This window comes from Pyrgilauda ruficollis, unplaced genomic scaffold, assembly GCF_017590135.1.
Source record: "Pyrgilauda ruficollis isolate IOZ18807 unplaced genomic scaffold, ASM1759013v1 scaffold3, whole genome shotgun sequence".
NCBI classification, from domain to species: Eukaryota; Metazoa; Chordata; class Aves; order Passeriformes; family Passeridae; genus Pyrgilauda; species Pyrgilauda ruficollis.
In genome coordinates, this window is record NW_024524377.1 from 20,397,583 (window position 1) to 20,611,994 (window position 214,412).

Here is a 214,412-nt window from a genome sequence, read left to right on the forward strand (position 1 = left end):
CTAGACTCAGTCCTGAGGCTGTGGTAGTAATGAGGATGCAGACCCAGCCGCTGACCTTCCTCCCTCACAGCCCGTGGCAGCAGCACTGTTTCCTGTCTCGCTCTGTTCCTGCCGCCGCAGAGCAGGAAATCCTGACTGCCCAGAGGCGAGGCTTAAAAACCCTTCTGAAACATGAAGTGACACACATGCTCACCTAGCAAATACATAGCAGCTGGGTAAATACATCTAGAGATGAGGCCATAAAAGCTGGTTATTAAGGAAAGTAAATCTGGCTAATGTTAGAAAGCAAGATGTGGGTGAGCTGAATGCAATACTTTGGTAAGTTGGTAAGCCGCAAGACAAATTCACCTTCTTAGTACTGTTGCTTCTAGAAGTACAGGGCAACACTGTTCTTTCACTCAAGCTTTTTTTCTTTTTTTTTTTTTTTTTAAGATTTTCCTAAAAAATGAAGATTTTGTCTTTCTCTGTTCAGGCTTGTAACTGTGTTATGCCTAAATTCTCCACTGTGCTCAGTTTTACAGGTTAGCACATTCTAGTGCAGGAAGATGAAGAACAGAAGCCAGTGGCTTCCTTGAAATTGTGCTCATCGGAGCTCAGTTTATTCATGCAGAAGTGTCTCAAAGTTAGGGATTGTGATTGGTAACCTTCTCCTAAAGAGGTGAGATACCTCTAAAGCACAGCATCAAAACCAGTCTTCAGAGAACAAAAAGAAGCTGTGAAAAGGGACTGGGGCGAGCACAAGGCCAAAGAGAAAAGATGTTGGAGCATGTCGGTGGAGATTTACAAGCGTGGAGTACGTCCTTGTGGTTACCCAGCTTGTGGCTGAGGGTGCCAGGTTTACTGTTTCAGATGGAGGAGATGAGTGACAGCTGCCTGAGGGTCAGTGGAGAAAGGCTCTCAAGAAGGCCCTTACTCCTGTGCCGTGCAGAGGTTTATCATCACACCCTGGAACACACAGGCTGTCCCTCTGCAAAGCTTCAGCAAGGCAGCACAGCCCACCAGCACACTTAATAAAAACTCCTTTGTACAACGTCACCTGGCTGTTGCATGACTTACTGCTAATGAAATCATGACCTGGAAGCAAAGAGAATTGCTAATGAGGAAAACAGAGCAAGGGCAGTGCAAGCCAGTGTCTTGTGTGTATGGCTAAATTACAGTGAAATGAACATCTGGCAGCAACCGCCAGGCAGAAGGGACCTGGTTGCTATAGAGAAATGATAAATTTCAGATGGTAACAAATCTGCTGCCTTGGTTACAATTTAGTACTTTTTTAAGGCTGATGAGAGGGAATCACTATGTCTTTGTTTGTAGACCTGTGTGCTGCTCTGCACACACGAATAAAACATAATTTTATTTCCTGTTCTTTTCAGTAGTTCATGGAAGACTCCCATGCATATCAGGGCTCGAGTAGGTGTTTACAGCTGAGCCTTTGTGGGCTGCCTGCTCAGCCATGCTTCAGCGCTCTGGGTCCTTCCTCCTCACTTCTGTCACTGCATGATTTACATTACTAAAACCAAAATTATCCTTGTTGCTGTTGCAGAAAACATAGGCTGATTTTCCCTTCCAAAAACAAATGAAGAAAGAAGAGCAATTGGGTCACTTCAGTTTTCTTTGTTTAAAACCACATGCTGATATGCTACAGCTGTAGACCAGTCAGATCAAAGTTAAGAGCAGCTGTGAGTAGTTGGGTAGGGAACCTTGTGAATGCCACATTAGTGACGAGTTAGCAACTGCAGGGATGCTGCAGCAATAAGCAAGACTGTCAGCAGCCAGAGCACAAGCACCCACCACTGGAGTTAAATGCAGATTCCCTGAGAGGGAGCTGGGCAGGTTTATGAACACAGGGATTCATGTCCAGAAGCAGTTGTGTTTGCATCTCTTCCCCCCTGCGTGCAGAGAGCACGTTCCTGTTGAATCTTGGCATCTCACATCATAAGCACGATGTTGTGCCTCTGCTCTGAGTCTGAAGAATGGGATTTGCTCGTGGCTTGCACACAAACTCTTCAGAAATGGGATGTCTGTGTGTGCTGACTTCCCAGGAAGGTGGGGAGTCGTGTGCCGAGACAGCAGAGGTTTGTTGATCTCTTGCCAGGCTGGGCCGAGCATGTGTCTGACACACGGAAAATTTAGTTGCCTCACAAGGGCTGTTTTCATCTTTTGCATCTGCAAACTCCTGCCATTTTATTCCAAATACACTTCTCTTGCTCTGCCTGTGCGTACTCTAGTCCTGAGAGAGGCGGCTTTGTCCTTCACATGATTTCCAGCCCTGCCCGAGCCAATCTCACCTGCCTGGGCCAGGTGCCACACGCACCGCTGCCCTCCTGGCAGCCACCGGGGGACAGCTCCTTCCTCCGGCGAGGGCTGGTTAGGCAGAGGAGGAGCAGGTCACAAATCGCTGCGGTTTGAAAGGCTTTTTGGCCCTTTCCCACCGGTGCATCGCCATCCCTAATGACAGCAATAGGCCCCAGCTGTGTCCTGGTGCCAGGCCCGGGGCCGGTTCCTGCCCCGCTCCGGCCGTGCGAGGGGCGGCTGCGGCCCGGAGCCGCGGCCCGCCTCAGAGCAGCGCTGCCGACCTCAGCGGGCAGGGCCCGGCCGGCACTCCTCGCCAGGTAAGAGCACACGCTTCGGAGGCTGCTGGTGATTGTTTTGCCTCCATGGCCGCGTATTGGCAGGAACACGTGGGCTTGGAGCCGATGGCTAGTGCGGGTCGGGGATGCAGGTCGGTGGTGCGGCCGCTATGGCTGGCCAGGGAGCCTTGAGGATGCCCCGTGGTCCAGCAGGCTCGGAGGTGATGGCAGAGCAGCGAGGGCTCCCCTCCCTGGGCCAAGATGAAGCTGCACGAGGCAGCCCCTCGGAGAGGGACTGCGGGGACTCCTTGTTCAAGGCTGGGAGAACGGGGAGCCCTGAGCGCGGCTGTGTGCAGCCCGGTCTCCCCCAAGGTGCAGCCGTGCGTCCCTGGGCATCTCTCGGCGTTTGCTTGTGTTTCAGCTGCGTTGAGGCAGCACTTGAATAACAGAGTGACCTGTGAGTCTCCAATGGCTTAAAGAGGAAATTTCACTTCCGTCCAGTTGTATCAGTTACTTCTGATATCATTCAGCAAGTCATGTTGTGCCCTTGTTTACAAGCAGCCAGCCCATTAGTATCCAGCCCGGCTTTGTTAATGTGCGCTGCTGAATGAGCTTGAGGTCAGCAACTGCTCAGCTGTGGAGCAAGGTGGGTAATTGATATTTGCCTTTGTGCTCTGAAATCACTTGGCAATTTTCAGTTAAAAGAAGGATAATTCAAATTTTGCTTGGTGTGCTGAGGCTTCTGAAGGCAGGAGGCTTCTCTGGTGCTGCTGTGGGTCACTTGTGTATTATGTGCTCTGGGTCTGGCCTCTTGTCTGCCACTGCTGTTGACTTTGAAATGTGACTGTGAAATGTTAATGCATTTAAGAGTTTCAGGTGTGAAAAATTGCTCCATTTCCATTTGCTACTACTTCAAAACAATACATATGAAAAAATGAAAGACAAAAACATTCCTCTACAGTGGAAGCTACAACTGAATTTTCTTTTAACCATTGTATCACAGTGATTTGAGTATAACCTGTCTGTAAAACTCCCCAGCTGCTCTAGCTCTTTTCCAGACAGAAGGCTGGCCATAGAATAAATTAAGAGTACACAACTAAAACCAAGATGTGAAATTAAAGTTTTATTAAAGTAAATCAGGTCCTGGATTTATTTTAAAGAGTGAGACCATAAAAGTGAACATATAAAAATTGCAATTTAAAATAATGTACATTCTTTTTATGTCATTTCTCTGTTTTCAATTTTATTGGTACAACGGAGTTATATTTACTGAAGTTGCATACCAGTGTTTTTCCAACTGTGATGGTGGCTTGTGAGTTTGATGACTTTCACTTCTGGGATGCCATGGAGAAAGGGGGGGAAATATAGTGGAAAAGGGAAACCACAGAGAGCTCGTTACAGCTCCTTGGTCTGCCACCTCCTGGCACTGACGCAATGTAGGGTAGCCCAGCAGTCTCCTTATTTTACCCCGGGGAAGCCAAGTGGGCCGGCCTCCCACCTCCCGGCCTCCCCAGCCCTCAAGAGGAGGAGCTGCCTCAGCTGTGGAATCTCCCCCTCTGTCCTGCAGATCGGTGGTGGCCCGGCCCCCTCCAGGTGTTCTGCACGTGGCACAGGGGCAAGAGGAAAAAAAGGGAGAACTGCATGGGCAAGGATGCTGTCTGCTGGCCCTGGGGCTGTTTAACTATTGGTTAATCAAATCTCCTTAGTTAAATAATGATAGTGTCCACAGCACAGTTTCTCTGTACTTCAGTTGTAGCAGGAGTGATTTGGATTCTATTGGCTTGCTTTACCTGTTGACATCATCAATGCATATTGCTTAACTTCTCTGAAGGGGAAGTCTTCCCTTTTGCTTCAGGACCTGCTGGGGTAAGGAGGGAGAACCCTCATTTCCTTTTTGGATTCTTCTGAACTTATTATCTTTGCATTGAAGAAAGTGTAATTCCTGTAAAAGAGCATTTCCCAGTGTGTTCTGTGAGGAAAGCTGGAGGACAGGGAGGAGCAGGTGTGTAAGTGGGCAGGATGCATCTCATACCCAAAAAGGATGTTGTGTTTGCCATGGATGCAAAAGGAGGAATCATCTGGGTGGAACAGAAAAATTACTTCAGAAAAAGTGCTTAGTTGTGTTTGCTTCATTTGCTTACTCTCTGTCTCCACCCCATTTATTTGTAGGACTGTGGGCTCAGTCCTGCAATTACCAAGCCCCTACAATTACCATTGGCTAGAAGTCACAGTAATTGTAATGGATCCAGCCCACACATTGCAATCAGTCCAAAAGGCTACTCTGCATCTGTAGTGGTGCCATCCACAGGTGGCTAGCAAGGTTAGTCACCTCCTTCACAGGTACAAGAGTTGCTTTCAGGCACAAAAATAAATTTTTCATGTCTTTGCCACTGAATATTGCCCTATTTGTATAAAGACTTTGCAAGCAAAGACTGCAGGAACGGTGCATTTTGAGGTCTCAGAGCAGGTTTGCTCAATGTGGATAGAACACTGCACTCTTCTGAGTTTGCTGTGCAGGTTATTTCATTCTTTGAATGACAGGGACATTGGCTGGGTGTACAAAGGTGAGATCATGCAGATGTTTCCATGGAGGACAACATCTTCCTTTGTTATTGGTTCTTTTGACATTTAATAAATTCAAAGAAAGCAATTTATCTGTTTTTACCAGTTTATAAAGCTGGAGAGAAATAGTTTAGGTTATTTCAACTGGACAAAAGATGAGGTATATAATGAAGTGTCCTGAGTAAGAAGTGTCTACTCTGGAGCATTCAGGATTCATCAGCTGGAAAACAAACCTATGTAGGCTCTTTTCCCCTTAAATCTGGGATAAACTGTGTACTTTGTGGTGTTAATTCACATCCAGGTAGTTTACACAGAAATATTAACTCTGTATAAGTAAATTAGAGAATTAATTACAACACAATTGATGCATTACTGAAGATAATCTGTATTAATTCTCTGTGTGGATAAAATGCTAAATTATCTATTCTGGAGCTATTGTGTCTCAAAAAATTGTAAAGTCCAGCACCAGCCTATAAAGTTCATGTTCCACTCTGACATTTAAGAATGGGCAAAGTTATTGTTTTGGTGACTGGATCCCATTCTTACTTGTCCCATTGCCACTGTCCTCTGGCCCTTGTGCTTTGGAATGGGAGAGATAAAAAGGATTTGTGGGCTGCAGTGCTGGGGCAGAAGAAAGGGGGCTAAAGCTCTTGTGGTTTCCCTGCTGTTACCAGTGTATTGCCATCTGGAAATCACCGAGGGAGCCTGTTAATTCAATTTTATTACTGTATATTTTAAAGACTGTCAGAAAAGCTCAGGGCTTTGGCACAGGTCTTCATTTTAGTTTAGTCTAAATCAAAATAAATAATAAAATCCTCATGAAGATGTACAGGCACCATGAGATAGTTATGCAACCTGACATGATGAAAAAATAAACTAATAATGTTTTATAGGCTCATGAAAAAAATATTTACTTACCTCATATGACTATGCCAATAAAGTTTTAAACAGATTAAAAGCTAAGACAGATGCCAATGATCATACCATATGAAAAAGAAAAAGAAGGAAAGGCAATTATGTCAAATTTAAGTTCACTAAATCTGATTTAAATATCTTGATCTCTATGTGTGACATATACTTGATTCTCTTATAAGACCAAGAAATTTGGGTATGTTTGGCAAATCCCTTGAGACAGCTGAAGAAAAATGGTACAAATGTACACTGGGTAAGATTTTGAACTGGAATTTGCAGTTTGGGAATCTAACTAAGCTTGAAATGAGGCTGTCTTGGAGTGTGCAGCTCTCCCTGTCAAAGGTGCATGTGAGATGGCAGTGGCTGTGAGGTGAGGTCTGCAGGGAGACGGGGCACTCACACGGCCAGCACGTGAACCCAGCTGCAGGGCCCGAGTGCCGAGGTGAGCACAGCGACACCCAAGTGTTCAACTATTCCAAGTGTGTGCCCTGCAAGTATAAATGTCTAGGAAAACTGGGGGACATCAGCAAACTCTCTGCCTGGCACAGTATTACAGAATTACAGAATCGATGAGGTTGGAAAAGACCTCTGAGATTGAGTCCAGCCTATGACCAAACACCACTCTGTCAGCTACACCATGGCACTGAGTGCCACATCCAGTCTTAAACACCTCCAGTGATGGTCCAGACTCAACCACCTTCCCAGGCAGCCCATTCCACTATCTAACCACCTTTTCTGTGAAGAATTTCCTCCTAATGTCCAGCCTAAACCTCCCACAGCTAAGCCTGTGTCCTGTCGCTGTTTGCCTGGAAGAAGAGCCTGACCCCACCTGGCTACACCTCCTCCCCGGGAGTTGTAGAGGGTGGTAAGGTCATCCCTGAGCAGCCTCTTCCAGGCTAAGGAACCCCAACTCCCTCAGCTGCTCCACAGGACTTGTGCTGCACATCCTTCACCAGCTTTGATGCCTTTCTTTCTCTGGACAACGTCACAAAGTCCATGCTGCCAGAAACAACCAATGGGTTGTGTATGTGTTAGGTGGGAAGTTCTTTTGGCACAGAGCTGCACTTCTGCTGTGATTTGTATCCCCTGCTAAAAAACAGACTGGTAGCTCTGAGACTAGGAAACTTTGGGATCAAAATGTACCTCATGGATAGCTCCATAATGGAAACACATTTCTGAGGTGGAAAATTTTCCCCTCCTTTTTTTTCCATTTTAATTCAGACCAGCAAAGCAGCTTGTAAAACAATGTGTAAAAAAATTGCCTAACATATTTCTACACATTGGAGATCTGTAGATGGATTTTATTATTTTTTAAATCAGATTTGAAAATATCTAATCAGCCATGAGTGTGATCGAGATTAACTGCTATGCAAAATGACTGCTTTCAGAGAAGAGTGCTGACCAAAGCTCAGCAAGAATAAAAGGTGTGAGCTCCGTTACATGATATATATCTATTGTGAAACACTGCTGTTTATTTTTTAACCTCTTTTATTTCCTTAAAAACAAAGAAACAAATTATATACACCAGAATCACAACATACACCAACATACTTCAAACCAATGCATTGAGCAGTGTAGGAGTAAAGTATTGCTTGGTGGGCTCTGGGCCACTCCTATGGGTCTGTACAGTGGGGATTGAGGGTGACATGTGGGCTTCTCAGTCTCCCCCCTCCTTCACATGCATATATCTATTTTCTAATGCGCCACCCTGGACTAAAGTGGGTATTTCTGGTCCCTTTCTCAGGCATGCCCTTTCCTGCAAGTGCTACACGACTTAATAGTTTGGCCTGTTTGCTTCCTGAGCTGCTTTTAGACAATCTCTGACTTTTTTATCAATTGGAGCTGCAGGAAAAGCTGTCTCAAAGCTCACTGGCAGAGCAAGCAAGCCCCTTCCCTAGCACTGGAAGTCAGCACTCCCTGACTGATAAAGCTGCAGCAGTCTCCTACCAGCCACGCTGGAATAACATGCTGGATGAGCAAGTCTCTCTCCTGTCTTCTCCAGTGCTGGCCAAAAGCAGTCTGAAAATACAGTAAATCTTTATTTAACTCTAGGTCAAAGATCATCTTATGATTTCAGAGAAAGTTTACTCCCTCTTAAAGCCCGGTGGTGCAGGTTTGATTGCTGAGAGGAAAGATGTTGAACAACAACTGCATAACGGAGTATTTGCTCAGAGTCGATGGACTTCTCTGATCTTAAAAAGCATTTTCTACTGCCACCATGCAGCAAAGATTAGTCCAAATATTTCAGTTTTCTGAAATGGGTTTAAGGTGCTTCATATTAAGACAAAAGTTTTAAAGACAACTAGCAAGCTGCTTTGTTTGATTTTGTTTGGTTTTTTTTAATAAAAAAACCTTTCAAAGTCCTTCTCTTTTTTTCCCATTACTTGCCTACTATATAGCAATCATAACGTGTCATGGGAAAAACTGAGCAACCTGATCACTCCTTATGCCGGTGTACCCTAGAAAAGTGCCAGCTATGGCTGGCAAGCTTCAGTCAGTTCTGTTACAGAGCCTGTTGTGATCGGGGGAACTCTCGTCAGACAGGAAGATTCCCAGCTCATTTAACCTTTGGGCTTTCTGGAGGTGTAACAACAGTATTTGTTTTTAATGGCCTTACTAAAGGCCAGCAGCTCCTCAGATGTTTGGTGGGCCCCTAGCCCAGTTGTGAGTAATGAACTGACAGACTCTGATGTGAACTGAGCCCACACAGGGCAGTTTGCTATAAACAGAAATTCACTGGCTCCCCTTTTGACAGGTATCTTTATCTCTCTCACAGACTTAGCCAAAGGATCTGCTCCAAAGATCTCAAACTCCAAGACATTCAAATCCAAGACATTCAAATGTTTGTCTTCGTACAAACATTGCAGTTCAGGACCATCTTTTAATCACTGGCCAAGGGGAGCATTAGAGGTGCAACCACAAAATGCAAGGCTGCCACATTGAAGGGATGATGATGGAAAAAAACTGGGGAAAGGCTTCATTCGGAAAGAAGAACTAGCCTGTGGTGTCCCTAGTGACAGAGGATGTCAGACCTCTGCAGAGAAGTCCTTCAGTTTCACTATAGTTGCTTCTAGGCTTGTTCTCCTGGTCTCTCCCACACTGTGGTCTCACTGCCAACAAGGCACACAGTCTCCAAGAGATTTCCTGTTGCGGGATATTTCCATTTCCATACAAAAGCACAGGTCCAAGTTGTGCAGCTAAACTAATTATAAGTGGCTCTGAATCAAGGACTACCCATGAGATTTTCCAGACTGACCACTCCAAAAATTTGGAATACTCTCCTTTGTTCATATTATATTATTATATCCCCTTTTTTGAAATAATTGAGTTCTATTAGCTACTCTAATTTACTTTGTGGTGCTTTGCTGAGCTTAGATAGGTTTTCATGTTACTTTATAGAAAACCATAATTCTTTCTGTGGGTGCTGCGTTACAATTACATGGCATTAATGAGTCCTGGCAGAGCAATCCTGTGCCCTGGAGCACCTTAGGGTTTGCTTTGGGGCTGTGCTTCATTCTCGCTGCAATACAGCTTGAATACACGCAAGGAAGTGCCTGAAATTGTGGTCTGGCTGCAGATACTGTTTTAAAGCCTCATCCCTCTATTAATCTGCATTACAGACAAAAGGCCAGATCAGTGCTATTCTCCTGAGCTTAGATTCAGTGACCCAAAATATATTCCAGCTGAGAATCTGGCCCGATGTCTTATTTATAACTGAGATATAATTTTCAGAGAGAGATAATACCTTTTATTAGATCCCCTTGATTTATTTGGGCAAGGAGTGCAGGGGAGGTGGGAAACGGAATTTTTTGGGCATGCAAGACTCTTTTCAGGGGGATATATCTTTAGTATACTCATCTTCTGAAGATGCTACAAAAATTATTATGTGTTATTACAAAATTCACAGCAAGGAGGTTCATGAAAAAGTGTGAATAATGATGAAGCACTGAGCTTTCTCTCTCAGGTCCTGCACTCTTCCCTGCACTGAGCCCTCCCCTTTTGTGACAGCTGTCTGACCTGGGGAAAAAAAGACTTGTGGTCATCTCTCCCCAGGTCTGACACTGCCCCATGCAGCTGACCCTACTTCTTCCTCGAGCTGGTGTGTTTGTTAAGGTTGGTGTGGTAACTGACTGTGCCTCCCTGGGAGTGCTGCTTCTCCCTTCCCTTGAAAGAAGGGAGCACACAAAACCATCTCACTGGGTTTACCTGCATGGGCTGGGGCCTGTGACTTCACCCTCTCCACCAGGTCCTAGGACAAGTCTCGGTTTGTTCTGCTATCACATGTCCAGCACTAACTAATCAGATGCAGTTAGAAAATATGAATTTGGATGTAATTCTTGGAACTATTAACCCAAGACCTCTACAAAGGAGGATGAAAACAAGATAGACAAGACTGTTTGAATGAGTGGGCAGTGCCAGGCCCCACCCTGAGGTGTGGGTTCAGCAGTGGTGGCACCACAGAGAGCTTTCCCTGAGGACACAGTGAGGTGAGGGCTGCTGTCTGTTTTCTCTGGACAGCCAGAGCTGCCAGGTCAGTGTGTGTGAACACCAGGTGTCGGTGTGTGATTTTGGCTGCCAGTACAACTGGCATGACAGAGCCCCATGAAGCAGAAATGGCAACAATGCCTTTCAGTGGTTGTGTGCACCAAATGTTCAGAGTCCCATATATAAAGCAGGAATTTCATAAACAAGGAAGGAAACCACTTCCTTAGTTTCCCTAGGAGAGAGTGAAATAATGCCTTTCTGGGAATCCTCATCAGCCACTGCCAGCAGGTGTCCCAGCTGTGCTTCTCTAGTGAAGATTTACCACTTAGTCTGTCAGCATGAACACATCCCACCTTCTTCATGTTTTCTGACACCTGGTGGGGTTTGCTGTAGAGGCCATGCCTACATTTCTTTGCTGAACTAGACGAGAATGTAATAAGTGAAATGATGGAGGGAGCTCAGACTTAAATGCAGGGGGTACAGGGTATAGCAGGAGAATAAATCTTTGTCCCCCACTTCCTGGCCAGATCCACTGTAAGCCTGACAGACTTATGATTTTATATGGAGAGCAACATATGCTACAGCTTTTATTTCTCTAACCATTAATCAAAAGGTATTTTGTATAAACAACGTAATTGCCAGCTCTGGCCAGCGTGGGTGGGCTGACAGAAAGGCTTTGCAGTTACAGATAATCCTGGCCAGACACTGGCCCTGGTAGCCAGCAGCAGCTGTGTGGAGCATACGCCAGCGTGGGTGGGTGTGCGCGGCTGCACACCGGGCTCCAGGCAGAGCTGCCTTTCCAGTTAGCCGAGAGAAACGCTGCTCAAGACTGAGAACAGTGGTGTTTCAGCAGAGACAAACCCTCTTGCATATGTCTGTGCTCTTTGTCTTCATGGACTTTATATCTGGGTTATATCTGTTATATCTGTTATATCTGTTCGTTTCCCTATGATACCAAACCTGTGGTTTATGTTTTCTTAGTTGTGCCAAAGAATATCAAACTGCAGACAAGACAGCTCAGCATACATGAGCAGGCAGCTTCTTGCCCACAACCCAAAATAGCATAGGGAACTACAAAGGTTAAAAGGACTTTCCCTTAGTGCAGGGGATGGGGATTACATGAGCCAAGTGCTCGGTGTGGAGGCGAGTGTGATGTTGTGGCAGTGAAGTGCCTACTGGCAGTGAGCTGGAAGGGAAATGCTGGACTGGAAGCCTTTCCATGGATCTTCTGAAAACCAAGCCACAGGTACTTTCTACCTCATGTAAGTCTGTGAGAGAGGAAGAGCCACATGGGGCCATGCTCCTGCAGTAATGCTTGAGCACCTTTCTTTGGAGGGCAGTTGTGTTTTCAGGCTCTGCAAGGGTGCTTGCCATGAGCAGACTGTGCATGGACAGCTTCTGGGGAGTTGGCAGGAGAGGACAGCAAAGCCTCACAGCATCAGAGTTATTTATTGAAAGGAAAACATTTTATTGTCCAGTTTTATGCCACTATTTGGTGCCATAGTAATTTATCTCAAAGGACTGTTTCCAGCCTATTGATGCCAGGTGATGTGAAGCTACAGCTAGGCCAGAACTCTGGTGCCAAGGTGGTTTTGAACAGCAGCCAGTGGGAGCAAGAAGTGCCAGGATGATAATAAAATACTGCTTCTGAAGGCACTTCCAGGAATTAACAGTCTATTTTAAATTTAAGAAATCTGATGGTTTTGTAAAGGTAATTTCTAGACTTCTGGGGTAGATTTACCAAAGAGCACATGCTCTGGTTCTCTTCTAGAAATACTCATTGATGAATTTAAAATACCAGACTTACAATAGGATTAATAACATCTGTATTACAGCAACAAAATAATGCATCTTTGTTACTGATATCTTCATCTGCTGGAAAGAATCCCATCAGCTACAGATTATCTCTTGACTCCTTAGTTACCCAAAGCTTATCAGTGGCAAACAAGGCTAATGTGAAGTGTGAACGAATACACCATTGGGTCAGCAATCCTCCCCCTGCCTACTTCCAGCTGTTGTACAATGTTAGGCTGGTATGGGAGTGACAGTTCTACATTTAATTTCCCTAGGAATCATCAGAAAAACAGGAGATAAAGGGAAGTTAAATCAGCCATAGAGATTGTCACAAAAAGTTAAAAGTATACTGAGAGAGATTGGCACCAAGTAGCAAATTTCAGAGCTAAATCGTGCTGCCTGAAAACTCATGGAGATTCTTAAACCTGGAGATTTGATTTAGCCAGTTCTAGAAGTACTTTAAAACTTGCATAGAAGGTAGCCTTGCATTCCTCACCATCTCAACATTTAGGGCTGCTTGCTTTGTAGTGAAAGCAGATTTATATTTTGCTGGTCTTGGAGTGACTGATTTGCTGAACATCAGAAGATGGAATTTGCTATAACAAATCGTTGGATCGATGATCTAACACACGAGTGTGCTGTTACTGACAACATGTGATGATTCAAACGCAAACACATCTTGCTGTGCCATCTCTTAGGAAATAATTTCTTCCTGACACTTCTAGTGATCATCTTACACCATGAAGCATGAGATTTGATTACTGATACTTTAGCATGCATAACTACAAAGGTTGTTAGTTTCAATGGAGTGGACAGCGTGTCTCATGAGAGGTATAAACACATCGTGTGTGTTTGAAATACGATTGTAATGATTTGGCTTATTCTAATACAGAAGACTTTGCTCAATTTGATTAGCTGATGAAAACACAGCACTGCTCAACAAATCAGCAGGATTCATAGTTAACATTTTTCAAGAAGTCTTACTGTAAGGTAGGTAGTTTTCCTCTCAGTAGTATGTCTGTATTGAGTAGCAGCAATTTCTGCTGAGAATGTCAGGCTTAGGAACAGCACTGTGGAGGTGGAGGTAGCAGAAATGGCATTTTTCTACAACTTCAAGGGAGAATCGGAATGACAGAGCTCTGTGATTTGGAGTGATCCATTGTTAAGTATTGAATTCTCCATCACCCCTTTGGCCCTTCCTTCCATGATGGTATTTTTGGCCAAGTAGCTTGCATATCAGAATGACTGGTCTTCCTCAGTAATTTTCATGTGCTATTTATAACTTCTTCCTCAAAAGTCTGTGCCAGTTGAATTCAGTCTTCGTTGCTTAGGTGTTTCGGAAGTAGCAGCATGCTAGGATTTCACATGCTGCCTCAGGAATTGTCTAGTTTGCATTTGGGTATTGTGCAACTGCTCTGTCTCAGTTGAAACAACAGTGACCGGAGATTGACTATCGAGCAGCTTCCTTCAGCTTGCTGCATCCTGGCATCAAGTTTTAAACTGTGGTTGACTTCAGTTACCAGCTGTAAGGGCAGGCAGGCAGGCAGGAATTAAGTGATGTTGTTGACATCTCCTTAATGCAACTCTTTAATGTAAATAGGGTTGCAACAGTTGATCTTCAAGCCAGTTTTGTTATGACAGTGCCCTTTGGCAGATGTCTCCCTCTCTGAGATAAAACCCACCTGGAGGCGACTTATTCTGAGCTTGAAGGCTGCAAAGGTGTAACCTACCTCTGGTTAGTTCTTTCTATTTAATTTTTATATGAAATAAAAGAGCTAGAATAACTCCAGAATGGACTAGAAGTGCAAGAGAACCTCTTTTCTGGTACTGCTCATGAAATATTTCCTAGTGCAGACTTTGTGGGATTTGCTGTTGAGCTGTACTCTCTACACAGAGTGACAGTAAAGGTGAGGACTCCTGTCACTTTTGGTCCCATACCTGGCTCTGTAGTTTGATTTCCCGGAGTGATCAATGAGGCAATTTACAGCCTGAGTGCTGGATTTACACCCTATCTGGTGTGGCCTACACATAAAGCATCCTACTGCTAAAGATAATATTCTCATTGATCTCCAGCATAAGGGAAAATCCTTTAACATTTGGGTTAATTCCAAGTCCAGAGGGATTTATTTCTCTTTTGGCTCTTCTCAGACAAATGATCCAAATGGGAAAATCCTACAGACCCCTCTCCCATCTACTCTGATTTCAAGCTGGCTATGGTACTTGCAATTCATGGGACCCTTTTCAAGCCCCCTCTTCTGCCTGGCATATCTTCAAAATCCTGGAGAACTTGAATAGATGAAATTATTTAAAAACAAAACAAACCCTCTGCTCGGTTTTGCTTGCTTTTATTACTGGGTCAGGTAGCAAGGCAGGAAGCTGATGGCCCACAGCTGAAGCTTCCTTTTCAGAGCTGAATGTGTGTGGGTCCAGTTGTGCTCTGCACCACCAAGATTTTTGGACCTTCAATTTCAGTGAAACTGAATAGAAATTGCAAGCTTCCTACACTTAAATATTTACGTCATTTTAAGGGATAGTTTTTTTCCTCTCTCTTCCCACCCCCTCACTTTTTAATGGCTTTCTTGTTTAGTACTTTTTGAATCCAGTCCCCACATTTCTAGATCCCAGGGGAATGTTTTACGCACGTCTGCCTACCCACACCAGCCTTTGATTTTTACAGAGACCCGTAGCAGTGCCTGCATTTACAGTATAGCAAACAGAATTAAAAACCAAATTGAATCACGCCTTGTGGTCACCTCAGTCCAAATGCTGCAAGTATGAGGACCTTAAGTTATAATGCAGAAACCTTTATTTTCTTCAGATATGCAGACCAAATGTTCTGTGTCTGTTTCACCTTTTCTTCATTTCAGCTAATTTGAAATCAGAGTGACAATGGATACAGAGCACGCCTGGCTGCCTATGTCTGGCAGGATTTCAGTCATCTGTGAATTCATATTGCTTTTTCAATACTGCTGATAAGTGATTACTTTTATTTCTAGACCATCTAGGAGATACAGAAGATGCATTAAACAGTATGATGAATGCCCTGGCCAAGCTTACATCAACATGAATTTACCAATAAACTACAGTTACCAGATCTATACAGAGAATTAGGAAAAGCAAAAATGTAAGATGTCTTGTAACCAGGTTTCTTTTCCAGACTGGGTGTTGAGATCACATTATCTAAAGTAGGTGAGGAGTGAGTGGTGTTATGATTCACTACTTACAATGCCATTCTGGAGACATTTTTAATTGATTTTTAGTGTTCAGTTGATTTTTAGTGTTCAGTGGATTGCCCATTGATGGGCCCTGTTCTCTACTCTTGAAAGGAGACTTTTGTGCTTCTGGACCACCAAAGCAATACTGAGTGGCAATTATTCTCTCCTGGATGGAAGTGCTGTTGAGAAAGTGTTAATATGAATCATCTTGCCCTAGTATGAATCATCATCACTCAAACCTTTCCAGTTCACACCAGTAAATATGCTCATATTTGCTATGGCAGCACGAACAACCACAGGGGAAGGACCCCAGCCTTTTGTGCCAGAGCAGTTTTATAAACCCCTGCCTCCCTGCCTGCACCCATGTGGTTTAGTGCTTCAGTTTTTTAACCACTCTTTTGACAGGTTCTCAGCCTTAGCCATGGGTAAGGCTGCAGCTGCAGTAGGTTTTTCAGAAATTCTCCCCAGTGCAAAGAAATTGTGTAGCAAATCTGCTGCCTCCTTATACAAAATGCTGCTTCTAATCTCTGGTAAACCAGCTGATTTGCTAAAAGAATTTCTAGTTATTTAATTTTATGTCTTTCATTATTGGTTGTTCATAATCACTCTCAGCCTTCCAAACTTTCATGCTCGAACACTTTATTTGTTACAGCTCATGTTCCCTTTCTGTTGGCTTCAGTTGAGTCTTTGGGTTTTCTTTTTTTTTTTCTTTTTTGAAAGGCACCTGTTTGGCTTGAACAATATCTTACCATTTAACCATTTTATTACTTTCTCCCATTCTTTCCTGCCTTCTCTCCCTAAAGAACAGCTCTTTTTTTGTACTCTCCATGATCACAAACAAGTTTCTTAAATAGCTTCCATGCTGAGTCTAAAGATTTTAATTTCCTTGCTTTAAGGTTTTTTTAGTATCTACTGCACTTAAGCATAAAGTTTCTCTTCTGTGGCACTTGTTGATGCGACTCCTCCCTGTGATGCTGAGTTACAGTGTGACCCTGGACACAAAGGGCAGGTCCTCTCTGACCTCCTCCTGATCACCTCTTCCTCAGCTCCAGCCTGGCCCAGCGCTTGGATTAATGAATCTGATAGGAAACTACCTGTGGCAGTGAAGGAGACAAAAAAAAAAAAACCCAAAACAAAATAAAAAATAGTTACCCTTATCCCCAGCTCCTGGTGTGGGACCCAAAGTAGTTCAGTGTTTCTTACCAGACTCCTCAGACATAGCTGGATTTGGCTTCAGGTCCTGCCTGCTCTTGGATGCTGCTACAAGATGGATGAAAAGGTGCAGATTCTCCTGATGTATTTGTACTTGGGAGCAGAACAAAACCTGATTAGCCAAAATTTTTATTCCTTTGTAAGAGCTGCACTCAGAGAACTGGAAGGAGAAGAGAACTGGAAGGTCTTGGAACAGGAAATTCTATGAGAAACCCTGAGCTGGCAGGAGCAACTTCAAATCTGTCTGCAGGGATCCTGACACTAATCACCTGCAGCCCACCCAAACCATAGTGTGCTTTTACGGGAGCACAGCAAGTCAGGTGTGAGGATGGCTCTGATTAATAAAATCATAAGAGGTTGCCATAATTTTGTAGGCAAACTAATTGGGATCAGAAGATCTGGAAACAACAGAAATATGATGTGCACTGACATGTTGTTTTTATTTTCCATTGGTGCTTTTTAATTTTTCTTACTGCTAGGCTGTAAGTGATAATGCTCTAGGGAAAAGCTAAGTGTGTATTTTAAATCTCCTTTTGCATTACTCTTACACCTCAATTTATTTTTTTCTCTGGATTGGGATTTTACTAAAATAAACCTCTAAATCAAAATAACTGGGCACCTGAAAATTTGCACCAGTGATTTTCTGAAATGATTTTACAGAGCTTGATATTACCAGGCAAAGATGCTTCCCAATCATTCTGTGAGTCTGTATACCCATGGACAGCTGTCTCTCTGGCTCGTGGCTGCCATGAAGGCTGCTGGGATCAAGAGAGACATTTTCTCAGCAGGTACCTTGTGCACTGTCCCTTCTCCCTTTAGGTGCATCCCTTGGTGAGCTCAGTGCAGCAGAGGCTGTTTCCAGTCACATAACTAGCAGCATGAAGACTCAGTGGTATTTGGGACACACAGGGAAACCTCCCATACTGATCTGGAATGGGCATTTCTGTTTTGTCACCAGGCCACAAGTTAGGAATTAATGCAAGTGGTGGCAGCTGAGGAGTGGATAACTAGTGTCAGGAGAAACTATTTTGGAGGGAAAAGCTGTGGGTGGATTTTGTAGCTGTCCAAGATTGGCTCAGTCGTGAAGGTGTGTAAGAATTCAGGTGGGATTGCCCACCTGAGTCGCTGGTGGTGGTGGTGTGCTGCTGGCTTTGGCTGAGCTTCACTGGTGTCAAAGAAGTCAGCAGGGACTAGCAGAGTGAGAAAAGCCACTTTGGAGTATGTGCATGCACATGGAAGAGTTTTATTTTGATCCTTTCAAGCCCTCATTTTGCACATTTCTGATGTTTAGGGAATAGTAAGAACTTATTCTTGGAGGTAAAGCATGCAAATATAGCATGGCAGAAGGAGGACACTGGCTTCCTCTCCTCATATTGCCAAGAGACCCTTGTGGAAAAGAACAAATGTCAGTCCAGAAAATTCAGGAAATTTGTAAACTTGGGAGTGTGGTGGTAAAATCTAAACAAAGATTTCAAGGTACATATTTCTCAGGTTTTAAGACAGCTCTTTTCTAGAGTTCAGGTTCTTCCTGTCAAGGACTGAATGAAGAAAACAGATGTCACATCTTTGCAGTCCTGAATCCAAATTGTGCAGTTCCAGATTGGCTTCATTTTCCTTCTCTCTGCATTGTTACCTTGAAAGTACCTAGCTCTATTTTTCAGTTCTTAGTTTATTTTGTTGCCATTTTCTAGCACCAGAGCACAAAGTTTTAACCTTAAACAGATTTTTATAGTCAGGTTCCAAACCCCTCAAGTTATTTGATTGAAAGTAGTGCTAGTACTGCCTTTGAAAGGATCTGTGCTAGCAGGGGCTGCAGTGATGCATGATAGCACTGAGTGCTATGACTGGTGTCTGTTACTACCCAAAGGGAATCCAGAGTGTAGAACCTTAGCAAGTGACAATTTCCCCACAGATAATGGGACCCTGCTTGCTAGAAGGATCTCTTGACCATTCTTGCAAGATAAGTCACAGAAGCTAAATTACAGGTTTTTGTGCTGGCCAGTCTGGACTAGTAATGAATTTAGATGACTCCCTAGTTTTGTTACATTCCTGTGCCTTAAGAGTTTATTTAATTGAACTGCTGTGTTTTTATTACCAAACTTTCCTGGCTTCAACATGATGCGAGGCAGTTCACGGAGTAGGGGAGCATGGAACAGCTTTAATTGTTTCGTATTCCCATCCGCTGTTCCTCCTCCTCCACCCAGTCTCTCCAGAGGTGCCTCTGGGTCGGAGTTGAATTGAAAAGTCATTTCACATAAATGCTTTAGCATGCCTTGGTCCCCCAGGTACAGTGGGCAAGGTACCAAACTTCCAGGCATTTTAAGAACATCCTGAGGATGGAGTGCCATAGCAACGGTGCTGCTGGCTGCAGTCTTGGCTTGCATGCTTTCCTTCAGCAACGCTGGAATTCCTCCTGCACTTTAAACAAGAACAGATGCTGTTCTCTAGGCTTCTTTCCTTAAATATAGACAAACTGGGTCAAACTCTTTCCTCAGTTGCACTGAAGTAAATCAGAAGTAACTCCACTGACAGCCATCAACATTGCAGTGAAGTTACACAGGCAGAGCGCAGAATTCAGACTACTCTGCTTGCCTTTGTATGTAAAAGCTGTCACAGCCAGCCAAGCTGAAATGCTCATTTACTGCAGCACATGGATACCATTATTGTTACTACAGACTTTGTTTGGGTGGAAGTCAGTGGTTAAACACCTGAAATCTCAGTAGACAAAAGAGAAGACTATAAAGTTTTATGACTGCAGAGTAGGAGATTGCAACATGTAAGTTCGATTAAAAAAAAAAATCAGAAACTATGTTATATTACATACTTTAGAGGTTTTGTCACTGAGTTGATTAGTATGACTTAGTTATTAGCTGTTACTAGAAGCTTTCCACTGAGAAATGGAATTAGAAATACCAGTTGCTGTATTTTTATTCACAATCCTGTTGAATTAATCTCACTCTTCCAGATGCACAGAGAATGAGACCTAAGGCTGTTTTGCAGGTTTAAATATTTGCCTATTTCTTTGTGGGGGGTGCAAAATGCAATCTGTAGAGAGAAAACCATGTTCTGTAACAGCTGGGCTTCAGATGCACACACCAGAGCAGAAAGGGACAAGGGCTGTCTGACACATTTGGCATTGGGCAGCTGTAATTTTGGGGATTGAGATACTTATTTTCCTGGACCAGCACCAGTACCTTTTCTAACTCTCTTTGGCACGCCCTGGCTTTATGCTCTTCCTTTGGTTTCCCTTTGCTCTGTCACCCTTACAATTCTTCTTCACTCTGCACCCCCTCTTCAAGCCCTGTGATAGCTACCCTGGGCACTAGAGAAAGGCAAGCGATTAGATAAGAAAACATTCATGTTTTCTCACATGCATAAGAATTCACAGGTAGATGCATTCCTGAAACATATTTAACATACCAAATATTTTGTTTTTACCTTGCAGCTAGATCATATACATCTTTTAAAAAGACAGGGTTTTGTCCAATTTCTGACTGGACAAATTCAGGTGTTTTCTGTGCCAGCACATACATAAGAAGATGTGGAAATGGTGGCAGAAGGTGTTGATATGAGGTTTACCTGTGGACATGGCTCTCAAATGCAATTTCTAGGTGTCCTTTAGACAGCTAAAACAGAAAGCCTTCAGCCAGACTGTGAATTCATTAGAAATACAAAATAATGTTTTCAGGCAGTTGTTTGTAGTATCTATCCAGCCCTACTCCTATACAAAGCCCTCTGCTTCTTCCTCTTCTTCCAGTTTTCCTGTCTTATCCTGTGTATTTTTAGCCAGTACAACCAGTGAGATCCAGCCTCTACCTGAACTGGGCTCCATTAGGTGAGCTCACTGGGTTATGACATCTAAAAACAGGAAAAGCACAAAAAGTCATTTGAGAGGATAAATAAAGAATTAAGATGAGCTTTTGAAGGTGTGGCAGCCCCCAGATCAGCCCACCCCAGTGAGTGTGACTTGTACTGCTTGCAATGAACAAGCGTTGGTGTTCCTCCAGCCTCTCTTAAAGCGAGCAACTGGGCTGCCACAGTGGGATCCTGCTGAGTCCTGCTTTTTCACCTGATCCTGGGAGCCCTTGATTAGAGCAGAAAACATGGGTAATGTGAGCCTTCAATTGTTTTCACATTTCTGCTTGAGCATGGTGTGCCCAAGGGAGATTGTGGATGTTTAGGAGTTCACTGGTAATCTTATTTTACCCACTTCTATTACTGATTGAAAAGTACAGAGTTGAGAGGATTTTTTTCTAGTCATGGTTTTGCTGGTGGAGAAATACAAAGAAAAGAACCCCCTTTTGACATGGGAAATGATGTTAGATTTTCTTTAATAAAGAGTAAATTTTATTGTGCGCCAAGCCAATTTATAAATGTGGTCTCTGTAACTAGCACTTTTAATTACAGGGGGGAAAAATGGAATTAGTTCATTAATGCTGTGAAAAAGAACAGTGACCTACCTGCCAAATGGCAAGGTGGAAATAATTAATCTGGTCAATTAAAAAGAAACTGATAAATTAAAATGCAAAGTCTTCCATGTGGTGCATTAAATTAGAGTTGTAATTTCCAGAATGTTGTGTTTACTGCCAGACTTGATCCCTTCTTTTCTTGCTTGCCTTGATTCTGTGTTTGGCAAGTCCTGTTAGTGAGCTCTTTGGTGTTCTATGCTAAATTCCTATGCCCATGCATATTTTGCAAAAGAGAGCCTGCAAGATCAAGCTCTTTGTGAAATCCAGCTGATGAAATGCACACTCCTTGTTTTTATTGTCATGTTACAAACCTCCATATTCCCTTTGCTTTACTTTGCTTGTTTTCCCACTGTTAAATGTCACTTGCCTTTCCCTGGGCTTTAAATGACCGGAGGGTTGGTTCAGGCATGGGGCTGAATTGCTGGGGTCACCTCAATCAATTTATGACCTTAAAAATCTGATCCACATGGAAACTACTGGGCTGATGGAGCTGAACCCTAAAGTATCCAGTATATTTGCTCCACAGAACTGGAAGTAGTAAAACAGTTTCTTTTCTATAAATATCAGTAACTCCTCTTGACATTTACAAGTACATAGTATTTTTTTACACACTGCATGATCTCAAAAGTGCTTAACAGATCAGTGAACTGTGTATCTGCTCAGCATTTGTAACTACAAAGCCATTATGTGCCCTGCACCATCCCTCACAAAAGCCCAGGACATTTGCATTAGCTCCTGTCCATCTCAAGGCCATAAATTGCAATAAGAAATATGGGCTACTTACTGAATGGTTGACCAGTGCTCTGATGCAGCCTACAGGAAAATATGAACGTTATTGTTTACTTTAACTAGGGCATACATCACAAAGAGCCAATGACTTCTTGTTTGTTAAGATGAGAGTTGCTCTCCTCAGAAATACTTCGGGGCATGTCCCATTGCTAGGGAAAAACCACACTGAAACCCAAAAGCTAGGCAGAGGATGATCTGCAAGTTTTACATCTGAAGTGTTAGAACTGGCAAGCATTAAAAATACAGGGGGAGAGCCAAGTCAGATGTTTCTGTGATGTGGTAAAAATAAGCAGTGCGTGTTACAGCCTCTTCAGAAGGTGTGGGTTTGCCTTGTGAGAGAGAACACTACTAGATGGAATAAACAGCTGTGGCCAGAAATCAAATTCCTGGCAGCTCAGCAGCTCTGGTCCTCCCTTTCCAAAACTACAAATCACCAGGGGGATTTCCCTCAGCCCAGCTCCTGCCAGCAGCTCTGCAAAATCACCAGACAGCCCCCACCACATGGTTTTAACTCCTGAACACTCATATGTGTCAATTAGATTTCCTCACTAAACCCTTAAGACATCATGATTCAGAGCTGAATTACACACTCTGCACCCATTTTTCTTATCTAAAATTTCTATTCATATTGCCTGTGTCCAACTGGGAATTTCCTCCTGGAGAGAAGAGAGGCAAGAAGCTCCTATCAGTGACCAAGTACAGGATGAGGCAAGGGATAACAAATTTATTTACTGCAAATGAACACAGAAAATGTAAAATCTACTTTGAGGTAGGAAACTTAGAAAACTCTTTTAAAATCATGAGGTTTCTTAGCACCTCTGTAGGCTTCTGCTGTAATGGCCCTATAAAAACTGAGGTGGGTGTCCATTGCTGCATGATGAATGCTATCCCAGTTTCAAAATCCCAAAACCAACAAAACCTCAAAAGCAATTAAAAGGTTGCTGAGACCAGATATATATGGGAGGCTGTCCTGACATCTTGTACAAGCATTGCTAAAGTCAGGGGAAATCACAGCCACTCAGAGTGCCTGTACCTTCTCTGGACTTTGTCCTGCTGGCTTGCAAGGCTTGTTCTCCTCTCACCCCTGTGTCTTTCTACCAGCCCATGCCCAGGGAGTGTTGTGTCTCACATACAGTTCCATCTCAGATTCAGATGTCCACCAAGCTGTGTGGTGAGACCATCTTATGCTTCCTGAGCATGTAAGGAAGTGCTCTTGTGTGTCATGAGCTCAGCTTGTGTGATAGAAACCATGCTTCTCATCCCTGTGCATTTTGCCTCAATGCTTTGCTGCCACAAAGTTGTGGTCATGGATTTGGTGATATTGGCTCTAGTGTTGCATATAACAGCAGAACAGGTGTGGGAATAAATAAATCCCAATTTGTATTTCATGACAGCACCTGTTTTCAAACCCGCAGCTGAAGGATTGAAGAAGAGAAGGTTTAAGATGGACAATAAACTGAACTGCTGCCAGTACTTAAAATGTACTGGCAGCAGCCCGGTAAGCTCAGCATTCCTAGCACCTGTTTTCAAACCCACAGCTGAAGGATTGAAGAAGAGAGGGTTTAAGATGGACAATAAACTGAACTACTTAAAATGTACTGGCAGCAGCCCGGTAAGCTCAGCATTCCATCTGCAAGGCCCAAAGCAGGAGGTGAGGGGCTGCTCTGCAGGCATCAGGATGCTGCTGCCTGGCCCCAGGAGCCACAGCCTGCCCAGCTCCTTGCCCTGCACAGGGTTGAGCAACCTTGCAATTGCAGCCAAGCAGCCCCAGCGCAGGTGTGTGCTTTGAGGTGCTGTCTCAGCATGCCGTGTCCTAAGGCACAGATTCCCACAGGTACTTGGGAACATCCTGCTGAAAGGCTGAAGCTCAGGTGCCTAAATCCCATGCAGATCTTGGCCTGAGGGCTCTGTGGCTTCACCCACACAGTTGCTTCACCCCTGACTTTGGGCTAGTGAGCGAAATGGCAGAGGGGGTGTGATGATCCTTAAAAGCCACTTCTGTGATCAGAACCCAGTCTTGATGCCTGCATGGTTCAGGTCCCACTTCCCTATCCCAGGGGGAGGGAGAAGAGCTGCTGCTCACTGGACTGGGGGCCATTTTCCTACTCAGGGCACCCCTGAGTGTGCCCTGCCATGGGTGATCCCTTCTGCGGGACAAAGGAGTGGAGGAAAGCACACATACACTCATGGTTTAGCTGCCACAGTGTGGCAGCTGTGTGATCCGAACGTGAGTTGGCCTTCCCTGCTTATGAAAATTTGTATTTTTCCAACAGGCTGTGCCTCTTCATGTTATCTATATTTGAGTCTTCCTCCTTTGCTCTTTGTGTCCTGTTGCACCCTTGCTGTACTTGTCCTCATTTCAAAACCCATACATGAACCTCTGAGCAAGCTTCCAGGCTATGGCATGTTTTATGTGTCTTTTATTAGCTCCAAGGCTGCACTGAGATTACATGATGTCTAGATTTCCTTGCAGTCAAACTTAATATCCTGAGAAATGGGAAAATTTACTGAAATCCTGCAGCACTGGCCAGGGTGTGGGAGGGTCCACCCTGCTGTTTCCATGCCTATGTTGTTGCCATGGATGTGCAGAATTATCTGGCTTGAATTTTCTTCCATCTTTTTTTTTTTTTTTTTTTTTTTTTTTTTTTTGTGCGGGGAGCAGAGAGGGGTGACGTGTTTTTTTGTGTGTCAGGGTGGGACAAATGCACTTTAGGCAATTTTGCCACTGACCAATTTAAATTAATGCGAAGTTGTGATTGGAACTCAAAATGTGTAAATCAGAAACCTACAGGGGAAAAAATGATGGTGAAAACATGCTTCATGAAAAAGGTATTCAGCCTTCTGAGTATTATGGGAAAACAAACAGGAATAGCTGTAAGCAATAATCAGAAGGATATGAAATGTATGCTGGTACTTAGCTAGATAAATATTCATTGCTTCAGGGGAGCCAGGCAAGCCAGCATCAGCTGAGGATATTAGCTACATGTCATGGACTGAAATATTTCTGTGAAAAAGAAAGGGGGTGGCTGTTGGCAACTGCATTTGCAGGCAGAGCCAAGACTCAGTCCCTTGGAGGCACAGAAGTGCGCCCTGGCTCCCCTGCAGCCCTTAAAGACTTTATCCCATCCCAGTGCCCTTGCTGCCATCAGTGCTCCTGCTTGGCTGCTCCCAGTCTGGGATTAATTTCAGATGGGAAAAATGGCAGAGTGCTTCTCCCTGGGAGCTTTGCTGCATACACAGGATGCTGGGAGAGGGAAGGTGCTGGAGGGTCTGTGCTAGAAGCACTGAGCTGCTCCCAAGGGCTGCTCACCACACTGGGCATTATCCAGCTGCAGGGCGGCTGACACACAGCAACAGCCTTGGAATCACCCTCCTGTGGCATCCTGCCTCTGCTCTCTAATGATGGGCGGGCTCTCGGGGAGAAAATGCAGCAGCAAAGAGCCCTTGGGAGGCAAAGCTGCCAGGTTTGCTCCCCAGGTTTAAAGTAAAAATCCCCCTGAATGAAATCCAGCACAAATCCTCACTAAATGGAGATATGGTTATTGTTAGTGCTATAGTAGAGCCCAGGAAGGCTCCTCTCCAGGACTGCATCAGATTGCAGGGATTCAGACATGCCAGGTGAAGAAATGGCAGTCAGGAAAATGGGTAAATGAATCTGTCTTTGTTCAGTGTCAGGAAATTAATGCCAGCTTCTTAAAGCATGGGAAATGACATTGGCTGCCAAATACAAACTGCTCTGGATTTCATGGGAATAATTATGACAGTGAAATATTTTCTTAACTTGACCTTTGGCCACATACTAAACGGAAAGAAATAAATTTGGCACTGCAAATGCAAACTGAGCCAAATTAACTTATACCCATGGAGGATCTGGCCTTACAGACCCCGCTCCACAGGGCCAAATCCTGCTGTCACGCTGGTGTAAATTTGACTCTGTTTTGCTGAACTGCATGGAATTACTGGGGCTTGAGCTAGGTGAGTGTGAGCACAATTTAGCACCCAGTGAGGACCCTGCCTCGTGGAGGTCAGTGGTGTCCCAGCGGAGCAAAGCCCCACCTCATGCAGGAGCTCTGTAAGGCAGAAAAGTAGGGGTGAGGGGCCCCCTGCGGGCTTGACAGAAATGCAGTCTGAGGTGGGAAGTCCTTACCAGAATTGCATCCCTATTTGCAGGCAACCTTCTGGAGATTAGTTCAGAGCCAGCAACCCCCTTCTAAGGGGTGAGCACACATTCACTAACAGCTAAAATGAAATCTCAGTTTTTGTTGCTCTGCTTTGTACTTCTGTTTCCAATGTGTTGATTACCAATCTAATCATGCTCATTTGCCTCCTGTCCCTGGAACCTTTAAGTTCAAATAAAGAAACAGTTATTGCCATTATTGCATATTTATTTGTATCAGCCCAGATTAAGACTCGATGGTTCTGGGTTCTAACAACAAACAAAATGACAATGTTAGCAAATGAGATGACTCGTGCTCTGTTTTGCATTCTCATTCTGGGCTCATTTCCACCAGTTTAATTCAAGATTTACTTTAGAAGAATAAAAAATATGATAGCACTCTATTGGTACAACAGGACAAACAACCTGGACTCAAGCCAGCTTATATTTTTATCAGAAAAAGGAGAACATATCAGGCAGGAAAAATATTTTAGAAAGAGAAATATGTCACAGCCGATTTTTGGTTTACATTTTTGCAGTAATTTCATGGCAGAAATATTAAGCAAGTGCTGTCACATAAGTTGCTTTCCTCATCATCTAGAAACAAGGCTAATTACTTAAGTTAGAATGAAAGCATTGGTTGTTTAGGCTTCTTGTGTAAATATGCATCTAATTGAAAAATGGAAATCAGAGAAAATAATTCTGCAAAACACGGTACAGTCTTAAATTACAGGAGGTTAATACACATCTTCAGTGTTTTCAATTGCAAAAGATGGGAGGTTTCTATTTAATGTGTCTCCCTAGGGAGGCATTATCTGATCTCTAACATGAGAAAACACCAAAGCCAAGGCAAAGGCCTGCTATTACTCTATCACAGAAAAACATGTTTCTTTGAAATTTCATCAGCTAGAAAATCAGTGAGTAGGGTTTCAGATTTCATAGAGGAATTTTACTGGGGCTTTTTTGGGCACAAATGATAAAAATGCTATAAATTCTATCTCAGACTCTGCAAGTGAAAGGTTTAAGAGATTATGTGAGTAAATCATTCATCCCTTCTGAATATCCTGCTGATAAAAGGGATCCCCTGATGTGATATATACTGTCAGGTTTGAATCTGAAGCAGAGAATTTCTTTCAAGTTTCCTTCAGGGAATCTGTACATTTTATGCTGAATATTAGGATCACCTCTCCAGGCATGGAGAGGAAGCTAGAATGAGACCCTAAAGCCATAGAGAAATTATCAGAAAGAGATAAACTGGTTTCCTTTTTTTATTAAATTCTCCTATAACCAGCTTTATAACCTAGCAAGTCACAAAAATTTCACAGTACATTACACATGCTCGCTGGCAGGCATTTCACAAGATCAGGGAGGCGTCTGTACGCGTTCTGCGCTGGATTGAGCACAAAGGCAGAGGGCAGGGCTCCCGCATCTCCCTTCCCAGAGACGCCATCCCGCTCTAACAGCTTTATATTTTGTTGACTGTTTCACTGCTACCGAGTCTTGTCACCAGCATTTCATGCCTTCAGGAACCCTGATACTTTCTTGCGCAGGCTGAGAGGCAGCAAAGGAGGTGGCCGCGGTTATGCCGGGTAAAGCTGCGGCTGCTCCCCATCGCTAAAGGGAGGGTGATTCTTGCCTCGCACACAATTGCGAGCGCTCAGCAGAGGCGGATGGGGCGGTGCTGCCGCGTGTGAGCAAACGCTCCCCGCGGCGCCACCGGCACCAGTCTGGGGCTCTGGTGAGGTCAGGTGTGCACGGGAGTGAACAAATACCTGCCCAGAGGTCAGACTGCGCTACTTAGGGACAGGTTCCTCTCCAGTGTGCAGTCCCTGTAAGGTGCTAGAGGGGAGCTCTGCTCACATGCAGGTGGTGCATGCCAATGCCTGCATCCCTGGGCTGAAGGCACTGGTACCCAAAATTGCTGTCCTCCTGCTGATGCTGAGGCAGCACAAGCGCCTCTCTGCTGGGCCGTGCATGTCCTTGCTCCTCCTAAACGCGGGGAAAGGGCAGTAGGGATTTCCTGGAGAGCCGAGGGCAGGCCAGCGCCGGGCCCGAGGGAGCAGGGATGTTGCCTTTCACCGCTCGTTTGGGACATTCCTTCTCTCCAGCCATGAGACGCAGGGAGCTCTACCTTGGGCTGGGAAGCGCGGGGTTCCGCTCCCCTTTGTGTCGGGAGCGGCACTGCGCCGGCGGCACGGCCCATTCCCGTTCCCGCTGCCGGCCCGTTCCGCCTCCCGGCCCATTCCCATTCCCGTTCCCGCTGCCGGCCCGTTCCGCCTCCCGGCTCATTCCCATTCCCGTTCCCGTTGCCGGCCCGCGGGTCCCGGCCCAGCCCGGCGCAGCAGCGCCCTCTGCAGCACGGCCCGGCCCCGCCGCAAGGGTCCTTCGGGCCGCGGCTCCCGCTGAACCGGGACCCGGCTCCTGGCGCTTCCCGAGGGAAATGCTGTGTCTCCGCACCTGCGGCAGCGGCGCCGAGCTATCTGTGTGCTGGCTGCGCCTCTGCTGCCGGGCCGGCCATCAGAGCGTGTGGCGCTGGACGCTGTGAAAACGCCATGTGCCTTGAGCTGCTCAGCAGGGGAAGAGCAAAGGATTTATGTGCGCTCTGAATGCCCGGTCCCTCAGCGCTGATGGTGCTTCGCCATCTCCTCCTGCTCCGCGTGGGAGCCGCAGTGATAAATACTATTGACAGAGCAAGAAAATCCGACACGGCGTGTCGGGCTCTCGCGTTCCTGTTTGCCGGCCGTGTGAGCGGCCGTGAATCAGCGGAGGGGCACACAAAGAGCTCTGTGAGGCACCACAGACGTGCAGCTCAGAAAAAATCCGAGCTGTGCTAATTTTAATTTGGAAAACGGCTGTTAGTAAACAGTTCAACCCAACAGGATCTGAGTGTTAGCCAACTCCCTCTGCCCTCTCCCACGGGAAAGAGAGCTATAAAATAAAACTGACTCATAAAAAGTTGTTAGTCAACCTGCTCCCTGCTCGTGACACAGGCTGGAAAGGGTCCTAGGGGCAGAGTTGGGGGAAAGGAGAAGGTAAGCAGCAAGAAAGGCTGAAATTCAGGGAAGTGGATGAGTGTGCACAGCAGAGGACAAAAAAGCCATGAGAGGCTCAGACTGTTCAGAGCCAGTGCATACGTTCACCTCGGGAAATTTAAAAGTTTGTGATGCTGAGTGATGATTCCCATGTTCCAGAGAAAATGTGGCAACTGTGTTTTCGATTTTCCTTCCCGAGCCGTTCCTGCTAGAGAGGCTGTGGGCACACGGGTATCTCCCGGGGCGGGGCTGCTCTGCGAGGCTAATCTGGTTGGCAGTGCTCAGCCCTGTGCTCAGAGCCGCGGCGGCTCCGTGCCTGCTGGCGGAGGCTGTGCTTGGCCAGGTCCAGGTGAAGGATCAGAATCCCCCGCCAACTTCTGCTTCTCGTTGAGCAACAGTGATGTTTTCTTAATGTGCAGCAGCTGCGCCACGGGAAACATGGGGTTAGCTGATTTCTAAGCAGCATTTTAAGTGGATAGGAACAAGGGGTTTTCTCATGGAATAGGACTAGGGTTGTAGCATTCCAGTACTTTCCAGAAGCTGCGCTTGGATGGCTTGAAATAGTAGTCTGTGAAAATGGGCATTTTCTAAGGTGCCAGTTTAAGACTCATTGAAGTGAATTTGAACTTTTTAATTGGTTTTCCTGGCCTGCAGTTTGGACTATAAACGACAGTGAATTTAGGGGAAGATCTTCAGAAATAGAAATTTTCTGGACTGTTTGGTTTGGTTTGGCAAGGCTTGCTCTAAGGCTTTATTAGTTTAAATTCAGGCAAGATCTAGGAAAATTATACTAATCAAAAGGTTCTTAGGAAAATTAGTCCAAATGTCTCAGTTTCTCTACTTAATGGAAAAGCATCAGGCAAAAAAAACAGCTTTGCTGAAAATAGAGCCTGAAAAGTTTTTCAGTAGTTAAAGCCTCTTTTACTTCATTTAGAAACTGTTTCTTTGTATAGAATAGGTCATCCAAATGAGGTGCAAAACTACTTCCTTCAAAAACATGAAGAAGTTGCACATTGTCCTGGCCATACCCACTCCTTAAGAAGACAGCAGGTTTTAGCAGAGTCCCAAAATATAGATGTATTTAATTTATTGAAAGGTTAAAGAGAAATAAAGGAAGAGAAGCCTGAGGGAGAGGAAGGGATGGTTCTTTTAGTGCTTATCTTTCAGCCCACACAGCCACATTATCACATCAGTGTTCCGCATCGGAATTTTTCAGGGTTAGACTCTTCTGCCTTTGCTGGAAGCTAAAGCTAATATGGATTTGTGGAAGTTTTGAACTCAGGCTTCTAAAATAGGATGTTGTCAGTAAGATATTGTGGATTGGGCTGTTAAAACATCTTTTATCCTTGTATTTACTAATTTTACTTGTATTTACTAATATACTTTTATTCTTGTTGTAACTTCACCATTTTTAGAGAAATAACATTCCTTGTTTTCCTGCTAAAAGGGCTTGCTTACCCCGTAGAAGTATACACAACTTTCCCAAGGAAGACAGTCATCATGTTCCTCCCAGCACTGTATAGGAAGACTCTGCTGTCCCACCTTTTATTTCTGTCTTACCATAAATCAGCCACCCCTTAATTACAGAAATGTTTGGATCAGCTCTGACTGTGGAGCTGATCACAAGGGTCCCTGACATTCACTACCTGCGTTGTGCTGATGGTGTCAGCAGACATTTGATGGAGATTGAGCACCAAGGGAATCTAAGGTGGGCCATGAAGTTACTTGTATCTCAGGCCCTCTGCGCCTCTCCTGCTCCTGCAAGTGCACATGGGCTGCTGTGAGAAAGCTGGTCTGAGACCTTTTCTTGTGTAATGTGTGCTGTGATTACTGCAAAGGTAATTGGAAAAAAAAAAGATGTGTCCACTGCAGTACAACAGTTTGTCACCTGCAACATGGGTGTCAAGCCCTTGCAAGTTTTGAGGACAAGAACATTTTGCAAGATGTCCTGTAAGGACAAGATGCAAAAGAGGCTATTGGTGCAAATAGAATCCTGGAGACTGGCCTTGGTATGGGGGTGATGTACATAGGAAGCATCTTGTGCTGCTCACCTTTTAGACACTGATGCTGCAACAGAGGGCTTTTCCCCTTGCTCCCAACAAAAAACAAAAAACAAAAAACAAAAAAACAAACAAACAAAAAAAAAACCAAAAACAAAACAAACAAAAAAAAAAAAAAAACAAAAAAAAAACCCAAAAAACCAACCCAACCAACAGAGGCTCTTACTTAGGAATCTGAGCTTATCTGCAGCTGTTTGCCCACTGCAGGCCCTGGGAATATGGTCAGATGTTTCTGGGTAGTGGTTTTGATATTTTTTTTGGAACAAAAGGACTCTGTTGGCTTAGGGCATTAATTTAGGGGGATTTTACTATATGTATAGGGAGCATAAACTGTTACTTGCTATTTTCTTTTCTCTCTAAATAAAAATGTATGTGCTTTCCTTTAAAAATGTATTTTGTGTGTAAGTCACATAGTGATAACATTAAATGCGGTATAAAGATGGTAATAAAAGTGGTTGTAACATTTATATATTTTTCATGACCAAAGTGCTCTGCAGTGGGAGATGCTATAAATGTGTGCTTGCCACTGGAGGAAGCAACAGTCCTATGCTGCAAAGATGTCAGCCACATGAGCACAGGCCCCAGTTCTTCTGGGCAGAGCGTGGGTAGGCAGCTCTCCTGGACTAAATGAGGGCGAGGGCATCTGCCCCAGCATGTCACTGCCATGGGAAGGTTGGGTGCTATTGCTGAGGAAGAGGCCATAGTGAACAGGGTGGAAAATGCTGCTGGAATGGAGAGGAGACTCCATGCAGAAGCATCTCTTGATGCAGCAGAGGAGGAAGTGCCTGTCCCAAGCCTCCTCCTCCTGTTGTACCTCAGCTCTGCCACTTCTCCCTCTTCTTCCAGCAGCAGAGGCTCTCTACTTTGAGGTCCTTGTGTTCAGCATCACCCAACCTGCTCAGAAGTCCTAGGTTGTCTGTGAGCACAGCATACTCCCTGAGGAAAAGCACATGAAAACATCAGGAAAAGGGAACAACAGGAAAAATGCTGCTCTTGGCATGTTTATTGTGATGCAACAGGATGAAGCGAATTCCAGGCATGACGACTGCCCTCTAGCCGTATCTTCTAAAACAGCCACAGCTTGCAGAACTCCACAGCCTTTTTTTGGGGACATGTTTCCACTGGGAGCATGGCTCATTTCCCTCCCCAGCCTGTGGCCAAGGAGCCTTGGCTGCAGGCTGCAGGCAGTGTGTTCCGGAGCCACCTCTGCCTATTCGCAGTGCAGCCGTGTGGGCACGGGAGGCAAGGGAGTGATGGAGCACTCGGGGCTGCAAATCCTGGCAGCAATGCCCTCATGAGAGCCACACTCGGGCTGTATGGAAAACCAAGTATGAGTATCTGAACTGCTCTCCATTAGAGGGCATTCAACATTTGCAGGGGCACAAATCTGCAAAGTCTCTTTTTTTTTTTAAATGTCCAGTGACTTTTACAGAAAACACACAATGAATATTAAATAAAGGGCATTGCCTATTAGTGCACTTCAGACACTGTTATGTGGTGTGACTTTTTAAAAACTTTTTTTTAAAGGTCATGCTGTTTATGCTGCATAATATATAACACAATTGCACTGTAAATTAGAGACATGCTTTACAGTCTGCTGCTGTGCTTCATGGAGGTGAACAAAATTTGAAATCACAGGTCTCCTCCCCATGGGGAAACAGTTGAGGGAAATATTTAATATCACAATAATCAGGGGTTTAATGGCCTAGTGATGAGCTATGGAGGCCTCTCTAGAACACCTAGCTGCAGTTCCTGTCTGCTCTGTAGTCTCTTTAGAACGTTTTTCCATTCTTAACACTGTTAAATTTGATTTTAATTTACTGTTATAGGACATTTAGGGTAAACTGTAGCATTACCTAACCCACAGTATTTCCTTTAGTCACAAGTGATATGCTCAGCCCTGACAGGTTTCTCCCCCAGCAGACAAGAGTTGACTTTGTCTGTGTTGAAATGGTTGTAGGCCTGTGCAGTTCCTATATACATTAACTCTCTGGAAGGATTAATTATTCTATTCCTTTATAATAGCTTCAAAGCTTAAAAAATGCTGTTCTCTTTCTTTCCAGGTAAACCACAGAATAGAAACTGGATTCTGAGGAACATGCAGACTGATTCAAAAATTCCCTCAGGACAGCTCTTCAGGGAGCCAGTAACAAAGGTAAGCAAATGAGTTAAAGCCAAGGATTTTTGATCCTTATTTTAAAAACTTCAACTCACACATTGCGTCAAATACACAAAAAGGAGAGCAGCCATGGAGCAGAGAACCAGGCTGCATAAAAGCACTGGAAGGCATTTTGGTCGCACTTTGCTGTAGAACACGTATGTTTGAAAAGGGATGGGAAGACTGTTGAGAAAATACACTGACTGGGGACAGGGTGAAGGAAATACCAAGTAAAGGAATTAAGCAAATAAACAGGGTTTTGGAGAAGTGATGAGAGGTGCAGGAAGAGTGTAACACAAGGAGGAAACAGAAGCAGATTTCTTCCACCCAAGGGTATAGGTTGTAAGCCTTGCATGAAATTGAAGTTACAATGGGTTTTTCTTAAAGAATATAATTCCACATTCATGGGCCTCTTACCAGAGACTGTTTTAAGAACAGTATTTGGATTGGAGGGGCTGCACATGGAGGACTGAATTACTAAGCCCTTGCTACTGAACAGGTTTTCAGGGCAACACCCAGATGGTGTGGGCACCGGGACTCTGAGGGGCAGCACTGAGCAGTGTCTCTGAAGCCAGATGTCATAACAAATTTTCTTTCAAAGCTAGATCTAAACGGACGTATCATCCTAAGCCTCCTTGGCATTTATTCCTGGTCCCTGTATTATAGAATTTGCCAGAACACTCACACATTATTAATGAGTTAGCCAAAGGAAATGTTTATGTTTGTAGAACTGATTTTTTAATATAAAGCCATTTGTTGTGTTTAAGTATACTATTGACATGATCTGCAGCATATTAAAAATACCTTAGAAAAAGCAGAAGAAAGAAACGTTTCACACATAGGCACAAACTGGAGAATTAAAACAACAGTTTCTTCAAATTCTATCCTAGAAGAGACAGAAAACAAATTTTTTTTCAAATGAAAATAAACTTGATCAAATTTTCAGAAGCATAAAGTATTATCTTATGGGTGAAAACTCTATGGTATTTCTATAATGACATTCTTGGTCAACACATCTTAAGTTTTATTTAACATGACTGGTTACTGAGAATGCTCCTAGTTATCTGGTACAGCTAAATTTCAAGAAAATAGTCTATATTCTACTGAACATTGTTAAAATACAGCAAAAAATTAGATATTTTTGTGAGGGTTAGCATTACTTCACAAGCACAAGAAAAGAACAAAGTTCTCATTTCTGCTGTATGATAACAACAATTACTCAGCCCACCCAGTGATTTTATACATCAGTGCCCTCAAAAGCCTGGCTTCATAGGTGACTGTGTTTTTCCCACTGTGCATCCCACTCTCTTCCAGGGGGTGCTCAATGACAGCTGGGATGTTTCTTCCATACTGTTCACATTGCTTCAGAAACTGCAGGCACTCCTGAATCGCACTGTCACGCAGCATGATCATGTGCTTGGACATGTTCTCCAGCAAGGACAGGAAACACCGCTTAGCATAATACCACGTGTCTGTGCTCAGCTTTTTGTTATATGGCTCCAGGCTTTTAATGATCCTTGAAATACCGAAGTCGTAGTTTCCCTTCACACAGTAGAGGGTACCAATGACTAGATTGACAATGCAAAGATGGTAGGTGTTTTTATCAGGGTAATCATAAGACAGCTGCTCTTCTGCCTTCTCAATCTTCCTCATAAGTTCCTCTGCATCCTCATTCTGGCTTGTCAGGATGTAGGAAACGCAGAGGTTTGCTAACACAATGGCACTGACATCGAGAATGTTATCGTAGTGCTTTTTAACTATTGGCTCATAGAAGCTAATGGCCTCTTTATACTTGTTCTCCTGCATGAAGAGCACGTGAGCCACATTGAGCTTCCACACCTCGTGTTCCTTGCAGAACTCCACTGATTTGTGGAAGATCTTTTCTACCATTGTGTAGTTCTTCATGTCCCAGTAAATTTTTGCCTGGGCCATTAAGACAGGTATATATTTATCTAGAGTCTCATCATATTCATTAATTGTCTTTTTTAGAGCTTCATCATCCCAGCTTTGCCTAGCTTCCTGTACCTGTTTTGTGAGTTTTCTCAGCTGCTCAGTCATTGTCCCTGCTGAATCATCTAGCTTGTGGAAAGCCTCCTCAGGGGCAGTTTGACAAGTAATAATGGCATCCAAGAAGTTGTACAGATAAGGTGTGAGCAGTTTGTAGGTCAGATGGGCGTTCTCTGCCAGCACATCAGCTGCCAAGTCGTAGTATTGATGCTTGCAATAGAGAAGTAGCAAGTTACCAAAAGTTTCTGGTGGGCAGGGGTTCTGCAGGAGAAGAAACTGCAGTTTCCCAAACCCATCAGTGGGATCATTGTCCATGTTCATGAGTGCTTGGTTGTGCAGCGTGACCGGATCCAGCTCCGCCTCGGCCCTCGGTGGCATATCCGTGAGCGCTTCCTGCGCCGCTCGCACGTTGCGCAGCTGGTACTCAATGGCCGCCTTGAGGTTGAAGGCCTCCACCAGGGCCGTGCGGTGCAGGAGCAGCGTGTTGCCCACGCTGCGGACGTCGATGCCCTCGGTGGTCATGCCCACGTTGAGCTCTGGGTGCTGGTGGATGCCGCGCTTGATGATGTCGGATATGTACTTGAGGGCAGAATGGTACTGCTTGGCCGCGTAGGAGCACAGTGCCATGTTGTAGGACAACTCCGGGCAATACCCCAACACTTGCATGGCGCTGGCAAACTTGCTGCTGGCCTCTTCGTGCCGGCCCTGCCGGTACAGCAGGCAGCCCAGGTTGACCTCGGCATCGGCCCGCTCCGACGGGTCCTCGGCGGCTCCGGAGCCGCCATCAGCAGCGGCGGCGAGCTCCTCCTCCACCAGGCTCTGGGCCGCCGGGAGGTCCCCCTGGGCGTAGTGGACAGCGGCCTGGAGGCGCAGGGCCCGGCGGTGGAAGGCGGGGACGTCCAGCAGCGGGCTGGCGACGCGCAGGGCCTCGGCGAACAGCCCGGCCTTGTAGAGGGCCTGCGCGTGGCACAGGCGGTACGGGAGCAGCTGCGGGTGCAGCGCCACCAGCTGCTCGTAGCACTCGGCCGCCGCCGCGAACTCCTGCAGCTGGTAGTGGCAGTAGCCCAGCAGCGAGAGGCAGCCCCGGGAGCGGCAGCTCTTCTGCAGCCCGCGGTTCAGCAGCGACACCGCTTCCGCGAAGCGCCCGCTGCCGATGAGCCCGTACACCACGGCTGTATGCTGCCCCTCGGGCACCGGCGCGGCCTCCATGGCCGGCCCCAGCTCTGCCTCGGCGGCGGCGGAAGCGGCGCCATCGCTGCCATGGCAACGGCGCCGCCGGGGCGGAAGCGCTCCCGTGCGGGCGGGCGCTGCCCCGGAAGCGGCGGCGGGCGCGGTGCCGTGTGGCGGGGTGGCGGGGCCGCCGTGCCCCGGCCTGAGCGGCAGCCCTGCCGCAAGTGGGAGTTGGGGCCGGCAGCGAGCCGCGTCCTCCGCGTTTGCCCGCCCTGCTCTGCTCCCCTCCCCGCTCCCGTGTCCCGAGCGCTGACACCGCGTGTTCAGTGCCTGTTCCGAACGGGCGCAAAGAGCTGGAGCCTTTTGAAGTCGCTACTTGGGCCAGAATGTTTCCCTCATTTCGCGATCTCGTGCAGCCGGGAGGAATAAAGAGTAAAAAGCTCCTGTATTTCTAAACGCTGTATAATAGTTCCCTTAAGCAGTAAGTGGTGTAAAAGCACGCTCTAAGCTAAACACGTAGCCCAGGGCTGGAAGCATTTAACCTCTTCTTGGGCTTTGCCCGCATGAAACATCCCCTTTACAGCCCATTAAGATCCCAAGTTGGTTGAGGCTGATGGATGGCAGGAAGTATGTCTGTACCTTGGTACAGCTTTCCTGCAACTTCCAAAAGTAGAAAAAATTACTTCCAGCTTTTCTTATTCAACAATGTAATTGTGCTTTGGCGGGACTTCTTTCCCCTCATGGTATTTCTACTGACCAGTGATACTCTAGACCACAGACTCTATAATCTGTGTAATATCTGTGCATGTGAATAGCTCCCTTAGTGTCACAGAATCACACAGAATCACAGAATTTCTAGGTTGGAAGGGACCTTTAAGATCATCGAGTCCAACCCATGTTCTAACGCCTCAACTAGGTCATGGCACCAAGTGTCACATCCAGTCTTTTTTTAAACACATCCAGGGATGATGACTCCACCACTTCCCTGGGCAGATGATTCCAGTATTTGACCAAATGTCACCAGACAGATCTGGTTTCTGGTCGTTCCAGACTAATGCCAAGCATATCCACTGAAGGAGTTTGGTTTGCCCCCAGGAATGAGTGCTGCAAGGCTGAGTGTCAAAAATCATATCTGGGCTGCTCAGTCTCGCATATTTTCTTCTATTTGTGTGCTTCAGTAATCAATAGATTCAGCTCTGGTTGATCCCAACAAGTTTCAAAGAAAAGTAATAATAATAATAAAAGAAAATCATAGTAAGCCATTAAAATTATTTATCTTTTTAAAGACCAGTAAACCCAAGTTGTTAATTTCAAAAGCATGCTTTGAAAGCTGAACCAGGATAGTTTGATGTACTAAGCAAAACAGTAAGAGTAATAGTTTTAAGATGAAAAAAAAAAAAAAAAAAAAGGAAAAGTATGCAGAAATCTTTTAAGTTACACATTTTGCATCTGGGATTCACTTGCCTTAGAACAGACACATGGTATTTCTGTGCATTTGTCAGCTGTCTCCCATGTATTCCCCAGAAAACTGTAGGATGTAATGGCCTACCTGCTTAAAAATTCATCATTAAATACAAAGTAATCCAAGAAAGAAACGGTAGCAAGCAATATACAGGATGTATTTCAATAGTGGCACATTCCAGCGACAGGAATCTCTGTGGCATCTGATACATCCCACTTCATTGCTATGTTAGAAACCATTCACGTGATTTTACTCTTTGAAAACTCTTCCTTTGAAAAAGCCATTAGACAAACCTTTCTTGCTCTATGTTTTCTTGCACATAACACTCTAGGCATTGAAGTGCCTGTTAGTATGTTTTATGTATCTTTGACATAAACCGGTTTTAAACTTTCACACAATGCACAAATGACTTATCAGGAACTAAAATTATTTTGATTTTATAAAGGGAAAATAAGTATTTGGCCTGTAGACTGAAACACTCCTGTTTTTCCACTAGAATGAATTAATCTAAATACTACAAATTACATGAGGCACTGCTGGTTGCAGTTTTCAAAAATAATTTGTGAGTACTAGTATTGGCTTTGTTGGTAACTACAGGCACATTATGAGATTGCAGTGCTCTCTAAGAAGGTGCAATTAGCAAGGTCACCAGACCAGAAAAATGCAGCTGCTCTACCAAGGACACCATCTGAAGAAATACCTGAGCTAGAAAGAAACATACTTGTCTACGCTGTGGTTACAAAACACAACCTTCTGACACACAACTGACCTTCTTGGCAAGACCCCTGGCCCTGTAATCCTAGGGGCTGGCTGAGACAGAGCTGCGTGGGGAGTTCTGTGCCTGCCTTCTACATGAGGCATCCACTTTAAACCTCAGTGGGGTACTGCTGCCTGACCTTGTGCAGCTCTGCTTTGGAGCAGGAACAAAACCACGTCCTGACAAGCAGAGTCTGTGTCTCCATCACACTGTGAGGCTGTTCTTATTTGTCTGTAGGTTCCAGGCTGGGAGAGAAATGTCTGGTTTCACTACTTGACTTATGGCCAAAGACACCTTTTGGACCTCTTGTCCTTGGGAGGTTCTTCTGTCTCAACCACTGGGGAGCCTCTACCCCAGGTGCTCCTTGCCGTGAACAGTGTTCAGTTTTCTGGTGAGGTCACACTGTCGTGTTGCAGGGGAGCAATTTAGTCCAAGGGAGTGCACATACAAGACCTGAGCTCTTCCACCAAAGCCTGTGTGCCCCATGCCCCTCTCAGGAGCGAAGCCAAAATTGGGGCTGTACCCAGTGGGCTTCCTTGTCTCCTTGCTGAGCACATGAAAGGGGCTTTGGCAGCAGGGCAGGCGACAAGCCCACTCTTGTTACTCACCACCAGCTGGTGGGGGGCAGATGCACCTGCAGTTCAGAAGCCTGCTCAAAATCAAGCAGGATTTGAATGTCTAGCTGATTCCTGATTAGCCTTTGCAATTGTAGAACATTTATGGTGGATTTTTAAAAATTATTGTTTTATTTGGGTTTCATTTTTTGTAAGGAAAGGGTGATTTTGGTAAGTAGTTTCACAGTTGGGAATCCTAAGTGAAATTACTGTTTGGCCTGAACTACCTTTGAGGATGGGGATGAAGACCTGAGCATTTTCTGTGACAAAATTAAGGCTGCTGCCTGGCTCTTGTGAGACTTCAAGACCTGTAGTTCACGGGCCTAGAAACCTAACTGAATTCAGGAAGCAGCTGGCACAAGTCAGTAGGACACCTAGGAAAAAAAGGCATTGCCACAACCAACCTGAAGCACCTCTGGGTGTCCTATGGACAACCCATGTGCCCATCAAATTTTAACACTGGAATTGTAAGTGCTAAGAGGCCTCATTCAAGGCCAAATTTCCACTTACAGCTGGGACAAAGAAATGGTGACTTGTCTTTTGCTGATGTGCTGGGCATCTCAAGGGAAAGGCCAAGCAGCACAGTCCTGGGGAACAGTTGTGTTCTCCACATGCTGTCTTGATTTGTCCTTGCCTCTTGTGCACATGTGTTTTATAAGCATTCACAGAATTAGGCTGATTTCAGTGTTTTTTTTTTTAATCTCTTCTTGTTCAGCAGGCAGGGAAGCAAGTAAAAGACAGAGAATGAGATTAAATAACCTACACAATCATGTCTCTTGTGCTTATCTCAGAGACTTTGGTAGCAATGACTGAAATACTGGGAAATTGTTTCCCTATCAGAAATAATGAAAAGCAGATACAATTTCTGATCATCAAGTTTATAAGCAATAGCTAAAAAATGTTTCCAACAATCTTAAAATATAATAGACTTGAAATATGTTTCTTTAATGTACTACGTGCGTCCACAAAGAATCATCTTTTTCTCGCCCTTTTTTTTTGCTGTTTCCTAAGCTAAGTCTTAAAAAAAAGAAGCTAAGGTCTTTGTTTGTTTAGTTGGTTGGTTTTTTAAGACTGAGCTGTATGACTTTCAGAGACTGAATGCTGTTCTGAGGTGCACTGCTGGGCCCCCAGTTTCAGTAGGGTTGCTTCGTTTTTCCTGAGAACAATTTGATAAGATCAAGCCGTGTGCTCTCATTTTCTTCCTTGTGATGGAGGAACAGAACCATAACATTAGTCAGCAGTTTCTGAATTTTGACCCACAATGGCAAAGATACCAAAAGACAGGAGAAATAGATGGAGGCAATTACAAACAGTCACTTGATTGATGGTTGACATTGTTAGGGCTTCAGCTGTGTGTCAGGCTGCGGTGCTGCCGAGTCCCCATCCCTGCCAGTGGGTGTTGCCATGGGCAACAGTGCACTGAAGCCAATAAAAGGAGAGGAAATGAGGGGAGACTCAACCTTCGGGGTGGCCGTAGGGTATGCATTATAAGTTATGTCACACTTAGCAGTATGCAATATCAAAATTCAGGAAAGCCGTGTGTACTTGCCAGCAGTACTGTCGGTTCCTAGTAGCTGTTTTCAATAAAGTACATGTTGTAGGTTTGTATGGCTTGCTGCTTACTAAACTGCTCTGGCTTTATTCAGAGAAGAAAGAAGTGGTAAAAGAACATTTCCATTTGGTGTGTGTACTCACTGCTGTGCAGTTTGCATTTCTGCTCCTTCCCTGCTTCCTTCTGCTAGAGAGTGATGTGGTTCAGTTGTGCACTAACAGATTGGCTCATGATGATACTGAATTTCCAGCTATTGTCCTACACACCATTAGAAGCACAGAGCATTTTTGTTTTGTCGTGCTTCTTTTCAAGAAGGGATCAGCAGATTTGTTGTTTCTGTTTGATGTAGTCAGCTTTTCTAAGGCTCTAACAACTCAGTTTCCTTAGAAAGGGGAAAAGCTCTTTTAGCATCTGGTCAGCTGGGCCAGGTTCTGATTTCCATTAAGCTGGTGCCAGTTCAAGGTAATTCCACAGAAGTAAATGGAGTTTGGCACAGGTGTAAAACTAAGCTGAATTCAGCTTTAATTTCTGGTGCCAGACAACCCTATATTTAGAATCCCATTTTTCATGAAGTACAAAGGCTTTTTTTCCCCCCCTCCCCCCACCATGAATGGTCACTCATAAGCACTGCAACATGACTCCTCTTGTGTCTGGTCGTGCAGCAGAGAAAGCATCCTCAAATCATAGATCACAGGTTTGCTGCATTAGTGATCTTGACACTAATGGAAGGAGGCCAACTTTCAGGTTAATACTAGGGTCATCACAGAGAGACATTTGGTTTTGTGACCTATCATATTTGATTAGATTTTTAGGGACACCTTCACCATGGGTGTCAACATGTGAGCCTTGACTAGTGCTGTGCTACCTGTAGTAACAGCATTTGAAATTGTACTGAAAGAATTGTGAGAGAGTAAGGGGTAGTCCAGTGTGATGATATTCTACCTCTCCACCATTTCAAAATACTAATTTCTACTGGAAATTATACTAGAAAGGCTTATCCATGTTCTGCTTTTCAATGTAACATAAACCTGAAGCACAAAGCAACAGATTTCCTTTTCTATTTGTATTCTATTTAAAAAAAAAAAAACAACCATTAATCTTTTCCTTAGGCGACACTATAATTTGAAAAAAATGAATGTGTTATAGGAGCATTTTTTAAAAGAAAAACCCAGTCTAAAATTACCATGCAATATTTTGCCTTTATGCAAACTTCCTCTTGCTGAGAAATTTGCTGCAGTGTTAATATGAATTTCTCAGGGAAGAAGGGACAGCTTGGTGTTTTTAAAGATAATAAAGTTTGTTTTTAAATGTAGCAAAGGTAGGCAATTCTAAAGGCCCTGATCAATCACTAAGAAGCTTTGTTGTAAAAAAATACTTCTTCAGAATACAAAGCAGGCTTTTCAGAACATTCAGGCATAAAAGAGGAGGGAGAGTAAGAGAGGATCATCACAAAAGCAGGCATAATTGATTCATAACATGTACTGAAGAGATGCAAAACAACAATGTAATTACACACTATTCTGTTTTCTGCAGCTCCTTGCATATGAATTGGCCAGCTTGCATCCTAGTCCTGCTCTGTATTATTAATTTTATTAAGCTGCGAGTTCTTATATTTCAGTCTGTTGTCAGCTTTACAGATCTTTACAGCAGCAGTTGAAATGTAGTGGAGCTGAATGAACGCTTCTTCTGTTCAGTGTTCCGTGTCGCTCCAGATACCAGCGCAATCCCACTGCGGGCTTCCGTTCAGTCCCACTAAGCCTTCCAGGAAAAGCAAACTGTGCTGCCACCAAGATAATATCCCATCAATTAGGCATGTCTGGGAAAGCATGTCTTAAAAAATGGTGGGTCTAAGCTTATGAAAACTTTTCAGACAGCTCTTATTGTAAAGTGACACTGATATTTGCAGGCTTAATTTATGTCTTTGAGAGATGTGGTGAAGCTAGAGGAAAAGGAGGACAAGGATGCCGCCTGAGAAGGAAGTCTTTTTTGGTGCAGCTCTTCCCATTTACCTCTATTTACTGCCACAGAGTCCAACATAGGCTTCAGTTTCACATTCAGCTTCACTAGACACTGGAAGAAGATTAAAAAGAGGATGAGAGAAAAAATACTGACAGTAATATCCACTCCTTTTAAGGACAGTCCATGGCATAACAGGGGAAAAAAAAGAGTTTAATCTGCATTATGCTCGTACCCTCCTCACTCCCATCTGTAAATACCTGTGGAGGTAAATTTATTGTCCCCATTGAGTTCTCTTTATCTATCTGACTCATTTTCTGTAAGTCTTTAGGCCACCAAAATGTAGAAAAAGGCACACAAAATGGCAGAGATGCCGCTCAACTTCTTTAGGTTTCTTGCAATCCTTAAAGATAGTCCTTTTGAGGGATCCCCAAGTGCCTGAGGCTACCAGCTATGGCATCTATGAGCAGGAAGGCCCACTGGCTGGATGACAAGCTGGACAAAGCTGAAATAAGCTCCCTAGTGCTAGATTTTTTTTTTTCTATAGATGACTAAACCACAACAGTACTGTTCTTTCCCAAGCTGGCAGAAAAAACAATTAATATGTGCTCAAATTAAAGAAATATAAATGAGTTTTCTTTGAGGTTGCACTGAAATCACCTCTTCTCCACATACCCAATCCAAAGGTCACAGAGGCCAGTAAGAATCTTTAATCTGGTTTCATCTGGTTTTGAATACATCCCTGAATTATGGAATTCCTGCATACCTTTGCTACAGGTTTATTTTAACTTCCCCTTTAATATGACCTGTTTATGTGCCAAGACCACAAGTGCTTCACTTGGTCTTGTATCTATATTAAAGAGAGACAGAAATTAACAGCAGCACTGGATGTCAGGAAAGGGTTAACCATTTGCCTCCCAAGTGGTCATGTAATGTATCCTCAGGACAGAGGCATGTTCTGTTGCAGCTTTTCTGATTATCAAGCAGCAGCTTTTGCTGAGAGCTGGGCAGCATGCTTTCTCCTCTAGCATGGAAATTATGTATTTGTCATTGGAAAGAAAGGATTGGTGCCAGATTAAAAGCCAAAAAGGACAAAGAAGACAGCAAAAGTTGCTCTTCTAAAAGTGCCGAAAATTATAAGAAAATGAAAGGGAAGGGGAAGCAGGTACCTTTGCAGTTGATCAGTTTTTGCTTTAAATAGCAGGGTTAACAGCAACTGCTTTAAATGGTCCCCAGAGGCCAGACAACACTAAAGAACTGGGTTTTTTTATAGCTAGCTTGCAAGCCATGGGAGCTTGGCTTGAAGTAAGTCTTGGTAGATTTTTAATTGAGCAATTATATGATAATTAAGGGTTAATGGCCTGATTTTAAGACGTGCTGAAAACTTGCAATTTCAGTTGACTTCGGTAGGAAATATGAATGCTCAGCACTTAGGAAAAATCACATCATGAGGAAAAAGTTGGAACTTTAATAAAATCCACTTCAAAATTATTTCCTTAGAATATGGCCCAGACTGGGCAGATAATTTTGCAGTCTTGGGCCTGGGGTAAGAGGCAGGGTTCACTGCAGTCTCTGCCCCCTAGAGCATTGCTTGCTGCTGATGGTCATTCATTTTATAGAATGGATAAGGATTTTTAACCTTCCCATCACCATGCCTCACAACTCTGCATTTGTATATCTTTATTTCAGACTGTTGTGTATTCCTTAAACCTGATTTGGCAGAGTCTAAAACAGAGGGGCAGTAATGCATTATAAACAGCTGAAAGTACCTGAAAAGCTCACTACCATTACCATTAGCACCTGCATTACCACTGCCAGCTCAGTATCTAGAGATAGCACATGTGATAGTCAGCCCTTGACAGTAACGTATCAGATCCTTTCCCTGCACAGCCAGTACCTTCAAAAAGTTTTTGTGAAGTATTTTTCCAATATACACCTTCAATTAAAAAAAAAATCAAATCAATAAATAATAAGAAATATATATAAGCAAACAGCCTGATGGTTAAATCACTGTTTAAAAATCAGTGTGCTTCAAACCTCTCTAAGCCCTAAGATGTTCTGCACTCTCATCCTGTCAGCCCCAGGATCTGTAAGTACAAAATGCAGTACAGGCTGTTCCTGTATATATATATATGTACACACACACACACACACACACATATATACTATGTATTCTCTTTCTTTCTCTCTCCATATATAGTATATGTACTGTATACACTATATGTACACCCAGGAACCTACAGCAGCTACAGGCAGCATAGAGAAGATGGAGCTCACTGGGACTGCGGACTCTGTCTCAGTGTGGCTGTGCGGCTCTCGACTGTGCCTGTGTCCTTTATGTAACGTTGCTTTTTTACCAGGAGACAACCAAGACTGACCACAAGACTGTGACATTTTCCAGCCTAGTGCCAGGGAGCAATTGCAGAGGTCTGGGCATGACCTCCTGCTGTGCCTGTCCCTCCAGGCCTTGGCATCTGCCATGGCTTATGGCAGGAGACGACTCTGTCACGTACTGTGCCAGGATGACTGTGAGTGCTCGAGGTGCTTATAGAAATTAGCTTTGCGTTGACTACAGCAGGGACCAGGAGCCCAAGTAGGCTGGGAATAGATTCAGGAAGCACCCCCACAGTTCTGCGGTAATCACTGTTATCCTATGAGCTATAAACATATTTTAAATCTGTAAGTAAATACACATATATTTCTTTGAAATATAGATCTAAGCTGACATTAGAGTCTAATAACCCAGGTGCAACACAGGCTACCAGGTAAATAACAAGAATGGTTAACTACTAACATTAACTTTGATGAAATAAATTATAAGGAGTATTTAAGAAAGAATAAACCATGTCTTTGATATTAATTTTTACTCTAGCACCAGCAATTAATTCAATGGAATACGTATAAAATATACAGTGTAATTTTAAGAAACTTTATTTTGTTACACATTAATTTAGATTAGTGATACTTGCAGATTTTGCACTTAGTCTATAAAATGTCTTTATTCAGACATTGATTTGATGTTTGAACCACTGCTTCTGTATTTAGTATCCTTTCACTTTGGGACTTTTTCATTCTGATCTAGTCTTTTAATTAAACTGACTACTATAATTCCTATGGAAATTAGCTTTTATTTTATTTTTTCAGCTACCAAAGCATTTCAGTAGGGCTTCTCTGATACAAAGTGCACAAATTGGATTTTATTTCTTCTTGAGATGTAATTAAAAACTCATTTGATTACTATATATCTGGCCCTGTTTTAATTATTAAACTCCAGTAATCAATTTGCTTTTATGAAGCTTCTGGGAAATTATCTCAAAAGCAACACATTTCTCTGCCTTCTGGCAGGGTTTGGACCATTTACTGAATTACATTCATTGCACCTGTTCCTGATCCGGATTAAACCACCAATTTATTTCCAAAGCTCTTTAGGTTTATTTGGCTGTAGCCTTGTCAGGGTTTTCCACCTCCTGGCTGCAGTTTTTGCTTTCTATTTTACTGCATGAGAACCCCTTGATGTACTGCTCCTCCATGCTACTATTTTTGATGATGCCTCTTACAAACAGCTTTGTTCGTGATCTGTCTAATTCGGTATCTAGGTTCTTAATGCCTTATTTATTACTTGCCTTCCTAGGGAAAGGCTTGGTCTCCACCAGCTGTCTGACATGGGATACCACCACATGAACTCAGTAGCTGGAGAAACGCCCTGTTCCTCATCCCTGCTGGGTGCTGCAGGCAGGCTAGGAGCTGACAGGCAGCCGGGCTCAGGGAGAAGGAGCCCTGCCTGGGGGAGTTCCTGTCTCCCGGGGCCTAGGACCTCCGTGCCCACTTGCAGTCCTTCCACTGCAGTGCAGCTGCCTTGATGCACAGCACTTGGTACAGGATTGGTGACCTTTCCCATTCTAGCCCCTTTACTGTAAAAGCTCTTCTTAGTCACAGAGTGGTAAAGTGTAGGGGAGGCACTGCCTGCTCCAGCATTAGGAAAAGCCAGAGAGGTTTGCAGGTCCCTTCTGCATCCTTGTATTACCTCAGATGTGTGACTAAGCTGTTTGTCAGAAAGTTACTGTATAGCCGTGTCTTTTTCTTAGCACCTTCAATTATTTAGATATCTTTTGGGACTGTGTACTACTCTGCCCACAGCATTCTTTCCCAAAGTATAGCTCCGCTTACCTATAAACAGCTCAGCACAAGAAAATGTTAACGGCACTTCAGCACTACATTGTGTGCACCTGGGAGAGGGGAAGGGCTGCCTGAAGGAAGAGCACAAAATGGGGAAGAGCATAAGATTCTCAGAGGAACCTATTTATGGGAGGAGGTAAGGAGGGCAGAGTGGTTTTGGTTTTTCTTTTCTTTCTTTCCTTCCTTGTGTATAGAGATGTATATTTTGGTAGATAAAGCATACAGAATGCAGAAACAGTAGCAAGAGAAACAAACCCCTTCAGGGAGAGAATGATGGGGAGTAGTGGAGACATTTGTTTGTTCCTCTGGGTACCAACTTTCTAGGTGGAAGTGGAGTGGGCGGGGGAAGAAGACTTCATCTGCTACATCACCTTCATCTCTGGGGAGGGACATCAGTGAAACTGCCTAGATTCAGCACAGATGTGGTCAGAGGCTAAACTTATTGCTAAAGCAAATACAAAATTTTGTTGTATTTTAAGACTAGTACCAAATCTCTTTAAAGAGGAGCACAATACGTCCTAACTTACAAATACTGCATGACTTTTTTTTTTGCCCCCTCCCTGCTAGAAAGTCTCATCCAAATATTGACCAATTCTGACCTTGCTTAACTTACGAGCTTTGACAAGATTACAGCTCATGAAAGTATGGTTGCGGGGCTAATATTTGTAAAGTGAGTTTATGGAATAAGACCATATAAATTCATTTTTATGACTGAGCACATATAAAAAAGTTATAGGTCTCAGTGTTCACTCTACTTTGGAACTCAGTGGTTTCTAATGAATCACTTTTATTATGTAGGTAGTTTCTTAGTTGGAAGGGAGGACCAGTGACCGAGAAGCCATGGGGATAAATTCAGACTCGGTGTAAGCATATGAAGCATTGTTGAAGTCAAGAGAGTCATGACCAGTTACAGCAAAGCTGAATTGGACTCCTGAGTTTTGCTGAAGTGGCTTTCACATGAGAATACATAGGCCAAAGGTGAGCCATCTATCTGAAAGTCCTTGAACTTCAGATTAGTTCAGATAAAAAGGAACCTGTGCTGCAATCATCCACAGATTTTATCTTCATAATACAAATACTTTGTAGAAGTTGTTTAGAAAACCCAAAAGTATTTCTGAATATATGTCCATATACTAAACCCAAAAACACTGCCAGAATTCTACCTTCCATAGTAGAATACAGAAGATAATGTGATAAAGAGAAGATGTAGGGATTAACTTCTATGAACCCTTGACTCTGTGTGTATATGAATTAATTATTTGCCCTAATGATTCAGGACTGTATTTAATCATCATGTTCTTCAAAAAAATACAGTATTTGTGAGGGGGTTGAGTTAAGGAAAAAAACAATCTCCTTGTGGTTGAAGGGGACTTTGTTTATTCCTTTTAGGGCTTAATGAGGAAGGGTCCAGGTCATCACATACATAATGCATTACTGGATTACTTTTTCATTTCTGTCAGGGAATTTTTTTTCTGATGCCTAAAAATGTAATTAGAAGAAATTAATATATTACTAATTTCCCTTGTAGAAAACAGGAGTTTCTTTTAGCTTCTCTCTAAAAAATTTTAGTGGATGGAAGCCAGTTGTGACTGGAAGGTAATCTAATATATGCACAAGTGTTCTGCTCTTCCACAGTGAATTAATGTTAAGCTTCTTTCTGGTGATGGTACACTGGCAAGAATAATACTGTACTCCTTTGGAAGTAAATTGCAGGGGGATGATTATCAATTAAGATTAACCATTGGTAAAATGTGCTGGGTATTTCAGGGAGAAAAGTATGTACAGAGCTCCTCGTACCAAAATGTGCTCCGACCAATATCACACACGTTATGCTGTCAAAGGAAAAGTAATTCTCAAGGAATGGGACCAACTGAAGTAGCTCTGCTGATGTATTGCTACAGTTGCAAAGGATTCATCTGTTGTTCATTACAGTTTCATGAAATCAAGGGTTTGCTCGGAAGAGTTATTATTTCATAAACAACTTCTTATTTAGCTCTGCTGTTTATGGTTTTGATTCTATGTCTGGAGCATGCCAGAGACAGAATGTTTCTAACTCCTTTCCTTTCAACATTTTAACCAAGTAGCTGATCAATGTCTTCTGCCTTGCTATTAAATGGATTTTGAAAAATTCTTCAAATCATATCAGTCTCATATGCCGATTTAATTCTTTGAATTTACCCTCAGCTGGGAATTCTGCAGGCAACTGTGATTCTGTTGTGTTAAACACTTACTTGAAGTGTTTCATCCATCATCATTTCTAGTCCTTTTCTGATGCAATGTAGTTTGTGCTTTGTCTTTCTTGAAAACTGAATGGCTGTTAAATTATCCATTCATCTTCTTTCAGATTTGCTGTACAATTTGAGTTCCCTCTATTGGCTGTCTCTTCTACCTTATTTGCCAACTTTTCAATCTACTTCCTCAGATCTTTATATACGTTTCCATACATGACTGCCATGTCCTTCACAACACATTGGGCAGATCATTCTAAGTAAAACAGCAACAGAGATTATAATATTATGAATGATTCAATTTTTCTCACAGATTAGGGTGAAAGCCTTTAGTGAAGCTTAGCTTCACTGAAGTCAATGGGAAATGTTTGTTTTTCTGTCTTCTTCCAAATACCTTTGTTGTAAAAAAAGATGTCCATGATAGTCACAGACAAAAATTCTTTGCTCTGAAACCACCAAAACTATGCTTTTCCGTATTATACTGTGAGATAGTAATGGACTTAAATAGAAATGGCAAATAAAATAATTCTTTCTTCTTTTCCTGGTTTTTCTTTCTTGTATAGCTCTACTTAACCTTTTCTATTAGTAAGAAAGTAGCAGACAAAATCTTCTTAGATTAAGGACAATAGGTAAGAACAATTATTTGGTAATGCTTGTTCCATTACCAAAAGTTTTAATATGGGGATAATATCTGAGTTTTCTGCAAGTTCCACAGAATTCATTCTAGATGTCCTCATATAGATTCGTCATTAGTAGACAAGAAACAAAGCAAGGAAAGTGCTTAACTACTTAAGTTCCTATTTCAAGGCTACAAAGAGATCCTTCTACTGTGCCAAAAATCTCTTTTTTCTCTGGGCCAAATCCTTATTCCTAACATAATCCTTAGCTACAAACTTCCCCCCAGCACTGACATTTGGCCTGATTAAGTTTCCTCTGAAGCAAATTTCTTACAAACACAGCAGAATATGTTGCACCTGCTCTTCCTTGGATAATATTACCCACTGGATTTCAACAGGGAGGGAGACTAATTTGATCTGCCAACATCTGTTTGATCTGCCTCAGTCCCTGGTATCACAGACTGCATCCCAGGCTGATGTGCCTTACTAATCCTTGTCAGCCAGGTGCTCTCAGGAAGCATAAATCCTTTATCTCCCACTCTCTGTGTCAAAATCAAATGTCAGAAATAAACCCTGCCAAAAGTGTGCATCTTTATGGTGTTCTTTAGGATCTGCTGAAAGTTATCTTCCTCTTCCTTCAACATGCTACAGAGGAAAAGCTGGCTTCAATGAGAATCACACAGAGTTGATCAAATAGCTTCCATTGAACAGATCTTTCCAAACAGCTTAGTCCTGTTTTTTGTTTTTTGTTTTTTTTTTTTTTTTTTTTTGGTTTTTTTTTTGTTTTGTTTTTTTTTTTTTTTTTTTTTTTTTTGTTTTTTTGTTTTTTTGTTTTTTAAATATTGACAACTTCTGAACATGTTTCATGGACTGTCTGTATAGGTGCATGATGAACAGCTAGTGAGTTATCTGTCCCCTGAGTAGTTGCTAACTTAAAATATAAGAGCAGTGCCCTGACTTTTGTATCAATAATCCCAGGTATCGGTCACTGGTGGAAAACCATTTCCAAAATGTTCATACAGATAAGTCTTCTTGGTTAAAAAATTTAAGAAGTTTTTTTAATTGTATAGACAGAACAGAAACAACTGAAGGAAGAAGTCATTGCGTTGGCTGCATCCAGTGACTCTTGCCTGGGTAAGGACTGAGCCATGCCATACAGTCCATTCTGGACAGGCAGGGCTTCTCAGAGGTGTGATGCAAACCCTAAATTTCTTATGCAGTATTTCATCATGCAAAATTGTAATTGAGGGACAGAGGGAAAGGGATATAAGTGGTAACTGAGGAAGGGCTGCATCAGGATATAGCAGTGTAAGTATGATTGTTGAAGAACACCTTTTTAATGTTCTCTGCAAAGGAGAATTAATCTTATGTCTAATAATTTCAAGTAGAGTGTATACCTTTGGAAAAAAAATCAGTGTGTGCATGTACTTCCAATTCAAGTGTCAAAGTCAACCCTTGAGCCAAAGAAGTTAAAGCACAAAAGCCATGACTGTTAAGATTTCTGTGTATTTTTTCTGTGCTTTGTAGAGGCTCTACCATTTATGCCACCCTGTGCATTTAATCAAAGTTTACAAGCAGAATAGATGCTTTTGCAGCTACATTATCATAGACAACAAAGAGATTTAATTACAAGGCCAGACATTATCTTCTGTAGGAAGACAGGCATATCAGAGCTCTTGGAGTTGCAGACAGTGTGATTACATTTGTTTCTGAGTCCTTCAAACAGTGTGATAAAGAAGGAATCTGTCCCTCCACATTCCATTCAAAACATTTAAAGTACTGGCTAGGCTGAATGTTTCTACTCTTCCCAGGTTCCCCCTAGAATCCTGGATGGAGTAATGCAAATTCAATTCTGTAGATTCTATTATATGCTTGAAGTTCTCAATACCCCAGAAAATCTTGAATAGCTCTAAAAATAGCACTAAAATGGAGCAGTTCAAGGGAGCACCAAGGTAGAGGTGAGCAGGGCAATCTCAGGCACGCATAAGTTGTAAAAGCCATGAGCTGCTTTATCTTCCACAAAGACATCTCCCTTAAATTTAAATAGCTGCTGTCATTGTCACTGACTACCTGACTATGTATTTATCTGCCCAGAAGCAGAGTGCATGGCCTTTGGCCCTGCTATTCATAGCGTTACTGTCTCTGCCTAACAATGCCCTGAACAGAGCTGGATTTCTGTTAGCATCTTTTGTTTGATGTGAATCGCTGAAGCTTTGATGTTGTTTGTGAGAAATATAATGATTTAAAAGAATAAGATCTTCACTCTCCCGCTCTGTGTGCTCCCCACAGAGAAATCTAATCTGAGTTGGGAAAAAATCTGTGACTGATCCTGTTTTAGGAAGACACAAATGACAGAGTCCAGAAGAGAAATCTGTTAGTGTTGAAACTCTTAGCATCTCTTTACTGGAGGGTCAGAGGGGTGATTTGTCTTAATGATCAAAATTCTGTTTCCTGTTACACAAATATTTATAAATAGGTACAGAATACTTTCTCTGTGTGAACACAGCTGTCAGCAAAGCCATAGTGTTTTATTTTCAGTGGGATGCTTCAAATTTTCTGCTTTACTTGTATGTACTTCCTCTTTATAGAATATTCTAACAAAACAAGAGATTATTTTTTACTGAAGCTGGTGCATATTAGTGGGTTTGAAATACTCTACAGTTTCAAAAAAGTGCATTTTTCTTTAGCAATTGTTATTCTCATAAACTTGTTTCTCATGTCTACTGATAAATGCTTTCCTTACTATCAGTTTTGAATGAAGAGCAAATGTAATGCAGTAAAGTGTAACTAAAGCCCCTAAGATCTGAAATTCAGTGTAAATGGATTGCTGTTCTGCTACTCAAGGCAAAAGTTCCACTGTTACATAAAAATACTCTGATATGGGATCACTACAGTAACAAAAAAAGTAAGTAATAAAATTATAATATCCTAAGTGTAATAAAATGCAATGAACAAAAAACTGGGATGCTTTTATCTTCCCAGACCTTTGATCCACAGTGTGAAGGAAATGGATTTGATTACTAAGATATGAAATTGGAGGTGGCTTGATTCCTACATTGAGCAGCAGACAGGAGAGAGAGCAAGGGAACAGAGCTGTGGCTTACCTTGTTCCAGGAGCAGAGTCAGGTTTACAGAGCAAGCACAAAGGTTTTTGATTTAGATACTTGGATATAGGAAAACTGTGCGTAATTCCATATATTAATTAAAAAAAAATAGCTATATCTACCTTCAGTCTTTACAGTAGCTCATGGTGTAGTACATGATTTTTTCTATCACTGACCTTCTTTCTTCTGGGTGGGAGGGGCAGTCAGGACTGCTAATGGAAGTTGCACAGATCTTGGTGATTTGCTAGTCACTTGTAACCCTTCTCACAAAAAGGGGCCAAACTCAAGGACAGTCCTAGCCTGGTAAGCAGAGGAATGTGATCCATATTCCCTGATAAAGGAGACTTCACTACCCTTTACTTGGGAGAACTGCACCTCCAAGTGAGTTGTCTTGAGCTATCTTAAGGAAATGCAGAAAGCAGAGCAGATAGAGCCAAATCTCCACAAAGGAGGTTTCAGAACTGAGGAAAATGACAAGGCTAGAAAAGCCACAACTAAAATATACTGCAAAGTTGATATATTGTTTTAAGTATGAACCACTCCCTATAGGCACTCTGGTGTAGCCTAGTTCATTAGCTTGGACTGCAGAGAGGATGAAGTTTGTTCTGGTACTGTGAGAGGACTGGGATGGCATCAGAGCACTCCTGAAAGTTTGGGCTGTGAAGTTCCTTCTGTATTGCATACTTCAGACGTCCTCAGCTGCCAGGAATAGCCTGCTCTTGGCAGTTACTTTGAGCAAAGACAACTTCAGGGAGCTTTGCTGATCTCACTTTAATGGGAGTTGCCAGTATTCAGTGGTTGCATCTGCTGCATGTGTGTGTGTGTGTGCGTGAAATAACACAGAGCACAGCATGAGGTCCTGCTCTAGCAACTGCATTGGTAGGGACTGGTGCATTCCCCACATCATTCTTTTTGGGGATCTGGATGCTATAGAATCCCATGTGGATTCAGGATTTCTAATCACTGGCATGGAAAAAAATAAATAGAAAAGCCTTGATTTTGTTCTCAATGGTTTAATGTTGTCATTTTGGTCTGAAAATAAGCGTCAAATGTTGGTGGGTTTTTTTAAACATGGTTTTTTAAAGTACTGTAGTAATGAGCTATAGTACCACTAATATTTTACTGATTTATCAGCTGCCACTCCATCTCTTTGTATTGCATTTGTAGTGATATAACCTGTTCTCTCCCCACATGCAGTTCCCTCAATGTATTACAATGGCAGGAATTTCAAAGAATGTAAAAATATGCCAACCCAAAATCTAGGATATGGCCAGAGTTGTAATGTTCAGCCAGCCCTAAACAGTGGATTTACAATGCCTGAATATTCTGCTGATGGGATATGTGTATTGAAGTTTGATTAAGCTGGATATGAAAATTAAAACTTGGCTCCACACTGCAGAGAGAATCTCCTGCAGTGTGATACTATGGCATGAAGTTTTCTGTTTATCCCTAAGGCTGGTGCTGCTATGACTTCCAGGTTTGATGGTGTCTCTTTTTGAAGTTGTTGAGCAGCAGGCTAATGGCTGCACAGCATGATGCAAACACAGTGGAAAGCAGGGAAATCAGATGTGAATATATTCCCCAGAGATCTCCTGCTAAGATGGAGCTAACTAACCAGAGCTTTAGTGCTCAGATGTAGTTTTCTCATGCAGAGGATGGGCTGATTATCAGCTCTTCCTGCTTTACTGTACATTTTTGGATTACAGATGCTATTAGAAATAATGAATTCTGATATAATATGCATTCTAGTGCAATATGAGCTATTTTATTGAAAGGAACATTATTTTTAAAGAGTGTCTGTCCAAGATCAGTGTCCATCATTCCTCCCCCCATATTGTCCAAAATGTTCTTGGCCTTTTAAACAATATAGGTGTATATTCTTCTTCCATGCTTGCTTTGCCTTAACTTTGAAAATGGTAGCTGTAGTTTATTTCATCAGGACAAAGACTGACCTTAGAAAGGCACAGGATCTCTTGGCAAAGCAGCAGCCTGGCTTACACAAGTGTCTGCTCTCCATGTTACAACAGGAATTGCCATTGCTTCTGGCTAGTAATTTCATTATTTCCATCGTGGCAGCATCAGATGCCACAAGGTATGGAGGGAAGAGGGCACGTTGTCCTTCTTATGGGCTTTCTTGTGTCCTTATTGTATGATATTGGTTTTATATCTGGTCTATAAAATGAAAGGAACTGCCAATCCATTTTTATTTGTGTGTAGGGAAGCTACAGTCAGGCACAAGTTGATAATTTTAATGTTAACATGGGAGCTGTTATTGCTGTGTATCATCACTGACCCGTTCATTGCTTTGAGGCCTTGGGCAGTTTAGGGTACAGTGGGAATAGAGAGAACTTGTTGCAGTTCCCCAAAGATGCTGTATGAGAACATCCTCCTGTTTTCTCAGATATCACTGGCCAGCCAGTCTTTGCTGGCATAAGGCAGTCTGTGTTGTTCCATTCAAATCCTGAAGCTGTTTAATCTAAAAAGGCAGAAGTATTGTTCTGATAGGAAAAAATTCATTGTGAAATTGTGGTCAAGCATAGGAACAGACTGCCCTGTGGAAGTGGTGGAATCACTGTACCTTGAAATGTTCAGAAAACCTGTGGATGTGCTGCTTAGGGACATGGTTTAGTGTGGACCTGGCAGTGCCAGATTAATGATTGGACTCAATGATTTTAAAGGTCTTTTCCAACCTTAATGGTTCTGTGGTTACCTTTAGCCTTAATAAAGGAGTACTTGGGTGTTTACACACTGTGTGCCAAGCACCCAGGCAGTCTGTGCAGAAGCACAATTAAAAGAGTAAACTCTGAGTTAAAAAGCACAGGTTAAACAACAAATTGTTTTATCACAGACCTGAAAGGCTTGGCCTAGAGTGCCCTGTAGCAGTTTGGGAAGGTGCACTCTAGGCCAAGCCTGTAGGGTCAGAAGTAAGTGCAAAGGCTCAACCTTGAGTTTCCTTTTGCATCACACAGATTTGGACAAGTTTGACAGCACCTACTGAGACTGTTCCTCTAGTGCTCCATACCTCACCATGATGACAATCAGTTTGTCTCAAACGTAATGTAGCAAACAATTGCCCTATCTGCTTCTGTAACTTAGAGGGGAATCTACAGACATTACAGATATTTACAGACAGATTCAGAGAATCTGAAGATTTCTTCATGGCATTCAGACTTACGGTAAAGTCAAAGTAAGACGAGAGTTCAAATAGCCTTCAAGGCTGCTTTGAAAGCAAACTCTTTTTCCCTTGAGAGACAAGAATAATCTCCTCTGGACTCTACAGGAGCAGTAAATAAAAATTACCTCATACAGTGGCATGCAGATGCTATCAATCCATTCAAGCTGCAATCTGGGTAGTTCATGCTTCCTGTTCCGATCAAAAATGGCCTGAATTGAGAAGGAAACAAAACTGTCAGATTTTATTCACACTGGAGTATTTTACAGACACATCATCCAGCGCTTTGCAGCTATGGTCTAATTCTCACAACCAGAACACTTTCTGAACCATAATCAATCTTTGCAGGTGTCTTCCTATTGCTTTGACTGGTGTGGAAAATAAACTGTTTGTTTTCAATTCTGTTTTGAAACTTTTAGGTTGAATGTGTTTTGTGTTTATAATTCTATAGTGTAAAATAAATGCTCCACAGTTGGAGTTGAGGTAGTAAGTAACCTCCTGTAGGAATGTAAAGCAGATAACTTTGAGTAGAATTTTCTCTTTTCTCACATAAGGTTTTGCAGCTCAGCAAAACAGTGATGGGATTTGGGCTGGCCCTCTTCCTCCCAGTTAAATTCTTTAGAATACTTTCCTTACCCTTCTCCTGTTGCCTCCAGATAATGGTTGCTCAATATTTTGAGTTATTCAGCCTGGATAAGGCTTTTTCTAATTGTTCAGTGAAAATCTTTATGAAACTTTCGTAGTTCCTGTTTGACACTTTATACCCATCTGGCTTTATTCCACTCAATTCCATTTTATCCCTTCAATCACAGTAGTATATTTACATGTATACTTATAGAAATGCATTTCAAATAACACAGATACACAGCTGCAACACAAAGTAAATCTGGCATTTTTGATTTCCATAGGTAGCTGTGAATTTTTAGTTCAGTTCTGTGTATTAAACCCAACACCTGCTGCTTAGAAAATTCACTGATAGAATAATCTTAGGAATAGATACAAGGAATGAGAAAAAGGGCTCAAGGACTGTGAAAGGGCAAAAGTGATTGTGTTGACTGGAGAGCTATTTTATATGGGGTTATAAATGCATATCCTTATTGGACAGAGCTTTTATTTATTCTAAGGTTTTCTTTATGTACAAAATACAGTTCATTTTTCTGAATGAGCCCAGTGATGGTTTTTTCCTTTATTAAAATTATTCAAACTATTCAAACTATTATAATACATTCAGTTATTCAAACAATTTCAGAAACTATAAAAAACTTACTGAAGGGGTGAGTTTGAGTTCAGATCTTTCTCTGTCTCCTTGTTCAAAGAACTCACTGGTTACCAGCTCAGCTGCCTAAAATAAAAATCATGGTAAAAGATTAGAGTTCTTGTTACACAATTTTTAGGATAATGAGTTTTTGGTTAGACCATGACTTCAGCCTGTGCTTAACTGTAAAAAAGTGAGAAACCTCACTTACGGGACTGAATCAGGCATGTGTTCACTAGTTTTTTGGACTGAGCATACAGGGGGTATCAACAGCCATAGTCAGGCACAGGAACTTATCCCTTTTTGATAGGGAATTGTCTTGGGGAATTACATTGTACTGGCAAGGTAGTGCTCAGTGCAGTTATAACAACTTACTCAAAAACTGGAAGCCAATCTACTGAAGAGGCATTCACAAACTAAAGCTCCTGTCATGCCAGTGTATTGCTTTTAAGATAGGAAATTATTTTATAGTGCCAAGGCACAAGAGGGTAAACTAAGCAGAGAACCTGTACGTCATAAAATCTCAAAATTTCTTGCTTTAGCAACTGCATGGTAGATAATGTTCACAAATGCTAAGCTTGTTGCAGTTGAAATAGGGAGTACCAAAATAATCTGGAAGTAGGTGATGTTATAAAGTACTCTTAAATCTTAATAAAATTCTGGATCAATATTCCAGATAAGATGAATAATTTAACAACTTATCAGCAATTAAGGGTTTGCTAAGTGTATTGTATGAAAATAATCATGGCATAGTATCATCAGTGTCCTTCAGTGCTATTCTGATCCTGTTCTCCTTATGTCCCTTTTTCTTCTCTTTTATCTATCTGTTTCAATCTTCTCTTCCTGATTTTTTCCATCTTACATGTGGCCTCTATTCCCTTTTTTCAAATATATTTGTTTTTTTTCTTGTGGCACAGTTAAGGTTCAGCTATTTCCTGTTTTGCCTCTGTGGACTTACTAGCACTTCTGCTCAATCAGGTAATGTTTCAGGAAATCCCAGGTGGGATTTTTCAATATAAAGTAAACCTGTATAACTAAGCTGCAGGGGACTTTTCACCTGTAGACCTCAAGACTGATAAGTATAAAAAACCCCAGTTTGCCAGAGACTCCAGCACTAATTCAGCAGCACAGCAGAAACTAGGAAAGCAGACCATGCCTGACATTTGGCTGTCAATGAAAATGCAGAAGCTAACTGGGTTAAGGAGGAAAAATGAGGAGGGATTGCACACACTGCAGCAGTGGCCAGGAGGCACTGAAAAATCTTGTTACTCAATTTCCCACTGCAGGATAGAAGCAGATTTCCTGATTTCCATGAGAGGTGACTATGTTCTGGCCAAGTAGAGCAACAGCCTTAGAAGAACTGTCACAGTCTGCTGATAAAGCAAAAAAGACTCACTTGACAAAACTGAGGTGAAGCCCTCCCTCCATAAATTTTTTTTTTTTATTCAGTTGATGTGCATGTACCTTCCATAGATCCTTTCCAGCTTCTAATACTTCCTTGTCCAAGGAACCTGGCTGCTCCGCATCACCAGTTATTTGGCCTAGTTTTCTCTTTCCCACCCCATCTCTGTAACTATTACTTGCTGTTGCACCAAACTTCCTCCAGCTGTGTACCCAAACCCAGCTGCACGGGTATGGTTTCTGTTTGTTTCTTGATGCTGTCAATTCCTCCAAAACCTGATACAGTCTGTCTTCTACTGGCTTTTTCTGGGCCTCACTGAAGGACAGAGAATGACTGGCATAGATACTGGAAATATTAAGGATGTTTTCTAGGTAGACAAAGATGTCTAGAAGAGAGAAAATAATGGGGCAAAGGATATGAGTTTTGGGACAGGTTGCTTTCTCATATTGTACCTGTTTGCCAGTGCTGAATCTATTTTTAATGTATATTTCTAAAGAGCCTACTCAGAGGCAAAACTCTGAATTTTTATTTGTTGGTTTCTAGATACAGGATGTTAAAGGAAGCCCTGTACTGCACTTGGAGTTTTGCAAGATTATTAAGAAAATGAACACATTTCTTTTATCATATCTACTGAAGATTTTATGCTAATGAAAATTTGCAGAAAATCTCTCGGTATTTTTGATTTAGGGAAGACCCTGCCACTGCCAAGGAAAACTTTGGGATGAAACAAGTAAATGCAGCTATATGTGGCTAAATGCCTTTTTTTTTTTTTTTTTTTTTTTTATCCATCCATTTTTGGATATGGATTTGAAATGTTAGTAAGAGGAGAGGTTGTAAAGCCAGATGTACACACCAGCATGTGTACAGGGAATGATTACGCAATAAACCATTTTTTGCAGAAACCCCCTGCTATTTTTTTATAGCATTAATACTGCTGTAAATTGATTCCAGTTTTGGTCCCTTGTAAGCCAGGGCCCTGGGAATATTGTCCTGCCAGTCCCGCCTCCTCCCAGCCCTGCTATTAATCATGACTTGCCTGTCTTGAAATCTCCCACGGTTTGGTCACAGCTCCAAGGTCACAGGCTGTCATTAGCATTGATCTGAAAAACAGAAATGAACAATACAAGCTGAATCAACCTTTGTTGAATTTCTAAACTACTCTGCTCTGGATGCATAAATAAATAATACGTATATAAAATGTCAGCCCTGGCACCTTCTTTTCCTCCAGAAAAGAATGACATGTTTGAAATCTTAGCCATCAGCGAGCCTTTTACATTACAATTGTGCCTCAGAATCCTAATGTGTTGCAGGTCATAAGATGATGAATTTTGGTATTCTGCATTGCACACTAGAAAAGAAATGATATTGCAAGGGAGTAACTGCTAATTTTGCAATACTTCTAACACTACTTACATTAATACCTATAATATATTAGAAAGCATGTGCTTCACATGATATAAGTAAGGGTATTATTACATAATAACACCTGCAACTGGATTAATTTATATGCCTATTTGTAAGTGACTGCTGTAGCAAGAGAGCCTATAATCACAGGAGGCATCCCAGACACTGTTTAAGCAGTTTCTACTGCTCATCTACAATAAAAATTGAAGATTTACTGTGAGCTATATGGTTCCACTGTAGTTTAATATCTAGCTACAACCATGTTTTATATGCATTAGGAGAAGGAAACCGTTCAGCTGTAGAAAGCGTTTATGTACAGTACATGATGCAGATAAAAGTCTAAGAAAGTTTAAATGAAGAACAAGGGCACTGAAAATGAAGCATCAAATATATTGCCTGAATCTAAAATTAGGAATGGGTGAAATGGTATGGAAAATAGAAAATGGCCGATATTTTGTCAAAAGACCAAAAGATAACAGAATTTTAATGAAATTTCAGATAAAATGAGACATAACCAGGCATGCATATGCAAATACACACATTTTATTGTCTACAAAGTGTGATCTACTCAAACCACCCACAATGTTCGAGGTTTTCAATAGGATGCATGCTGAGGGCATTCCTGAGGGCTGGAAGAGTACTCTGTATATGAAAATTCCCAGGTACAGACTGGAAGAGCAGAGAAGTGCATGGCTAGTGAAAAAAGACAGATGAGAGGAAGAGGGATCAGGGAAACAAACAGGAAAGATCTTTGTGTAGAGAGGCAGAATATTGATACTTTCTGGAAAAAGAGCAGAAGGGCTGAATAGCAACTGGTGAGGCTGGGAGAAAGGGAAGAAAACAGGACTAAGTGAGTAGGAGAAATGGAGAAGGTGAAGTTATGTTGATTAATCCTGGCTGTTTGCTAATGTTGAAAAATCATATAGTGCATTTCATATCATGGATTGTATTTTTAAAACAAAATACTTTCTCTTGTTATTCTAAGCCTCCAGTCCACAAGAATACAAGAAATTCCTTTAACAAATATGGCTACACTTTGAAATAACCAGAAAGCAAGAAAAAACGGTGCTTACCGAAATACTTCTCGGTGGTTTTTTATATTCCAATCATAACCACCTTTACTGACAAGCTCAAAAAACTCAGTCCTTCTCCTGCAAAAAACCAGATTGTCAGAGAAGGAAATAAGACATTTGCAGGGCAGCACTGCAGCAGTAACACGGTTCTCTGTGTGATACGGAATCACTGCACCTCATGTATTATTGTTAGGGCCGTTACACTGACAGTCCATTTAAGCGAAACATACTAATTTCCGAACACGTTCTATAAATGTCTGTTATCAATGTCAGAGTTGCCTAGTAAAAGCAATATTGGATTTATGGTCTCCACAAATAAGGAAATGAATGGCTCTGAAATGTTCAGTCTTCCATGGAAGCATGAAATGTTCACCTACAGCAGTGGACAGATAGACAATAGAAACACCCCAGAAATACACACATGCTTCTGTTTTCTTGTCCTTGCAAAATGGTTTTTACTTTTACATCCTGAAGGGTTTTTCAGAGCTGTGCAATTCCTGTTATTTCCAGCACACAGAAAGAAACAGATACACACAGGAGCTGCTGCTGTCTTGGGTTCATAGTTCTTATAGACTGGAAACTAGGTCTCCCTGCTTAGTCCATGGTTTGTCTTCTCACACCTTCTTCACGTCCTCAAAAAGGGACAAAACGCGAGATGCACAGAACATATTTATGCTTGATTGGTGCCTTTAAGCATCAAAATTCTGCTTCATCATAGTCTGTAATCTTTTATGGCACTGAGCCTCCAAGCAGCTCTTACTGTTTGCAATGTGACTACAGTATGTAATAGATCCTGCCCAAGACAGAAGCTGAGGTACAAAAACTTGGAGCAACTTGCCCCCAGTAACACAACATATGAGCATCAAAGCTGGAAAGCAAATAAATACCGACATCCTGAGTGACAGTGCAGTGCCCCATCTCATATGAGACTGTGCTCTTTGTCAAGAGGAAATGTATTTAGGTTCCTCAACAGGAGAGAGTTTGCAGTCTTGTATTTTCTACGTTTACTTCAACTAGACTGAAATTTTGGACAGTGATTATTGACAGTGCAGTCTCATGGCAGCCAGGACATATTTGCATACAAGGAGATGCACACTTCCAGAAACTCTGTGTTCCAGAACATTATGTGGGGCATGTTGCATTATTCTGGTCCCTGACTATCATGGTTATATATATATGACCAGTCACTCCTACTATAGGGCCTTTCTATAGTGGATTTCTTTCAGCAGCTAGAAGAGGGCTATAAATGACTGCATGATGATATCCAATCCCTTATACTTTGGGAAAAAAAATATTTCATTTTGAAGTATTGGATATTCTGAGAAATTCATATGTTCCTGAACAAAAACCAGGCAAGAATGTTTAAAGCTGAAAGCCCAGGAATGTGACACCCCAAAAATTTAAACTATTCACATTTAAAATGTAGAGATCCATAAACAGTAACCAAAAATGTGAGTCTCAAGGCCTTATGTTAAGCTAAAAGCTTTAAGGATTTTCTTTGAAATCCATTTAAATGGATACAGAAGTAGTAGTCCGGCTCCACAGAGAAGTTTCAGTGTGGGAAGGACTGAAGTGGAGGAAAGCAGCCATGTCCAATGAAACAATTTAGCATTTCCTAATGTTTTTTTTGGTATCCAAAATGATGAGGTTTTCTATTAATAAGCAAATATAATATGGCAGAATTTCAGAAACTAACTGAGTTATAAAAATTTTCCAGGGTCTTTGAGTAACATTGACTCTGGCTGTATTTTGCCTCGAAGGGAAGTTGTTTTCCTATGTATAACAAATTCATTTGTGCTACAGCCCAATGGCTCAAGACATCATTTGGATGAATTTCCATAAACTTAACTTCGGTTCCATGCTTTTACTTGCTATTTTATCTACAAGTGTCGTTATCTAGAATTATAAACTAAAATCAAATACATTTCCCATCTGATCTTTCAGTGAGAGTCATCTTTTTGTTTTTTGTATAAAAGTAATGCCTTGAGAAGCTCATAAAATCTTGCTCTACAACAATTTTTTTACTGTTTTAGTACCTGGAGCTTGTGATCATTAGATTCAGTCATTTTAAGAATACTGATATGAGAATTCCCCTCTCAACAAAAATGTTGAAGATGTAGCAAACTGAAAAAACAAACTAGGTACTTGCGTAGAAACACCTGTTCACATAGGGTGGCTTTAAGAAATGTAAAGCACCAATGTTTCTAGAGAGTGATTTTCAGGCACTTCTGAAAATAAACTAGCATAGCTACCTCATTAATGAATCATTGTAACACAAGAAGAAGAAATAATTTATCTGCAGACTTTTGAGTAAAGAGGCCTCATTTGCTAAAAGTCTTCTGATTCATGCAGCACAAAAAATCAGTTATGCAAGTAAGAAAAAATAATCTTGAAATTCAGTTATGTCCCTTTTGGACATAATTTCTCTGTGCTAAAACTAGAAAAAGAACTTGATCACATAGTTTTTCAGCTTAAGGCAGGCAGGGAAGAGAGCTCCATCACATCTGGGTCTGAACAGGGTCTATCCCAAGGCACTGCCATGAGCCCCCTCTGGCTCCTCCAGGATCTCGGCCAGGGCGAGCACATGGAGCTGTGTCAGTGCAGCTGTCCTCTCAGTCCCTGTCACTCATCTCCTCCTTGAGAGCACAAAAATTTCTGCAGCATTTATTTATGATTAGACAAGAGGACCTATGGTCCTTGTATCTCACAGAATGGAACAGCTTCAAGGTCATCAAGTCCAACTGTCAACCCAGCACCACCATAATCACCCCTAAACCATATTCCCTCTAAGCACCATATCAACACAAGTCTTTAATATTTCTAGAGGTGGTGAATCCACCATCTCCCTGGACAACTTATTCCAATGTCTAACCACTCTTTTAGTGAATTTTTTTCTCTAATATCTAAGCTAAACTTCCCCTGGTACAACTCTAATCCTTTCACTTGAGATATGGCAGAAAGACAGACAGGATAGAATGCTAGTGGACACCAAACAAAAATTCCTAAGGATAACTTATTGTCATGACTGGGAAGGTAGTGCACTGAAACTGCGCATCTGTCAGCGCTGCTGCCCCTAAGTCAGCCACAGGCTAATGCAGACGTCAGAAGTGCACTGTGATGGTTACACCATTACTCCTCTGACTACGTGCATCCTCCCACACATCCTCAGTGAGATGAGCTTGGTAATAATTAACAATATTTGAAATACAGGACCAACTTGAAATCTACTTTGAGATTTGATTTGCAAACAAGGAAAGGGAAGAAAACTGGGTGAGAGAGATCCTAGTGTACTTCTCCACAGTTAAGGTTCTTAAGACCTGTTCTCATCACATGATGTGAATTGGCATAATTTGTCTTCAAAACAGCAAAGTGTCTGTAACTGGGTCTGTAACTAAATACGATATTTCTTAGCACAAGTGTTTAGAAATGCTGAAATGGTGGAAAAGAATTCTCAAATGTCATTGATTTTCTATGTGCCTGAAGAAATGATCATAGAAGGGACAGAAAAATTATGGAACTGAGCTGTAACTGGTTCCTGGGATTGCTTTGAAGTATAAATACAGAATTTCACTGGCTTTTGGTTGATAAAGACATGTTACACATTAAAGCAAAATGTATTTGGACACTTGAGATATATCTATTAGTCTAAAAGATACTAAGTATTAGAATAAAACTCTTCAACCATAGCTGAACACTAATTTCTCATATTATATATCCTTATTGGTATTTAATAGGTCATTAGAGTAAGTTCTCTGAATTTTCATCCATCAAATACCAGAAATGCCAATACTTACTCAAAATACAGAGTGAGGTCTGTTGCCAATATCGATTGCTTTAGAAGCTGCATAAGGTCACTGTAGTCCTTAGAGGACAAGTTAGCAAAGATGTTGTGACCCTATAATGAAAGAGATAAAAGAGGTAAAGGGCTAACAATCAATAGTTTTTTAAAAAGTTTTCTAACTTGTTAGTTTACTGTTTCCCTGTAACACAAGCCTTTTCTGATTCATGGCAAAACTATGATGAAATAATAATGCTAATACTGCTGAGATTACATTGAGGCAGAAGAGTGGATGATTGTTATCAAGCACCTGGTATGTTTTTCTAAACTCTGCTGAAATTATAGCCTGTCGAGTAAAGATTTACTCTCTGCTCTGACCCTGCACAGACTCAGTTTATGGGGAAAAACTATGGATACATCTCAGTCTTTCATCTTATTAAATGTTTTGGGGAGCTGCATATTGGAGATTTTGAGTAGTGATCCTAATAGATTTATCTGTGCTGCTGCTTGCGTGCACCCAAACTGCTGTTAGAGCAGTCAAGGACACTAAATCAGTTTTTCATTCAAAGCAGCCCAGTTGCTCACTCTGCCCATTACTGTCTTGTCCTACAGTGTATACAGCCATTGCCTATGTGGCCTAAAGAACCACAACTTTATATGCAATTTGAACACCCTTTGTGGGCCCAACTGGCTGCTTTTTAAGGGATTGTGGATTAAGAATTTGAAAGATGCTCTATGGCCAAAATGAAAGGAAATTAATTATTTGATGTTGCTGTTTGAGAGGGGGAAGGTTCTTTTGTAACTGGATTTCTGAAAACAAGAGGGACAGAGATCCTATAATTCCTCTGTGAAATTCTTGAGAAAATAAGATGAAAGAAACAAAATTAATGAAAAAATCTAAATGTAATCTTAAGGAATTACTTTGTGACAACAGTCACATATATTAGCATACATAAATGTATTACAGGTCTTTTTTCCCTAATCACCTACATAAATATTGAAGGTCTTTCTAACCAGAGTCTTATTTTGGTGATATTTAGTCCTGTAGTGCCCACATTCAGTATGCACTGCCATCTACTGCTTAGGAAGTTTAAAATGCCCTTAAAACCAAGAATTTTCCAGTAACAGGGTTACTATAATCATGATGGTATGAGGACATATATGAAATAAGGTCTGGGGAGGTGCAGTTCCGTGACAAATTTCCTTGGCAGTGTCCACAGAGGTAAAGCCATCACCCTCTTCCCATTTGTCTGTGAGCATGAGACATTCCAGATCTCTTCAGAAGTTACTGCAGATCAGGCTGTGGTCTTCAATTGTGCTGCATGAACAGCAGTTTTGGTTTTATATTTACTAAATGCATTTTGTAGCAACCAGTCTCTGTAAATTAAGAAAATGCATCTGTTGTTTTGAAAGGACTCTATGTCCATTCTTCCACTTCTCTCAGTTATTAAATACATGGTGTAGTATATGCTGTATAGTGTTATATGCAAGATATTCTAGGCAAGAGCTCTGTCTTCACAGGTATCTGCAAAGCAATTAATATACTTTGGACAGCATGATATTAGTGATTTTAATTTTTAAAAATAGTGTATTAAATTATGAAAAAAATCATAAAAATACTGATTACAGAAAGGCTGCTGAAGAAATTAAATTGGTGCAGTAAAGGATGGCTCTGATACTCTGAATATGACACCTGTGGGGAAAGGTAAGCACCTGTTTCAGCTACCTCTAAACCACTGAGCAGGATATATGTAAGAAGAGTGAGAAAAGCTGACAATATGATTAGGATGTATTCTCCTTGCCCCTTGCTGATTGAGACAGATATAATCTCTGGGCTCTGTGATCAGCATTTGTAGTTGTTTAATTTTGTGCTAGTTGTGACCTTTGTGGTAACCAATAAATAATTCCTCAAGGAGAGGGCATTAAAAAGGTACTGTACATGGTATTTCCTTTCTCCAGCTGAAACTGCCCAACAGCTTACAGTGAGATTAATAGTAATGCTTTTGTACCTCACTTTGGAGAATCATGACAGCATGATTGAAATGGTGGTGCTCCAAGGTAGCAGAGGTGCCGTAGAGCTGAGCTAAGGCTGATCCACTCCTGAAACAGAACATGGGAAGTCAACAAATCCTGCTCGTCTGCTTACGAAGCAGGTTTCAGAGACAATTTAGTGACAAAAGCACGTAGCCACACTCTCCACCTCCACTTCAGCAACCTCACTTAAGACAGCTGATGAGATCAAAATACTAATTCAAATCCAGATATAAGCATTTATGTTCCATTCTTTGCTAAATATTGCCAGCTGACTAAAGATTATTCTGGAATTACAAGAAATTTTGTAATGCAGCTTTCCAAGTGCCTCAACAACAGCACAGACACAGAACTGCGCAGTAAGGACACAAGGTAATGTCCTTGAGCTGGGATCAGCTGTTCCCCTGCTACCTTTTATTTTTAATTCTTAATAGACATAAACAAAGGGCTTACAATGGCCAACTACAAACCCTTAAATTAAAACCCCAAAACACAACAACAAAAAACCCAACTGCAAATACTAGAGGTAAACAAAAAAACACAAGTGAGAGCAGTGAATATAAAAGTATACCTTAGCATATCTCTAGAATGTATTTTCTCATCATATTTATTGTCTAAACCAAAATCAGATTCAAAATGAACAGAGCAGGTCAGTTTTATATGTCTAAAGGGCAAGAATATATGGAATAACATTATAATATTGCAAATTGCTGGGAATTGCAGAGAATGGGACTGGATTGTCAGAATGGTCACTGTTCACCAGTACAAAGTAGTTCAGGCAAAGTACTTCACTTCTGGGACCCAGCCTAGAGTGAGAAGACGGGCTTTCTTTCCAAAGAAATGAGAATAAGAGATTATGCTAGAGACAGAAAGAGTCTCCTAGGAGCATATACCATAAAACTGCACCATGCTGATACTTAATTATCAGATGCAGCTATATGAGAGAAAAGAATGTCCAGGAAACATCATCCCTAGAGAATGTGATATTGACATATATAACAGAGCCATTTGAGACAACTGTGATATTGCCTCTATCATATACCTCTTGAGCCTTCATCATACAGAACAGTAGTATTGGACAGTGAAGATAAAATAGGAAAATGTGATGCTTAAATTTATGTCAGGTTAGAGGAATAAATCATAGTTAGCGTTATGAAAACTACAGTTTCTGTTTTCAGGGATGTTTTATACATGTGTGGTAATGTTTGTCTTTCATTAAATGTCTTCAGCAGTTTCTTTATGGAGTCATAAAATGGTAGCCTCCTCTCCATACTCTGTTGTCAAACAAGTATGAGTGATAGCAGTCTAATGCTGAACCCTGTACTTTTAACTCAGCCATCCCTCTGCACAAAGGATACTCTTGTATAATGGTACAGCAGAGAAGTGGTTAATTTAATCAGAGCCTAAAATGGCCAGGATGTAAATCTTAGGTCTCATTTTTGTAAATTGGGAACATAAACATCAATCAGCTGAGCTTCCTTCCCATTTGTCTCGTCTATTTTGATTCTCTTCAAGACTCAGCTGCAAAAAGGCATCTAGCAGTGCTTGGTAACCTTTGCACCACGAGCTCTGTCTTTTGAGCACTGCAATTGATTTTCCCTGCTGTGGTGATTGAAGATCCAGACAGTGTCATTGTTTCATTGAGATTGTATGGCAACACCAATACCTCAGGAAATGGCAGCTTAGTGAACATCAGAAACATCAGTTTGAGTGATGGTCACTGAGGCAACTTGCCCCCCGAAATGCAGTAGTCCCTGCATACACACCTTGCAGCAGAGTACTTCTGCAAAAGTAGGACAAAATAGGCTAATACAGTATCACTCTGCCTTTCAAATATCTCTGGACAACCGTTTGACCACTCCCCCATCACACTGGAGGATTAGCAGTAAGGCACAACAGAAAAAGCTACAAATGCACACTGGGATCTGCAGGACAGGAATGCCTTGGGGCCTCATATTCTGACTGTAGAGGTACTGGGGAGCAAGAAAACAACATGGGATTTGAAGGCATCTCTGCGTGTGGCAGCTTTATTTCACAGCTTGGCCAGGATGTTACTGGAGACATTTTCTATTGTCCCTCCTATTCTCAGGAAAGGCAGATTTTGGAATGAATTTGACCTTAGTCTAAGGAGTTCCCTTACCTACACAGTAAGAAGTACCACTCTTAAACCTACAAACCTACTTCTACTTCACTGGCAGGAGCCTGATTTCTGTGAAAGCATTATTTCAATTTCACTTATTTTATTTTCTTCGCAATAGCAGAAAAAGGTTTTGCTTAATGCCATGCACCCCAGTCAGCAAGAACAACCCAGACAGACAATTTAGGTGCTTTCTGGGTTGAAAACCAGAATCAATAACAGCTGAGCCTGAAAAGAACATCAAGTTTTGGCACCACATTTCAATATGTGGTGTCAGTTCAACAGCCAGCTACAAAGGACAAGCCAGCAATTACTTAAAGGAACAGAGAATGATAAAGATGGATAGTCCCTCACTGCACACAGGAATAAGAGTACTTGGCCTTGGCCTAGAAGGCTTGAAATTAATGCTTCATTCTTTATCCTGGTCACCTTTTGCTCTCCTGTGGAAGAAAACCAAATTAAAATAGTAAGAATTAGAAAGCTTACTTGGCTTGGAAGGCATTGTTGGTTCCCCTGTGGTCAAGGTCGTGACACAAGCATCCCACAATCAAAGCTAAAATTTCAATTTCAGTTAGAATCTCCTGAAATCCTGCGGTCTGAGAGCAGGAAAAAAAAAAAAAAAAAGCAGCTGTAACTATCAGTAGCAAAAGGGATAAGTAATGTTAGTCCATCCAGCAACAGTCAACTTTGTTTTGATACCATGAACGTTTCAGTAAGGAGAAGATAAATGCTTTATTGTCATATTCTATTCCCTGCTGTATGTCAGATGGTTAGCAGAATAGATAATGTCCTTGGAGTGATCTGTTATTATCTCTTTGTTGCATTTCCAGCATGCCATTTCTCTGCTAGCCAGGAGACACTAAAGGCAAAAAGAGCTGAAAACAAATACCAGTAACTGCAAACTGAGACAGGAACTGGATTTTTTTATCAGAGAAATAAAAACCTGAAAACTAAACTGATAAAATTTTAAAATTATTATTTAGAGAAGTACTTAGAAAGATTTCTTCAATCGTGAGGTGACCGTCTTAGTCAATTCCTACTGTCAGAGATAGCTGACATGTTAAGTTGGAAGACCTTTAAAAGAGCCCAGATAAAATATACTCTGTGGAACTGTTATGAACTATTAGATTTTTTTTCAATCTGGCACTTTGAAATGAAGTGGCATGATTTAAAGAGGGAATGTCTCAAATTTCTGCTGCAGATACCCACTTGAATTTGGGAGAAGCATTTGAAAACAGACGCAATGAAATTCCCTACAACCAGCTCAGACATGATTGTGTGAATGGGGGAGTTAATCCTAGAAACATTTTTTATCACTATGCTTCTCCTCTTGGATACTTGTCATAGCAGTCTTCCTGCCTGAACGAGCTCATGGCAGAGAAAAAACACTTACTGCTATTGCTAACCTCAAGCATCCTGAACAGATCATGTCTGGAGGAGGTGCTAGAGCCTCTGTGGGGCACCACTGGTGCTGTGCCTCTTACCCATGGCAGAAACAACCAGGTTCTTCAGAAGCAGGAGGGCATAATAGAATATAAACAGCAAAAATGACTGGCTGAGCTGGAAAATCGGAATACTCGTCTTTTCACACTGTCAGTCTCCAGTGACACTCCTAAATGAGCCACATGATCTAGGTAGCATGAAAGGAAATTATATACAAGAAATACATTTGTATTGGAGGACCAAACCAAGGCTGAACACCGACACCATTTAAGAATTTCCAAATATCATTGATTTTCAAAGGGGGCATAATTTCACCCACTGGCAAGAAGGGAGTTTAAGTGATACAGGAGGACTTGTTTCCCTTCCTTGGTAGGAACTTACAGAAACATCAGTAAATTGCTGCAATACTCTGTGAAAGCTCTGCTATTCACCCCGAAGACCACAAATGCTACTTAGAGAAATGCACATTCAAATCTAAGTATTTTCTGTTTAGACAGTTTGAAATGTGGCTGCAGTTAGTACTTAAACAGTTCAGGGAGCCAAGTTCCCCCAGGTGCTCAGGAATGCACTGCAGTGGGAATTGAAGAAATGCAAGACTTGCTACAAAAGCTTTATAATTCCTTAAACTTCACACAGCAGAAAATATGATCAAGCATGAAGAAAAAAAAGATTAATTAATTTTGTGTAGAATCCACCAGTGTACTGAATAACTTGGATATTAGGAAAGAGGTTCACCTGATTTCTAGTGGCATTGTTTTTGTTTTAGTTTCAGTAACATGTACCCAATTAGAAAAGAATCCTCTAAAAATAGCATTTTCTCTTTTTATTTTTTTAAACATAGCTCTTGTATAACAAAAAATAATAAAAATCTATTTATAAAAAGGGATTAAAAATAGTTTGTAACTGACAACACCATGTGTCAAGTTTCAGTCTAGAGAAAATATTCATGGCTAAGTTAAAATAACTTAAAAGGGAAGTTTTATAATATGAAATTGATGTAGTAATAAATATTCTTTAGTGTAATCCAAACTTTGATTAAATTAAAGGATTCAACCTGTATTGCAAATGCAGGGAAAACAATTAAGGAATTTATTAACAGTAGCAATATCTCAAAAATAAATGCCACATTTTATTTAATGTAAAGTCTTGTCACTGAATATATGAAAGAAATACAGCATATGTCACGTAGTAAAAAACATTTCATTTAAAACAATGCTACAGTAAGGGAATATCTTCTTTGAATATAATGCAAATAAACAGAGGATTGCATTTCCTCATTTCTGAATTTACAAGAGGAAAAAAAAAAAAAACAAACAAACATGGCAATAGACGATAGTGCAGTAAAATTTATTTTCACCAGAAAAGGAATGACCCATAACTCATGAGTGGCAGAGTCTCCAGTGAGTTATGGAGGTCATTCTTTCATGTGAGGAAATGAATTGCATTCATTATACCTTGCCCCACATCTATATGTTTTGTTATTAGCACACCAGATGGGATTTTAATTTGGTATTGCTTACTTGTTCATTTTTGCCCTTTGAAATAAGTATCAATGTGAACTGTGTTGGCAAAGGCACTGATAATGAAGCCTGGGCTTGATCCTGCACTTTACTCTCAGGTACTCCCTTAACTTGAAGAGCAGCCTTGCTGCAGTGCTTGTCTTCAGAATTCTTGGGCATCTGAAATACAGAACTATGGCTTGCAGAACTGGGCTTGTGATTGCTCAGGAGAGAGAAAATACATACTTAGACATACAGGAACATACTTTAGATATGCAAAAGGCTGAGTTTGCCAGGAGTGAAACAACGGTTTAGTCTTTGTTGAATTTCTCTTTTTGACTTTGACAGAATTTTTCTCTGTTTGACTTGTTCAACACAGCTGAATTTTCCTTGTGCATTCAGTGGGAGTATGGTGGGGTCCTTAGAGGCTACTGCACTATAGGTTAGCTATGACTATACTATGGTAAATCCCACCTGAAAACGCCCTAAAATAGAATTACTGGTTTCTATTTGTGGGGCAGTCTACATTGTTCACTGTCATGGAGAAATCAGAAATAAGGTGCAATAAATGCACAAAGCAATGCCTTTTTGAGTGGCAGAGAAGGGCTCTGATAAGCCCTTCAAGGGGTTTTGTCTAAGAATTTTCCCCCTTTTACCAGTGAAAAAAGAAGGCACACGCTAACTTGGATGGTATCCCCAAGACAAATGCAGTAGGAGCAAGCCTTGGATTATTACTAATGTCAAGTCTCTCTTTTGTGTCTTTTTTTTGCACAAATTAATCTTCCTGTATCCTGAAGGGAGAGCAGACGAAACAGATCACACACTGAACTTATTCTGTTCCCAGCCAGAGCCAGAGCCAAGCGGGGTGGGATGTGTGGAGACTCCAGTGCTGCGGCCACTCACATCCAGCCCTGCACATGGAATTGCTCATTCTGTTTATTACCAGGAGCATGGGCAAGGAAATGAACTTGGCTTAAAAATGCCGGATCACATCTCACAGACAGTTGCACCCCTGTGCTGACTGCTAAAAGGATTCTGAAATTACGCCGCGAGAGCCACGGTCAGAGCATCTGTCGGCGGAGGCAGGGCAGGTGGCTGCTGGAGCCGCCGGGATGGAGGTGGCCGCTCCCACGGGCAGAGCAGCGTGCCGCAAACCTGGCCTCGGAGCTCCACCTAGGGGTGTCACCGCTGGGGCTGGGGGCTCCCCGCCCCGGCAGCCTCCGGCACAAATTACTGTAATTCACACCCAGCGGCGCTGCCCGCCTTTGCCTGTATTCATCAGAGGAAAATGCTTTTTCTTTCTCTAAAACTGGGGGAAAAAAAAAAAAAAGGCATGTCAAGTTTATAAAACCATAAAAACTACCAGCACCCAGGCATTACCACCGAATTTCCTTAGAGACCATCAGCAAGTGCCTGCTGAAACAATGTTCATTCTGCACAGCTGAGCAGCCTCACGCCCATTGGAAGAGGTTCTCTCGTTGGATAGCTTCCTTTCCTTTGTCTCGTGGTGCATGGTACAGCTTCACTATGCCTCCATCAACACTGACAGAAACACACCCACCCTGCTGGGATTGACCAAGCACTAGAATGACCTGCTAGGGGAAGTCAGAGTCTCTTTTTCATGCCCAACATGCAAAATTCTGGCATCCAGGACCCCTGAGTTTTTTGTTGGTACATTTACAAGAATGAACTAGCTAGATATGGGTTATTTCCCACAGTGAGGTTGCTGTGGGGTAGGGCGAGAGAGCAGGTATGCTTGTTCTAGTATGTTAGCAGTGGTACTTTCAGCAGAATTTACTTGTAAATTTAAATTTACTTTAAATTTCAGTAGAATTTACTTGTATGCTGAAAGGAGCTACAGGTACTGCTGGAGATACATGCTAATAAAACCCCTAAGTGTTAACAGTGTCCAGTGGAGACTCAAGATTCACTTAGATAACTATGCTGGAAAATAATTTTCAAATCTTTTGAGGCAGTACCTTCCAAAACTATTTAGATGAAGCTGGATAAAGAGATAATAAATATCAACATAATAAATACTTTGGGATTCTAATCCTTGGTTTTGTACTTCCCAATTAGGAGTTTGAAATAAATGTCAAATCAAAGACTTCCAAAGGAAAAACATTTCGTAAGATCAAGATCTGTAATAACAAGAGCACTTCAAGACTGCCATCTGTTTTCAGTCACTTTAATGCGCCTATGATATCACTGTCACTAAAACACTATAAGGTTTTGCCAAATATGTGCTGCCTTAAGTTGAATAAATTCTGTCTGCTTTGCTATTGGAAATGAGTAGCATAATAACTAGAAAAGAAATTCAATGCTGGCAAATGTTTAGCCAGGTTAGGCAGTGTAGCAGTAGAAGCTCTTGGGGGCTGTGTAGCTAGGTACTCACAGTTAACATGGCAAACATCAGCTGGCAGACGTTGAAAGCGTGCCTCCAGTTGTGATACAGGACCATGCGATAGTTCTTCCGCACCGTCAAAAGCCACCTACACAGCGTCTGAAATTCAAAGTGCAATTTGTAGCAGGGCTACTAAATGTGTACAAATGGACAGAGCAGTGCCAAGACAAAAGCAGCAGATATGTGCAGCGCAGATGGTTACCTCGTAGTCAATTTTAAATTTCTGAACCATTCCAAGTTCCATGAACATCCGCAGGGCTGCAGTAATCATGGCATCCACATCAAGCGAGAAGTCATCAAAATGGATATCATCAATGCCAAGCTCTGACACCAGAGGGATGTTTGCTGCCTGGAAATGCCAAAGGGAAATTTCTGATTCAAAACTTCCGTCCTTTTTCCTTTTTTTCACTCTTACAAGAAACAAACCATACATCACTTCTGACCTGCTGATACATCCCCTGCTTGATTCAAATGCTGAGCAGTAAAAGTCTTCATCTGAGAAACACAAACACGTCAAGCTAACAGAGTGTGGAAACAGTGGGAAGGAGAGGAACCTGGTATGAGCAGGAAATATGTTCACCATCCCAACTGGAGCCCTGATACAGCATTTAGACTGAAAGCTGACCACTTTACAGCCACTGCAGTAACACAATATATTCCAATGCACATTACAGTGCTGTAATGCAAGAAACATCTGGATAGCCAGAAGCCGGGAGTTTTAATTGCTACCATTTAGAAATGCAAAGTAAATATACTGCTCTGCGGAATTTCTTCATCCAAATGCCTTCATAATCATAAGCATACAAGTGCCCTTTGCTTTACACTGTTCACTACTCACACACAGAACCAGAAGAAGAGGAATACAAGAAATGTCTAGAAGTACTCTCCAAAGTAAAATAATTTTCAACATGCTGATTTTATAGTAAGTCAATAAAACAACAGCAAAAGCCTTACATTTTGCATTGTCTGTATAACAGGAACTTCTGTTTGTAAGAGAGGAATGAGCTGCTCTTGCACACACAAACACAGGAATGTGTGCCGGCCTGGCTGATGTATTTAGTTGAGCACAGAGATGTGCTGTGGCTTGCTCAGTGGCAGCACCTGCATGAGCCAGGCAGAGGTGCTGACAAACCTCCCAGGCTTCTTTCACCTTCCTTCCGCCCCTTCAGACTTGCTGGTCTTCTCTCTGGAGAGGGCAGGTGCAGGGGGTACATTTGCTGAAGGAGCAGCTGTCCCCTGTCTCCCGCAGTGAGAGGGTGATGGGTCAGGTGGAAGCTTCTCCAAGGGGCTGGATCCAGCCCACAGGCTGAGCTGGACAGTGCTGAATTAGTTAAAATCACATGGACACAGCTGCTGTGGAACATCCAGCTATACACTTGCATAAAATGCCAGTTTAGTTCAAGCAACTGTAATGTAAGTTCACCTTGACTGTTACAGGTTCTATGGTTCTACTTTATGGTTTCCTTTTTGAAAACTTGTGTTTTGAAACACTGCACTCTAACTACAAGTTACTGACATGTAAAAATCTTCTTTTGGATGAAGACAAAGTACCACCTCAATAATTACTTTATGCAATGCAGAGATCAAGTTGCTTTAGCTATACCACATAGGAGAAGATGGTGTAAACCTGTCATAAAATAATATTAACATTGTGGTTTTAACTTACTTGCTGGGTAGAAGAAAATTATTTTTGGTTCAGTACTCAGTAAAACACACCAGTACCTCAGAAGTCATGGCACAGTGCCAGGAGTTAAACTGATACAGGAAATACAGCAAACCCATCAAGTCAAGTGTCATCCCAGGACACAGCTTAAGAACCTCTGAAGCATGCAGGCAGAGATGCAAGCTCTGTTAACTGCACACTCAGTTGTCTGCTAACATACTTAGAACATACTAACATACCAGGCTGGATCAATTCAGCATCTTTTTTTGAGTAATCACTGAAATATGTGGAATACTTCTAGATGATCCCAACAGGAGTTACACCTTAACATCCTTTAAGATCTGAAAAACTGTGTCTATAATTCCAGGATAAAGTAAGAAAGAAAATGTGGTTAGGTGTGAAGCAGGAATGCTGGCCCTGAAACTATGCTGTCCAGACCTTCAGCAATCTTATAAAAATTGTGACTTTTTTATCATTCATTTATTCTTCGAAGACTTGGGGGATAGTGGACATGCACATTAATATTAAGTCTATGAATACACTCATGGATAGAAATAAGATTCTCAATATAATCGTTTTTTGGGGAAGAAACACATTTGTACATCATACTCCTTAGTGAAAAGCTTAAATAACAAGCTGAAAGAGAAGCACTTGATTGTGAGTAGACCTTCTTGAAATTGTTTATCAAACAATCTTTACAAACCTACTGCTGCATTTTCATTAACTTTGAAGTGGGATCTAATTAACATTTTCAGAATTTTTGGTCTCTTAAAGAAAAGCAGATCTTTTCCTTGCTATTTTTTATGGAAACCAACACTTTTATCACCCTGTTGCAATTCAAGGTAGAACACTTGAAGCAGTTGTTCAACTAAAATTGTTTTTCCATTTGTCAAACAGTAGAGAAATAACAATATATTCCAAATCTATTACAAATTGAACAACAGGATATTAACAAAGCAAGTCAAAAACAATTTCTTCCCACGTCAGTCTGAAACTTTTAAATATTTATGAGGTTTTACATTCCTAAATTTAACAGGAGTGCCATAATCCAAAATAACTGCTGAATTAATAGCCAGGAGATAACATTTGTATAAAAGAACCATTTGCTTTACAACAGCAATAAAGGAAACAACAGAATTATGAGTGCAGAGTCTAATTTGAATAATGTTAAAAAAATGATATGTTGTGGGGCTGCAGCAGTATTCTGGCTGCACCTGGCATTGACTATCCTCAGCTTGTTAGGCTAGAAATGCAAAAGTCCAGGGTTTAGAGGAGAACATTCATTAACACTTCATATTTTAAAATTACAGAGATATAAAAAAAAATTAATAATGCAGAATACTAAAATATATTCCTCCCTGAAATTTTGCAGTGCTGCAGGAAAAATTTCAGTGGATTTCTTCAAATAAACAGCAATAACAACACTCTCAGGAAAACAGAGAGGATGAAAATACAATGACAGCAAAAGGAAGGGGCAGGCAATTAAAATTCAAGTTACAGTGAAATTATTAAAGTACCCAGTGATTTACAATCCCTTAAAAGGCCATGGGTTTTTGAACATTTTGAAGTTTAATTTCCCCTTTCTTAAAACAATTAAGAACATTTTACTCTGGAATCTTTTTACCCTGTGAATCAAGCTCTTCATATTCTTGAGGAAAATTCACATGACTCTTCTGTGAACTTATGGTAAGTTAAAGCCAGATGTGCCTCCTCTGGTCACATTTCCATATGTCCAGTACTAACCCAAAAAATTTGCCTTGAAGGGAATCTGGAACACAAGTTTGGCTGAACACATGGAAGGCAACTGGTCTTGCCTAATAAAATACAAACTCGGCAGTTGCCAGCCTAGGAAAATATCATCAGTCGTAGGTAGCTCGAAAAAGAGGATGTCATGCCTCCAAACAAGAGCATAAGGATAAGATCTGTAGTTACTCCATAGTCAGGCATGCCTGGAATAGGGTAGAATGAATACAGGAAGGAGGAAAAGCACCTTTGTACTCAGTTCCAGTTGGCGACAAGATTCACCTTTCCTCATTGCTCTTTGCTACCAGCTAAATTCTATCCCAGCCTGCTCATTACTTGTGAACAGCTGAGAGACAAGGGACTGGTTGAGCCTTAGTTTCCATCAGCTATCACAAAAGGCCATATGTCATTAATGGCCCTCTTACTGCAAAACGTGGAACATCAAAGTGGCTTTCATCACACAGTCACAATGCTGGCCACTATAAAAGACAGCCCATGGGAACAGAAAAATAACATTTTTTGGTTCAGTATTAATAAGCCTTTGGGCTCCTGTGGATGCATAAAGCCTAAGAAGGAAAATGCTTACTAAATTATTTTGTACTAACTCATCTAATAGCATATTCTTCACAATCTTCTGTATCAATATTTGATAATGTGATAAAATCAGATGTAAAGAAACTGGCAAGTTCTTCCCAAAGCATTCTTCCTTTGTAAAATGTGCACTACCATGGTAGCAGTCCAGCAAAACACAGAAAACACTGACATCCTACCTTGCCATGTCATCTTAAAATTTCTCTACTTCAGTTTTAGTACCTGTGTGAATAAGACATCAGTGCATATTATGCAAGGAAAGTACTTTGAAACATACTGATAAGTATATTAGTATGGCTTTGTTTAAGAAAAAGGTACATTCTGCCATTTGATATATTCAGCTTCCTTCCTATGTGTACCAGAACTATTCTGTAACAGCAGCTTCCACTTACTGAATGCAGTTCACTTTTTGCATAGCCTTATTTACAGTGGCATGTGGAATGATCAGCAAGGCTTCCTCATCAGAAAATACTGCCTGACTGATGGAAAGAAGTAACAAGGAACTTGATTATATTTAACACATATAAAGATTTTTCATGAAATATATATTCCAATGTAGCAAAAAAAAAGGCAAAATAATGTGGTGTACATCTTAAATCCCAGGGGCATTGTTAGAGTCCAGAGTTCACACACTATTCGAACAGCAGGTCAGGATCTGACCTCATGTACACTCTGGAGTGAAACTGGAGCTCTAGACAACATGACACACACAGAGAAGAAATAAAATTGCCTTTTCAAGTATCCCTTCATCTCAAATATCTCTCAGAAGATTAGGATCTGAATAACCTTAAAGGATGATCATCAAAAGCTGAAGAGAAAGTATCAAAGTGAAGAATATTTAAATGTGATGCCTTCATTATCTCTCACATAATCTTCTATGATTCCATGAAGCCATTTTGAAGGCATCATTTTCTGATGGCAAAGATTTTTATTTGTGAAAGGTTCTTTTCATATATAAAGGCCTCTAAAATACTTGCTTATATTTATAGCTGCAGGCAAGCCTCTTTTAAAATGTATCTTTATAGTCAGTTATTAACAGCAGTGGACAGATTTTGTACTTCTTCACAGACATGGAAGACCAAAGCCTGTTATATTCCAGTCTGACACATTTACTCTCTCCAAGAGAGAAAGAATCAAGTGTTGCAGCTCCAGCATGTTTAATGCCCAGAGCAAACTGGCTTTTAAAGGCCTCCATCTGTTACTGGAGACTGTGGATTGCAACTCTTTGCCCTTCACAATGCTGTGTTAGAAGCTCTTTTCAAACAACAGCAAGTGGCATTACAAGGGAATTTTACAATATTTACAGTAAAGGGGAGTGGGTAGGAAATGACTGATGTGTATTTTCCTCTTGATTTTGATTTAATACCATTTTAAACATGATTATCACAGGAGCATTACTCTGCCTTCAGTAGTGAAATCACTCAGAAACACAGCCTCGTTTAGTTTGGAGAGAACTTTTGAGACCAACCAGTCCTATGCCCCTGCCCCAAGGAAACCTCATGCTGCCATACAAACACACTTTGCAGCTGTCAGCTCTACCAGACTCCTTCAATGTTCCAGTCTCTGTGAATGTCTTATATCTGAAAAATTGTTGGATGAAGGGCAGGGTGGAACAGGATTTGTGTATTTTATACCTCCTCAGATTAACAGATACAACACAGATAAACAGAGAGTTGCAGTTGTTAGATCAAAAGCCCAAACTCTGCCCCAAGTCCCACAGTAGGTGTCTGAGCCCTTTGCTGGAAAAGGTCATTCCTTGATTTAGTCAAAGTTTTACATCTGTAAACCAAGAATAATGCAGTACATGCATCCAGCTTCAAAACCTGCAGTTGAAACATGAATATGTATGTAGTGCAACTGCTCCACCTTCAAATGGCAAACTAACAGCTTAACATGTACTTTAGACATGAAATGTAGAACAGAGTTGCATTTACACTTGTTTCAAAAAGTTGTGTTTGACCATTTACCAAATGCAACTACTGCTTAGTATGATGCTGGTATTTCTTTTAATTAAAAGAGAAACTTCACAGCATTAAGAAAGCTATTTAGACTGCTTCTATCAGAACAAGAAAAGTAGACATTAAGCAATATATAACTATCAAATATAGCATTTAGGATTTTTTTTATTATCATGCAGTGTGGACTTAGGACAAAAGTATGGTATTTACTTTCTGCTTTGGAGATCAAACTGTATGTGCCTGAGGAAAGGATTTGTCTTCTTATAATTTTCATTTTAAAAGGGCAAGGGAAGGTATGTCATTACAGTATTAAACATGCTACTTCCAAAGCTAGCCCCAGAATTATAGCTAAAAACCAGAAAACATTTTGAATATTTCTAATCAGTCAATCAATCCTATCTGAACATACTGCTTTCTGAAAATCAAAAAGAAAGAATACTTTTCAGAGATAAAAATGACATATAAAATTTTGTTACGAACTATAATAGGCGCAAAACCCGTTATTTTATGTTACTAAAAATCAATCCTTGATGCTGGACTTGTTTCCTAGTACACAGAAACAAAATATATGGCAGCCAATAAAAGGAACAAGAAATTTTGATTTTAAAAGAACAGAGGCATAAAATAAAAAAAATTAATGGTCTAGGCATCTATTATTCTTAAGGCCAAAGTCCATAACCACAGCAGCCTAGGACTGGAGTTTTACAGGGCATGCACATTGGACACAATGATCTCCCAAGGCGCGCTGGGGAGTGTTCACGTCCTTTTGGCTGATGGTGATTAGGAAAGAACCAGTGTGTCACATACTGCAGGCTAGCAACTGTCGAGTTTTTATGGCCATCAGTGCAGATGAGAAGTTTGTACAAAAGGGTCTATTCAGTCTCTGTTTCAGAATTTCAAACAAACACAAGCAGCAAACCTAGGGCAACTATTTCTCTACACTACAAAAGTGTCAGGCTGCCATTTCCCACAAAGCTTCACTTGGTTTTGGTGGCAAAAAGTCAGCTTTGTTACTCCCATGGAGAGCAGAATGGGTAATGTGGACTTGCCCTCCCCCTTACGCCTGTAAATTTGGGAGGGTGAGAAAAGTGGGATACAACATAGCCTTTTCCTACCCAGAAAGTGGAGGAAAAGTTCTAGCTCCTTCCTTGAAGACTCAGAAGAGGAAAAACATGATTAAGGAGCAGGGACAGGTTTCTTCTCATGGTGGACATAATGTGAAGGCATAGGGAGGAGCTCACACATTTGGTGAAAAGACCCCAAACTGTGCCCTGCAACTCTCAGTTGGGCACACAGTGCCCAACTGAAGAGAGCATGTGAAAAAAGTGAAGGGGTTGTCAAGATCAGACACTGAAAAAAACCCCAAAGCCAGAACCTCAGAAATCCCACCAGAGCCACAATGTGCACTGGTATCACACTATTTTTGTGATCCTAGCACATTGCAGCAGCTCTCAGTGAACCGAAGCCAACATGCAGGACCACCAGTCCCGTGTCACCCTGGGGCCATGGTGGTGCCAGGGGCACAATGGCACTGGATGGGATTTCCTGGGAGCCACTGACATTTTCTTTCCGAGCAGCTGTGACAAATCAGGCTGGCAGTGCAGTGACGGGTGGGGAAAGTTATGCAAATGTATGAGTGGGTTACTGCTCCACTGGGGAGAAAGTCCTATTTCAGACCTGCTGGAGTGACAGCTATAGCAGAATACTGTCAGGTGGACAATAAATAATATTGACAACGCCTTCAACCTTATAACATACGTTTACAGGAATTCTGCAGAGAACATTTCCGTGATTCTCCTGAAAGGATGTTCTTGTCTTTTTGTCCTTACTTTTGGTCAAGTTCTGATTGCAGATTTAAAAGAAATCCAGCCATCCTATTCTGAACCCATAAATCACTCTCTAGGAGCACTGAGGACTGCCCAAAAGAGCTTTCTCCTCAAACCAGAGGTTCATCTCACTACAGCTTCACAAGCCAAGGCTTATCCCATGTGAGGCTTCTGCAGAGCAGGCTGAACTGAGCCCAGCTCCTCTCCCCAGAGCAGAATGTACATCCTCCACTGACCCCATGCACAAAGCCCCTCAGCAGAGAAAGCATAAGCACCCTGCACTGCAGCACGGCCTCTGGTTCATACACAACTCACAGCCTCAGCACCACAAGCTTTTTGACAAAACGTGCAGATCCCATTCTTTCAACAAAAAAAAAACCAAATAATAGGCACTTAAATATTATATTTATTTAGCTCCTTATTTACTACCCACATACTACTAACTTTATAATTTTTCTCAAAACAAAGGTTACTTTCATATATCACTTCTTTGAGGTAAAAGGCTGCAATACTGACATAAACACTTGTTTCTTGACAGTCATATTTTGAATACCTGTATATATATTTTGCTGCTTGTATCTTTTCCTTACCACTCCTCACAGCAACAGGTTTCCTTCAGGGAAGGTAGAGGTAGCACAAGTAGGTACTGGAATCAGCTTAACAGTAGAGTTTATACATACAAATGGATTTTTTTTGTTATTTTTGGGGTGGGGTTTTTGTGTGCCCTGAGCTTGCTGCAGGCACAGAACACACACACCTGTGTGGCAACAGAGAAAGCAGGGGTAGGCGAGTTAGGCAGGCTATTGTACTCATAGGCAGATTATGATGGGGGTGTGTGTGCTGTAGTCGATTTCTCATACATGTAAAGTGTTTGCAGTTTAAATTTGAAAGACTAAACCCACAGAACTACTGACACCATTTCTCTTAGAAGCTGTTATTTACTCTGCCAGGGGTTTTGCCCAGACTAAACCAATAGCAGACACCACCCGGAGAAGCCAATGAAACAGTGTAATAAATAATCTATACAAGATTGCAATTACAAATATTTTTGTACATAATATAGTTTAGATAATGTTTTGCTTGGATGACCCAGGCCCATTGATCCCAAATTGATCTAGAAAATAAGTGTGCATCCAGAGAATTCTTTTCTTCAAATAATGCCAGAGCCTAAGTTAATACTGCATAGAAGCATGGTCACTTACATGCTCATGTGTGGGACAGCCCTTTCAGCACAGCCTCATTCTCACCAGCTGATGGAGGAATGAAAAAAAAAAAAAAAATTGCAGGATATAACATGGCTGAACCTGTAAGGATATTTCTCTCCAGTCTCTCAGTGACATGTGCAAGAAAGGCACGCTGCCTTGCGCTGGGAACATATTCTACCACATGCACACACACAAACATTATGATGCTGTGAAATTGCACTGGCATTACATTTTTGCAGGATTTTACGGCTGAACAGAAATGCTGCTTGGCGACCAGCCTTAAAGTGGAGCAAGGATGGCACCCAGTGGCCAAACAGATTCATCTCAGAAAAACGTCTCCCATTCTTCATTTTGGAGAATTTTACTTATAAAAAGGTTCTAGTTCTAATATCAACTCCTTGGAAATGTCAAAAGCTTTTAAAGGACACTGCCTTCTTCCTTTGGGGAACATTTAAGTTTCTCGCTGTAAAATATTAAAAAAAAAAAAGCCTGTAGAAATATTGCCATTAATAATCAACACAATCAAGCATTCAAGACAAACAACTGCTTGCAGCTGGAACACTGCATAGAGGCAAAAATAAACAAAGAAAAATATTTTTCCATTTGTAGGGTGTATGCTAAGGAAACAATAATTCCTGTTTTTAAATTCTGTAAAAGTAAGTTTTTAATTTTAAAATTAACATTGATAATATTAATTCTTTAATTTAAAAATTAATATTGATAACATCAATGCCAACTAGAAAGTTTCTATCTATATAAATTTTGGTGCAAAGTACCTCTAGTTTTTAGCCAGAAAATTCCTCCGTATAGTTCTCAGCCTGCTGGGGCTACAGAAGCAATCAAGCACAGATAAATAAGAAATAATTTAAAATGTGAAGTATTTTGCCATTTTTATAGATTTCATTGAAAATTTCTTTCTTCCATGAGATAAAATAAACCCTGCAATAGTCCTTCTGGAGCAGTTGGGAATGTTGGGAATGCAGGTCTCAGAAGAGTGAGCTGTCACATACAGGGCCAGCCCAGGGGATGTCTTATCAGTTGTGTGGGGAATAATTTGCTCCTTGTTGGTGGCAAGAGAACCATGATAAAGTCACATGGAAAAACTCCTAAATTACCATCTTTCACTCAAGTACCTCAGATTTTTAAATTATGCTGGCCCACTTCCAGTGCATGAGTCTTTGCTAGATAAATTGTTCTTCCTGTTTGAAAATCTTTCTAAACAGAAATTCCTACGTCTGTCACTGACTGAAGTACACTACTTTATTATTTGACAAGTGTTAATATTTTTTCCTTTTTTAATCATCCATCAGGTACCCCTGTGGATTGCATGGCAGTTTAAATGTATTCCATGCCTTCTAATTTTTGCATGGTTGCTGGCTAAATAGTGTAGCAATGCTGAATTCTGTTTATTCCTTGATGTTTTCCATCTGACAAGGGATTCTTATGGAGCATGATGACCGATCAGATTGAAGGGCAGACAGCAGGTCTGTTGGGTAAAAAATCATTTCATCTTCACTTGGGAGCAATGTTTTGTTCCAACAATTGCTTTTTCTAACTTGTTTTTCTAAGCATTATCAAGACCTGGACCAATTAGGGTTTTGTGTATGGAAACAGATGCAAGAAACACAAGATTTCCCATGTGAATAACAAAAATCCAGTGTCTGAGAGCACCATAGTAGCAGCATGCTTTTTTTAGTATGGACAACTTAATAATCCTAAGTGTTTTATTACTTCTCTGCTGAAAATGTCTGTTGGTTAAGTATCACTGTATTACTGTGCATAATTACTAAGAAACTGAAAAACAGCCACTATTAAAGGCAGTAAGTCAGTAATATTTTTCAACTACTTGGAATGTTTTTATTTTAGTACTGTAAATATTAGAGTATAGCAAAAATAATTAGGGTTATCTAGATCAATTGAAATCTATTTCAGCTTTAGAGAAGAAGGCTTTTTGAACAACTAGTACAAAGACTGTTTTGATCATGCACATATTTTAATTTTCTGTTATTTTAATTGATTAAAGTTTATGACTTTTTAAGGTATTTAATGAGGAGATTTAAGCTTTGGTCTAACTATGAAGTAACTGATCTTGGAAGTAGTCATTATTATTTAATATTTCTAGTTACTGTGTGTCTTTACTCTGCAGTTAGAATATAAATGTTGATTTTTCACTTCCTTTTTAAATCATAGCCCTTAAGATCCCTTCTTTTTAACCTACAGTGTAAATATATCCAAAGATTATTCTGCATAGCATAAACATGCTGGAATAAATATATTTTGCTTTTGCATATTAAAAACATTCAACAAAAGTTCCTTATTGACTTCTGCAATGACCTTGCCCTGAAGCAATCCAGACCAGAATCTATTCCTTGCTGAAAGAAGCCTATCCCTTTTAAAAATTCATTTAATGACTTGTGCTAAATTCATAAATTAACAGAAAAAGTTGTCTGGGCATGGATATATGATTAAATTGTGGGCTTTATCTAGCTTCCAGGCCCCAGGCTTCTTTCTTTACTTGGCCTTAACTCTCCTAAATCATATACAGTTTTCTTCAAGAGAAATATTTATTTTAAAACAGGATTTACTTATCCCCTACACTAGAAAATAAACTAGTTTTGTGCAGGCTTATCATATAAATGCAATACAGTTGCATCACACAAATTTGTTGCAGTCCTAAAGTAGAATTGTTGAAACCATTCACAGATGTTCTAATATTTCTGTGCCCTCTTTGCAAATGGGAAACCAAACCATGAAGCAGTGCCCTGCCCTGCTCAGATGATTTGGCAACACAGGACAAGGATCTTGCCCAGTTAGACTGCAAATGTTCAGAGGGAGGATCTGTCCTCACAACCACTGCAGCCTCCCTTGAACCACTCCAGAGCCAGCAGGCAGGGCTGGCTGCACCCAAGAGGGCAGCTCAGTGCTTGAGCCTCACCAGGCTAAAGTACTCATTGTTTATAATTTTCAGTGTATGCAATGTGTTCGTGACTTCTTGTTTCCATGACAACTGAAGACACGGGCACATGTCAAAGCGTACTAAATAATGTAATACAAAGAAGACCTTGGTTTGATGAACTATGAAACTCCTAACACGGTGCTTTAGTTCCTGTCTTACGTGGGCAGTGGATATGGAAAAACAGAGAAATAAACTGTATTTTACATCTTGTGATCATGTACCTTTCTCAAAAGGGGAGAAGGGAACACAATTCAATATTAACATTTAAGCCCTGGTTACCTTCAAGTTTTTTCTTTAGTTTTTTTCCTATTGTTGGTATTCTCAGTGGAACCTGAGCAGCTGGAATAGCACTAGGGAAAAGCTCAGTGCCAGCAAGCACCCTGCAGTGACAGCCAAAGGGAAGTGAGTGTGAGCAGCTTTGGAGGCCAATCTGGCAAATCCTGCAGTGTGTGAAGAGCTTCATGTTTCCCCACACACGAAGGGAAACACAGGGTACCAAACTGATTGACACTGCTGTGCCATAAAAAAGCAGCAATGCATAACCCCCCGTATTCTATGGCATGGTCATACATGGTCCAAAACAAAGGCCAGATTGCCTTCCTGAAGTGTAATTACTGAGGAAGACTATGAAGTAATTACTATAAACTACGAAAATTTATTTAATTACAAGCTTATAAAAGTAATTAAAATAATTCTAAATCGAAAGATGACATCACAGCAGAGAATAACATAGCCAAGGAATGCTTTCCCTATTGTTTCAAATACTGAAGATAAAACCAGTACAAAAATTTAATTTGTTCTCATTGTGCTGCCCATCGTTATACATTTAAGGGTACATAAGGCATGAATAACAAATGCTACATCATACATAACTCACTCCAAGTATCAAATTCACATAGATCTGTCATCTTTCATGGATTCAACCATTCACATTGTCATATACAGTAGCAGTCTTAAAAGTTTCTTCTTTTTTGGTTCAACTCTTTTCATTATTCTGTAGTTAAAGGAGTGTTTTTAAGAAAGTCATAAAAACCTCCCTATGTGAAGGTAGATCTTAAATAGCCACACCTCAGGCAACAAAACAGAGAAATGCAGAAATTGTTATTCATGCTACATTTTGAATTGAAGATTCTGTAAAGCAGGTGATACATTATTTTCCATTGTGCATCTCTCCTGTGTGCTGTTTGACCTAAAAAAGGGAATCTCTCCCAAGGCTATAAATAATGCATCACAGTCATTAAATATTGATCTGGCTTATGCCATTGACAGCTGCGCAATTAGGCTTGCTTCTTAAAAATAGCTTCTTGTACATTTTCCATAATAGGACAGCGTTTACATATTCTCTTTGGAAACTGCACTGGTGAAATTTAAAGGTGGTGTGTGTTTGTGGGGCTGCTTGTTAAGTCACAGGACTTGTTCATTACTGTCTCATAAATCAGTAACTCGTGCTATAAATATCCTGCCCTGAACACAATTCTCCATTCTTTACTCATGTATCTATATTTGTCTAACACATAACTATATTTAGCCTTGCAGAACCTGAATTTCAGTCAGAAAAAACCTGGCACAGGTTTGCTATAGAATGCCATGGGATAGCTTCAATCTCAGATTAATCAGATCTCAAGTGCCTTGTCTATTCCAATGACACAAATGTTTATAGCACTAGCACTAGTACACAACAGAAATGACAGAATAGTCTTTTAAGTCTAAAATACAAGGGAGAAGTACGTTGCCACAGTTTTTAAAATCACAGCTATTTCTCACTTCTTGAAAATAAAATTAATATTGATATGAATATGATTCAATGGTGCATTGCTTTAGCTTATCCTGCCAAAATTCAGTTTGAATTTAGCATAGTTATGTAGATGCAAGAGAGGAGAAGCACTGTGATAAACCAGGCTGAAGACTTCAGACATTCTCAGAAAAATTTGAACTCAAGGTGATGGGTTTTTTTGTTTTACTTAAAAATGCCTATGAAAAGTAAAGTTTAGTTTTTCTTCCTATATGTGGAAGAATGGCATCAGAAATCACAGTAATGTGGTACGTATCAGAAAACCTAAAAAAATATGCAGTTTGTGTGAATTTAACAGTATATTTAATTTACATCTTTTTTGAAGCCATCATAATCTAAACCTGAAAATTAAAAAAAAAATTCTAAAAGTCTTTAGTATTAAATTGTTTTGCATGGTCCATTTTCATGCACTCATCTTTTATTGTTCCATACTGCAAACTTCCCTCTGGATTTTTCCAGCTCCACCAGCAATAGTGCTTTGCATTTTTTCCCAGATAAACATCTGGAGTAAGGTTTGATATCTTAAGGGTTTCTTATTAAGGTGGGGTTTTCTTCATTAATTCTTAGATGGGATTACAAGAAACAGAAACAAATGTTATTTATTTTACAGAAACTGGTCACAGTGATTATGCTTAATTATTAAAAAGATGGGTATATTTGTGAATTTGTGTGTTTGTGAATTCATCCACTAACAGTAAGAAATTACTGATGAAATTTCAAGTAAAAAAACCAACTTTAGCTACTCTTGCTGGGCTTTCTGTAATGCAATAAAATAATCCACTGGCAAAAGCCAGAGGGAAAATAAACTTTAGGAACACTTGCAATTTTTCACTTTTTATCAGAATATTCTCAAGATCCTGAGCAAATAAAAATTAATGGAAAAACATTTTATGAAAACTATAAAAAAAATTACGAAGAGGGAAAGAAAATATTGTACTACAAGAGTATGTAATTATTTCCAAGATTCTGGGGTCCAGTTACAGTACGTTTGGGATAATATGCTGAGAAATTGTCAACTCCAATGTATTGTGACTCCAAAGTCATTAATTACTGCTGGGTGTTGTGTCAGTCAGGAGCCATTGGTGATCTCCTGGCATCACTCTCATTTCGATGTTTCTGTCGTGTGTGTGTCTCTGCTCTGACTGAACCAGGACATCGAGTAAATCGTAACAGACATTTGCTCTGACACCTGCCAATAAATCACCACAGACAGAGGGGACACATTTAGCCCCAAACACCCCCAGAGGGAGGGATGGTTTATTAGCCAGTCAAGTCTAGAAGATGATCCTAATATAACAAAGGGTTTTTACAGAATATAACGATATAACAAACAGGGAAAAGAGCAGTGGTTTCAGGGTAGGATGCCTTGGGAGACCTCAGCAGGGAGGCTAGCTGTAAGCAGGGAGATGGGAGCAATTTCATCCCACAGATGGATGGCCCTCTCTGGGATGAGCTCTGTGTCACAGGCCCTCAAGACATGCTGGTTGTCTCTGGGCTTTTGTTCTTTTGTTTTGTTTACATCCAGTGGTGCAAAAGCATTAACAAAAACTACTTGAGAGTAATTTTGTCAGGAATTGAAAGTGAGATGACTGGATATAGACATAGAAAAGGGACACTTTTTCTGAAAAAAATAGCCTAACTTACTTTAGGTATAGCTTGGTTATGTTCCTTATTTTCTCATCTATGTTCTTGATAAGACATGTGTGTTTTGGAATAATATCTTTTGGAATTATTAATGAATAAATGCTTTTCATTTCCTTTTACCTTATTATTAGCCATTAAATGGATAGTTGCATGCCTTCAAGGTAAATGGATAAGGAAAAGATTTTTTACTTGAAGACTGGTCTGTATATTAATGAAATCACCTGGGAAAACAAGTAGAATAGCTTCTCACCACATGAATATCTGAGTCCAAAGAGTAACACAGCAAGCTGTTATTTTAACTACAGAGCTATGAAGGAGAATTGTCTTTCAATGGCTGACAGAAATCAAGTATAGCCCTCTTGTACATACAAAGATACTGGTGGAATCCTGAGAGTCATAGAAACTATATTACAGATGTGTATTCTAAGGTAAAGGGAAACACAAAAGCAAAACAGAAAATTGATGGTCCTTTACCCCTTTCTTCCCTCTTTCTCAACAGTGTTCAGTTCTTTTTGCCAAACACTAAATACAACTTACTGCACACACAAAAGTACTTCCTGTAGTGTTGGATGATCTTCAAGCATGCTGATTCCAGCAATACTTCAGTAATCTCACCTTCAGCATACAAAAGTGTGGGTAATCATACCAGTAACTACAGTGGAGGGAGAATATTACACCCTTACCACCAGGTACAGATACAGATACCAGGCACAGCCATCATCTGGGCAATAATTTACAAACTCATTAACTAGCAAGAGCTGCCCTTCCTCAGCCCAGATCACTCAGCCCGATCAGCTCTATGCCAGCCATGTGTTCCCCCTTTCACCACAGGCATCCCCGTGGTGCAGAAATCAGGTTACAGCCTGACAGCCAAGTGTTAAAATAACCACCCAACAGCTATTTTTCAGCTAGACAGATGCTAGAGCTCCAGAGCAGGGAATGCCATCAATGTGGAGTCACAGCAGTCCAGATCTTATTCCCAGACCTCACTACAGTCTCTGAGGGACTGTGTGTCCAGGAGACCAACAGTGATACCTGCCATGGGAGCTTCCCATGGGAGCTTTGAGGAGCCCTCTACCAGCATTGCCTCCTCATAGCCAAGGGAAGCATCACCTGACTTCCCAAGCACCTCCTCAAGTAGGAAAAGACAAACAGTCTATCACAAAAGCAGCACTGGAGTGTTGGCAGTGATGAAAGATCGAGGGCACTGTTCCCCACACTTGCTAGCCCATGGCAAGGCAGGATTCAGTGAGAACATGCAATTATTGGTCCCTACCCATGCTACACTCAGAACACATCACTTTCACATTCTGCCAAGGGCGCTTACAGGAGTTAGAAGATCCCTCACCTTCCTGTGCCTCCTTCTGAGCCTATGCACAAACTGGATAGTGAATGCTCCCCTTTTTTAGTAAACACAGGCCAGCTTCCACACTATAAGCACGTAAAGTCTCAAGTTTCTTTCTTTTTCTCTAGTCTCCCTCTCATCTCTTATGTGGTATGACTTCCCTGTGATGGTTTCTGCTGAGGAGGCCACCAAACGCACACTGACATGCAGTTCCAGTAGCTGGTGCTGGGACAATGGGACTTTGCTGCTGTGCACTGCAGCTCTATCCTCTGAAAGAAACTTTCCATCTTCCCTGCTTAACAGCCTTACATGTAATATACGCATTGTAAATAATTTTTAATTAAGATTTTCTGCTTATGATGTGAAACTCTTCTCAGATAATCTAGACAAATATTAATTTACAGTTATAGTTTCAAAAATGAGTATATAAAAAACTTAAATCTTACCTTGAATTTATCAACTTCTGCCTTCGAACATGTTGCATGATAAGACAACACCTGCCCCAGAACAGAAGATAAAAACCATTTTTGTACACTTGTCAAGTAGCAATATCAGGGCTCTGTACTGCAGTCTAATCAGTTATGTTTAAAGCAGATTTTATATTAGCGTTTGTGTGATAATTCTGTTCTGATTGACAGCATGTAATAGCTAATTAGAGGTTATCAGGCATACATTTGGCAGTTATACTGCAGGGAATTTTATAGGGTATAATGAACAGTAAGTAATTTAATATTATAAGGATTCCTACTTTGTTCTCGTGAAGTTCTACAATCAAAAGGGAAAGAATTTAATGTAAAAATAACAGTAGATTTATGGACTTTTAATAATGTCTTTTGCTATACTGAAAAGCTTTAATGCCTACACCAGTGGCACATCACTGCATCCAAATATCAGCACCCCTGTGCTGTGTCTGACATTCTCTTCAATACCATTCTGCAGAGAGCAGCATCAAATAAAATGTAGAAAGTACTGCACACCTGCTCTTATGACCTCCTAGTATGCATCCATTTATATGTAGTACATTCTATCCTTGTGGGTTGATACTAACTCTGAACGAGCACTGCAGAAGGTGCAAGAGCCATCCTGTATCCTGGACCCACCATGGTCTGGCTGTGCGTGGGACGAGCTGCTGGTCCATGAGGGAGCTCGCTCCCAGAGCCAGAGCACTCCCAGCAAGGACAGTCCTTCCCCACACTGGAACACCTGACCTGCTGATGTGCTAAAGCTTTGATACAGGTTTCTCACTTGGAGATAATTTTCATCTATGAATGTCTCTGTTATTCATACAAACACCTAAACTGTCTCACAGGGCGTTGATTTGCAACACCTTGTGGCAGTAAGTCACAAGACATTTTTACTCTTATCAGTTTTAGAGATGCCACCTTTTACAGTAACAGGAAACTGGTAAGATTAGTCAAATTATATCTTCTGCTATGACAGATTACACTTAACAGCAAAATTCTCATCAAGCTTCTCCTTGATCTGTATTCATTATATCCATCTAGATTTTTACAGTCTTCCTTAGTATTTATTATTCTAATCTTTAAATAAATTTGAAAATTTTGTGTCCTTAGTATAAAAAAAAGTGTTTAGCCTGGCTTTGAATCATTGCAAACTTTCCTGATAATTTATTTTTGTTTTGCTTTTCTATTTATTAGTCAATCTTATCAGAATACTGTATGAAAACCTGTATCAGTATATATGGATAAGAATCTTATTATGATATATAACAAGTTCATGTCTTTTACATCTGATATTTTCAAGTAATTTTCAAGGGCCATTCACTGCCATTATAGCTAAATACATAAATACTAATGAAGTATTCTATTAGTCAAAATCCACAGTCCTCCATCTCATACCATTCTAGTGTTCAGTACTTTTCTCCTGCATCTTACATCACTTTATGCAAATATTATCAAGAGTTGTTTCCCATTTATAGAAAGAATTACTCTTAATTGAAGATTAATGGCAATTTATCAGATCTATACTCTAGGTGTAATCTAGATGGTTATTAGTCTTTTTTTTTATCAAATAAAGAAGCTGTATTTTAAACCAAAAATAATTAATTTTCTTTTATTTCAGTAGCAAATAAACTTCTATGTGAAGTTTCATCCCTATATATCTGTGTGTGACATCTAGCACTGCTTGCTTTTCTTGCCAGGAGGAACACTCATTCTTAGGTGTCATAATCGCACAAATACCTGGGACATATGGAGACTTATTCATGACTATGACATGTAAAGTACAAGGAATCTTGCAGGAGGCCTGAAAAGGTAAGCTTTTAACTTTTCCTTCTGCATGGGTAGATATACACCAATAGTACAGAAAGCCGCTTATGCTTAAAATTTCTAACACCAACAGTCTTACTGACTTTGGAAAGCCTTAATAGGTCTGTGTGCAGCACAGGATGCAACACCACTATGCAGATTAATATCTCAAACCCTAAAGCAAAGAAAAAGAAAGCCTCTTTATAGTACTTTAGTTGGGTTTGATTTTTCTTTGAATAGAAAGAATTTCATATCTCATTCAGGCCAATGTTATTTGGTGGTTCTTATTGTAATGGTGAGTACTGGAGAAATTCAAAGGAATTACACAGATAAAAGGTGCTCACATCAGGGATAATTAGATTATTTTCTTCTCTTATCATATGTGAAATTTAAAACAATACCAATATCTTAGTGATGTTACCTTTCCTTAGAGCAATGTTTTAAGATTATTCAGTCTTGCAGAATGCTTTTTTTGAAAGATCTGAAATTTCATTTAAACTGCTCTTAATTATTGTTGTAGTAGGAATAATGTAAATTTGTAAAGCTATCCTCAAAACTCCTGCCATTTTTCTCACCAATATTATTTTTAATACGATAATGTTTAAAATCTCCCGATATATAATAGACCACAGTGCTTCACTGTTGAATTTGGTTAGAGAAGTTTAAATAATCATAGTTTTAAAAAATATAGTGGGCTTCTTTACATGTGATGGTTAGGAGCAAGAAAAGGTTTCACAAAGATGTACACATACGTCAAGAGCCACAGACTGCTTTGCCCAGGATTTCTTCACTTGGTCATACATAATTGTGTTGTTGATACCCAGGCCACAAAAAATAACAAAAGCCTAAAATTTAAAAAGAGAAAAAGGAGAGTCAATTATGAATCAGTTATAATACAAGCACAAAGATGAACACTGGCTTAATCATTAGAAGAAATTACATGGAAATTTTAGGAATAATCATGTTTAAACGGGTTATTTTAAGAATGCAGGTGAGTCACTGGCCTCCAGATGAGAGATTAGATGCCAGAAACTTGTTTTAATTAGGATGCCACCATCTAAGTGAGGATTTCTGAGAATTAATGTCAAACCACAAATATAGACAAGATATTCTCCCCCCATCCCTGGAGTGGACTGAAGCAGATTACGGAAAAATACCACATGCTACTGGAAAAGTATCTTAATGCTGAACTGAATGCCTCTTACTTCAAACAGTCGCTGGTCAGCATCGTCAAAGGATTTCCCATCAAGCCTGTTCAACACTTGAGCTACCCCTTTAGAAAGAGTTAATATGAGTTATATTAATTCATTAATGCACAATGCAGAATGTTTTATTCATTGGTAAAATGTAAACCACATATTTCAAACTGAAAAGCAAAATGCAAATATTTATTCTGAAAATAATTAGACACAGATGTGCAATAATTTGATTGTTTTGATACTAGTACTTTCAGCTGATATTCTTTACTCTCTAAGTATAATACTGTGTAGTATAAATAGTATAAATCTAGAAGTTATTCACAGTGTTTTTCATAAAAGGTTAAAGATCTATTTGAGAAAGATCTTGATTACTTTGCTAACAGCAATCACATAAATTGTCCTAAAAATTTGGAGTTTCCAATACAATTTACTGAATCAGTACCTTCATTCCTAAAATCTTAGTTTACCATCACCTGGGTATATAAGCCCTTTTTTACTCATGTCTGATTCATTAATTTACTGAGCCAATGAAAAAATGCATTTTCCAAACCAGTGGTGATTTCTACTACAACAAACATTTCTATTTCATTTAGCTACAATATGCTATGCTATGCTTAGAAAAATACTGTAAGAGTAATCCGCTGTCAAGAGTTCAAATTATTTCTCATTCTTGAAGATAAGGCACAGTTCACAACAAACAACAAGACGTATTTTTAAAAGACTCAACTCCCACATCACCTCTGCTAAAGAAGCTCCAAGACCCTGCATGACACCAAGTGCCTTCAGCAATGTGCTTCTGATCTCAGCTCTCCCTGGCAGCCACAATGCACAGGGATCTAACTCTTGCCCTGCCAGTATAAATTGCTATTGCTTTGACGTCAGTTCTTCTGAGGAACGTTAGCAGAGGAATCTGGCACTGTCATTTACAAGCACTCCTTTTTGTGCCAAAAGCAGGTAATAACACAGGGCCAACTGCTGGTGTAGCCTAGCTGCAAAGAATCCTATCAAAGATCCTCTGAAACTCTGTCACATCCTGATCCAGCAACCACCACTGCAACAGACAACTCTGACCACTGCCACAGCCCCTGCAACAAATCTTCCCTGACTGCACCCAGAATTTATCATTAGCGGGAAATGAACACTTAGCTTGACTGCACACAGTTGCCCATGTACTAAAGAAGGAGACCCAAGGAAATCACCAATGCATATAAAATATTTTTCACTAATATGGTTAGAATTACTGTTTTCATCTCATTAAAGTTCAGTACAACATATAACTTAATAACAACACAGCTGGAAAGCTGAAAAAGTCCATCCAGTATCCAAGTCAAAAGTATCCCTTGGATACTTAGCATGCATCCTAGGTACTGTAACTTCTTAACAATATTGAGCTGGGAAAAAGAAAAAGGAACACAGAATTAAAAAGATAGAACTAAATTTACAGTAGCACAAAAATTACGCAGACATGAGGGAAGTCTTACCAATTATTTGGTGGGTGCTGTTCCATATAGGAACACACAGAACAGATCTTATGTGAAAGCCAGAAATTTGGTCAGCCTAAAATGTAGAAATGAGAGCTTCCATTAGTGGTGCTGTTTTCATTTTTTTAAATCATAGTAATAGAAAAGTCAAGGAGTAAGTTACATTATAAATGTCATTTCATATGAATCAGCTCTCAGAAAAAAAAATCTGCTGAAACTCCATCCACAGTAACCAAAAGTCATCAGGATTACTCTAAAAATTGCCAAAGAATATACAAACATTGGCATCTTTGCCACATTAAGCTTACACTGTTTTGACTCTGATTTGGCACTAAACAAACTATAATTGAGGCAATGTCCAGGCAAATTTTGGATTACTTTTACTGGTGGATTAGTAGAGATAACTTGCACTGAACAAGTTTGCCTTAGAAGAACCCTTCCCAATTGTCAAACTGAAATTGGACTCAGCTAGGCAGCTCTAGAAGGAGGCTTACAGGAAATACACGTTTTCAGAAGATAGGTGAGAGTAAGTAGGGAATTGTGCAGAAGTGCAGGTTAGTAAGAAATGTAAGGATGGAGCTGAACCCTAGATTTGAGATAATTGGTCCTTTTGTTCCAATGACAATTTACTGCCTCATTTATCGTTTTCTAGCTAACACAGTATACAACTTCACAATTTATTTTAAATTTCACTGATTCTTTTCTACAATTAACAACCTTTATTCTTTAGTGTCACTGCTGCAAAATCTAATGAACAAGAACAGTTTTTCAAAAGAGATCAGAGAGTGGAATGAGTCCACTCACAGAAGATCAGGAGATGTTCTCTTACTAAAACTGCCACTGCTACAGGCAATTTTAATAGAAGAAAACTAAAAGACCAGCAATAATTCATATATGGGAAGCAGGATGGGATCACTGTGATCTCCTAGCTAGCAAAAGACATAATTCAGGTTTTAATTAGCTTACTGTCTTTTTATACATACTCAGAACTCATCACTGAAACCAGTGTGGAGTGCCACCTAAAATCCAGGGGAGTGGGGCAATAATTGATTCAAACTTATGTCTTAAAATGAACTGCAAAATACTTTTGCATTAAATTCTTGATGAATGAGTTGAAAATTAAGCATAAACATTTGCAGATGAGAAGTAGTGTTCTGAGAAAAAAAAAAAGAGATGATTATCAACAGAAGCAGAGAACAGAATTTCTGTTCATAACTACAAATGTATGTTTGATTCTATCTAAGTAATAAGGGATACTATGTTCCTCTTATTACTCTTGACTGTGGAAATAATTGAGTAGAAATCTGAATTTAAGAATTAAATTTTCATAGGAACCCATCAAAAGAAAATGATTTTTGCCCTTTGTATAATTTTCTTCATATATACTGGGTAGTGCCTCCAACTTGGAAAGAACTAACTGTGAAACAAATAAGAGATAGCTGAATTATTCAGGAGATGATATAATACAAGTACAATTGCAAACATCAAGGACTGGCATGCTTTAAGTTAGCATATCTAAACACCCCAGGCATTAATTGTACTTCTTGCAATTCTGAACAGATTAACATCAATGCAGTTTTCTTTTATACTTCTACAGCAGGCCCCTTTTATTTTTTCTTTTTTCAAAAAATTCTGCTGGTTTGAGAGATAATCCCTTTAATGACATGTGGAATCAAATTGGAATGAAGCAAACTCTCAACATGAACCACTTCCAAGAACACTTACTGTAGTAATATATTTTAGGAAGCCTTCTGACCAAGGCTGTGATTAATGTGCTGTCCAACTGCTGGCCAAGTCCTCCACAGGAATGCTGGATTAGAATTCAGTGAAGATTTTGTCCTTCCATACACCTCTAACATTTATTTAGATTTTAAGTATACTTACATTTTTATCTGTAGCTACACCTTTCTAATAGGAAATGAATACCTTAAGATACACAAACAATTTTTATTGGGAGTGAATGCATCTTGAAGAAGTACCCAAAACAGTGTGTATTTGAGCAAATTAAACTGTTGGTTGGCTAAGTTAGAGCACAAACAACATTTGTCTGTCTGGTTACCAGCCCTGCTCACACTCTGTCTATGCACAGCCCCAGTCACCCCAACAGCTAACAGCACTGGTGCTGCTAACACTGAACATCAACAAATTTTCAGCAATAAAAATCAGTTTGCGTAAATATCAAGGCAATTGGTAGGGGAATCACTGATAAATAGAAAAAAAAAAAAAGATTCTTGGACAAAGTAACTGCTTAAAGTCATACACTAATTCAGTGATCTGTGTTTGCAGTATAAAACTGTAGAAGACCAGAAAGACAACTTGCTGAAAAGAAAAATAATTCAAAATAAATACTCAAATGTCTCACAGCCACTTGGATATAGAACCAAAATTTTTATATTAGTTGTGATGCTCAAAAGTAGTATGTAATTACATTTGTAAAAATCTCTCACCTCAGCATCAAAGCGAGGATCCTGATAGGCATCACTGATGTTCACTGGGAGACCTGTGGAAGCGACGAGTTCAGCAATGCTGTTGTTTATTAGCCAGTCAGAATAAGACGATTTTTCCATGTTGTCTTTGAAACTATCAAAATGCAGGGCAAGGGAAGAAAAGGATATAGTCCACATTAATTGCAAGTCCAGCATGTCTTAAATGCACATTAATAGGAACAGCAGAACCATTCACAATTATTAATTGTTACCAAAAATTAACTATAGAACAATAATTTGGTATCATTAAAATGGTACCTCAAAAATTCTCTCCTTTACATAACTCTTTCTATTGAAAACAGCATTGGTGTCTCAAGTAAATAAAATATTTGATAATTTTTAGCTATGAGTCAACAGTGGATTATGTTCTAAGTTTCTGTAGATACAGGACTGCTCATGAAAAGCAACCAGTTCTAAAAAATATTTCCGGTAGAGTTATCTTAAAATATATACTTCTAAGATTTTTTAAATTAATCTAATAATTTGTGATATTTTCAATTTTTATTTTCAATAATTTTCCTGTCACAATGACTTTTTAAAAAAATTTTGGCATCTGAAATACCATATCTGAATGGCTGAAGAAGGGATCATTAAGTAAGTCTTAAATCAATACTGCAAGTATATTACAGCAGGTGGATCCAAGTAGTCACACAAGACATGAAGGTTTCCTTTTCTCTTTACCTGGTTGAGCTTCTGCCACAATTACTGAGGGGCTAGAGAGCTATCAATAAATGAGCATGAGACACTAAAATTATGACCTCAAGTCACCACACTCCACCTCAGCTTCTCCAGAAAACTCAGTGTCTAGCAGTACTTAAAGTCCTCACCTAATCAGCAGGAAAGTTCTCTTTGTCTTGTTTCAGGCAGGTTCTTGACATTGGCAATGTCTGGCTACTCATGTGTGAATAAAAAAAAAACCAAAAGCCTGTTGTCTTAGTTTTGGAAGAAAACTGGTAAATTTTTAACACCTGAGAAACATTACTTAGAAAAAGTTACTAAGAAGCTATGGAGAAAACTACAATAGTTCGAGGCTTTGAAGCATTCCTCATGAGTGAAAGTAGGCTGAACAGTGAAATCCTTGAAAGATTCAATCAAACTGAAAGGATTGATTTTTGTTGGCTGCATTGATTTTTTGGAGACGAAATCAATTATATCATTAATCTAAAAAAACCTTAAGATTCTTAAAAGACTATAAATAAAAAAAATAATCACAGAAATCTAAAGGAATCCACTTTCATTTGGGACAAGAATTTTGAGTGACTGTAATAAATGTTATGTGTATACTTTGACAGAGACCTTTTGAGCCAAGTAAAAAAATCACATTTATAATTTAAAATTTAATTCATAATTTAATTTATTTCAAATACTTCAGAAGTAAAAAAATCTTTAAGGATAAGCATCTAATTTCAAATGCTTCATTCCCAGTTCATAACTTATCTGAAAGTTGTTCTCATATAAGACACATACACCAGGACTGCATTATGGGTGTCAAGCATTTTAAGCAGCAAATTCATTCACGTAAAGGAAACAAGATAACATTCATAAATAAGTTTTAAAAGTAAAAGAAACAAGATAATATTCATAAGTAAGTTTTAAAAGTGGGTTCTATTACGTTCTCTCCATTCCTAACAAGCTCTCTACAGCCATACTCCAGAAGACAGGCACATCATCCCAGGGATTTCAGCACTTCCTCTGTACCAGTCCAAGTGGGAAGGAGCACAGATATTTTTGCCCGCACAACTCATATTCTGGCCCAGGCAGGAGACCTGTCCACTACCACTGGTACCCAGCTTAGAGAACTGTCATCTCAGCTATCTGCTAAAATGGAATCTCATCTGCCAAAACTGCTGCTTCTGTGCAGGAAAGGCACACTCCACAGCACATTCCATCAGGCTCATCTGTATCTGGATCATACCAGAACTGAGGCCCCATGGATTCTAACATTTATGTAATATTTTTTCAAAGGGAGAGAAAATTTAGGGGACTTGGCAAACTTGTACTTCAAGAAGAAAATTGCTGGGAAAAACAAGAGCATCAGTGTGCCAGTATGGATAATAAACAAACTTGATCATGGTGTGTGATGAAAACTTGGAAACTGAACAGATAAAGGCAAGTGTGGCCTTGCAAGACATTTCTTTGCAAACAACAGCAAAGAAAATAAGTATGAGTATTTATTATGATCTTTAGGTATTTAACAGGTGACCTGCTATCATGCAGATTTATGGAGGGCAAAAGAAAAGCCAGCTTCTAAAACTGTGTGAGAAAGTACATTAGGGCATGAAATACTGTCTTAGGACACTCTTTATCAATGAGATAAAACATAATGAGAACTGTTCTTAGCCTAAAATGTCTTTGGATTTCAACTAAAATTTCAAAGAAATAACGTTTTTCTTAACTGCTGTAATGATGAAGAAACTCGTCTTGCCATTTTTTTCCCCACATGAAAAGTCTCATGACTTTACATCAGTTACAGCTGCAGAATGTAGAATGAAAAGGGCAAAACTCGCTAGAAAAATGCTCAAATGTCAAGGGCTCGCGGCATTGTTCTGTATCCTAAATAACCTTTATTTTTTCACAATAGTGCCAATAACTCAAGCTGTGCCTGTGCTAGATCCAAATGTGACATCATATCTGCCAGTGTAACCTTGGTCTTTTTAAAGCAACTTCACTCTCCATAGGAAAAAAATAATCACTGAAAAAGTGATACATCTTTATGTTAAAATGCACAGAAATATACCTTCATGAATCTCATAAAGACTAGCTACCAGGTTATGTGTTTGTTCATGTCTTGGACTAAAGTTAAAATAATCTTGACTTGACTACAAGCAGAGCAGGCTACTACAAACTGCTTTATGGCAACATGCTAATATAACTATGGTAACAAGAAATGAGCCAGCTTGGTTATCTTGATACCACTCTACATTGTTTTGACTAATCTGGCTACAGATCAAGTTTGAGAAAAACAGGAATAACAACCACATTCCTTGATTCATACTCCTGTCCCTGAATAAAAGAAATGTATTTTCACCCCCTAGGAAAGACCAACTGCTACTCTTAAACTCTTTGTCAAAAGCAACTTGTGATTCCCAGATGAATCAACAGATTATTTATTAACATTTAGATCTTCCTATTTTTTATTGCTTGTTTTCCATTTGCTTCACCATTCCCATACCAGAACATGGAAAGGAGATAACTTCTACCCATGTTTCTGTGTGGCCCTGGACTCTGATGTGAGCTTGCACATCTTAGAAATATTCTAACACTACGCATTTTTCTAATGCTGCGAAATCAATCCATGAAAAGGTTTATCACCATGACAGCCATTTGATATGGAAAATTCTCCTTCAGAATCAGTATGAATTAATCTGCATAAAACCTGTGTGATAAACACTGAAAGATGGAAGAAATGTTCTCACAATAGCCCTGAATCCTCATCCCCTCATTTGGTACACAGGACATTTTATGTGAACTGCTACCAGGGTGTAACCTTGCAGGGATTGATATAACTTGAACAAAAATCTTTCTTTTACTACTTAAAATTGGCCCTTTATAAATGTTTACAGATCCTACTAAGCAAAACATATACTTCCATTTTGAGTGGGCTCCCAAACAAGATTTAGTCACAGGAACACAGTTTCCAGGAAATACATATGCTCTGCAGTTTCTAGGCTTTCCAATTTGACAACAGCAGAAGTAAAATTTTACTGGAAACCTCCCAACACAACTGTACAGAGGAATTTTGTAAGAGATCAACAATCTAAAATAATTTTGTAATTTTTACTTCAATATTAATCATACAGAACAACAGCTGCATGTTATCAATGAGTTCAACCATAAAAAGTCCATTTTCCCTGGTTTCTTACCTGAGACCCTGATACAACATTAGTGCACATATACACAAACATACATATACAAAAAAATATAGGCACATGTATTTATTCATGCAAGCCTCCATTTGAAGCAAGTGGGTGTCTTGTGTGAGTAAAAAACATAGGCTCACACTCTTCAATCAAATCTACACAAAGTTCCATAAGAAAATAAAATCTTGACCAAGTAAAGCTTAAAACTATGTGAAAAATGAAGTTATCCATAACCACAGAAGATATGAGCACTAACCTGTTGTCAGTATCAGCACTGCATTTTGGAGATAACAATTCGAAAGATTTTGTGAATTTCACCACCTGTTACAAAACAAGTAACTTAGGATCACTATTAAGATGAATAAACATTGAAGAAAACAGTAATGTAAGGTTCCTCTACTTAAACTGTATTTTTATCCAATAGTCTTAGGATAAGAGTACAAATCTGTATTCTCTCAATGGAGAATTAATCTTTAAAATACACACTGTGCATAGTTCCCTAAAAATAAATATTAAATCAAATTATATCTTTAGATTCCCTCAGAAAACTCTTTTCCACAAGCATATACACTTACCTTTAAAGGCTTTTCGGACATGTGTTATGGACCTTTACTCCAACTTCACTTTTTTAATATAGGAAAATAAACAGAAAGGCAGCTTTGCATTACTAACTGCAACCAATCACACTTGAACATATGTGTCAGGAGCACATAAGTGAAACATCTTAGGAGTGGCAAGAAGTGACAGAGAACAGAGGCCTTGTTTTTGGATGTGTTCCCATCTTCACTTTGGTTCTGGTTCATAAAAGCTTTCTGCACAATGTACAAATTACAGTACTTTAGACATGGCTAGACACTGAGTTACTCTAAGGAGAGCTATTTTGATATATATGTTAAACCTCCAAAACAGGAGAAAGTCAGGAAAATAACTGTTTTGCCACTTGTAAAAATTACCAAGTGGGTGGTAAGATGCTATTCTCCTACTCCAAATTAACCTAAGATTTATGACCATCTAGAAAAAGTTTAAGCTTTTTCTCCATATTTCACAATTTTGTCTGGAGGAATAAGAACTTGTGGTTTGGGAAAAGCCCCTCCAAGCTCAAAGCAGAAATAGTACCAAGATCAGAAAAATAAACTGCCACCCACAACTTCCTAACACAATGGACATTTCTGTGAAAAATAGAAATCATATTATAAACACAGTGACATTTCATAAGAATGTACTAGGACTATTATTGCAATTATAAAATTGGGGAGGGGGGTGGCTAGGGGAATCTAGAAAGAGAAAATTAACTAGAAACATTAAAATTCTATAGTAGAAAACATAAGTGAAATAAAAACTTTGATCTTGCTTTTAGGAAAGCTGGTATAATTTAGGGCATACTCCATTGAAAGTTCTTAATTTTTATTAACTGAAATGAAATGTGAATCATATCTTTCCTCCAAGGAAAAGAATGGGGATTTTTTTCTGCCATACAAACAAATTCATGATTCTGTCTCTGACTTGTCACAGCCCAGCAACAAATAATTAACAGCAGAATCAGTGAATACAAAAATAATAATTGGCTAGGAAAAAAATATTACAAACAATGTTTTATCCTTCAACTACTTCTCAAATCAGTAGAAAGGAGGGTAGCTTATACTGAATAGCCTGAAAACACTGGAGGAAGCTACCAATATAAAGGCAGCCACTTAATTTATTACTAACAACAATACTCATAAAAACTTCAAACATTTTTAAGAGGTTCTCATACACTATGAATATTAGTTACTGCAAAGTCCCAGTGAAAGCCCCTGTCAAAACTGTCAAATACTTTTGTACAGTTTACATCCATCTGTTCAACAGAGCTCTGCAATGAAATAATTATTCATGGGTCAAGTAGACAGAGTAATTGAAAAAAACCAGAAATACTTCAATAATTCTGAAAGATGGATTTCCATTTCATCTGCTCAATGTAAAAGCTTACTGCTATCACAATATAAGCCTGCTGGGATAGAGACACAACAGGAGTGTTGATAAAGTTTCAGTACGTACCTAACTTACATTTAGGAACAACACACTGAAAAACACCTGCTGTTCTGTACTTCCATATGACATGCAGCTCTACTTACTGGTGATTCAATATCTTCCAGAAGTAATACTGAGCACCGTTCACACTTCAGTAGAGTCTGGGCCCGATGCATGATTTTCTTGACAATTTTCTCTAAGTCAGTCTGTTCCTCAAAGAGGTCATTCACTACTTCCAGTAACGCCTGTATACAACGACAGAAAACTCTTGTATTGGTTGTAGAATTAATAAATACATGGAGCATTGCAAAGGAGGCATCACATCTGGGATGGATTTTATATGACATTTTTGTATGATCCATATAAAGAAATATGATCCATTATATGATCCATTTATATGATACATTCAAAGAAAGTTCTTAATGACAATGGCAACAAAACTGATATGAATTTTTAATATTTTATGAAGGAAGAACAGGTTCAACACTACCAGAGATATTTCTGCTGAAGTTTTGGACCTGTGATCCAAGCTAACAAAAATATAATTCCCTGTCATTGCAGAAAGGACAATAGAAAGAAGCCAACTATTATTAAAAATTCCTCAAAATTACCATTTTGTTTCTTCAAAAAATAAAAGACCTCTCTGACAAGGGAATGATGGGGGAGCTGAGCATTATTTTCCCTTCAGAGCCTCCTGTCCCAGTGCATGCACAGCACCAGCGATCATGAGTATGTGTTCTATGGAGACATGCTGTCAAAACCCTTCACATATAGGGTTTTTTTTCCCTGCTTAATTTTATAAAGATATTTCCACATTATTTGCACATAGACTAAATATTAAAAGTTCAGAATGGTAAAGGCTTGAGATTAGTAGAATTTTATGAGAGCTTGAATCTCTGCCTAAGCAACACTTTCTCCTGCACCATCTGTGCCACAAATGCAATTGTTTCAGCACCACAAAATGTGGAACTGACATCAGGAAACCACAGCCACCACTAGAAGTGTATATCCCTCCTACATTCTCTGCTTGCTGCCTCAATCAAGACAGTGATCTTTTGAAAATACAGTTTTGGAAATAAAACTGTCTGCTTAGCAAACACCTGTGCATAGCTGGAACCTGCAGGAAAAAAATACTAAAGTTTGATGTTGGTCTGCTATACATTTTGCACTTACCCTGCTTCTGTCATATTCCTTCCTTGAAGCTGCAAATAGCTGGGCATTGGATATGGCAATCCCACAGAAGGGGAGGTACATCTGCATCACCTAGTATGGAAAGAAACTTACAGTCATTAAAAACAACTGCAATTGTTTAGAGCAATTTCTTAGTAGTAAAGAGATCTAAACTTAGGGGATACATCACAGGAAGGTCTCAGCTCACTCTTCAGCAGAGCACTAAACACAAAACAAAGTTATCATGGGTAAGGCACAACAGATGCGTGGGAAGAGATCAAATGTCTAGGAAAGAACAAATACAATTAAGCTCACACGTCCCAGAATTCTGAGTCCTCCACAATTTCTCTGGGAATCTGTGGATCCTCAACTCTATAAAAGGTCTTCTGAAGACTATTTTAAATTACTGTAGACATTACAGCTTCCCTAGAAAAATATTCTTTATTTCTCTGGACTGTTTTTTTTGTTCTGAGCTCAAGAAGCAAGCTTGAGTCACATTCCTGTTGAGGAATTCTACATCTGGAGTACACAGATTTTGGAGAATACCAGCACAATGGAACACAGCACATTGATCCTACACTATTAGTCAGAAAACTGACATGTCTTCTCAAAGAACATTAAAAAAAGAAGTTAATAGAACATGCTTGAAAAACTGGACCTTAATGTATCATCATACTTTAAAAAAGATTGAAAAGGAGGGACTGGGAACATCGTTTGAAGTGCTCAAGATGATTTTAGGTTGGCTGTGTGAAGTTAGTAAACTGGACCAGTGAAACAGTTGAATACCTGTGGGATTGGCACTTCACAAGGATGACAATGGATCAAAGTCCAAACCCAGCATTTTTAAGCCACACTGGTAAGAAATCTGTAATATACTGTAACACTGAGTGGTTCCCAGGCTTAGGTCTGAGACTTTTAGTACATTTTATAGCTGCTGAATGGCCTTAACATTTGCAAAGCCAGTGGGAGTTGAGGCACTCTGCTCTGTTTACAGAATCAAAAGAATTCTGCAGCAGCTAACCTTTCTTTTCTTTGATCTGTCTGTCTATTGTAAGAAATCCTGTCTGTGACAAATTTTGGCATTAAGAGAGTGGCATTTGTCTTTGAAATTCTATTTAATTAGAAAAATACTGCTAACCCGGAGACATGGGCTATTGAGACTATCTGAGGAAAAAACCCAGAAGAAGAGAAACAGCAGCAACTGCTGTTATACTTTATCTACCTTGAGCACTCCACTGATTCCATACCTGCTTAGTCTGTGTTTGAGTAGTGATGAGCTTTTGGAAAAGATCCTCAGATCCTCTGAATTTTGTACCTTTACACCTGGCACTCTGTCACAGTAACTGCAGACTTTTAAGGGTGCACACCTAGACTGCTAATTTGGAAGCACCCTACTTTCATCCTCTTCCCATGACAGCCATCTCCAAAGGAAAATGACACTTTAGACTCTACAAACACTCACCTTTCTTAAGAGACAGTAATTAAAGTAGCCAACTATCACACCAGATCCACAGGACAGAGTACACAAAATGAAAAATAAAGTACAAATGTAAAAAACTGATAAGAGGGATTAAGTTTTTTAATGGTCAGAGTTTCTCTGAGAGAATTTTGCTTATTTCGGTTTAGCTTTTATTTCCAAATGAAACAAAAAACCTCCTTATCTATATTTTCTTGTAATAGTACTAAAAACCACAGCCAAGTAAGAGATCAGAGCAGAAAAAGTTAACTTAAGAAAAATCTGGCCTTTAGTGAAATTTTGAATACCTTAAGGAGACTGGATACATTTTGCTTAATAGGTAAATACTAGAATTTATTGTCTCCACCCTGGAATCTTTATTCCCAAAATTAATATGGCCCTGTGCAATAGAAAGCACATGAGGAGCTTATGAACTGTCAGGCATCCCAAAACCAGCTAGGCAAAATTCTTTTTAGTGAGAAGAAAATAAAACCTTGCAATATTGAAAACCACTCATCTCTGGAACCCAAACTCCAAGGCACTGGATCTATATACAGAAACTACCATCCATAAAACACTGTTTTATGAAATGTTAAGAGCCTGGAAAGCCACTGACACACATCACTCTTTTCACCACTCAAACTAATTGTATAAGGCGCAGCACAATTGAGAAAGACACCAAGTTGTTTAAGAAAACCAGTAGAAGAAATAAATAAATGTCAACTATTATGAAGAAAAAAAACAAGAAAAAACCCATCAGGTAGAGAGGAATCACCCTGTGATTCAATTATTCCTGTTTACCTAAAATTGACAAAACAAAAGCCTACTGTTCTTCCTCTTTTGTACTATCTGAATGGTCAAAATGACTTTTCCTTAAACCACTTTTGGCAAGTTGTAATACAGCACCAAGTACACAAAGAATGAAGATATTTCTAATGGTAGCTTAATTTTAAATAAGACTTTTTAAACCAAAATTGTTCACTGGGATAGAAAGCAGTTATTGCATTATTATTTCAGGTTACAGATTCAGATCTGCAGTAGTAAGACTATTTTACAAGCACCTCTAACATGTTTATGCTATGACTGTGCACACTCCATACAAATATGAAATAACGTAATATTCAACTCTTATCTGTCTCAGTCACAGCTGGTATTCTTACGCCAGATTCACACTTCAGAGATTTTCCCTCCAAAGAAAATGTAAAAAGTTGAGGAAATTGCACATATCACCATGAGACAGACACATCCTTTCCCCCTCTTTTTAAGTGACAGATAATTACTAATTTCCAGGTGCTCCAAGGTAAAAACTGACCCAAAGGTTGAGTATGCCACATGCTTCCATTACACCAATGCACAAAGTATTTGTGTGAAAGTCATGGAAAAACACTCAGTGTACCCTTCTGAAGTACATAAAGTAGCTTCCCTTTGTTAAACTGAAGGCTATTAAAAAAATAGTTTTGAAGTATTGAAAGATAATTTCCTTCCACATCTATTTTGAATTAATTAAAGGAAAAGATTCTGCAGATTTACTAAAGTGATTTTCTAAGAAAGCAAATAGGCAGAATTATAAAAAAAATCAAAACCAGCTTTAACAGATGTGCCTCGTTAAATTATTTTGTCTAATAGAAGTAGTTGCAATGATTCATCAGAGTTCTATGTGACATATTAATAAACACATCAGTAAGTATGTAATAGTATATTTCATAAAAATGGTGTTTAGGCTGAGTAACAACCTAATGAATGTGCTGAGATGTTGAAAGGACTAGTTTTTGTTGTTTTTTGGTTTTTTTTTCAAGGTATTCAGATACAGTAACTTCAGGTTAACAAGTTTATATTGTGAGTTAGTTGAACATTCAGGGTCCAGGTGACCTGGCCCAGTTTCTCTTAATTAACCCTCCAGTAAGTAGCAGCTTGGGTAGCAGCTGCACTCATCTCACAAATTCACAGCAACATTCAAAAGCTAAAAAGCTGTACTCACAAACTGTTCAATATTTTATCAGGGCAGGAAACCTATGAAAAGAAGTACCAGTAATGGGCACTTTTAATATCTCACTTTTTTCTTTTTAAAATTCTATTATTTCATTATTGTATGTTAGGAGTATTAAAATACAACTACCAAGGAAATAAACAGTATAATTACAAGAAATTTCAGTATTCAGTTACATAACTACTTACATTTTCAGCTAGGTTTTGAAGATTACATAGCTTTAGTTCAAAACTACACCAGTAAGATCAAATGTCTGCCCTGACCATAGTTACTTTTGGCTTCCCACAGGATATATTTCCATTGTTTTAGTATCTCCACACACCTCCAGACTTGTATTCCCAAAGTCAGACCTTCAAATCCACAACAATAACTGAAGCAGAAGCTTGAATTTGGAAGTATGAAGCATTTCCAGATTCTGCAGTATTAAATACTAGGAAAAGTAAGCTACAAACTGTGCTTCTTAGTGGATACTTTTATTTTATGGCATAAGCTCAGAAACACACCAGTGCTCCCTCAGAATTTTAAAGGGCAGTCTTCCATATGTTTCCTCTTCATGATGACAGTTTTACAGGCCAAAAGTTCCACACCTGGTTACACAGTTGTCTGGACACATCAGCATCTGGACACCTACACTACAGCAGCACAATGTATTGAGGTGTGACACTCCTTTTCCTTTCATCCAGCTTTTCATAGATGATAAGACATAGAACATGTAAGTTAATAAAATGCTTCTTAATGTTCCCCTGAACTGCTAAAAATCAGGGTTTCCTCTCATCATCTGGGTTTGGATTTCACAATCATTTCACACACAACACAAATCTTTCTATCATGAGAAACAGGAAGGACACCTCTGGCCAAGCTCTTTCTGACAATGCCTGTTATCAAGAGATACCACCTTTCCCTCCACTGCACTGCCTGGAGGATAAGGGTCTTTATGGAATCTGCAAACTCCTTCCTTATGCATAAGAAAAACACCTGCTGGTTCCAGCTGCAAAAGAAGGCTATTTTCTAGAATTGTGTGCCTCACAGCAAGTAAGTTGTGAAATTTTCTCTTACGAGAGGAAGGTATAAAAGCAACAAAGTTGCATGGGTGCAGACCTGCAATGCAGAAAGTTATTAGGTAATGGTGAAAACCAGCCAGTGCTGCAATGGCAGCACACTGCAGAGGTAAAATGTGAGCTTGCTGGCTGGAAAGCAGCCCTGACTTCAGCTTCAGCAAATGCAGTGACATTTACCCTGCCTCCCCCGCGTGCGGCTTCGCTCTCACGGAGCACACGCTGCCATAGCTATCCAATGTAGTCCAACTCACAGCTTCTGGCATACTCCAAGCACCCCTGCCTGTGGTCAGAAAAGAAAACAATTCTGATGTCTGACAGAAGAAAGAAGCTTCTCAGTAATGCTTGTGTACTCACTCTGGCACAAACTCCAGGTTGAGCTCTCAGCAATTGCCTGTCTGGTTCAGTTGTTTTCTTTAGCGGCCACAGGAGCCACCTCTCTTTACACAGCTTGCTTGGTGAGCCTGTGGGGAAAGGAGCTAGTACAGCCTTCCTAGAAAGAGAAAAGAAGTCCTTTCAAAGGAAAAGTTTTTGCTATAGTTTTAAGTGATAAATGTTTTGTGGACATACTTGAAACCAAATCAGGGAAGCCAGCTGCCCTTTAAAACATTTCCTAATGTGTTCAAAATAGGTTCAGAGAGTGAAATATTCTGCTGAATTCTGAAAGCTATAAACCAAATCCAATTGCAAAATGGTTAAACACAAGCACTCATCCAAATTCCATTACCTCCTGTCAGCTGTGCAGGGTCTGGCTAGCCACACATCTGATAAAATCTAATTGTCATCTAAGTTCACAATTCTAAGAAATATTTACCAAAATTATTTTTCCACCCCAAGCATGGAAAGAACAATTGGTTGATAGAAACACTCCATGAATTGCAGGCTCCCAAACAAGGCACATAGCTCCTGTGTGTATTGCTGAACTTGCAGAGGCTCCTGGGCCAATCTTCTACTGCCTTTTTTAAATTTTTTTTATTTTTTTTAAAGTTTGTATTTGCATGTGGTTATTAATGCAGTACCATAAAAATGCGCTAATGCTTGCAAACACACAGCAGCATCTCTGCCCTATAAAGCTCACTGTCTAACTCTGGAAGCTTTTGGAGTCTGTAAACAGCCTGAAAAGGACCACGGGAGCAATCCTTCAGCACTGCCTCTGTACTTGCCTGCCTCATAGAATTACTGGCACTCATTCAAACTAGATAACTGCGTCACCAGACAGATTACAAAACATGTCTCTGGTAGAAGCAGACTTATTACAGTTTTAAAACCTGACTTCTATGTAGGTCACTGTCCTCACAAGCCATGGCACTGCGAGACTGTTGCATGCAGGACCAAGGGGCAGGAAAGGGTGGGAGCACAGCCAAATGTACTCAACTCTGACTCTTCTGCAGGCCCCATCACTGCCCTCTAGTTGTTCAACACCACCTCATCTTCTCCCTTTTCTGCTGTGCACCCAAGGTCTTTAAACTGGGAAAACAAGTCAACACATTGAACTTGATTTATAATAATACACCTGTAAAACTGTTTATACAGTCAGAACATGTCTACTAATCTTATTTTTTTTTCTGGCAGGTATTTGAACATTTCTTGACCCAGTCACTTTACTGTTAGATATTATCCATTATTACCCTCACTACCAGGGTGTGAACCTCAAAACATATAAACAAACAATAGTGAATTATAATGTCACAAAAACAAAAAACATTGGAAGTTGTTATTAAATCTATTTGCAACAATATTTGGTAATACATAAACACTTTAACATTGCATCAAATTTAGTATTCAGTATGAAGTGAAAAGAAGAATAACTATACCGTAAGTTTCCTTACAGCACCTCATTTTAAATGATGCTGTCCCAAATGAATCTGAAATATGAAAACATTTCTGCTAAAGACTAGAAAGCCAAAAATAAATATATGTAAAATGTCTGCTATTCTAGGATCCCATCATCGGATCTCCTACATGCAAAATCCAGCTATTTTCACTGAAAATGTCTCTACATTTTACACAAACCTGAATCAGTGATGCCCACTAATAAGCCCCATCACAGCAAACACATCAAACTGCCACTCAGTTATTCAACATGTAATATTAAGCCAGGATTTCCAGAAGGGAAAATGAGGACAAGAGGAGGAAAAAAGTTACACAAGGAATGACAGTAGTTCTATTAAAATCAGAAGCGTATGAACTGAAAAAGAGCAGAGGGAGCAGGTAAGGAGCATCACCATGCCAGTGTAGGCACCTGTAAGGCCAATGCCTGGCATTGACACTCAGCCCCAGGGCTTCAGCAAATGCACACCAAGCTGTAAAGGAAGGAAAAGTCAGCTTACAGGGCTGCAAAGTTGCAGCAGTGTGATTAAACCAGTGAACCGACATGTTTCTGTGTCATAAACGTACTGACAGCCACGGAGACTCCTCACTGCAAGGGCTACTGAGGGCTCTCAGATCTCGATGGTGGGAGCTATGGGCTATGTCTGTGGGACCACCTGCAGGTAGAAACCATTAATTGACCCAACAGTTATAAATAATGTTTCTTCCACCCATTGGACATTGGCAGGGCTTTGTAGCAGTCTTACGGAGAAATGCTAAGCAGCTTTTATTAGCTCATCTGAAATAACAGAGATAAGAAGCTTCACAAAAGGCCGTGAATCTTCAAATCCACAACTCCTGCACACAAATTAAGTTCCTCTCCTTCAAAGGATAACTGTCAGTTATATTTGAACTATCTCAATGATATCACCACCTTAAAAAAAAAAATCAAGCTGAGATAATTCACAGAGGGCATTTCACCTGTGTAATGCTTTCCAGAGAGACCAAGAGGGGCTGTTACTGCCTGGCTGCTCTGCTTTGCCCTGTTTGAAGAGGAGTCACTAGAGGCCAGCCCCCAGGCACAGGAGCCTGCAGCTGTTATGTAAGGCAGGCACTTCTGCAGTGCCTAAACTCAGTGTCTCAAAGCACTTTGGCAGATCATGAACAAAGTTTTACAGCAGCAGCGTCAGGTAGTAATTTTTATCTAGAGACAGCAAAACTGAGCCAAAGAAAAATTAACTGATATCTGAAGGGAGGAAAAAGGTCACAAAGAAAGATTTTGTCAAAATTTTGGAAAGACTCCTGGCTTCCACTATGCTTGAATCAGTGGAACCAGCTTTATAAATGTCACTGCATGAGATGGGAAGATCTTGGTATTGGCAAAGTGAGAGATGTGAAGACTGATACTACCAATGCTAAAAATAGGAATTGCAGATCAGAACTTTAAATTGGCAAAGGAGAATTAATAAGTATCACCTCCAAGCTATCTTTTCTACAACACAATTGCAAGCTTTGATCTTACCATTTCAAGTTGCACTCATCTGTCATCTGGCAGACAATATATATAATAATTGACCATGCTAATTGAATGGCATTGAAACCAAAAGATAAATTCCATATGCATCCATACAATAAGAATATATTCTTCAAGTCACAGTTCTACTTACAACTCAGTTACCAACTCCCAATTCTTGTTTATGATGAGAAATAGATTTTTCCACTTACTTCCTCCTGCAGACCATAAGTGGTACACAAACTGAAAACTACTTCTACTAATTTTTGACTTATCTATAACTGAATGAAGATGCCTTCTTTCACTTTTGTATTAATTAAAATCTTCTCTTTAGGGCCCCAGTGCAGATACAGGACCAGAATCACAAACTGGCTAAGACTGGATGGGGCCTTTGGAGGTCACCTGGTCCAACACTCTGTACTCAAGCAGGACTGCCTAAAGCTTTTTGCTTAGGACTTTGTCTAGACAGCTTTTCAGTATCTCCAAGGGTGATGATTTCACAACCTCTCTGAGCAACTTTTCTCTCTCCCTCACAGTAAAAAAGTGTATCCTGACTTTCAGACAGAGTTTTCCTTGTTTAAGTGTGTGCTCATTGCCTCTTGTCCTGTCACTTGGCACCACTGAAAAGAGCCTGGCTATGCATCTTTTTATTGTACCATCTCCCATTTATGCACAGTGATGAGACCCCCGTGCCCCCGAGCCTTCTCTTCTTTGCTAAACAGTCCCAGTTCCTAAGCATTTTCTCATAGGGGAGACACTTCAGTTCCTTAATCCTCTTTCTGTACCTTTATTGGACTCTATCCAGTACACTTGTGGACACACTGGTACTGGGAAGCCCACAACGGTACATGTTGTGTAAAGTCATGAGGGAAATTTAATCCTGCTGTTGTATGAATGCTGTGTGCAGTTTGAGAAAGAAAAAAAATTAGCTAATTTATATATAATAGCCTGCACTGAGATCCCAATTATATTAATAAGTTCTTATTCAGGTTCTTCTCTTACATACTTCAAGATGTGTTTTGTGATTTTTGAAGAAGAAATTGTACAGTAGCCTTTTTTTCACACTGGGTTTTATTTAAGAGCAAATGTTTCTGGCAGAATTTACTGTAGCAGCCAGATCCTTTGCCATGCTGATCTCCTCTTACAGAAAGGTGGCCATTTTTGCCTGACTGAAGTAGCCAATGTCAGCAAAACCCTTCCAACTGAAGCTCCAACTGGAACACAAAAGCCTGAATCTAGCACATTAACCAACCAGGTTACACTGTGCCTGGCATGAGTAAGTTTATCTCACCCAGCTTCTCACTATTTGCATCAGTTCCAGGGGGATGGAAAATGGTTGGTTCTGTTCCGCTAGAAAAAAAATGTGAAGCAATTTTTCTTAAGTGAGATGCATAATTTGGTGACAGCTTAAAAGAAAGCCAGGGACTCAAGATGCCAACTGTATTCCCTTACATTACTGCTTGTCAAACAAAGAGCCTCTAGTGTTTCTTAGGCAACAAAAAATTTAGCCTCAAACAGAAAAAATCTTCAGCTGAGTGGAAATATCCCACAAAGGACAACAAGTACCATAAGTGACCCATCCTTTCATCACATAATTGTGTATCTCTCTTCCAACAAAGATGCATCTGTACCTTGACCCTTTCTTCTATAATACATAGAAGCACCACAACACAACATAATCACATCATATTTTTTTACATACATCCTTACATAATTTTATTGTTTCTCCTCACCATTGGGAAATTTGCCAGTGGTCTTCTCCATTTGCCTATTTTGAATTTATGTATATTTAGTGACTAATACTGTACTGAATGTCATGGCACTTCATGCTGGTGGCACCTGTCTACTCCTCATATATTTCTACAGAGAGTTGCTCTTACTCTTTTTTCCACTTTTTAAGATGAAAAATAATGGTAAGGAATGTTGTGTATTTTCAATGTATCATTTTTACTCATAAAATGTTTCTTAGGAATGCAATGTTTCTGCAAAAGCACAGAATCTTACTCTAGCAGAATTGATTATACAACTGGACACACTTGACACATGTTGTTATTTGAATCTGATTATACAAATTAGGCAATCTGAATTGGTATCTATTATAGCATTTCCAGACCTGATTAAAAGCACTTCTAACATATATTGTAATCTGTACCCATTACATTGTGGTAATGTTTCACATGAGGAAGTAGAGGAATAAACCCTACAAACCTTTGCCTTTAACAAAACAGCTAAAACCCTCATATTGAGTTCATATCTGAAGAGGAAAAAAAAAGCACTGTATAGTAATAATATCTTTTGAAGAGTTACTATGTAAAGTGATAGAGAATTTGCTGGAAGGAAACTTATCTATTCTTAGTGGTTTGAGGTTAGCAACTACTGAATTGGTGACAAATGAAAAGTAACCTGATTCCAAGACAACAGAATAACTTCTAAAACCCCAAGAAGGAAGAAAAAGGCTAACTTTTATTTGTTTCAAATGAAATGAGATTTTGAAAGACCATCACAAAGTACAGAAAAATTACTGAACTGCTTTCTTAATAAAACCACTTAGAGAAAAGTATTGAGCAATTACATATTACCTCTCCTTCATGATGAGCACAGTTTCAAGAAACAATAACAGAAAAGTAGCTGAGCCAAATAGTGCTCTGATCTACATCACTGTGAGCCTGCAGTTATACCTCTGACATCATAATTTGGATTTACATGGCTTTACAGAATTTTGTTGTCTTTAAAATAGGGAAAGATGGTTTATGCCTCAGGCCATTTTTAATCAATTCTGGCTGTACCAATTTCACAGAAGGCAGGCTGATGTTAATTTTTTTTTACCCTTTCTTGGCAGATGTCAGTCAGAAGAAGCTGAGCATAAATATTAACAGAATTTCTGTGGAACCAGGTAATTTTTAATACAGCCTGAATAGCTTGACATTCCCTGCTTTTTGGATAATGCTATTCTATGTCTACCAGGATGTCCAAATATCACTTTTTTTTTTTTTGTTCAGTTCATACACAAGAACGTGCCAATAGATAAAGGAAAAGACATTTTAATCTCTGCACAGAACTTTGAATCCTAAATGTAATCTCAGTGACAGTAAGCATTTTGGTAAGACCTAACTTCAAATTTAGAGAAAGTGATCCAGACTTGTGCTACAATTTTCTCTCTTTACTTCACTGCAAGAATAGGAAAAAGAAGACATATGGCAAAAAAGATTGTCCAACAAATAGTAAAATGTGCAATTTATGAAGATAAACAATGACTCAAGCTGCAGTATTGAAAACATACCAGTTCTAGGATGCAAATGTGCTTTCATATGAAAAAGGATTCCCTTACTTCTGTCTTTTAATTTTATTTATAAAAATAACTTGAAGCCTGTTTGAAAATTCAGTTGTTTTGCTGAGAATCCTCACCTGGCATCAGGACTCAAGATATCCCCTTTCAGCTTAAGTGAAGCTTTGAAAGGATAAAATTTCCCAGAATAGTTAAAACTAAATGTTCTTGAACTAAAACCTCCTTTTTTTTCTTTTCTTTGAATTCTCTCCAAAACCAGCACCTTATCCTAAGTGCTATTTTGGTACTTGTTGATGTCTTCATTACACCCTCCATTAACTCTCTGGCCAAGGAGGTCAATATCATTAACTGTTTCCAGTTTCAACTCACGAAATTTTAAAAAGAAAATGAAATAATAATTTGGATATTTCCTTAACCCCTTAGAACTTACAAGTATGTGTTCTAAAACAATGATTTACAGAAAGCAGCTTTCACACACATTTGTGTAGTTTATTGAAATTGTGATAATTAACTCAGACAGTAAATTACTGACTTACAAAACTGCCTTTTGAGCATGACTGATCAACAAGGTACTGGAAGAAGCACTGGATTCCATATTACTGCACCTTTGAGTTTTAAATCTGGGTGGGCTTCAGCATCCTGACTTGAAAAATTTATTTTCTGTGCTGCAGACTTCAAGGGGCTGATGAAAGTGTGTGGGCTGGTTTGGATGTGAGCCATGCTTTTTCCACACATCATTGTGTCTCCTGCACTAATGACTCACACCTGCACATGCTGCTATCTGATTTCTAGACAAAGCTATTTATAAACTGGAACAGCACTGCTGAATTCTGGTGGTGTAACTATAGCAGTCATTATTTACCTAAAGCGCCTGTCTGTGGTGCGCAGACAATTTGGGGACACTGAGTTCACTGGCCTTTGAGGAGCCCTGAAAACTGAATGCAGCTTTTCCCTGATAAAACCCACATTGCAATTTTATCTTGCAGACTTCTGTGGATTTGATGTGGTAACATATTACTTTTCACATGGCTGCAAGATAAACACAGGATTCCAGAGTCTCACACACACACAGAAAAAACCCATCCTATTTTCTCTCACAGCAGCTGCTGGAATTATTTCCTATAGTGGTTTTTTATACTTGGAGACTTGTATGTTGCAGACTTTAAAAAAAAAAAAAAAAAAAAGAAGTCATTTAATTCAAGCAAAAATACGGTTGTCCCTAGCTTATGAACAGTCTTGCCTACAGTGTCTCAATCAATGGTCCAGAAAAGTATTTAAATTTTCACATTACAGTCTCTGCCTTCAGAAACTCTTTCCCAGTGCTCAGGCTTTTTCTAGCTATGATTGTGGAAGCACCAGCATTGGGTACCAATTACATACCTCTTTCTCCTTCACCTGCAAATGGCCATGAACTGTTTTTCCTACAGCTTCACATGAGGCCATTTGTCTTCCTTTCTTTCTTTGGGGCAACTTGGTGAAGAGCACAGAAGAGGAACAGTTCAGAAAACTGCCTAAATGACCTCTGAGTGAGAAGAGCATTATGAAACATACCATGGGTTACATCCTCAGCGAGTAAAACAGTCATCTGCTGCAGTGTAAATTTTCAAAGCTATTAATCTCACGCCTAGTAAGCACACAGCCTCCTGCCCCTTAATTCTGAAAATCGTAGAATGTTTTGAATCTTGGATTGAAGGGATTGTTTACCTAAACAGAGCTCTGTTAAAATGGAAAAAAAAAACCCCAACGAAAAACCAGACAACAGAGTCTTTATACAGAAAACCAGGTATATCAGCAAGCCTCTTCCTGTTACAGACATGCATTTTGCTTTCAGCCACACAAGGTTCTTCCACACATATACTTATGTACACGTCTCACTGTGCCTCAGAAGAAAAACCGTAGGGTATCGATATTAATGTGGCTGTTGAACAGCACACTGGAGAGCAGTGGATTTCAGGTAGCTGAGTTGTGTTCAGAAATCAATACGCTGCTGTCTTCCTTGGTGAAAATTTACTGATGTTAAGGGTTTGTTTCTGCCTATATCATTAGCAGTTCAATAAGGGCCAAATCATTTTAAACTTTTACAGATCACTCAGGAAAGTAAGGCTTTGCTTCCAGTTAAGTAGTATCATAGTTAATTAGCCTTTAAGTAGTATCAGAGGTAATTTAGCTTGATTCTGTAGTACCAGAGGTCAAAATACATCACAAACTGAGTAAGGATATCTTGTCTTTAAGGTGCAGAAATAACAGGAAAACTATTTCCATTCATATAGAATGGAAGAGCATCTATGCTCCCCTCATAGATATTTTAATAAAAAGTGCAAGAATAGAACAGTGTTCTTTGATTTGATTAGGGTTTGAGTAGGTTTCCCCTTTTTTTGTATCCATAACTTTGGACTGCACAAGCTGACATTAATCAAGCAATGAATACTCACCAAGGCAAGGCAGTCTGATCAGGGAAGTGCCCTGGGTCATACACCCCTGCTTCTTAAAGCTGAGTAGAAGTACAACAAAAAAATTCAAATTCAGTTCACTGCACATTTGTCCATGTTTGCCCTCCTTCTGCTTTTATTTCTTTACCATGAGTTTAAATATTTTCCCAATGCCCCATTTTTCTTTCCTGCTTAAGAAAGGATTATTCTTAGTTTAGAGTATCTTTTGATATGCATTCAGTCTTGTTCAGTTCTTACGCCCACTCATTTTTCCATCTTTTCTGTCTTCTTTTTTAGTTATTCTCTCTTCAAAATTATTATTTTCAACTTCATCTTGGCTTATGAAGCAATTAATTTATCTAATATTTATCAAAATAAAAAATGTTTTTAATTCATTAGGTACTATTTTTTAATAGTAAGAAATTCACTACTTCCATAAGGAAAGCATTTTCTTTATTTGTGGAACCAAGAAAGAATGGGTGAATTCTGGAGGCCTGCCTGTCAGTTGTCCTGAAATACTATACAGTCTTGTAAATGGGATTTGTTCTTGCTACTTTTTCATGATGAATTTTTTACCAGTACCTGTGTCATAGGGAATTTTATGGTGTTTTTAGGAACTGAACTCAAAGCATAAATTGATTTCATTGAGAAAGACCAATAGATGGTGCAGTACTATCAAATGCAAAGAATCAAAGAAGTCTATATCCTTAGACAAATTGCCTAAGGCATTTTATAAATAAAAAGCTTGATGCAAAGACTTTATCCATTCTGAAAACAAATAATTTTTAATTTGTAACTTTAAATCTGATTTCATATGTTGGGGAAAAAAAAAAACAAGAACAAAACCAACCTAACAAAAAAACCCCAACCCTCCCCCCACCAAACCACTGAGAAAAAAAAACCCCAAAAAACCACTACACACACTTTTTCAGTCTCCTGTTTCACACAGCTGCTGGTCTAACAACTAGCCTTTTCTGGCATTGGCACTGCTGCTCCTTCCTTCCCCATCTATCCACTTTTACCCCTGTGCAGATTCATGGAAAGCAAAAAACCAAATCCATATTGATAGGAGAAAGGAGGCTGCAGAGCACAGGAATATTTCTGATTTTATCTGCTTTCATGCATGTGGCTGGCAGACAATGTCTGCACCACCAGCAGTGTCACACGATCTCACTGGTGGCTGAGCAGTGCCACTTGTGCAGAGCAGCACACGGGGCCCCACAAGCACTGCAGGGCATATTCCTGCTGGCCTGCAGCAGGAACTGCAAACAAGTGCAGCCTAAAAGCCTGGAGTGCCTTTATACCCTCTCCCCAGACTGACCTGGCAGGTCACAATCCCTCACTGCGCTGAGGGACTGTCCTTAAACACATGGGTAGCTTCACTTCTCTCCAAATACTCAGCTGTCTGCTCAACAATTACACTGAGTTCTTCATGTCCGTTAACCAAATACAACAACTCATTTTTCTAATAACAATTCACAGTTATGCTGCCTTCAATGTCACCATCTCACTCAGAATATAATCAGCATGCAATTTTTTTCTCTCTTTTAAATGGAAGAGAAGATTAGGCCCAGTAGCCAGGACACACAGAAGCAAACAGTCAGTTGTGGTTTCTTTCTCAGCTCTGCCAGCGACTCGGGGAGTTACTGCAAGCCATGAAAGTCAAGTCATGAAAGGTTACCACCAAAACTTCTGCAATTTGTAGAAATTGCATGGAGAAACTTCAAATACATGAGTTGAGATTGGACTTGTTTCATTGAGGAGATATTTCTGATCATGGGACAATTAAACAGGTACAGATTTAATATAAATATTTTGGTAGAAGTACTGAATTTTACTCACTGATTTAGGCCCATTTAGCACAATTGTGACTGCAAGTTGGTGTCATTAAAAGGAGAACTAGACTAAAGAAGTAGATATTGCTTTAAAGCAATGTTATTTTATATAATTAGTGTATTAAGTGTATTCTCATCAGGTTGAACCAAAAAGAAAATAATCAGGAACATATTTTTTGCTCTAATTGTTAATCCTCTGAGTTAGCCTTCAGACAAAAACTTCTCTTACTCAAGGCTCTGCTACTTCTCCCTTGTATATACCCACAAATCCCTTATTTCTGCTTATACAGGCACATACCACATAAGTTACTCTGTTTTGTGCTGTGACAAGTGCACATCAGTTAGGGGACATCTGCTGGCTTGAGCCTTAGATTCCCTGAAGGAGCCTAATGGCTTCATGTGGCTATCAACACATGAAGAGCCCAGTGATTAAAGCTACTGACTTTAAGCTTTAGCCCAACACTTGAAATGATAACATTCACATTATTAATGCACTTTCTATTCCATTGAGCAATGTGAAATGAATGTGTCCAGTTCTGGGCACCTCAGTCCAAGACAGGCATGGAAATCCTGGAGCAGCTCTAGTGGAGGGGCTCAGCGATTAGGAGACTGCAGCACCTCTCTTACAAGTACAGTCTGAGGGAGCTGGGTGGTGCCAGCAACAGGACAAAATGCAGTGGGCAGAAAACTGATTCACAGGAAATTCCATGTGATTATGAGGAAGAATTTCTTTACTGTGTAGCCTTTTGAACATGCAGAAGTTGTTATAAAACCAAAAGATTCTTTGCCACTACCAAACATTTGTTCAGTGTTTGAATGAGAAGTGACACATGAGTTCTATCAAATAGCAAATCCATAGAGACTCTTACCTCTGTCACAAATACTTCCATCTGCACAAGGTGTAAGGAGAAAGAAGGATGTTAGCAAAAGCATGGCAACAGGGTAAAAGGGAATATGCTGAAGGAAGACAACACTGCTTGTGGCAAAAATGGTGATGCAGCTGTTGAAGCAGGAGAAGAAAAACAAGAGAGGTGTAGAACGAGCCATAAACTAGCAAGCAGAATGACAAAGTTTGGAAGATGCAATTAAAAGAAAAAAAAAAACTTTTTTAAACCATATCCCGAGATGTGTATATCCCAGCTCACAGCCAAGTGTCAAGAATTCCTTTCCAGAACTTTAATGTGCATTAGCTTGTCAAAGAAAATATTTTCAAGAACAGTTTGAGAAAAAAAAAATTTGAATAGACTAAAAATAGGAAAAATTCAAAGGAGTTTCTTCTTAAGAAAAAAAAATCACCTTAAACATCTAAAATGTGATAAAGGTATAAGCCACTGAAAAAATATTCTGTCGGAAAATTTTCAACCACTTTCAGCATGTAACAAAAGGAAATGTTGTTCAGTTTTTAATCATTGATGATACTCCTGAACTGAAGCACCAATACATGCAGAGATGCTGGGTAACTTTATGGACGAACGGGGAGACAGCTATTGAGTGCAAGCCTTTTCTTGGATCAGGTGACCATAAGACTATTTTTGAGTGATGACTCCTGAAGCACAGATAAAGTCTCTTCATCTTGCCAGCCTCAGAGGAACGCTGAAAAGTGGGAGGCAAATAAGGTCTGAGGCTACACAGCAAAGCCAGGACAAAGAAATAGCAAACATCGTTTGTTCAGTATTTAAGGCAGGCATGAGAAGCCTCTCCTAGGCAGGTGTTAGAATCAGAAGTACAAGTTGGCGAAGTTAGGTTAAATGGGATTTTGAGGTAATACAAAGGGCTAAGAGGCCCGGGGCGCCGGCTGCCGCCGTGGCGCCTGGTCTCCACTTGGTGGCGCTGCGCACGGGCGGCGTGGCTCGCGTGGGGCCAGCGCCGAGCGCGCCATCGCCGCCCCGGAGGGCGAGGAGCCGGGGTGGTGTGCGAGCTGAGACCCGGCAGCCTGGCCAGCCTGAAGCGGGGCTGCGCTCAGGCCGAGTGAACGTCTGTCCCAACGCGCAGAGGCACCAGAAGGATGGCTAACTTGATTGAGGCTTAATTAACACTTACAAAACATGCTGCCGTGCTAAAAGTGTACAAAAAATAGCAGAAACGTGAAGCTGTAGGAGAGTCACGCCTTATCTTTGGGAGCCCCTGCTCTACTATGCGTGCTCACTTAAGTTTGTAGCATTATCAGCCCCGAAGAAGAATGCAAGCCACTAGAGGGAGTGAGACCCTCTTCTGGTAGCACACGAGTGCGAGCCTCAAGCACAGGAGCGCAGGATGCCTTCCATCTCTTGTCGCTGTGTCCTCAGCCTGGGTCTGCCACGGCTTTTCACTCCCCCAGACCTGTCCTTTCCTGCCTCCACTTCCTCTCTCCCTGTTGCAAAAAGCTGTCTTAAAGCGGTAACAGTTTCTGTATCCCTGCTTGTGTTTCTAAATGCTGTTTAACAATCATCCCATTCCTGTTTATCTATTTTTTTTTTCTTCTGTGACAAATTAAAGTGATAAGGTATCAGCATACAGCTCTGGTTACTGCAAAAGTACAATCACAAGACCACGGATTTGAGTATTAATTCAGTAATCCCACCGCCATACTAACAGGAGAATTATAACCATGCCATTAGGCATGGCAGCGGATACTCGCAGCAGCTGCTGCAGAGACCTCTGTCTTCCAAGAAAAGGAGAATCAACTCACAAAATTAAAATACTGAGAGAAAAGGAAATGCAAAATAATTCCATTAAAGCAAAAAACCTAACAGTTCTGCTGTTGTAACTCTGCCATTGTAAAAGATACATCCAGATACACAATGTTCCGGTTATTGTTCCTGATACTCACTTTCATGATTCACAGTTATATTCAACTGTTCACAATTATATTTATATAAAGTCTCCCTGTAACTTCCCGTCAGAAGTAGAGCAACTATGCCAAAAAAGCAGGTTCTGTTTAAAAATATTCATGAGATACTGTTTTAACAGTTAGATGCTTCCTGCTCCAATATCACATTCTGCTACAAGCAACTAACATTTAATCTTTTTATATAAGCAAAAATAGATCTTAGTATTTGACTTGACATATCTATTCTAATAAAATCCACAAAACTGACAGCAGATGCAAAACAGAAGGCCATGCATATTATAATACAATTAAATTAGAATCAATTCTGATTATTCATCTCTAGTTCAGTTTTCATTAAAAGAAAGTCTAAGTACCTGATGAAACAATAATTGAAGTATTTTGTTTTAATATTCAGGACATACCACTGAAGTATGACATCAGTGAGGAACATGATCATGGAGTACTCACTCAGTGGAACTATTTTCATATTCCTTTTATTGAATCCTCCTTATATGCAGAGGCTTATCAAATAAGTTTCTCACCATTCCTACTCTGAGAATGGAATTTAATTTTTAAATTATAATTTTAAATTTTAAAGAATGTTAAAAGCTGTAATAGGTTGAGGGGGGAAAAACCCCAACTAACCAACAACACCCACCTCTTTATTCTTCCAAAAGTAAGCATTAATGCAACAAATTCAAACTGATAGATGAACACATAAAATGCTCAAGGCTTTTATGGTGGTTTTTCATATCCAACTGGAATGGCCTCTGCTTCCTATGTGTGGTGATTTCCCAAAATCCTATTCAGAAACATAAAATGCTTTCCATTTCTATTTGAACTGCTTGGTCTGGCAGCAACTACTGAGTTCAACACCCAGTGGTCAGATGTTAATGAAATCACACAAAACTAGAAGTAATTTCTCCATTTATAGGGCAAACTACAGTCTCTATAAAAACATGTATGTTTTTCCAAAATGGAGGTTAAATGCAGTTGCTCTAATTTGTTAGTGAGAAACTTCTCCTCAGTCTGCTGGTTTAATACTTCTGCAGGCAGACTTCAGCTTTTGTAAGTCATCCACATCTTCACTGCTCTCATTTTACCAACTTCTTGAAGTTCAGAATTATTTGACGTTTAAGAGACTAGGGATCAGAGTTTACCCTTGAAGCAGCTGTATTATTGAGGTGACATTCAGCTGCTGTGCATGTCCTGTAGGGTAGCATCAAACTTTGCCACCACTGAAAATCAAAATTTCTGGACATTCAGGATTAAAAGCTCATGACTTTACAATTTGAGTTGAAGAAGCCCTGAAACCCTAGGCTAGAGTAGATTAGCAACCTTTGTGATTCAAGCACAGAAGCAAGTATAAAGGCTCCCACTAGATATATTTTCTACTTGGGGTGACAGAAAAAGAAAATTCAGCTTGTGTTTATGGTAACATGTCTTGGCAAGCTTCCTCCTTTCAAAGCCTCCTCTCCTCAGCAGGGAGTAGTACCATATTCACAGCTGTTCTGCTCAGTGGGGCAAGTCTGCAGGGCTGCTCCAGCTCAGACCACAACATGTGGCCCTGCTGTCCTATAAGATCTCCCACTGACACTCACCACATGGCAGCTAGGACATGCTCAGCTCTTGGATGTCCACAAGCCCATTGCTGCTTGGCACTAAAACCCTGCCACAACACTGGAGAGCTATTATCAATGAATTTGCTTTGTAACCATGACACCAGCTTTGCAAATGCTAGTCTGTTTTTATACATCAAAAGCTTTTTCTTACAAAAAACCCCCAAAACCCAACACAAACCCTGCACCACAACAAAACCTCACCCCAAAAAAACCAGAAAAGAACAAGGTTTGTTTTTACCCATTCTGCCACATGGACAGCAAGTTGCCAGCAAATTAATACTAAGGTTAAATATATGTCAAGTTTAGTCCAAAGACTTTAGTTTTAATAGCTGTCAGTACAAATATTGTTTTCTATTCTATTGTTTTTTCTTGTTTTACTAAAAATGTATGTGGATAATTATTCTAAGTAATAAGGTTTCCCAGAGACCAAATTAACAATTAAGGATCCTACTCAGAGCTTTCACAAAGCACTGTTAAATGAAGCATTCCTCCTGGTACCCTGCCTTTCTCACCATGCTGTTCACAGGAAACATTTTTCTAAATACAGTTCAATAAACCTGTTAAGGGTTACCTGAAGTGCACTGCATAATTTACTGCCTGAAATTTCTGACCACCATTCAGTGTTATGAACAATGTGGCTCAATTCTCTTACAGCTACAACATTTCAAGTACAAAAACCATCATAAAATTGTTTTAACCCTAGTTTAGCTCTTGCCAGCTAAAAGATGCAAAATTATTATCATTAAAGGTTAAATTACTTCAGCTTTCATAATTTCAGTGAGCTCCAATGTAGAATATGTAGTCTGGCTGCCCAGTAACTCTTAATCTTGTTGACTAATTTTACTGGTAACCCATGTTTTTCATGCTTTGTTGTACGCTGGAGTTTCTTGAATTAAAAACACAGCATCCACAGTGATTCAGGGAGCGATGGAATCTTTCATATGAACAGACACAGTTTTTGCTAAAACTAACAATCAGCAAAATTAACTAGCTAGTTAAGGGACAAACAATTTTTTTTTTCATGGTAATGCAGTGACAGCAAGATGACAACAGAAGCAATGAAGACATGCCCAGGCTTTCAAAAACAGTTCTGGGCATAAGTAAAAGTAGTTTTAAAATGCTAAGAAAAGCGCAGTTGTTGTTTTATCAGGCTCAAGCGTACAAAACATTGGTTCAAATGTCTTCTACTTTTCCAGACATGAAAAGTACCAGTGGTCAGAGCAGTGAAGAGGCACTGACCAGGGGTTTTGGGGAGCAGGCGCCCCTCCTGCCAAAGCAAACAGATGACTACAGAAAAAATTGCTGCACCAGGTGGGAACTGGTGAAGATTTTTGAGGCAAAATAACTGGAATGAAAATGAATAGGGAATGACTTTTCACTCTGTTCACTAAAAGCAAAACAAGAAGGAATAACATTAAATTACTTAAAGTCACATGGCAGTTCTTCATACAGTGTGCAGGATATTGTGAAATTTAAAACTTTTCTTGTTTCAAGAAATGCCGGAATAAATTTCTAAGCAGAAAATCCCTGGGGTGGTATTAAATACACAGATACCATGTCTGGTCCTGAGCTGCAAATAACAGTACACTGTTGGGCTATATGAGAGAAATACCATCCTGTGCTTGCCTCTTTCCAGGCATTTGCTTCTAGCTGCTGACAGAGAAAGGTCCCATGAAAGATGAGGACAAGAGTTTTATTCATCTGTGGCCACAGATTTAAACAGCTATTTCCCAGATACAGGGGAGACACATTTCTGCATCTTCCTAACAGGCATTACAGCTATATTGCTGCTTACATATTCCAGCTGCTGGGATGCAGACAGGAAATCCTCAGGTGGACAATTGCAAAGTTTGCATGGATAAGGGCTGAATTTCTTCTAATGTACAGTCAGGAGTTTGCCAGTTAAAGAGCAGCTACACTTCTGCTACCCAATCAAAGACAGCAGGGTGGCACAATTTTCATGGGAGTGAGAAACACTATAGGTAAAGCTGGGACAGAGATATGAAATACTATATGCAAAGCCAGAGCTATTAAACAAACTGCTGAAACAGATTTTTTTTTAAATTGTTTTGGTGTTTTTTTTAACCACATCTGTTCCAGTAAGGGATGCTACATGCAAAGAAATCAGTCAACAAGGCTTCAAAAGCTCAGACTGAGTCAAAAAGAAGAGGAAAATTATTTCCTTATTATAAAGTAAGAATACTTAAAATCGAAAATCTGATAGCACATATGGAACCATGTAATGCCATTTTTAGAATTATGTTTCAGAAGAGAGATCACTGTAAAGTGATTCGCTCAAGGGGATACTGTGAATCAGTGCTAGAACAACTATATTGTTTTAATTACAGTTGCTTATTAAACATGTATTAACTTGCTGAAGGTCAGAGGTTGACTTAAATTTTAGCAAAATTATTTGCTAAGAGGTTTTCAATATCTCATCATGTAACCTATAGCTACAGATAGGCTCTGCATCACTGTTCCAGGGGGAAATACTTTTGATGGCAGGAACTGCTGTATGAACATTTCATTCTGCTTCAGGAAAGATAGGCAATTCACAGGAGATGCAAAATGCTATTTTCTAAAAGTATATCAAGCCTTGAAGTTATTATGAAGAACAACTAGGGAGAACTGAATAGACTGACAGAAGTTCAGAAAACACTTCACTAGGGACCAAATCCTCCCCTCCAGCCCACAGGGCACATCTCCAGTAACTGTCAGAAATAAAGGTTTCACCAGCTGTTGACCACAAAGGTTTCCTCTTACATGCTTCTGTAACAGGGCCCCAGTGCAGATTTCACTTCAAGCAAACAAGATTTTTCTAATAAGCCATCTGATCAAAATAATTTACTTGGTTTAAGGGAGTTTTGCCAAGAAAAGAAAGACAACAAAACAAAACCTTAAAACAAACCATGAAACAAATAACAAAAACTAGCTTTTCTAATCAATTCCTTACGTAGACAGTACCTAGGTGTTACACTGTAACACAAGTACACATCATGGCTTTCAAGACCCACAGGCTTTCTTTCTGATGACAGATGTATCAAACAAAATTCTGATCCTCCCGAGCCTTTGTATTGTTGTTGTCTTGGTATTTCAAGCTTTGAAGTGAAAAATCTATTAATCAAAAAATGTAGTATTAACATACCCTTTCTAGTTACTAAGGTGTCTGGGCGTTACCACCAGAACTGCAGAATTCTTAGCTTTTAGGCTTCCTGTTGAAAAATTTATTCACTTCTGATTGAATAACATAGTATGACTGCACAAAGGCTTCCATGATCATGAGATTTGGTTGCATTACCAGGCTTCCTGAGAAGTTGTTCTTGTGTTTGACCAGTAGAGATCTGGGCTCCTTTCTCCTGCTGCAATGCCTTGTGAATGCTAAGAGGAGAAAACAGAACACAAGCTCCAGGGCTATTTCTGTGCTTCAGAATCTGCAGGAACACCCAGCATTTCTCTTAGTAAGATTTAGTCTGAAGGTACCACTGAATGCTTCATAATTCATGTCTCTGAATATATAAGTTATCCTCATCAGTCCTCTGGATTTTTTTCTAAGAAGGATATAATTAGTAAAAGTAATTTTTGATAATATGACTGAAAAAAGCATGAAGGAAAGCAGCATAGTCGACTGTGAACCTGTCTCAGTGGAAGCAATAGGAGCCAAAACTGCTCCTTAACTAATCTCTTTTCAGTGATCTGACATGGATGAATTTAAGCTTAATAAATAGACTTGGGGGGTCTGCATTAATTAAATGTTCATATGTTAGAAAGGAACAGAAGTTTGATTTTAAAAAGCCCATTAAGTCAGCAGAGATTCTTTAGTCTAGTTTAGTGATCTCTGAGTCAAATACTACAAATATTAGCCAAATGACAGTCAAGGTTTACAGATAAGAGCTCTTATCTATTCAAGTCTCTCCATATTAATTAAGAAGATACAAGCACAGACAATACGGGAAGAATCAACAGGTTCAGATTCCTGCTGGCAATTGCAGGAAGAATCCAGATGTCTTGTATAACAGGGAGAGTAAGGAAGGTAAGAACAAAACTCCAATCGCCACAAAAAACCCCATGACAATTTGTCTTGAGCTGTTCCATACAGGAAACCCTTCCTGGCACCAAATCTGACCTTTTTTTGTTTTATGATAACATCTAGAGGCATCAAGCAAGTATCAAGAACTTAGTGTAATATGTACCATAAACACCCAGCAACAAAGCATCCCACAAGGAAAATACACATTTATATTTGAAAAAATATATGGTTCACTGAAATATCCCTGCAACACATCTTAGGCAGGTTTCCATACCTCAGAGATAAAGATGCCTAATTCAAATATTAACCACCAGTCTCAAATCAGAGGTACTGATATAGGGAGGTTTTAAGTTTCGAGTACATTTCGAGTCCTGTAATTAAAAAGAAATCTAGACTTTTAGCTTAACTTGAAAGCATGACTAAATGTATACAAGACTGAAAGAAGTCTGTGCAAATGTCTGTCATGGCAGTCATTCTGTGCTGTTGATTGCAAACCAACGGTGTTAAACTGCCTTGATAAAGCAAATATCCTAGTGGCAAATTGCCTTAAGCTCCCTCAGCAAGACAGTTCAGTTACTGTGATTTATTTTAATTTAGATTTGTGTAGCATGTACTTTTCGAGAAGTGTGCCTAATAGACCATTAGCGTTTTCCCAGATAGCTGTGGTGCTTCAGCACCTTCATCCTTCAAATGTCTTCGTTATTTTCAGTCTTCTTTCTGCAAATTTGTCTCTTGCACTGGGAGATACGTGACATATGGGCCACATGATACCTTTGAGGATCATGCCATTTTTAAATAATAGCTTTTGGAGTGTCAATGCCAAGCAAGAGAACCAAGGCATGTATTAGCAGGAGGTTGTCACATACCGCCATATATGGAACACATACAAAAAATTCTTTATCAAATTTGTTTCTCATTTGTTCCTTTGTAGTGGATCCATCAGTTATTTTCAGGTGGGGTTTTTTTGTAAATTCCACACATTCACAGAGCTGGAGTTATCATTTTCACAGCAGCCAGAGATGCTTGCCTGTTCTGGATCACTTCCTTTCCTAGTAGTTTTATTTACAGTTGATTACTTCCCTAAGATGAAGGAATGGTCCTTACTGACTTTGAAATTGCTATCTGCCAGCATGACTCTAAGCTCATAATGCAAAAACTCACAGAAAATGAATTAGCAGGTATAGCAAAATCCCTGGAAATCATTCATCACTATGGTAGACCTGATGTAGAATATATTCAAGCTTTAATGAATATGAACCAAAAAGAGCACAATAAATTGGAAAATTCAGAATCACAAGGCTGCTATTAGGAATGTGAGAAATAAGATGTTGGAGCATGAGAACACTTATCTTCAAGCCCCCACAAACCAAATACACATCAGATAAATCCTGTACTTTATAGACATATATACTTAATAAAACTACCTACAGAGCGCAGACAACAAATCCGGTTTTTACTTCCCCCTCCCAGGTCTCACTGCATTCAAACCACTGGTTTTCAGCAAAGCCAGCTGGGTTTAACTTGAGCTGGCAGCCCTGGGTACTGTCCCTGCAGTCAATTCTCTTCTCTCAGACGAGGAGGACGTCAGAGGCAGAGAGAACCAGAATGCCAATTTAAGTGACCACGGAGCTGCTGTTGCTGTTTGTTAAGCCTCTCTGATGGAGGACTGGATTTGTTTTGGCACTGAATTTCAGAAGACTCTAAAGGGCAGAAATAATCGAAACCACACACTGTCAAAGTCTTGTTAGGCTTTTCTCAGCAGTCCTGGAACATGTATGACTCACCAGCAAACAGCACATACCCTTAAGTGAATCTTCAGCCCAGCACAGGGAATGCATGTTGGGTGCATAGTTCTTTCCAAGGGTTCGGGGCTTTTATCTCTCTGCTCTTTGTCTGTGCAAATGAACAGGTCTCTTCATTTGCAAAATACATGTAAAAGTGCTATTTTTCCCAAAAGTTACCAATTACACAACATAATGTAATAGTGATGACTATTATGGGTAATAAGGTATTCTAATATTATTTGTATCAAACTGAAAATCTCCAAAATAGTCTGTTCAACTGAGCCACTAATGTCGACGTGACAAAATACATTGTGACACTGAGCGTCTTTCTCTCATGCCTGTGGCTGTCATCTAATTCTGCACTTAAACAATGAATTGGGTAAAACATCCCTAACACTAAAAGGAGAAAAAGAAATTTTGCAGTGGGAAACAATATTAAATGTGGAAAATTCACTTCTATTTGTTCTTAGTGCTGTGCTTTTAACACTGTGGTCAGACATGTAAAAGAAAACCCTGAGAAGTTGCCACAAAAAAACAAAACCATAAGAACTTTGCAACACTCCATTTTAGATACTGCAAAATATAAACTTGGTTACAGCTTGAGAACATTAAAAACTCCTCAAACCTTAAATATTTTATTTGCTATTAAATTCCTGAAAACAACTAAGAGTACATAAAAATGAGGCTAGCATCTACTTAATTCTAATTGAAAACATAAGTCTTTGTTTCCTATTGACTCGAGACAGCAGTGCTGCCAAGAGACATTTCATTAGACAATATAGTCTTGTCATTTTATAAAAAAAACTCCAACAGATTATTTTAATTGCTTCACACAATACTAAGAGAGAAATGACACTTGCAAACAAAAGCCAGACTCAAACGATACTCACATTTCTCTGAGAGGTTTTCGGGGGTAGGAAAAAGACTGCTAATTTACATTTTCATTTTCTAACAATTCTGAAGCTGCTGATTGTCAGAAACTGTAACATCAACATAAAGCTGCATATAGGTCTTTTGCCAGCTACTCATCAGGCTTTTCTGCACAAGCCACCTCAATACCCAGGCTACCAAAGTTTTCTTTTCTTATTCTGAAGAGAGGCTTCTCAGTTTTCACCTGCCTTTTTTCCTCACAAATATCTATGCTGATATTATGGTTAAAAATACCTGTTTGCTAATCCTGCAAGACAGTTCTCTTGAAAGTATGTGTTCTCTTGCTACCCAGAGGTATATCATGCTTTCTAGGTTACCAACTGAGTGAAAAAAACTTAAAAGCATGGGTTTTGAAATAACAACGCATGGCCTGCCAGGCCTCATTAAATCCAAGATCTATTACAGGGCAAAATGATGGTTATGTTCTCATTTACTTTTTCATAAAATCTACATGTCAGAACCCATTCAATATATTCTTGAAGAGTTCTAACATACAGGCTTATAACTATAACAATGATCTAAATTACTAAGAACAAAACAAAGACGACAAAGTATGGGTAATTTGCTGATTTTTAGATAATATTTGGTAGTCACTGTATGGAAGCAACTCATACATCAGAAGATTTATGTAATACACTATTCAAATATACACAGTTGTTTTGCTAGTTGAATGTATGATAATCAAATGTAGGACCCATGTTAAAAGCTGTATTTGAAACAAAATTCCCTTTACAAGGACAGTACTAATAAAAAGAAGTGCTGAAAACCCATATACAGGGAAGGTTTAATTTGCATTTAGTTACCTATTGAGGCATACATTGCTAATAAATCAATATTCAACATCCAGGATTCTCAAGAATCAAAAGTAACTCAGAAGCAACCTATGGTTACACAGCTTTAGATAGCTTATAAAGAAGGAATTTAAGAAGTGCTGGATAACTTCAGATGAAGTACTATCTGAAAATTGAGAGTTATATTTAAAGTTAGTTAATTCAATCTAAATGACTATGCTAAATCAGTTACACAAACACCTTGCAGAAATAAAAAACAAAAGTTAATTATTTTTATTTTTTTAAAAGAGCGTGTATAACATTAACTGCATTTAAATCAATATAAAGAGCTTTTTGGACGAAAAGTCTGCCTCTAACTACACTTCCACAAAAACGAGATTCAACACTATTTCAATACACAGACATTTACTCAACAGATTTTGTATTTTCTTTTTTCTTTCTTATTTCTATTACATTTTCTATTGAAAACAACAAAAATGTACACTTTGTTATGCACTTCTAGAAAAACATCATAAACACAAATGATGTGCTATTTACTAATTTAGATTAAGTCTCTTTAGACAAGTCTACTGAATTAGAGAAAAAATTTAGAAAGCATGCAAAAGTAAAGGTAACCTTACCTTTTCATCATCATCAGAAAAAGGGGCACCTCCTGGAGTCTTATTTATTGCTTGGGCAACACCAATAATCTCTCCATCACTGTTTCTTATGGGCATGCACAAGAGTGACTTTGTCTTGTATCCAGTCAGTTTGTCAATCTCATCATTAAAGCGTCGATCCTTCAAAAGGAAATTAGGAAACATTAACATATATTTCATATATCTAAGCTTTCTTCAGACAGCAAAGTACTTTTCTCAATGTCTGATATGGTACTTTTCAGTAGCATTAGGCTGTTGCTTCTCTGTTATCAGGCCATTCTTTATTAGTTGTTTTTCCTTACTTTTCTCAGGGGATCAGTACAAATTTACCATTACATTATCACATTCACTGAAGTCCCACATCTCTACCTCAATTAGAAGAGTGTCAGCAGAGACTGATATCTGCCATTAGTAACATGACCTTATATAAACACTTCTGCCAGGCCCTGCTGCCATTTCACACCCATATTCTGTAGATGTGCACAATGTCTCTCTCAAGTAAATGGAAACTCTTTTTGGCCCATTTCTCTCTATTCAAGTATGACTGGTTATGTGGACTGGATCCAGTACAAACACACACTCAAAGAAATACAGTCAAAATCTCAGCTCTTTCTGCAAAACTAAGTACAGGAATGTCCCTGTTCAAAAAAGGCACTGTGCAGCAATCCATGCTCTGGAACAGTAAAGCCCAAATTGAAGATCATAAAGTAACTCAAAGGAGGATGAAAACCTAAGAGGTAGTGCTGACATCACTTTTGTTCATCTTGGTGGAGCATAGTCTTCAACAGCTCTTCTATCAGCCAGAGAGGAAATTACTGCTCTTCACTGGCAGCAGCTCTGTTCCTCTGTTCACCTTTCCTAAGGGTAAAGTTAGCATTGTGCTGCAGGCAATAGTTAAAGCCAGCTCAGACTCTCCTAACATAAAGGAATTAAGCTGTTGTACAAAATTAGGCACAACTTTTTGTTTTCAAAAGTTTAATCAATATTGGCTGTGAAATAATGCCCATATTTGTCTCAAGTCATGAAAACAATCCACACCGTCCTTAATTTGATTGTGATGAGCAATGCAATCATTTTTTACTGATACTAAAAACTGACAATTTCTTTTTCTTGACAATTTTTAATCTATTTTCCTGTTGTAAATTCCAGATGCTATAGAAATAGTCTCTTCACTTTGAGACATGATTTAGAAATTCTCTATTTTTACCCAGCTTAACATATACATTTGGCTACTTTATTACTTATTGCACATTTTCCAGCATCTCAACCAGAAGGAATTAATACCAAATGTACCCAACAACTTCTTTGGGAGAGCCAAGGATGCAGATCTGCCTGATCTTGTGATCTTTCCAAATGCTTCTAAACACTTTTATTTTAATGTGTTTAGAATAACAACTAAACACATTCGTTTAGTGTTATTCTAAACTAATAACTTCAACTTCAACTTCAGTAGAAGCTGAACTGTTCTGCATCACAGAGAATCCTGCCTAGAAAGATACAGTTCTTCTACAACAGAAGAAAGGAAAATGCAATGCAATTATCACACAGTGGGCTTCACTAATGAATAAATTAAATTTTTCTTCCAGTACTTCCTGGTAATGTCTGAACTACTATTTGGAATTAGCTGCTGTTGCTGAAATATTGATAAGATATTTTGTGCTACTGAAGAGACAGTCCCTGCTCTACTAATTTTGTACCAAGCAAAGCAGAGTACATGGGGAAAACACTGAAACAACAGTGTGCCTTGAGTAGCAATACTGTTGTTGATTGACACCTAGAGGGCCTTACAAAAAATCAAACCTTCAAGGGGCAGTTGAACTGAAAAAACCACAACAGCTGTTGGTCACACCAAAAGTGAGTTGAGATTTTCTCATCTGAATACACTCCATTCATGTGTTATATGTGGTCATTGCCTTTCCAACAGGCCTCTCTGTGTGTCTCTCCCCCTGGAACCTCTACACTAGGAGGAAGCAGGATATCAGATTATATCCTCTGATGCTAGAGAACTGGATGACCTTTTTCAGAAGGGTATTATGTCTTAAAACCAAAACTAAAGGTACAGTAGTCTAAGAAAGGGAATGTGTTTAATTGGAAAAATGAGGCATTATGGACAAAAAACTCAGTAACTTGGTAAAAGCTGAGAACCATGAAGATGTGAAGTGAACCTACCCCTACTCTTTTGTGGAAAAGTATGCCAGAATTTCATGTGGGTGACATTTGAATAAGTGATGAGGAGAGATATATAAGTGAAGAAAACAAAATGCTGTTCCTGGCAACATTGATATTGTTGGACCATGCAATATGCACAGAACACGGTGACTGGATGACCTGCATTATGTTCCAAACCTTTTATCCCCACACTCTTCTTTCATATTGTCATATTAGGACACACTTGGCAGGATCTAAAAGAGTGGTTTTACTGAGTTTAACGGTACCAATAAAAACTTTAATGCCCAGGTGTGAACTGTGATGGCCAAGAATGGACAATATTTACACCCCCCCTCTCCTCACAGGGTAGTAACCTTGAGCAAGGAGGCCTGTTTAGCAGCTGACAAGAAAGCTGGTAAATCAGAGAGAAGCTCTCAGTTGATATCTCAAAATGTTTGCAAACTGTATTATCCCACATGTTGGAACAGCCTGCAACACAACAGGGTCTTCATTTGTCTCCTTACCCTGGGTGGTAAGGAGTCTCAGTGTTTATGACAGCAATGCAGCACTTGCTTTTCAGTTTTTTACCATTAAAAGATATATTCAAAAATCAGGGGCAGACTAAATAAAAGCTTTTGAGAGGGAGACTTCACCATAATTGTAATTGTACTTACAGTATTTTCATGCAAGAACACTCATGAATTGAAGTCTTCCACTGACTGTTTAAAGAAATACTAAATACTGCTTTGGTTCTACATAATGAGTTTTCTACACAGATATATTAAAAATGTGAAGGCTGAGGCATTTTTAACTGGAATTTCACATCTGCCATCAATGAAAAGTTACTCTGTAAGACAAACCCTATCCTAGCCTTAAAGATATTTATTGACTGTAAATGTTGCCCTGTGAAAGATGAATGAAGTAAAGACATAGAAGAGAGCAAGTTTGATCCATCAATCTAAGTGCTGGTAATCCAGTTCCCTGCTCAGGAACAATGTAGTCCCAGGTTTTTGCATATATTTGAAGCTTGCCAGTGAATGAGAACAGATAAATATCTTCATGGGTTTATTCTGTAGAAGAGCAGATTGGTACAGAAAGATTTTTTTTTTCCTATTAGTGTTCTAGAATCATACATTATCAGAATCTCAACTTTCAGCTAAAGTTTTGGCTTCTGAGCAGTTTCACCAACTGCTTTTTGGTGTTGATTTTCAGTTAAAGTTGGTAGTTCATACACTGTTAGCAAACATAGAAGTTTCACTGTGTTTTTCTGGATTTTTCAACATCGGATAACTCTTTGAACTTGAAAACATGTATTTTTATAACTTTATTAAAACCAGTAAATTTTATGTGAGCATTATCACCATGATTTAGAACAAAAGAAAGAAGTATAACCCTAACCCAAGTTAGCTAAGAATCAAATATTATAATGGAGGATGAAACCTGCTTGATAATATTTCCAGGAATTAAGTCTTCATGACAAAGCCACTTCCTCTTTCTTCAGTATCTAAGGAAAAGTGTTTAATCTAGTGAAATGCACCAAATGCCTCAGCCAAAGCTGACAGCTAAAAGAGAAAGATATTTTTGATTTTATTATTTGAAAACATTATTATTTCAAATCTTCTGATGACACAGAAGAGAACACTACAAAAAATATTCTATTAACAGGCCTGGCCTATTATATTTTACCATTTACAGCACCATTTTTTGTTGTTGCTTTGGTTTTTTTTTTTAATAAAGGGCTCAATTTAAAAAACAAAAAAACACACAAATTTGCATCAAAATTTCCTGAACTGTACGGTATTTAAGTTCCTGATTAAGTTGCTAAGTTGCACCAAAAATAACTAATACAAGTATTATGACAGCATTGTTAATACCTGAGTGTTACTGGAGTACCCAACTGCATGGGATAGACAAGTTTGAGTGAATTTATAGAAAGGCATCCTCCAAGAGCCTTTACAAAAATAAAGAAATTGAAATTGGAAGATCTCATAACTTGATTCACTTTCCTAATCACACTTCCTGTAATTATAATACATAAGCTTTTATAGAAAGAAAAAAGAGCAAGAAAGCTAAAAGAGCAATCTAAAAGACAGCAAGTTCTCTAGATTCAAAGCATAACATTAAAAATGCTAAATACAAATAAAAAAAATTAGGCCATGCAGTCTGTTCTAGATGCACTTTTCTAAAAATCACATATGGTGCAAATTACATTGTGCATAAACAGGAAACAAAACCCAACCAATAAACTACTACAGGAGATAAGGGGAAACCTTGTAGACAAGAAACTCACACACAAAACACAACTAATAAAGCAATCTCTGACAAGACTTCCATGTAAGGACTGCTTCAGCTATTCCTGTCATCTCCCCCAAAATCCCTAAATCCCCAGAGACAAAGGCAGCAGGAGAACAAACTCGTACCAGGCAACAGCATTGCAAACCTAATTCTCCCAAGTAAATAAGCACAGTCCAGTTATATTGTGACTATTTATACAGTGACAGCAATAATTCTTATAGGAAAAAAATTACTACAACAGATAGGACACATGAAACAGCTCAGCCAACTCTTATTTCTTTACTCCCTAAACAATTTTTATAAAAGGAGAGAGCATTGATCTCAAAAATATTTAAGTTCCAGATTTAAAACTAAGACCATTTATAGTCAGAATTTATACAGTAGCTTACTTTGTAAAAATGGAAAAGGTGTTGATTTGCAACAATGCAATACTAAATTTTTTTTGGTGTTCCCCCCCCCCCCCCACATATGTCAGGAGTTTGGGGCTTTGTTTAGTTTGATTGGTGGGAGTGTCTCATACAACTTATGAGCTCTCTTTCTGAGCACTGTTTCAGTTATTAGTTTGACAATGGACATTAGTAACAATACACGTTTGTCTAATTATGACTTGCACAAAATTAATGTGAAAAAATCATATAATAGTCTTAAACAGGAAGAAAAGACTTTATAAGCATGAGCAAGTCTGCAAACACGAGTGCCTAGCTAATAAGCATAATTACAGCTCATGCTTCATAGTCTGAACTGATCAGCAGTAGGGGTCAGAAAATATTCCTCTGTAGGACATTAGCCAGATCCATCACATAAGGATTTTGTTTTCTTCCTTCAAAAGAAACTCCAGACAGATCACCAATAGCACGACAGTGAGTCAAGTTGTGGCCTTATGGACAGCAGATTCTGTGCATTTCTAGTGTGATTGTATCACTATTAAATAAATTGTTTACAAAGAAAAATATTTTTCCTCTAATTTTCAATATTTAGAGATGACATCTGTGGTGGTTCTGTCTCCCCTCCTTTACCAGCCCTGACTGATGCCCTACTGGGCACCAGCTATAACCACGCCCATGTTCCCATCTTGTTCCAATACTTCTTTGGGACAGGGCTTAGTGCTGATCTCCTAAATATTAGTGATTCTTTATACAAGACATATACACACACGTGGCTTTAGAAAGCTAATACTCCTCTGAGCAAGGAAACCAACAAGACTCCTGGGTGTTTCAAGAGAAAACTGTGTATAGGTTTAAACCTAGCACCTGCTGGAGATTACTCAGGTGGGCAACACAGTTTCAAGTGTTACAGCAGTCTTATTATGACAAAGCAGCACTCATTTTGAGATGCACACTCTAGAGACATGAAGCTCAGACTGCACAAAGTTGCTGTTGCCTGTAAGCACATAACTCCTGAGCCATCACTTTCATTTATTTTTCATCGTTTTCCAATAGGGTTATTTTAGAAAAGTAAAACAAATTAACTTGCATAACGATGCATGTATACTTCTTAAATTTGTTATTATATAGAAAAGCTATGCAATAGCATACAACTGTAAATAACCAAAATGAAATATCCATTTGTTTTGAAAAATTGAAAGCCAATCAAGCAGAGTAAACCAAAATCATTTACCACACAAAACTACAGCTTTACTCAGTCTCGTGCTTTTAACCGGACCTCAACTAAAATCGGAAGGGCCAAACCCTGCAGGTTTTTCTCCTTGTCACTGACCTGCTTTCGTCAAATATATCTACTACTTCCTCATGAGGAACTATAGGCCACAGAATGTCACCAGTTTCACATCTGTTCTACAAAGACATTTTAGAATGTCTGAGGTAAAAAAAAATTGGAGAACATCTGCACTCTTCAGACAGATGGATTGGCTGAGCAATAAACCAGTTAATGTCTATCAGCTTACCAAAAGGAAAACAACCCCAGCTCTCCAAAAAGTTTTTCCTGCCAAAGCTCTGCAGGGCCAGCAGCCCAGGGACCTGCTGCAGGAGGGAGAGCTGAGGACTAGTGCAGGGACTTGTGACAAAGAAGCCCCACCTTGGCACCCTGAGTGCAGCCACTGCTGGCCCACCTACTGCTCATCCCAAATATCTCAGCATCAGATCCACGGTGAGCACACCTGGGGCAGCAAGAAGCAGGTGAGGATCCACGGAGTAATGACAGCAACCCTGGGGGCCAGGCCACTGCCTGCCTGCTGGGGGAGGCAGCTTCACCTGCTCACAAGTTGGAAGGAAGGTGTGACTCCTCACCATGCCTGAAGGCTGCCACCAGCAGTGTACACTGCACAGTCCTGGCTGTCCTGGGGATCCACAGCAGCAGCACGGGGACATGAAACAACTGAGCCTTCGCTTTGGATGAGTGTCCCTCTACATGACCCTGGTGTCAGCCAGGAGCTCCTGCCCCTGGTGGGATCTCCAGAGAGTTGTGGTGGACCTGGGAAGGTCTTAGGATGTTGAACGCATCAGTCAGAAACTGCTCCTGGAGAAGACTTATGGAGTGAGGGAGGTGACAGGAGGTGAAAAGACATCCTCAGCTACTGCCCTGAGGGCTCTCTGCCTTTCCTTCCCAGGACCTGCCTCCTGTAGAAAGATGTGGCCTCTCCCAGGCCAGCACCATGTGACATGAAGGATGAAAGGCATGTTCACAGCCAGTGGGCTGCAGACACAGGGATAATTTCAACACCTCTTCACCAATTCACAGACTTGTACTTAGAATTTCAAGTTTTCCTAAATTTTGCATGACGGGCTAGAGTGTCCTTTTATGCAAAGCATCTTCGTTTTTACTGTTGCAGTTATTTCCTGCATTCCCCATGGTACCTTCTAGTCATATTTAATGTACAGCAAAGAAAACCTGTTTTATATATTTTTTCTACATTAGATGGAAATTTTAAAAACCACTGTGTATTCTGCTTGCCAGGTCTTATGATCTTTGCTCTCTTAAGAGCAACCTCTCTCCTTGTTAAGAGTCAACACTGAAATTCATTGAGCTGTTGGTGCCACTGTCCAATGCTGCTGAGTAGAACGAAGTGCTTCCCACTTGCAGAGCTGAACCTCCCAGGCCCCAGGTTTTAGTGCTTTAACTGCTCTTTGAAACTCAAGAGAGATCTGCTGTTAATGCTGCTGATGACAAACAGCTACCCTGTGTAAGGCAACGTGCCTCATGCCTCTTCTTGACCTTCTGCACCCACAGGCAGCCCCTCACGGGCCCTCCCAGGCTCAAAGGTTTGCATCTCTGAACAGCATCTCTGTCATGCTGTCCTGGCACAGCAGGAGACACTGAATGCTCAGGAACGCTTGAAAAAGACCACGGCTGCACACAGGTATTGAAGGATGTTTGAAACCTGCAGTGAAGGGTTGTGTGTGCATTAACTGTGCTGCACTTGGCCTAAGCGTGAAAGAGGTAACAGGAAAGCCCCGTACAAAGAGAGCTTGATTTGTGTTTTACTTCCTTGATTTCAGTTGCAGTAATGTGGTTATATTTTCTTTTTGAGGACTTGAGCTATATTGAAAAATAATTGGTCATAGTTTACAGCACTTTCTCTAACTTACAAAACTCATGTCTTAGCGTGACTCCATTTAATATTTCTCCTCTATGCTACATGCTTTATTAAAACATCCATCTGGTAAGCCATTTTTGTCTTCCGTCTTTTAAAGCTACTTTTAAAATTATGAAGTTAACATAAGATGTGCAGAAACTTTATTCTGCTGACACTGGAAAATTGCAGAACACATATTTCACCACTTTCTGATATATGCTTACTATTCTAGAGGGTAATATTTTTTCCACTAATTAGAAGGATTTGGGATGCTATTAAATTGTTTCCTAATTTTTGCACAGCTAATGGTATAACAATAACCAAACATTACTTGTAATTTAAAATGTTTATTATTTAGATACTGCTCTAAGAGATGGAACAAAATTTAAATTATCAGTAATTTCAGCTAAACACCATGGATGTCCTGTGAGAAGAATGGATGACATGAAAAAATCCACAGCTTCAAACTGGAAAAAACATTACATTTGGAAACAGCTTCTAAGAACTACAGGTAATGGTCTCTGTCTGTGTACTTAAAATGAGCTTAATATGATGATGGAAACTACATCTATTCTCTGTCAAAAGGAGCCTCAATGGACATTTAGGCCCCAAATTTCCTTGCCAGTAAGATCTGATTCTTCTTCCAACATGTGTGCTCAAGATATAGTTCATTATTCCCATATGAAAAAGGAGTCAGAAATACTTCCCCAAATTTACATATGGGAGCGTCCAAGGCCTTATTTTAGAACTTAAAGTGACTGAAAGTTTGATTTACAATTCAACTGGATTAATTTCAGGAGAAACAGTTTTAGACTGGCTTCAAAATGAAAATGAAAGAAAGTATCTAATTGCTTTCCTTTTCTCAAATCCTCTGTACTGCTAACACTTGCATATCAGATCATGCATGTTGCAGCTAAAATTATAAACTCACTTTCATCAAATGACTTTGCAATGCAATAAAGTTTTTAATGCCACAAATGAAATTGTGCAACTTTTGAATCAGTTATGTGACATTAATCTAAACCTTTCCATAAATTATTTGTTGAATTTTCTATTGCTGTGAGCCTCCAAAAGTTTATTCAGTCAAAGCTGAACTTCATAAATTAAACTACTGTGAGATCTCATATGGTCATTGTCTAGTGTCAAAAGAAGTGATTATTATACAGTCCTCAATATGTGATATTAATTCCAAACCTTGTATCTATGTACATTTATTGAATTAAGAAAGATTGCTCACATGAGCAGATTTTGAAAGTCCCACTCAACAACAGTAACAATCACCTGGATTGTGGAAAAGCCCCATCTAATAATTTTTTTTTGTATTTTTTTCTTTTTAGAAGAATAAATGTGTAATTGAAATAGTATGCTGTCTCTGATAATAACACAACCAGTCATTTACAAATACTTCCTGAAACAATCAGTCTGAGGGGCACAGGGGACTGCCTGCATGGAACACATTGCAAGACATGACAGCATTAAATGTAATGCTGATTGCACTGAAGTACCATTAATGTCAGTCACAGCTGACAGTACAAGCAGGCAACCCAATTTGTACTCAGTGGTAGAATTCCAAATAGTATTTGATCAGGCTCTGAGGAAATAGAGATGGTTGAATAATAACAAATTTCCCAGTACAGTAAACTAACTAATTGATGACATGGAAGTAAGTTTACCTATTTTAAATAAGTTTGTTAATTAAAAAAAAAAAAAACAAGCAAAAGAAGTTTAACTTAATCTAGAAGTTCCTCTGACCTTGTGTAAGGCTTTTTCTTGCCAAACAGTTAGCATCAGTGTAGAAACCCTCTTCAATGGACAAAAAAATGGTGCTCTTCTGTCACCCCTTTTCTTCAGGTCCACCTGACAGAGTTTCCTGGTGGTGCTGTTTGATTATGTGACAGTTGATTAAACACTTTCATCATCAGTGGCAAAAAATAATGTTATCGTATTTATTAATTTTTAAAGTGCTCCATTGTGAGCACTACAATGATCTGAAATGGAGCAGCTGTCACCTCTTCACGCACAGGTACCTGGGCTTCTATAGAGCTCTCTATAGCATTCAGTTAGAAATGTCTCCTTTTGATGATGCACAATGGGTATATATCCTTGCCAAGTAGGAGAAGATAAACTGTACTAACTCTCAAACATAACTGAAAGCAGGGCCCTGTTTCATTATCCAGCAAAACTTTCATTACAGTTGGAAGGTCTTAAGTTTCATTTGCACTAAAGTAAATCAAAGTAGCTCCACTGAAAATAGGGAAGATGCATTTGATGTAATTACAGGATGGGCTTGGACTAGAACTTGCCCATCTACTGCAACTAATGTACTTAGGGCTTAAAGATACAACGAACTGTACTATTTATAATATTTAAATTGATTTTGAATAAGAGCCAGACAAAAGTATAACATCAATAGCACTGGGATTGGAAACTGGATGGATTGCTTTTCACTTTTCTCTGTGGATGAAACAGAAAATAAACTGTTCAAAGAAGATGGACTTTTTCACAGGGAAGTGAACACAAAGTGAACAAACACTGAAGAAAAAAATTTAAAAATAAAACAATATACGTCCCTAGGACTAGAAAACAATGCCCTTTCAGTGGCATTCGCACCTCCAAAAAAAGGGTGTCTGGAGCTATCCAGAGTTTAGAAGGACAGATCAAGTTCCTTCCTAGCCAAACTCAGATATTTTTTATCTGTTTAGCAAGTTGAGAACATACTGCTTCACCTACAACAGCAGATATTCTGGGAATTGCACAGTTCTACAAGTGAAAGTAACAAAATCAGATTGCAAGAAAAAGTGTATCATGCAGAAAAGGGAAAAAATAAAGGAAGAAAACCAGCTGAACTTTTTTCAGAGGTGATGCAATAGTCATTTTAGTCTGAGCATTTTTACCATTCCCTTTGAAATCTGTGGGTTGGGAACCTCTGTCAGTCTGGATCTGTGAGGTGTCTAGTATTTTTCAAATACTGTTTGACAAATAAATAAATATTCAGCCCCAAATACATATACCCTGGATCTTCTTCTGTATTTAAAAACCAAAAATAACCAAATCTTATTTTTCAAGTTTCTTCCTTGTAGTCTGCTGCAAAGCATCATCAGTTTTTTAATGTTTATTGTTTTTTGTTATTATTGTAGTTTAAAATATGACACTGGACAATGTTTACTACTAGAATTCTTCAATTCATCTCCCACCTTTCTCAAGCTTACCAAGATCCTAACTGAGAAAACGTGTCACTTTGTGGTTCTTGATTTCCTCAAGAACCTTCAATTGCTGATAGTGTCTTACACAAACAAACACTAGAAAAGAAACAGACCCCCTGAAAGAGAGGTAAATTTCAAGCCGGGAAACTGAAGGCTCTGCTCCACATCGACACATTCGGGCAAAAGCTCCTCTGTCCCTGCTGAAGCCAGGGGTCAATGTCTGCCTTGAAGCCAGAAGTACATTTTCACAATTCACACTGAAGCCTCTGAAGAAGTAAAAGGTGGGGAAAGTCTTTGCTGGAGAATAACAGGACACTGGCTATATCACTGCTAGGAGTGCGTTTGAAAACACGTACCATGTGGGCTGAGTGGGCATATGCAAAGGTGAAAATATACGCTCTTTTAAAAGCAATGAGATTTTTTCAGCAGCGGAGAGCCAGGGAACATTGAGATAGAAAATTAAGATCACCATCATTGTCACGAGCATATTTTTTTAACTTTTCTTCAGCCGGTTCCAAAACATGCTTTAGAAACACATGAAGCGCCTATAGCTCCTGCGAAATCCAGACCGCTGCTGTGCCATTGTAGGGCCCTTTAGCCCCTCGGCCACCCAGGCGGGGCTTCCCCTCCCGCCTTCCCCGGCGTCCCCCCGGCACTCGCCCCGCGCCCCCCGCGCCATTCCCGGCCGGGCCGCCCCGGGCGAGGCTGCGGGGAAGGGACAGCCCGGAGGAGGCAGGGCCAGCCCATCGGGGGAGCCTGCCCGGCTCCTACCTGGTAGGCGTCGGGAATGTTGACCGTCTCTCCGTGCTCCGCCACGTAGCCGATGATGCCCTTGCCCCAGGGCACCTGCACCTCGTTGCTGTCCTCGGTGGAGCCGCAGGGCAGCAGCGGCGTGCCGGCGTGCACGTCGAAGAACTTGGACACCAGGGTCTTCTTGCCGGCGGAGGTCCCCTCCACGAGGAAGAGGGATCCCCGGTCCGCGTCCACCATGAGGCAGACGAAGATGAGGATCTTATAACTGAGGCTGGTGAGGTCCAGGTCATTGGAGATGTCCTTGACCAGTTCCAGGAAAAACTGGCGCTCGTTGTGCTCCTTGAGGTAGCGCTTGTAGTCCAGGGCGGTGGGGGGGTACTGGGGCAGGCTGACGCGGGACTCCAGCAGGGCGCTGAGGATGTGGGCGGTGGTGGGGGGCAAGGAGCTGGCCTTCCGCAGCAGCGCCCGCCGCCGCACGCTGCTCAGCGGCTCCTGCGCCCGGGCGTGCACATGCTCGTCGTAGGTGAGGTTGACGTGGATAGCTTTGGAGCGGGCGAAGCTCTTCCGCAGCTCCTTCTGGGACGCTCGGCGCTGCAGCCCCCCGGGGCCGGGGCCGCCGGGGCCGCCCGCGCTCCCCCAGCTGCCGCCGAGGCCGTCGCTGCTCCGCCGCTCCTCCGACGGGCCGCCAGCGAGGGCGGCAGGCGCTTTAGGGAGCGAGTTCTTCCTCTGCAGCCACTTCTCCACCAGCTCCGGGTGCCTCTCTAGGAAACTTTCCACCGCCGCCACGTCGAGGCCGGCATCGCCGGCGGCTGCCATGGTGCCGGCGGCGGGGGCGGCTCAGGCCGCGGGAGCTCCCGCGCTGGCCATGCCCCGCCGCCGCCACGTGCTGCTGCTGCTGCCGCCCCGACGGCCGTCCCGGGGCACGGGGATGCCGGCAGCCCCGCGAGGGGCCGCTTCTGCCCCTTGCCCGGGCTCCTCCTCAGCGGCGCACCTTCTTCTTGCCTTCTGCTTTCCCCCGCGACCTCCTTTCCCTGCCCACTACTCTTTATTATTAGTAGCAGTAGTATTGGTATTTTTCTAGATATTTTTTGTTCTTCCCTGTTTTCAGCCTTTCGCCAGCTCTGACCTCGGTTCCCGGTTCTGGGCCGCTCCCCTGCTGAGTCGGGCAGGCGGTGCCGCCGCGCCTCTGGAGATGCTCCGGGAGCGCTCGGGCAAACCCCTTCTGCCAAGTGCTGTCAGTGCTGGCGGCGGCTCCTGCGTAAGCCAGCCGGCAGACCACTGAGAAGGAGGGAGGGGAGGACGCGTGAGCCGAGCGGGGGGGCAGGCGGGGAGGAGGGAGGGCTGGCGGGAGCGCTGGCAAACCCCGCTGCGGGTGGGGGGGCACTGCCGCCCGCCTGGCAGCAGCCGCCTCGGCAGGGCGGGCGGGGCGCGCAGCGTCCCCCGGCGGGAGGACCCTCGGCAGTGGGGAGCTGTGCTAGGGAGTTTCATTCAACAACATCGGGGGGAAAGGGAGGGGCCTTTTGTCTGTGATGCTCGTTCCGGGAGGGGACGAACTCCGCCGCGGCTCCCGCCCGCGGTCCGCGGGAGAGGCAGCGGGAGGTAATGGGAGCGCTCCCGTTAAAGAGCTCTCATTTATACCATTGTCTGAGCTGCTTCAGTACTTCAGGTGACAAGCAGAAAAACGGAGCCCTTCCAAGAATCCTGAGTGAATTCTGTTTCTTGAATCACTGAGTTGATTTGCGAATAGCCTCACCCTTGCGGAGCCCCGACTCTGCCCGGCGGGCACGGCTCCCGCGGGCTGCGAGGGGCACCCTGCCCGCCCGGAGCCGCCCAGGGCTGTCTGCCGCAAGCCGCTGTTCCCCGGCGCGCCCAGGCGCTCCTGGGTGACCGCTCGGGCATCACCGGCTGCCAGACGGAAACCGACCGTATCCACCGCCGGCAGACGGGCAAGGGTTATTTTTATGCGCACGTGGAGCACTTTTCATTGCTAAATCAATGCCTACGCATAAGCGATTGAAAAAACAAGTCATGGATCTTTACACGTGAAAATGTTTTTCGTGCGCTCACCAAAGACTGAATGAAGGCGGCTTCAGAAATTCATGAATGGGAGTTCGGGTGGCTGGGAAAACACACGGGCAAATCTTCAACCAAACGAGATTCCGACCTGCCGGGGACCCTGTCCCTGCAGCTGCCCCTTACGGCGCGGGGTGCGGGCAGTGCTTGCAAGGAGAGGGAGCACTTTTGGGACACGTGTCGATAGCGCAGGCTGGTGCGTGGGTGTCAATGGGGGAGGAAGGGCTACGTGTGTGTCCCGGAGGACGGCCGCGTCTCCCGCGGCAGTAGGGGTGGCCCTCAGGGGCTCCGTGTAGATGCTTCGGCTTGAGCAGCTCGGAGGCAGCTTACGAAGCCACAAACAAAGGATGTCGGCTCCCAGTCTGGGTGCCCGCGCCCTCGCAGGCTGAGCAGCCGTTCTCTCGCCGCCGCGGGTCCCGGGCCGCTGTGGCAGCAGGGCGCCGTGCTTGCCCCCCGCTCTCGGCGGGGTTTCATACAGGTCTCGGACTCTCCCCGCCGCGCAGGGATGCTGCCGCAGGAGGACGAGCTCTCTCTCCATTGAGAAGCCCCGCCGCCGCCGGCACACACCGGCAATAGGGCAGCGGGGGCGGCGCGCAGGCGCGCGGGCAGCCGGGGCGGGGGGCGCAGCCCGGCAGCGGCCCCGGAGCTCGGGGGGCGGAGGAGGGAGCGGGGGGCCAGCCCGGCCCTGGGCGGTGCGCGGCGGAGGGGAAAGACCGCTCCCGGCCGCCGCACCGTGCCCCGCCCGACTTGCGGAGAGCGCCCGGCTGCAGAACCCGCGGCGAGTGGGCTGCGGGGCGGGGGGGCAGAAAGCGGGGAGGTCGGAGGACACGCTCTAGGGATTCGTCCCCGAGCCGCTCGCGCCTCTGAAGAAGCCGAGCTCTTTCCATGCAGGTAGCTTGGGTAGGACGAGGCAGCGTATCTGGGCGAGGGCAAGGCTCTGTGAGCGTTTCCGAGCGCGCTGCCGGAGCTGTGACGCACGGGGGTTTCACGGGCGGGCGCAGCCCTCGGGCTGAGCCGCCGCTCTCACAGCGCCGGGGCGGCCGCGCTGGCCGGAGGCCGCGCTCCCGGAGTCCCCGGGCCCCCCGGGGCTGCCCCCAGCCTCGGATGCAGTGTTAGCGCTGGCACAAACACTCCACTTGCACAAAGAAATCGCGTGAGCGGCTGGAGGCCAGCCCGACGCGTACCGCCAGCTCTCAAGAGAGGACCTTGGGTGCGAAATAACTGTATGCAAATAATTTTTACCATCTGAACGTGGTACGGTTTGGTTTGAGCACTCACACCAGTGTTTACTACAAAATGGCTACTATGTAGCAGTTCTGTATGTAAACACTCAAGGCAACTTAGTGTTTCTGTAAGCCTAGGTATAAACTAGGTCCTTCAAAGTCTTGCAGCATCTTTAGTTTCTTTTGCTGGGATTCTACGCATAGGATTTGACTGCATCAGAAATCTGCATATTGACAATCTCTCAAATAGCAGTCAAGACTGAAGAAAGTAAAACTGTAGTTGTCTCCATTGCATGGAATACGTAGTGAAAAATTTACTGTAACAGTTTAATTGTAAAGAACTGTGGAACCTGAAATCCATACAGAGATGAAATGTGACAAAGATGATCACACAGGTTTGACGGTTCTGTAACTTGCACAGGCTTTGGACATGATGTAAAAACCTGGATAAAACCTTCAGAAACCTGGTCTGGTGTACGCTGATGGATGTTAAGAGAAAACTGGGGTCTCTGTTCTGTCTGCAGGGTGAGTTAAAGAAGCACAGTGTACTCTGAGCTGCAGCCTTGTGTTGGCTTGAGGTAGATTAGTTTCAGCCTTTTGTGGGAGGGCAAAAATAGGAAAATATATTTTGTCGATGCCATGGGACTGTGCCACTATTATAATTTTATAGGTATGCTGCAGTGAGGTACAAGCATCTTACATCTCATGCATCTGCGGTATGATGCACTTTTTTGTCAGCAGGGATGCACAATGCCAACTCAGACAGCAGTGCAGGCTTTAGCCAGTTCCACCTAGTTTCCTTGGGTACAACGTGCAGAAATGCCCTAAGATGCCCTAAAAGAATCACAAGGAGAAATGTCAATTAATTTCTCAGGTGCAGTGTGTTTCTCTGTGGAAGGCAGTGGAATAGCAGTCCTCAAAATGCAATTGGGAAAACCACTTGAGAAAATTTTGTCATTTGGGGAGGTGCTTTATTACTCTAAACAGTCTGAAAGGGGGAAGCAGTCCAGTAGAATCCAGGAGGATGGGAGCATAAATGATGTACAATATAAAATGCACAAGGTATACTTTGTCTTTGAGTTTATACTTTAATAAGTAAAATATAAATCCTCTTTGCATCATGGAAACTTGCAGTTCTTTGTATCATTTCATATACAACTACCTACTGCTTCTAAACTATGTGAATATCTTTGCAATTCCAATATCCAGAATATCCAAATTGAATTTCATACAGTTTTTTTTTTTTAAATTAGCATGATATTGACATTGAATTCCACAAGGCTGTGTTCCATTGAAGGGCATTAGGAAAAAGGTTGTCAATAGCCAGTTCCTGGAATTTCTTGACAGAAGTTGAAAAACCATTATTGTTTCCTTCCAAACCTGCTAAAACCTGTATTTTTCAACAGAAGACTGTGCTTGTACTGAAGAGTGCTGCAGTACCTGTAATGACATGTTCACATTTCTCTTCTGCCCTCCAGAGCGGACTCTTCCCATTGTCTAAAGTGAATTTAGATATCAGTTTGTTTGCTTTCTTTTCAGAACGTGTACTAACATCTGTATAATTTGTTCACTACAATTTTACTGGGAAAAAATAATTACAATATGCAGATGATGTACTGAAGGAAATTCCAGTATAAAGTGAATGTCACAAAACGTTTCCTAGAAGTCATAGGGAGGAAAAAAAGCCACACAATTCTAAAGCACTTTAGTAACCAGAAAAAAAATCCTAACCACAGGACTGTGTATATAATTAATAGCTTGATTCAATTAATATAATTTATATTCAAGTAACATTAAAAAAAAATAAAACCCACACAGAATGGTTTTTTTTTTTTTTTTTAGTATGTTTCACTGCTTTTCAAGACTTTCTCTGTGAAAAGCATAAGAAAAAACAACAGTCACAGTGTAGTAGTAGGGGACGGTATTTAGTCAGACAAAACAACTGCAGCACACCACGATGCCAGTAGGGGGTATTGACCAGCAAACAAAATCTAAAAGCTCTCCAGAATCAGAAATTAAAATCTGCCCATTGGCACTACAGTGTTCTGGGAAAGCTATAAACCTTCTGACCTGGTGTACTGAGTATTGGAAATTGTGCAAGTATCTTAATACAGGGAATGAGGATTTTTGTTTCTGTGGAACTGTAGTTCAAATTCATCTGTAGTACAGCAAAGTCGACAGTTGTGATAGTAAATCCTTGTAAGGCTATCATACCTCTAAAGAAAAAGCTTTTTATATTTATGTATGTCCCCTCCAACACTTCACCTTACTTATGTCACCTCTTAGTTTTGCCTTTGTTTTTGTTTGGATCTGAGTAAGAAAATCCCGCAGCTTGTCCTGTTGTACGGCCAAATTAACTCCAAAGATTTGGTCTTGTGCCTTCTATCTTTTCCAACAGTGTGGCACTGATAATATTCCTGAATGGAAAACATGTTAATTTCTCAACACAGCCCGTTTAAATCTACGGGAAAAGTACCAAATGTTATCACGTCCTTCTACTTGACAACTGCGTCTGCTTATGTGAAAGAGAGGGGGGATTTCTGCATATTCAATTTGCTTGTGAAAAATAGCAGGCGGAAAGCGCGCCGCCCGCCCTCCGTCCTCGCACGGTGCGGTGTGCGCGGCGCGGTGCGGCGGAAGCGGTGCGGTGTGCGCGGTGCGGTGCGCGTGGTGCGGTGCGGTGCGTGCAGGGCGGTGCGGTGTGCGCGGCGCGGTGCGGCGGACGCGGTGCGGTGTGCGCGGCGCGGTGCGGCGGACGCGGTGCGGTGTGCGCGGCGCGGTGCGGCGGACGCGGTGCGGTGTGCGCGGCGCGGTGCGGCGGACGCGGTGCGGTGTGCGCGGCGCGGCGGAAGCGGCGCGGCGGAAGCGGCGGCGGAAGGGGCGGGCGCTCTGAATCCGCGGCGGAAAAGGCGCTGCTGCACTTCCCTTCTGTACCTCAGGAGAAGGCTGCGGTGCTCGGCGGCCCCGCCATGGAGGAGAGCAGCGGCATCCGCCTGTCGGCCGAGTGCCTGGACGAGCCGCCCAACAGCCGCGTCTTCGTGGTGTTGGGCAAGGACACCGGCGAGGCGCTGATCCGGGAGCGCTTCTCGCCCTTCGGGGACATCCAGAACATCTGGCTCCTGCGGGACAGGCGCACCAACGAGTCCCGCGGCATCGCCTTCATCAAGTTCGCCCGCAGCTCGCAGGCCTGCCGGGCCATGGAGGAGATGCACGGCCGCAGCCTGCTCCCCGACAGCAAGCCCATCAAGGTGCGGCCGGGGGCGGGCCGGGGGCTCGCAGGCCGGGCCGGGCCGAGCGGGGCTGCGGGAGCCCGGGGGGCGGGCGCCTCGCCGGCCTTGCCTGGCCGCGCTGCCGGGGCGGGCCCGGCCCCTCGCGGGCACCGCCACCCGCGGCTCTCGTGAGGCCCGGCCGCTGCCGGGATCCCACGGGTGGCCTGCGCTGGAGCAGGCCTGCGGGAAATGCACCCGGAAATGAGGGCGTGTTTGTGACTAAGATTCTTTCGTATATTTTAAGTGTTGTAAGCAAAATAGTTGCGAATAAATAGAGCTGGTTTTGCCGGTATGTTTTATACTGGTTTTATAACTTGTGAACGCTTTTCAAAACTTTTTTTTTTTTAAATCTATGGAACTCTTCTCAGCTTTCTGATTTGCTTTCCTATTCACCAAGTACTAAGAAAGTATGAATGAGTTTGTATTGAGTCAGTAAAATCGTTTTTGAAGAGCTTGCCATCAGAAGCCAAAAGATCTGAGTTGTGTTCCTCACACCCTTGCATGGCTATTGGAAAAATAAATTAAGAGCTCTGTGAAATCAGTTGCTACTTTTGCATAGCAGGCTTGCTTTGAAAGTCTTTCTTACTTGGTTGTTGTTTTTTTTTTTTTTTTTTTTGGGTTTTTTTTTGTTTTTTTTTTTTTTTTTTTTTTTTTTTTTTTTTTTGGGTTTTTTTTTGTTTTTTTTTTTTTTTTTTTTTTTTTTTTTTTTTTTGGGTTTTTTTTTGGTTTTTTTTTTGTTGCTTTTGTTTGTGATTTACTTGGGCTTTTTTTCTTGGTTGTCTTCCAGTGTGCGCTTCTGAGATGAAATTTATTTCAATAACTAAAAAAGATTTTAAGAGTAACAGATATGAGAAGCCGTGATCCTTCATAGAGCAGTAAACTTTACATAGACCTGTAAACTTTGGCCCAGCTGAGCAGTGAACTGCAGTGGCCCAGTTTTATTAAGTTGCTAGACTTTATTGTTTCCTTGCTTGCTTATTTGTTTCTACTACTGCTGTACTAGGCCTGTTGCAATAATACATTCTTTGCTACCTGACATGTCACCGGTGATGTTGACAGTGCTGCTGAATCAGCAGTGGTATTTCTCACCACTCCTCATTATCCCCAGTAAGGAACTTCTCTGGCCCCTGTCCTGTTTGGGATTTATTGTATTTGTAGGTTTTGGGATTTATTGTATTTGTAGGTCTGTTATCACGGGTGGTCACAGGTGTTCTTTTCTCTCCATGCTAGGGCAGCCTGTGTGAACAATAAATACAATGTTAAACTATTTCACTTGCTTGTTGATAATGTGTCTTAGACGCTTTTGCCGGTAATTGCTAACTATGTGATTATTTCATTAGGTATTTATTGCACAGTCAAGAGCTTCTGGAAGCCACCGAGATCTTGAAGATGAGGAGCTTACACGAATCTTTGTTATGATACCAAAAACCTACACGGAGGAGGATCTGCGGGAGAAGTTTAAGGTTCTGATTTGCTGTTTGTTGTTATTTTAAGATGCCTTTTTCTAAATTTATTAGAAGGGCATAACACATGGAACATCTCATGGTTTTCAAATGTTGGAAATTAATATGTTTTTTCATTCTTCTAGATGTATGGAGACATTGAATATTGCAGCATTATTAAAAACAAGACTACTGGAGAAAGTAAAGGTTTGGGCTATGTCAGGTACCTGAAACCATCACAAGCTGCCCTAGCAATTGAAGAGTGTGATCGAAGTAAGAATCCAAGTGAATTCTTTAAGGGTTTTTTTCCAATAAATGGGTATCATCATAACATACCTTTAATTTTTAGTTTTGTTTGCGGCTAAATTATTCATGATGCAGAAACATGTTAAGACAAAGTTTTCTTGCAAATATAAATAGCATTGTTAACATTCATTGAGAACAATCACCTGATTATGTTTTTTCAGGACCAAACTGCAAGTAGGATCAGTGAGAAGAGTTTGGAAATGGACGTGGAGTTTTCTTTTGTTTATTATTATTGGTCTGTAGTGTAGGCTTCGTACACAGGAAAATATTTTAACTCATTCTTGCAAACAGGCAGTTTTAATCAAATGTATTTGATATAAAATTAATTATTATATAAAATATATTGCATGATACATAGGGACTCTGTTGTGATCACATTTATTTAAGAACAAATTAATGCTAACTGAAACTGGGGGAAGAGTGATTGTTTTTGTTTAGTGTTGTGATTTATCTGTTACAGAGTGAAAGACTTTGTATGCTTTATTTATTACCAGCCTTGGTAAGGCACTGGAACGGGTTGGCCACAGAAGTTGTGGATATCCCATCCCTGGAAGTGTTCCAGGCCAGTTGGATAGGGCTCTGAGCAACCTGGTGTAGTGGAAGCTGTCCCTGCCCAAGGCAGGGGATTGGAACTCGGAGATCTGAAAGTTTCCTTCCAACCCAAACTATTCTGTGATTCTATAAGTTGTTACTTATGCTTCAGTACCAAAAGTTAATGAATTCGAGTGAGGCTGGTGGAAGGATGTCAGGGGCTGGAAGCACAAGAGTTTGGAGGAGAGGCAGAGGGAATTGGGTTTGCTCATCCAGGAAAAGAAAGCTGTTAGGCTTCTGGGAAACCTACCTACTGTTCAATGTGGCTTAATCACAAATATGAAACAACTTGAGGTTTCATATATGAAACAACTGAGGTTTCAACCACCTCAGTAATGTGTGTGGTGGTTCTGCATTGTATCTATTTTAAGTGGTTCTACAGAAATTATATTTGTGCATAGGAATATGAACCTGAGATTACTTAGCAGTCAAATTGTATTTCCTTTTTGCTGTGAGGTTAAAATGAAATTAGTTGGATAGCTTGACTGTAATACCTCTTTCTTTCATAAAAGCAGAACCTAGATGAGTGTAAAACGTCCATAAACTACTGTTTTAGCACAGAAGTTCAGGTGATGGTTTCTGGAGCATCTCAGAATCCTGCTAAGTATCACAGAATGGTTGAAGTTGGAAGGGACCTCTGGATGTGGTCTTGCTCAACCACTTGGCTCAAGCAGGGTCACCTAGGTACTGGTGGTCCAGGACCATGTCCAGGTGACTTTTGAATATCCCCATGCATGGAGACTCCATCGCCTTTCTGGGCAACCTGTGCCAGTGCTCACTCACTCTCATGGCAATTAGCTTCTGTCGTGCTTGACTTGTGAGTAGGAGTAATTCCATTTGAAAGCTGTTAACTTTCACAAAATTATTTGGGCAGACTTCAAGAGCTATAATTTAGTTATTCTCTAAAGCTAGCACTTAGTGAGTTTTCTGAATAATATGTTTCTAAATATGGAGCTTGAAGAACGTGGGCCTGGTCAGATAACTGAGATGTGCTGAGGTGTTGCTATCTGTGTGGTTGTTTCTTTCAGGTTACAGGGCCATTTTGGCTGAACCTAAAAATAAGTCATCTGAGTCTTTTGAACACGATTATTACAGTAATGCCATGAGACCAGAACTAAGAGGAAATACGCTTCCATTTTGTAAGTCACAGCTTTTTACACTAAAAATTATTTGTAGTCTGCAGTATGGTTACTAAGTAATAATGTGGTTTGGAGGAAGGGAAGCTGATGGAGGCTTAGGTCAACACTTAAATAGTAGATTGGATATTGAAGTTAGAAACTGGCCAGGCATTTAATCTCTCTACTTTTGTGGCTTGCTTTGCTCTGGTTGCCCAATTATTTTGTGACCTGCAGTGGTGAAATCAACATGTGACCTTTAGCATATAATTGACTTGGATTACTTTTAGAAGTTGAATGTAACATATGCATGAAATGAAGGCATGCAAGTATGATGACTCAAATTATTTTGTTGATTCCCAAGGTATGCAGCCAGAATTTTGTAGCTTTGAAAAAGCTGAGACGCGAATTCAAGAGCCAGTCTCCAAGCGCCTGTCGGTGGTGTCTCGGCTCCCCTTTATTCAAGAGCAACTCTTCGCCCTTTTTGATTTAGTTCCAGGTCTGGAATATTGTGATGTTCAGAGAGACCCTCATACCAATAGTGGTAAGTAAAAGTACAAAAGGTTTTTGTCTTTTTTCTCTGAAGGGAATCCTGTGTAATTGTACTTAATTCATTTGCACTGCAAAATACAGTACGCTTGCTGGAAACAATCAGTGGTTGCTGCTGTCACTGCATACACCCCAAAATTGAGTTTTGTTTGAACTCCAGTTTACACAGAGCTTATGCCTTCACTTTCAGATAATAAAAACTTAAGAAGGATGGAATCAAAGTCATGATAAGTGGGTTTTAGTCAAATTAATAGTTTGAGGCAGAATAAATGAAGAAGTTTCAGAAATTATTAGACATTAAAGTAAAATGTTCTCTAAACAGATCTTTGGAATTTTTCATTCTGAAATATGTGCATGTGTAGAAGTTGATATGGGTAAATGGGGATTAAATAATTCCAAAATGGATCATGGTTTTCTACTGAAGGAGTGTTTGGTTTCAGTCTTGTTTTACTGCTGCTGAGACAAATATGAAGTGGTCTCTTCTCCAGGAAACTTGAAATGTGAATGATTCAGAAAGTTACATTTTAACTTTACAGTTCTTGAAATTCACTGTTGATGGGATAATTTTATTCAAAAATGCAATTATGTATCCTTTTGTTACTAGTTCTGGAGTAGTGAGGAAGATGTGTTTTCACTTGTGTGGTTTTACTGTCAGCTTTTCAAGCTAGCATAAATACAGTTCACCTGTCACTAGTAAATTTCACTGAAGCTTCCTTCACAAATGAAAGTGATGAGGTAATAATGATATGTGCTAAAAAGAATTTTGTGTCATCCATGACTGATGTGCAGTTTAAATATATTGCTTGTGTGAGTGCAGTCTGTTCTGAGGAGTTACCTGTTTCCTGCTGACACTGTGTGCGCGGTGCTTGCAGGGTACGCTGTGATTCAGTACAGCACTGCTGCCTCAGCTATATATGCCAAGTACAAACTCCATGGGTTTGAGTATCCTCCTGGAAATCGACTAACTGTCATTTTCCTAGAAGATGGGAATGACAGCTCAGAGTAAGTACAACTTACAAAGTTGGAAGTTACATTCTGGAGAGCAAAATATAAAATAAATACATTTTTAACATAAGATGTAACATCAGTATCACTGTGAGCTTGTGCCGTACTTGCCAATAGTATTTTCTGAAACTGTTTGGTTTGGGACTTTCTTCTTGAATGGTTTAGAATAAGCCTTTTGAAACTTAGTCTTGGTAGATTAAGAAAATGCTAAAATACACATTCTTAAGATACTACCTAAAAATCTAGGATTTGGCAAGAATCTGTCAATATATCTGTAACATGTAACAAGGCTGGAATGTATTTTTTGAGTTTTATGAATTAGAACTAGATTTATGTACTTCATCTCTTGGTTGTGTTTGCAGTAGTACAAGCAGTAGTTTTGTGAAGCACATATGTAGAGTAAAACTTTGGGTGCTAAGGATCTGATATTGGCACACTGTGGGGAATTCTCAGGTGTTTGCCCACATCTGACTTCTTACTATGTTTTAAATACGCAGTACAAGGTGGAGCAGCTTAAGTACTCTCCTGCAGTGAGTGTTTTGCCTTAGTTTCATCCTAAAGGAATCCAGTTCATGTCAAACCTGTTCTGGGAGATGAAGACAGTAAGGAGGGGCAGTGGAGAGATTCACTTCAGAAGTGTGTGGCTGATCTGAACTAAAGCCAGTGTTCATTGCAACCTTCATTCTTCAATAATTGCTATGTGGTCTTGCAACACAGGCTGTGTATCTATGCAAAAAGAGCAATTGCTTTTTCTTACGCTGCAACAGAATAAAGAAAAATCACTGGAAAATGAGAGCTGGAAGTAAACGTTCTATGGTAATATTTTGATCTCTGAACTGAATCTCTGTGTTCTTTACGAAAACAGGTGGAAATTTTTTTGTCTGTTTTGCTTTTTAGGCATGCCTCACAAAATGTAGTGGGTTCTTGTAGAGATGATTTCATCTTTTTTCCCCCTAGAGTGTTAAAAACCCCAAAGAGTAGTTTTTTGTATCTCTAAGTGGTAATGAATGAATGTTTTCAGTGAGTTGCAGCTAGCATGCAGGCTTTCAGATCTCTCTGTAGGCTGTCATGAAAGCCTGTCTTGATTTTCGTTATCTACACAGCGTTACAGATTTCTAGAGATACTCTGACGTGTATTAAAACTTACTTTTTCTTGCTAAATTCAAGATTGCTGTAACTTAGCTCTTTCTTTAAAGTAGTTTGTTGTCACTTCTGCTTGCAGCCTTATCAGGAAAATGGCAACGCAGCTGGTGACAGCGCAGGTGTCGTCGGCGTTGCGCGGTAGCAGCGCCATGGTTCAGCAGTACAGGACGCCTCCTGTAAGTTCCGATCATGGACGGCGTTGGTATTCTGCTGAATTGTTGTAAGAAACCTCACACATGCCAATAAAGAGCGCTGCTCACTTGCTTCTGCAAACTGTTCTATGTGCTGCATCTTTATTCCCTGAAAACGTGGCTGACCTTGCTTGAATTTGTTGTCCAATTTAATGAAATACTAAAGTAAATAAAGTAATGAAGATTAGAACTCACAGAGCCTATTTATGTCCTGTAATGGAACAAAAATGGTAAGAAAGGTAAAATTACTTCCCTGCCCCCCACCACCAGTTAACTTATACTTGCATTTTTTTCCCTTGTTTCAGCAAGCGTTTGGAGGAGCTTCTGCCCCACAGTTGCTGCAGCCCCAAACAGATGCCATACTTCCACCACCCAAAAAAAAAGTTCCACCTGACACTTCTGTGAAGGAAAGGCTTTTCATACTTTTTCATCCCCATCCTTTACCTGTAAATGTACTGGAGGATGTGTTCTGGTAAGACTGTTTACAAATAAGTGTTCCCTAACAAAAAGGAAACAAACTATGAAATATAGAAAGTAAATATTGAAAATAAAAAACAGGGCCTGAAAACTTTCCAGAAAAGGCAGTGCACAGTGACTATGAAGTCATAAGTGAACAGTAGGTAACAGTTGCTTTTTGAAAGAAGTGTTTAATGGGGTTCATGTTGAAGCATATCTGCAGTATCATCAGTGTAGCAGCTTTATTACTTAATCTGAAGTAAAATGTCTAGTCTTCTAATGTAGATTTTTTTAACAAAAAAATGTAGTACTTATGTTACTATTTCCTAATTAATTTTGCATTTTCTTTTACTTATTTTTGTAAGGCATTTAACTATTTTGATAAATTTCCACAGTAACCTAGGGGGAGCAAGTGTAGGGTGTTGTTTTTTTCCTGATACACTATAATGGTTTGCATCTTACTGACACTATTTCAACTGTTCTTTGTATCTCCCTCTGTGGAGCAAAGACTTGAGATAATTTTTGCCATATTTTAAAAAAACTGTAATTAGTAGTTCTTCAGTACTTTATATTATTAATTTGTACTATACTCTTGAAAAAAGAGACATTTTCCTTTCTAATAGCTTTAATTTGCAATAAATCTTTGGAAAGCCAAAATATTTTAAAAGCATCAGGAGAGGAAAACATTTTGTGTGGAAGTCAAAATTGTACCTGTATGATATAGTGGATTTTGTTAATCGGATACTGGAGGAGGAAAAGGTTATGGACCTGAGTCTTGGCACTTCAGTAAGAAGCAAGCAGACTATTTTTAAAAAATATTTCAGGACCTGTCTAAGAATCTCCTGAGTACTCTATTTTTTCCTAAAAAATAGAAAAAAAAATACTGTACTTTTGCCTGAAGCTGCGGTGCTTGCTTTCTGAGTCATTTCAGTGAGACCTTTTCCAAGGTAAATCACAATTGAGCAAGTTCATTTAAGTGAGATGCAGATTTAGCTTCTAAATTATCTGCTGGCTTGGATGTGTGTGTCTTACTTTTGCTTGGTTTGGGGTTTTTTCTTGTTTTGTTTTTTGCAGGATGTTTTGAGTGCCTTTTAGTGTTTGGGGGCCTGTAGTATTGATCAGCTTTACATATTCTTGTAAATAAGAGAGATCACTGATATTTGAGGTTCTGTTATAATATTTCATAGAAAACATCTGTGAACTTTCAGTGTTCATTTACTTCTACATACACCTAATTCAAGAGAAGGGAATATGCAAATTGGGAGCATAGATATAAAGTTAATGGTTTTGCAGTTAACAAATCATATATGCTTTAGACTGGAAATTTTTTTGCAGGAAAATCTGTAAATTACCTTTTCTTTTTTTTCCCCCCGCCCCAGTCGTTTTGGACAGTTGATAAGTGTTTATCTTGTGGCTGGAAAAAATGTGGGCTATGCAAAATTTGCAGACAGAGCAAGTGCCAGCGAGGCCATAACTGCATTGCATGGCAAGATTGTGAATGGTGTGAGGCTGAAAGTGAGGTTGGCAGACTCACCCTCGGAGGAGCCCAACAAGCGCCAGAGAACTTACTGAGCAGGTGAGTACCCCCAGCCAGCCTGAGCTCTTACTTACCCTGGAGTCAGCTACTTGAAATAGTGACAGGCAAAGATTTGAAGTTAGACAATACAAACATAGAATGATAAACTCTAAATCTATTCTTAACTAGCAAACTGAAATAGAATTTTTGATATATCTGTGTGTGTATACACATACATACATACATATATATATATGGGGGTGTGTGTGCTTATATATATATGCAAGTGCACTTCATTTTATAAAAATCAATTTTTATAGTCCTCAAAAAAAAAAATGAACCAGTTGATAAAAATCAATCTGGATGTTGATAGAAATATTACTTTTGTACTTGGGAGAATCAGTTGGCATTGAAAACACTATGCAAAAAATAAACAATGAAACAGATGTAAGCTTGTGTGTGTCTTTTTTTCGTTACTATCATATGCCCTCAGTGGCATTGGTTAAAGATGAAAAGTTGAGCCCTTGAAGGGCAGAGGAGTGACAGGGTAAATAAAAAAAGGATGGGGGAGCAGGTAAGATTGTCAGGTGGAACCAAAGGTTTGGGATATTTGGGCCATCTGTGTTCTCAGAAATCAGGTGTAGCTGAAATATGTGATAGATGAGAAAATGAAGCAGAGCCTGTGGTGAAGGAATTGAGATAGGTGTTTGAGGTAATTAGTTTGAGAACTTTATTATTTTAGGCTTATGGCCTGTGAAAGCTGGCTAAACTCCTAGAGATGTTTTATATCTTAATGCCTTCAGGGATCAAAATTCAATTGTTCTTTTAAACATTGCTTTGCTTCAAATTATATTGACTTTCATCACATTTTTGAATTATTTTTATTTTTTTTCAGCATTAGGACTATTGCCATAGGAGAATATAGTTGGGGGAGAAAAGCCTAAGCCCTTTTTCCTACAAAATAACTCTCAAATATTACAATAGCTTCCAGATATTTCCAGTACTATACTATCTTCCCAGGGAATATGAAGTTTTGAATAAACTAATTCAGAAAATATCATTACTGTCTTTGCATCAGTATTTTCCCTTTAAGCTTCACTCTTTGTACCTTTCTTTGTATAGATGTTTTTTGTGACCCCAGAATTGCAAAGACCAAAAAAAGCTTTTGCCCAAAGTGTTCTTTTTCTCCTTTTCTTCTAAACCTCCATGTTGCTCTTTTGATAAGCAGCAGAGACTAAATGTGGCCTTAGTTTTTATACACAACTTTTGTTTTAATAAGTTGGATTTCTGGGCGTTCTTTTTCTGCATGGAATTATAGCTAAAACTAAATTGAAACTTTTTTTAATCATCAGCTCTGGTGAATGCAATTTTAAGTAACTTGTGCCCATGCTCTTATCTTTGTAAAACATTTTGTTTCTTTTTAATGTGACTTTTGCTTTCAGCAATAAAAGCCCAGCTTCTCTGTCCCTACAGGAATAACTATGATGTGATGGGTAATATAATACCAGGTCTGCCTTGTGTACTTTTTACTGGAAAAGTGTAAATACAACATGTATCCAAAATTAGAAAAATTATTTATCCCCATTTTTTCATACACCAGGTTCTTAATTCCAAGTTTCCTAGCAGGTTGTTTTGGCATCTCTCTCTTTTCAGGATAGACAGACAGAATCACTTGTTCATTTGTCCTTTAGCTGGTTTCTCAAATTCAAATGAAGTGGTACCTAAAAGGAAAGATTGCTTTTCAAAAGGGCTTGCCCATATAAATGATTTTCCCCTGGAAAACAGGCTTTTTTTTTTGTGCTGGACTGACTGACAAGCTTTGCAGTAATTTGGAGGCTTATATTTTGCTTTTTGTTGAAGTGTTAAATTGTGCTTGTGAAAAGAGGTGCAATTCTCCCTACCTCTGAAATAGCTGTGGTTTTTTTAAGATGTGAGAATACTAACTTTTTTCATTTTGAATTTTAGCTGTAGGAAATAACCTTCCTAGCTAAAATTTCTGTGAATTTTCACTTCAGGAAATCATTGCCTCTTGAAAAAAATCCTTTCTAAAGTCCTGTTGTACTGCTTGCCTTCCGTCTCTAACAAAGTGACTGGATTTCTAAAATAGTCTTTTCTATACAAGGTTTTCTGATGAAAATTCATTATAAGGTCTGTGAATTCTAGAATCTTTATGAAAATAAATGTCATGCAATGTCATAATTAAGTAACATATTTATTATTTTAACACATTTGAAGTTTTTCCCCAACACTTTCTTATGCTTACAGCCTTTTTAAAATACAATTTGCAAAATTGTTTCTTAAAAAAGTATGCTACTCATAATGCTTTTGCAATGCAAACTTCTGACTATAAGAACTTTCTGTTACCTTGCAACAAACTTTATTTATCAGGGAAATTTGAATACACATCTATTCATATTCTGAACTAGTTCACTAATGAATTTTGCAGGCTCTGGTTCTCCTACAAGTCAATGAAAATTAATTTGTTTATGTGAATAATTAAAAGTAGCAGAGAAAACATGGAAATACAGACCAGGGGGGTTCTCTTCACCACTTTAAGTTCTATTGTAAGTTTCTTGGGGTGTGAAGTTATCCCCTTTTATGCTAAGCAAGTATTTATGGCTGAAATAATCACTTCAAACTTAATCTTGCTTTAAATCAGTGTAGGCTTGAGAAGGCAACTACAGTGTCTACTTCTAGGCAGTTGCTGACTTAAGAATCTTGCTCAGGGCTTTGTGTTGCTTGGAATATTTTGTGAAAAGCTCACTGCTGTGTCTGATGCCAGTTACACACACTCTGTCATTCAAAAATAGAAGAGGAAGGGAAGAATTTGCTATCTGTCAGAAGAATGTATTGTGGCATTCCAATTAATCTCTTCATTGCTACCTAGTAGTTCTATTTAAATACCACCCCCACCATTGGAAACCCCCAAAACTACTAAGCAAGAGACCCACAAGCAAAAAAAAATCAAAAAGCCCAAGTCCACCCAAAAATGTCTGTCATAAAGCTTTCAAATAGTTCTTGAAAGCAGAGTTTCTAACCAGCTTTGTGTTAGAAATGCCAGACACAGCTATGTGGAGCTAACTTCTGTGGCTTTTGATACTCATTGCTGATTGACTTACAGCAAATGGATTCATTGCATTTTTCTCCTGCTGAAAAAACTTGGGTCTTTTTAATAATTATTTAGTTACTGACTAAGTTGCAAAAAAAATTTATTCTCTCATAAAATACTTGGTTATTTTTGTCTTTGGTTATTCATGTCCGGAAGAAGTGCTGCATCACTGATTTAATTTGCATTAATTTTTTGACTTAAACCTTTATTGAAATCCTGATGTTAATATGTATATATTTTAATGATTTACTGCTCTACAAAAATGTTTTTAAAAGGTAATTGTACCATAGTTATGATATACATTGAAAAAAATAGTTGTATTTTGTATCAACAGTATACTGCAGAAAAAATACTGGCTTTTACACACAGCTCAGAGAAAGAGGTGCTTCTTTAAAAGTTAGAGAGGCATGCTTAAAACTTTAGTATTATTCTTCTAAAGATATTGATACTTTATTTATATGCTGTTGTAATGATTATATTTTATAATACGTACTTTGAAATAAAAATAGGTATGTTGCTTTTGATACTATTTTTGTGCTTGTGTTTTTTCTACAGAAACTAAGTAATGACATGACCCTCAGCTAGCTGACTGACTGACTGAAAACGTGACTAGACATGGTTCCTGTGGACAGTGACAGCTTTTTTCAGTGACAACTTTTTTTTTTTTTTTTTGTTAATTGTTACTTAGTTGATCTCTCTATGATCCTTTCTCTTTCTGAATATGCAGACATGCAGTTTTGAAAATTATGTAGGCATTAAAAACTGTAAACTGGTGGTTGTTCTTGTAATAGTATATAACCTTGTATTACAGAAATAGCTCTTGTTTTTACCTGAATCCTTCTTATAAGATGGAAATTACAATGATGGAGGAAATAAAGGAGCCAGCATTTTCTGACTTGAGTGGTTAATTAATAATGATTAAGATTCTGTTAAAATATAAGACATCTCTCATGATCCAAATTGCACTGGAAAGTGAAGTACAGCAGTTAATTCAAGGAAAATGAAGTAACTTCAACAATGCCAGCAGACATGACAGTATTAATCTAGATTTAAGAATTTCTGTAATCAAGAAAATAATTCAAAGTACATTCTTAAATATTTTGTTGCTTTGGGCCACAATTATTAGTTCTGCTGTTTAGTGAAAGGAACATTAGACTCTGTCAGACTACCAAAACTTATATTTATGCTTTCTTTTCCTGAGGTCTTTTGGCTATAACTGCAGGGAAACTATGAAGTCTAGGGCTGTGGGTTTATTTTTGTTAGTTTTGAGGGATTGGGGTGTTTTGTTTGTTGGTTTTTTTTTCCCCAGAAGCTTTCAATGCATATGTTCAAGTAAGAGTTGGACAAGTCAAGTTTTCAGCAGGATGAAGATGATTTCAGCACTGATGGAGAGTAAATGTGCACAGATAATTTTCAAATGCCATTACTTTTCTGTGTATTCCTGTATACTACTTGTTGAATTGGAAATATCCTGGTTATTAAAATATGATATAGAGATAAAATCGAGGAATTCTAATTGTATGCACTCTAGAGAAGCATGCCCTTGGCTGCTTCAAGCTTCCCAGCATCTCCCATATGGTCCCTTCATCCATTGGTTCGGAAGTTTAAATGCAAAGTAATGAACCATGTATTTAAAAAGAACCAATTTTTTTCTTTATTTAAAGGAATATTAGACTTCAGATGTTCAAATGGGAGCAAGCTGCAGAGTAAAAGTTGCCTGAGAAACCTTTTCCTTCCCTCCATTCCAGTACTTGTTAAAAAGCAGTTCTCAATGACTCACCAGCAGCTCTTTTCCCCAAGTGCAGTTGTTTCATTCAGCACAAAGAATAGAATTGAATAAGGGCTGTATGGGTTAACCAGGCTGTAAAATTCCTGCTTAATTTGGTGTAGCTGTTAGAAATCAGTGAAAAGACAGATTTATGGTTGAGCCTGGAGAACTGGATCCTGTCTCTGACTCCAGCCCAAAGTTTGGTTCTAAGGAGGGTTGCCATTTCTCTTGTGTTTCCCTGAAAAAGTTCCAGTTTGGATTTTCTGTTTATTTGGTTGGTTTTGGTTGGTTTTCCAATCCTTCATGGTAAATTTCTAGTAGCATTTGGGAATTTTCCATATTTGCATGGGGAAAATAATTTTGACCAGGTTGCCATAAATCCCAAACTCCAGAACTGTTGGGCAGCACCTTTGCACTCTTAACTGTACAGTCAACATGTGCAGCAAGTCCAGTATTTTCAGAAAGCATCAGTCCTGTTCTGTGGACATGGAGAGACAGCACACTCTTACAGAGGGTCTGATACATGCTGCAGAACCTGGATGCCTTGGTTTATCCGCACAGTACCAGCTGAAATGATGAGAATCCCTGGATAGGCAGCTGAAAAAAACCCAACTTCCCATTTGTGTGGTAGAATTGGCCTCTTGATGAGTCTCCTGTGCCAAGATCCCCAGCTTAGTGGGGTGGGTGCCTGTGTCTTTAGGGGGCATAAACGTCCCTAGGAGGGTAAACACTCAAAAATTGAGTAACTGGTGGTGGTGTTCGGCCATCCAAGATGGCAAGGAAGAATCGTCTTGGGATGGTCCTAACGGTTGCTTGAGGGAGCATTCAACACACAGAGAGGGTTGGAAGATACCCTTTACAGCTTGAAGTGATGCTACAAATTAGAACAGTGCCATTTTCTAGTCATTCTCAATCTTGTGTTTATCACTACATGTCTCTGGGAACAGTGGGCTATGGCACTCCCTGGGCATGGAAGACCAGTGCTCTGAATGCAGTCTTGCTTTGGCCTATGGAGCTCCCTTGCCAGCTTGTTCAGTCAGGTCTGCAACAGAAGAGAATTGGCCTGGAGCTCAAAAAAACCTTTTCCCCACTTCTGTTTCTAAGGGTTCAAGACACTGTAGAGTTTGGTTTTCAGGTGTCTCCCTTTTAGTCACTGCTGAGTCCGGCTATCAAGTGACTCGCATGGAGTAATTTTTAGTATTCAGGTAAAGGTTTTTAGAATGTACTTAGAATAAATCATTATTGCTCTCAGAGTTCAGTGTATTTCCTGAAAACATTCATGTTCTATTCTTTGGCTAAGTAACAGTTTGTGTAAGTACACTTTTGATTGGGTATGATATCATCACTCCCTGTTTCATTGTTACATAGCACTGCTGTTAAGTGACAGGCTGCTTTTCTAGGTCCTTGCACTGGTGAGTAAAAACTCAGTCTGTTGTGAGAATGAGCTTTAGGTTCCTGTGCTGGAAAAAACAGTGTCATTCAAAATTCTCTTTGGTGCTGGTGAGGGAATTGACCAAAACTGTCTGAGGTTTCTGGTGTGTTATTTTGCAGTATCAGTGCTTTAATGCTGACAAGTAGAAGTTAGCATGCTTACCTATAAGTGACTTAGACTTCAGCTGTATTCATCAGCCACAGTTTCTGTTAGTGTTGAACAAGACTTTAGTATCTTTGAAAATGAGATAATAGAGATTTCACAAATCACACTAAATTATGTCCAGTAGAAACATTTTATTATGTCCATTTTATGATTATAAAAAATTAAGAAATAAATATTGATATAAGACTTTGATTTAATCTACTCTAACAGTATACATTTGCCTGCTCCCATGCCTGAATTCTTTTATTAGGAATTTTTCCTGAAATTCTGCAGACCTTGGGAAGGTGGAGCTTCATCCAACACAAAGTGTAGGATATCCAAATCCAATGTTAACATGCAATATCTAATACACAATATCTGCAGGACTTTATTAAGACTGAAGAGTTAACTGCTGATCAGACCTTACTCTATATTTAGAGTGTTTACAAATCCTGAGCTTGGGAGTACATAAGTTTCACTGGGAATTCTTCCAGCTCTTCTGGCCAAGTTCTGTCTCTGGAAAGTGCTAGTGAGTAAATTTTTCAGATGCCATTTTAAAAGATACAGGGCAGTGTTAACAGAGCAGAGTATGTGGGCATCAGAACCATTGAAAATGCAAATATATGCTGGAAATATTTTCTAAACTTGAAATTATAAGCAGCTTCACAAATAAAATTGCAAGATGACTGAAAGTTATTTTAAGTATTGGAATGCTGATTATGCTCATGCTGGGCACACTAAATCCCCTTTCTTATGTGTCTGTTATAGCTAAGGATAGCAGGGGTGAAGTTATGTTTAATCAGCAAAACAAAATCAAAGGCAATGACATGTGAATACATGCAGTGCATGTTTTGACCCACTAATATTTTTAAATTTGAATCAAGTCCACAAAATTCACTTCTATTCTGAATTCACTTCTTACAATAATGCTGGAGGACATTAAAATTTGCTGCCTTTCTTCTGTGTGGTAGCATACCAACTAAGCTACTTGGAATTATGGCCAGAATTTTAGACATGGGTTATCCATTAACAGCTATCACTAAGTTTTACCCTGTGCCTATTTAAAGGCCAAGAACACAAAAATGGCCTCGATGCCCATATATAACAGCATTCTTGGAATTTTATCCTGGAGACCCTCTAAAACTCTTTGAAGCTGGGTAATCTCTGTTGCTTCGGAAAAATAAATTTTTTAGGTAGTTCTCAGGGAGTGCAGAGGAAACTGTACCACTGTGACCCTTTTAAAGCTATTCTAGTGGAGTTACTAAGAAAAAGTCCTTTAACTGTAGCTTGAAAGGGCTGAGTCTAGAATAGAAAGTAGAGGGCTGGTAATAGCCAGCAGGGTTATAAGGATTGTAGTTACACTCCCAACCAGAGATTTTTTTCTCTGTTGTTTAAAATGTATAGCTCAAAGTGTTTAAACTGCTTTGGTTTTGCACTTTGTGCAGTAAAGAAACCATGCATTGTGCTGAAAATGAGGCCATGGGACTACTACCCACTGCTAAAATCAAGCATGAAACAAACTTTCTGGTATTTTGGAGTGGATATAGTTAACTATACTATCAACCATACAGAGTTTTTTTATAGGAGATCGAACCACTCCAGCTGATTTATCATGTTTGTCTTCAGAGATTCTTGGAGTTCTGAAAAACTGCATTTCAGGTTTGTTTTTCTCATTTCTTTCATTTAATAGGGATATTCTAAATACAGCTCTTGTAAATTGTGATTATCTATCTAAGATGTTTATCTGTAACTTCAGTTTTAAATCATCTCTGGGTGTTTCTACTTCCCTCCCTTTCATATGTAGGGATGCTGCTTTTCTCTGGTTTCTCACACCTGTGCACACACAGCTGTGCACAAAGAAAAGAATAAACCATTTACAGGTGTGTAAAGGTCCATTTAATCTGATGTCCTGCTCTCTACAGTTCTCAGAAATTGATGTCAGGCAAAACAGGGCAGACAGAGTGTCCTTTCTTGGGCAACTCTAACAGGCAGTGAGCAGGCACCTTTTCAGCAGGAGCTGCAAAGGAAATTGTTGTGCCTGCAGCTGTCTGTCATTCATTTGTACAACCCCAGCTTAAAAACCTCTGTCTCTTCAGCTTCACAGTGTAGTATGGAAGCAAGCCCTCTGATTTAATAACACTGTATGAAAAAGTTTTTCCCAGTTGTTGTTTTAAACCCTCTGCCTGATCAGTTACTGAGTCTTCCCAAAGTCTTGTGTGATAAAAACCAGCACATGATTGCTTCCTGTCAGCCTCCTATGTATCATTGGGGGTTTTATAGACCAAAAGACAATCCTTTCTCAGTCTGCTCTTCATCTAGAATTGTCTCCTCACACAGGTGCACTCCCATGCCTCTGCATATATTTTTTCAGTTGCATACATGCATTTTCTGGTTTCACATTATCATATAAAGGGACTAGAACTGTACACAGCACTCAAGTGCAAAGACACTTATGCAGGGTTGTAATGAGCTTTCCTACTTTGCTTTCTGTTGCTTTTGAAGCAATTTCTAACAGTATTTGCCTTTTGGACTACTGCTGAGTAGCAAAGCAATGTTTGCAGAAAACGACTCACAATGACTCCAAGTAATAAAGGCTAATTTATAGCCCATTATTATATAAGTTTAGTTAGCGTTATTTTCATTACTGCTTACATTAGTTCCTAGTTATTGACAGACTTTCAGCCACCATCTCATTCACTTGTCAGATCTTTCTACAGCTGCTCAGAGTCAGTTTTTGTTTTGCCTACCTTGAGTAATTTTGCATCATCAGGGAACTGTTTTCACACAAGTAATTTTAGGCTATTTCGGTGCAACAGTGCTCATCTAGAAGTATTCTAACCAATTCAGCCCTAAAGAGGACTCAAAGAGGAAAGTAAATAATGTTGTGTTGGGTGGTCAGTATCTGTCAAAAAAGGGCATGTGTTGATCTGCTTTCTGGATCCTAATGGCAGCTGTGCTTTCTGATTCCTGGACATGGCTCTTCACTCCTGTGGCACTCCCCTAATCCAAAGCACATCCAGTTTCCATCAGCTGGTGCCTGCCTTTTTTCACAGCTTCTGCCTGCTATGAGCCTGCCTCCCTCTGCCTAATTTGTTTAGGCACTCCTAAATGCTCTTTGGTGTTCTACTTCATACTTTTCCTTCAAAGCACTTCAGCTCACTTGTTATTACTACTGTATTCTTACAGATTTTCACAATTCAATGAATTTGCAAAAATGCAAGGTGTAATTTACAAAAATCTTTATTAAAAACATGTCTCTTACCTATGCCTTGCCTAAGGATACCATTTTGCCAAACAAACACACCCCTAACTATAAATAACAGCACTGAAACAACAATATTGATTATTACAGGAGAAAATAAAAGTATTTTCTGAAAGTTCTGTAAGTAAATATTTTCAATGTCCATAGATCGGCTTATCCTCAGCATAGGGCTGGTAAGAAAACATTTCATTTTATATTTAGTAAACTTCCCTGCTGCCTGATGTAAAGAATGGGAATGATTAAAGTTATCTAAGAATCAGTTCTATTAAGAACTGTAAGTTCTATGTAAGTTCTATCAGTTAAGACCTTAGAAGATGAAGGTATCTGTGGCATAGCACTTTGTCATCCACGATCTATGTAATGTAACTGTCTTATTTTAAAACAATATTTAAGCTGCCCTTCTACATGTTTGTTTCTCTTTGGTGTAAGTATGGGTAAATTAGTGAAAAAAACTGAACCCCTCTGTAGAACAGGCACTTAAGAATTTGGTATCAAGATCATTAGAGAATATTAAAGAATAAATTGTTCAGAAACAAGTGAGCTAATTAACAATAGAGTTTTCTGGAATTTCTTTCAGGTCACAGAGGTTGAGTGACCTCTTGTCTGAAATGGTGTTGAATGAACCTTAAGACACCTCTATCTCCCTACCCTGTTATTTATTTATTTTAGAAGAAAAATAAGAGACTATATTCCTGGTATTATTGTTTGTAAGAGACACAAAAATCATTATTGTGTTAAACACTGTTACAGTCATCAAAGGACTTTGCCCACTATGGCAAAGTCTCTAAAGAAGCTGCAGGAAGCCACCCTGCCTGAATCTGGGAAACTGAACCGTGAGCTAAGATACCCGATGGGAACTTGCAGTAGGATAAAGGTGGTACTATTGTCCAATTATCTCAGGCCTAAGGAGAAGTAAACGAGGCTGGGGAAGAACAGTGTATCCACAAGGAAAGCCAGTTCAGCAGCTGTGCTGGAACACCAGCTCTGGCTGAGTCTGGCAGGGGGAGCCGTAGCCACAGACTCGCTTGCTGAGGTGAGGTTTGCACTCTTCCCCCCGCGGCCAGGGTGGATGGGGAGAGGTTTTGGGGATTGCTGGTGAAGCCTCTGCTCCACATGAGTCAGAAGGAATGAACACCCACCCTTGGAGGCTGCAAGCTGAGTTTTGAGCCGGATAAGAAGCAGACCCTCCAGCGAAGGGATGGTGTTTTTATCATGCCAGTGGTCGTCCAGCATGCAACTGGCCCAGTTGTGACATTTCCACCGCCCCTCCTCGGGGCAGGTCACATCCACAAGGGACATCAACATTCACACACATGCATCCCTTGTGATGGGGCATAACTGGCTTGACTTTGCTGATGTCAGAGGCACTGTCGTGTGTAAGCCATTAAAGACCCCCAAAGCACCTCCAGACTCATTTCTGAGGCCTTCCACCAAGGGACTGCACAGCATCCACAACATTGCAACAGATCTAATGTAGCAAAGGACAGTGTAAAACATCCCTTCCCATGGAGGGAAGGTGCTTGGGCGTTCCCATGGACACCTGAAGGTATTAACCCATTGAACTCTACATGTCATGGCACCCCCCCAATGGAGAAGACCAGAAGAGGAGTAACAGGATGCCCTCTGGAGTCTGGATCCACGGGTGATGATATCTCTCTGTCATTCTCTTCCCTCCCGATGCCTCCTGCTTCCTTTTTCCTATTTTTCTCTCTCCTCCTCATTTACTGGTAAATAATATCCAATGTACAATTGACCACTGGCACATTGCCTTGTTTGCACCTTAACTGGGGGAGAGGCATCACACTCTAATAGTACTTAATACTTAATCTTTCTGTGGATTTTACACAAAAACTTACTCTGACACCCACTGAAGTCCCGCTTAATGTTTTTCCTGCTCCAGCTCTTGGAAACTGAACACCAAAAAGAAAAAAAATAAAGTGTTACTTAATGGATTTCCTAGCTTTATTCAATCACATTGAAAATGAGACTTGCAGGTTTAGCTGAAAGAATAAAGCTTTTTTCCCAAGAAGCTTATCTGAGAACTTACACAAAAAAACCTATGTCAAGAGATCCTTCTATGGAGGCCTCTGCTTTAATAGGAAAATGACTATGGCTTTTGTATGCCAGGGTGCCCTTTGTTGCACAATGATACTGCCAAATCTGCAACTGCTAGTTTGAGAAATAGGAAAAACATAAATCAGCATCACACAGCCTGTCTTTGCCTAATGAGTAGTGTAGGTTCAATAATTTATAGAATTCTGTAAGTCTGCTTTTTTTTTCTGTGGTATTTGCCCTTTCCCCCCATTCTCTTATTGAAATTTGCTGGTGGTGGCATCTAATTCTCCAGGGATTTCAATTGATTTTCTTGGATGACAACATCTATTTCCAATCTTGTTACCGTGAACCAGAGAGCAGGGCTGAGGTGGGGGATGTAAATAGTCTGAGTACAGTTTGCTAAGAGAGGCCTTAGCAAAGCCATCTCTGGAGGGCAGGAGGTGCACCAGCCCCGGGGACAGGGCGTGACCAGGCCCAGGCAGAAGGACCAGGGTGCCAGAGGCAGGTCAGGAATGAGACAGATGAGCCTACAACCTGCCTGCTCCACAGCAGGGTGACTTGCTCCACTCCATGGGTTGTTACACAAGGCAGTCCAGCCTCCCCTTTCCAAAGGTGTGTTTAAGCTATGAAGGATGTTGAAAAAACTGTGATGGAGAATGTACAGGGAAAAAAATGCAACTCCCCATCCCCAAAAAACCAACCTACCAAAACACAACAACCTAATACAAATTAAATCAGAGGAGTCATCTCTATGGCATGTAGAGATCTGGAGCATGTAATGTGGTTTTTTACAACCTCCCATTATCAGATGACAAAGATTGATGAACGCAGTGACCACTGCGGGAGGGTGACGGTGCAAGGCTGGGTGTCGTGCTTGTGTCACCAAGCCTGGGTGGGGAAAGGCGCTTAGGCTGCTGCTGCCAGCCCTGTGCCTCGGCGGCACCCCTTTGTCTGACACCGTCCTCCCGCCCCTGGCACGGAGGTCCCTCTGCTCCGGCACAGCACGTGCGTTCCCGTGTCATTCCAGACCTGATGTCATGACCGAAGCCCATTACGCGGTCCCCGCCGCTGCCCGGTTTCTCGGGGCTTTGCTCGGCGCACCGGGGCCGGCTGCGGGAGGGACGGCGAGGTGCCGAGCCGAGCCGTGCCGAGGCCGGGGCGCGGCGGCGGCGAGCCCGGGGCCGGGGCTGGGGTTCGGGCTGCGGCCCGGCCCGGCCGTGGCTCTGAGGCCCCGGGGCGCAGCCGGAGCATCCGGACCGGGCCGGGGTTACGTAACGGCATCCTCGCAGAGATGCGCCGGTGTCAGCCCCGGCTTCCCCGGCGCTCCCCAAAGTCGTGATTTTTTTCTCCCTTCCCTGCAGAGCAATTTAAAATGCTCCAATAAACTGTGTGGTCTGTCAGGTTCAGTTGCAGATTAGCTATTGCCAAGTTGATGCACTCTTAGGATACCTTTTTGTTTTCATTCTGTTTCTCTCCAAAAAAGGCAGGATGGCCTCTATTCCCAATTTCCTAGCAAGGCTCCAAATCCCTTCCAAGCACTTTGAAGATATATGGTTTCATTAAAACTGATGTTTGGAAATCATGTGTTTGCCAGAAGTACTGATGCTTAAAATGACTGCATGACGTGAGCTTTGCCATTGGCTCGTCATTTCTTGTCAGTTTCTAATTGCTGTCGTGTGCTGGGAGGATACGTTGGTGATTTTCTTCTCGAAAGCTTCAGCAATGCAGGTACCGTGGACTAACAGTAACTGAAACAAAAGACCTTGCTGGACTTCTCAGAGCAAATTAGGAAGCCAAGGTCAAATAGCAAACGTCAGTGCAACTTGTATGGGGTAGTGTGAGAGAACAAAAGTATTCGCAAATCTTATTTGAGAGTTTAAGTGAAAAGTGTTCCTTAAATAGACTATTACTCAGTAGATGCAAAAAAAATTGCTTAGTGAAGGTGTGAGGAAATTGCTATTTTAGGACTACAATTAACTATATCAGCTCAATTTTAATGGAACTAGTACATTTAATTGCATTCCTAACAGATTTTCTGTTCTCTAGATGATTAACTTGCAGAATGATACCAGCTCAAAGATTAAAATCTCATCAAGTATCTAATGGTTTCTCTACAGTGTAATTGTGTTTGGTTTATAATAGTTCTTTTCTAATAACCAGCCTTTGCCCATACAGCTCTAGATACTATAATTAGACTTTTTATCTTGGTGTAAGTGACATGACCTTGACCTTTAGAGGTTAAACAGATGTAATTGTTATGGATCTTATATGTTTAGTGAAGCATTTTTATGTATATATAATAAATACTGTTTTCTTTTATTTTTGTTTAAAAACTACACAAGGAGACTACTTTATCTTTTCTCTCCACCTTAGATAAATTAACAGAGCTGTGTATAACACTGATTATTTGAAAACTGTAACAGGATTATATTTAAACAACCTTTTCTTTCCAAATACATGGCAGGGTGTACATCTGGAAAACAGCATTGGAGGGTTTGTTACTGAAGATTCCCCAAACATTTCCCCTTGCTACTGAAGGCCGAAAGAGGAACCCTTTATTGTACTGTAGTTCATCAAGCCTGGTTCTTCCACTTCCCATTAATTTGCTATTGCGCTCCCAGATCCTCCAGGGCGCTCAGAGCTCTACTGTTGGGGGCCTTGTCTGCAGCCTTGCTTATTGCTGGAGTATTTTTGCTCTTAGCCCATTCTGGGAGCTCATTCATAAATGTCTGTGATGTGAACGCTGGTTTGCATATACTTGTACGAACACGTGTGGGGTTTTTTCCACATGCTGGTGTTCAAGGGCTGAACTCTGTATATGCTCAGATATGTGTTTTCATATAGCCATCAAAAATACAACTTTACTCACACGTGTGAGAGTACCTGTGCATCTGAGAAGTGATTTGGACATTATTACATTAAATACTACGTTGTTACAAAGCTGCATGGCTGTGGAAAGTTAAAGCTCCGTGACTTGCGTGATAGGGCAGTCCCTGGCCTCCTGCTCTCTTGCAAACGGTGACAGACATGAGACTGCTTTCTTTTGCCACTTCTTTCTCCAGTCCACTCTGCAGATGAGCAGAGGGTGTTCATACTACTTCTTCCTTGAGTCCTCTGGCACAGGCATGTGTGGTTGTGTATGTGTGTACCCCTGGGTGCCGTACATTTCAGCTGAGCCACCGTCTACTGATGGATTTCTTAGTGTGATGGAAGTGAATGATTTGGCTCTTGTTCTTCCAAGTACATGGGATATCAGCAAGGGTTTTTCCCTGGGAATTTATGTTTCTTTACCAAGGGTCTTTGTCTCAGGAGGGCTGTATTTCTTAAGGGTCTTTAGTCAGCCTTCTGTGCCTGTGCCATGCTGGAGAACTTGCTGTCTCTGCAGTGGGAGACAGGAAGGAACTGCCAGCCCCTTGCTGCTAAAGATGTGTGTGTTTATATTTTTAACGTGGGTGTATGTATAAAATGAGCCTGTCCTAATGGTTTAATTAGCCCCTCTGCCTCATGTATAGGGCAGCAAATACTTGTACATTACTCCTGTATTTTCTAATATTTTTTTAAAATACTGAACAATTCAAACAGTTCTTAGAGATTTCTGGGAGTTTGTTCTTGTGTGGTTTTGTTTTTTTTTTCCTTGTAACTAAATGTTTTCTGGTTTTGAAGCTTTTGACTACCCTGGCATGGGAAAAGGCAGCGGTTTCTGTAGATAATTTTCATGGGAAATGTTACTCTGGGTAATTAGACTTCAAAAAGGAATTTCTCCAAGAATTTCCTTCAGGCTTGTGTTTCTTTCGAAAGCTAAGTTTAATGAGATTAAAAAAAATCCTTCACAGTGGAATACTAAAGTAAATGCTTACCTTTTTTAGGAGGGTATGTGTGTTTGTGTGTTGAATTTGCCATATCAATGTAGTTGTTGAAGGAAGCAAGCAAAAGGTACAGTATGGTTGTGAAGGATACAGAGGTGTTAAAATGATGCATGGGATCCTTTACATCAGTACAGTAGAGCATAGATCTGGGATTGCTTTGTTATGAAAACAAGTCAACCCAAAGTAGGTAACATTTGTCTAAGAATGATCTAAAGATCGATTTCAAGAAACCTTATCTTGGAATGTGATACACTTTTTCAGATGATGAACTGAAACATTTCTCAACAGAAAATCTAACAAGCTCAGGTTGCCCAAAGAAGAGTCTGTATGAAACCTGTGCCATGGAGTGAAGCCTACCTGCTCAGACAGAGGAGGCCTTGGCTACATCTGCCCAGAAGTAGCTGACCTGATCAATCCTGGAAAATCAAAAGCAATAGAAGGACTTTGCTCTGTAGCAGTTCCTGCTTCTGTAAAATATTTGAGGTGGGAGCCTAAAGAGTTACAGAAACCTTGGTGGTAACTGCTAATTGACCTTGGATACGGGCAGTGGAATTGGTGAGACTTTCATGGCTGGTGCTGACAGTTTAAATGAGAAAGGGCTAAATAACAAATAAATGAGAAAGGAAATAAAGCAGTAGTCCCAGGTGTGGGGAAGCATGACAAGGGCCATGTCATTTGGAAGGGAACAGCTCGGGGTGGGTCTAGGCCACTGGTCAGGACTTGGACACACAGAGCAGCTGGAGTGAGCATTCTCTTCCTCAGGGTCTCTTGTGGCAGGGTCACCTGATCTTGATTTTTGTGTATCATGGAATAGACAAGCTGGGATAGAAATTTCACACTCATCCTGCTTAATATAACACAACTTTATTTTATTCAGATTATGTGATGCAGTGGTGTCTCACTTCTTGCTGCCACCCCAACCTCTTCCCCTGTGACAAACCCAGTATGGATAAGGTGATGTTAAATGGAATTTGGCTCAAGAGAAGTTTTTATTAACATTCTACAGGAATGGTTCCAGGCTGATGATTCTTCTTACTGTTTCCTCTCTGCCTTTGCTGTGTCTGTCCCTTTGCAGTGGGACTGCAAGGGCACTCTTGCTCCCACTTCTACTTTATTAGGATTTTTGTAGCTGACCTTCTCAGGGATGTGTGGCACCCTTTTGATCTTTTTTCAGGAAAGCAGCATTTAACTGTTTCTTCCCTTCTGCCTTTGAAAATCAAATTCAACCTTGTTTGGAAAGAAATGGAAGTATTGTAGGAGAAGTGGGAGAGAAATTAACCCAGAGAGACTGTGGCTTATCTTCTTAGATAGCAATTTTTTGAGACTTTAGCACAAGATAAAAGTTTCATTAATTTATTTTCAGGGAAAATGATGGGAAGCAGCTTATTTTCTTTTATAAGTTGGTATTTAGGGAGCCAGTTAGGTGTGTTGTCACCCGGTAAGGATACATCTAGGGGAAATGGAAAGGCAGAATCACTGATGGAGAGCTACAGAAATGGCAAGAAAGGACTAGATAAAGGGACTTTCATCTTGAAAATGGGAAGCTGGAGTGGTTAGTTTAGTGACAAATGTTTCTTTCAGAGTAGAGTGGGTCAGCTGGGTGAGAAAGTGGTGGCTAATGGTGGAAATGATACTTAGTTAAAAAGAAGGAGCTTCAACATAAAACAGCTCGGGGAGATCCAAAACAGCAGCAGTTGGTGTTGAGTCATGGTGAAATCCCTCTGACCCCAGTGTGAACATGACATGTACGTCCCTCTGGTACGTAATTGTGTTGCTTTTCTGTTTAAGTCCATGCTTCTGGAATTTATTCTGTTTCTGGAGAACAAGCATCACAAGATGCTTGCCGAAAACAGAAGGACAGGAATGATATGAAATAGAGCTGTGGAGTGGTCAGAGGAGGAGTCTGTCTGTAGCCAGACAAATTATTTTTCTTTCTGTGTAATGACTGAAGAATGCTAAAATCCATCTCCTTTCCCCACCTCTTCCTGTCAGTTAAATAGAAGTTGTTTTTCCACATTCACCTGTGCCTGACAACTCTGCTCTGTGTGTAACTTCTAGGAAGCATAGGCAGGTCACAGTTGCTACCTGGTGTAATATTCCTGGATGACATAATCATGGGCAAAAAATAATACATTCTCTGACTGAAGGGGAAAAAAAAAAGTTCTCTAACTCTCCTTAACTGTGACCTATATTGTGTGGGTGTGCAAATATGCAGTGGAAAGCTAAATGTAAATTACATGCTGTTCCACTGAGCAGGCTTTTCTTGGTTCTCTTAATAATTGGTAGCGTAGCCTACATACAAAACCCATGGTCAGTTTGCAGTATGCAGTTCAGTGACATGCAAGGCAATGCAATGCAATTATTATTTGCAATGCTGAATAATCTTTAAAAAACCCAAACAAGGTGTTTTCTCTAGTAGCTGCATGCTCTGCCTCTTGCCCACTCACCATAAATACTGTTTTGTGACAGATCTTACAATTAATAAAAAGAGTGGCTTCTGTCTCTAATTAATACAATAATGGTTGTTCTTTCTTTTGATGTGTATTGAGGATTATTAGGGAAGGCCTCAAACAAAGTCAGAAATGAGGGTTAGAATTAGCCCAGCTGGCCAACCCTGAGACCCTTACAGGACTCTCCAGTAGCTCCACGTGCTTGTGCAGTATCTGTGAGTTTAAGGGAAAGAAACAGCTTCAGATGTAATCTGTGATATGCTTTTTAATTGCCCTTTCTGGTGATGCAAAGGTTGGATCTGCAGATGGCCTGAAATGTAGCAATGACACGGCAGCTTGGGTTCATAGCTCCTACCCTTTCCATAACAGCTGCCGTGTGTGTCAATCTGCCTAAATTTTCTGAGCTACATTGGGAAGAGGAGAGAGAGTCAGATGTTTTGCCTTTAAAATGAATGAATTCCTATTCATCAATTTCTTTGGGTTTTCATAGTGTTTTGGCCAAAACAATGTAACATCAATCTAGAAAGAGTAGGTTTGGCTAAAACAGCCCTGTTGTAATCGTGTGGCCTTTCCTAAAGCTGTGATATTTTTTTCATACCTTTGTATTTTAGGTTTCCAGCTGAGATGCCCAGACCAGTTCTGCAGAAGCTGTGTAACAGATCACTGCTCAGTTCTCCTGATGTTTTGTGCCTTGCTGAGTGCCTCATTTTTCTCCCAGCTGTGTGACCTTTTTAGATCCGGACACCCACTTGTCCTCTCTGACACGAGCACACTCTAATAGTTGGAATGTTACTCTGTATGAGGGCAGTGCGTGGGGCAGGGAAGGAAGGAAGGAAGCAGGGAGGGATTGTTGCCTCCAGCTCTGATTCCTGCTGCCTGCCCAGCCCAGAGCTGTACTGGCCCTTGGCTGCTGGCTCCTGGCAAAGGCACGGAGATACTATTATTCCCTGCCACCTTACAGTATGTCTGGTGAAATTACCTTCTGATATATTCATTATTAGATTTCCCCCTCAATGTTCTTCGGCATTTTTAAAGATTTATTCAGTGTTTTCAGATTTTTATGCTTTCTTCTTAAGTTTGTGAGCACTTTAGCTCAGTCATTTTGCATGAAGCTGTCAAATACCAGTCATAAACCTGTGCTTTATCTCTTTACTATTATATATATTATTGACTATTTGAATTATTTTAAAGTTATACAGAATTCTTTTGTAAATTATAAATCCATTGACTTTAGAATATTCTGCATTTTCTTAATTCTTTTTCATGTGTCTTTTTGTAGTAAATCAGTAAAAATAATTTCAAAGATAGAATGAGGAATAATGCTGTGTAAAATGCAGGTAGATAATAACAATAACTTGATAAACATGGTGAAATTCCCCTAAGGGAAGCTCACTTCAGGTGAAGGGGCTTTATGTACAGTAAACCAGAACTACTGAGCCTGTGATTGATGTATATTAGACTCATAGATCTCTGTGGACAAAAGGCAGTATCTCATAAGAAAGAAGTTTTTGGGTTTTTTTGATGCCATTGCATAAGCTCAAAGGTAATGAACATAGTTTAAAAACTATGTTTTTGTTTTGTGTTCTGCTTTTTCTGGTTGTGGGCACTGTGTTCAGTGCTGAGAAACACTGAACGTGCTTGTGGGGGGTATGGCAGCTTCAGAGATTTTATTCTTCAACATCTATGGCAGCCTTCCCATTTTGGAAACTAGTGGAAACAAACTGCTCTTAAGGCTGCAGATATCTTGAGGAACACATAGTTCTGCTTTCTTGGCTGAATCTTGGGTAGTTTGCCATGAAAAATGTGTCATAGCTGTGTGATATAACACTGAGAAAACCACCAACATTGCTAAATCTGTAGGTGAAATCTAGTTTTTTATAAGGAAATGTAACAGACATAAGGAAAAGTACAGACTTATTATGAAACTAAATTTTTTAAATCCAAATGCACCAGGGATGTGTTCATCACTTCTGGCTTTCCAGCACTGAGACATCTTCCACAGCTCTTGCCCTCTTTATCATTCTGTCTGTCCTGCACAGGTCACTCCCCACCTGTTAATTCCCTGCCCTTGGAATTCCAGACCTGTGCCCGGGCTCACCGCTCCTCCTGGTGACACAAGCTCGTCCTCTTGGCCAGGCTGGTGGTGCTCCATGCCTGTGTGCTTCTCCTGAAGTCCTTAGGATCACAGGAGATCCTTGGCGGGTAGTGCCAGGGCTGGGGGTATAACAGGAAAAAAACCTTGGAGAACAAAAGGCCTGGGTAGTCACAGTGTAAGCATACCAAGGAAAATGGGTTATTCTCCTACCATTTCTTATGCCTAGAAGCAGTGTGAGGTGCCATTTCTTAACAGCAGCAAGTGAAATATTTTTGCACTTTAGGCTGGTGTTTCTGTCAAGGTGGGTTATACATCTCAGCCACACTGAAGCAGATTTAAACATAATGGTGCATCTTCCAAATGCAGGTTTCTCATTTAGGAGGACAAGTCTGAACAGAAATAAATGTCTGTGTGTGTTGTGGGACCCAGAAAGTAATTCAAGCAGACCTCTCTGAAATTTTTCTTTTTAAGCAATCTTGGTATGCTGCAAAAATGAATTTAAAATCTTTAGTTACCCACAGGTAACAGCACAGAAAATCAATACTTTTTCAGCTAATGTCAATTTTTTCCATTAAAAGATAAATGAGGAAGTGTGAAGCTTCCAGTCTTCTCAGACTTCTGTGTGCTTCCCAGACAGCTGTTTTTAACTTATCTTTATATTTTGTATAGTGTGTACTTAGTGCTTGTCATTCCCATGGCCAGCCATTGCTTGAACTTATGAGTTAAATAATCAAATAATGATGCAGCTGTGGTATGTTTTAAAAGACTTTGTTCAACTAAGAGGGTGAATGTTTTGTTTGAGGAAATTAAACTTTGTAGGAAACTGAAAATGATCCCTGTCGTGGGTTAGACTTTTACTTACTTGGGAATGTGCTGGCTCATGTTATCTTTGTGGTCGCTGAAATTTATCAGTGTTCAAGTACTGCTGCTTTGGAGGGCATGGTCTCGCATTTAATTTTTATAAACAAAAATATTATGAGACAGATTAGCCATTTTACAAAAAATTTCAAATAATTTTCGCTAAAACATTAATAATTGAAGGGAATTAATGGTCTGTAGGTGTCAAACTTCTACTGTAGACTTCTACTCTACGTAGCCTTTTGTCTTCTGAGGGTCTGACTGGAGTGATGGGGAAGTGGAGACTGCCCTGGATCTGTAGAGAGTGAAAAAGAAAAGGAAAATGACCTTCCTAAGTTTTCCAAATGCATGGGCAAAGACCTGCTTTTTAAAATAGTTGTAGTTTTCCTGTTTCAGGATGCTTGTTAAAAGTCAGAGGAAATAAGGATGAATTTGAAATTTTCTCTCCAGAACACTGCAATTTCCAACTGAATATCTACAGTGCTTTTCTTCCCTCCTTTTTAAGCTGCCTTTTTATAATTTTTATAATTGGAAAGTTATCCCAAAGCATATTTATCAGATGTCAGTATGTAACAGTAATGCAATTAACCTTACAAGTCCTTTTTACTTCCTTAGTGTATTTGCTTGGTAGTCTTTCAAGAATTACTTTACTGCTATTTTCTGGTGTTGATTAATTTTGGAACAGGTACTGCATACAGCAGAGGAGTTTCTCTTCTGTGTAAATGGCTATGGGCATCTTGGCTGAGGTTACTGACACATATTTGGCTAAATGCTGATTTACCAGCTATTGTGAAGGACTGAAAAACGTTGAAAAAAATTAACTGAGTTACTTAAGAAAATTACTGTTGTCCTTACAGCTGGAGTGATTTCTCCTCTCAATGAAGAAAAAGAAATTGCCACAGAAATTGAAAGTCAGTATTGAGATAAAACAAAAGTCAAGGGTAACAAAATACTGTTCTATGTTGAGGTATGAAATTGTCCTAAAGTGCCTTAAAAAAGTGTCTAAGTTCAGTATCTTTGTTCATTCTGTGGCAATATACACATTAATGAAAAGTTTGAATGGAAAAACAATGAGTCTCACTTTTGGGTAGAACTTGGATGCTCTAAGTCAGTTTTCTGGTACAACTTTCTCAATATATATTATGATAATGAAAGTATTATGAATGGTGATAAAAATATTTTTGGGATAACATTTATGTATATCACAATAGATTTTCACTGTCTAGATGACTCAGAATCAATGCTTTTTATTCTAATGAATTTACAAATACTGAGTTGTCCTTACCTGAGTTTATAATTTGTGAATGGTTACAAGAAGCAGAGGGAGAAATTTCATTTCTATTTCTATATTTATGGTATCTTTTATGGCTTTTAATATTTTATTAGCATTTTATTGTTTATATTTCTGCCATTAATCTTGCATAAAGTATTGTTTTCAGGACTATTCTTATGCCTAGATGTTGTTGCCAGATACTGGTAGGAGATTTTTCAGTAACTAAGAAATCAGTAGGCAACAGGAAGCTTGAAAAGCTTACAAAGGACATGCTGAACTTCAAACCATGAGTTGTATGGCATTACAAGTTCAGAAAAACCTGAGGACTTGAGTTGGAACCTCTGACACAAATTGTGAGGGCTGGAGCACATCTCCTGTGAAGACAGGCTGGGAGAGTTGGGTTTGTTCAGCCTGGAGAAGGGAAGGCTCCAGGGGGACTTTATAGCTCCTGTCCTTGCCTAAAGGGAGCCTTTTTGCCGGGTCCCTGTGTTGGCAGGACAAGGAGCAATGGCTTTAAACCGATAAAGGTGGGTTAAGGTCAGATGTAAGGAAGACATCCTTCACTCTGAGGGTGGTGAGGCCCTGGCAGAGGTTGCCCAGGGAAGCTGTGGATGCCCATCCTTGGCAATGTTCAAGGCCAGTTTGGACAGGGCTCTGAGCAGCTCTGTCAGGTCTAGTGAAAGGTGTCCCAGCCCCTGGCAGAGGGTTGGAACTTGATGATCTTTAAGGTCCCTTGTTACTCATACCATTCTGTGATTCTATAATTTTTTCTGCTTTGGTGGTAGTGCCTAAATCTTCTGTTTCATAAATGTGTGATTCCTGAAAAGAGAAAAGGGGATGCTTGTAGCTGGGTTGGTCACCAGTTTTATTCATGCATGTTTATCACTAGAATTCTGCCCATATTTTGTTGAGCCTGTTCTGGAAAATCTGAATTTGTCACCATCTTACATGGGAATAAGAAACTCTGAGTGGGAACAGTGCTCCCTGATTTGTCAAAGTCAGTGAGCAGAGGGAGGAGGAATACTTAATGAACTCAGTTTGACTGGAGTTTGTGTCAGCCAGCACATCTTCTTGGCTCCGCCAAGATGACAGATAAAATCTTGTGGTGGTTGTTAACAGCAAAGTTGGAGGTGTGGATGGAATCCTGGCAACTGAGGCATTTGTGTTACGTGAGTGAAGTCAGATGTCGTCATGAAAGAAAATTTTTAGTCTCCTGTCTTGAGCATGAGTATACACCCAGCAGTGATAAATGCCCCCTTTTCAGGCTGAGAATCAGTCCTAACAGAACTGCAGGTGAAGCCTGAGCTGCCTCCTCCTGAGAAATCATGATGACAGTAATTGGAACAATCAGATTTATGTTCAGCTGCTTACTGCTGGAGGCCTTTTTGTTATCTTTAACTCAGTGTTAATTTAGGTCACCCTTTAGTCTAAGTAAAAGAGACCACAAATGCTTTTTCTCTTGACTCTGTCTGTACAGAATGTCCAGAGGATGCTGTTCATTTTGATGCTAGTGTATTTTATGAAATGTCTGTTTGATATGGGAATGAAAGGGCTCTTAAAATAATTTGATAGCTTACACTATGCATTTCTTTATTTTGGGCATCTTCCTGTATTCCTGCTTTTATGTATAGTACAAAGTCCTTAAAAATGCTTGTTTTATTAGCAATCATCAGGGATTCACAAGTGCAGCAAGAGCCTGTGAGTCTCTAATATCTCTGTCCTGCAGCTGAAGGGTGCAAGCAGTGTCCTCCTTGAGCCCTCCTGAGACAGATGAGGAGCTACCTGTGCAGTAAACTTCGAGGTCTGCCAATAAATGCTGTACAAGAAAAATTAGCTCATAATTGAAAATGGAAAGCAAATAGAAAAAACACACAAGAGTTAACTTTTGTCTTTGTAACACCAAATTTGTGCAAGTAAAGTTGTAACTCATCATTTGCTCACACAGCTTCTTCAGAAAATTAACATGCTTCAAATAGAAGTAGTTGTAAGGACAGTCTTTAATTTTCCTGTTCTTTATCTTCTGAGTACAGTCCACCAATGTCATATGTTTCATTAATGTTTCACAGTGCATAATAATTTATAATAGAGAAATGTGACTGCCCTTGTCTCTTCCTCCAGGCTTAAATAACAATGTTTTGCCATATCTATTTATATTGTGTATGTGAAAGTGTCATTACGAACCTGAAACTGCCTCTGAGTATGTTTTGTGGAAGTTGAAAGCCCCTGAGTGATAATGGCAGGACATTGTTGACCTTGTTGGTGTGTTAAGTACTAGAGGCTGTGTTTTGGGATGCAGAACATCTTGATAGTCAGTTATCTGTGATGTGGGCCTCTCAGATGGTCCTGTTCAAGTGTTCTCAGTGGTAAAATCTGCTTGCTTATGTTGGAGAACTGGAGGGCTTTTCTCGGATAGGGGAATATTTCTGAAAAGGTGAAACACATGAAAGGAGCCACCCACTGTAGAAATAAAGGAGGCTAAGAAAGTTATTTTGCCAAAAATAGTTGCAAGTACATGCAAGTCTAGCTAAACAAACACTATACGAGAGCTTTCTGACCCATTGTGGATAAATAAGTACAAGATTTCTGCAGTGATATCTCTTATTCTGTATAGTGGGAGCTATTCCAGGCCTTAGGAACTGGGATTATCTGTGGGAGAAAAATAGTTAAGACAGCATCATTTGAAAAATATAGCTAATGAGTTTGAAAATGTTTTTTGTCTCCCCTAAACATGAAAGATGAGCACAGGCTGGATGTGGTGCATTAGGTCTGCTGAGCCTGGTGTCCTGCCCATGGCAGTAACTCAGAGCAGGGAGCACAACATCCTGCCCTTACCAAGCCTTTCCCTCTGCTGCTGTACTGGGAAGTGTGACAGGGAGCTCAAAATACCTATTTCCCCCACTCGGTTGGTCCAGTCTCTTCCTAGACATTAAATTTGACATGTGTGTGCTTATTACAGAGTGCTACAGTGTGTGTAGGCTTGAAGAAACCAGAGAGACTTTGCATCCAGTAATGGGGGCTGGAGAAACCTCTTGATACAGGGCAGGCACCAAAGTGAAAACAGAGTAAACACAATTGAAAGAAAAATTTGGGTAATTTTCCATCCTTCTGCTAGCCTTAGAGGACAGGCTGTAAGTTTCTGCATGGCTCTGGGGCCAAGGGAAACCAGAGAGGTTCAGGTGCATCTGTGCCTCCTGTGGGCCCTGCAGAAAATAGAGAGACAGTACAGCGATCCACAGAAGAGGATTTGTGACTCTCTTGGTTTAGGAAGTGCAATTTATTGGTTTGTTGTAGTCAGAAAAATGTGTCAGTTTTGTGCCTTCGTTACTGAATTTGGATAGTTTAACAATTATTTTTCACGAAAGGAAAAATGGAGAAAATTTTGAAAAACTGAAATTTTATCTGAATACGTTTTCAATGAAATGTTCATTTTGGTGTGTCTTGATGTTTAAATGTTTTTTTTTTTTTTTAACTCGAAATTTCTCTTTTCTTCCTCCTCTCGGTCTCTGAACTAAAAAAGAATCTGCTTCTCATGCAGCCAAAATAGAGTTTCATTTTCAGTTAAGAATTTGAGGTTTATGAAACATGTCAATAAACAAGCCCAAGGAAAAACTTGCTTGTTCCAAAAATATAAGGCAGACTTTTCTAGTTAAGAAAAGTCATCCTAGCATATGGTGTGTTTCTTTTAAGATGCAAAATATACACATACCGAGATGAACCCTCTGGAGGAACTTTGAGGCAGTAGCTCTTGCTCTTAAAGCTTCTGTCTTCATTTGTTTCAGCAGACATTTACATTCTGAAGATTTTTCTTCCCGATTTCTAAAAGATGTTAATGGGGCCCTGCCAAACTGTTGTTGACAATCTGTTTCTTGTGGGATACTGTTATATATAAATAGCACCTTTTTTATGTCTAATTTTTCAAGCCAGGAGAAACATTCAGATTTGCTTTCAGCATGAGTCTAGAATAACATTGTCTCTGGCATAGTGGTTGTTGTAGTCTTGTATGACAACTGTTGTACACATTGTTTTACATGGCTGAGGCTGCAGAATGGATGGGGTTTTCTGTGTGACTGACGTGTCTGTGCTTGTAGGGCTGCCTGGTGTGTTTTTTTCAGTGCCTCACTTGCTGTGGCAGTCACCTGTGTTCAGTGCCACCACGCTGCTGTGACCTTCAGACAGACCAGCAAAAAAAAAATCCATCCTGTTTTCTCAGCATCCCAAAGGACAATTAGGAATGGTTGCCTGAGCAACATAACATCGTTGTCCAGTGCCACAGGGATGGCTGTGATGCCAGTTGGACTGTTCTCCCAGAAATGGCACGCTTCCATGCACAAAACAGTGAACTAGCGAAGGAATGTTTTCGCTTCCCATTTGTTTTTCATCTTTGCTTGGACTCTCTTCTGCTGAAGTGGTAGAAAATAAGCAAAGGCACAGAGTAAATACAGGAGTAGAGGGAAAAAAAAAAAAGGGCAACATGAACAAAGAAAGGAATCCTGTGGGAAAGAGAGGTGGGGATGCTCTGCGTTTTGGATACAGGAACAAAGCAGTGGAAAAAATCTGGCAGAAAAGATTGTCAATGTGGAAGAAGCACTTAAACAGAGTAAAATCATTTAGAAAAGGAATGAGGGAGAAAGAAAACATGGGCAATGCTGGAGGAGCAGTGTAAATGGGTAAAAATGGGAAATATTTTTTTTTTCAAGCATGGAATAGTTCTTATATTAAAGCTGTATTAACTAATGAGGTTTGTTAAATCTGTTTTGCTGTAAAAATCTGTGTTTCAGGTTTTGGGGTTGTTATTTGTTTTAGTTTTTGTAATTATAAAGAAACCAACAGACTTATTGGTGCTTTGCTACTTGGGTAAGTTTCCCTAAAACAGAACCTCCCAAGGATCTCTTCTGGATGCAGGTTGCTTATCGATCTTGTGTGGTTACGGCCCACTTGTATTTTGCAGCCAACAGCTCACAAGGGAGCAATATGGCTGGTATCACATCTGTCTGCCTTTTTTCTTCTCAGCTTGAATGAAGAACTACCTATTTACAGCTAGGATAACTGTGGGGAGGCCTTGGAACCCAGCCAGACAAAGGGCTCACAGTCACGTCTCTACATCACACAGAGATGCTGTAGCCACTTTCCTGCTGTTAACCCACCTAATTTTCCTTGTTTTATACACATATAGCCTGTGAATTTTTGGATAGCTCATGTACTGTATGAAATATTTGTTCCGTCTGTTCAGACCATTTGAGCTTTATAAGAAATTCAGAGCAATTCATAGGTTTAGAGCTTGACTATTTTTTCAGCCAGTAAAGAATTATATGGAAAACTTTCAAAATAAAAGCTAAGCTGTGAGAAGAGAATAACACAATAACTAAATAGGAAATAAGGAATATGGAAACTAGATGACTTTTAAGGTCCCTTCCATCTCAAACCATTCTATAATTCTATGAAATATTTTCTTTCAGTGTTTTTCCTGAGCAGGGTGTATGTTTTTGAATTTCAACAATCTGAGGTCTCCTTAAGAGTCAGTTTATTCTGCCACTTAGGTGCTAGTTCTTCAATTTTTACAGAAAGATATTCCTTCACTAGAAGTGAAGTGATTTCACTTCACTAGAAGTGTTTGTGTTCTACTTTAACTGCTTTTCTGCTATGTAAGTTCATTATGAATCTTTAAAGCTTTTATTTTTTCCATTAGTGTGGTAGCGTGGTTTGATGGCATCAACAAAATCTGTTACACTGAGGTGTGTTCTAATATATTAAAATCTCATTTTGGTGGTCGCTGTAGTACTCTGCTCTATCAGATGCTTTTAATGTAGCTGCTACTGTGAGCAGTCACAATGACAAAGGACTTGTGCATGTGCAGTTGGGTTTAGAAATCAGAGTGCAGAGGTTTATATGTTACAGAGTTCTAATGCCAGCTACAGCAAAGCTCATGTCTCTTCCCTAAATAGTTTGATACTTGACGTGAATTTACTTTCTATTTTCATGGTGTCCAACTTCTGTTCTTGCCTTTTTTATATTGTAATCTCACCAGCATCTCCTCGTGTTATCCCGTGGTGGTCTCAAACAAAGGTAAAGTTGTGACTGCCCCATCAGCTTCTTATACAAAAATCAGTTACCAAAGTAACAGAAAATGATAAACCCACTCCATAAAAGCCCCTATACAGGCTTCCCTGTCCTGTGTCTCGAAATTAAGTTTTCAGAACATCCCTCTTAAAAGGACTTGGTCTTTTTCTATTAGAGGATGTGCACTTGGTTGGGGTTCCTTTTCTGCCCTGTGAAGCTTGTTTAGAAAGCTTGAAGCAGTTGCAGTGATAGGCACATGAAATAGCCACCCCACTGTAGGAATGGGAGCAGGTTTCTTGTGAGAGCTTTGAGTCTGCCATTGAGAATTGATGCTTATTTAAATTTCAAGTCTAAATCAAGGCTAAATGCAGATTTAGGAGGTTACTTTTAGGATCCATCTAGCTAAAAAAAAAATAAATTACTCTTATGTCTAAGGTAAAACTAAATAAAATGAAAATATTGTGTTTGGTTACACTGTCCTCAGGATAAAGCATCTCTGTTTATATAAACAGGGATACTTATTTATTTGAATGAAGAACAGTACATTTTTGAAGTGTAGTTGCAGATAAAAGTCTTCATATCTTTAAATGAAGATATGTGTAAATGTTATAAATAATAAGCAGAGAGACCTAGGGTATTTTCCCTAATATTGAGGGAATAGAATAAATTTTACTTAACTGTTTTTTTTTTTTTTCTTTCTACCTTGGAGTCTCTTTTCTGGTATGTGCACATAAAGATTTACAATTTTTGCCTCTTGCCTAAAAATATAAATATTTATGAAAATAAGAAAAGGGTTTATTTAGTCTTTACTGCAAAAATTGGTTACTTTATACTTTACAAAGCTGTATATTTTATGGGTTTTTCAGTAAATTCTAAGCCTACACCTAGAATTTCTGGTGTTTAAACAATACATTTATGATGGTCTCCTTTTGAAAAATAAAATTATGATTCCATAATTGTAAAAATATTTTTTTTCCTCTTCCATTATCTCCTTTACATGCAGCCTGCGTGATCTTACTTTCCATTCTTCTGACCCCATATTTCTGAGAAGATCTCTGTGTATTATTCTTTTTATTAGATTAAAATAGAATTCCGGATACATTTTCTATATGTCTGCTGTAAATGTGATTGGGAAGGGACTCTATGGGCTTTTAAAATTTATTTATTTGTGTGTGTTCCTATGCTGGAGTGCCTTGTCATACGCAAGTCAAGCGGCTGGGTGAGTCACTGTGGTGTTCAAGTCAGATTACAGTCAGCCTCTCCCATCTTACTCAACGCTTTGGTGGTGTATGGTCACCAAAGCGTTGATGCTAATGAGTCATCTCTCTCAACTTCCCTGATGAATTCCTGTTATTTCGGAAAAGTTTGTTACTGTGGCAGATACAGAACAAATTGGGATGGAGTATTTGCTAGGATGCATGCCACAACTGAGAGCTGCTAGCTCAGCACTGGCTCCAGCACTTTTGTGTGTGATGCAGTTCAAAATATGCTGCTAAGACTGACACTTAAAACTTCTTTTAATTGCTACATAATGAGTTTTTATACTTGAAATTAGTCAAGTAACTTTTTTTTCAAGCAACTCTCAGAACAGAGCTGCACTTTTGAAGGCATTAGGGAATTTTTAAGACTAGGAAGAGATGATGGATGTTTTGCTTGGTGTGCTACATGAGACAACAGAAAAACCTCCCCTTATAATTCCTGCAACCATCTAATTGATCTGCACTGTATCATCTGCAATAATTCTACTCTCTGCTTACACCAGTTCCATTTAGAAACTTAACAAGACAGAAGCAGAAGTAACTATTGCAAATGTGGAATATGTAAGATTTTCTTAAGAAAGGATGTTCTTTGATGTTTTATCTTTGTATACTTTCAAGCCTAAATAGCAAGAAGGGAGATTTGATGCGTGAAACAGAGAGCAGCCAACAAGCTCCAAGTGATGCCTAGGTGTTAGAAAGACAAATTACTTGTTGGTAGAATTGCCTTGTTAAGGTTCAAGGCTTGACATGCATCAGTGGTCTCAGTGGGTTACCAAAGCTTGGGAAGAAGGGTAGTGGGCACAAAGAATGCAGAATTTACAGGCCACGAGGACATATGGCAGAACTCTCATGATGAGGAAGAAACTAAAACAAACTCAGCAACAGTGCTGGGTCACCTCTGGCTGGGTAAGAGATGTTTCCAGCAGGGGGAGGTCAGGACCAGAGTCATGGATCACCGACCCAGGAAACCACCGACTCAAAAGAAGTGAGAGAGAAAGCGTGGACTGTTTAGCATATGAAAGGAGAGAATCATTAGCCAATAGAAGATAGAATGCTGGTTAATAAGAGAGCTATGCAACTTGTAGTCAATAAATACTAATTCCTTTGTTTGCTAAAATGTACAAATTGCAAAACGTTTTGCTTGTTGGTGTGCTTGATTTGGGGAATACCACTGAGCACCCACGCTTGCCAGCTCTGTCGCTCTCAAGTGTGTCATTATTAACTAGTTGCACACTGGTAATGAGACTGAATTTTGTGGACAACAAAACCACCCATGTTATTGAATCACATCACATGCAATTCTGCAGTGGGCAATAATTCCTGAACATCTGTAAAAATACCTGCTGTGGTCAGAAGTCAGAAATACACCCAGCATCATAAATCCTATTGCTTAAAAATCCCAGAGATAAAAGCATGAATTATGCTACCCAGAAAGCAAGCCTATCACCATTGTCTTGAGGTACCCCAGTGCCTTGGAGGGAACTCCCCAGCAAGGAGCTCATACTCACATGTCTCATGCCTTTCTCTTTTCTTTCTTTCTGAGTTCTGAACAACAATGACTGAATAATGCTATGCAGTTGATCAGTGAATATGAGCATGTGAAGAGCTTTTGAGAAATAGTAATTTGATTATCTGTACTAAGAGAAAACAATTTTTTATGATATTTACAATACTAATTTTTCTATTCTGGTACTTGAATAGTTGTGACTAAAATGCTTTCCTGAAGAAGTAACAATGCAGCAATTGGCTCATAATTTGGAGGTTTTTTTTCTCTGATGTTTTTTGTGTGGCAAGTGTGAAGGTGCTCTTTAAATGATTTGTATTTTGCTTTAGCCTGGAGCTGCTGCACCCCTATCTCCCATGTGGCTTCAAAGACTTGGTTTGTAGCATTGCAGATGTAAAGATGATGTATTTGGTCATTATATGCTCTATTTGTCCTGGCTCTAATAGTGGCTTTTCTGGTTCAAGAAAGGCAATGCAAGCAGCATCTGTGGCTTTGTAGCAGTTTTGCAGCAGCTTCAATCTTCATAAGTGTGTCAGAGTCTTCCAATGAATAAGTACTTCACAGCACTGTTTTCTCCTTAGTGGGTTTGCTTTGTATGTGATGTGTTCCTTAGGAACCAGTCTGTTTCTTTTGTGTGCTAGATCACGGTGAGGATTTGTGTCTTTTCCATGTATCTTTTTGGAATAAGAAATGAGACCCGTGAAATGTCAGTGTTGATTTCAATGAGCTCACTGGTAACAAATACCTACATGTGTAATATCCTTGAACTGGCTGTACTAAAACGTAGACCTTTTGTTTTAGTTGCTATTTTCCACGGTGAGCTTGTACATGAAGATATACTAGAGTTGTCTTTCTCTGAAGAAGGCATCTAGGATTCACCTCTGCTTCTTTGTCTGATGTGTGAATATGCTACTTAGATAATGAATCTAGACTTCTGTGATGACAGCTGTGATGTGTAGAAATAGTATTTATATAGTAATTGTCTGGTGATGCTTGTAGGTGGTCAGGAAGTGCTGGTATTTCTGGTGGAGCCGGTTAATTCCTGGAAAGAAATCTTGCTCCTGTAAGCTCCCTGCATATTTCAACCTTCATTTGTAGTTCAGAAGGACAGTGTGTGTCCCAATATGGGTGTGGTATTGGGAAGCTTTGTCAACACTTCAGTTTTAAAGCATTTATTAAATCATCTCAATGAGGACTCATTTTTTTTCATATTACAGGATTATAATCTGTATATTAGAGCTAAAGTATTTCTGTAGTAATTGGCTTTTGTGGCCTTTCAGCCCACCAGATGAGCAAACAGTAAAAGTCTAAAGCATTCCAGGATCAATATTTCAAATTAGAATAGTTAGTGTCACTGTGACTAAAACTCTTAATTTTTCTGTGTGCCTGTAGAGTTTAGGACACTGCAGAATATCCCTGGTATCTGCAGTGTGGAGCATAGGCAGTGAGTCATAAATGCTCTTCTACCTAAACAGTCTCCAGGAGGGAGGATAAGGGAAGTGTGGTGTTCCTGAGTCCTGCCTTCTTTCCAGGGGCTTTCAGGCAAAGCAGACTGGCAGTAGTCACAGTGGCTTTTGTGTTGGGAAAGCTTTTACTGGTTGCATGGGTCACACCAGCACCTTTTGTGGGATGGTAGAGCACTAACTGGTGTTAGTAAAGAGTGAGATTTTGTTGCTGTCTGTTTGCTGTTAATATGTGACTCAGTGGGCTCTGACCATTCCCAAGTTTTGAATTACTGCTCTGGGTGTGCCAGCTTTGCCAGGTAGGAAATTACTAACATTCCTTTTAGAAATGAAATGATGAATCCTGGATTTATGCTGGTACGGGAACATGCTAAACCAAAGATAGGAACTTTTAAAAAATATCCCACATTCCTCTAATTTCTGCATCTTATTTATTTTTTCTTTCCAAGCATAATAAAATAAATATTAAAAGGGCTTTTTTTTTCTTTTTTTTTTTCCTTTTCCTGGCATGATATTGTATTATTTTTTCCAAATGCTAGATAAGGGCTGTTTGGATATTTGCAGATCCACCAGCTGCTACCCTTATTATATTGAAAAAACAGCTCAAAGAGAGCTACTTCAACCTTAGATGATTTAAATACCATTAAATGGATACAGGCCTGTAGGGACAATACTGCAAAATGTAGGTGTTGTTTCTGTCCTGGTTTTAAGTTGTAGAATGTCAGTTTGGTTTTACATCTTCATACGTTCCCATGCTTAGTAATCCACAGAGAGAAATGTAATTGCATGCAATTTCTGTTTCTCTTGGAGCAGTAGTTAATATTTTGGGTGTGGGTTTGGTGGTGGTTTTTCTTTTAGGAGAACTGTGAGTTAATTACTCAATTGCAGTGAACTGAATGAAGAGGACAACTATGGACCTGATGACAAATTCCTCTGTTCTTCACTTTCTAATGTGATGCTTTGAGCTCCCCAATTTCACTAAATCTATTCTACTGGAAGTGGCCATTGCACTTTATCATTTCCAAGGAAACAAAAGGAGACTATTTTCCCCGATGTCAGTGACAGGCACTTCACTTACCACTTCTCTTGTCAGGATGTTCCAGCAGGTCCATATGATGGCTAAATAGAGATGGAGCTGTACAATGTACACAGCAGTTAGATCAAGGATGATTGAACTGACAGTTGTGGACTACCAAGAAAATTCTATTTATAGCTTCTTCGTAGTAAAGAATAATGGATTTTTTTTTTCAAATTTGTGATTACTGTTTATCATTGTGTATTGCATTTGGGACAGCATAAGGAATCAGAGCTTTTTCTACACTTCTTTTTGTCTTGCATTATTTTCAGCCTCAAAATTGTAGAGAGAGAGAGAGACATCCAGGTAACTGATCCTATACTGGAGCTTCTTTTTGTGGCAGACTTTCACATTACATTAGTTGAGGTGACATTTTCCTTTTGATTTGTAAATAAAAATCTTAACCCAATGTTGTGTAACAAAAGGTAGGAGTATTTTAGCTGATGATGTGAACTTAGAACATTCAGTGTCAGCAGGTTGGTTTTTGCCCCTTTATTTTATGCAGTAAAATCACAATTAGAGCTTTTAAAGGCAACAGTAGTAACTTATGCCTCTCTGGAACAGATAGTACATTTATATTTGGAAGATTCTTCAAGAAAGTGGTGCCTCAAGTCTTTGGCTCTATTCCATTTGATTGAACGTACCATTATTGGAATTTTTCATCATAATTTAAATGATGAGTCATTTCTGATTAGACAAAGAGGAAAGAATCAATCTTTAAAGAAACCCAAGATTTGAAATGAGAATGACAGTCACAACAGACCAAAATAAGGAAATGTTGTAAAGCTGGATATGTAATTCTGTAGCATCTCCATTTAGTATGCTTCTATTTGTCTACTGAATGAAGTAATAAAGAAAACCCTTCAAAATCCTATCTCCAGTTAATGAAAGCTACTGTCAATATGGTAATAGAATGAATGCTTTAATGAACTATTCTTAAACTAGTTCTTCTTGTATAACCAACAGTGGTTCACTTAATGCAGTACAATATATGATAGGCTTTTTTCTGCTAGATTCTTTGAACTGTTAACTTTCAGTTTACTTCCCTTGGGATAGTGAGGTGATGGTTGCCACACAAATATATAGGGGTGGTAGCAGCAGCAGCATTAGAAGAAGGCAGCAGCAGAAATGGAGTGACACCCCTTTTGCTCTGAAGCATAGACCATACAAATGGGAAGCCCTTTTGGTTTCTTTGATGTAGAAGTCACAGAAAAAGGCCTTATTACTTGTCCTTTATCCTCTTGTGAGGATTTCCAGAGCAGCTCATCAACATCAGTGCCATTGTCCTTTTTGTGCAAGGTAGAGTTACAATCTACATTCCCTGTTATTGCCCTTGCCTGCAGTCACAAGCCATTCAAAAATCAGTGATTCTTTTTTTCTTTGAAAAGAGACTTAATGAAGTACCAGCTCCAGTTTGGTGAAGCCCTCCGAACAACAGGAGATGGAAGAGGAGAAAGTAAGATATTTGTGATGGGCAAATGTATGTAGTTTCCTGAAGGACTTGAGAAAAACTGCAAATATTTTAATAAAATGAAACAATATTAGACTTATACGTATATACTGGGTACTTGCTTTTGCTTAATGTTTTAAAGTCAAGCGAGGTAGCTGAATATTCGCTATATACACACAGAAAAATGAAAACTGGGAATATTTTACTTGATGTTTCTTTCACTTGTGCTTTCTTATGCATCTTCCCCATTTAGAGGACAGGCTGGGTTAATAATTGTATTTGTCTGAATCAAATTTCAAAGAAAATGTGTAAATAGTTTATAATGCATCATTCTCTTACTATCTTCTGTGCTGTACAGCGCTGCAGTTGTGAATATTGCAGCCTTAATCTTACATTAAAGTCGGATAATCCTTTTATTGGATTTTTGTCTCCCTTCCAGCTGAGGACATCATTACCTCATCTTAGAAAGACCATAAAAAAAGAACCATCAATCATTCCATCCAGGAGTTTTTGTTTCTATTTGCTGCTGCTTTATGTTTTTGCTGCTTCCTCCTCCATGTAGGAAGGAGATGACTGGACTGTGTTAGAAGTAGCATCTCAAGAACATGGTCTATCCTGTCAGCACTGCAGCATTCAGTTTTGCTGTGCTAAAACTAAAGGAGGCCTCAACACATTGTTGATCCTGTGGGTATTTCTGGCTTTGGTCATAAATTGCCTTTCCTCAAGTGTTTACCATCCTTGGTAGTGCTGGATTCAGATTTCTGTGTGTGTTGGAAAGCTGTCTCTCCCAAAATGTTTATGACCACTGAAAACTTACCTCCGATTCCTTTTCCTACAGCAGTTCATTACCATGCAGATGCTCTTGCATAGCTGCTGTAGCTCTCTACCTTCTTGCTGTGCCACTTCTTTGTACTTTTAAGTTCTCTTTGTCTAATGGATGTGATTAATGAAGCTGATACGTTTAGCAGGTGAAATGAATATTGCTGTGATCTCTGTGACATCCTTAGCCTGTGATTTTTTTGGCATGTGAATTAATACAGTGTATGGCAAATATTGGGTTCCACTGCAGACTGAAATAGCTTGTTTAAGCAAAAACCAACAACATTCATTTTGTTAATTAATATAAAAGCTCTTTAGTTTTATATGACTTCCGTTATGGATTCATTATGACAAGTTAGACATCATCATTATAAATAATGAAACAGGATTTTTATTCCAACCTCTGCATGAAAATATGGTCTGGAAAAGCAGACTTATCTTCTTTATAAATATGGGCTTGGGAGTCAGCTCCTGCTGCGCTGTTCTCTGGAGGCAGAACTTGACTTAACACCTTGTGCCACAAACAGCATTTTAAACGGGGCAGCATTTTATTGTGGAGTGTGAGAAGAAACAAGTTTTTTGCAGATCACATTGACAAACACAATCTGTTAGTGGTTTGCTTGTGTGAAGAACAACACTTAAAAAGCAGGCAAAAATAGTTCTAAAAAGACCTAAATAGGCCACAGTAGAGTATATCCAGCTATAATTTACCAAACATTGACAAAATCTTTTTTGCTTCAACATTGCCATGTGGAGAACTCTGTTGTACATTCTGTTTTTACATCTCTGTGCTGCAGCAGGCAGACTTTATTTATAAACAGTCAATTAGCTCTATCATCTCTAATTTATGGAATATATTATGTCAGGGAAATACCCATCTGAAATTTGATACTGTTATTCTAGAAAACATGCAGATGTGAGGGATCTATATACAGTTAATATTCCACAAGTCTTCTCCCTGCCTCTTCAAAGTGAAACTGGGAATTTGTAGATGCCAGTTTTGACGTAGAAGGTTCCTACAAAGGCCTTTCCAGTCAAGGATAAATAATCTCAGAGATGGTTGGAGTTAGTGATCCATTTTATTTTTGGAATGTACTAGCTGCACAGATTTTTAATCTTTAATTGGTCATACTGAAGAGATTTTTTTTTCCATTGAGGCCTGTGACGTATATTAATGTAACTATTGAATTATTAGTAATAGTTGCTGTAGCACAACACATATCTGTGTTGGTTTAGTTATTGTGTGTGTAGCTTTTCAATGCAAACTAGATAGGTAGTGGAGAGTAAATGGAACAACTGTACCAGGCAGTATTCCAGAAAGCAAGGGATGAATTTGGGTTGCAATGCTCCTGCATTATCAGCTGTGAAACTTCAGGGGAAGATTGAGGCAGAGGTACCAGAGGAAAAGTGAGATATGTGCAATGCAGAGCATCTGTGAAGTTGCTAGTGGGATTTTATTGCAGCAGTGGAAGCACAAATACCAGTGACTTATGTCATTTTGAAACCAGGTTTGTGTGAGTATGGGATATTTTTAGCAGTTGCTGTACAATAATAGAAAATGATATGTTTCTGTTTGGTTGGTTTGTTTTGGTTTTTTTCCATTTCTCTATTAACACAAGCTGAAAATGCTTCACATTGTTGCTAGGAAGCCACTGCCTTACATGGTCCCATTAATACTTTCAGATTGTAAAAGCTTCTGATGGCAAACTTGACAACTGTTACAATTGTATTTTATTTAATTTTTTTTTTTTTTAAGACAGAATGCTGCAACCTGCCTGGCTCTGTGCTGGGAGTGCTTGGCACTTATACAGCCATGGGTCTGGATGTTGTTGTACAAACTATCCTGTGTGTACAGTGCAGCAAACATTTCATCTCCATAGTTTGAGGCAGTTGGTGCATACTAATTCAATGATTTTCTTTGGTGCTTTATCCACTACTTAAAAATGTTATACCTCTGAATACTAGTGTATCTTTTCATTACAAACCCATCACAAAAGAAGTAACCGTCCTCCTCTTAAGCAGGCTGCCCCAAATGTGAGGAATTACTGAGGAGGGTTGAAATACTGCAAAGTCATGCTGACTTCATTGCATCTGCAGATGCAGTTTGTTTGCAGTTGCTCACTGTTCTAAGTGCAGAGGTGCAGTTTACAGTTATTTCCTTTGTAGATTGGACAAAATAAAAATTTAGTGTTGCTGGTCTGTTCAGGAGGTGAATATTTCATACCCCCGTTATAACTTACATGACGCTGTGCAGAAAACAAAGGTGCAGCATGGCCATCTGATGCAGGGATACCGTGAGCAAGTGAGGATGTGACAGTCCCTGCTGACATTTGGTACTGGTGCTTAATCCTCCAGCCCCTCTGGGATTTGGAGACTCTGAGTGCAGTGAACTCTGAGTTTCTGCTTTCCTAGGTGGAAAACAGTTGAGCTTTTGTTGAATTTAATTGAGTTAAAAGTACATAGGAATCATTTTGCTGTTCTGATTTCTATTTCAGGTATGATTAAATGATACCATAATTAACAGATTGATAGAAAATTGTTTTGTGGGCTATATATAGCAGAAGAACATTTACACACAGAGGTGAAACAATCCCAACAATTCTGCCATATCTGGGACTGATGGTGTCATGCAGAACATGAGGAGAGGGGAGAGTCCTCTCTGTTCAGGGCAGTGTGGTTGTTTGAAGAAACCACTTTCACTGAAATGCTCATTTTCTTATGTGGTCTTCTGGGTAGTTACCATACAGAAAAGACAAACTGAAGAAAAGTAAATAAATTAACTCCATCTTTTGGCTTTAAAAAAAAGATTCTAAGGTTTATGAAGTATTTTAGTGCTTTTCTGCTTTTTTTTCTTTTCTCTAAGAAGTATAAAAATTGCATTATGAAAAATTAACCATAATCCATGTTCCAACAGTCACAATTTCTATAAATTATTATATATAATTATAACTAATTATCCACTGCTATTACCATTTTGTTGATTAAGAGATGATAGTGCTTTCATTGCAACAGTCCAAAAAAAGCATACTTTGTGTAATTGCAGTAGCAGAAGGCAAAAAAAGTTTCAGTTTTTTTTTTTTTTTTAAATTTTTTTTCCTACCCTTCCCTAAATTTGTTCCTGCACTGTTCATCTTTCCATGAGCTGGAAAGGCAACAGATTTAGGTCACCTGCATTGTAGTTTAGTCACTCTTGGTCAATGTCATGTTAGCTCATCTGCTCTAAAGATGGCATTTTCTGACTCAGTAAAAACCCCATGGAGTTCATTGACTTATTTTGTGACTTTTTAGACCTCCCCATTCATATGAACATCAGCTGCCTTCTAAAACAGGAAGCACAGAACAGAACAGTGGAACAGTCAAGACTCCGATATGTCATTGATGTTCACAAGCATCAGAGGACAAGGTGTTATTTTAGATGACCTGAGGTTTTCAGTTATTTTTAATTCAGACAGACCTTAAATCTAAATTCATCCCTGATAGACCTTACTTTCAACTGCATGTATTAGAGAAAGAAACCTTACATTTCCTGTATGGATTAAGCAAGGTTGCATTTCACTGGTACTTGTGATTCACCCTGTCCCTCCGACCAGCGTGGAGATGGTCAGGCCCGCAGGTGAGCCCTCTCAGCGGTCCTGGTTAGCATCATCAGTTTTCTGCTCTAGAGCAGCAATTCTGTTGGCTGCTAGTTTTTGCATCCCGCTCTTGCTGTACCCTGAGTGCAGCTGAGTCACTGCCTTTGGCCAGATGCTGGGTTTGCCTCTTGGCTGTTCCTTTCAGCTGCAGCGTTTGCTGTGACGCTAATGCACATCAGCCAGCAGAACGCTGAGTCTGGCTTTCACCACTGAGCCTCACTTTTGGCTGCTCCTACTTGACCAACTCTGGGCACTTGTTCTTGCTCAGGAAAAGAGGAAACAATTCTTTTTCTTTTCCCAGTACTATTCATTTGCTTTCTCTCTCACCTTAAAGTAAACTTTGGTTTTTCACCCTCCAAGTTCTGTGGTGTGTGTGAGAGCTTGCTGCAGGTTCTGCATTCAGTCTACCTCACTGATACTCTGTGAAGCTCTCCAAAAGGCACCTCTCCAACGATATTCACTTCTATAAATGTACAATATGAAACTCTAACATTTACAGATAGAAGAACAATTAATTATTTTATGTATGGTAACATTTTTCAAAATAATTAAATTCACCTTATATAATCAAAGGGCTTAAAAAAAAACTATTTAATTCATACCAATGTAGGTAGAATGAAAAATATGTAAGTACCTGGTAAATATGGCATGATTTGAAAAGTTCTTATATTGGGTTAATGAACTGCTAAATGAAAGTTTCAAAAATTTGGAGCTGGATATAAGATATTGTATGTGACTGGTGTTTTAAATTAACAATGTGTGCAAAATTTTGATGTGTTGATATGTTTAGTATGTTGATAACATTAGGCAATAGTTATTGGCTGATAAAATTAGCAAATTAGATGCAAACCTGAAGCATGATTTGTCAAAAGCTGAGTTTGTTTTTTACTAGTGAAACTGAAGAATTATTCTGAGTCTCTTTCAAGTCGTAGTGAAATTAGGCATTTTGGAATTTTCTCTTGAGATCAGTTTGGGAATTTTGCATTTGGACACAAAAGAAAATGTATTAGTTCCTAGTAAATATTCTGGTAAAGCACAGTGTCAAAGTGTTGTAAAGAATTGGCAGGCACTTGTCATTTAGGGCTTGAATGGAACTGTTATGTTGGAGCATTAATGAGGACTTAGAGAGAATTCATTGCAACCTGCAAACTCTGTATCTTCTGTAGCTGACCTGACTCCATGCTAAAATTATTCTCCTTAAAATGTTTTTGTGAAGTACAGCTAACCCAAAGTGCTGATGTTGCTGGCATTACTTTAAGCCGCTCAATACAAACTATTTTGCAAAGAAAATTACAGATATTTTGTGATAAAGTGATAGTGTACCACAAGTTTAGTTGTGTTAAAATAAGACATCTTTTGCTTGCTGTTATACCATTCCTTTTTTGTTTAGGTGAAGCTGAAGAAAAACTTCCTCATATCTCAGCCCTGGAGAGAGAAAGATCAGCTATTGTGAAGTGACAGGGTACAGCCATTTAGTCTTAAATTCCTAATTTTAGATTCCCTTTGTTTATTCCTTTTTTTCCTTATGATTAGAATCTGCAGTCATGGCCTCTCCCATGAAGAGCGGGCTTTTGAAAATGCAGAATATGTTTAAATTTTTTTCTAAAGAATTTTTTGCTGTTAGATGAACTTCTAGGCTGTGCTCTGTGACATTAAAAAGTGGGGCATCTATAGAGCTTGGGTTAGAAATGGAAAGATAAATTCAAAGGATCATGATTGTGTGCAATTTATGAGAGGACATGAACAAAGAAAGAGGAAAGGGGACCTGACACGGTCATGAGATATAAAGGAATAACTGGGTCGGTAGGGAGGTAATCTGTGCTTCATGGTTGCAGGATGAGGGAGAGAAGAATGTAAAATACTGGAGGGGGGGCAGGGAGGCTGATGGGGTTGGATTTGCAGAACACAGAGTAATTGTGAGAATCTGGGGTGATGCAAGATAAAGAACAGTGGCCCCCACTGCATTTAAGATGTTAATAATATATAGTGGCATGTTGTGTTTCTACTGCTCTATTATCCCTACAAATCTTTTGTGCTGGTTATCACAGGTTATTTATATGGAAAGGTTCTTAAGCACCAAATATCTCGCAAGCACCCACTGAGGCTGGCAGGTGTGAATGTTGATCATTAGTGCAGAACAGTCCTCCTCTCTAGACTGTGTAAAATTAGCCTGTTTCTCAATTGGTTAACTGCTCTTTGTACACCCTATTGCAGACTGTGTAGCTCCATCTGAGTGTCTCACTCTTATTCCTGGCTGCTGTTGTACATGCTGTGATTTGTTTTGTGTCCAATAGAGGAAAACTAACTTCATGTCTTGCAAGTGATGCTAATCCAGCAGGTCATGCAATAATGATCATCAATCACTTACTGAAGTGTTAAAAGGCAAGTTGTTTTTAGACAGGTGAAACAGGGTGCTAACCTTGGTGCTTTCTAAGCCACCAAAATGTATGTGCCCTGTCCCAAATTCTGGGGAAGTGCAAGTAGAGTAATGCTCAAAGAGAATAGCAGTGTTTGATGTTAGGAGGGAAGGATGGTTGGTTGCCAATTGGCAGTTTGCTAATTTATGGATGTGTAACTGTTAATTGTGGCCAAAGATTTTTGTACTTTTTGTCCAATATCCTCTTGAAGCATACCGTGTTTGCTGCTGTGTCCAATATGATTAATCATCATGTTGATGTCTAGGTTGTACTAACAAGGACTGCTCTGGGAACTAGGGGAGGTACCACTGGGATCAAGCAAGCTTTCAGCCCTTCTCTTAATCTACTAAATACAAGCCTTTCTGCACTTCTGACTATGAAATATTTGTCAATTCTTCAGTTATGCCAGTTTTTCTTTAAACTTAATCGAGCTTATTAAAAGTCATTTAGAAACCTGAGAAAATTGAAGTTAGGTGACTAGTGTGTTGTAAAAACAGTCCATTTGTGCACTAGCAAATTTTGCATTTGTATAGAGCTCTTCTGTGTAGCAGGCAAAAGTTTGACAAAGACTCTTGACTAAGACTTGAGTTTAGATATCTTTAAAGGAGAAATATTTTGCACATTCTTAATAATTCAGGAAAATTCTTGCAAAAATTGATTTTTTGGATTTGTGGTCGGCTTACAGCACTGAAAGCTTTTGCATTGGAGCTGGATGATTTGCTATGTTATATGTTTTATTTCAAACAGGAGCTAAGCTGGAAAATTGCTTTGGTCCTTTTTATGTTATACGACTCCAGTATTCTATTCTGGTTTTATAATCTGTGTATATAAAAAAAATCAATACATATTAGCAGTCATTTTCTGTCTTTAATATGTTGAGAAGTCAATGACTGATGGAAAACATGCAGCTTTTCAATGATGAGAATATTCTAGAACTATTCAGATTTTTCCTTCTGTGCCAGGTGCCTTAGGGCATTGCTGTCCTCATATTAGATCATGCTTTGTGCACAGGCAAAGGCAATTCAGTGTGGTGTAATTTCAGCTGAAATTATTAGCAGTGTTGGAAGTAGAGAGTTTCTTCTATGATAGATAAATGTTACTTTTGAGCACACTGTGGTTTTGGTCAGTGAAGCTGAATTAGTATTCCAAAGGTAGGAAGAATTAAGTATATTTAGCAATTCATGTGTGCAGGACTTAGTATGAGGAAATAATATGTGTTTCCCTCATGGAAGAGAGTCAAGGGATAACCAGCTGGGAATTAGGAGAAAAGGGATTTTTTTGTTGTTGTGGGTTGTTTTTTTTTTTTTTTTTTTTTTTTTTTTTTTTTTTTTTTTTTTTTTTTTTTTTTTTTTTTTTTTTTTTTTTTTTTTTTTTGGTCACTGATTCACTCTGTCAGGAAACTACTTTTGAGCAACTTCCTGGTTTTATTTTCCATTTAATTTCAGTCAACATGTCTTAGACTTTGCAGGAACTTCAAAAGTGATTATTCCATCTTGGGCTCTTTTCAGCCATGTCTCTGATTCCTAATGTATTTGTCAAGTGCTGAAGACATTTTTGGTATTTTTTTTTGCCATGAGAAAGAATTGTCTATTTTTCTTTTCTGACTTTCTAATTAAAAGATCTCTAAGTGAGACATAAAAAAATTTGTGTAGTAATGAGATAAGAAAAATTACTTTATGACATGCTCCTGCTCTTCCATGGAAAGTTAGGTTTTAAACATATGTGGCAGTAAGAAAAACAAATATTAATTTTTCAGAATCTTTCTCTACACTTGAAGAACATTTAACATTGTTCCAGACAAAAGATCAGACTTAATAAATGCCTAGTGACAGATGAGTGATAAAATTGGAAAACCTTAAGTGGAAAGAGAATTGGGCTGCACCAGAGGTACAATTAAGAAAAAAAAAATTCTTCTTTATTTTATCTCTCTTTTTCTGTGTTGCTTTGGTTTTTTTCTTGGTTGGTTGGTTTCAGTTGTGGAAAGGGAGAGGCTGCATTACTGTCTAAGCTGAACTCTTGCCATGGAATGGGTCATTAGGCTGCCCAGAATGAATTTCTTCTTCCAAATCAGCAGTGATGACTGAGCTTTGGAATATATTAAAAAACCCCAGACCTTGAAAATTCTGATCTGAATCTGAAAATGTCTTCTAATACCTCTACACAAATACCCATTGTAATCTTCAGTCTATTTTATCAGTATTAATTATCTTCACCGTTATAAATCTGTGCTTTCTTTCTAACCTGCATATATTTATCTCCCGTTTTTCCCCCTAGGATTTTGCTATACCTTTGAGAGGTATTCTAACAATAAATTCCTTCCCCCCATATAGTGGGCTATAGATTGTCATCCAGTGACACTTCAATCTTCTATTTGACAAACTAAATAGATTGACCTCTATAAATCTTTTATTAGTAGTGATGTTTTTCAATCTTGTGGTCATGCTTATGGTTCTCTCTTGAACCCATTTGTGAATGTCTTTGAAATGCTGACAGCAGAACTGGATGCAGTGATTTAGTAGCAGTCACAGAGGCAATACAGCCTCCCTATTCCTTTCAATATTGCCCAGATTACCTATAAGCCATTAACTACATTATCCTGTGCAGCTGTGATCTCATTATTTGTTGAGCTAATTACTTCTAGGAATAAAACTGCATTCTGATTTTTGATCCTGGATGTGACCTTCCACATAGCACCCCAAAAACCTTGGTTGGTGAAGCTCTGACTAATCTGCTGGTTTTCTGTCTCCTCTCTCTGTTCTCTATGACCTAATCAAAATCCATTAATTCTAGCCTTTTATTTGTTCCCATAAAAACATAATGTTTATATTGAGACAGCACTGATCTTTATTTTTTTTACATCCTTCCTACAAACACTTGATGATAATGTTCAAAACAATAAAATAGGAAGCTGTTAATTTGCTGTGAATCAAATTTTTACTTGGTAGTTTTGAAACATATAGCAAAAATTTAATGTTTTTGTGGTAGTAGAAATAAAGCGTGCAGAGAAATAAGAGAAATTAACAAATGAAGGGCAGAAAAATGCAGCCAGACAACATGGATTTCAAGGGTCACAAGAAACTTTTAGCCTGCTGTGCTCTGAAAGATTAGTACAATTTTTGTGAAAATATTTTATAGCTCTTTCATAAGGGAAATTAGTTTCTCTGCTTCAATTGCTGTTCAGTTGAGATTTTATTACAAAGCTGCTAAAGTGTCTTGAGGGTTCTAATCTATTTTTCTTTTGTCCGTGTTTCTGAGTAGTGAAGAAAGAAATAATTAGTAAAATAAGGAAGAAAAGGGTTTGTGATTTCTATTTTTTAAGAGTTTGTTGAAAATTGTGGGGGTTTTTCCAATGAAAAAAAGCAGGATGCATGAAAATCTTTAAAAAAAAATGTTTATATGTTTGATTAATTTTTTTTTTTATTTTTTTAATAAAAAATGTCATTCTCTGAAAAATTCTGGATGGAAATGAAAAATTCCCCATCAATATTTTCAGTTTTCAAAAAGGGATATCATAGCATGTACTGTATTTTTTTTTTTAAATATCTCCTGGATGTAGGTTAGTCTAGAAAGGATGATAACGTCCACCAGTTAGTTTTTCCTGTTTAATGTTTAGCTGGCATAGACTACACATTTTTGTTTATATATTTGTGAATCTATGCACCACTGAACGCTCTGCTCTCAGCAGTCTGTTCCAAATGCATGTGGCAGAGGCTGATAATGCTGACTCTGTGCTATGCAAAACATTTCCGTACAGATCAATAGTACTCCATTATTGCAACAGCCTGAGGAACATGGAACAGCAAAGATTTCCTCGTGAAAATCCTTGGATCACATCAGCTGCTGAGGCACTCTTCAGAGGCTGCAAATGGGTTGAGGGTTTGTTTTGAAATTGTCATCTAAACTGGGAGTTTGGACATACTGGCACTCCAGTAATTGCCATGAATGCTTCAGGGCCCTTGGAAGGGCAGAAAACCCTGCTTAATTGTGTAGGCAAGCAGAAAATAGAAAAGACAGATGTTGTGCTGTCCTTTTCTTGTCTGAATCTGATTATCTGTTTTTTGACCTCATCCGTCTATTTGATGAAGTCTGTCACACTTGTGTGAGATACAGAGATACATGCCCATGCAAGTCATTTTCTTAGGTATTATTATAGTCTTTATATTATTGAGACATGCTTGGACTAGCCACTCGGGGAAAAAATTATAACTCAGAGTTAAAGAAATTGTACCAAGTGTTGGGGCATACTGCTCTGTGTGGATGACACACAACACAGATAACACACATCCTTTGTTAAGGATGACATGAAATAAGAGTTTCTCAATGTCTGCTGGTACAGCAGTCTCCTGTGGAATATGCTCTGTATGATTTAGGATTACATACAGAAGTAGACCTTAAAAGCTAAAAACCTACAAGATTTTCTCACCTGCACACTGCCTCCCTCAAAAAACAAACCAAAACACCACAAAATCAAAACCACCCCTTAACCTGAGCACCAAAACAAAGCTTAAGGACTTTTAAAAAACACTGCATTTAATAAACTTGGTTGCTCTTTTGGGAAACACCATGTTCATTTATTTTAATTTCCTTGCTAATTCTTCCAACAAAGGGTTGTCATGGGAGGTTGTGAAATGTAGGGCTGTAAAAGATGACATCTGTGAAAAATTTTCTTTATTCCATTACTTTCATTGCATTGCTGAATATCAGTCAGAAGTGGTATCCTGGTTAAGAATAGTGATACTTTAGACTTTGCTCTTATTGACACACATTGCTGAATATCAATCAGTCAGAAGTGGTTAAGAATAGTGATACTTTAGACTTTGCTCTTATTGACACAAACATTGTGTCTTAGCCAATTAACTATTTAGTCTTGAAAGAGTATGCAGGGAACTGCATGTGTAAAATAGGGAAGTGCTGTTCTTGTCTGTCATCATATGAAATAAGGCATAAAAACCCCTGGGTTTTTTACCAGTTGAGTCTCGTGGTTGCATTGCTACTGTGTATGTCTAGTTGTATGCTTAGCTAAATTAGCAAACAGTGATCAATGAGGTGAAGGAGATGAGTGGCCACATCCAAACACACAGCAAGCCTTGTAAGCAAGCACGAGACAGCCGAGCTCTGCTGAAGCCCAGCAGTGAAGTGACTGCAGGAGAAAGGCTGAGCGTGTGCCTGGATCCCCTGCAGCAGAGGCACTGCTGATCCACACCGTGGTCTCGGGCAGATCATCAGCCCTGCTGCTGACTGTTTGGTCACCATCATTTGCCATTTCCATCATTACATTTGGAAAAGACCTTTAAGATCATGGAATGAAAACACACCTTAATACTGCCAAGCTCACCACTAAACTGTGTCACCAAGTACTGCAGCTACGTGTCTTTTAAATACCTTCAGGGATGGTGACTGGCTGCTTCTCTGGCATCCTCAATGTCCTTCTTTTAGTGAGGGACCCAGAACTGGACACAGGATTCAAGGTATGGCCTCACCAGTGCTGAGTATGGGGGGACAATCCCTGCCCTGGTCCTGCTGGCCACTCTGCTCCTGATCCAGGCCAGGATGCCTTTGGCCACCTTGGCCACCTGGGCACACACTGCCTTATGTTCAGCTGGCTGTTGACCAGCACCCCCAGGTCCTTTTCCACTGGCCTTTCCAGATGCTAATTTCCAAGCCTGTAGCATTGCATGGGGTTAAAGGTCTTTAGAAATGATCTTAAAGATATAAATGATTCTGTGATCATTGAAATTGCAAACTTTGCTAAGTGCAGCAGTTTGGTCTGTATCAGAGCTCCTTTCCAGGGTAATGCTGGATGTGACTCATTTCCTAGCTTACAGGCAGGACCTAGAGCCCCTTGAATAAGGAATAGAGAATGATTTATAGCAGTATTTAGGCACTGTATGCATTGCTGTATATAATATCAGATTGAGACTTTGCATATGCCAATGTTGTTATGAATGGCTGAGAACAGACATGTACATTTGTTATCCAAACCTTCATTAGGCAGTTCTTAAGAATACCTGAAAAGAGCAATGGTAATACTAGTCATATGAATTCTAATATCTTCTACCTTAAAAATCATTTAGTACTATCTAGATTTCCTATTTTTCTTGTAGCACCTCATTTATTCCAACTTATAAATATTGGACCTCAAAATAAATCATGAATGTCTTCCTTAGATTGAATATTGTTTTGCTATCTTTTAATCAGTGATTTAAAAGTCCCTGCTCAGAGGTCTGCAAACAAAACTTAAAATGAATTGATGAAAACCTTTTCTTAAGAAGTTAATACTTTGCTAAAGGAATGTGGCTGATTCTCAAATAGTGTCTTTAAAGGGATTATTTCTTTTTGTTTGTTAAAAAAGAAAAACAACAAACTGCTTATTTCCCACAAGTGGTCTATTAAATCATCACATCATTGCTACTGCATTGAGAAGTTTTATTTCCATTATGTTTGCAACATTCATGTACTGTAACAAAAGCTGGTTCTGATTTTCCTGCATGGAAGGTCAGCAGTGAAGAGGGAAGAAAGAGGCAGTTGCATATTGCTCATTATATGAGAACAAAGGCTGGCCTTCAGTGGGTGCTCGAATATTGAATGACTGTGTTACACAGCACCACAGAAAACCTCTTCCTTCCCAAGTGGAAAGCAGCCCCTGATCAGTTTGAATGTTTTTCTTGAATGAATGCCAATGACAGTTGCATACTTTTGTTTCACTTATGTCTAAAGATTCATCTCTGCACTCTAAATTGCCTTCTCAAATTACTCCAATACCACAAGAGATATTAAACACTGAAGTATTCTGGGCACTCTTGCAGAAAAGACTCCATCAGAGTGAGAAGCAACATAACATTAATCACAGAAGTCTGTTATTTGAGTCCAGACTTCATTTTGAGTTACTGATTGAAAACTTCAATTTATCTTTTATATGACATGCATTTATTCAGCATTCCGGATTTATACAATTTATGTATCTGTACTTTTTCATAGTTTCTGCTAATAGCTTTTTCACAGACCACGCTGCAGTTGATGCAGTTGCCCAGGCTTGGTGGAACATTTTTAGATTATGGGACAGGACAGAGACTTCCTGTTTGGTGTCAATGGACTTGCCATAAGCGATGCCTTGTAAAGCATGATAGCCAAATATTCCTACCTTTAATTTGTTTATATTCAATTCCACATCCGGCTTTTCTGCTCTGTGTCACCCAGTTATTTTGTGCAGTTTATACAGCTTGTGTTTCCAAGTCTTTGCCCAGTTTACTCCTTGGTGCACTATCTCATGTCATTCAAAAATTTTTTTTCTCCCCAGTAAAAATAACCTTTCTCCATTTCATTACTCCCCTTCTTCCTTTTGGTTTTTAAATTTTATCAAGTAGCAAAAAAATACTCAATTTTAAAATGAAATTTCAAATAATGACAATCTGTGCAACCTCAGATACAATGTAGTTTGTTCATTGAAGAAAATGAAGAGTAATGAATTTTTATATGGGAATTCAGTGTCTCCTTCAGTATTTTGACACTACTGAGCAGTTCAATATACAAAATTCCAGGAAATACTTTTAAAATATGTAAATCAAGCATTGTAACCCAAAACAAACATCACTAAGTAGGTCTCAGTGCTTCCTTGTCTTTCAAGCTATTTAGTAATATTAATATAAAAATAATCACACTACACAGCTCGGTAGGGGATTGGTCATTTAATTTGATGCATTTGAAATAATTTTGTTTCATATGATAGACAGCAGGACTTCTGGGTGAGCAAAATATCTCTAGTGTAAAAATTAGTGGTTTCCAATATGAAAAATAAAGTGTCATTTTCCTTTGTTGATTTAAACAGAAAAAGACAGTAACCATTTGAGGACAGAAAAGAAATGAAGAATTAAGGTTGTTTTAGATCTGTTTGGTGCTTGATTTAGGACACCAGAGGGTAGGGGGGAAGTCTCAAACCACACCACTAATGAACTGAGAATGAATGAGATTTAAAAAAAACTGTATAGGAAAAAATATTCAAATCTTAGTTGAAGTAGAGAAAGGATGAAGAATGGGGAATCTGTAGCTTTTTGTCCCCCAGGCCCAGACAAGTTGTAACAATTGAGATCTAGTACAAAAACGTTGAAAAAACTATACCTTGATTTCAATTCTAGCTTAAAATTTAAATATAGTAGGGATAAAGTGCAAGAAAGTGGTGGAATAGCTCTTATAGAAGAGATATTAAATTCCAGATATTTAAGAAAGTATAAATGATTTCTAAACTGTACAATAAAGAATCTTTAGCATATTAAGTAATTTCTTTTTGTCATTCCTGTATGGTAATTTTGCATTCCTTCATGAATAGAATTAGGTATAGGTGTTTGTCTCATCTGGAGTATGTTAAAATCATGGCACAGGGTATTTTTCTTTATGCATCAGAGTTAAGAGGTCTCACTGCATGTTTTGCTCATGAGACTTGCTCTCTCCATGACTTTGGGCATATTACTTTTTCTCTATGCATCACCTTACATAAAAGATAAGTAAAGCCCTTTAAAAAACAATGTACTGCAGAACGAGTAGGTAATTATCATGTTTTAAATTCAAAATAGTTGAGATGCCAACAAAAAGAAGTTGAGGACAAAACTCCCAGCTGAGCCACTGAAACTTCTGAATGGCCCAAATCTCTGTGCAGTGTCTGCTTTTTGCTTTCTAGGCCGTCTGTCTCTTCTTGTGTGCTGCAAGCAATGGATGATCCCTGCCTTGGGAACTCATGGCAAAGCAGCTTTCAGGTGGGCCAATGCCCTGTCACATTTTCTGGGCTGAATCCACTCATGGTCCTGAGCTGACAGGTGGTTCTGAGCAGCTCATGGGTGATTTAATTGGTGTGTGCAAAATGCAGCCTACAAGTTACTTGGATATGCAGCAATTAATAACCACAGCCAATGCTGTTACCCTTGCCTATGTCATTATTTTTTTTCCGATTTACTTCTGATGAAATTGATTAAAGTACTTCCATGTAGAGGATATATTTGTGAAGTTGAGGGATAATCAGATTTGCCTTATACTTGTCAGGAAACAGTATCAGAACAAATGCATGATTACCAGAGGTCATCCCACTCACCCAAAACCCATCCATCGTAGTTTTTGAATGTGTTTTTAGATTTTCTGTTACTCCCTAGAAACATGCTACCGTGGTATATGACTTGATTCTGTTCCCATTGAAATCAACAGCAAAATTGCCAGTGACTGATTGAAAAAGCCTGTTAAAAATGTTTCAAAGCATCGTTGTCATTTTGGTAGATTCAATTTGTTGGCCAAAAATTAGATTTCTAATTGTTTGCTTCAATCATAGTTAAAGAGAGACTGGCATCTCTTTATGTCAGTTCCACTAGGATTATTCCTTCTAACATGCTCTAAAAAAGATCTATTGCTCAAATTTTAAGCAAAAATTGGAAGATAGACCCTTAGCAATATAGAAAGAATCCAAATTCAGTGTTCAAGAACAATAAGAAAGAGCTCTGTTCTAATTCTTGCTAATTTACATAATATTTTTTTGGCTGCACTTACAAGTCATGTTTTCTCAAATATTCCAGTTGTCTTTTTTTGACTTTTAACCCTGAACTGCACTGTTTCTTAATCAGAAATTTCTATGTATAAGTAATAGTGGTTTAGTATTGAAGCTATTTTTGCTGTGAAATAGGGCAAAAAGAAATGTTTGCTTCTTTTCTTTGTGAAGGGGGGTGGTTTAATATTTTCGACGTTTTTTGTTGTGGTCACAAGTCAATGTGGTTTGAACAAGTTGGTTAGGTTCAGCTCTTAGTGCTTGGAGAGCACAACAGAACCATTGTGGAGCTTGGCTCAGGTGTAAGCCACTACTTTGATTTCATACCTTTCAAAAGAAAAAGTCCATACTTGACAGAATCCTAAACTTGGCAGCTATTTACAGAACAGTTTTTATTGTGTTCTGCTTGTTAGCATTATGGTTGCTTCTTACAACAGCATTTACTGCTTCAAGAGCCTTCAGAACACACTAGAAGTGCCAGGCCACTGTCCTTCTGTGCTATTACTAAATATAAATTTTTCCACTTGAGTCAACTGAGTGAAGATCAGATGTTTTACAAAGGGTTTGATTTTTATTTGCCCGAAGGCTACTCTGCTAAAAAAAATTCAGTGACCTCATAGCTGAAAGTGACTGCAGATTTCCCATTAAATAACTCAAGGGTTCTGCACAGCTCTGTGAACTAGGATTATATTTTTGTTCTGATTTTTGTAATTTCATTTTTGATTTAAATGAAAATTTCATAGACCTCGAGATCTCCCTGTTGGTACACCTCTTTGACTAAAATTTCCCTGATGCATTTGTAGGATATGAAAATTCTGTTAAACTAGACCAGCAGTCCCCTGGTATGCTCGGATAAAAGGAAAAGCCTTTCTTTGGGCTCATCTTCATTTGGTTTTCTCTCTGAAGTTCTGAAACAAATGTGCTGTGCAGCTTGTTTCTTTCTTCCGGCAACCTTGAGTCTTGTTATAGCTGGCGTTGGCAGCTCCAGCATAACCAATCTTCTTAGGCTTCTTCTAGCAGGAACTTGAAACCTGAAAAGAATACAGAATTCACTAAGATGTTCAGGGAATGTGGTCAGATTTTTGCTGTTGTAACAGCCAACTCCCACTCATGTGTCCGCCCACTCATGTCACTGGGATGCTGTGTGGCCTCTGTGGGTAATATGTGGGTTTGTAATTCTATGGAAGTCTCCTTGATGGATACAGAAGCTCATTCATAAGATATGGGTGATATTCATACTGCAAAAGTACTGTTAACTGATAAATTGAAGTCATTCCACTCTCCCTTAGTACAGCAAGCAGAAAAGGTTTTGAGTAATCACAGATCTTGGCTCCAGCAGGAGAATTTTTCTTAGGGTGCAGTATTCAGAAGCTGGTGGCACTATGTAAATAATTATTTGGCTGCCTCTGGGTGAGTATCTGGGCTCAGGATGGTATTCTTCCATGGTTATCTGTTGTGTCTGGAAAAGCCAGAGCTTTGTCTTCAATATGCCATAATTTCTTGAGTGTGCAGTCATGTCTGAGTGTTAATGTATGTTTGTCCTGATCTGATTTAACATGGTGCAGGGCAGCACCTTTCTCCACACCCATCACAGCTAGCTGTGCTGTGCTGACCCTTGGTGTGCTGTCAGCACAGTGAATGTGGAAGAGCACTATTTCAAAATTAGGAGGGTAGTGGAGAAGATATGTCATCTGCCTGAAGCTAACATCTCATTCAGGGAACAATTTTATCCAAGGTTAATGGAAGATCAGACTCTGTATCAGTCAGCTGAAGCAAGATCACGGTGATCTGTTAAACGTGGAGAAGTGCAGCTCCATTCCTGAGCTGTCATGGTGCACTTGCAGCATTTTGATAGGGTTTGACAGGTAGTGTTTGAGTATTTATTGACACAAATATCCTCTGTGCTGCCCTAAATGTCTCTTTTTCTGTTTGTGGGTGGAAATGAAAGGTTTGGGTGGGGAGAAGTGAGAGAAATTTCCTGCTATTTGTAAAGCGATGTGGGTACCCAGCAGTGGCTGAGTAAACACAAAAGGGAACACCCCCTGCACTGGGGTGGGTGAGCCCTGGCCAGCAGCCAAATGAGCCCAGCCACACACTCCCCTGCCTCAGTGAAGCCTTTGATACTGCAGGTGAGGGCACCACCTTTGAGAGAGGCACCTGCTTTTTAAAATACTTGCAGAGTTCTTGATCTAGCTGCAGGATTTTTATGAGTACTGTTGATAATGGGGTGTTCAGTGGTATCTGTGCTATAGGGAAGGCAATTCTTGAGGAATTACTT

General features: G+C 40.0%; 3 protein-coding genes across 4 annotated transcripts; 1 reads left to right on the top strand and 2 right to left on the bottom strand.

The window, feature by feature from the left end:
* Nucleotides 1–34,261: 34,261 nt before the first annotated feature.
* Nucleotides 34,262–36,644, bottom strand: LOC121356772 (tetratricopeptide repeat protein 30B-like). Its single transcript, XM_041473523.1, has one exon. The coding sequence runs from the start codon at nt 36,625–36,627 to the stop codon at nt 34,627–34,629; it is 2,001 nt and encodes a 666-aa protein (XP_041329457.1). The 5' UTR covers nt 36,628–36,644; the 3' UTR covers nt 34,262–34,626.
* Nucleotides 36,645–42,881: 6,237 nt separating this feature from the next.
* Nucleotides 42,882–146,563, bottom strand: PDE11A (phosphodiesterase 11A). Its single transcript, XM_041473259.1, has 20 exons — nt 145,766–146,563; nt 133,799–133,957; nt 105,849–105,938; nt 104,780–104,920; nt 102,925–102,989; nt 98,770–98,902; nt 96,323–96,398; nt 94,848–94,915; nt 94,395–94,487; nt 91,822–91,872; nt 74,855–75,001; nt 74,644–74,751; nt 69,793–69,902; nt 67,148–67,238; nt 65,155–65,255; nt 61,361–61,438; nt 59,916–59,983; nt 57,494–57,564; nt 56,355–56,438; nt 42,882–43,043 (listed from the first exon to the last, which is right to left on the bottom strand). Exons 1-20 carry the CDS (start codon nt 146,561–146,563, stop codon nt 42,882–42,884), a joined length of 2,694 nt encoding a protein of 897 aa, XP_041329193.1.
* Nucleotides 146,564–151,917: 5,354 nt separating this feature from the next.
* RBM45 (RNA binding motif protein 45) lies at nt 151,918–164,630 on the top strand. 2 transcript variants are annotated; one of them, XM_041473188.1, is made up of 10 exons: nt 151,918–152,291; nt 153,653–153,775; nt 153,901–154,027; nt 155,680–155,790; nt 156,131–156,310; nt 157,188–157,317; nt 158,543–158,639; nt 158,960–159,126; nt 160,490–160,686; nt 164,291–164,630. In XM_041473188.1, exons 1-9 carry the CDS (start codon nt 152,013–152,015, stop codon nt 160,680–160,682), a joined length of 1,407 nt encoding a protein of 468 aa, XP_041329122.1. In that variant the 5' UTR covers nt 151,918–152,012; the 3' UTR covers nt 160,683–160,686; nt 164,291–164,630. The 2 variants fall into 2 exon arrangements, with proteins under 2 accessions (XP_041329122.1, XP_041329121.1); XM_041473187.1 differs by lacking the exon at nt 164,291–164,630 and having other exon boundaries at nt 160,490–161,072.
* The last annotated feature ends 49,782 nt before the right edge of the window (nt 164,631–214,412 follow it).

What these genes read in the sequence shown, in the direction of transcription:
- LOC121356772 (XM_041473523.1), bottom strand. Translation starts at nt 36,627, where the DNA reads ATGGAGGCCGCGCCGGTGCCCGAGGGGCAGCATACAGCCGTGGTGTAC.
- PDE11A (XM_041473259.1), bottom strand. Translation starts at nt 146,563, where the DNA reads ATGGCAGCCGCCGGCGATGCCGGCCTCGACGTGGCGGCGGTGGAAAGT. An exon ending in ACATTCCCGACGCCTACCAG is followed by an intron (nt 133,958 to 145,765) that starts GTAGGAGCCGGG and finishes TTCCTTTTGAAG; the next exon opens with GATCGACGCTTTAATGATGA. An exon ending in CAGAAGTTGATAAATTCAAG is followed by an intron (nt 75,002 to 91,821) that starts GTAAGATTTAAG and finishes TGGCATTTCCAG; the next exon opens with GCAGCAAACATCCCTCTGGT.
- RBM45 (XM_041473188.1), top strand. Translation starts at nt 152,013, where the DNA reads ATGGAGGAGAGCAGCGGCATCCGCCTGTCGGCCGAGTGCCTGGACGAG. An exon ending in AGGAAATACGCTTCCATTTT is followed by an intron (nt 155,791 to 156,130) that starts GTAAGTCACAGC and finishes TTGATTCCCAAG; the next exon opens with GTATGCAGCCAGAATTTTGT. An exon ending in AGACCCTCATACCAATAGTG is followed by an intron (nt 156,311 to 157,187) that starts GTAAGTAAAAGT and finishes CGGTGCTTGCAG; the next exon opens with GGTACGCTGTGATTCAGTAC.